At 36.9% G+C, this 233275-nt stretch overlaps 6 protein-coding genes across 54 annotated transcripts; 3 read left to right on the forward strand and 3 right to left on the reverse strand.

Moving 5' to 3' along the window:
• Positions 1 to 305: 305 nt before the first annotated feature.
• On the reverse strand, positions 306 to 60599 carry ZZZ3 (zinc finger ZZ-type containing 3). Of its 6 annotated transcripts, XM_068691393.1 has the most exons (14): positions 36367 to 43937; positions 35260 to 35348; positions 34902 to 35058; positions 29483 to 31041; positions 16327 to 16465; positions 14868 to 15015; positions 14667 to 14785; positions 14304 to 14375; positions 14025 to 14126; positions 12598 to 12693; positions 8221 to 8373; positions 4689 to 4823; positions 2011 to 2111; positions 306 to 1647 (listed from the first exon to the last, which is right to left on the reverse strand). In XM_068691393.1, exons 4-14 carry the CDS (start codon positions 30988 to 30990, stop codon positions 1503 to 1505), a joined length of 2718 nt encoding a protein of 905 aa, XP_068547494.1. In that variant the 5' UTR covers positions 30991 to 31041; positions 34902 to 35058; positions 35260 to 35348; positions 36367 to 43937; the 3' UTR covers positions 306 to 1502. The 6 variants fall into 6 exon arrangements, with proteins under 6 accessions (XP_068547494.1, XP_068547495.1, XP_068547492.1 ...); XM_068691394.1 differs by lacking the exons at positions 35260 to 35348; positions 36367 to 43937 and adding an exon at positions 60443 to 60599 and having other exon boundaries at positions 14667 to 14782; XM_068691391.1 differs by lacking the exons at positions 35260 to 35348; positions 36367 to 43937 and adding an exon at positions 60443 to 60598.
• A 9819-nt stretch (positions 60600 to 70418) lies between these two features.
• USP33 (ubiquitin specific peptidase 33) lies at positions 70419 to 106434 on the reverse strand. Of its 9 annotated transcripts, none has more exons than XM_068691037.1 (24): positions 106300 to 106434; positions 100981 to 101115; positions 99910 to 99963; positions 97778 to 97840; positions 94522 to 94674; positions 93133 to 93232; positions 91735 to 91804; positions 90538 to 90651; positions 89682 to 89760; positions 87390 to 87810; positions 86835 to 86975; positions 85158 to 85270; positions 84027 to 84199; positions 83822 to 83925; positions 83216 to 83249; positions 82324 to 82369; positions 81385 to 81565; positions 79986 to 80112; positions 77787 to 77956; positions 76382 to 76463; positions 75246 to 75354; positions 74324 to 74426; positions 73480 to 73548; positions 70419 to 71591 (listed from the first exon to the last, which is right to left on the reverse strand). In XM_068691037.1, the coding sequence occupies exons 2-24, from the start codon at positions 101059 to 101061 to the stop codon at positions 71434 to 71436; spliced, it is 2745 nt and encodes a 914-aa protein (XP_068547138.1). In that variant the 5' UTR covers positions 101062 to 101115; positions 106300 to 106434; the 3' UTR covers positions 70419 to 71433. The 9 variants fall into 9 exon arrangements, with proteins under 9 accessions (XP_068547138.1, XP_068547140.1, XP_068547141.1 ...); XM_068691039.1 differs by having other exon boundaries at positions 100981 to 101118; positions 106300 to 106421; XM_068691040.1 differs by having other exon boundaries at positions 106290 to 106395.
• Positions 106316 to 148082, forward strand: MIGA1 (mitoguardin 1). 2 transcript variants are annotated; one of them, XM_068691069.1, is made up of 16 exons: positions 106316 to 106457; positions 106990 to 107163; positions 109264 to 109441; positions 109984 to 110120; positions 111500 to 111626; positions 112111 to 112247; positions 112918 to 113041; positions 132739 to 132839; positions 141224 to 141342; positions 141525 to 141597; positions 141943 to 142029; positions 142153 to 142251; positions 142611 to 142745; positions 143637 to 143690; positions 144312 to 144428; positions 144774 to 148082. In XM_068691069.1, the coding sequence occupies exons 2-16, from the start codon at positions 107065 to 107067 to the stop codon at positions 144990 to 144992; spliced, it is 1806 nt and encodes a 601-aa protein (XP_068547170.1). In that variant the 5' UTR covers positions 106316 to 106457; positions 106990 to 107064; the 3' UTR covers positions 144993 to 148082. The 2 variants fall into 2 exon arrangements, with proteins under 2 accessions (XP_068547170.1, XP_068547172.1); XM_068691071.1 differs by lacking the exon at positions 106316 to 106457 and adding an exon at positions 106517 to 106911.
• A 1202-nt stretch (positions 148083 to 149284) lies between these two features.
• On the forward strand, positions 149285 to 175589 carry NEXN (nexilin F-actin binding protein). 10 transcript variants are annotated; one of them, XM_068691058.1, is made up of 14 exons: positions 149285 to 149407; positions 159367 to 159444; positions 160632 to 160823; positions 160963 to 161044; positions 161131 to 161279; positions 162611 to 162652; positions 163758 to 163952; positions 164031 to 164204; positions 165966 to 166151; positions 170232 to 170429; positions 171534 to 171755; positions 173992 to 174177; positions 174643 to 175003; positions 175108 to 175589. In XM_068691058.1, exons 2-14 carry the CDS (start codon positions 159418 to 159420, stop codon positions 175119 to 175121), a joined length of 2028 nt encoding a protein of 675 aa, XP_068547159.1. In that variant the 5' UTR covers positions 149285 to 149407; positions 159367 to 159417; the 3' UTR covers positions 175122 to 175589. The 10 variants fall into 10 exon arrangements, with proteins under 10 accessions (XP_068547159.1, XP_068547166.1, XP_068547163.1 ...); XM_068691057.1 differs by lacking the exon at positions 149285 to 149407 and adding an exon at positions 149667 to 149830; XM_068691061.1 differs by lacking the exon at positions 149285 to 149407 and adding an exon at positions 149910 to 150782.
• On the reverse strand, positions 164678 to 201653 carry FUBP1 (far upstream element binding protein 1). Of its 22 annotated transcripts, none has more exons than XR_011099091.1 (23): positions 201433 to 201652; positions 200448 to 200538; positions 199410 to 199472; positions 198532 to 198570; positions 198146 to 198185; positions 197166 to 197215; positions 197001 to 197072; positions 196661 to 196718; positions 194408 to 194570; positions 194227 to 194325; positions 194041 to 194142; positions 193257 to 193359; positions 193073 to 193173; positions 192287 to 192428; positions 191055 to 191215; positions 190044 to 190198; positions 189882 to 189961; positions 186671 to 186802; positions 185939 to 186013; positions 181539 to 181684; positions 177941 to 179023; positions 176569 to 176655; positions 164678 to 165439 (listed from the first exon to the last, which is right to left on the reverse strand). XR_011099091.1 is itself a non-coding variant. In XM_068691049.1 (22 exons), the coding sequence occupies exons 1-22, from the start codon at positions 201544 to 201546 to the stop codon at positions 165422 to 165424; spliced, it is 2004 nt and encodes a 667-aa protein (XP_068547150.1). In that variant the 5' UTR covers positions 201547 to 201653; the 3' UTR covers positions 164678 to 165421. The 22 variants fall into 22 exon arrangements, 13 of the variants coding, with proteins under 13 accessions (XP_068547150.1, XP_068547144.1, XP_068547145.1 ...); XR_011099097.1 differs by lacking the exon at positions 176569 to 176655 and adding an exon at positions 179881 to 179978 and having other exon boundaries at positions 178976 to 179023; XR_011099095.1 differs by lacking the exon at positions 164678 to 165439 and adding an exon at positions 179881 to 179978 and having other exon boundaries at positions 176439 to 178080; positions 178976 to 179023.
• A 193-nt stretch (positions 201654 to 201846) lies between these two features.
• On the forward strand, positions 201847 to 227706 carry DNAJB4 (DnaJ heat shock protein family (Hsp40) member B4). Of its 5 annotated transcripts, none has more exons than XM_068691072.1 (4): positions 201847 to 201967; positions 219797 to 220082; positions 222691 to 223265; positions 224826 to 227706. In XM_068691072.1, the coding sequence occupies exons 2-4, from the start codon at positions 219872 to 219874 to the stop codon at positions 225057 to 225059; spliced, it is 1020 nt and encodes a 339-aa protein (XP_068547173.1). In that variant the 5' UTR covers positions 201847 to 201967; positions 219797 to 219871; the 3' UTR covers positions 225060 to 227706. The 5 variants fall into 5 exon arrangements, with proteins under 5 accessions (XP_068547173.1, XP_068547176.1, XP_068547174.1 ...); XM_068691075.1 differs by lacking the exon at positions 201847 to 201967 and adding an exon at positions 202008 to 202413; XM_068691073.1 differs by lacking the exon at positions 201847 to 201967 and adding an exon at positions 212215 to 212368.
• Positions 227707 to 233275: the final 5569 nt, after the last annotated feature.

Below are 233275 nucleotides of genomic sequence, written 5' to 3' on the forward strand. Positions count from 1 at the left end.
AAAGCTTCTCAGACAATGACATACAGTGTACCAAAGCTACTAAAGTCTGATTTTCCTGAAATTTGGAAAAGAACAATTTATGAATAAGATACAAGAAAACCGAAATGCCAATCCTGCAAAGGCGAAGCATATTTACGTAGGTGCAGAGCGCCATCAGCTCCCACTGATATTAACAGCCGAGGAAGGCGCTGGGCATCTTGCAGGTCTGCATAGTGAATACCTGTATGACATATTAAAATGCCCTTTAATGTTTTCCATTTTGATTAAAAAGTCAAAACTACACAGAAAGGAAGTCACAGCAAGCATTCTATATATAAACAGACTGTATCCACATAGTTTATTTCTCACAGTTCTCCTGACAATTGAACATTATTTAAGAACATACTGTATACACAGATAAGAAGAAACATACAAAATGTTTTAAATGATGCACAACAAAATCCAGCAGTATAAAAGAATGCATGTGAACCCTTGCTCACTGCTCAGGCTAAATTTAATCACTGTTTAAATAGTAATAAAAATACAATCTTTCATGGATCTTGTGCAGACTACAAAAGAGGAAAAATTATTACCATATATATGATTTATATTAGGCAGTTTTCTTTGATGAGTTGCACTAACAACTCCAAATACAGAGGCAGAAGGCTGTGTATTTTATTTTAAAGGAGTTAATGTTGAGTATTAGAGACTTTACACAGTTACTACCACTGGCACTTTTCACCATATTTTGTACACATCACATGATCATCTTATATAACATTACATTTAAAAAATATATCTGAGTGACAATTTTATAACATTCACACACCATGAGCTGGTTAAGGAAGCAATGCCACAGTTGCCTCCTGTAGTGCTTCACTGTTGGTAAATAGAGTTCATCGTGGTTTTTAAAAAAAAATTAAAAAAAATTAAAAAATTGAAAGTCAATGTGATTAAGCAGCTCCGATTTAATAAAGGCCTGTAACCAACCATTGCTGAGACAGTGAGTATTTTTTAGAGTATATCCTAGAAGCAAACACTGTCATTGGTTAAAACCTTGCCTAAAGTCAGTTACTGTGCTGAAAACTATTTCACAACAAAACTGCAAGCTACTAAACTGTTTTTATATAAATACTTCATCTCCTCTGGATCTCATTATAACCAAGTTCTTCAAAGCCTTTGGAATTTACTCTGTCTTTAATGTGTGCTCTCATTTCTGGCTCACCCTTTTGTATGTTTTTCTTTTGTGTTTAGATTCACCACCTAAAAATGACTAATGTGGTGAAAAAGTCTCCCAGTGAAACCTTCTGCACACTAGGAATGTTCAGCTGCTGTTCAGTGATCTAGAACCATGACAGCTCAAAGCTGTAGTTTGACAAGTACACCCAGGAAGCTGTCATGCTGTGAGCGACATTTCAGGGAAAGCAGAGAGTCTTTCCAAAATGTGCACAGAATTAACAATGGTGCCATTGTTATTTTTCAAATAGGATAGTAAGCCCAAGATTGTAGATCTGCTTCCCATGTCATCTATTTGCTGGAAAGTAGTTTGGGTCAAGGTAATTGTAACTGGTGCCCTGGGACATGCAGTAGTCTCTGTCTAAAAATGTCTCTGCTCTGTAAATAGGTTCTAACTGATGATCCTCCTTATGAATCTCTGTTTCATGCAGACTGCAAGGGAAAGAAAAAGATAACAGTTTAAAAGTCAAATATTTTTCTTAACTTTCATAAACAGCTTTCAATGATCATATTAAGAGTCATACCAAATCTGATACTGAACAATTATTGTACAAAAAACAATTTCCCCCCAACTATTTAACAGTAGTAAACCTAATCTGTCCTCTGTATTATTATTGTATGTATTTTGCAAGCATGTTCTAGATGTACATCTTCCATGAATATATGTTTAAGTATCTTTCACTTCACCCAACACAGGAGATGTATCCTGTGCTGGAGCAGGTATACACAGCAATAATACCACATTGATATACTCACGGTAATTACAAATACCAAATAGAAGCACATGCTGCTCACCAGTCAGAACAAGAGTCACAGAAATCCAAGGACATTTCTTGAGGGCAGTCTTGGCAGTGCCACCGAACACCCTGAATAGGTTCAATCCCGCAGTTATCACACTGTGAAGCAGATTGAAGAACAGTGGAAAAAAAACAACTGTAATCACTTACATTAGTAACAGTGTGAGTATTTATGGCACCAACATGCCATATATAAAGACACAGAATTGTATGTTGATTACTGCTAGCACAGCTGAATTCTTCTCCTCACCACCCATAATGTATCTGAGATAAAGAAGTCCTCAGACTCCAGGACAGGCCCTCCAGAGTTCTGAGGACTGATTAATCTCTCTCGTTTTGCTTCCCACTACTCCAGTGCTCTACTGTGACATTAACCTCCTGTTCAACAAAAGCAGGCCTAGTCCTGCCTGCGGTCACTGATTATCCTCACACAGCTGAAAGATGTTTCTATAGCTTAAGCCCAACCATGTGTAATGTCTTAATACAGACTCACTCGCCAGGACAGAAGACAGCAGCAAAACTTTACCACTAGGAGTTTGTTGGGGGGCTGTTGACATGTTGTAGGTAGGGACACAAAGGTCAGACTGAGGCACTTTCAAATACTATAGTTACACATTATAGGTGGGCTGGAACTAAAAGCCAAGTTGGTTGGAAAGGAAGTGGGACAACGGGTTTGGATAAGGAAACAGAAGCCCAAATCTTAAGCCAAGTGAGAAGGAAAGAACTATTCTCCTCAGAAGAATCGTACATCTTAAAGAGCATCGAAGTGCAAGAAGAATGTGGCATGAAGAGAAAAAAAACTACAAATGAATCAGCAAGACTGAATGAAAAATTCATGATGATAAAGAGGAAGAATAGAGTTGCACAGAGATTCAGTAAAAAATGAAACTTGTAGAATGGGACTTGCAAAAATCTAAACCATCAACAGCGCTGCAGAGATAGGACAGAAAAGGAAAGAGAAACATGGAAAACGAGCCTGTGCTCACATAGCTCATCCTCCTTCAGGACACGAAGTGCTGTGGGAGAACTTTGGGTGTCATCTGTGAAAGTCACTTGCACAGCAACTCGCCTGAGCACAACTAAATCACCTGAGGTTACAAAAAACTCACAAACAACTCCATAGAAGTAAGGGATACAGCTGTGACAATGACAGCTTTCAGAGTTTGAGGGCTGGTAATAAGTAAGTAATAGGCATACTCAGGGCTTTTCTCTGAGAGTATCAAGTTCAATACAATAATAAGTTACAATTAAAAATCAGTTCCAGTTATCTCAAGTTGAGAGCCAAAAGATAGTGGAAACCCTTAACCTGGATTTCTGTGCACCAGCTTCCCTCTCCCCTGTAAGAGGAATAATAGCATGCCTTTCATTTTATTCAAGAAAATAGTATTTGCAAAGTATTTTGACATTATAGCAATAAAAGCCATAAAAAGCCAAAATGGGATTCAATAATTCAATATTCAAAGCAGAGTTTGAATAAAGTGTAAATGAGGTTGAAGGTCATGCAGAACCATAAGTGTTCTGAATAGTTGCTTGTTAGGTGAGCACCATCCAGCTTGTGCACTGAGTGAGGCTGCACTCCTGAGGAAAAGCAGTATATAATCACGTAATTTCATAGATAAAAATGAATAATAAAATCAAATTGGGGTTGCAAAGAAACTTTCAAACTTTGAATGCCTGACACTGCACAATGCCAAATGTACTTTTCAGTGTAATTTTATGTAGAAGAAAGTAACTAGTTTCTAACCTAGAAGGCCTGTCTGACTGACTGAATTTTTCATTTTTTTCTTGGAACAAAACCATTAACTTGAAGAAAAAAGGAAAAAAAAAAAAAAGGAGGGAAAAAAAAAGAAGCCTTGGAAGTCTAACAACACGATTAAGTCTCTCAGTGCCAACAAATGAGACTATCTCAATTTTCCCGTTGTTCTGAACTGAACTTTAAACTGAATACCTTTGCATTCTTATATAAATGGTTATCAGAAAACAAATCTACTTGCCTAATACTTCTAACAAGGTGAAGAAGTTGTTCCAACACAGCAAACAGTTATAAAGCAAATCTCCTTGCAAACCAGAAAATGTAATTTTGAGAATGCCCTATCTTTCATATCATTTATTAATGGCTGACATTAGAATAACACATTATTTTAACTCATTGTTTATTATATTATTTTTCACATAATCATTGTTTCATATTGTCGCTTCAACTTCTGTGATAGGATTATGAAGCTGCTACTGTTTTTCTCTGTAGAGGGAAAAAAAATCAAAAAATTGTTTTTCTGCTTCTCACTCCATATCTTTTTCTTTTCTTTGGTCTAAGGTGGAGGAAAAATGACTCCAAAATCGTAAGAGAATTATCATCAGTGAACCATTGCCAAATGGATTTCTGTAGTGATTTAACCCAGCTCTAGAGCCATATTTCCATACTATGAATGAGGAAAAGAAAGCATGCTTATTAATTTCCATACAATATTCCACATATTCTATGAAACCTGAGGCATTGGAAAGAGTGAATTAACTGAGTTGTTTTGATTAAAAAAGATGAGGGAAAGCAGACACAGCGAAAAAGAATTACGGAACCATCCTTGTTATACTAAACAAAGCCATTTTAGGAAATCTAAATCATGTTATCTTTAAAGACTTCTACACTCTGCTGAGTAAGAGAACATCACCTAAACTTACCTTAAATCCCACATGCTGTACAAATCCACTTTCTGCATGTATCTGCTGTAGTTTCTGTTTCTTTAACTTTTTAAACTCTAACAGTTCTTTATATTCAGGTAAATCACGATACATTATTGGAATACTCTCTTCATCCTGTTCATGGTTAAAAAAAGATAAATATTCTTTAGGAATGTACCTACATATTTCACAAATCAGTAAGTATAATTAACTTCTGGGAAAAGGCTGGCAATATATTTGAAGAAACATAATGGGAAATTTTTAAAACCATTGCAAAAAAAAAGTACATAAAACTAACTTACATTATTTTAATTAAATATTCTTTACTATTTGCATTATACCAAAATATTACCCTGAAAATAAGTTTCTTCTGGTGAACTGCTTAGCAGTAGGATAAAGGAGACAGCAGACCTTTCCCTTAAAACCTAGCTTTTCTCTCATCTTTGATGCTTTACTGCAATTTGTATGTAATCCACTTTCTCATATACTGTAGGCAAAATGGCAACTGCAGTAAAGACTAAATCTGAGCATTAAAATTTCAGGTAGGTTTTATCAACTTCATTGATCTTCCTCTTTGCTATTCTATGGAATAGCATGGAGCAGTATTATTCAAGGCCAGTTGTGATCACTGTTCAGAAGTAATTTCAAAATTGTAAGAATTTAAAAAGCTGATGACACCCAAAAATTCTTCACAGTTTTAAGAATTTTTGCATCAAGCCATGTGTTTGAAAGACCCGTAAATCAAGACAGTACCAAGCTTTCATTATACGTACTACATACTTTTTAACTGAAAACAATCTTTAACAGATTAGATTCTCACCTTTACCTGTAAGAATAAAAAGTTATGAGAAATATCATTCCATGACTGTAAAAGTAGAAAGTTACAGGGTTATTTCATCTCATGCTCACTCCTCCTTCCATTCATTTCATGTTGTCTTAATAGCTTAAGAAAATAGATTGCTTCGCTTCCTAAATTATGAAAAAGTCCATATCCCTATAGGCTGGTGCATATAACTGTACCCCCAAAAATCATAACACATGGTTCTCTTTTTAAATAAAAAACACACCATTCTGATTTTTCTCATCCAATTTTCTTCAGCAAAGGTTGAGGACCCGTATATTATGAGAACAGAGAAGCTCTCATTCTAATTCAAATGTCTACTTTAAGATGGCTATTTAATTGTAGCAGCTGTCTTTGTGGATTTACAATGGTTTTCGGATCCTATGCTAGTAGGAATGTTCAGTTATGAAAAAGAGCTACGAGACAGTAATAAGTCTTCAAACGTAGCCTGCACACATCCTTTCAATTATTCTTCTTTTTAAGAAACTGCGAAGTTTGAGCAATGTGCGCTATATTTAGTAAGTTTACTAAAAGAAGGGAGGGAAAATGGCATGCTCTTTAGCACTAAATTTCTAAAGGTTGTATCAATTATTTAATTGTAATTCTGAAACTATTTTGTGGACTAGACTGCAAATATTCAGGAAAAAAAAAAACAAACAAGATCAAATGACGCATATTCTGTGGTAATAAGCTATGTTCTTTTCATATAAAACAGGGATTCACATTCTATGCAAATCTAAGTTTTTCTGAGAAAAACCTACCTGGAACAATATAACTATATATTGAATAAAATATGGTATAATAATCCTATAATAATTTATTCTGTTCTTGTAAATTGTTCTAGAATAATTAGACTACTCACAAAATGAAGTAATTGTAACTGAAAAATAAATTCACTCTTTTGAGAATAGAAGGTCTTCACTTAGAAATAATTAATCTATACCACAACAATTTTTTGAAGAATGGTTATGCCAGTCAACTTGCAATACCCAGACATAATCTTTTATTCTACAAGGAAACAGCACCTGGTACTTCCATTGTAAAGAAATCAAATAAAACCTTGCCTATAATTTTCTTGCTACACCAAATATATAAAGTATTTTTCTCTGAGACACTGACTGTAACTAAGAGATCTGATTTTTAACATTAGAACAGACTCCAGTATATTTATTTTGATTATAGTTCACGATCTCTTTTTCTTTCCCAATTGTTTCTATTTTGCATTGATAATGGGGATCTTTTTTGTAACTGAGCTCACCTGTGTCTTTCTACATTACTGCAAGCCAGAAATATATCCATCTGGAAATGCTGCACTAGTGAAGAAAGAAAAGATTAAGCCAAATTAAAAAAAAAAAAAAAAAAAAAGGGCACAAGTCCACCATTATCACTGCAAAAAAACAGCAACTTCTACCAAAATAAAAATAAATCCCAGTTGGTTTATGGTCCTCGTATTTACTAAAGTTAGGACACCATGGGGAAAAAAAGTGTTTAGAACGTTTTAGGAAAATATTAAGAACAGAATATGTATTTAAGAATAATACAGAACAAAGGAATGTGTGATCAAAAACAGCTCCATTAAAATACGTAACAGTAATTGGCATCTCTTCTAATACACATTTTTCTTTCCACACCTTTTAGGATTCTTATTAGGAATAAATAAATTATCAGAAATGCCTGGACATGAAAAAAGATCATCACTGAGAGACAGAATGAGTGAAAATGTGATTTAAGACTGGGTTATAAATGAGCAAACGTCATAATTTCAGGAAGATTATGCAGCGCATGTGAAAAAAGTCGATAAAGCAAATGAATTGACTTCAACTGGGCGGCCTTAATGCCCCTGTTATGCAACAAGCTTTTCACACACACGATGTCACTAGGCTCTCCAAAACAATACATAAAATTAACAGGTCAGCTCCCTCAGTCTAAACACAGTAAAGCCACAGTGATTCACACCAGCTGTGAGCCTTGTCAAACATCTTCTCATTAAGATCCCTAATACATAGGCACTACAGTCCCCCATATGGTTGTAAAAAGTGTCTAAACCATTGTAGTATTACTGTATGTGATACATTAGGAAACTGGAACACTACACGTTGTAATGACACATTGGGACAAGACATCTACTGAAATTTGCCTCTAAAAGCACATATTTGCCACTTCAGGACTAAGTCTGTTAGCTCATGTTTTCAAGCAGATTGAAAAAAAAAAATTAATTCAGTCAGTGAAGGAAGACAAAAAAGCAATGATGCCAGTGGAACTCAAGCTTTACCAAGACACTACACAACCTGTCTAATACCACACATCTTTACCTAGAATCATGCCTGGGTAGTTTGTACAGTTTTAAAAATGAGATCACTTATAATATAAAAAATAAATAACATTAAAAATAAGTAACATCAGATCACTTTTTGAAAATACGTAAAACTAAACATTTTAGAAGTTGTTTCAGGACAGAAATTTTTACTACTTCATTTACTTCCTATCTTTTTGGTCTATTTTTTCTGGAACTGTGCACCTTTATATTAACGATGTGTTTGCAATTCAAAATGACTCATGAATCTGACCATAATTTAGTACTTAATTGATGATATTTGTTTTATGACAAAGATGCTTCATCCTCATATTATTCAATAAACAAGTTAAGATGACAATAAGGAATACATTTGCTTACTGATTTAAATGACATACCGATACTTCCTCTTCTGCTGCAGTATCCATATGACTGTGAAAACTGGATCTGTCATCATCTTCATCCATATAAACTGGGGGTTCATGAGATGTCATGAAAGTTGAAGGTTTGAAAAGATGTTTATTTAAAGGGTGCTGCCGTCTACTTGATGACTACAGTGGAAAGATAATATATTTATAAAAAAAATTGGTTGATTACCATTTAAGTAATCCTCATCAATACAACCTTGTCAGAAAAATCACTTTTGCACTGAACATGTATCATCTTCCCCATTATTTTTACTTAAACCTCTATATTGGAGCCTCATATAGTTTCATATTGTGGAGCTTTTTTCCCCAGTAAGTGAAATCAGACACTTCTCTGTTAAAAACCCAGCAAGAAAGTGCTCTCACTATAAAAAGCCCAGCATCTAAATTAATGAGACACAACAGTAAAAAAAAAATAAAAAATGAAATAAAACATACAATTTTAAAGACTGAGAACCAAAGTGCAAAGGTATTAAAGACTTCCAAGGCTGAAGGGATGGCTCTTGTTTGGGACTAACCAAAGAAGTACTTTTGCACACATCCTAGACCCAGGAGATCAGTCCATGTTTGACACGTCATCTTGTATTAGTTTGTGTCTTAGAAAATGCAAGTCTAGGCTAATTTTGTCCAGATTTCTTTCTTAGTCTATGGTAAGAAAAATCTATTGCTAAAGGCTTTTCATTCCACCACAAAAGAGGTTTCTATGAGATAGAATTTGTCCCTGAAGGTTCTTTTTCATTGCCACTGACTGGAAAAGGAATCTAAGAAATGTTCAAACAGATAAATTACTCCATTAGTGTGTATCTAACGCTGTCTGAAGGTGTAGAATGCACAGCAATTTTAAAGTGGATTACTTAAAGGCACTCAGCCCCCATTACTTAATCCCCATGGAAGAATATTAAATATCAAGTAGAAGAACTATTGGTGAATGAAACTGACTTAACTTTTTACTTAGCTCCTTTCCCGACCAGCATTTTGACATCTTAAATACATTCCACAATTTAAAGAAAACAATGCAAATCAAAAACTGTAAGCATGGAAAACATTTTCTTTTAATTATAAAACAGAGGACTTGTCTAGGTTCTGTCACGTAGACAAAGCATAAGGAATATTTACAATAGTTAATGCTTTCTTTTTTCATAGAAGATGCTTCATCCCAAAGGCTCCTAAAATCAGTCACAAACCTGTAGCACTGTAATAAAACCATTTATCTCTAAACTGGGATTCAATACATAACATTATTTTATAGTTCTGCACAGTTTAAAAAGCAAAGGCAAAGATCCCATAAATTATATTAGCTGGAATGGAGCTATGCAGACAAGTATAACAAGGAATTAAGACTAGCCCCATTGTAAGGAATGATCTGAAGTAATGACAATTGGAAGCTGGTACCTTGTATCTGTAAGCACACAATGCACAGAATAAAAATGACCATTTTGTTCTAAGACTAATACAGTGCCTGCTGCATTGAATTTTTCCACCTTCTGCCTTATACACGTAATCACCAACTTCCTGAGTTTTGCTTCCTTTCTGGTTTCCTTTAAAATTTCATACCACCAAAAATAATTCCATTTGTAAGGTTAGGCTGTGCATACAGTACTAGATCTGGAATTCAAGAAAGGAAAACCATATCTATGCTTTAACAGTTGCAGTATTATGCATATAGTTATAGTCTAGAAACTTAACTGAGGATTTGAATTCTGTTTTTAATATGATTCTGCTTGTGGTGAAGAATGAACTAAAATACTACATAAGAGCAGATAGTTTAAAATCATTTTTCCTTTGGGAAATTAATCTTGTGGATTAAGCTTAAAGGCAGGTGCACTGATAGAATACAAACATAAAACTGAAACCAATAAGCCGTAATTGAAGAATTGATTACTACAGTCCTAAATCACTGATCCTATTTTCACCAACAGTTGATAACATTGCACAGGAAAATAAACTGGTGCATCGTGCTTGATTTCCTGTGCCATTTATCACAAGACACATCATGTCATACGAGGAGATACACACAGCAACTTCAACAAGATGTTAAGGAACTGAGTAGCATTCTCACCTACCCAGGAACCATTTCAAAATAGCAGCCTAGGCAATCCCCACAGAAAAACAGAAGTACCTTCCCCTTGTGAAGCATCACTTTTGACACAATTATTTACATTACATATAACTGGGTTTTTATTTCCTCCAAAATTTATACTTGAAGTATCAGCATTTATACTTCTATTATTGGCAGTAAAGCAGATAGTGCACTTTACAGTTTATACACACACTCAGTATTGAAACAAACAGGAGTACGGCATAAGCAGGATCCAGGCTTTCAGTACCGCTTGCACTTCCTTTCTGCCACATTACGTTATCTCCTTTGGAGACCTGGGAGTAACTACAGGCTGGTATGGTGCTGTCAATCAGTGCTCTAAGTAGACAGTTATATTAGCAGACCAAGACCTCAATCCCCCCACATATACTATTTGTTTGATTTTTTTTAATCTGCTGTTTTATTATTTTTTGTTTTTTATGTGGGTTACAAAGAAAAATCGGAGAAGCTACCTTAATAAAAATCAGGGACAATGACCTTACTCTTACAACTTGGTAATAAGGGTACGAATTATACTGTGAAAACAGACATGAGCATTACATTTGTTCTATGTATAAGTTTATCTCAAAATCTATATATTGCAGTTTGAAAACGTTGAAAATTGTGTAAAATATGTTTTAGTATTGATTATACTGTGTATGTAAGCAGAACAGCAAGACTATAGAACTTTATGGATCACTGTTCAAATTAGTGGAAAACAACATGGTTAGTGTCACACACGTACTGATGAAGTGCTCCCATTATTCAGCAAATACAGTAGTCTGCTGCCCTGCACTCCATAATAAGTCTTTCCAAATAAAATCAAGAGGAAAGGAAAAACAACTAACATGTGACTAAGGTCATTTAAAATTATAAGGTGACATAAAGAACCCCAAGGGTTATAATTTTCAAAAAACAATTTTCACCCCCCCACATCTCTTTCAAAATTAGCCCCACAGAACGGTAAACTGTACAAGCAATGTAGAGTTTAGATAAATCTCACCACAATATTTAAGGTATCAATGTTTGCAGCTGCTTTTTGGGTTCTTCTGCCAGAAAGCACTTTTCCAATAGATAAAGCAGCAGACATAATCATGTCTGTGCCTTCCCTGCCTCTGTTTATAGAGCAGAATAGTAGGTTAAAATACTGGTGAAAGTAAAATGGCATTACCATGTTAAATGGAAAGGTCTGTGATACTCATTCTTTACAGTAACTTCAGAGAAAACTAGTAGACAAGTGGGGGTGTGTACCCTTTTACATCATTACAGACAAGCGTTAGTAGATCTCCTGTCAGACTTATCTGACAGTAACTTTAGGTCCCAAACTTTCAAGGGACTAAATTTGCAAATGTGCATTTTCAGGATCAGTGCAAGGCTTGCTCTATTCCTTATCAGAAAACATCACAGATACCTCAATGCAAAAAAAAAAAAAAAAAAAAAAAAAAAATCAATGTTACTCTACAAAATGTGTTTGTAACAGGTTTTAAACAACTTCTGCAAATATACTGTTAACAAAAAAAACACAATAAAAACATGCTAAGATTTCCCTCTTCAAATGTCTAGGGTTCTCATTAGTGTCCAGGAATACTACATGATTTACATCAAAATACATGATTGGCCTGCACAGCAGTCTAGGGTCTTCTCTGTGCTTTTTCAAATTAAGAAGATTTCTCAAGGTCATATTTTCTCACCCATTCCAAGATCAGGAAAAACATTACATTTTGATCGTCATTTATATGACCTTTTCATTTTACCAGTCATATATACTGCAAATCAAAATAAAAGATGACATTTCAGAATTAAATGTTCATTTAATGTGCTAGTTAAGTATGCTGTTATACACAGTCGTCTATGTTTTTGGTAATTAAAACATGACTGTACAATATGAACTACAGGGCTCCTTATCCTCTTCCAATAGGGTTCTCATTAGCCTCTTCTGTATCAATGACAACACACTTACAAATGAGGAAAAAGTACCCCTAAGTCCAATGCTCCAGCCTTGTTAGTTCAGCCTGCACTCTAACTGCAGCATTCTCTTTCCTGACACTTCATCTTGGTGTGATTATGCAATACAGCTGTAATTAACAGGTGTTGATGTGAAACTAGATTAACTCCTAACTCACTCTACATTAATAGCAAAAGAAATAGATTAATTAAGAAATATATGCAAGACTTAATCAAGACTTAAGTTCACTGAAATATTAATATTTTAGTTTCAATTTGCATACAAATACAAGAAGAAAAATGGAATTTCTGTTGTAATATTGTCTCACCTTTTTGGAATATAAATATAAATTTGGAGTTCTTCCTGGAACTGGAATACCAGCTTTAGTCAGTTTAATAAAATATTTTTGTACTCTACTGGCAACCTAAAAACAAAAAACAAGCAACAATTAAATGTCAAATGAAATATAACAGGCCTTCACTTCAAAACTTTGCCAGCATCATTACATTGGTTTAGAATATAAAGACAACAAATTGTCATTTTCTACTCTGTAACAACTAATTAAATATTAAATATTACAACTATTAAATATTACCTATCCTCCAATGCTTCATTATCATATTTCCAGACATTTTGAAGACTTTAAGAGAAAAAAAAAATCCCTCGTTTAAAAATTACACAGGAAATCCACCAGGAAGGAAAGAGCTTCAGTAGTTTGTTACCTGCTGAAGCTAAATGTATTCTTTCTTAACAGCAACAGATAAATATGTATAGTTACCATACAGAAAGTACTTCTGCATTTTATTTATGATATCAGAAGCATGCATTTTAATTTCCCATTATGGAAAAATATACCTGTAAGCCTAGATATGACCTGAGATGAGATACTGTTGTATTAAGTGAAACACTTAAGGATTCTTCTACGCGAAAGCATACTAGTGAAATAGGAGAAATAAGAGTTCTGTAAACACAGAACATCAGCATATTTATTTATTTATAACTTCTGGTCAAACTGGAGAAAGTATGCTGCTTCAGTGGAAAAATCCCTAAAAGTCAAAAGCATTCAGTATGTCCACTTCTTTTGTGGACATGGGCCCCAGTACAAAGCTAATTCTTCTGTCTGCAAGTATTAAAATGTCTGCCCATTTCACAGTATTGAGGTGCAGGAAATTCAGTACTCCAGCGTAACTCAATCTGAGAACAAATGGTGTCACACACTACACTTGCTATAAAGAATTAAAAGGATGCTGTCAAAATCTAGTGAACAACAACTATGTCTGGCAGTTTGTCAAGGGCTTTGGGGCACTGTTAAAATTCTTGATTTGAAATTAAAAGATTCACGTTGTTATTAGTGAAATGCAGGCTCTGCTGTTAAATTTTTAAGAAAAAGTGCTAACTGAAAAGATACTGAATTTTATGTATTGCAGTTTTAAAAATTGAGATCTACAATTAGAACTACTGGGAAATTATATACTAACTGCTGGGACACAGTGACTGATACTGGTACTACCATACTAGAATATTCAAAAAATGCATAAAGTCAAATCTTTTTCTATCAAGATAGGTTTTATTGATTTAATTATGAACATTATCAAAAATAAACCTCTTTTCCAATTTCTCATTTTATGACTTATGGTACCTAGATTTATTTCTAATTTTTTATTTTCTGTTAAAAAAATCTCTTATCAGTGCTTCCTAAAAAGCTAAAAAATAATCAACAGAAGGGATTACTTCTTAAAGCATTTTACTTGTTACCTGCTTTGCTGTTCTATTTCCCAGTTCATCAGCTATCTTCTGCCACCGTCGGGACTCTACTTCCTCTGGTGGATACTTCAGAAGCAACTGCTCGAGTTTTTTCTAAATTGAGCACAAACAACAGAAAAAACACCTTTGTCTTAGTAGAGATACAAGTTGTCACTGGACAGGTATCTACATACATGTGACTTGAACTTAAATTACTGTAAATAGTATTACATTGTTTGTTATTATCACATATGTTATTGCAGCTACTGAAGTGGAAGAGTTTCCCATTACCTGTTCCTCTACAGTCCACAGCTGGTTAAACGTTTCAGGTTTGGTCTCATCGCAAAGTCGTCCTCTTATCATCTGCTCAAATATAGTACATAAAATGGAACAGGTGTTTAGAAAATGTACAGCTAGGATAACTTGACTTTGATCCTTTTCCTAAGTAAAAATCAAAACTGAAACAAATACATGCATGAAAATTTGAAATAAAATTGTTCTAAAGCAAAAAATAGGATCTCCAATTTGATCCATGAATGAATTTTATGATCAATTTTAATGATTAAATTTATGGTTAAAATTATCCACATACCCCATAATTTAAAAAATTTTACTGTTTTGTAAAAAATTTATCTTTCCTTTTGTGACAACTACCTGTGGACGGCTGCTTGTGGAGCCTTCTGGACCATCACTTAAAGGCAAGACAGAGTATGAAACAGATTCTCCATCCTTCCTGGGATCCAAAGGACTTTTTGGTCTTGCAGGTATACCTACTGCAAACAACACAAGAAATGAATTATTGAAACTCCATGCTGGTCTTTTGCTTCTTGTAACATATACTCACTCTCCTTTTACCTTTGTCAAAAATCAGCTTTGCTCTCCTACTGTTACGTTTTCGGTTTTTGAATTCTCTCTCAAAGTTTCCAAGGCTAGTGGTATATTGGTCCCAGGCAATCTCAGGGAGCTGAACAACTCTCTGAGGATATGGAAGACCCATATCGACCTGAAAAAAAAAATGTGAAAAGTGATAAACAACACTTAATGTACTTGTTGTATATCCCAACAAAGAACTATGGATCCTGGAAAGTTATGAAAAAGTTATGAAAAACTGCCTTTCAACTAAAAGCAAAATTCAAAATCAGCATTTTTAAAGTGCCATGCAGCACAAAGGTTTTTTCAGGAGAAGATCTCTTTCAAGAGTAATACACAACAGTGCATATAAAATATGCAGCGGCACGGTCAATGATGGCTTATTGAGCACAAAGCTTTGAAATTTGTGTTTCACAGCTGAAATCAGGTGTTTCTGATTTCAATACTCTGTTGCTGTCTACCTGGCTTTTGTTTTGTTTAGACATACTGCTTGCCCACTACCTGTAACTTTCCTAAGGTTAAGAAAACACAATGTTTTATCATCTGATAAACTGAAACCCAAACCCATCCCTTCAAGGAAATCAAAGCATTATTTAAAATGTTTATCCTGTCTTCTTACTGTAACACAACTGATGCAAGCCTTACAACTTTTTTTTATGGTCAACCTTAAGAGTATCCTTCCTTAGATTCAGAGACATAAATGTACCACATGCCTTCAACTAGCATTAGTATTTCCTATATGATACAATGATTATCAAATGCAATCCTATTACGTGTTATTAACACATCTCAAAATGTAATGGCTAAACAACCACTGAAACCAATAGGCTTAGGTCACACCTCTCTTTAAACCAAGGTCTCTATAAAGCTAGGGAAAGGGCATCATAAAATACTTTTTTTTTTTTTTTTAAGCTTCTCTGTTACTACATATTTTAAGCTTGAAAAGAAAATCATTCTTTATCAAAATTCATTCTCCTTCATTAGACAGTATTTTAGTTACATTATCCAGCACTCTTCCAGGTATGTTTTCTAATGTCCATTTTGGTTTAATGACCGATATTTCCTACTCTTTCAAAAGTACACTACCAAATTCATTCATAGAATGTCATTTAATTGCTCTAATGAGAAAAACTACAAATTCCTGGCTTTACAACCAAGCACTTGCAGTCACCTGTAGATTTCAGGTTGTCTTAAAATACCCACGTTACAAGTTTAAAAATTACATTTCCATGTAACAATGGAAAGAAAACGTATCTAATAAAATACTTGAAGACGTCTCAAACATTTTATAAGCCCAAGGGTCATTTCTGCTCAGCAGAGAAAGGACTTCAAGCTCCTAATGTTTCTATGCAAGTATATATGGAATTCTGATACCTACAAATGATGAATTACTAGTTATTAAAAAAAAATCTGAGTAAGACTTAAGAAATGCCCATCGAAATACCTTCTTCTGGAGTCTTTCCACAAATCCAATAGGATCTTTCAGTGCTTCTCTCTGGTGTCTGCCTAAACTTTCAAGGTCTTGAACTGCTTGAGTACGTTGAGCCTCGAGTACAGCAATCGTCTGTAACAGTCTCTGATAACTACAGAGACAAAGGAAAACATCTCACTAAAGTTGTCTTTAGAAGTGATCCCCCCCAAACCTAAATACTAGCCACAATAATCAACTAGTATCTAACATGTCATAGCTTATCTGAAACAGTTTATAGACATTTTTACTGAATTATATAAATAATTATATCCAACTTATTTTACGTAGTAGATGAATTTATATAAACCAGTAAAAATATTTATGTACTAGACTTCTTTAAATGTAAAACCTACACTAGCTAAAACAATATGGTATCAGGGACAAGCTACTCATATTCTCAATAGCTACGATCAACATACTTTGCTTACAAGGAAAGAAAAACAAAATGATGTAATTTCTTTCACTTCAAAATAAGCTACAAATGACTCTACTACAAAATTTTAACATTGCACTCAACCACCCACATGCTGTACAGGAATGTACAAACTTTGTAGTTTAACATTTCATAGAAGCTTCACTTAAGAGAAAAATATAAGGACCATTTACAAAACGTACCAATAAACCAAGAAGTAAGTAACTTGCAAAATAAATACATACAAAAGAGATTCCTCTAAGTATACAGAAGTTGAATGAAATGTCAGTATTCCCTCAAATCTCCCATGCTGGATTCACATGCAATTCTGATTTCCTATTTAACAGATACACTAAAGCATCACTTACGTGACTCTCATATCTGTACCCAATAATTGAAGCTTCTCAGACTACCTTCTACAAAGCTAACTTGGAGACAGGAAATCATACCATACTGTAACTAAGCCTTTAAAAAATGTGTAGTAACTATGTTTAATCCTTTTTATAAGCTTTCTAGTTATGGTAGTCCACTTCAGTCCTTGAATCATGCAGTTACCTGTGGCCACTGAAGTTGCAAATTACTAAATATAGACTATACGCACACACACTAAAATCTAAGATGCATTCACTACTAAACTATTTCAGTAAATTTTCTTTCTGTTCCCTTATTGCTAAAACAAAGAGAACACTAATATTATGAATTCCACACATACTACAGAAAAGATCCAGAGTTTAGAGAGCTAATGCAAGTTTTTCAATTGACTACCCTGGTAATTGGATAAGGCCTTAAGTGCAGGGAAGTAAACAGCCTGAAGGCAAAGTGCAGGCTTCATACCATCAAGCATTTAAGATTCTGCCTAGACAAGCTGTTGCCTGACCCCTCAAAAGTTAATTTTCTTTCCACTTACATGTAATAGTTGAAAACACGGGATACAGTCTTAAATTTTTTAGTTGAATACTAAAATGCTGAGTGGATTTAAAACCAGCATGATATAAATATATTATGGATCTATTATTATTTGTCTGCACATCACATATTAAGGTTATATTCAATTGAGACCAGAAATGCTTGTTCAGTAACTAATACAATTATTCCTAAACAGGCAAAACAAAGAATATCAGAAATAAGTTTTGTGAAGGTAGTGACAACACATCATATTGGCCTGAGGGGAAAAAACAAACAAACACAAAAACCTGCAATTCAAATTGTTACAGGTTCACAAGAATCATCATATGTGGAATTAAAATCTTCATTTAGTTTTTACCAATAACATCTGATTAGTGCCTATCTTTCCATACTTAAGTTGAAATGGAATGAAATGACAACTGGGGAGGAGGAACAAAACAAGAATATCAAACTCTCTATTACTTCCACTCCTCATTAAAACATTCATATAACCTCACTGAAGTGATCATGGACTAGAAGTTAAATCACTCACAAATGATCCCTCTGGTCTTCAAGGAAATATACAAAATACAAGGATCATTCAGAAATATATGATGTTGATCGGCAGTTATATAGCACTATTATTAAATATTTCAGGAGTGAAAAACGGGGTATTAAGCAAACTGCTCCAATACATAGATTTCCCAGCATTTTTGTACTGCTGTCGAGGAAATGATTTCTTCAGAGCTATTTATTTCAACTTCCAAAGTTTTTAATATGCAAATATTTTTTGAAGCCCATGAACAAGAGTGCAACTTTGTTATGTTAATATCAGATCTCTTTAAATGGGGGCAATGTGCACTTTAGGTCTCGCTTTGCAAATAAAACACAGAAAATACTATCCTTCATATACATCGTTAACATATTCCATACTTGGTATTTGCTAAGTACTGCATTCTCTCTGAACCAATGTTCTTCCTTTTATATTCCAACACAACTTTTTAACTGACTGTATAATAATGCACCTGCAAATAACCCGTAAGTTTTCAACTACTACAGTTTTCACATGGTTGTACAGGCTTTCTGTTCAACAATCCTACACGACTGTAAGAGAGCCAAGAATTTCTCTGAAAAAGCAGTAAGTCAAGTAACACATGTTGAGCACTTTCTCAGTCTGTCTGTTCCTTTACTGCATTAAGCAAAAGACAAAGGCATCCACATCATTTCCAAGACACTTCAAAAATAAAGCAGCTAACAATTCTATGATACATCTTCCAGTTCCTTTGTGAATAGGCAAAGCAATTATGATTTAAACTACTTCTTGCAGCTGAGAACTAATATTCTCCAAAATTCAAAAAGCCTAGTGAACATAAGGCCTCAGACACAGGAAGGAGAAAGAGCTGTGCCTCAGGTCCCAACACTCTGCTGCAAAACTGGATCCATATTTCAACAAGGCAACCAAACAGCAACCATCTCTACATTATCAGTAAAAACTACAGAATTTCCCATGAAGCATCTGTGAGGAATTACCAAAGAAAATGAACTCACATCCTCTGCAAAAAAAAAAAAAAGTCATACGACTAAACATACATTATCTGAGTACACAGGCAGTCAGTAATATCAGCTACAATGATGGAAGGTACGCTTCTCTCAGTTCAAATCACCAAATTTTTGCAACATAAACTTGAAGCACAGTTGATTTTGTAGGAAGACTCATTTTACTGATGGTACTTCCGTGTTTCCACAACTTGCATAGTAAAACACTATTTTTATAGCAAATGACTTAACAGCAGCCTGTACAAGAAGCCATGCCATTCAGCATGTTTTAGTAAATTGATTTCAGTATTGCAGGAAGAGTCAGATGCTAGTTACTGGTTTCTGAAGGATTCTCCTTCCTTCAAGGGGAGAACGTACTGTACTTTAAATCTTAAGTGAATGAGTGATCTGAGAAACATACTACAAAGCAAAGATTTTAACTTTTAGGCATTTGATTCAAATCAGTGAATGGGATAAAAATTAATGAGTGAGGCTTTTCAGTTAATATATATTATTAGTTAATATATATTATATATTATGTAAATGTAAAGCATCATTTTTGTCTTGCTGGACAACGTAAGGGGCAGCCATAAAAACATGCTGGGCCCTTGTCTGAAAACAAGCCACCCAAGGGATCTTCATCCACAAATGTTTAAGAACATGTAAGAAAACTGAATGCCACTGGTCCCCTCTCATCCATAAATAATTTCCATTTCAAGTACCTATCTGAAGTACTCACACAACAAACTTGAAATGTCCAAGAGGTATCTCAACACAATACAGTGTGAATTTATCGATTTTTTCTTATCTAATGTTTCAATGTAATTATAATGCAGGTAGAGACAGTAGTATTCTACTTTCCCCTCAAGTGAAAATGAATGGAACTTGTAGACAAATCCCTTCAACCTGAAGGTTTAGTCCTTATTTCCTAATGTTAACTAATTTATCTTTATCAACCTTACATGACTACAGAATCTCCTCCAAAGTAAGTATACAAACTCTCACATTTACTTCTTTATATAATCACATGATGTTGACCACTTCGAAGTTTCACAGAGCAGTCAGGCTATCTTACATACACACTGCTGAAAGCTTACTACTTGTTTTTAGTGTGACCAATTATGGATTTAAAACATTTCCACTATTATCACAAAGATAATTTGTTCCCTTATTATTTAAATGTATTTATCATTGTCAGACCACTATTGCAAATCTATGCAGTATTTTTTAAAAAGATGGCAATACACAAAAGAGCTTTATAAAGCTAGCAGGTGACACTTATTAGTAAAGGAAAGCTGTAGCAACTTTTTTTTTCTTAAGATATTAAGTTAGCTTACAGACCTTCAGTAATTTATTGTCTGCCTGCTCTTGGAAATTACTTAAAGGTTAGAAAAAAGTGAATAAGTCAACCACATTTGCCACACAATCACCACTCAGTACCATGCAAAGACATGTATTTTGTTGACTAACTAAAAACAAGCGACTTGTCCTCTCCTGACCAAGAAAATGCTGTGAAGCTGTCAGTCACCACTTTCCAATCCCCAAACACTAGCTGCATTTCTACAGTTGCCTGAACATAGTTTACAATACAGTAAGTAGTATGGTAACAAAATTCTTGGGTTATTAGAAGAACTGGAAGGTAAAAATACATATGCCATAATTAAAATGTTATGACATTTGAAAATTTGATTATTTCTTGTGCAGCTAGGATTTATCTTAAATGAAAGACTACACATTTTTTCATTAAAAATGGCTAAAATATACATAGAAAAAAATACGACAGTAAAACAAACTAGTTTTGTAATTTGCAATTCCAAGAACTCTGTGCACAATCAATATATCATTCCTTGGAAGGTTTTAAGCAAGTCTTTGTTTTAGTGCCATCTACTGGCACTGTAGCAATATATGTATTAAAAACGCTTTCCACATCATTTACCACCAGATTTTGGCATACTATCAGCAAATCAGAAAAAAACTTTATTAGATGCTAAGCTAAAAAAGGACTGGTATTAAACAGATTGTAGTAAAAGACAGGAAATTAATGTAGTAGGTTAAGTAAATACACTTAAATTTACACAAGTAAATAGAAGAAAACGTACTTAGAATTTCTAGTTTAATCCAAGACAGCTATAGTACCAGACGAGCTTCCTGAAGAAATCTTCAGGTCAGATCGATCAATCATCTCTTTTAAAAGATTATTATTATTTTACTTTTTTTTAAAGTTAGTTCATAAACATCAGATAAAGTCTCCAGCTTTTAAGCTTGGCATGAAGTCTGCAAGATACAGAAATTTTGACCCTACTTCCCTTCAAATTATTCTACAGTATATTCAAGATCTAAAAAAAAAAAAAAAATATTAGTGCACTGGGGATAAGTGCAGGGATTCATGCTAATGTGAGACTTGTAGAACATACAACAGCAACATGGAAGCAGAAGAGACTGATGAAGAGAGGTCCTTTTTTGATATTCGTTCAGAAACAGAGGAGACTTTGAGAGTATAATAAATACAGGCATATATTAAGTCCCATCAGGACAAAAGCACCTTTCCCTGACGAAAGCAGCACACAGTAGGTTTTTACTTACCTAATGCTTAGGTACTGTGACTAAGGTAATCCACTTAGGGCCCATTTTGCAACTCATTATGAAACTGCTTTCCACTATAACTTAAACTCTTTATATGTACTGTAATTTATCGTGCTTTATCCGTACATACTATTTATACTTTAGAACACGTAAAAGACTTCTGAGGTAACTAAATACTTAAAATGTATCTTTGCTTTATACATATAATGACAACAAAAGTATGCACTAATTGACTTCTGGTAACAATAAAAATGGCAATTTCTAAATGCTTGGATGAGGCTGTAATAAACACCTACATAAAACAAAACATAACTAAAGCTGACACTACTGGTTACTGAACTCTCTCAATTCATTCTGTGTTAATCAGCAGGTTTTCACTAAAATACATGGAAAAAACTCACTTGTGTACGTTCATGCTGTAGGAACAAAAATAATTTTTACAGTAAAGAATTACTCAATCTTTTTCTTTGTGTGTGTACAAAATGAAAGAGAGGGAAGAAATAAGGAAGTAAAGGAGTAAAATGCATCTTTTTATTAACACCCACTATAATAATAAACCAAGAAACAAACACATTTGGGCCTTTGTTTAGGAAACAGAACTTTTAAAGTTTCTTACATGAATCAACAGTGTATCTTCTTTAACTATGCAGAGCAAAACAAAGATGGACAGATTCGCAATGAGAAGTTAAAAATCACGTACCCATCCCTATCAAAGCCTGAATATACAGGAAACAAAACCCTAGGATCTTTCCTCCTTTTAAAATAGCATCTAGAGTAGTTTCTAGTACCAAAGGAACTCCTCTATTAATTAGAACTTAACAACATTAAACCAAACTTGAGTACATGCTGCTCACACAATTCCTCTCTAAAAGACTGACTCTAAAATCAGTTTGTGGTTCATGATCCTGCCAAAAATTCATATAATATCAGAACAAATATACAAGACTGGTAATGAAGTTATCATTTCACGCTAGGTTAGTTAAAACTGAAAAGTAAAGACTCCAGTATTCTCATAGCACATATCAGTCATTAGGGTCTGCTTATTTTCTTGGTGGCACCATTATGCTTATTAATGTTTTAGTGAAATATCTGAACATCCTTATCAGGTAGACAATTACATTATCATTTATTCCTCACCCCACCAAATATACTTTTATACTGGTATAGCAGCATTGAGATATCACCACTTCTGCTTTTGTTTAAAGTGTGACTTGTGTAAAGCCAAAACCACACCTTTACATAGCTGTGCTGTGTGCATGAATTACTTTTTTTTTTTTTTTTTTTTTTTTTAAATCAGAACCATGATTTTCCTACAGCATCTGCTCTTGCAACTCTGGTATTTCCTACACCTCAAAAACATATGATTTACTATAAGGATCCTCCAAAAATGGCAAACATTTCTAAATTTCCCAAATCGGAAAATAAATTTTTACCATTGTTCTGCATTAAAATAGTAAATTGGTGGGTTACTCTTTTTTTTTTTTTTTTTCCTCCATTTGTGCATTTCTTCTCTGTGATTTCTGAGCCATATTGAACGACAAAGTTTGAAAGATAAATGAGTTCCTGCATGGTCTCTCTACAATCTGTCAGTATGGGAAGCAGGAGACATGGTAAGTGCTGGCTCCACTAAGAGCAAGGCAAGCAGAATTCCGCTGTTACTTTTTGCATCCTGGTCAGTCCATCCGCAGGCACAGAGGCGCACACACTACCACCATGTCAGTCAGCAGGTAAGCAGTCTCTCCCAGGACAGGAAGCTACAACAGAGGACTCTTGGACGTGAGAGTAATAAGAAGAAAGAAAAGCTGGTATCAGGCAAATAAGAAGAGAATTCAAGGAGCAAAGAACATTAATCCAAGAGAAATCAAGCTTTGTTTTCCACAGGATGCATTATTTAAATGAAGATCGCTCTGGGGTTGATAGTGCTGTTCACCAGGATTGAACTGTGGCTGACAGCAAGACAAATATATTCAGAGAAAGAAAAAATGAATTCGACATATGTACTTGACATTTAATAGCTGCTGGGATAAGCCTACTACTGGTGAGAAAAAAGCAGATGTTGCACACGCCCAAGACATTACCTCTTACAAATTACGAACTTCATTATTTAGTGTTTATTGGGCAGTTTATGTAATTATAAATCATGATTCTATGATTAATACTCTTACTAAACATTTCTTTGATCTCGCAATAATTTTATATCATTTACAACATTTTCCATTGATAAGTATATAGGAAGGATGTCATAAAACATAATAATGCAGGCAAAAAAAATAAACCTGAATATTTTAAGCTGATGTAAAATATAACCACAACTTGATTAATAAATCTGGTTGTATGCCCACTACAGTAGCATGATATGATTTAGTAGCACAATTATCTGCACTACCACTCTGCAGTTGATCAGAAACTCATACTAGGAGTATCTAATTGAATTCTTATTTTTCTACTTTGCAGATGAACTAGTTGCAGCATTCAAATTCTACATGAAATGAGATTTTTAACTTAAAACTGATTTAATGTTTTGTTACTTACTGAGAATATAGATCCATCTACCAGAGAACAGAACCTACTCCTTTGGGGGTGGTGGTGATCATGTATGCTTAAATTTTACATTAAGATATAATTAAAAAAAAATGTAATGCTATGTGCCATACCACTTTATGATGGAGCAGACTAAGCACGAATTAAAAAACATTCTGGTCTAATACATATGGCATATATGCTTTTTTAAAACTAGCAATTAATTTCTATTCCTCTTCAACACTAAAATTTATACTTCATCAATGCTGCTGAATATTCTCCTATAGAGAAATCAGAGGTAACGTATTTACAAAACAATTGCCTTCTCCTAGCGCTCTCCACCTCAGTATGGAATAAAAACTGCTACTGAAAAGTAACTTGATATGCACCAATTCCCTGTGCTCCTGAAGATGATGAAACAATCTAAAACCCAGTCTCCTCAGAATAAAACTGTGTGCTGCACAGGAAGACAAGACAAAGATGTTCTGAAAACAGAGAAGGGTAATTTATTCTGTAGTACTAGCTACTCATAGCTACATACCCTCACTACAAAGGAATGTTAGACTATCTTATCTGTACATTAAAATAAATTCATACTGTATGATAAATTTGTCCTTAACTCTGACATATATATCTCAATATATCTGAAAGCATGAGGATAAAATACAGTAGTTAGAGTATTTTTATTCTTAACCAATATACATTGGAAGATAGACATTGAGATTTTATCATGAAATATATTCACCAAGAAGTAACTTGGTTTTTAATATTCGTTACCAGCCGGTTAAAGAAAAAAGATGGTGTAGGGAATATTAGAAATTCAGCTTAATGAAAGAGACTGCTACAAAATTATGTTAGAGTTACACTTCAAGAAGACCTAGGCATAACAAATAAATAACTGGTATAACAAGATGCACCAGACTGTATTCTAGCAAGTCAAGTGCAATAAGACAAACTTCTAAAATCTGATTTATTAGGCAGAAACATTCCTGACTCACTGAATAAAATACAAATCTAGTACTGCAGAAAATGCCACAGATGTTTCTTTGGTTTCTCACATTCATGTAATATTGAAAGTTAAACACATCCAAATAAATTTAAGGTATTTCTATAAATAGTCAATTAAATCTTATTGGACTATCCAATGTAGTCCAAGTTTCCAAGGCCTTTGCAACAATAAAACCCGCAGTAAGAATTCACAAGACTGGGTTTTAAGAGATGTATTAAAATAATTCATTTTAATCTGTCTTCAGATTAAATGTCAGTACAACTATTATAATGTTAAATATTACAAAGTAATAAATGAAAACAAAGATATATGAGAATATTTATTTACTGAATAAACACAGGGTACTATTTCTTGCAATGTAATGCTTGTAGGCAAGTCTTCATGCACAATTCTTGTCTTTCAACGGGCTTACCTACACACCTAAGTGCTCCCTACAAAGCAAACCACAATTTACATTATCTTGGAAATACACATGAATTTTATACACATGGAAACTCAATCACATTTTCACCTAAAGCCTTCAGTAGCTCCAGAAGAGCGCTAAGCAAAATTTGTCCCTCATAACCTGGTACCTGCCAAACAGTGCAAACTTGCAAAGAGATTAAGAGAAGAAAAAACAAACAAACAAACAAAAGAACACTAAATGAAACACAGGACAAAGGGTAAAATACACTGAAAAGAAAATAATGCGAAGACAGAAAATTAAAATAAGCTAATGCACTGTAAGAAACAATTAGGCTATCAAAAGATACAGCAAAGAGATATTCAACACTACTGATAAAGGACACATGCAAAACACTAAACACAGAGTATAAAGTTTAGCAATGTAAAAATTAAATCAACAAGTTCTGTTTTAATGGAAGTATCTCAAAAGATGATGTAAAGGTTTCTGAGCTACAAAATAAAAGCTGAGTTCTCAAACATTCACCAAACCATATTTTTTCTGAGGCATTACAATACACAAGAAATCAAATTGTGTTCAATCGCAGGAAAATTAACAATACTTCACAATTATACAACCCCCAGATCAGCCTGTTACTGTCTACATGAATGTCTAACACTGCAGTAAGATTTCTTTTTAGAGATCTTGGATCCTTCTTTGTAGGATGGAAAAATCCTATTAAAGAGCTTGTGGAGCATCCATTATTGTTCTGAGAGAAGGTCAAAATAACATTCCATAATTTGCTTTCTGTGATAATTATTTTTCCTATCATATCATCCAGTTTTCCCAGAAATATTAACATATGAATGTTGCTTAAAGATGTTAACATTCAAAATACAACAGATACTCATACAAAATACCACAATATACATTCACTTGTTTTTCTTATAGCAAGTCGCATCACCAGCTGTTGAAGGTTATGGTATATTCATATTTTATCAATGTTGCAATAATTTCTTGGAGAGTGAAAATCAGCTGTATGAATGTGTGTTAATCAAACTATGTAATGAAACAAGAAATAATTTAAGTCTATAGACATAAATTGATTCTACATCTCAGAGGAATATAGATTTTTTCCCCTCTGTGGCTGATCCAAAGAACAGTATTAATGGCTTACTGGAGAAATCTGCCTCCTGAACCCAGCCAAGATGCTAATGCCTTTCTGAGTTTGCTTTTAAAAGTGAACAGAAACATAAACCAAAGGAAAGTATCATCCATAAAGACAAGTTTAATCACAAACTAATGGAGGACAGAAAAACAAAACCATATACCGTGTGCAGATCTAAGAAGCCTAAGACTAGCATACTTTGTTTAACCAAAACTATCAAAGGCAAAATGAAAAGCCTATACCTGATGGCAAGGGAACCCTGGAATTCTTTGTCTCCCTAGAAAGGGGACATCAAGGAAAATATTTCTGCTAACACCTCTTTTTTCAATCTACCATTTTTGAAAATAATCACCATATGAGATAAAACAGGGGTAAAATCAATACACAATTCAAAACCTAACACATGAATTAAGAGTACCCTGTAATGAATGTTGATGTATTTTTAATCTTTAAAATAATGTATTGCACTGTATTTGATTAACTTTTGAACTATGAAGTTCCAGATAAAGGATTACCAAATATAGATTTAAGTTATTTAGAAGGATCACATTATCATGAGGAACCATCAGAATACTAGATTTATTTTCTTTCAAATATAAGCCCTACAGTCCCCCCAAAGCTGCTTGTAATTTTCCAACAATAACAACATGCTTTTAAAGGGAAAAGAACATCCAGTTAAGTAATACTACCTTCAGAAGCATGCTTCCCTTCTGAATAGTAGGGATGACTTTCTTGATCTAGGAGAGAATTCTAGTTTTGACTTTGTTTTACCACCAAATATCATTAAAATATAAAATAGGATAAAAAACAGCACTTTTTTTCAGAGTTCTGCATTCAGACAGCAAGTTAATAGCAAGTTACCAAGTCCTAATTGCAGGTGACCTGTACAAACATCCAATTTCAAAAGCTCTAACAAACAATCTGCCAGTGTGAACAATTCATCACATTTTCAGAGTATATAACAGTATATACTATATAATATATATAGTATGATTATATATTATATAGTATATGATATATAATACTATGTATATAGTATATTATATATATACTATATATATGTGGTATATAGTATATGATATATACTGTAACAGTATATATTCAAAAGCTAACACTAGGGCATATTCCTGATTTTTTTCAGGAACACTTTAGATCTGTGTTTAATTGTTAGGGGAAAAACAAAACTTCCCCCGCCCCCCCATATTTACCTTCAAGTTCAGATTTTGATTTAAAGAACTGTGCATTTTGGACATGTTTAATTTGGAAGATGTTAAAATGGAAACTACATCTAAAAATCTGATCTAATCTTCATCACTCTTCCTAATAAATACCAAATCAGTGGATACAATACTATTATATTTTCGTACTAACATAACTAGTAAAGTCATCCCATATACAGATTAAAAAATTTCAAAAGACAATAGTCCATTTTTCCCATTTACAATTTTTCCATTTACAATTCTATCTAGCAGAACAAGTGTCCATATACTTTGGACTGATGGCTGAAGATACAGATAGTTCATCATTATTTTAAAATGATAGTTTGTGTCAACCATGCCCTAATCCATAATTTTCTCTGACTAAAATAATGCATTCATATCCAATATTGAGCAAAATCGCATCATAAAAATAATACAGCTCTAGCATCCACCCCCAAAACAGGCAAACTTCTGCTGGATTAAACAATCATCTCTGCTTTATGCCCCCTATTCATAATGATTGTGCTGTGATTATTACAGAAACTACTAGCAATATCTTTAGCTCTCTACATAAAGCAAACTGAAGATTATCTGAATTTGGCCCCTCAGTACTCACAACAAAATGCAGAGCATCTACTAAACAGCAAAACACACAGAAGTCAAATGTGTAACAAAGACTGTGAAATAAAAACTGCCACGATCTATTACTTGAAGACAAATTTTCTCCACATAAACTTTCTTCACTGAGAAAAGCACCCTTTTGTTTTAAAGATCACTGTCACAGTTACCATGTATTTACAATTACCGCAGTTATCTACTTACAGACATTTAGATGATAAATATAAAAACATCAGTACTCTTTTCTAATAATAATCAGAATGTATATATATTTACATTTAAATGAATATAAACAACAGTGTAACACAACATATTCTGGAGAAATTTCTCAAATTGCTGTGTTTAAAAAATTGACCTTCCTTAATATTGTAACAGAAAGTTTTTTTCCCATGAGCATGAAAACAAACCTTAAGTTCTATATACAACAGAATGTCAGCTTCATAAGCTGTCTGTGCTGTGTCTATTAGATACGCTGATAGGTAACTGAACTGTTTCTAATTAGGGGGTCATAGATTCTTTGTTTTGCTTCCAGCTAGCTTTCTAGAGAAAAGAGATAACAGATGTGCTTCCAAAAACAATTTCTGGCCAAAGCACCCATATCACTACAAATGTATAAACCACATTGCTGTACCATACTGCATATTAAATAGGGAGTTTAATTTCGTTTGGGGTAGAAACAAGGAAGAAAAATGAAGATTGAAGACTATGAAAATTATAAAGCATTTAAGTTTTTGTGACAGTACTTCAAATACTTATTAATTTACGTATTTTTGTAAGAAACAAAAGCAGAATTCATGGTTACCATAGTTACACATACTCTTTGTTGTGTTTCAATGCCACATGATCTGATTCAAAGTAATACACATCAGGCTCTTCCTCATCATCCTCTGCAGTGTGATTGTTGGCACTCTCTTTGGCAGATGGTATATATCCAGCAACAAGCCTAGCCTCAGAAAGTGGCTTTCGTAGTCCATCACTCCCATGGTCTGTATTACAATTCCTCTCTTTTTCATTCTGTTTAATTTCTTCAGAGTTTTTGGGAGATCCATTGATATTATTAATACCTACAGGTACATTCTTTTCAGTGGGACTAATATTATTTTCCTCAACCTGTCCGTTTTCTCTACAAGGAGAGTTATTTTTAGTAGGGCTACTTCTGGCAGGGGCAGCCCTTCGTGGTGAAGTTCTCAATGTATATCTGTGTTCTTGAAGTTCTGAAATAGATGTCATTTGAGCTGAAACACAGTCCAGCACTGAAGAATGTGGTTCAGGTTCGCCTGAGATTGATGCACTGTCATGATGGGTATTCGGGTTGCTATTGGTGTTTTCAGCACACTGTTCCTTAGAGGCACTGCTATCTCCTACTACATCTACTTCCTCCTCAGAATCCCTCAACAAAGATGACTGGATTTCAGAAAAGGACCCCGTAGCTGGCTCATCTGCCTGATTAGCATGCTCTTCAGGCAAGCAGTCATTTATTATTTTGTGGTCCTCTAACTTTACCTGTTCTTGAGAGTTTGTGCAAGGCACATAATGGTCTACAACACTGTCCTCTTTGCTGCTATTAAGCAACAAAGAAGAATGGGCAAATGAGTTTCCATTTTCTGCTACTGTTTTATCCTTGGGCATACAGGAGCCAGCATTGTTTTGCTTAGCGTTCCCATCAAACTGACAGTCATCACAGTTTAGAGAATTTGAGTCTCTCTCGCCAACTCCATTGACAGTCTGGTAGCCTGCGATTTCTTCAACTACTGCAGAATTATTAAATCCTTCTGCACACACATTCACCTTTTTAACTTCCCTTTTGTCACAATCATCCAATATAAGACATCGACAAGCTCGCTTAGTCCCAGGAGAGAGTGCATCATTGTCCGACACTAAACTTTTACGCTCCAATGATTCCTTCTCTGTTTTAGTAGACAAGTCTTCTTCTGAACTGTTAGGTGCCTCCGAACGTAGACAGCGTTTAATTCTTTTCAATACTGGTGATACAGGTTCTCCTTGTCGTTTCTCACAATTTTCCACAGTTTGTTTATCAACATTATCTTTTTCTGAAGTAGAAAGCCCTCTCTTTCTAGGGCTCACCCATGATTCCCGAGCACTCTGTTGTTTCAAATCAGTAGTTCTTCCACCGTTACCTCCCTTCTGAGTTTGCACAGACTCTGGCCTCTTCTTTGGTGACCTCGATCGTACTTGAGGATGGGGTGAAACTTCCTCTGGATGAGCAATACTACGGTTTCTTAACGTTCGACCACAAAAGTTTTCATCCAAACCATTTAAACCCACTGTTGATCTTGTAACACGAGTAGATCGAGAAGCAGCCATACTATGGCAAGTCCCTAAAGTATGTTCATCATGATCCACTCATTGGGAAACCTTAAAAAAAATAAACAAAAATTAAAAAAAATACAAAACCACCTACAGATATAGCAATTCTGAAGAACATATTACTACATTATCTAATGTAAAACCAAACATGTCTATTCATTGTAATAATATGATTCCTTTATGTGCCAATGAATTAGGACATTAAGAAGTTTAGGTTAGAAAAGACCTATAAGGTCACCTAGTTCAACTTCTTGCTTAAAACAAAAACACATTACTCAGGTCTAACCTCCTGCTCAAAAAATTCAGATGAGGTTACATAGGACTACATCTAGTTGGATCTTGAAAACCTCTGAGTACAGCCTCAGGGCAACCTGTTCCAGTGTTTGTCTTCACAGGGAAAATAGTTTTGTTATATCCAGGTGGGACCTCTCCTAATTCAATTTTTGATCACCATCGCTCATTTTTGCACTACTGACGTGAACGAAAAGCCTAGCTCTATTGTCTCAATCTCCTCTGAAGTACTAGAATGCTGTCCTTCCAAGCCTTCTCCATTTTCCAAATTTTCACATAGTTGATGAATCATCACTGACATGGGATTTAAGTAAATTCAGACTCAATGGTAAGTTTAAAACATCTAGTTTGAGAGTATATTTGAGATTTCTGGCTAAAATGTAGGAGCACAATCTGAAAATAACGTTTTTTCATAAAAGTCACTTCAGTCTTATACCTTTTTTATTCATCTCTAAAAATTCAACATGTCAAACTCCACATCACCACAAATCTGTCATAATATCCATGATAATGAATAGATTCACGTTTGTACATAATAGCATACCAACCCCTTTTCCATCTATCTGAATTCCAGATTTCAGAAACCTGTTTCACTAACATATGATGTGAAAGCTTAACATTTTAAATATGGAATCAAACCTTTTACATGCTTCTTCAAAAGGCAGAAAATGACAAATGGAAGAAAATTGTTTCATGAGTTTTTTTTTTTTTTAATCTTCAACAAGAGAACAGAAGTAAGAGCACAAATTCTCAGTGTTCTACTGTTTAGTGTCAGTTGGTCATAGAGTAGAAAAGAGAGAATGGGACAAGTCCAGTACACCTCTTAAGCAATTGAAGTTTGACAATTAATAGTAATTGTAATAGTAATTATAAATAATGTTGTCTGCTTATGTGTTCTTAGTACAAGACGTTTTTCATAGTAAAAGAAACATGCTAAAATATTGTTTGATATAGCTATACATACAAGCAATGCTCATGAATAAAATGTTTCTTTTTAACTATAGTAATATGAAAAAAAACCTAACATTTAGCTTTGTTAATATAAAGCTTGTAAACTCTGAAAATCACTGAATACAAAATTAGTCTAATCCTAATGTATTACTGGTAGCAATCCACAAACAGCCACCAAAAAAAAACAAGCAAACTGTTTTTATACTTAAAGCCATAAATTGACATAAGTAATTACGGAATATGGAAATGCTACTCTCAAGCTTCTGGCTTTAGCAGCATTTGACTGAGCAATAGCCATACAATTCTTCTCTCTAGCTTTTCAACTAGCAAGACAAGTTGAAGGCTGGTGGGGAGGATAAATTTTGCTAATCTGAAGAGAACAGACAGATTATCATTATTAGTTAATTCTAAGTATGACAGCATAAACAATACCTTATACAGTACCTTGGCTATAGTTGGAGCTATATACTGTCAGTGCTCAGTAGTTTAGCTCCAAATCAACAACCAATTAGGTACTATGGACAGTAGTTTCTTTGGTCCCAGTTAAAACAGAAAAAAAGTTCTGTCTTAAAATCTCAAGCGTAAAGCTGGAAACACAGACTTCCAAAGTACTGAACAGAAAATTCTAACCTGAAGTAATAAATGTGAATAAGATAGAAGACTTCCAAATTTCTAATATTTACTTAAAAACATGGTTGCAGTGGATTAACTGAAAATGTGTTTTTTCTAATTCACAAGGATCTTCATTTTTCTAAATACATTCCAAAGCAAAACCCCAAATAAAAATTTTATTAGTACCAGTTATGAACAGTTCTAATTTGGCTAGAACTGAACAGAACTTGCTAAATCTGAATCAATCACACACAACAATAATATAAACTTAAATTCAGCAACACATCTCTCTGTAGAGTCATTGCTGCAATTCCTTTTTCAGGTAAAAATATTTGAGCATAGCATTGTTTTATGGTCATTTTTCAACTATAGGGCAGGTTCTTTGTACCTTGTATAAAACATGGCAACTCTAAGCTTCATAACGCAGGCCAATCAAAAAGGAAAGCAAAGACAGAAAAAAAAAAAAAAAGCTCTTAGGATACCAAACAAAGACAGGACAGAATTGTTTGAGAGTTGTGTTTTTTTAACCTGTTTTACCTGTTCAAGTAAATAATGCATACTATGGAAATTCAACACAACATAGCATATTTTTGTTAAGATGGTATTGTGTAGTATGGGGAACTGTTGCTATGAATCTTTAGACAAAACAGTATTCTGCTTTGTACAGCAACATTAATCAATTCCCCAAAGGTATCTAACAAGTCACCAAAAAGCAATGCTGTCAAAATCACCACTGTCAAGTCCAGTGCAGCCCTCAGAGCTTACAGTCTAAATTATTTGGTAACTTAGAACCAGGAACTTCAGGACAGACCCCTAGCACACTGTATGTTACACTATGCTAGAAAGAGCTCTTTCTCCTGTCTGTTCCCCTCAGTGGGGGCAGAGCCAGGTTTTGGAAGGCCTTCATCCAAGACATGCCGTAGTAGTTGGAGTGGAAGGCCTGTAGAAAAGTGTGATGTTTATACCATAGAATTCTTGCACTGCTCCTCCCAGATGTTCTGGAATCTTCCCTACATTCCAAAACTCAGGACAAAGCAAGGAAAAACACTCCTACTTTCCTGCCGTAGAATAATGGCTAGCCCTAGCCACTCTCGCTGTTGAACTGCTAGGATAATACTAAAGGGCAGGCACTTGAACAGCAGCATTTTTCTCAGCCACACACTTCCTGAAAAGCAATGCGCCAGCAGTGCTGCTGGAAAAGAAGAGTGGACTGACTGAACCACACTGCATGTGACTTTCCCTTTTTTTTTTTTTCTCCCCTTTTTAAGTACTTCTCCTTTACAGAACACTGACAAGGATGTGCTGCATAACCAAGCATGCGACAACGAAAAAAAACAATTATGAAATGGAAATTTCAAATGCTCCCCAAACTGAGTTTTATTTGTACTTCTAAACCCCTCCTGCTTACTCCTGCTGTCCTACATGAGTATCTATGTCTGTAAAGGAGTGCTGTTTGTATTCCGGGAGATACATGTGTGAACAACTGCTATCCTATTAACTTCCATTTTGTTCCAATTAAAAGTTTTGTTCAATTCAGGACAAAGTGCAGGTTGTCCAATGAACTCTGTCTTAGGAGCAAATATAAATAGCAAGACAGCAAATGGAGAAAACATCAGTAGTTGAACTGAAGAGGTAAAAAAAAACTAACAATATGTTGTCTACAATAGTTGTTCGTAACTATTTTCTGCATGCATCAACTTGCCCGTATTTTCTCCCCTTTAATGTACAAGCTCAGTGCTTTCTAGAGAGCATTCTCATTTGAGGAAGAACCCAAACACGAAAAACAAGGTCATTTAGATACTCCATTTCACTTAGGTTTGGTAATTAAGCCTAGCATACATAAGGATCAGTAACTGACATTTGAAACGGATATTGAAAAAATAAAATAAAACAAGTTCTAACGTACACTTTGGCAAGAAACTACTGTTAAACTCAACAAATTAGAAATAATATACAAGACAAAAATCTTAACTGATTTGCTGCTGTTATTTGCTAAAGAAAGAAATCTTACAGAACAAACTGTTATTTACTTATAACAAAACATAAAATCTTACCATTGCAAAACTAGAAGAAATATAAACTTCTGATGTTTCATACAGCAGACTCCCACTGCACCACTCTAACAATATCAAACACCATTGCTGACATCCATGAGGTAATCCAAATGTCTTTTTACTAGTTTATGCCATCACATTAGCAAGATTTTGAAAACTGTTGAGAAAAGGACAAAGGACATCAATAAAACATGTAAGTTATTTCATTAAAAAATAAGAAAAATGCAGCAGTATATAGTAAAGAGTAATGGCTTTCCTGAAGCAATTACCAGTTTTACAAGTGTCCTACATAAAGAACAGTATGTTATAAAGTAATTAAGAATGTGAAACGCTAATTCAGGTTTCAAATGTAAAATACCTTGGATTAAGTGACTTGGAGTAGTACACTCACGATACACAAGAAAATCAATTCACAAAGGAGTCATGGTATTCAAACCTCAGAAGATACTTCAAGAGACACAAGAAGGTAAGTAGTGAAAAATATAGATTACAATGAATTATGAAATACTTTATTAAATATATTTTATAATTAGATACATAGTGAAAAATAATTATTCTGCTATTCAACTTTCACCAACTTAAAATCTACATTAGCTCTAAATCCCTGATCTACCCTTAATTAAGTGACATGCTTTTCAGAGTTCACATCAAAGCTATTCTTCTCACAAGGAAAACAAGCAAAAATACTTTGTTTACAGTGGAAGTAAACCAATTTTGACATCGAAAGGCAAAAGTAAATGTACAGAATAAAAAGCACCCTGCTTCCAGATGTCTCTGGAGTACAGGCACCAGTGCCCATATCTAACAGCCATTAATGAAGAATCACACCAGGAATCACATTTAACCTAAGAACAGCTGGTATTACGGAGGCACCACAGATCCCTATGGAATAGAGATTACTGAATCTTTCTTCATCTTCTATTGAATTAATTAGAGTGATCTTATTTTCATACTGAAAATTCAGTAACGTCACGGCGCAAACCACAATCTGACAGGTTTCTCCACATTTGTCTTTCTACACCATTATTCTATTTGGATTATAAATGTAAAAAGCCTTGGGAAATTGTCTTGTTTACTTTGAACCTACTAATAGTATCATACTGGTAAGAGTTGAAAATGAATTCCCTATCATGTTAGCAATTCAAAATACAAATTCATCTAGGTAAGAACAGAACAGATTAATTATATCTGGTTATAGTGAAATTCAATAATAAAAGATATTTCTACAATGATGTTAAATGAAGTATCACAAATTCTATTACATGGCTAACTAAATCAAATGAGATTTCAATTATTCAGTGGAATTTCTGAATTTAACAAAAAGCAGGAAACTGTCAAAATAAAAGACAAATAAAGAATGGAAAAACATGAAGGCAAGGAAAAATATTTGAAAACCCAAGAGGTAAATGACTGGAAAGAATAAGCAAAAAGGCACAGCAGCTACCTAGCTGTACCAGGAACATACCCAGAACATAAGACTCCATGAAGAGCTCCAATATGAACTGATTTCTGGCTGTTTTCTCCCCCCTCTATATCAAATTTCTTCTGTTTTTAGTACTCTGGTATATTCTCAGTTACTTAAACCTGTAGTTATCTTTCCTATTGATCCCTTTAAGAGTAACTTTACGTAACTACAAAAAGACAGATTTTGACAGATTTTTGAAAAAAAAATCATACCACAACAAAAATGCCATTGCTCAGTAGTGTTGGTAAAACTTAAAATACAGGAAAAGCGTAAGATACTATATACAACTGGACGTCAAACAGAAGAAATCCTGATCTCAAAATTTTTCATTACTTTACCAGTCCATAAGGAATGGGCATTTGTGTAAGTTGTTTCAGGAACAGCCAAACTAGCAATGGCAGGCTTTCAACTGCTTTGTATACTTTCTCTCCCCCTAATTTCCTCTCCTCCAAAACAACCCTATTTTACTCCCTGCAGGAAAGAAACCACCCCTGCTGTGCCTGGTGGCCTTTTGGGAGAGCAAGAAGATATCTGAAACTGAAGAAATAATGTAAGTATCACATTAGAAGAACCCAAGGTGGGGGAAAAAAAAAAAAAAAAAACTAGTCCCAACTTTTTGTTACCTGCTTTGCAAAAACTAAATTGACCAAAAAATACCACCAAACTCCGAAACAAACCTTTAATCAGGATACACTGAAATGACTGCACCTTGATTACTGCTTAAAAACTAGAAAAGAAAAGATAACTTACTGAGTTCTAAATTCATCAACTTAGAAGTTCATTTGGCAAAAACATCTTGAAAATAAACTATTTCTTTCTATTTCAAAACTAATTAGAATGATTTTTTTTCACCTAGCACAAATACATATTCCATGGTTGAGAAGTTCACTGGAAGCCTAATCTTATGTTTTGGACACCACTCTTAAAGAATTTATGAATTGGAGTAAGGTGTGCAAGGTAAACTAAACACGCTAGGAGGATTAAAGCTTTCTTCTGGGAACAAAATCAACCTTTAAAAATGCAAATATTGCAATAAAGACTCTAAAGAATTAGCTAAGAAACAACATGGTCTGGTGTGTGTGAAGCCCACTAAAAACAAAGGAGTGAGAAATTACAGACGAATGTAGAATGTAACGCAGATGGAGACAAAGCTTTAAAGAAAGACTCTGAATGCATCTCCCATAGGGAGAGAGGGGTAAGCAGCGAGACACAAGTGGTGATACTGAAACCTTATAGGGAATGGTCATACATTAATCAGTGCGGCACTTCTTCACAGTCAGACTGAAGCATTACACAGCTTTATGCGGACTTCCCTAATTAACACTGCAGTCAGATTATTAAGTTAACCAGAAGCCTACTTAGCAAATAGGCTAGTAAATACTGACTTGTGTGTACAAAAAACCTCCTGCAACAGGGCAAACAAATTTACAGAGATTGATACAAACACTTGAAGACAGTTCCTTCCTAAATATGCAGGATAATCCATTTCTTAACTGGGTTAAGCCAGCCCTGGGTATCTGGGAACCACGTACAAGTCAATTATTTAAAGGATTTAAAGGAATCCCAAGAACTAGGAAACACACACACAGCTAGAGAGAGAAAGTACATTCAACATAGCCCTAAGCTAGAAAAGCAGCATTAAAGGAGAGTTCAGTATAGGCACATATGGGATGTATCTGCATAGAGGACCTGAAAGGAGCAAAGCACCACAGCCTCTACTGTAATTGTGTGGTGGTGCTCTATATATCTGGTACTTCCAATGGATCCATTAACATTATATGCAACTTGAAAAAAAAAAAAAAAGACACAAAAATCCCATACCTGTGTGGTAGAAAGAAAGAGACCCTTGCAACAGAAAAGTCTCTAATACTTATTTGCTGTTGCCTATTTTACGGCAATTGACAATAATCACAGCCTTCCACATCAATTCAACCCTAGAAAATAAAATACTTCGTTCATCTCATCTAGATTATAATGAATCATTTTTATATAATGAGAAATTATCTGTTCTCTTCCTATTCTTCTGAGTCGGAACCAATAATCTCTTTCTATTTGTGCACAATGATAATATGCGTGGTCATAAAGATTAACATTTTCCTGTGTACAGATACTACAGCTGCGGATACATGCTGGCAGTAGCACTCTTAAGTCCCATACCACAGTAAATCCCCAAATCTGTTATTGGTTTCGTTGCCATTTACAAGAACAAGTGTGACACACACGCACTGTCACCCCCTCCTGGTTTATTTTTCATTCTGTTCTAGATCTGTGGGACCGTGCTTGAAAGGAAGATAGCACAATTTGCTAGTTCAGTCACAAGTCTTTAATCATACTTTTCTGTCAACACAACTGGGGAGTCCTTAATATATATTCAATTTTTTTAAAGCACTGCATGTTATTCTTTAAAGAAAAACTGTGTCAGATTTTACATTGTCTGTTTCAAATTGTAATACCTCAGAAGAAGCATCGCTTCTGCACATACCTCTTTAATACTGAAACATACAACATTTCCTGGGAAGGAAAACAAAACGAAACAAATCCATACCAATAACAGTAAGATGGTATGATCTGAGTTTAAGACTGTGCTTAATTTAGCTAGTTTGACACAATGGTCACTCAATTATTCTGCATCTCATCACAATCTAGCCCCCTAATTTTGAAATGCTGCTTCCAGCGACCTAGTGTTTTTCTACACCACTATTACAATGTACCCAACGTAACTATTAAAATAACTATGATTTTCACGCAAGTATATAGAAAAATCTGCCATATTTCTGAACCTATAAACATTCTCTCTTTCTTTCAGAGCCTCTCCAGAAGCACTCTGAACTGCTGGCCACCATTTACATTTCAGGGCAGAGCTGCGTACCAAGAACCTCCTCAAGGTGTATCAGAGCGCATATACAAAACTGAGAGCCCAAGTGGCTCTTATCAAACCTCTTTCTAAATCCTGCTTCTCTTAAGACTCCATCAGAGTTGACAAACTGTGTTTGATCTGAGTTGATTTGTAACTCATTCTTCTACGTTAGAGCGGTTTAACAAAGAAAACGCGTAACATTTATCATCAGTCTCCTGTTTGTCATTATGACCTATTATGCGCACGGCATACATTCTTATCAATTAGGGTATCCATACATTAAGCACACACGCACACAATCTTTAATCACTAGCAGGACACAAAATTTGCTGCACTCACTTTGTGGAGGGAACAGTGTTACATCTGCTGGTTTTCTATTTTCTACATCAAATTATACCAAAGGTATCTTGAATAGCCTTTTGTGTTCTGACTGCCTACATATCTCCTGCTCATTATGCCATTTACCTTCTTATCAGCTATACATTCCAGACCACATTACTTGAGTGACAGAAGAAGCAATTAGACTATACAAATTTTAAGCTTGCATAGTACTACTTAAATGTGTACCTCAAAAGTAAAGAATATTCAGGGATTGCTAATGCTACTAAATAAAACTGGGGCATCTCTGTGCTAGAAAATAGCAATTCATAAATCCTCTGTAGAGCAGCAGTATGTTATTTACAACATCTTTAAAAATGCAACGTTTGTTGTATCCAATGAAAACTGCAGAAGCTAGTCACATAAACAGAATCTAATCACTTACAGGAATATTTGTGCAAGAGAAAAAAACATCTTTGAACGGAAGAGCATCTGCACAGACAGACCTCAGATTATCAGGACTTTGGTTTATCTTCACATACAAAGCATATCACCTCCTAGCAAAGTAGCATTACTAAATTAGGGATGAATTCCATTTAACAAATTATATTCACCAGTCTATCACAATCAAGTATGCCAGCATCCCTTCCCACACATAGCTGCATTAGCAAGAATTTAGTTTTGTGAAGAAGGCACTATAGTTTTCTGATTTTGCATTACATCAAAGACAAGCAATGCTTTCAAAGTATAGAAACAATCTGCACCAAGGATAATACATAAGTTACTTAAAGCTATAACAAAAGCCTAAAGGCAGTAAGAGCAAAAAGAGGTGTTAAAAGGCCCCACAGCCTGGAACTATTCTCAGATTTCAGCTATCCCTGACACAGTAAAATTACACTACATATGGCCAAATACAGTTTGTCGGAATAGGAGTTATTCTACTTATATTTATCTCATATCAGGACAGCAAGATGAAACAAAGAAAATAAAGGAAAAAAAAAAGAAAAAATTAGAATGGTAAAAAAACAACGCATTTTTTGTTTTTATACAGTCATATCACTTTAAACTGGCAGGGATATGCTTTACCAAAAACACACTAAACTGGAGACAAACCACAATGGATAGCTTAATATGCTCATTTTCTTCCTTAAAATAGAAAGATTCACATGGCCAGACAAAACTATTCTTAGACAAGACAAAAAAAAGGTCTTTAGAAAGAATCTTACAAAAAAAGCTGATTCTGGTTCTTCTGGGAGAAAAAAATAACAAAAAATCCCACCCTATATTGAAGAAGAATAACCTGAATCTGGTATTTAAATAACCTAATGTGTGAAAATAAACATAAGCTTATCCTCCTGTTCTCCATCATATAAGCTTCTTTGCTCTGTTTCACATTGACCCTTCTTTCTTTAAATCCATAAAATAAAGAGAAATGTCAAAACAGCAAGTTATAGGAGAATGACTAGCAGTGCCCATCTGTCCCTCTGTAACCCTTCCAGTCAGCAGGAGGTTATCAAAAGGCTGCTACTCACATTAGGGAATTTAATAGGAGAATAGTTATGATAGAGGCATAACCCCTTTCCTAGGCAAATTCTAACAAAAGGCTGCCAATTTATATAAAAGCAAGCATAAATTATGCAAGTGTACCTATACAACAGAACTCTAGAAAAAGAAAGCACTCTTATCAGATTTCTTTTCCTTACAGACAAGACCTAAACTGCTTTCAGTTTCTTGTATCTGGGCCAAATTGGATTTTGTGCTGAAATCGTACACTGAGGCATCTGCCTTGTACTGCTACTCCCACCCCGCTGCCTTTCTCCTCACTTTTCAGTCAAAATAATTACTCATTTCTGTGCACAAATATGGAATTTAAAAAAAAAAAAAACAAGCACCACAATCCAATCCTCTTACTGGTTAGGACAGCTGATGTTTTTTTCAAGGAGTTTGTCTTACCTCCATGCTTGGTATAGCTGTGATGAAGGCAGGCTAAGGGGAATGCTAAGCACAAACAGATGGGTAAGGAGAGCACTTAGATTAACAAAGTGAGTGGGTATTGACTAGGAAAAGAGACAGACTGGAAATTACGAAGAATTAGTAGAAAACAGTGGGCTTACAACTGCAAGGGGGAAACTAGGACTGGGAATAACTGGAGGAAGCAGGCAGACCTTGCACAATCTGAGATTTTACCAAGTCACAACCAACCCCAGCCGCCACCCCAGCACACCACACCAAGGATTTGCCACAAGTGTTTGTGACAACAGTGCACAGAAATATTTGTGCAACTGTAATATGAAATGGATCTGCAAACATGTCTAAGATGAAAAATATCAACTGCTCTTTGTATCTTTTCAGATGGGTCTCGGTGGATGAAATTAAAAGGCCAGCATGCTGCAGCACAAGTGTGAATGAGTTCATGTGGCAGGAACAAAAGGTGAAGATGTGAACTGTGTAAGCAGTACCAAACAAAGCCCTAGGAAAAATCAAATAGATTCCACACTTCGATGCACCTCCTAGCACTGCTTCCTCTTAATATACTGGAAAAACGCACAAGAGGTTTAATTAAATTACTGTGAAGCCATTTAATACAAATTGCATTTAGCATAAAGCAAGTAGCCTTAACTCAACACTCCTCCTTTTATTGACTGACCAGTAAGGTCAGTAACTGTTGGCTGATACAAGACACTTCTCCAGAAAATTAAAGACAGAGTAGGCAAGTAACTTCCATGCGCCACTTCAGAAAGTCATGCTAAAGCTCATTTACTGACCATCACTCCGTCCTTCTTGCCTCCTCTGCCTATTTACCCCCCTGTACCATGGGGCTGGAACTGGATGAGCTTTAAGGTCCCCTCCAACCTGAGCCATTCTGTGATCAGTCCAGTGAAACTCTCACTGCTTCTCAGGTGAAACCATTCAGCTGCTAAATAGCTTTGCTGTTACCCAAAGAACATCTCCTGTGCAGGATTACCAAAGCATCTAATATCTGTCAGATACATTAAACACATATTTTGAAAATTTATTATAAAATTCATAACAGCAACTTGATTACAGTAACCATTTATCAAAATGCTATTATAACAGAATAGTCTCCAATTTTATTTAATTTCTTAACCACATAATTATACACCAATAAAGTAAATAGGTAAAATGGGTCTCGTTTACCAATTACAATATGCAAAAAATACCAAGCACAAAAAGACAGTCATTTTTTAAAAAGGAAGGCTGCTATTGCTAGAAGTCATCAAATAGTTAATAACCCTGCTAATAGCTTACCTATAACAAGGAAGTTGAAGAAAAACAGTACTTTCTAAAAAGCCCTAAGACAAGTTGTAGCACCTCTGCTCCTATTTGCAGGATACAACACTGGGAACAGCTACTCTGATTTACTTGCAGAACAACTGCAACTGTGCCACCTTTTGAAGTACACCGCAATGCTTGTATTGTATGAAATACAAATGTGTATTTTTATCCCAGATGACTTTCAGTCAAGGGCATGCATTTGAAATACACCAGTTAATGTACTTTTTATAGGAAAATTACAGCATCAGCTGCATAAGCCTCAGAAAGCTACCATAATGACAAACCATGACGTACAAGATGGAGCAGTATTATGTACACAATCAGGTGTTCTCCAAGCACTGCACTTGGCAGTACCACTGCAACAGGTATTAAGGCAAGTATCAAACCAGAAAATTTAGAAAAACGGGCGCATTAGGCACACAACACTTTCTCTAAGTTTTTTTTAGTATTGTATCAGAACTTAAATGTTTTTCATTTTTTTAATCAAAACTTAAAATGTTCCCCTCTGTACCAAGGAAGAAAAAGGATTTGTTTCCAATTACCTCCATTCAAGTAACACATTCTAACCACTTGATTTCCATTTGATAATACCTGTGACTCAGTCTACGAGATAAACCTGTTATTCTATAAACAGACCAACAAAACTGTTATCCTGTGGGCTGGCTCCTAGTCATCCTAAATGAGGCCCAGTTCTGCCATGTATCCCACCTTGCCTCCAACATTTTGAAAAACTTCATGTTCCCATCTCTGGCCATCTCCCAAACTCAAGGACCAATTCCACTCTACACATGCAGCACATATACTGCTACCAAACCATACAGAGCAGGTAATTGCTGGGGTCAGACTGCAATCTCTCATAAAAAGCAGACTCCAGCTTTCAGGCAAGCTGCAAACTCTTCACACTTCTAAGATCGCCACCCCCTGCTAAATTTGGCCTAACCGGCCAAGAGGTTCTAATGGTGCTTGGTGTTGGTAGAGTCAAAGAGAGCAATGCCTTCTTCTCTAAACTAAGGAGTTGATCAAATTATAGTTCTAAATGCTTCAAAACACATTCTAGGCAGACTTAGGAAGGGAAAAGTTGCAGAAGAACTACCCTGGCATCTCAGTAAAATAAACAGTCACAACCATGCTTTGTCTTCTGACCTGCTGCACTTCCATGCTGCCAGAATCACAGGCTCCCTTGCCACGTGAGCTGATAGTGCAGGTGTACTTGTATCACCACTCACCGGGTAACCAGCTGAAGTGTTCTCACATGCTGGGGCTCTGGAAAGTAAAGGACTAGCTTTTAAAACAAACTATGCTTTAACCTGGAACTTAAATACTGTAGTAGCATGCTATCAGGAGTGACTTGCCTCATGTTACATTTTAGCAGTTATTTTTAAGGATTCTTAGCTCTTTTAAACACTCATTCAGCTGTGTTACGACTGACTTCAATAAATTTGGTCGTGCCAGTGCCTAAAGGGGGCCCACAGGAAAGCTGGAGAGGGACTTCTTACAAATGGCCTAACACACCACAACCTCTAGCTGCATTTAGCCATGAATGACAGCTTCGCCTTTGCAGATGGTCTTTTCAAAGCAGCTCTGGGCCAGTTCTGTTCTCAGTGAGCTGCACGTCAGCATCAGCCCCACTGAGAATGAGCTGGTCTCACCTCAGCGGCCCCAATACTGGAAAGCAGACAGACAATTTCTCCCAGTGCCTGAGCATCCCGAGAGAACAACAGATATCAGCACTTATAAATGACATCTTACAAATTATTCTTAGATGCTTTCCAAATTCTGCTTTGCAACAGACTCTTAGCTTGTTAAGCTGACAGGTTTCATAACTCGCTCTCATCTGACATTCTCATTCTTTGCCTCGGTCTGCACTTAAGCATTCTGAATAAGCCGACCATTGTGCGTATTTCAAGCCGCACGGATTCCTGAAGTGTCAGCTGACAACTACCGAAGGTGTTCTAAGTGCAGTGGTAACTGCATTTTTTTCTAAAGCTCTTACAGTGACCAGTCCCTTTGTATTTGAACATTGTTCTCCATCTGGTCACAAAAAAAACAACTTTCAGTATGAACACTACTGCATATCTTCTCTTAGTTCAGAGCTGGCCTCGATTAAAAAAACAGCAACAAAAAAGTATTTTAAGAGTGGTCCTCATTCAACTAGTACAATACATTGTGTAGCTGCTCCTGTCTATATCCAGAAACTTCCAGACAGCATAGCAAGCCAGAATTTCCTTGATTTAATACTACAGTGGGAGCCTATTTTCCTTTTTTATTCTAGTATATATCATAGTATAGTCTCCAAAAAACCTATGATTGCATCATGTGTAATTTTGTTTTGAGTGACTGCAGTTTTGCTTTCTTCTCTTTCTCTGCTCAGAGTAGTATTTGTATTGGTAAGCCAGTACATTCACTGATGAGTAATTTTTGCATTGCATTTAATTTCCTGGGTTTTCTGTGTTCTGCCTTGCCTGTGCTCATACTATTCATTGGAAAGACTTTAAAAGTTTGCTTAACCTGCATTTACATTTAAAATCTCAGCCTTTTAGTTCTTGTGTTCTAAATATGAACATTTTCTGTTTAAAAACTTTGGCATGAAGTGTAATTATCATCTTGGGGAAAAAAATAAAAACAAAACACAACACTATTTTTATTTCTCTACCATAACTACAGGTCTTTGCTTTTCTTGCGACCACTGACAAATTGTCTTCAGGCTTGCTCCACTTATGTTTTTCATCTAGATGCAGGTTTACTAATCAGTTTTGCAGTTTCCACTGTTCTCAGCACAAGAAAGACTAAGACTATTCCGATTCATACTTTTTTAATCTTTTAAAGTCAGATATCAGTTATCTTGAAAGACTCAGCCAGATTAATAACTTTTCACACAATACAACCATATATCAAATGTTTTCTTTCCCAGGTAGCTTATTAACTTGCTCAATAAAAATATTTTATAGATTAAAAATGTGTTTCTAAGCCTTTCTAAAATTTTATACTGTTACTCTAAACCCACCATTAACCTGTCAACACATTGCTGAAATACAATTACAATTTACCCTCTGAATGCTCTTCTTTTTGTTTCCTTTACGCAAGTTTGTGATATAAGGAATACCCAGGTATTCTGCTTTGACTCTTATTGTTCTCCAGGGTTGTTTTGTTTTGCAATACCCAGTTTATTATTTCCTGCACCTGCATGAAGCAATTTACTTTCAAAGTTATGCTCACTGCTCAAGCATAAAATGAAAGACGGCCTACGAAGTGCAAAATTCATCCCAATTGTATTACCCCTTCCCTCTTTCTGAATACTTTATCAAGCACTTTCTAAATATATCCCATGCTCCAGATACTGAGAAGCTGCACTACACTTACAGAGCAAGAGACTTACCTATTACTGTCTAAGCATGTGAACGTACCTGTCATCTCTGCATACAGACATTCAATTCCCTTTTATGTTGATTACCCATTTTAAAAACTTATTCACTGACTTTAAAAGCAAGTCCATTATTTTAAACTTAATGCAATAAAGAGGTTTGAAACTAAGAAAGCCAGACCAAAGGTCTATCCAGTCAGCGCTCTGTCTCACCAACAGCCATAAGCAGATGCCTGGGGAAGAGAGGGAATACTCCTTTCCAGCTTCCAAATTTTCTCAACTCAGGGTCCTCCCTCTTAAGTAATGGCTGATTTCTACCTATGTAATAAACATCAATGGATTTCTCTTCTGTGAATTTTCACCGTTTTCCCTTGAGCTCCGATAAATTTCTAGCATTCAAGCTATTCCACAGATGTGTTTGTAAAAGAGAATTCTAATTTTTCATTTTTACAAGTTGGCATCAATATCCATAACCTGGCAAAACGGTAAGGACTAAAGGTTAGCTATCCAACAGCAACTCCAGTTTTAACTCATTCTCTTTGTTGCTTTCAGTTGTACATACCAGAATGACACTTCTGTGTTTTACTTAGAGCTTCCCCACCTGTTTCACTTTTTGACTTTGCCTATGTACAGTTTTTCATGGGAAAAAAAAAGAAAAGATCCATATCAACAACAGAAAGCTATCCATATCATATCCATAACTTTGCCTATGTACAGTTTTCCATAGAAAAAAAAAGAAAAGATCCATATCAACAACAGAAAGCTACGGCATAAATGAGTATGCCATTTCAACTACAATGTAATAGATGTTTCAAATGGATACAACTGCGTGTTGGTAACCTCAACATATGCTTGCAGTTTTATCCACCCTAATATAACACATGACCTCAAGGTTTTAAATGACATCTTGTCCTTTCTCATTGTATTCTCCTGAAACTCAATTCTTGACATGTTTCACTTTTGGCCTTTCTCTTAAGATAACACAACTCATAGTAATTGCAATAGCATTTTAGTGCTTTTACACTTCATCAGCTTATTAATTCAATAGTATATTGCAAACAGTGATCACGTTTTAATAAGTTAATAGAATTTAACCTTTTATGTAGGAAATATGTCTGAACAGAGTGCCTACAATTTTTAATATCTATTTCAAAGAAAGAAAGGAGATGCTCCTACCATTCCTTGCAATTACCTGTACCAGCAGGTAAAAGGCCTGAAGAAACATGAAAAGGATATTCAAGATCCAGATTCAGCCACTAGAGAATTTCTTGAAGCACAAGAAAAAAAGGAAAAGAGACCTACAGCCTATCTTCAGCATATTTTACCAGACTCAGGCAACAGGAAGGAGCTGTCAGCAGCTGGGTCAAAGAGTGTGAATTATATAGTTTCCATACCTATCCTAAGCAAACAAGAGCAGATTGCCAGAATTCAAACACTTTGCTGAACATGAACAGCTAACCCACCACAGGAATACAGAATACACACTTGCCGTTAAGTTCTCCAAGGTCTCGCTCTCCACATGCTTGGGCTTTGCCTCTGCAATACATACTGGACTGCCTGACAAACTAACCAAAAGAAATTAGGTCAAGCTTAGACTAAACAGGAATATTATTTATGTTGGACTTAATATATTAACATAAATATAAGGTAAAGTGGGATTTTCCCCACTTTTCTCCCACCAAAACATTCAGTTACACAGAATTAATTACTTAAAATGTTTATTTCTTACAAGACTGAACACCATTAGCAGCTTTCTGCCAGTTTGCCAGAGACAGCGTGGAATCTTTACAGAGTGAACTTGAAAATAATCAACAGCGGTTACAAAGTTCAAAATCTCTTTCATTCACTTTGACATGCATATTGCATTTATGGAGAAAATAACAAGCAGAGGACTCGACATTGCTCTTTTTTTTTTTTTAAACAATAAACTGCTTACACTTGGCCAGCAATGTCCCAGAAAAACCTTACTGACCCTCTGTAAAGTTTTTTTTTTTTTTTTTTTTTTTTTTAACTATTGTTAAGAAATGTGAGTGCTGTATCAAGGCAAGTGCTTTGCTTATCCCCTTCTTTGTACCTCTGAAGAGCTGACATCAAGTATTAAGCAAGGATTAACATGACAAATGTAATTTACACGCCATCCATAAAACTGCTGAGCTTTATGATTTAAAATATTTTCCAAAAAACCCTGACTGCCAGGTCTTACAGAACATCTAAGATTTTGTCTAAAAGTAGAAGCGACTTCACTATGAACAACTGCATTACCTACAGCATAACGCTGTAGCCATAAAAGAAGCACAGTAGGAATGCAGCCCCTAAGAGCAGGATTTGCTGTACCTTCAAGACACAAAGCCCTCATAACTCCATGACATATTCTCTCTCCTATGGCAATAAGCAATTAAACACATACCTTGCTCAATAGCTTGAGGAAAAGTATGTGACAATCCCTTATCTTTAAAAATTACTTTCATTGTAACTGGAAACACAAAAAGTACTTGAATACAATGATCATATAGGGCATGGCAGACCTGAGGATATACCTGTTGTATGGTCACAGAATTAACTCTTATTTTCTTTAGCTTATCGTCCCTGTGTTCTGCACCCAGAAGCTATCCCAAGCCTCTAATTATTCATGTTGCCCTTTGCTGTGCTGAATCCATCAGAGGGATCAGTTCTAAATACAATATTCAAAGCATGGTATCCACAACTCATTCAAATGATTTTTACTGCAGAATAGTAATGTTTTGCATTGCGACCCCCTTCCTAATAACACTCAACACTATTTACTTTTTTCTTTGACAGCTTGTGAAAATTGAGTTATGTTTTTACAAAAGCACCTATATAAGAACACTGAATGTTTTTTGCATATTTTATTCTTATGAATTATTTCCCATTTTTGAAAATGTGATTCTATTTTATCCCCCATTCACTCAGTTTTGTGAGATCTGAGTTTACAACTCTGACTCAAGCCAGTGGTGAAATCAAGTCAGCTCTAGATTATTATCAGTTCTTTTCTATAATCACTGAAATATTTTTAAAGTATCACCACTCTAGAAGTACTTGATTGAAATTAACAATTCTGACCATCACCTAAGATACCCGATTATTTATACTGCTCAAAAAAGAGAAGAAAAAAAACTTTAAGGCCATCCGTGAAAATACTGAATGTTCTGTCCAAAGGAATACGTGCATTCCCTCTACAAAATGTGGGTTGAATCCTCCTTTGTACATTTATTTATACTGGAACTGTAGAGAGAGTACAATAAATCACTTCTGCTAGGCTCAGAATAAACCTTGACATTAACATTTCAAAACACTATCTGCTATGAAATTAATGCTTTCCTAGCAAACACACTTCCACACTTTGCCCAGGATGTTTGTAAAACACATTGGCTGCTATGCATTTCAAGTCAGCTCACTGAAAAAGCCCCCAGGTAAGGTCGGGGCTGCTTCCTTCTCAGACTTGCGTGTACATACAGTTTGGATTACCCTTACTTGGTTGAGAAGGCATTAGAAACATCTTTAATTTGCTCTTAGTGGAGAGGAAGAGCAACTTAACAATGTCCATGTATTTAAAAAGACACTGAAGAAATAAAACTGAAAATCTATCTGGGGGTTCACAGACTAATTCTTGGTATGTTGGACCAGTGTAGGCACCTGTGCTGAAGGCTGCACATCCATCAACAGTGCAGGTTACGATGACCCAATGGCAAACATTTTTTAGTGATTGAACCCTCTTTTCAGCAGTTGATGTCATTTTAAAAAGGTTTCCACTGTTGTACCAAGCAGGCAACTTGATGAGGATCTTATTTTCTATAGTAATTACTGCAACACCTACCCGTGCTCCACTTGTATCCACTCAGGTATGTTTCCAAATGGCATTTCCCTTGTTTGCTGTTATCCCAGTAGCCACTTCCCCATATCTTTCTAACACAGCAAAGAAAACCACACTCATCTATCATCCCACTCCTTATCAAAAGGCCTGACATGTACTCTGGTGAGCCTTCAGTCATTCCCTCTTTTGAGTTTTCAGTGAGACTTCTCAGGTGAGGTTTCATTTTACTGTTAAATGATATAATCTACAAAAAAGAGGCAATCCCACTCCCCCGTAACCCTGACACACCATCCTCATTTTTCCTATGCATTCATGTTAGTAGTATTCAATCCGATCTCACAATGAGCTGATTTAGAAAACACAACCCCCTACAAAAGAGCCATTATTTTTTGGCTGGTTTAGCTCCCAAAACAGGCGTACTGTACTGGTCTAACGAGCACAGGTGCTACCAGAAAGCAGGGGCCAGAGCTATGTGCTTTGGTGGCAGATAGCCACTGGGTCGGGTTAGCTGTAATGTGAAGCCTTACTCTCAGGCTGTCCCTTATCCCTTAGTTCCTCATAAGCATAAAAAGCACAGTTACTTTGCTTAGCTTAGAACTCTAATTTTCCACAATTAAGATTAAAACATTTGATAACTGATGCACAGAAAGCAATTTAGCTGCCTTACTGTTTCTGTCCAGCTGTATACTGCCCAGCTATAGCTCAGGTCATACTGGAATTGTGAGCTGCTTGGGGGAAATGTTCTTCATGTCTGCTTGTGCAAAGCTGGGGTCACAGCATCTCTTATACTTCATTTTCACTCTGCTGTACTGCTGACTTGAATATAAAACTGTTAAAATTTTATTGGAAGTTTAACTGAAATCCAGTTGATGCATGTCTTCGCTGACAGAACCTGAGGCACAAAGAAGGCATCAGAGAAAAAGAAGCAAGACATTCTGTGGTCGTGCTTGTTACTGATTCAACCCCCTGGGCTATTTTTGACATCTTCTCGTTATGGGAAATACAGTCAGTAAGGGTCAAGAGGAAACAGTCATCAAACTACACACGGAAGGTAATTGCTGAAGTATAGAAAAGCAAACTTTTGTTTCAAAGCAGTAGCATGAGCTAACCAGCTAGGGAAGCTGTAAGGGCAGCCCACACGTAGCAAAGGACACATACACAGAGACCTTAAATGGCTCATGCCACTTCTGCAAATCAGGCTACTGATACAACAGATAGAACAAGAAGAAATGTCCACGTGACTGGTACACGTCATATAACAAAGTTATAGCAACCCATGAATCAAGCCTGAAAACAGTACAACGAGCATCACACAGTAGGCCTCCCCAGAGCTGTTTCTCAGGGACTCTTTAGGAGAATTTATTGGGCTATGTAAATAGAGACTTTCAACAATCTAACAATTTATTTTTTTTTTTTTAAGACCATTGATCTAACCACAACTACAGGTCATGATGAGTTATCATTCTTGCATCCTTAGAGCAGGACACGGCATTCTGATCACCAGAGTTACCTCTCACCTGGAAAATCAGAGAGATGACTCACACCAGATAAAGCAACAGTAACCGGCCTGCCTTTACCTCCAGATCCCTGCAGAAGATTCCCTCTGGTATTGGTAAGATAGAAAAAAATAACCTCTCAGGTAGTATAGGAAGTTTCAATAAAATCACCTCTGTGCTGTAACCAGGGATATTGAAGTTAGTATGTGACAGAACTGAAATTCACAAATAGTAACAAGAACTGAATTACCTAGACTGTTGGTGTGTTGGGTGGGTTTTTTAGGGAGGAGTGAGGTGGGATGGCAGGGGGGTAGCATTTAAAAAACAGATCTAGATCTCAACAGCAAGAATTCTGTTCCCTTACACACTTGAAGAATTTGGAAGGTCCTGACAGCAAACCTGGCTTCTTCATAAAACAACCCATTCATGCCAATAAAATGCAGTGGGTTCTTAAGGATTTGCAACATTTTCTGTATCAACTATAACTCAGATCTTCAAACTATGTGTCAAGAACCCCATCAAAATAAGACTCACCATCAAAAAAAGACTTGAATTGAACCGCAGAGTAGGAAAAGAAATCTGAAAAGGCTTTACTTTGGTGGGGGCAAGATGGTGTCTGAACTCAGACATCAGACAAGAAGTAAATGTTTCTCACTGTCCTTTTCAGCACTGCCTTTCAGACGGTAGCAAGCTGGTGAAGAACCTTTTCCATCTAAAGTATCTTTGGAATCCTCTTAACAGAGGATCAGCAGATTCCCAATTACATGATCCAGAGAAATTTGCGGCTGATCTCAGCAAAGAGAAATGAGATAACTACACTCTGTTCTGTCAGAAACCACTTCCTCACAAACGGACTTAAAACTATGCAAGCATATATGAAAAGTAATTGCACTGCTGCAGGCTCTACAATAATGCCTTGAATGATGATTATTCAGCCTTTTTGCAATGCACGGGATATAGCAGAATTTCAAAAAAAATCTCATAAAGACCATGATTCTGCTAAAAATAGAAAACCACTTTTTAAAAAATCATGTGCTGCAGCAGCTCTCTCTTTTGCCTATCTTTCTAGGGCAAAACAAAAACTACAAAGCAAGTTGCAGCCTAAGGACTGGAAAGAACTGAGAACTGATCAGCTTCCTTTTTCCTGAAACCTCGCTTTTGAGGAAATACCCAAAGAACAGCCCTGGCAACACAGCAAAGCACAGACACATTGTCAAATCTTTTCAAGAAGCAATTTAGATCGAGTAGTTACTATCAAAAGCAATATAATAACATACACCAAAGAACTAAGACTTGCTGCTAGTTATACTCTGACTTTCAGAGATATACACAGAGAAAGTGCAAGTACATGACAAGAAGGCAGTGGGCGGAAGAGAAAACATGTACCAATATATTCGAACTTCAGAGAGATTAGCAAAACACAATTTTAAAAGTTGCCAAAATTTTATACACTTGGAAACAGAAAAAAAATAAGCAAACAAACTCCATCATCTGTTGTAACATCCATGGGTTCCCATTACAAATCTTTTAGTCAGCCACTGCCCATATATTCCCCTGGACCACCCTGGGATATTCTACTCCCAGCTCCAGGTTAAAACTGCATTATTTTTGTCCCCCAGACAGCTCAGCTGTCAGACAGTTGTTCTGTCTGATGATTCCTTCTCAGTAACAGCTCTCCAGGTGGAGCTTAGGGAATAGGTGCATCTGTCCCAAGGCTTAAGCCTTTGTGCCCTTACTGTGAGATTCTGTGACCCCTTCACAATGCTCTACAAGAAAGCCTCTGTACTGCAGTGATACTTGTATGAAAAATCCCCGGAAGACTTAAAATATATGAGGAAAAGAACAAATGCCTTTTTTTTTTTTGACATCATTCTAACTTAGGGGACAGCTCTCTCTTTCTGCCTTTATCAATTTTTAGAAAAACAGTTCTGAAATCACATTTAACTGAAGTACGAGAGACCTTTAGCATTAGCTTTCCCCGTGTCCTGTTGCACCTGCAGCCATTTTTAAGCAGGCAGCACGTCAGCACCTCAAACCAGTGCCATATCAGTTACCAACACCTTGTTTCTCAATGCTTTAGTGAGCAATTTCCCATCAATTACAGCAAACAGGATGATGACACTTTGTTGACCTAAAGTGTACAGAAAGTTTAATCCATACCATTGGTCAGATAGAAAAATGCAATTAAGTCTAATTGCAATTAGGAAGAAACAGACTGAAAGCATTATTTTATCTCAATCCTCTACACTCTCTTGAAATGTTAAGAATGTGACAGTTTGTTTAACCCTTTTTCTAATTGCAGAGCACACATGTGTATGACACAGCCTTGCCTTCATTCTTCATTAACTCCAAGGCAGCTCTGCCAAATTTTAAAAATTTTCAAGAAAAGCTTGAACAAGGTCACATAAAATGCAGGCAGTTGGCTTTTAATAGAAAAAAAAAAAAAAAAAAGAGTAAATTATTAAACTGAATGCTATGCCTAGCTGCATGGCACTTTTAATCCTAAAGAGCTTTAGTAACTCTTCTGTTCCAAGGTTAGTTCTCCCAACTTAAACAACTGCTTTCATACCACCTAAAAAATCTCAAAGGAGAGATTTTGTTTAGAAACAGTATATGTAGTTGAAAGCAAGTATTTCTATTCATCCTATTCCATACTGGTACTATTACACAGCACTACTGTGATACTGAAGATACTTTCTAAGTGATGATTATCCCCCAAAACACATCTTCCAGATGATAGCTCTTATCTCTGTTATACAGAGACAAGTTGAAGCTGAATGATTCGCTCTTCTTCAGAGCCTTGGCATGCACCTGATTCCCTGGTTCCTTAGACTTTGTCATTTTAACTTTGCTTCTTTTCAGTAAAGTTTTCTGAAAGACCTTGACTCTAACTCAGTTTGTTTCTACTCGATCATAAACAAACAAAACCACAAAAGGTAAATCAAAGATTAAAAAAAAAAAAAGCCTATTTATTTTCCATATTAACTTATACAGAAGGTTTTAAAGGCTTTATAAAACAACTTTTTAATGAGATATTTGCTGTATTTTCTCAAGCTAAACCTTACAGACTGTCACATCACTTAGCTTTTTGCTCCACTACAAAGTCTGGGGTTTTAAGTCTGATTTTTGTTGTTGTTTGTTTCAGTGACTGAAACAAACATCATAAAAATTATAAAAACAGAGATCTTACATTGACAAGTGGCCAAGGCCAGATCAGCTATACCCAAATCACTTGTAAGATGAGGTTATTTAACTTTTTCTAGAGCACTTTCAGCAATAGATATCCCATTACCTCCTTCAGATATCTAACCCCATTTTTATCTATCCACAGAGCTGGAAAGTTTTCTTCCAGCACAGAAATCTCCCTTTGTGCTATTTAGGACCATTATTTCTTACCCTACCTGGAGGGAAGAGTTTATTACAGTCCCCTCTGTAGCAATCCTTACTGTATTTGAAGCCTATCATTATGCCTGCCCACCTCTGCCATAACCTAAGCAAGTTCAGTTCTCGCAGTCCTTCCCCAAAGGTCCTAACTGCAACCCTCCCCTAAGTGCTCTTCAAGTGGTCCAAATCTGCTCAAAGTACAAAACAAAAAACAGCCAGTACCCCATCTGAGGCCTTACACTGACCACTGCAGAAGCATTTCCTATTTTACACACAACCACAATCCTTTTCTTATGTCCCACTGTGACTCCTGTACGATTTTTTAACGGTCATGACTCATTTGTGCTCATTTTGTGATACAGCTGCTTATTTGCTGAGCTCCTGCCCAGCCAGTTGTTTCTCATATTTAAGTCTATTATTGCTACCCTAACATATTATTTTGCATTTCTCTTTACTGAACTGCCACCCATGTATTTCAGATTTTTTGTGCCATTTGCTTGGACCATTTCATACTCTAATGCTTGTATGGCCCCCTCGATATGCACTGCCCAGGCAATATGTAAATGTGCTCTGTTCTATCATCCAGGTCACAAGCTGAAAGACTAAACAGGATTAAATTCAGGAAATATACCTGCTAAATTCCACTCACTGCACTCCTTCAATCTGAAATGTCCCTAGAGCATGTAATTAACAAGTAACTAACCAGCACAGCAAACCATCTGACAGTATCTAGTTTTGGTGTTTCTGTATTCTTTAGCTGTGGAGAGAGAACCCCTAATTTCAGCACTACTGGACTTATTCTACCAGATGATCTTTCAAACAACATAGACAAGGGAATGAGGCTCTGGCACTCTCCTTCCTCTTTAACATGTTTGTCTGTGGCACAGTAACCCAGTTGCACAGCTCTTCCAATTTTGATTTTGGGCTATATTCTGATACTACAAAAACACTTCAGCTCACACACACACCCTAAACAACAACAAAAACACTCTGCCCCTAAAAAAACTCAGGTCATATATGTGCACATGTACACACCAATACAACAAAAAGAAAAGCAACAACTAAAACCAGGATAATACCACTTAGGCACCAACAAGCAAACTGTCAAGCACACACATTTCCTCTTCACATTTCTAAAGAAAATAAGTGTTTTAAACAAAGTTCAAATCACTACATTTTAAGGACAGAATTAGGTTTATCTCGTGACAGAGCTGTACAAGGCAGACAAAAAATCCCACTGCTCTGCTACTGGCAGGTATTCTCTAGAAACAAGCTTTTACTCTGACCCGTCTTAACAGGGGTTTGTCTGGCACGTGTGCATCCCATTAATCAAAGCAAACATCTGTGTCTAAATACGGTATTTAACGGAACTAGTATAAACACCTTTAAAATCTTGGGCAATTACATTTCTGTCTTGCCAACATTCATATTCTCTATATCCTACGATGAAGTTTGATAGACCAGTAAAAATGGAGAGCAGAGAATGGCAATTTAACAGATAAAACATTGCTGAAAGGGGAGTCAAGTGTTTTCAGAAGCAACAAGACAAAAAGCTATCAGCTTAATGCAAAGCAAAAAAAATGAAATTGAGTATCAGGTGAAACTTGCACCAAGGGGTGATGAGCTACAGCAAGAAGCATCACAAAGAACTTTGTCACAAGAGGGAATGATCTTGGTGCCCTTCCAAAGGATTCCAGAGGATTGGACTAGCTGATCTTTCTGCATTTCTACATTTAACTGGACTCACTGTAAGCATTAAACATTAAAGGAACTTTAAAGAACGGTCATTGTAACTTAATCTACAAAGCTTTTGGTCCAAAGTTGTATATAAACAACAAACCTCCCATATGACAAATTCTCTAAGTAGTTGAATGCAAGCTTGTAACTAATATCCAAGATTATAACACAAATTCTAAATTAAAGTGTCAACCCATTATGTTACAAAACCAAGTATTTTACTTTGGTTATGAAGCTGCACCTCAGCAAAGAACCTTTTTAAAAGTCTTTTTGTTTAATAACAGCATCCAGGAAGAAAGAGAACATGCTATTCAATGTTTAGGTCTGCATTTCCTAATGGTATTTTGAGTTACTCAAACTGAAAGAAGGTTTTCACAAAGTTAAAATAAACTCTTACAAAGGTTTTTCTACACCACAGGCGGTTTTTAAAGCAGAAGCCATATATACAACGTTCTTAAAGCCGGAACAATATAGCCATAAGCATAAAGTTTATCAGGAGCAAGTTCTTATAATAAGAAGCTTGATTCCCAGCAAAGAACACTTAATTTGGAAACTAAGAAAGAAAAAAAAAAAAAAAAAAACCTTTCTCACTACAGAAGTGAGAAAGTTTCTCGCTTTCTGCAACTTCACTCCCGCCTACAGAGGTGGAAGATTTTTTTCTTGATCAAGGTTTTTAAGGACAAGTTCTACAAATATCTGTCTGGAATAATCTTAGAATATTTATACCAACCTGGAAGAAGGGGAACAATAGGTCTTCCAGTACTGTGTTTCTGGGATTTATGTAAGTACAGTGTAAATCTGTGGCTATAAGCAAGTGCTGAATCTTGAAATTAAGCTCTCCCTCTCAAATCTCTTTTTTTTGACCGAGGAGACCTGTATCATGAATTCCCACAAAATGCAAAGACTTCCCGTTTTGGGAAAACCAAAACAAAGAGAACACCAATAGATCATGCATAAAGACTTCAAAGAGCTTTTTGAATGTTGAAGACTACTTAAAAAAAAAAAACAAAACAAACACTTAAACAATGGGGAATAGAACAGACTGACTGCCAAGACTTCTATTCCAACTCGATGAGTACTTTTAAAAACTCTTTTCTTATTCCTCTTAGCCAACATAGTGGTAAAAGAGAAAGCGAAGTCTTTCCACCTTGTATCAACCACACAAGGATCACTGACCAGATGCCAACTTACTCCTAGTACCTAGAAAGATCTGGAAGAACAAGTAACAAAATTTCCTTCCAGTCTCCTTGAAATACTGGGAGAGCAAAGTCTTCACTCTGTATAAGGCAGAGAGCAGACTTGAATCTCACATCACAAGTACGCCAGAAACACCAATAGATGTTACAGCAATCATGCTGGTCAGCACTACAATCGATGCCCATAGGATACATTCCAAAACTATGTGTAAGACATCTAGTTATTTTTGCATATTAAATGTGTAACAACACCAAGCTTTAAGATCTGATTTACTATTTCTCATTTTCCAGAAATATTAAATATTATGAGATGAAACATACGATTGAACTTCAGCTCTAGACAGCTCAGTAACTAAGCTACCTAATACAGCTTAGCTCAGTAACTACATGCTTATGACATGCAATGCAAAGACAAATCGTTCCAGTTAATGGTGGTACAGCTGATAACTGCAAGAAGAGCCTAGGTTCTACGCAAACATGATCTCAAGTTAAGGTTGCTAACTGCTGCTCCTTACGGACACACATGGCTGCACTGTGTAACAGCCCAAAACAAAAAGCATTTACTGTAATTTCAGGACATTAAATGTTTTTATTAAGTAAACATAGACACTGTAGAAATCCTGCAACCAAAGTTGTTCATGCCCTGAATGACTTGCTGGAAGTCACATGCTGAAGTAAAATCCTAACCAGACCTTTCTAAGGCAAGGGAGTTTCATGAGTGGCTTCAACTGGGTGAGAATTTCACTTCATAGCCGATCTTTTTTTAAAACTGAGGCCTACAAACACTAACACCTCACTACATATTCATCACTATAAAGGAATTGAATTTTTCTTCTCTACACCACGTTTTCTCATTTTTTTCCAGTTTTCATTAAGTAAATACTAACATAATTCACCTGACAAACAGTATTGTAAGATCAAAAAAAGAAAAAGAAATTAACAAACTGCAACAGTAACTCATCAGCCTATTTTCTGAGAAGTTCCACTTGCTTACAGAAAGAACCACGTTTTGCTAGCCCCAAGCTACAGAGCCTTCCGGATCACCAGTCCTTGTAGAAGCTAGAAGAGGGGGAAGTCTAGTAACTGACTGCAGGGTAGAAATATACCCAAGAGGCATGCCCTTGAGGGTTGTATGAGTTATTATACAGTATGAAACACAGCGCACACTTGGAGCTTTGATCTCTATCTGCACAGTATTAGTTCAGTAATAAAGGCAACACCAACGGGACACAAGCAAATACACCTACAACCACCAAAGAGCAATCACGATGCGTTTAATGACTGCAGACCTCTTCCCAACACACAGCTTGCAAGTTTGAAGCCAAATAACCCCTTATTTTATAAAAGTTGTAGGCTCAGTTACGTGGCACGCTAAGCCTGCATCGCTATATGAAGAGTTCCAGTCCCTGACCACAAGTGCTGCGGGTGTTGCTGTACTCGGGGAGAGACCGCCGGCCCCATAAGGAAGAGCCATATGCTCTCCCTTCGAGATGGGGACCCGGAGACAAAGGGGCCATCGCCGAGCCGGGACACTTGGAAGAATAACTGCGGCAGCATCCGAGAGCAGCCGAAGCCAGGAACGTTTCCCAACCCGGGACAACGAGGGGCCGCAGCGTGCCAGGCGCTCGGCTCTGCGGTGCCAGGCGGCCGCTGCCGGGCCCCACAGCCCCACAGCGGCTGGGCTCCTGAGGGCGCAGAGACCCGGGACGGCCGTGCCGAGGTGCGACCCCCCCCCCACCCGGCGGCTCGGGGGCCCGGCCGGGCAGCTCGCAGGGCGAGGCCGGCCCGAGGGGCCGGGGGCTGGCGGCACAGCGGCGGCCGGGCCGGGCCGGGCCGTGCCGGTGGCCACAGGCGGGGCTGCCCGAGGGGCGGCGGGGTAAGGCCGGGCCCGGCGGTGCCGCAGCGGCCGGCGCTGCGAGGGCGCGGCGGGGCGAGGTGAGGTGAGCTGAGGTGAGGCGGGGCCGCGCCGGGGCCGCTCCCTGAGGAGCCCGAGGCCGCGGCGCTGCCCCGGGGCCGGGCGGCGGGGGCGGGGCGGGGGCTGCGCGCGGGGTGCCCGCCCCCCGGCCCGGTACCATTACCCAGCACGCCCAGCGCTGCGCCGCCATCCCGCAGCCGGCCCGCTCCCGCAGGAACCGCGGCACCTCGCGAGACTTCGCTTCCTTCGCACCCCCCTCCCCCCCCCCCCGCAACCCCGACTCCTTCTCCGTACGGCCCCGCCCCGCGACCCGGCTCGGCCCCGCGCGCGCACGCGCACCGCCGCGCGCCCGCTCGGCCCCAACATGGCGGCCGCGGCGCCGCGCACGTGTCGCCGGCCCCGCCGTGTGTCAGGGCGGGCGGGAGCGCGCACGGCCGGCCGGGGAGGGGAGGGGAGGGCAGAGGAGGGGGGCGGAGCTGCCGCGCACGCGCGGGAGGCGCCGCTGCGGGCCAGCTGATTCGAACGGGGCGCGCGAGCCGCCGCCTCCTCCCGCACGCGCTGGTCACGTGGGGGCTTCCCCCCTCGCCTTCCCTCCTCCTCCTCCTCCTCCCCCTCCCCCGGCGGGTCCCGACCCCGTCCCCGCCCGGCTCCCCCCTCCCCCGGGGCCGGGCCCGGGCCCTCACCTGCCGCCCGCTCCCGGCCGCGGCCCCGGCCGCGCTCCGCTCCCTCCCCTCCGCGCTGCCCGCACCCGGCGGCGGCGGCGGCGGCTCCGCACAGCGCCTGCTCCCCTCAGCGCGGCGGCGGCTCCTTCCGCTTCCTTCCCCTCCCCCTCCCGCCGCTGCGCTGCGGCGGGGACCCGCTCCCTGCAGCTCCGCCTGCTGGCTGAGGGCGGAGGCGGCCGGCGCGGCTCGGCACGGCGCGGCGCCGCCTGCCCGCCGCCCCCCGGGGCATGCCCAGGGCGGGGGGCGGCCCCGAGGGGGGCAGCGGCCGGGCCGGCCCCGCCCGCGGTGCTGGGGGGCTGCGGGGGGCGCCGAGGGGCTGAGGAGGACGAAGCCGAGCGGCTCCCCCGCCCGCGGGACCGTGATGGGCAGTGAGGCAGCGGGGCTGTGCTGCTGCTGCCGCAGCCTCCTGTTTGCCTCCAGCCGGCGCGGGGTCGCCGAGTTACCGCCGAGCGCGGAGCCCGCTCAGAAAGGGCGTTATTTACCTCAGGGCTCCTACGGAGGGAGAGGCACTATCACGTATTTATCGCTATCCTCTCGATTTTTATTTTTTCCCTGATAATTCACAGTTATGGTTCACCTGGAAGAGCTTCAGCTAACCAAGAAACAGGGAAGATTCATTTTTTTCCATTTAAATCCTTACCTAATTCAAAACCCTTTTTACATTAAGAACCCATAGCAACTTTGTGAATTGCAAGAAAATCCTAAAACCAGTTTTTTGTAACAGGAGACGAGGCACTGAAAAATATTTTCAATTTCCTTTGAAGGCGGTTACTATGGTAGTTAGACTGGCTTGTACTTTGTGAAGACGGTATCTTTCAGATTTAATAAAATGGTAATTGTCCAAATTACTAGTCTAGTCAGACAGGCGTTCGTTCTGCAGCCCTGGAGTCTGCATAAAAACCTCAGTAGCTTTTCCACTTTCCCAAGCAGTTTTCACTTTTCCCTGCTTCTTGCTGACTTGGAACTCTTCTCCTGCCATCAGATTCAAAACAACTGAAATCCCACAAGAGAGGGAAGGAAATTTTTTTCTTGAACCCATGCCACTGTTCTCATGCAGTCTTTTGTCCACGTGCCCAGATCTTAAAGAGCAATGGAGCTTTGTGTGTTATTGCAGGAGCACCTGTAAGCACTAACTGCGATCAGTTTAGAAATATGTTCGCTTAGCTAAACAGCTGCAGTGGTTGGAGACGTTACTGCATTTCAGCCAAGTGCTAGTGCCTTCGCAGTAGAACTGCCTGTTCTTCTCAGCTGCTTCAGAGCAAAGTGTATTGTATTTTTTCAAATTCCCATGGCCGCTTAAGGGTGCAGTTGAGCAATAGGCAGACCTAATCTGATGGCCTGCTGACAAGCTGCCCCTGCTGCCAGCCACGCACTCCCATTGATTCCCCTCTGCCCACTGGTGCTCATCAGAGCACACTGTCAACCAGATTTCCTAAACTACCAAGAAACCGTTCCTGTTTCTGGGGTGTTAACTTTCAGGTAAAAAAAAAAATGAGCTGCATTGGCTTACAGTAGACAGACAATGGAGCCAGCATGTGAGAAGTGGGGGAGAAGGTGCTGCCAACAGAGGGGAGGAGCAGGACTATCCTCTTGGCAGCAGTAACTTTTTGGCAACAGGATTAAACCAGTTCATATTGTCTAACCACACCCTGGACCAGGATTTGCCTTGAATTCACTAAGTACTTAAATATTATGTTCTGCCATCTTGCTTAAGAAGCAGTAATGTCTAGGGATGGGAGTGATAACAAAGAGCAACTGTTGTTAGTAGTGTGATGTTTCAGGTAATAGCTCCTGCTAATGAAAGGGATACTCCTGGGGCTCCTACTCTGCCTTTACATGCCCCCTGCTTTCCCTGGATTGAATCCAGCCACTGTGTACCTACAGGGTAGTTTGGCTCGGCTGCCCTAGCAGAGGAAAATAATAATATGCAAAGAACAAAAAGCAGTCCATGCATAGTAAGGAGTGAGATCAAGCAGGTTTACTATGAGATCTCCACCCAAGAGAATTTACATTTAAACCTTGAGAAACCTGCTTTGTTTGGAGCTGGTTGGATACAACTCTGGTTTGATTCTCTTATCCCCACAGTTCAAATTCTCTTCCATGTGCTCTTGCTATCTGGCTGCCCCTTTCCTGCAAGATCCTGTAGTAGCTTCTGAGTAACTCCCAAGTACAAAGGAACCCACCCACTCCTGCCTAGCAGCATCACATTGCTCTGGTATGTTTCTCCTTCCACAGTCTTCCTTGCTCCTCATGTAACCTACCAAACTTAATCCAATCCAAAGTCTTAGGGCCACCCTTTTCTCTGTGCAACAACTTGTGCCTTGTACCAGTAACAGGTAACTATATTTATTACGGGCAGCCTTGGGTAATGTATAGGGCAATAAAATTTTTCCACCCTTGTCAATGGTGGCAGTAAAAACCTATTCTGATCAAGGGAAAACGATGCTAATGTCTTTTCATCATGTTATAGAAGGACAAGCTAAAAATACTAATCAGCCTCCCCCCGCCCCAAGTCACTACTTGCTACACAACGAGCTGCTTTATTACCACCACTTAACTGAAACCCAGCTCACATTTGTGCTCTAAGCACTGCCTAGGACAACAAGGCCAGGTACTGATGGAGCTGTTCCAGGCCTCATGCTTTCAAAGGTAGCATCATTGTTTTAACTTATTTCAATCCATCAAACAGCATCATCGTTTTTCCTATTTAATCTGAAGTAGTGTATTAATAAAGCAAATAATTTTTTTTGTTTGTTTTTTTTTTGTAACAAAAAGATTAACAAAGTTCACTCTTCACACTTCAGCACAAATGAGTTGATCCTAGGGACAGCTAGTTAGTTCTGTGACAGCCACTCTCATTATCTTCACAGCACACTCCAGGAAGTGCATTAGCAGACTGCTACTGCTTGCTGCCTGACGCCACAATTAAACATAGGGTTTGTGTTCTTGGGTGCCGTTCTAGATGTAAAAAAGGCATGCAGGAGGGAGATTAGAGCTGAATTCTTCTCCAGAGTTCAGCTCAGGCTTATTTGCTCTGACTCAAGGCCAGCTGATTGGACTGGCAGGTTTGTGTGGAATTACTTGGGTGGCTGCACAGTAAGTCCTGGACAAGAGCAGAGACTCTTCCTGAAGCCAGCTTAGGTTGAATAGTGTCAGCTTCCACAGTACTGCCCAAACCTAATAAACCACCCTGGACTGGATGAGCATTGGCTGAACACAACAGCCAGAAATCTCTGCACTAATTAGTTTGCCAACTCAGTAATTTTGTTTGTGAATAGTTTATAGGTGACTTCTTGGATTTTGTATTTGCAGTATTTCTGAGAGAAACCACAAGACATTTACATTCTCAAGAATTAAAAAAAAAAAAGATAGTTATAGAAAATAGCTTAAAGATATAATAGAGAAGCTTGAGTTTAAGACAATAACATTTTTAAGAGTGTTAAATTCTAACACATTTATTTAAGTATGTATCATAGAATCACTACCTGTTTTCAGCATTAGAAGTCCTGTATTTTGCTGCTCAGCTCTGCCTGCTGTAATCCCTGGAGAGCCCTAAACATTTCTCTCAGTCATGCAGCCATACATAGAAAACAAACATGAGAAAGGCTAGGGTTTCCCTTAATATCAAAAACAACAGAAAAGCATTTTCAATGTTATTATCTAAAGTATTTTGCCTCAGGTAAAGTTGCTTTGTGTCCCAAAAAAGTTTTGCCCGAGGAGGTACTCTACTGCCTCATTTAGGTGCATCTTCAGTGGTCAGTTTACATTGGAGACTGTGAAGGTTTTTGCTAGAACTTATTAAAATTAACAATTTTATCAGTTCACTAATACAGTATTAAAAAAAAAAAGTATTTCCATTACTTCAAATAAATGGTCACCTGGTCTAATATCTATTCAAAATAAATCCACATGAGCCATAAATGAGCAATGCTTGGTTTTATGGCACTTTGTTTTATGCAAACAACTTAAATTACAATTTTTAAGAAAATAGATTTTTAATTTTTATTAAACAGAATGATCTCCAGTCTTGATAATTTATATGCTCTTAAAACTATTTAGGAGTCTTAAGCCCCACACAGACTACTATGGAGTTCACTGTGATTGTTGAAGGATTTCATGTATGACACTGTAAAATCAAGCTGCCAATTATATAAGTTAAACACATTTAGGGAATTATTAGTTTATTTCCATCTTATGCCCATGTATTTAAAGTAGGGGCAATCTAATCCAAATTGGTCCAGAAAGTTACAGTTAAATAGAACCAGTAGGTATCTTTCCCAATAAAATTAATTTGGCTACATTCAGTGCACGCAACCACTCCTTGCTCATGAGGTACTCCCACTTAAATGGCTGCTTCTAAATTCAGAAGAGGCATCAAAGTTAGATACTTAGATACGAATGTTAGCTACATTTTGGTGCATTATTTAAAAAAAAATATTCCAGATTGAAACATTAGATACGAAAACAGCATAACAAGAAGGCAGCTCTTCTCTTCTACGACACCAAAGACAACATTTGTCCAGCTATGAACTTTTTTTTTTTTATAAAAAAATCAAATTAAATCAAAGTCAGTCTAAATATTAGAACTAGGGAGTAGACTAGAAATTTTACTGAAAATACTGCCCAAATGGATTAATGGCTGAGTGCATTTATTTTGCTACAGCTGAAAATCTCTAAGTAATCTTACTCATGGTACTAATCAGAAGAAGGTATGTGCTTTTGTTAAAATGAACATGCATTCACAACATGAGCACGTGTTGCATCTCAGTTCATTTGGGTTGGGCATTTTAACAGACACCCACAGACTTGGGGGGGGGAGGGAGCATGGTAGGAAGGATAAAAAGGCAATGTATCAACCTTGTATCAGGATATCTTGTCTCAGAGCATACATTCAAAAAACACACACAATAGAACAAAATTAGTCACCTAGAAAATTTTAATTTCTGGGCAAAACTTAACAAAATTAAAATGAAAAGGTCTTGGCATTTTCCTTTGAGATAAGAGACAGTTGCTATTTTTCATTCTTGACTGCTGCCTGTTATTTTAAGCTAGGTTTTTGCTTACTTGTGGGAACCAAATGTCTCCTCTTCTCCTCTGCCCTCTTTATTCTCAAAAAAGTACTTTAAGATTTACTTTTGTATGTGGTTAATTCCAAAAATGGAACTTAATGAAATTCTTAATATATAATCAATTCTTTGTGAGTTCCAAGTGAGAAAGGAGGAACAGGTCCGGAAAGGATATACATTTGTTACACGTTTGGAAGATGCCGTCTCAACTTCATTTATATTATGTAAACACTTTGGGGATGGGTGACCGCTTTAATTTTGCGCCTCCCCTGCTACTGAACAAATGACTAGCTTATAAGAAAAATAAGTGATTGAGATTCACTTGCATTGCATAAAGGCATAACAGAACTGCATAACCACCAGCGTATTCCCATTAGTCCAATTTCACTTTCTATTGGAGTGATCAACATCCTATTGTGTTTTCTTAAATCCACTCATCTACCCATACACAGCACTTTTAACTCTTCAAGCCTGTAATACTGCTAATGATCCATAAAACCTATCAGGCATTAGTGAGCTGCTTCTCACAAATTGACTTTTTTTTTTTTTATCTGCATGCTCAGCTGAAACATTTAAAAGAGAGGAACATTTTGTGACAAACGTACCAACTTTCTATGAAATACATGACTCAGCTATTGTCAGCAAACATCTGTAATGTTAGATGTATTATAAAAAGGTGACATTTTATCTTATGATATGGCAGTGTTCACAATTTTTTCATGGAGAAAAGCACCTTATCACCTTGTTGAATGGCTGAAAGCTAGACTGATGCTATCAGTTAAAACCAAGGCACAAGTTTTACACAGCAGTATCTATTACAGAACACATGCAAGAAAATAAGTTATGTTTTTCCTCTGATTGTGAAAACAGCCTGATTTTTTTTCCTTACCAAGAAAGAATATTTTCTAATACCCCAAAATAAACAAAGTTTGTTTGCAACCAGATAATTTCTGTGAAATAATGTTGAAAGCAATTTGTCCTTTGTGATACTTCAGAAGTCTAGAACTCTTACTTTGCTTCCTGCTACTAATTGTCAGCTCTGGATGGCTTAAGCATAGAGGGAAGCCAGAAAAGCCATCTGTTTGGAAGAATGAAAAAGCCTAGTTGTTTTACTCATTTCCTGGGCAAAATGAAGAGCTGAAAGGTTTTCAGTGAGAAAACTGCTTAGACTGCAATAAGCCAGATGTATATAGGGAATTCAAAAGGAATAAATGGAACAGGATTTTCTTAGTTCAGTGTAAAATGGTTCTGTGATGAATTTGAAGAATCTATTTGCCCCCTTAGATAATTTGAAAGTTTTCCTGTAAATTTTCAAAATCTCACATTTGCTTTTCCAAATGAACTTATATGATGAATATCATTATAGACAAATGCCTATAATACAAACAGGAAAGAAGGTTCTTGGATTTAGTCCTTTTAAGAAATCCTAAAATATCTTGTGTTGCCAAAAGCCAAACAGTGTATGAGTTTTGAATCTAAAAATCAGGTTTCTTACATAATGCATGATCATCACACATCAAATTACACCAGATTGCATAAGAAAAAAATCAGGACTCGATGGGCATATTTAACTTTTGTTCCACAAATTAAAAATGTTTCATCTACCTAACATACTTTTTAGCCAAGGGTATTTTCAACTCTTTATGCTGATATCCAACTGCCACTAGGACATACTGCTAACTCAACAGCTAGTTATATGAAATTACCCCGCTCTGGGGCTCTCTAATGAAATACAGGATTATACACATTTACAAAAGGCTCTAAATATAAATTCTTCCAGATGTCACTAAGCGTTGCACTCTGCTGAAAGGGCAGACTTCTGTGAGTGTTATCCAAATTAGCCTCCAGATTAGGGACTAACACACTACTACTTGTTGGCTGCAGTTGGCTGACATCTCTACTTTTATAGCTTGGTCAGAAGTTAATTCCTATCAGCCTGGCTCTATCAATAGAACAGTAAGTATTCCCATGTGACTATGCAACTCCCAGACAAAGCTAAACAGACTTGAACTTCCATATAAAATATATAGTATCACTGGGGAAAATTAATCAAATAAAAAACTACGTAGAGTAGGTTCCATTGATGCAGCCGCATATAATAGGTTTGCAAGTCACAGTACAGTATCTACACAGAGCAGTAAAATTCAAATGCAACATCTCCTTATCATGGTTGGGGACATGTAGCAACAGAGGGTGTGGCTATTTTCTCTTGAATTCAGATTTGGCAGATTTCTTACCAAAGGGACGCTGCCTTACAGCAATTTTTGTCAAATACATACCAGAAGATACCTTAAAAATTGTTTTTGCTACATTCAGGCATCTCAACAGCTGGCAATGATAATACTACTCAAAATATGCAATTACCAAAATGGATTCTGAGCTTGATTACCTTTCTTCTCTTGACACAGTTATTGAACAGTGTATTAAGTCTAACTTACCCAAACTTTCTGGCCATTACTGATAGGAAGACTGACACCCATTATGGCATTTAGTATCATTTATCTGATGCGTCTACTCAAGATCACTATTCCAGCATAGAACTAAAAATAATTACTGTAGTGCCTCCAGCCAAAGGTCAATTAAGGAACAGGAGAAACAGACTGCATGTCATTTTATGTATACATACATACATTGGTATACACACACATCACCATCCCTAGACACAGGACTAATTTGTACTCTATTTGCAAAAACAGTTTTCTGGACTAACAAAAAATGAATTTGCATCACAATCATCTCCAGAACTTCCTTTGTTTCCTAAAATTCCATTTACAGGAAAGGATAAGATTGGCTTTTAAGTCAGTAAGACATCCCAATGACAAGGGGTAATTTTACACCTAACTTGCTTCATTAAAAAGGCAGACTACTTGGTTCTGAAGTATACTGTGGAAGTGCCTTATTTTGCTACTAATTCAATAGCTTTTTGGTTAACCTTTCTCTGTCCAATCACACTGTTCACTTATATCACACAATATCTGAAGCATTCTTCTGGATCCTGAGGGTTCAAATGAACAATTACGCTGTACTGCTTGCAAAAAAAAAATAATTGAAAAAATTAGAGAAATTGAACTTAGAGCTGGTAAGCTGTACCCTACCTCCCATGCCGTTTTCTCCAGAAGAGAGGGTTAAAGTTCCCAGACTGAACAGCAGGCTTTCAACAGCTCAAATATAGATTCCCAGGCTTCAAACAAGGCCTCCACTGAATTTTCCCCTTCTTGAAATGACAGCTTCCCTGGCACCCAGACACATTGCCATGTTTTCTCAACTGAAAACAAATGGACAAAGAATCTAAAAAGTCTGGTGAAAGGCTTATGGAAAAAAATCATTTCCATAGCCCCTTCCCAAGATGCATTCTTTCTCTGCTGTGAACCGGACCTCTCTTCACAGTAAAGATTTCTCCTTTAAACACTGCAATGTTGCCTGCCTGCCAGTATACACAAGCGATCCATCTGGAGTTCTCCCACACTGTCTTATTTTAAAAGGCTACTTCCATTTCGGTGACATAAAATCCCTTGTAAAGTTCTGAAAGAGCTAAAAACAAGCAAGTCATCTCTTTGGAACTGTCTCAAACACAAACACATTTCATCTTGCAAACTGGGGGATTTCCTTTTTTTTTTTTGTTAGCATGACAGTTGTAGTGTGAAGATGCCTGTCACAGAGGTGACACAGGCATTTCACAGCTCTGCTAGTTTGAAGTACTCGTTATTGCTTTATGCATATCACATTTTAAGATCATGTTGGACTACAGATTCCCAGGCATCCAGTGGAAAAACTTCTACCGAACTGCTAGAAGAGTGATTTCTAGGTTCCGATGGCTACCTAAACCCAGCACAAGTCACCATTGCTAAAGCTGAGGCAAATAGTCCTATTCGTCTAGGAAAAAACATTCACTACCATCTAGCAATATTTTCACACTCAAAGTCTTTCATCTTCCATCAGCATTCTTTTAAGTGAAAGCACTTTTAGGTATTCTGAGTCTTGTTGCTTTTCTCTGATATAATCTCTCCTCAACTTGCATTTAGTACCCAACAACATCCAAAACTGGGATGTACAAACAATCTCACCATCAAACACAGGACCAAGCAGAGCAGAATAATTACCTCCTGTGCCTCACATCTGATGCTTTTGTTACTATTACCCAGAATATATTTTGGTTTGGTATCACTGGATTTTAAACTCTTTGCCTGACCTGCTGTAATAGCCAGAATACATTGCACCGAACTGCTTCGCTCCTCTGAGAAGCCAATGTCCCCAACATTCAATCCTTTATTCTCTTACAAGTTCTAAGGCAGTCTGTTCCACTATCCTGATTACTAAAGAAAAAATTAGCTGGCCAATTGATACCTGTGATACAGTTCAAGTTTGAAAAATGTTTTCCTCATGCATTTCCATGCTAGGCTTTGCATTGCTCTTCATTTTCCCTCCTCAAACAGGACACACCACTCAGCTGAGATCTGTTTTTAGTTCTAGCTCTTCTCAGGTAGGCTGAGGAAACTACTGGGATTTACACCTGTTCGGACAGAACTGGTAATTCCTACACAGCGTATTAGTAACATGGTCAAGTACTTTAGGTTATAGGACGTTGTCTAGGACTCTTATAGGTGGCTTTTTCACCACAATGGCTTTAAGTACAAGTTTGATTTTATACTAGATATGACATTATCCGGAAGAATGTTACATCAGTGTTTCTTACTTTGGAACTATAAGCGTCAACACCATTGCCTAAACAGAAAGTAGTCAGGAAATACATAGTTGTAGGAGCAGTATCACAGCATTACTTGAAAAGTTTCTGTATTGATAGAATAAATGAAAAACATGAAAAAAAGCTTTCCCCACACACTCCTTCCAGAGTTTCAGGTTTTGTTTTCTTCTTTTTCTTTTTTTTTATTTATTGATCCAGCCTTGAATAATGCTGCTTTTTGGTAACAACATCAGGCAAAAAAGAGCAAGTGCCATTCTGCATTCCAATCGGACTCATTTAGTAAAGTTTTGCAATATATACATTTTATCTAGCTTCTGACATTATAGGTCATCATGCCAATGAAAAATTACCAATACAATAAAATCCTTCAAAAGCAACTGTGAATGTAATTCAAGAGACCAGACAATTTAATTTCTGAAATTTTTATCACTCATGTCCATAATCATTTTACATTTCACACTTCATGCTCTCAAACATTACCCTAGAGAAGACTAAATCTTTTTGTCACAGACACTATTAATTCTAGCCAGGTTTATAGAGTTACAGAAGCCTAACGATGCAAAATTAAGCAGGTAATAAGTTATGACATTTGCTGACTAAAACAATATTTGATCTATGCTAATGTTTGATCCATTCAAATACGGTAAGTATTTGGATGTTATATACTACTCATTTTATATACTTACAGTGCAAAATAAGTGAGAATTTTTTTCCTGAGCATTTAGGAAATTAAAATCCTTTATCATTGATTGCAATCCATTTAAAATATACTCCCTTTATACTTAAGCTTGTCAAGACTGTACAATTAAGACAGGCAGAAGTTTGTAGGTATCAGAAGCCCAATCAGGAAACAGTAGGGTTATGTAACATCTCTAAAATTTTGTTCCCATTTTTCAAGTCTAAAGACATAACAAGATTTTGACTTAAACTTAAGAGTCCAGGAATAACAGTGTTTTCCATTTACCAAACACTCCAAAATGTACAAAACTACATGCCTTCCAAAACAGAGAAACAGTCTTCATTTAAACAAATTGTAATACATTTCAACTTACTATTCTGTAGTTAATGTAATGCCCAGTGAGCTGTGCCTCCGACAGACATAAGAGAATAAAATTTTTAGGAATGTATATGGGGCATTTTGTAAGGAAGCTGGATTCCTTACAAATTCATCTTTTCCTCAGTAGCTACAGACCATGAGTTTCTAATTCAATCTTCTCCTCTGTCTGCAAGATATCAGGTTCTACTGGAGGAACAGGTGGTCTGAGAATAATTTCTGGACCTCCACCATAGATTGACTGAAGAAAATTCCACGTTTCTTCAGATATCTGTCCAGAATCTGCACCTGGAAACATTTTTAAAAAAAATTAATTACTACTCAGAACAGTTTTTTCCACGATTCTTTGGAGCCCATAACAGATACAAGAAGAAATAAGAATACAATTCAAATTTAACACCCTAATCTAATTTGCATTTTTTCCTTGTGCCAGCTACCAAACCTAATGACATGGTTTGCGTTAACTTTATACCTCTTAATTTCTAAAACTACCTGCTCCCAAAACTATCCAATACTTAACAGATCAAGCACAAAATAGATAGTTTCTCTAATAAATATCTGATGTTTATCCACCAAGCTAACAACTGGTGGGTCTTGGGAACTGTGAGGCTGCTCGCTAGTATGCAAGGATTCATGTTAACAGGACATGCAGTCTCATCAATTACAGCGTAAAGTTCAAAGACTCAAGATTCTTGTGTGAAATAAATTAGTATTGACAGTAGAGAATGAAAGTTTGCAAGCCACAGTGGAATTCTCAGAACCACAGACAGAAACCACTGTTAAGGCACTCACAGCCCTGCTAATGCTCCATGTATGTGGCAGCACGATGAGTCAGCCTGATTTCTTTTTTGTTTATTGACTGAAGTCTTGGCCTTTTTTTCCCCCCCCATTCCTCTGGCTAGAGGTCTCTCTTCTGTCTCAGCTCAGCATCCAACAATCATTTCTGATTCTCCATAACATTACAGAGCAGCAAGGGACAAGGGAATATCAACATATCGTCCCTCCAGGTTTTAACAGAGGGAACCTGTCCAACACAGTCGAAGTGCATTCTTTGCACTAACCTAGCTGCAATTAACTCTTAATTTCTACCCAAGTTCTGATTTGAATCAATATAGCTGAAGTTACAAAGTATCAACTGCCTATTTTACTATCAGTTACTGACTCTAAACTGATTTTTTTTTGTAGATGTTGCTAAACAACAGTCAGAAACTTAAAGCCTTGCATTTTATTTCTGTGTTAAGAGCTTAAATCATTAAAATGTACTGCAAAACTCATGGAAGCAACATTTCATTGCTTTTTAAATATGCTCTTGACATTTTGCAATTGGTGAAATTCATGCTGGGTCTAGAGGCCGCCAGTAGGTCCACTGTATGCTGAGGCATTAAGTTAAATTGACTTTTTTATTTTTCAGCTAGATTTTTTTTCCTCAGTCTTGACACTGCAATTTTTAGTTTTTCTTTTTTAAGCTGAGCTAAAATGTGTATGAATATATGTATATGAAATGTATATTATGCTTTCACAGGAAGTCTAAAGTCCTCATATTAGATTTTTTTCTCTCTGTACCTACAAGTTTCAAATAGATGACATTAACCATCTGACTTAAGAGCAATAAAAAAAAACTATCTTGATATACCAGAGAAATTTTTTCAATACTCATTGGTAAATAACTCAGAAAAATGAGCAACAGCATTTATTTACTGTGATTTATTCCTTCTATAAGAAGCGGCTCTCAATTCAAATTAGATTTCAGGATTCAAGTAACTGCATAGAGATACGTGACAGTCTAATCTAAAAGCCAAAAACCAAGCACCTCCAATTCACACTGAGAAAAGAGAACTCAAACAAAACCAATGATACAAAACCAAAGCACACTTCAGCCATTTTAAAGTTACTCTGTATTGCCTTCTACACTCTCACCTGCACTTAGATTAGCCTATTATAGGTATTATTTAAGAACAAACTGGTCTCCCCAAAAATGGGCCTTGGAGTAACTGTCACTTCCTCAACTGCAACCCAAATTTACTTTTAAGATTTTTCTAAAATAGAGCAGAATACAGATTCATTAGGTATTGCCATTTTACAATAACAGTTAGAAATAAGAATACATAATGAATTTACTGAACTTCAACAAATACATAATAATGTTCCCAAAACTGCAGCAGTATCAGACACCCACCTTGTTTTAGCACAGCATTTCCACATTTTGTTATTGCAATCTTAGCATTATCAATAGGACCAGGGGGATCTAGTATGATAAAAAGAATGATTAAAATTGGAGAGGTGAAATAAAAGGCAGGTTGGAGTTTCCATTTTCAAATGGAAGGAGAAACAGCTAGTTTGTCTACTGCTTGTTCTTTCTTCTCTGCTTAACAGTATGTAATAAGTTGTTAAAAGCTAATTAGAATAGTAATTAAGATGAATTTTTCAAAGCATTCATGATTACAGTAAGTCTTCAAGTAACACAAAACATAAATTAATCCTAATTTTTACCCCTAGCAAAACTGTCCTAAAGCAGACTCTGATACGATTATAGAATATTCTATCAATGTTTCCACTTCTAATCTTTAGAGGCTCTAACAGAATGTTAAAGTTGTATTATTACAGTTTTTATTCTGTTATCTATGAGTTTATGCTGTGACAGCGAGAACAGCTTTCTGCAGAGACTGCAGCATTATCTTTCAGTTTGTACTGCAAAAATCTAGGTATCCTCCCTCATACCTACATATAATTTTCCCTCTGCTGCCAACAGCAAGCACCCCTGCCACCCCTTGCAGCAAACATATAGTGCTTTTTCCACACTTATCCCATTACCCGTTCCTGTGAATTACTAAGGTCTGATTATGTTTTGTAATTTGATTCCTAGATACATATGCAAGCTATCAAACATGTCTTCGATACTTTATAGGCTTTTGTTGCATTCTTTATCTGTTCTTCCTGCATGCTTCTACTGAAGTGGAAGTTTACTTAAATATTACCACTATGTGGAAAAAAAAAATATTTTGAAATAAAGCACAACTTACCACTGTCTTTCCCTTTTACAAATCCTTCCCACTCTCTGAACCATTGCATACTGATGCAGTAAAAAGTTGATGGAGATTCTTCTTCTTGGAATGCTCTATAAAGCTAGAAAGAAGAAGAATCCTTGTTTTTTTGGTCCTTTTTTTTTTTTTTTCCTTTTATTTAAACTACTACCTTCTTTTAGCCACTCTATTATGGCTAAATACTCTATGTCACATAGTACTACACTACTACAAAACATTTTGAACTACTGGCCATCATAACAGTAGATCCTTGGTGAATTCCTGAGGTGAGGTTTTGATGTAGTGGTAGCATTCATACTAAAAAGAGATTAATTATTCTTTACTCAAGAACGTTTTTTCTCCTGGAAACAGCAATGAGACTTAAAATAGACTGGTTCTTCTTAAGTACAAATGCTTATCCATCAAACCTTACTGGATAATTACTCTAATGGCTGAACTTTCAAGTGGTAGGAGAAATATGCAAACTTATTTGTATTGATCTAGACCTATTTATAAAAAAAATAAATGTATTTTTCCATCTCTCTCTTCAAATATCTAATTCAAATTTTAGGAAATTAATATTTTGTTCTTTTTCAGAGACTAAGTGCATTCTGCTTGCACAGAACAGATCACTGGAAGTATATTAAGAATAACTGCTTCTATGGCTGCAGTCAGTTTCCATGCAATTAAGAAACACATTAAATATCTTCTCAAAGTACATTTCTATACAAAGAATTATATGGGATATCACAAGAACATTGTTGTTGCCAGCAAAAAAGGGATTTTGTATAGATATACACTTGCTTAATAAAGTCACTTAATTACAGAAATCACCTATTCACTTTTGGTAATCCCTTATGCTGAGTCATGAACACCTGGGTATGTTGAAAAGCAGAATGAATAAGAATTGTTTACTTTTTACCCGTATAAACATCTCCAATTCATTCTTCCTTCTTTTTTCAAGTCTTTCAGACTCTATTTGGCAGGTATGACAAACATATAGATGGTTAACAGCTGGTCCTCCTCCATACCTGTGGTGACAGCAAAAATAAACAAACAAATCAAATAAACACAACATTAACCTTGTGGAAAACACTATGTAAAAAGGATCACACGCCTGTAGACATCAGAAGTGTCAGCTTCTTATAATACCTATTTCAAGTCTGATACATGCCAATCACACTGATCTATAAATGCCATCATTCATTTTCCTAGTACTATTTTGTACTTTATCCTACGATAATCAAGTTCTGACTAACTGAAGTGGAACTATGCTGGAAATTGTATTGTTCCTATTTCTCCTACTTGTGGCTATTGAAACTTAAACAAGCCTTTACCTTTAGCACCTCGATGGCCAGAAATTAACACCTAAAAATGCTTAATGCAGGTGTGACACAGAGTCCGTAAGCAAAGGTTTTCTGCAGCTTTTTGTTACACATCTTTTAAGAATTCCTTGTTTGTAAGCAAGCACTTACATGTGACCTACACAGAAAGTAGGGAGTAGTAATCTGGAACATTTATATCTAAGTTATTTTGAAGCAATACTGGCAGCTGAGGCTATAGATTCAAAGCCAACATAAAAGAAAAGCTGCCTCTAGCCAACAGAGAACAGGAAGCCGATACAGAGAGCTCTTTCAAAATAACTCTTGCAAAGAGTACTTTTTCTGACCTACTTTGTATTATTTTGCACATACCATACATGTTTATTAGTTTAATACTCAATCATTATCTCAGTACCATACTACTATACATAGGCTTCTAGAATTACTTTGCACAAGCAAATTAAACAATTTGGCATTTTGCCATCCCTTCACTTAGCTTTGAGCCCACAGTACATGTATTTTAATGAGCCACTAATCCTAGAAGCCTGATTTTGGTGCCTGGAACATATCTGCTCTCAAACTTAGATTGCAGCACTGAAGATGACACTTCGAATTTAAACTATGAGCACACAAGTTTTTATGAGCCACTAACTGAAGAGCCCTTATCTTGCTGCTTGGCATGTATTTACCCTCAAACTATATCACTGGCTATTTTCAGTTACAACATAAAACATACCTGCTATACAGATTATCCCATATATTTTGAGGTAGCATGACAACTAGGTCCTCTATGAAGTTAGCTTTGTGGGGAGGAACACCTGCAGAAGCAACAAAAGGAACAGACTTTTTCTTAAAATAGAGCTTCAAAAAAAAATTTGGGGATAGACTGTGTTAGAGGTTTCTAAATCAACCCTCCTGTTCAAAGAATTTAAAATCACATGAAGCAAGATTTATCATATTGAAATACGTTACTGTATTCAAAGAGAACACCCTAATTTTATTTTTTTTATGGGGCTGAAAAGTTTATTAAAGAAGCAGAAGCAAACTATAAGAGAGATTAAATAGCTGGAATCCTTTTTAAATAGTGATTGCAAAATGCTTCCTAAGATACACAATTAAAAATGGTAAAGACCGGTGATATGAATTATAAAACTGTCTACTCAAAATCTGTTTATTTGCAATAGCCCTTTTTTAAATTACTTTGAACAGCATGAATGGTAGCCAGGAGTGAAAATTCAAGGGAGGAAGAAATAGAGGTGCTTGCAGAATTAGAAGTGTTGAGCTGAAGTGTATTTTAAGCAGTTGTTTTATGCAGGGATTCTTTTCAATGGGGAAAGATTTAGTAGCTGCAACGCTTGTACAACAAGAGTCATCTGCTGTAGCCATGCAGAAGGAAAAACACAGCCAAAAGTGCTCCCACGTACGTATTATACAAATGGCTACAGGGGCACTATATCCCTACATTAAATGTTCAGTTCAGCAGCAGGTGCAACACCTAAGCGCTAATCTAATACCGATGCTTTTTATATCAGTAATCAGATATAAGAACACCACACAGTGATTCGCTGGAATGTTGCCATACAGATATGTGCATTTCTACAAAACAGATTTTACTTTAATATTCTTTTTAGTTTTATTAGCACTTAGCACAAAGGAAAAATTTGTATGCTCTTATGCAAAATATACAGAATGACTACTCTATTTATCACACTACGTTCTGGATGCTCTCCAACAGACCAATTTCTTGTTCCACATCTTCCAAACCTCCTTGCTGCTTCTAGCACATATCTGAGAAAAATATTGGCATACCTAAGTATTAAGGATGATGATGATAAAATAACAGGATTTTTAAAAATGGGAAGATAACTGTTTAACAAACAAGCAGATATAGCAAGCTGTTCTTCTTTAAGGAATCAATAAAGCTTACACATAAAAGTGCACAGAAAAAAATTAAGAGGACTAATAATTAGGTAGAGTTTCCAACTAGTTGGCTACTAAAATGATGGAAATTTACCTAGACATTAAGGATAAGTAGCTATAATATTAAATTACTAAGCTACTTAATTAAAACAAGTATAAAATCCTGAGTAACTACAGGTTGATAAGCAAATTCTTTTTAAATGATACTGTTACAGTCTCACCTCCATGCATACAAAGGAAGTCATTATTTGAAATTGGTCCTGGCTCCGCAAAAGTCTTGAATTTATTTAACCACTGTCTCGAAACATAGAATTGGAGAAGACTTGGTTCCATCATATTCAGTAGGCCTGATATTCTCCGTCTCTCCCTCTGAGCTTCTTCACTACTCTTCCTATTAGAGAAATAGCAATCATAAACACAGATATATGCTTTTGTACAATGCAGATAATTCACTTTGCAAAAGAGAACTAGATTTTCAAGTAAAATGGGCCCACACTAGTTAACATGTGAAAAGTCTCACACTTTTCACAAACAGCTAGAGCCATCAACTAAACATGTGGCAAAGAAGCGGCAGTTTCACCTCACAGAATTATGTGCTGCAACAGTCAGTATTTAGTACAGAGCATAAAGGGCTCTAGACTTCCTGCCAAGTCTATTCTTGTCCTTTTTCCTGACAAAGCCACAGCACAGGTGTAATCACACTTAGAAGAAAATACTTGTCTGCTTATTTCAACAACTAAAAGACCCTAACAGTTCCCATTCAACTTGCCAGCCTGAGAAAACAAATTGTTGGACTACAACAGAGAAAGTATACTACAATCCAGGGGAGTATCCTAATGCAGGAGAAGGAGGTAAGGCTCTGTCCATCTGCCCATTTTCTCTATGATTTTTTGAGCTAAAGCTTCCCAAGCTGTCCTCCTGGACAGATGTTCCTTATGCAGCTTCACAATTAAGGTTGAACAATAGATTCTGTAATCCCCCTTGAATTCAGTTTTCTTGCTGAAACTGTTGCTGTTGTCTAAATGGAAGTCCCTCTGTTCTCTTTATTTAGATTGGATAGAATCTCTCTTCTCCAAAGGCAGGTTTGAACTTGGGTAGACCTGTGCGGTGTCAAGAGTTGGACTTGATGATCCTTAAGGGTCCCTTCCAACTCAGGATATTCTATGATTCTATGATTTGTCCATTCATCCCATCCTCCAAAGCCCTGACATGAACCTTGACTCAGCATCTCACAGCAGCAGCTAGGCTACCTCTATTAATATATGGAGTCAACACTGACTCAAATACCTGGTAGAAAACCTTTAGATAAACCTAATGGCTATAGCAAAGACTGCTTATAATATAGCAAAACAATAAAAGAGAAGGAAAACCAAATGCTCTGAACCAGTTTAAAATAAGTTACATTTTAAAGTTCAGATCAAAATTATTTAACAAAAAGGTGAAATTCTGAAAATGAAATTCATGCAGGTAAATTAATTTTCCAGCTGTAATTCAAAAAATGCATAAGTATCTCCACCAAGCTTTTTAGGAAACTGCTAAAAGAACATCAGTGTTTGGTAGTGTTTTGTGGGTATATTCTTGTTTAAAATCAAACTTAAGGAACACTGTTCTTTCCTTAATACATTTGCCCACAATCAGGTACAGTGTTCTTACACTACAGCATGACTTCCACATTCCTTTTAAAAAATGTACCGAGTCAGACTCACAAGCTTAGCTCAGGTGCTGACAAGTATAAGTGATCCTAATGAAAGCTAAAAAATCATCAGAATACATCCTATTTCTCGTGCAACCCTGACATGAGCTATTTTGAAGTCAACAACTTTTAGTGGAAATTTGATGTTGATACCAGAAACTTAGAATTTGAAAATTGAGACAAGCTGCTTTTATTAACTCAAGTACAAAAATTCCTCAGACTGAAGATGATAATAACATGACTTCTTGACTTTCATTTTGACTTTCAGGAAAATACCAGCCTATAAATTCCCTGAAATTAAATTACAACACAGTGAAACTCCTCTTGTTCCACATCCCATCTGCTAAAGAGTTTCCACAATTCCCTCTAGAGCTTTAACAATTAGAGTCTGTATACAAAATCTCCCCTTGTGCAGAATTCTTTTCCTCTAATTGAAAACTAGGCAACTGTTAGAACTGGTAGTGCATTACCTCAAGTTCTCTTGTTAGTCATCTTACTGTTTTTTACTTATGCAGGTTTAGTTTTCATTTCAAGTTCCATATATGTTTTAACAGTGACAAAGCAAGTGGTAAGGACTTAACTGAAGAACTAAGTCTCTCTCCAAAATAGGCTTTTGTGGTTGGCCAAATTCTTCCCCCAGAGCAGCTAATTTCTGAAACCTGAATGAAACCGCCCAATTGCTTAAAAGGTGACTAACATTCGTATCATTATACTTGTAATTTCTTACCTGTAGAAGAGAACATAGGCTTCTGCATTTTGTACTGTGGATTCTGATACTTCTGTGACACTCTGGTCATCAAATTCATACCACAAATTATTTAAATTGTTTCGACAATAAGCTATATAATGTCCACCTGGAGTGTTAGAACAGAGTTACTTAAAAGTGTGCAAAAGCGCTCATTTTACTACTTTTTCACATACGGCGGAATAAGTCCAAAAAGCTCTTCCATTTTAAATGGGAGAAACGTTAATTTGTTAGCAAGACAGGACATGGATATTAACTTCTCTCAAATAAACGATCAGCCTTTTTTTTTTCCTGCATTTCTAACAGCCAGTGGAAAGTCAGACACCATTTTCAGCATATTCAAGCTGCTCTTAAACTCTTGAATTCTTCAAGCCACTTGTGTAACACATTCATGAACCACAAAATTCAAATCAGAAACAGGCTATCTGAACTGTTTGTAGAAATAAGTTTCTCTGATGAATTCAAGTTTCAAATTTTTTTTGGTAGAAATTAGAACAGATATTTAACAGCTACACGATATCAAGACCATACTCTGTTTTGAATACTATTCATAATACATTTTAACATACTACTACTTTTAAATACATATGTAAGTGACAACAATTCAATAATCAAATAACAACTAAATTCATTAACAGAAGTATCATTCACCAAGCATGAAATGGAAAATAAAACAGCATCCAGGAAAAAATAGTGGCAAAGCAACTTTATCTAAACAATGTCTACCTCTAGTCTGGAGAATAGAAGCAGTTATGTAACTGAAATAAACTATGAAGTTTCAGGCTTCTGGCTTCAAACTTTTCTTTCTCCTAGTTTCTAAATCTTACAAATGCTGAAAACATTGGGGCAGAAACAAACCCAACAGATAGCACTAAGAAGTTTATTCAGCTAGTCATTACTATCCATTCCCTATTGTAGGATTAACTGGTAGTGATCATTTGGGCAAATGTCTTTAGAGAAAGATTACTGACATCTTCATGGTGCTCTGTGATTTCTTTCCAAGAAAAATAAAGATATAAAAAGCATCAAAACTCTAGACAAACAATAGTTATGCATAAGCTAACTAGTTACATGCTGAGATGTAACATTATTTGTACAAGTCTCATTTTCAGTAGTGCACATAGTATGTACTTACTATTCCAGAATCTTTTTTTCCCCCTCCATGTACAATTTTATTTAGGAGCACCATACAATTTCAAAGATGTGTAATTGCTAAGAGCAAGCCACCTTATTGTTTATATAGTAAAAGTCACAGAATTTAACTTCCACGTTAAAATTAACCACTCATCTATTTACTCTTCAGTACATCAATGTTATTTTTAAACAGTAGTGCTGATGTGAATATTAACTGCAAATGCAAAGCAATTAACCGCATACTTACTGCTGGCAGTTCCATGATGGCAGATGACAGATAAGAGATCATAAGTCACTATTTGAGCTGGACTGTCCTTTGCAAGGAAGGGCTGAAGATCAAGGCCTTCCAATGGAAAGGACACATGGGTCCCAATTTTTGTGGAAAACATAAGTTCGTGTCTAAATCTTTTCAGATGAATGCACAATATCTGTAAGAAGGATCAACATATTTGCTCAAGAAAAAAAATATATATATATATGTTACTATTTGATATTTAATAATTATACTATACTATGCCATCTTCTGTCACCTCAAAAGAATCACTTTTCCCTACGGCCTGAGGAAAGCAATCACAAGCTCTGTGTTGTGCAGATTTTTTTTTTTTCCAAATCAATTGAGGCTCAAGGAGTTTCAAACGAATTGTGATTTATTTTTTTTTGTGTGATCAAAGACTTACTTTACTGACAGTATAAAAGGACAGTCCTGAACTGTTACTAACACTGATGCAGCAATGAGACATACCTTTTCTTTTTCTTAATGAGCATAGTGCACCACCTTGTCACAATGGACATTAATTCTTCCTGGTTATTGCAGCCATCAACTCATGTTTTGAAGTATAAAATTGGATTACTTTTAAAATGTGAAGTTACAAGCATGATTTATTGGAAAGATTTCCAGTCTGGCTGTGCTATTTAGTTTTGATTTACAGCATAAGTAAGTTCTACAGGATGACAACAACAAGAGGAAAAAAAATTCTTCTAACTTTACATTTTATGAACCAGGTTCACTTTCTACAAGGTCAAATTTCTACAACAGTCAAATATTGCTCACATTCTTAAAATGAATGCCAATATAGGCTTTCAAAATGTAACATTATAAATACAGCTTACTACATGCAACTCTTAAGCCTTACCACATTCCTAATCATGCAGAAAAAGTGCTTTTAAGTGCATGTAGTAACAGTACCTCAGGAAATTTTTGCACTTTGCAGAATTTCACTCCATTTCTTAACCTAAGCAAAGAAAGAAATAATCCACAATTAGTTCTGAAAAGGTTTCAATTTGTTGTGCTATCAAAGTCTACGCTGAATAACGGAAGTCTAAATTGAACTTAAAGTAAACACAAAATAAGTGAAGATACTAAGTGAACATTAGTTAACACAAAATTAACTAGACACGGAACAGCCAAAATGATACACACGATAATGCTTTGTAAGAAAACAATCTGTACTGCTGAAAAATTCAAAGCAGCAATTACAGACAACTGATTTCCAGCTAAGAGTTTCTCTTAGCATAAAGAACTTTAAACTGACTATTCAGCAAAAGGAAAAGAAAAAAAATGAAACCAGCTAAGTTTATTTTTAAGAAGTTATACACAGCAGATGCCAGTAATATAGCTAAGAATAATGCTCCTTCTCCATACAGGGCTTTGAGCAGTCTTCAGACTATTTTTGTTTCTTGGTTCTTTAGTATTTAACACACATGCATGCGTGTGTAAATCTATATAGATTTAGTTTTCCACACACTGAAGTGACCTACTGCATCTCAATGCTAGGCTGACAGTAATAGACAGATAAAAGCTTTTATTTTACCATTCAATCAAAAGAACAAAAACACTCCAGAATTTTAAGGAACATGAAAAAGTATGTATCAGATTTGTTTTGCAATATGGTACAACGAATCGGCGCTTCCTGGCTCCTGCATCTTCATAATACTAAATTTCTGGCAGCTGCAGCACAAGTTGGTATAAATAGATTAAAAATACTGTGAAGTATCCAATGGAAATAAATGTGTCTTGACTAACAGAAACATTAAAGGACTCAAAACAAGATAAAACAAACAGATAAAAGCTAGCTTACTTTTTACACCTTCCACAGCTGTACATGTTGTCACCTGCAAATATTGAGAGAAAAAAACAGCCATTATTCTCTAAATCCAAATGATTCTCCTTCAAGCTGAAATACTGGATACATACAAGTTTCAGGAGAATTTGTCTTTAGGTTGCATTTAATGCTTATCTGCAGTAAGAGTATTGGCATAGCAATTAAACTGAGAAGTTCTTTATAATTAAAAGCATGAAACTAAGAAGCACAGAATAGTCTGAAGAGATGATGCGACAGAATTTAAAAGCAAAATAATTTACCATGTCAAAATTTAGGTTTTGAGAATGGCTATTAAACAGTAATTTTTGAAAATTGTATAAACCTTTAGTTGATACCATTTTGTTACACCAAATTGAGATTCACTTGATATTTCTAAAATCAGCTTTCACAGGCAATTCTGGGCAAAACATTCCGTTGAACAAGAAGCTTACCTTTTTGAAATGAATGATCCCATAAGAGCAAGGAATTATAGGCTAAAAGGTGGCTTCCACTTAATTGCAAAGAATAAAAAGCAAAGAATATGCTAATATTTTTATCATAATTGGAGAAAAAAGCAGCATGTTCATGTAATTAACCTCTTACCCTTGAGCTCATCTCTGGCGAAAAAGGCAGCAAGACAATCTTGTAAGGTTACAACTGGACCCCAAAACCAGCTAGGAACACATGAGACAACAAACCTGAAACATCATTGACAGAAAAGAAAGAAAACCAACAAATGTTCTGCCAGAAGAGCAGAAACTGGAATTTCAAAATAAATAAGTAATAAAACAAGGTAAGTATCATTTACCTTTTGAAATATTCCATAAAAAAAGCTATCCATCCCTGGGGGGCATATGCTTCTCCACATGACCCTGCCTTGACTAGAGATGTCTGATGACTTGCAGAATGGAGTTTAGCAAGATCTTCCTTACCTGGGATTGGTAAGGACAGATCCTGAAAGGTCTCCAGGGTTACAGACAACTGAAGGAGAAAACAAATGGAAAAAGTTAAGCATAAAGAGAAACAGTGATTTAATTATGTAAATGTTACCAAGTCATTGTACAGTCACTAATCACACTAGATAGCAAGCAAATGACAAGTTCGTTAAAAAATAGAAAGAAAAATAACATTTCAGAGTGAAATTGCACACTGTTAAAACTTTTAGTTTTTTTTTCCCCAAGCAATTCTTATTCTTCCTAAAAATAAATTTTTAAAAAGCCCTAATATTTTGTCTCAGGCTTCTATTATTCAAGCAAGCGAGTTTCAGAAAGCTTCAGCTCATTGTTTAGACAGTATTTTATTTTGACATTAACTTGACCTGGTGTAACTAGACCTCCTGCAGAAAAGACACAGATGTGCATTTTCTTTCCCCGATTTTGGATTTAGCGATCACATAGTCACAGAGTTAAAATATCAAGAAAGATTTAAAAATATATGTAGTTCATGTCGAATTTGCTCACCAGATCACCCCAGAGTCTTGGTATTAATAGAACTAAAACAAGGGAAGCTGTAAGGACATGCACTTACACCAGAGTGAGGTTTAAACCAAATGTTCATAGAATCATCAGATATCTCAAGTTAGACGGGAACCACAATAGCAACTCTTACTTTTCTACGTAACATTTTGTGCTTGTGAACTTACCACAATAGCAGGTATGCATTAAGATATAGAGAACATTCCAGAAACTAATCAATCTAAATTAAGTTGCTCAAATTTCTTCCTCCATCCTTGTTGTAAACCAATTCTCAAAGTATTATTTTTAGCTCTGAGGACGTTTCCAGCTCAGTGAAAGAATGTTAGACTAAACACAAGGTGCTGGTAGTAGAAGCCAATAGGATTTAAGAAAATAAGTATGGAACAGCCCTCCCTTCTGAGAAAGTCTGCCTAAAGAGAGTACTGGAAAAAAATTAAAGAATAGAACTTCCCCTCCTTACTTACCCTATCACAAGTCAAACACTGTACTGAGCTTATTATAGTCCCATCGAATATATCAGAGATAACACTCCTGTACTTCTTGCGCTTCTTCCTTTTTGGTGATGACACAGTTGAAACTGTAAGAGGATAGACATACAATGCTGAATTTAATGTAAGATACAGTGGATTCTGCTTTCCTTTGACTTTGAATAATACAATTAGAGATAACATAGGAGTAGATTATGGGTCAGGGCCCCATTTCTGTTTACTAAATATTTATTATTAATCACACAAACAGATTACTGCTTCTACCAGGCAATCCTTGTAAATTACTCAAGCACAAAGAATCATAAAATGGATTGGACTGAAAGGAACCTCAAACACCATCTTGTTTCAACCCTCCTGCCATGGTTGCTCATAGCCCATTCCAACCTGGCCTTCAACACCTCCAGGGATGGGGCATCCACAACCTCTCTGGGCAACCTGCTCCAGTGCCTCACCACCTTCATAGTAAAATGGCTTCTCCATTACTCACATAGCCAGTTCTACTGCATACATGTCTGTTCCCTCAATACAGAATTTCCCTCAATACTCAATTCCTTTCTGCAACTTGCATCCATTTCCATTTGCTGCACAGCCTCAAGAGCAGTCTGTCTCTACCTTCTCTACAACCACCCTATTAAATGCCAATGACAACAGCAGCTCCACTTTAGCCTTTCCTTCTCCAGGACGAACAAACCCAGTGCTCTCGGCCTTCCGCATCAAAGCCTTCCTCCACTTAGTATCACCCAGAACCTAGGGAAACCAAAACTGGAGACAGTGCTATAGAAGCAGTCTCATAACTGCTGAACAAATGGACCATGGAGGTGAAGGGAATTGATTCAAGTCCACCAAATTATGATCATTCAACATCAATGCTAAAACATTAAAAGGATAAAAGAACACTTTCAGGATTTATCCTGGACAGTTGGTTGAATGAAAGAGGATCACACTATTGAAGTTGTTGTTTGCTTGCTTTTTAATGGTAACCTTAAAAAATGTTTGCAAACTTGAACTTTTATTAAAATGCTCTACTGTTAGATGAATAAAGCCAAAAATTCATATACTGTGCCTTGTGTTCTAGAGCTGCACTAGAGCTGCCAAAACAAATATGCTACACTACAGAAACAGTAGCAACTGGAAAGCAACACGTACAAGAATGTGTACATATGGATCCTTAAGTCTTAGAAAAAAGCTGAACTAATGAAACTTCTGAAGAACCACTGCATCTTCTCTGAAAAGTACTAGTTTTTATTTCCTTCTGAGGATATTGACATCTCCTATACTTTGCTCTCTCCAAACCACTGCAATTGATCAACTCGTCTAGAAGCATTATTATTCCATCATCCCAAAGCAGAGACAATTATCATTTGTGCTTCCAAATAAAGAAACAATCAAAATTTTACAGAAGTAAAAGGAGTCTTATTATATGTCAAGCTTATATAACACTTCCTCTCTCCACTACGGGAAGGAGAAAAAACACAACCCCACTACCCCTACAAACAACAATAATGCATTGCTATGCTAGTGTGAAATCAGACTAAATTGTCCAAGTCTGGAAGTCAGCTGTAAAGGTACAAGAGACAGCAAAATGGAAACTCTAAAATGGACAAATTCAGTGCCAGGAGGGAGGAAAAAAAAAAAAAAAAAGAGGACACAGACCTTTTTTGTGGACTGGTGTCAACGAAGCGCATGATGAGCATAATTTTGGAGGAATGTTCGATAAGCGGGCGTTCATCCCTTCATTTGATGATGGGGTTTGGACTCCAGATACGTCATTCATGTGGACATCATTGATGTACTCTGCAATTAAGATTTGCGTTATTTCACAAATTCTGGCAAAAAAAAGTTACTGCAGAATGAACTGACACAATGGGTATGTAATTTATCTAACTATACTGTCAGGTCACTGGACATTTCGGAATGAAAGATGATTTTAATTCAAGCATTTTTTAAGTTAAAAGCAAAACCAAAAAAAAATCCACTCTTTTGTGCTATCTAAAACCTTACCAAGTACATATTTTTAGCTTTCCAGGGGAATTCATACTGGATTCAGAGCACTTAAACTGAAAATAAATAAATTAAGAAAGTGCAATGTTTACAAATAGATCCAGTCACCCTGCTTGACCTATACCTCCCTATTGTGTTCTACAACTCATTTCCATCTGCACCAGTATTTAACCTAAGCATCTGAGTATATCAATTGCACATTAGTACCTGAGAATCTGCTATGTATCTGTACTTTGACAGTTCCTGGATTATTTAAGAATTCAGTTGTTTCTGAAGCAGTGTTTATGTCTTTTTCCAAGTCTTCCATAGAACTTGCTCGGTTAAGCTTGTTGCTTGGTATTTTTTCTTTCTGCCAGTCTTTGGATGTGATTGAGTTGTTCTCATCATCCTGTATTAACATGGTTGTCTCTGCAGGATCCTCTAGAACAGGTTTGAAAATAGCCTCATTTTCTGTTTTATCAGGATTACCACAGGATTCACAAGACTGAAAGGCTACATCCGACTGGCTGTTGTCTACTTCCATACTCTCTTCAACACTCATAGGCTGTGCATCTTCCAATTCTACAACAGGTTCTTTAAGTTCTTCATGAAGCAAATCCATCAGACAACGCAAAAATTCTTGTGCATCCTAGGATTTTAAACAAGGTTTACAATATTATTCCATTATGTTTAGAAAATATTAAAGTTGTATCAGGAAAGGATATGATAACTAGAACATAACCGAAAGCTGGCCAAAAAAAAAAAAAAAAAAGAATAAAGTAAATTCCTCTATCTAGGTCTAAAGTCCAAAAGAAATTTGATTTCCAGATCACATATTTGTTTCTTGCATCCATTTCTTGCACATCACAAGGAATCTTATCATACAAGTACATGCCTTCAAAACGCTTCAATTCCCAGAAAGCTTATTTCAACAACTTTAACAAAAATATTGGATTGTGGATTGCATGTATGATGAATGTAACAACTACCAGCAGTGTGGTCAGCCTCCAGCTTTACTGGCAATGAAACATTTTAGGACAGTTTTTTAAAGCCTTATGCAGCACCTTCAGTAAAGCAATTAGAGCTTTGCTTTCACTGGGCACAGAAGTACTTTATTAAAATGTATTATGGTCTATAGCACATCTTTTCAATTGCATCAAACCGTCAACAAGATACTAATTTTAATTCTCAACTCTGGAAAGTCAAAAACTATCAGTGTTTCCACAAGAAGCTGTCAAATATTACCACAAGTCTAGACCACATTTAGAAATATTTTAAAAGCCACCCAGTATCAAAATCCATGCACCGTCTTAGTGCATGGACCAGAAAAAATTCTTTTCACAGATTTTTGGTATAAAGCATATTTTGTTAGTTTTTAAAAATTACAGCTATTAGATTTGATTTTGGGTAATGAAGACAAATCTAGTACACCTACTTCTGGTAATCCTTCCTATTAGAAAAGGAGACTAAAAGCAGTAGATACAGATTAAATGATATACATTTTTCCTTTAGCAAAATAATTTCTTTTTCCCTCCGGAAGATTGGATGTGGCTGTCCAACTTGTGAGGCTGTGCAACAGGATAGTGCTGGTAAGACCTACCTTGTTTTAATTGTTGCCATAAAAGCTACTAAAAATAAAACTACAGCATGAGCTACACAGAACCTAAAAATGTCTCATTAAGTGTTACTATGCATGGAAAAAGATATTCTCCTCAGTGTTCAAAGCTGCAAGAACCAAGCTTCCATATAGATCCCTTTAAGTTATCAGGACTGATGATTTTCTACCTTTCCAGAAATTCACGCAACTCTTAATAAATTTAAAAACATTTTAACTAAGAGATTACTCTTTAAACATTTACTTTAAAGCCACGTGCAGCACTTGAACATCATAATGCGTTTTAAACCTCTGTTCCACAAATATCAAACACAGTAAAGCAAAATTCCTTTGAGTAAGAGCAGGCTCCTGAAATCTGATGAATATTCTTAGCAGGCTTTTCTAATTACAGGGGTTAAATTTCTCCTCTATTAAAAGCTTTTGGATTAAAGTACTGCAAACTGTATCAATGCAGCATGAAACTGTCTGAACAATCATCTGAAAAATGCTTTTACTACATAATAATACGTGACTATTTAAGAGGTTACCAACATACAGTTCCCACGATGATGCTTATGAAATAATCGTGTTTTTTAAGGCTACCAAATGAAAATTGGTAATTTAAGTTCACAAAAGACTGTGAACTTAAAAAAAAAAAAGTAACGTGTACATTAATCATTTTTGAACAATGAAAAAAAGAATTTATTCTCAAAATTCAAGAGCCTTTAAATAATTCAATACAAACTTAAAAGCTGACTTAAATGTTGATGTTTCTGTTTCAGATTATTGATATTTGAAGCATATAAATGGAAGTTTGTTTTTAATTTGCTTTAAATATATATAGGAAGTATGATATTTTAAACTTTCAATTCAAAAAATATAACCTTATGGCTTTGGCAGATTTAAAACACACGAGGAAGTTTTACCTGTTGAGAGTAGCCTCGAAAAGTTGGATTAACACTTTTAATTCCTTGAAATAAACCAGTTGGAACAACAGAACCTGGCCTAAAAAAAAAAGTTTCAAATACATAAAACATGTTAAAAAAAACAGTATGCATTTAAGTGAAATTTTCCCTATTTACTGGAATCATAACTTTACTGCAACTGACCTATGACACGTCTAACCAATAATATTAATCTTAAGCAAAGATATACTGGTATTCATTTACCTATCCAAAACAAAACGTGATCCGACAGAAATAAAGCCTATTTCAGACCTTGTACACTATATTTCTAGTGTACTATATATAATCAGATGATGAATCAGACATATTCCTGGCACTATGCATGGTTACTATTTCTTTAACAGTTTATGTATATCTTGAAATATTTTCTTAGAGATAGAAATTCTATGGCAGGAAATAAAAGCAACTGAAAAATCATTGATGTAGATTCAAGATAGGGGATAAAGGACATTCTACATGTTTTGAAACAACTATGTGAAACATTCTAGATGTATTTCTGACAGATACAAACTTACTTTTAAAAGCTCAATGCTACTTTCTACAGTGTTTATCAACTTTCTTGCCAGATCTTTGTTACTGTGAATAACATCTTTTTTTTTTTGTCTATCATTAGTAGATATTGAAAAGAGATAGTTGTAAGGAAAGTAAACATCCTGCAAGTTAGACTTTCTTGTTTTAGGAAAGCAATTCTGTGATAACCACCCCCACACACACACACACACACCAAAAAAAATAATTAGACACTATGGATAGACTAATCCATCATTTATGACTCCAGAACATATTTGTAGTTATAGTCACCAAAATGATACAATACCTGCTTTTGTGCCAGAGTTCCGTCATAAGCTTGAGGTAACTTTTACAAATTGCTGGTTTCTTATCTGTTCGGACTAAGCCCCCACAGTCAAGAAAAAAGTGTGTCAAAGGTGGGCTGATTAAAAAGAAGGAAATAATATTTTTGTCATGTTGTTAAAATACAAAAAGTAAACCCACATTTTGTACAAGGTTATTAAAAAAGAATAACACTATTATGTAATTGAACAATTCCATTTCCTACATTCTTAAAACGTTTAGCCAAGCACTTCCTAACAGGACAACTTCAGCAGCACAGCAACATTGCTCTTCCAATGTATTCTGACATTTATTAAGAGCGCCAGAATTGTCCAATGGGATTCAAATACAAAGCAACTGTTACTAGTCATAGAAGACATACATGTATACCACTACTGCAACCATCACCATAGGCCTAGTCCACAAATAACATCTTAAGTCTTTTCTCTAACACCCAGTATTGCCACGTGGTTTGTAGTTAAATATTGTACAATCACAGAATGCTTTGGGTTGAAAGGGACTTTTCATTTGTTTTCAAGCCCTGCCAAGGGCAGGAGCCCCTCCTGCTAGACCTGCCTGCCCCAAACCCCATCTAACCTGATGTAAAACACCTTCAGGGATGAGGCACTGTACCAGTATTTTACCAGCCTAACCATTCTAGTGCAAGAAACTTCAGAGTTGGTTAGTGTTTCTCTCTTCAGCGTTTGTACATTTCTTTTATCAACTGGTATCCCAATAGGATGAGAAGACTGTGTTCTAGCCATTCCTAGGATGATTTCTCATTGGATGTCCCAGACATGCTGTTTGTAACCAACAAATTGGACCTTTTGATATTAACATAAGAATAAACCCTAATTGTAAAATGAGATGTGTTTCCTTGGATTTCTTCTATAGAAGGAAACAAATTTATAGCTTTTGTTAGATTTTCTTCTAATTTCTAGAACTGCATATATTCTCATTTAGGACAGTAAGGAATTGAAAACAGGGTAAAAACTGCCTAGCCTGTATACCATAACACTTTTTTTTCTATCAGTGACACAATTGCTTGTAGCGTGCAAGATTGAGAATTAACAAATACATGTTGTCTTCCACTGTAGTCCAGCCCAAGGCCTTTAAGTCAATCTTGAGGAAAAAATACATGTGCAAGCAAATATAAAATATTATTTACATCCATTTTCCTTACCAGTTGGAAAGAGCTTGTAAAGCTGCATTCATGTAACAAGTGTTACCAATATTTTTCAATCCTGTTAGACCTGAAAAATATAATGGATATTCAGCAAGTCTGTTTTCCAGCCTGGAGTGTTGCAAATAAATTTTTTGAAGGGACTTCTTTCCTCATTAAGATATATTTCAGTTATTGATTCAATAAAAACATTTAAAAAGACTTTTAAGTTTGAGAACGAAATTTAAACGGGGCTGAAGAGTTTCACATTTGAGAAACGTATGAACATGGTCACATCAATACTAATGGGAACTGTAACACTGCGTTGGGTCTGTCTGGGCTGGAGTTAACTTTCCCTGCAGCAGCCCACACAACAGCAGCCCAACATAGAAGTTCTACTTTTATATTACTTCCATAAAATTTTCTTATTGTCCTATAAATATTTTTGGAAAAGTAACATAAATAATACATTTTGGTAGGAAAAACTAACTGGGAATAAAACACATGATTTAATGATTTAAGGGCAGATGGCAAATCAGTGTGGTGGTGATGTATTTATAAAGACTGTGCCAGACAACAGAAGGGGCGAAACAGGTTTTTTGGCCAATGCCAGGAGACTTAGGGGTGAGAACACTGGTAGCAGATGAGTAAAGGAGAAATAAGATCCATAAATTAGAATAACTCTTCACTGACAGAAAACAAACTGCCTTCACATATGCATTGGCATGTCAAAAATAAAACTTTAACAGTCTGCTGGTCTAAAATTCCTTAGAAAATGGCAGTTAGAAATAATTTTCCTTTCTAACAAATACATATATCCTTTCGGAAATGATTAATACCAGTTTGAGGTTTCTAAGAGATATCAAGATGTTCTCTTAGGAAAATGAAACACTAAAGCTTCTCTTTTTGGAGTTTCACCCACGCTGATTTTTATCTTTCCACTAGCTGTATGTTAGTGGTGGTGTAACCTTTTATATCTGCAGGTTTAGCAGTGCATGAAATTACTAAGAAGGAGAAAAAAGAACTAACAACAAAAAAACAAACCTGTAAGCTACAGGCTCAGAAAAAGGTTAGCCAAATTGCAGAAAAGCATTCAAACCAAGAACCTTTTAGGTTAGACAGGAGAAAATACTAGAACAGATTTTATAAAAAACTACTCTTACCAGAGTGTCTAAAACACCAGCTACATTAAACATTAATCCAACATTCTTTCTTATTTTTGGTGCCACTTTCACAGTTACATTACATATATCACCACAGACTCTGCTCTGAAGATAGGTAAAGATTGCTGCAATTAAGGTGAAACTGAAAATAAAGATCTTAGTTGGAGCAGAACAGGAAACAGTTCTAATTAGAACTAATATATAGCTGGACACATGTGATAAATGGCATGAAAGTGCTAGATTTTGATTTTATTACCTCTAGTCTTTAACTCATCTTCTTCCACTTCTATATCTAGATCATCAAATACAGCTGCTAATGGAGTCTTCAGTGTGGGAATACTGGGTATTTTAAAATCCTTTTAAGGAGAAAAAAAACCATGTATTTACTTCTATTTATCATTTTTCTTCTTAAGCATAATTTCACCAACTGGGAACTACAGATGATGCAAATGCATTTTGAAATCTCACTGCATTTTGAAATCTCATTTAAAGTGAGAATATCCAGATTCCACAGCCACCCTGATAAAAGTTTACCCAGAAAAAACACGCCCTTGTTTTCAGATTACCAGTGACAACACTGATATGATTTTATGACAAGAAATGAAGAATCAAAACAAAGCAAGCTATAGCATTTCATTCATTTGGATAATAATCAGTTAGCCAGCACTGAAATGCTAACACAACAGTCATCACATAGAAGTTACTATGTGTGTTTTTGATATGCCACCAGATGGCTCACTACATTTAATGAAGACAAATGAAGTTGCTGAAACAAAATGTACAAATAAAGAAAAAGAATACATGTATTAGGCAAACACTCTTTGACAAGCTCTTTTTGCGAGCACACAAGCAAGAATTCCACACAAAACATGAAACAGACTTTAAGTTCTTCTGATTTTTCTGTATGTTATACCCACTTCTCTGGAAGATTAAAACAGGTTAATTGTAATAGAATACAAGCTCAGAAGTCTGAACCGAGCTTTTACATCAAGTCAACAGAACTTCTGGTTAACAGACACTAGAAAAAAATAATCCAATTGTACTATTCTAATCGAGGTGCTGGTGTGTATTGAAAAAAAGCTGTCCATCTTTCTGTACAACTTCGATTTTCAAAAATAAATTAAAAACGTACACAACCTGTGCATCATCTTTCCTATAGCTCTGTTCCCCAAGGACAACATTATTAGAAATGCTGCACTGGTACTTGTGCCAATTTTAACTGAGTTACCTGTCAGTTTTATGTAAGTACATTAAACATGTAAGAATTAATGCCTTTTTTTCCAGTTACATGCATTGTACTGAACATTTATGCTTTTAAAAGATTTTCAAGAGCTCACAGAACAGGTAGCACAGGTGAACTATCCCCCATTTTCTAGCCTTAAATTTAACCCTGTACAATTTCTGTATCTTACAGATTACTGCTGATTAACAAACAATTAGACACTAGGATGAAAACAACATTCTTAGCATGGAGTAAAGAGATTGAACATACAAGATGGGCACTGTCTCTTCAGAGAAATTGTATAAAAACAGAAAAGTGAGTAGAAACAACATTCACAAGAAAAAGGAAAAGTCAATGCCTCAATTATTAGAAGACAAAGTTTATTGCAAAGCTACAGCTGTGCTTCATTGGGTTAAAAAATACCTGTATGCTATTTTCTTGTGTTTGGTGAGACAGTCTTGCATTTGGTAGTGGAGAATGAGATCCTAATTTTCTATCCAGAAATACTTCCTTACTACAGGCGTAACACCAAACACGGAGTGTAGTAAGGTTGACAGTTAGACAGTGTTTTGTCTCCTAAAGGACGATAAAAAACAAGATTATGATTCAGAAGCACAGAATAATTAAATATTGGCACATGCAAGGTAGAACAGGAGTATTAAAATGTTGGATCTTTCAACAATGAAATAAATATGTACATTAAAATATTTAAAAACAATTTGGTTAGTGAAATTTTAATATAAACCGCACAACACATTTTTAGTATAAGTCACACTAGCAACAACATACAGTCAAAATTTAAGCCACTGTCATATCTGACATACTTGTGTTATAAAAATAAAAAGACACCGTCATGGTTTTAGCTAGGATAAAGTTAATTTTCCTCCTACTGGTATGGTGCTGTTTTGGATTTAGGATGAGAATAACATCAAAAACACGCTGATGTTTTAATTGTTGCAGAGCAGTGCTTACACTGAGCCATGGACTTTTCGGCTTCTCACACCACCCTGCCAGTGAGGAGGCTAAGGGTGCACCAGGAGGTAGGAGGGGACAGAACCAGGAGAGCTGACCCAAACTGGCCACAGGGATGTCCCACACCATGTGATGTCATACCAAGTAATTAATATGGGGTGGCTGGCCAAGGTAGGGGGCAGACTGCTGCTCAGGGATGGGTTGGGCATCAGTCAGCAGGTATCAAGCAGCTGCGTTGTACAGCAATTTGTTTTGTACACATATTAATAATTTATTTCCCATTTCTGTCCCATTAAACCGTCTTTATCTCAACCCACAAGCTTTTACTCCCCCTGACCCAATTCTTCTCCCCCATCCTACTGGGAGAGTGGGGGGTGAGCAAGTGGTTGTGTTGTGCTGAGCTGCCTTAGGGTTAAACCACAACTGACACTGTGGTGGAAAGTTAAAATTCACAATAAAGCTACCTTCAATGTCTGCTGTTAGTCACAATGGCAACCTCCTCCTATACAGTAAGGACAGTGTTTCATTCTACCAGTTCGCTGTACGAAATACAGGTTGCTGGCCATTGAACAATCAAACTGAAGATAATACAAGATTCTTAGGTCAGTTATAAGAGCTGCTCATACCAAAACAAACATTCATTCTAGACTCAGTTAGTTGTCTTGTTGACAGCTTCACATTATGCAGCAACATAAAAATTTGACAGATGGAGCATATTTTATGTTTCTAACCTTCACCTTTCTTTTGTTGATCTCTTTTCTTACTGTAAGATCATGCAAACAGCTGCTATTAAACTCGAGATATTTTCACCACACTTTCCTGTATCTCTTCCTTACACGGTAGCACTGGACATCTTTATAGATGAGAGATTTGCTAGAAATCGGGAAAATAATACTGCTGCAGGATGTCTGAGTTCCAAGTTCCCTCATTTAATAAGGTCTTGTAAAAGAATAATGCTTTTAATACAAAGTGTGGGCTGTAGTTTCATTAAGAAGCCCTCCCACCATTGAAACTTATCAGGAACATCACAGTAAGTAAGTATCCTAGAATATTTTAATCATAAGAATATGCTTGATTTTGCAGCTTCTGTTGCACAAGCATTTAGAAGTCTCCAGGGTTTAATAATTTTCACAAAGTGGAGACAATGAACACAATTATTGGCAGTATAGGAAGCCTTGCTGATGGAAACTTGTGAGAACTGAAATGATTCCCATCAACCTTGTCTCTGTCGTTCTTATCAGTTAAGGATTATCACATAAGAAAAAAGCAAATGCACAAAGATCAAATAAACGTAACCACTAAATACTTGAGGTAGCAAATTAGGAAAGCTTGTATCCTGAAGAGGGCTTAAAGAGGGCCAAGAATTAAAGTTAAATCAATGAGAAAAATCAAGACAAGGATGTCACTGCCATCAAGTAAAGCCATCCATTCCCTTTCTGTTTGTTACCTTGTAATTACTTAACATTGCTAAAACAGCATGTGAAACAGGGATAAGCTACAATAGAAATCCAGAAGGTGTAAAATTATAGGCAAGAAATTCAGGGACCATCTGTTACCCAATTGCACTACAAGTGGCCCCTTTACATAACTACTGTAAAGGCTTTAGAACCATGAATAAGCTTAAATAGCTAGTTAAAGATGCATATTTATATAGATTTATATTAATTCAATATTGATTTATATAAATATGCACTAGGCCCTGCTTTAGGAGTGGTGGTAAAATGCAAAGTGAATTCCTTGTAGAACTATATTATGTCCTATTTGTTCATTAATGTTCACCAGCTGGGGGTAAGGATTGTTTGCTTTGGTTTTCTTTTTTTTTTTTTAATTATTATTATTTTTAAGGACCAAAATTAGCTCAGTGTGGAGTCTTCAATATATTTTCTATGAAATTTCTATTGGCTTTTTTCTTATTCCAATTAATTATAAATTAGTGGCAATAATTTAATCAGAAAGCAATTGATTCTGAAAATATTTGTTAAGAAAGAATGATGCAGCTTATTTCTGTCATTTTGGCAACTGTTCCAGTTGTACATGCGTGTGCATTGAAGAGACAGTAAATTTAAGATCCAAATAGATGCATTCAAGCTGACCACCCTTGACAGAACTTGGTGTGCTGGTGAATACAGTGCATGCATGCCATTGCTCCTCCTAAGCTGAATCCAAAATCAAGACTTGGCACGAAAGGATACGTTTACCTTGGCTTACAGGGCTTTTATCTGCAGCCACCAGAACAGTAACCATAATGCAGAAACAAAGCACCTGTTTCTGGTAATTTACAATTTTTAATTCCTATCTTCTACTCTCCATCTTCACTAATACAACTTTCCTCCTCTTATCCATTAGGCAGCCATAATCCCAAATTAAACTTATATGCTGTACTTCAACCTAAGTACAGAACAGGTCTTGTCTATGGATCTTGAAAATCATTTTTTTATTATTATTATTTTTCTTGAATTTTCACCATGGTCCTTTAAGAAGCACTGGTGTCAGAATTACATAAATAATTATGCAACTGCACAAAGATTCTAAACTCACATGTTCCTAAGCCAGTAAGACCTGCTTCTGTAAGAGAAAAACTAAAACAAAGAACCAAACTGCCAAATAGATATGCTAACAGATTATTGGCTTTGCTACACAGAATCAAAGAGTTCTGTAGTTCTACTTCACTATTTCTAACTATTGTATTACTAGCAAATATACATACCTGGGAATGGATTGTACTGTGATCGACGTGGGATTCACCGCAGCCAACATACGTACATCTGTTCTGTTGAGCAAGACATGAAGAAGCATACAGAATTAAAACGTGGTGTCAAACAGGTTTACAGAACAGGAACATACTGCCAGCCCCTTTTAAATTCACTTATATTTCAAACTTGCAGGTTCCTACACAAACCAAGAGACATGCACAGTAAGTGTTAAATATCACCTAAAGCAAAGTAAGAATGCTGCAAGATTTAACTCAACTCCTTTCACTGGTAGACAGCGTTAGACAGTACCCCTGGAATATACAGGTGTTTCAGGTCTTTTTTTTGACATTTTTGTTCAGATTCAAGTCTCTCTCTCTCTATGTATATATATACGTATATATATATTTACAACTCATGATTTGGTAGAGATTGTGGCAGAAACCATGAAGTTAGCTCAGTGTCTAAAATACCAAATTACGAAAGACTTAAAGGCATTTTTGAATATATGTGTCATGCTTCATGTCCCTATCTATTATGACTCTTTCTTATAGTATTACTTCAGTATTTTTTTTAACCTTTAAATAAGGCTTTCCAGCACTATATGGTTAATAACTTACTAAATTTTAATTAAAAGATGCAAAGTAATTGCTGATTTTAATCGTGCTAATTACAAAACATATTTGGCTGAGTTGAGTATGCAATCTTGCAGCTGCCAATCTTCAAGCAATTTTCAGTAATTCCTCATTTGCATGAGCCAAGACAATCCTGTAAGAAGGTACAGCATGTTATCTGTATAACACTAAGCATGTTAATTTACAGTTGCAGCTGGACACAGAGTCAATTTTCTATATTAAATCATCACAGATATTGGTTAAGTTACAGATAGTTAACATGCTGAGATCTCACCATGTGCTGGCTGTTTTTCTATGCACAAAAGGTGAAGGCAAGATGCCAATTCATCCAAGAGGAGATGTAGCACAGCATGACACTTTAAGTGTCCTACTGTAATTAGAAAACTCTCCTATGGAAAATGTTGTATGAAATTAAGTTTTTCAAAAACAGTGCAAGAGTTCTAAGTGAGAAATAAAAATAAAAATAATAATAAAAAAGCTTTAAGCTCCACAGCGCTTCTCCACCTGCCAGGTTCATGCATGCCTCAACACCTCTTCCTATTTCTCGTTATTCCCCAAAGAGTTTTTATATTTAATTAAACTTCAAGCAACCTCAGAAAAAGACATTAAACAACAGCTGTTTCCCCCTTATCTTTTATTGATAATGGGATCAAAATAATCTCTTCACTGTTACAATAACGCACTTAAAAGGAAATCAGCAATGCAGATTTTTGAAAGTACTCATACACACACCTACAAATTTGCATCTCAGCCTAGAGATCCTCCTGATAGGACTTAAGTTTATTCTGCCAAGAAACGAAGCCAAGCCTATAGAGCAGAATCTCAACCTCTGAAAAGAGCTCTATGTTTGAAAAATTCAAGACATTTTAAAAAATAAATCTGCTGCATAACTTCCCTGTTGGTATCATAGATCAATCTGAAGTAGTATTTTCGTTTTTTTTTAATACATTTTTTCTTTGTAGGCAGCAAGAAGACTAAGGCAATTACACTTTTAAGAATGAACTGTACACTGGGTAAAGACTACAAAACTCCGAAGTCTGAATAATGTTTCATTTTTTTTTTAGTTATTTTGCCTACAAATAAAAAAAAAAGTACATATTATACTCTTAAAGAAGTCATCATTTACTGCTAGATGTTTATACTACAAATTTTAAGGCAGGCTTAAAGAAGTAACTTAATTCAGGAATAATACATTATCTTAAAATCTACAGACCCAGGAAAAAGATTAAAAAATTCTTAGAAGCTGTAAAACAAGAACCCTTAACATGTCAGCTTATTATCCAAAAAACTCATTTTAAACATAATATTCTTAAATTACAAGAAATATGTACCTGATAGAAGATAAAACATTTTAGAAATAAAAATTGCATGAGAGGTTTTACTTACAATTAATTTTAAGTTATTATTTAAGAAGAACTTAATTATAGTTGTTTCTTTCAACAACAACAACAAATAAATTACTACCAACTTCTATTCGCAGTTTACTAAAACAGGACTTCAGCTGAACAACTTACCTCTAAGCATGCCCAAAGGTTGGGTCCTCTAACTTTACAGTCCTGACAAGTGCCCTGTTAAATTAAATGCACAGGCAAAGGATTATTTCACTTACTTTCGTCAGTAAACCACAACCTCAAGAAAAAAATGAGAAAAAATACTGTAAAAAACAACTATCAACTGAAAAATTTAAGACAAAAATGAATGTGTTGATACTAACTCAATTTTTGTTTTATTTCACATGATTTTAAGCTTTGTGTATTTTTTTCTAGTAAAATCTAAGATCTCTGAGATTCTTAAAAGAAACAAAATCTGAAGCTATTTTATGTCACATTACCATCAAAAAATCTCAAAACTAGTCTTGTCTACCAATCTAACAAAGAGAAATGAAAACACATGATCTGTAACAACTGAATGCTCCATAAAATCATCGCTACCTACAAAGATTTACAAAAGAAGATACAACAATAGGAGAACGGCATTCTCCTCAGCAGCAAATCAACTGCTGCACTTTCAAATAAAAAAAATTAGTACCATGGACAGAAAAAGATTGACTTTTCACCACATCCCAGCTACTAAAATGGGTTACAAAAATCTTTTGTATCATGTATTAATACTAGATGGAAAGCAAGAGTTCAGATAAGGACAGGTTCTCAACCTGTGACTCCTCCATCAGAAAGCGAACTGTGATCCAACAAAAAACTTAAGCATAAATTTCTTTTTTACAGCTTCCACTTGAAGTCCAGACATAGTATATTACTTTCACATTCTAATCAACTAACAGTCAAAATTACAATGTCTGAAAATAAGTTCTGCTTAGTGTTATGCTATCTCTTTTAAGTGATATTAAAGTAACATTTGCTTTGGAACACACTGCTGGGAAAGGTACTCTTAAGGATTAAGTATGGCCAATGAGGTTTTCAGCTTTAAAGCCCATAGTTCTTCCAATACTTTGTTTGAACATTACTACTGCAGTGCAGTAAGTTTTATCCTATGTTCAACACATCTTCTGCTTAGCGATACATGACAAGGTATGCAGCTAAAGTAAGTGATCACAATTAATTAGTTAGAAGGAAGAAGCTACAACTTACATGAGATTTCTGTATCAATTCCTCTTTTGTTATCTCACCCACTGATTCCAAGTGGGGGCAGTTGCTGCTGAGTGATGACATTTCAGAAGCTGTATTTTCCGAGATCCTGCAGCTGGAATTTCCAAGACCAGGAATCTGCTTTTCAACAGAAGTAAGAGTAAGTAAAATCCTATTCCTTGCAGTAGGCAGCAGAAGTAGATATCCACTACACAAAATATACATAGCCTTTACAAGACTGTGTCATTTTTAAGTAAGTTAAAATAAATACCTTAAGGGTAAGGGAATCCAATAGTTTAAATTAAATACAGCGGAGATCTAAAATGCATTCCTCTATTTTCTGACTTTTAGGGCACAAAACAACAGAATCCTGAATGGAGCAAAGCCAGTTGGACTGATTTATCTTCGTGGCCTCTACCATGGCACCCAAAAGTAAAAAATAAAACAATTCTAAAAATACGTTTTCTCAACTCTACCCAGAACTGGTGGTGGCTTGGCTTGTACATTCTGGAAACAGTCATTACGCAACACTGGTGAAACGTGCTGAAGCCACGTGATTCACTTGCCATGGGAGAATTAAACCTTATCTTGGTTTTATTTATTTACAAAAAAATCATTCTAGATACCAGCACATTATATATCAAAAGCAAATGAGCTTGTAACTCCCATGTAGTACTGATGACTCAGCAAGTTTCTCTCATTTGAGTTCTCTCTGTTCATCCAGGGTTTCAGATGTGGATGCAGACTTATTAGAAACATGGAATGCTAAATCCAACCCTTTTGTGATTATTATTTTGACAGCTGCACAGATAGAATTGATACTTTACGAAAGCAAAATAAAAAAAAAAAAAAAGAACTTGGTAACATTACTTTCACGTAGGTACTCCAATTGAGTCTCACTCCAGTTTTGTCGCTGAAGAATTACTACTGAGGCATCGATCTCTCAAGCCCAAGGAGTCTTAAAGTTTCTTTGCCCACTTACTTACCTAGCCAATCTAGCTTTCCTTTGTCAACACATGCAACTGAGCTTCCAGCCTAACTTAATGATGCACTTTCCTCAACCTGCTTGCAGCCTTTGGCACTGACATCTCTTTCCACTTCTCTTGTTTGCTCTAGCAGTTTTATGTCCATTTCTTCATGGGCCTATGGATCACACAGCATCAGCAATCCCCGTGTTGAATATTAACTTGGGGCTTTGGCATACAGTGGGGGCACAAAACCTTGCCTAGTAGGCATCTCCTACACGCTGCCTGGCAAACACCATTTTTTATCTTTAACCTGGTCTTTATTTCTATTGTCTTGCAATAAGAACCCTCTGTCAGGGTCGTTTCAGTTTCATTTGACTATCAGAGATTTTTTTAAATGTGTGCACATGTACCTGTATAAACATGGTATTACATATATTATTCTTATAAAAATAGGATATAACATTATTGTATATTTATTGTATGCATATATATATATGCATATATGCACATATATAAATATATTTTATAGATATACAATTAATATATAACATACTCAAGTATGCATGTATATCTTTCAGTCTTTTTGTATCTCACTTTAAGAGCTTTACAATAAAATACTTGAGATCTAAGCTCACAGGGCTAGAAATACAACAGCAAATTAATAACCTGGGATTTTTTTCAGAATGAGGTCTAAATCCTCTTTCCTGGAACAACAAAAAGACTTTTAAAAAGCATTAATCTTAAATATAAGCTGCAGCTGGAGAAATATTTCCTCAGTTCAGTATCTATTTGCAGTATTGCTGAAAGACTTCATGTATGAAAGTAATAGTTTTTCAGGCAAAAAGTCCTAAACTTTCTGTCATATTGGAAATTCTGGTTTGAACTGTAAAATTCTTTTCCAGAACAGAAACATAAACGCACACTTCATCTTGCACATTTTGCGACATCTATAAAACATTAAAAATGGACGAGTGAGTTTTGATTAAAGACCTATCTTAAAATATCTCAGTGTGAATTAATGCTGACTTAACACCAATGCTTTAGGAAGACTGGTATAATGGCTTAGGAAAGCTTTAAGCTTAATTACTTTATGGAAATAAATTTCCGAATTAATTATCCCAAGTAATATAAAGCAATGAACGAAAGATAAACTTCACTGCATACTACCAGATTTTTAACAGCTATTTCTCACAACTGGAACTGCAAAACCAACACAAACACAAACTCAAGAGCTCTGCTCATTGCAGATTGCTTCTTGGTGCAGTCTCCATCTGCATCCCTCTTCTAATAATAATCAGCCGAAAGACCAAAGCACATTGACACACGTGTCCCTACAGACATGTCCCCTACTGCTTTCCATGTGGAAAGTGTCTCTAGCAGAACTCTAGTGCATGTTACAACTTCTGTAGGTGACATCATATGGGCACAGCAAAATGAATGGGCTTTCAGCTTCTGTTGTCAAACTTTTTCCACCTGCACCTGCCTTCCATGCTGTAGCAACTGCGTAAGTCACTGTAGAGGAAGAGCCTTGGTAGCTTAACATACCAAGGCTGCTATAACCTACTTTGTAAAATTTTCCACTGAAATCTTAAACTGTACAATTGAATTCCAACCCACGATTCATCCTTCATCTCTCCAAGCACTATCGATCCCTGGGCAGCCCCTCCCTTGCTCGCTGCCCTCCTTCCATTTCACCACTTCTTAATTCACCCGAAGATTACCTATTTCCGTCTACTAATGCATCTCATCACACCTGCTTTTCCACCAATTCTGTGTTGTGTTGACCTCATCTGAAAGTTGCTTCTTCACATAAGAAGCAATAAACTTTATTACAATATTCCCCATACGTTTGGGAGGGGACTTTAAAGTCCATTCCTAGGTCTCCACCATTCTATTGAAAGGTTTGTTTCAGTCCACCTCTTCTCAGTCCCACCATACAGTATCATACTGCATCATTCCATGAACTGAATCATTTAATGATCAAAAGAAGTTTTGTTTACCACATGCAGCATGAGACATACAAAAAATATATCTTCCCCCCTTTCATACTTCGCATTCACTGTGAAAAAACTGGCTCATGTGAGCCATCAGAGAAGTATGAACAATATTTTAAAGCACCATGACCAGCTCACTGTTCATCATGCATCAGACTTCCACACCATCATAAGACGTGTGTGGTGCCTACCACAAAAGGCCCATCATACACACAAAAATATCCCCATCACTAGAGGCTCAAGTAACCTTGAAAGCTTTTCAAGGCTCATGCTGGGAGCTTAATATCTCCAAAACAAACACGACATATTTTAAATTCTCTCAAAATTTTTGGCATTGAAGCTGAAATTAATGTTTCCATCAACCTAATCATAGCAGTTAGCATTTCAACAGATGTTGAAATAAACAAACCTCTATCTGTATTCCACTGATGTCCTTAAATAGGAAGACATTTTATCAGATCGTTTTACAGGGTTGCTCCCACACACCTGAATACTTGCCCTATGAACAAGTCTAAATGAACTACTTAGAGATCAAAAAGTAATTATAAAAAACTAACCTTACATAAAACTCCAGTTAAATACAATGTAAATTCTAACCTTTGTAAATACAAAACTAGAATTCAATTCCAGACCATTGGTAGAAGATTTTAAGAATAAAGCAGCTATTCTGAAGACAACAGTTGCCTGAAGCAGTAATTGTATCTTCATTATAGGCTTTTATTATTTTGACTGTACAGCTCTGAATAACAGCATATGTAACCAGTGAGCACGAAGCTCAGCATTCTCATTTGCATTCACAATTATTTTGCTAGTGGTGCACTGAAACAATTGCATTTGTTTTCTTTCTCAACAACAATAAAAAAGAATGACATAGAATTTTGTACTTGATTGTTTAATTACTTAAAATCGTGAAGAGCTTTGGAGCTTCCAGTAATTCATTATCATAGTTAGTTATCATATAGACATTCTTCACACTTCAATAAAAAACAGCAGAGCTCACTGCTAACTACACACGTCCAATGAAGCTATCACCTTTAGCGTATGTATTCAAATTACTAAGGTACCTGCTACTTTCTAAAGAATTCTTTGCCAATATCACTTCACAATAACTATGTCTGTGAATCAATTTCTAATTTACCATTACCAAACTTGAGAACAGTCCTCCTGTGCCAAGAAGTCCAATCAGAGGGAATACTAACCTGAACTTCACACACTAAGCTCTTTTTTGCTCTATTACCCAGCAGACGTTTTCTGCTTGGTCTTTGCGTTTGGGCAACAAGAACTATCCACCCAAGCGAGAAGCAATGTTATTAAGTCCCTTCCATTAGATTTTCCCCCTCTTATTAAGTATTGCTTCTGAAGCAGACCTTAGGAAAATGGTTGAGCTGACAGCCTGTCCGCTTACTGGGTCAGACAGCGTTTATTTTACATTGCCTCTAGGGCACAGCGCCTGCCTGTTCACTTCTTCCTTCCACAGCACTACGCCTGACCTTGTAACCCATCAGCTGTCCTTTACGCATCTAAGGAGACTTCCTTAGCTCAGGCCTGCAGCCAGGAAGGAGAAGCCCACAGCGATCTTCCCCTGGGCGTCACGCCAGGCTTCTTCCCCCTCTTCCATCCCTCGGCCGCAACGATCGATCCTCGCAGACAGCCTCACGGCAGCACCAGCATTTCGCGGAGAAACCACGGCCCCTGGGAACCTCCTCCTACCTGCCGTGCCACCGCCGCCGCTTCAGCAGACGTCCCCGGAGAGGGACTCGACCCTCCCCTTAGGGCCGGGCAGGCCCCGGCCACAGCCCCCAACCCACACAGCCCGAGCCCCCGCAGCCCCCGGCCCCGCCCCGGCCGCCCCGAGCCCCCCCGGACTTTGCGACCGGCCGCAGGCCCCGGCCGCCCCATTCCTGCCACCCCCCGCCTCACGGCCGCCTTCCTCCCCCTCCTCCTCCTCACCGGCAGGACGCGGCCGTGCTCGGAGCCCGCAGCTCAGCCGGGCCGCGGCGAGCCCTGCGGCTCACGCGGAGGGCAGAACGGAGCCCAGCCCAGCCCAGCCCAGCCCAGCAGGACAGCGCGGGGACCGCTCCCTGCCACCCAGGAGCCCCGGCGGAGGACGGGCGCAGCCGGCCCGCGGCGGCACCTCCCTCTCTCCCCTCACCGGCCGCGGCTGCGGCACCCCCGGCCGCGCCCCGCACAAAGATGGCCGCGCGGGGCCTCCGCGCCGCTCACGTGAGCGCCGCCCCACACCAAGATGGCGGCCGCAGAGTCTCGCCCCGCCTTGCCCGGCCGCCAGCGGCGGGGGCTGCCCCGCGGGAGGATGGCGGCAGCGGGCGGGTGAGGGAGCGGCTCGCCTCACCTCGTCTCACCTCATCAGGCGGCCGCTGCCTCCTGGCAGCCCACAGCGGTTCCTCGCTGGCCCGGAAGCGGATCCCCGCCCGCCTCCTAGCGGCAGCCGGGGCGGGGACGGAGCCGCCCGTGAGGGGCCGTGCCTGCTGCCCGCGGTGCCCGCCCCGGTGCCCGGCAGGTAACGGCGGGTGGCGGGGGCAGCTAACGGGGGGCGGCGGGCGGGCGGCGAGGCGTGGGATCCGGCCCCTGGGCGAGCCGAGCCGAGGCTGCCTCAGCCGCAGGGGTGCGGGAGCTCGGGCAGCCCTGGCCCTCGGTCCCCGACCCGGGGGAGAGCTCGGCACGGGGCTCCGGGAGGGGGCTGCGGCGGGGCGGGGTCCGCAGCCCGTGCGAGGCCGGGCGCCGGCTGAAGGTTTAACATCAGAGTTGTTTTATGTGTGATTTATCGGATGTGAGAAGCGAGCTGTCAGACAGGCAAAGCAGAGCGATGGCTCTTGTCAGACACGCGGGTCTCCACACAGGGCAGTTGGGATGAGCGAGGCCTAAGCTGAGCCAGCACATTTGCTGTCTTCTCATTAAACGCAAATCTCATCTCTGGTCACACACATCAATCAAACAAGTCAGCTACCTGTTACGTAAGGGTTTCAAGTCTGTAGAAGAAAGCCATCTTCGCCTTGTATTACATAATTGAGTATGTATCCTTCATTTGACAGCCCGTTCCAGAGGCCATCTGGGACTCATGTTTTCAAGATACATCCACTGAATGAGGTTATGGGAGAGAAGGAGCCATGTCAGAAGAAGCTGTTACTGAGGCACGGTTTTCTCTGAAGACGGTAGCTTTTCGGGCATTTCATCTTCCCCTTTCTTGGTATTATTCTTTTATACAGGTAATATATATGTTCTGTGAGTATTGCAACTTATGATACACTTTTAAAGTTTAATTGTAATGTTCTTTTTTTTCAGAGCTTAATGCGAACTAAATTTGTAAGGATTTTTGTTTATTTACAGCTGCAAGCTAAAAGTGTTTCTGTTGATAGTTCATCATTGCATATCAACATCATCTGGTGATTTATTTTGTTGGTATTATAGGCTAGTTTTCACTATATAAGTAGCAATGTGGATAGCAGTCAAATCTGGCTGAAGAGTATGTTATTATATGTCAGGCTGGAAAGCTGTAAGTATTGTGATGCTGACACTCCCTGTCTGCAGGGAATTACAAGATTATTCCCTAGAGCACTGTCATGACAAAGGCAAGGAAGAGTTGCTGAAATTGTGTTGCCTGTAACTACATGAGTGATAAGTGGTAGAGCTAAATATGTCTGAATTACTTCAGAAAACACTAAAGCCACAGTCATGTGTCTCAGATAATAAATTTCTTGAACAGTGAACCGTATTCTGTTTCAGTAATACACAGGGCGGGGGAGTTTTTACTTGGCTATACAAAACACGGCTCAAAGGTACTTTTTTTTTTTTTTTTTCCTCTCCCCCTCCCTATTCGGCCTATGGCAAATTATTGACAAGGATAAGGACAAGGAAAAAAATGTTTGTAGTTAGCAATGTTGATAAAGTTTTTTTCAGAGTTACATATTAACAGTTTATTAATAAAGCTTTGCTTTGAAAACTCATGTCCTTAATACAACTGTATTTTATTTTTATTTAATTAGTTGTTTATAAATGGAAGCAATGTCATTCTTCAAATTTGCATATAAATATTTTTCAACGTGCTAACGTGTATCGTCATACTTGCAGGCATAGGCAAACTTCTAAAAAATCTTACAGTTTTTTTTTGAACCTTGAAACTCACAGAATTTAATGCTAGAGCTGAATTTTCAATTTTAGTTATTTGATTGTTACTCTTTTCTGTTAAATCCAGTAGTTTCCTGCAAATGTGCATTCATGCTTTTTCAGGGATTTACTTTAGCTTGCAGAATATACTGCTAGGTTCTTGGCCTCAGTCAAGATAGAAAAGAACCTTTAAGTTCTTTATCTTAGAGTTCTCAAGTCAAAGGTATTTGACACTGATAGCAAACTCAGTGAAGCTATCAAAGAAGCTTTCAATGCTTCTTGAAATTGCATAACTCTATTGATAGTACTAGCCAACTGCACAGCAACCATGGCCTGCCAGAGTGCAGTGATACTCTGGCCAGTTCCTTTCTCATATGAGGAGGTGTTACAGAAACACCATATTGGACTCAGGGGCTGCAGATCTTTTATTTTTTTTTCCCCCAGAAGTCCTGCCTTCTCAAGTATCATAGATTCCCTAAAGATTCTTTGGATGTGGGCAGTATTTTCTAGTTAAGTGGATTTTTTCTTGAATTCTTTTTAAAGTCTGGTCACTTTGAACTTTCTAAGCTTTGCTAGTGGGTTTAATTCCAGTTGCTTGAATATGTGGTTCTTATTTGGTAAATTTAAACATACAAATCTACAGATTATCTGTGTTCAAAATAAATAGTAAAAATAAACAAAACTCATTTTAGGCAAATTTGTTTAAGTACATGTTCTTCCCAGATTGAAACAATGCAAATGTTAGCTTTTGTGTCCTCCATTCTTTCACAGTGCAAGAAAACAGTCTAGCTGTGAAGGCAGAGATTCTTTTTTTAGGTCTGTTTAAGAACTAACTGAAGTCCTGCATTGTCCTGGCATTAAAAAGAAAGAAAAAAGAAGTGTGAAAGTTATTTGTTTAGAACCCCGTAGTTCATGGATTTGCAATATGTCTTAGAGTTCTTGGTGTTGGAGTATGACTCTCAGTGCCACCAATGTTGTCCCACCAACCCCTTTGTAAGCTTTCTCACCTGGCCATCACAAACTTTGAGAAGCTATTAGTCTATGTCCTTGATTAGAGTTGATTTATTTCTCAAGCTATGTGACAGCTGAATCTCTTAGGTCCTTCCTTCAGCCTGTGCTGAAGATGCCAAAAGGAGGATAAGTGGAAAGGTGAAAGTTAAGGAGCATGCATCTCCAATGAAGTCATACTCTTGTATTTTCAGATTAAACTTTCCCCTGGGTTAAAGAAATTGTTCACAGTCACAGCAGTGAGTGCAATATCTGTTATTTTTCTGGCCCACCATTTTAAAAGAAGACGTGGAAGAAAAAACAAGCAAGTGTCACAATGGGAACCAGGCCATCTACTATTAGAATGTACCAAAGCAGCTGCATCAGAAAAAGGTACGCGAAGGAACCCCAAAGTTTTTTTGGTTAGTCTGTCTTGAAGGGGAAGCAAGGGGATGTGAGGGTGTGTATGTAACAGTATACAATAGTAAAATAAATCATTTTCCTTTAATGCTGATCAGGTTTTAATTGTTAAAGTAAAAATTGTGCAAAGTAGGAAAGTTACAGTATTTTATAATTTAGCTGGTCTTAAAGCTATTGTTTTAATTGTGCATTTGGACTAAAACTATTTTTATCAGTAGTATATTAACAATTGGGGTTGCAGTTCTTGTGGATGTATTGCCACAAAACTGAGAAAAGCAAATTTAAACTTTATAAGATGGGAAAATAATAGTGCTTAATATGCATACTTATTTTATGGATATCAACTGTTCTAATTCATAATTTCTAATGTAGAAATGTAAATGAAAGAAAAATTGTTGTTTGCTTCAAAACTGGATTTTATTGAAAAGATTAGACACAGTTCTTGCTAGTTCTTGTTAACACAAGATACAATGTTTTCAGTTTTGTAGAATCTTTAAAATGAGTGTATTTATTAGGTTCAAGTTGTTCCAGTAGCCGACAAAACTTGACTCTTTCTCTGAGCTCTGCCAAGGAAAAAGGATCACAATCTTGTATCTATGCAAATGGCGGACTTTTCAGTAAATACTCTGGCTCAGTTCAGAGTCTGGTCTCGGTAAGTGATTTAAGGCTTTTCAGTGTATGTTAACTTGCCTTGGATGTGCACCTAATGGTTTCATTGACCTGAAACAACTTTCCTGAATAAGTTATGCAGCCTCAGAAGGCTTGAGATACTGACTGCATGGAAAATGACCTGTTTGTAGGGAATTTATTGTACTTTCTACATACTAAAAATATTTTTTATTGTTCTTACTGATTCTGTGTCTACTGCCTCTGACTCTTCCTGTCTTATGTCTAACAACTTCATGAGGATGCAGATGTGTGCAATGGAATGAGCCAAATCTATACAATTTAGTGCTTCTGAAAGCAGGATTCCTTGTATCTTGCACTCAGTTATGCATTCCTGGCCTCTATATATAAAATGCTCTGGTGCATTTTAGACCATTTAGTGAGTCACCTTACTGACTTGGCAGGAAAATCACTTAAAAATTGATGATTTCTTATTTATTATCTTAGGTTAGTGAATTGAATTGAATTTCTGAATGCTAGAATTGACACGAGGGTAAAAGCAAAACCTTAGTGGAGAAGAGGTAGCGAGATCTTTCCTATCTGATCATCTGCTCCTAGACTTGCAATCTGGAACAACATGGCTTAATTCAGGGAGGACAGAAAGAGAAGAAAAGAGTTAAGCTCCACTGTTCCTCTGGTTAGAGTACAGAAATAAATGAATATTCTTTCTGCTCCACTGATACATGCAGATGCTATAGTGTGGGTCCATTAGGCTGCATGCGACCTCTGTTTTGGTGAACAGCACCTCTAGTTAGGAACTATTTACAGGATGAGAAGTTTAATGCAACATAATATCTGTAATGTTTTGCCTAGGAAATGGGTTGTTTTTAGGAATTAACAATCATGTTTACACATGCTTCTCACCTAAAAGCTGAAGCCTCTTCTTTCAGCTGTTCTCAACTAGGAGAAGGAAGTGGCTGTATATTGTTTTATGTGTCTTGTCAGGCTTAAACCAGTCTTTGTATGTTTCTGTGCATCTATGCTTGCTTCCCTTACTTTCAGAGAGGCACGTGCAGGTCATGTAATAGACCCTGTTTACATCAGTCTACACAACAAGTTTTATTTTTTAAACTCTTATTATAATCTGCAGTGGAAAATAATATTGAAAATCACTAATTACTTTCTTACTTCAAGAAAGGAGCAATAATGACTTTCAAAATATTGGCAAACAACACCCTAGCATTAATAACAAAGGAAACAATACATTATGCTTAATCTGAAAATAATTGTGCTTTTTCTAAAGTCTTTTAAATGGTAATTTGTAGGTAAGACTAGATAGATAACTTGGACCATAATGTACTCTGGAGGAATGTACTTTTAAGGATACCTAGTATAACAACACTTCAAAATGTATTTATTTTTCAGGTTCAGAGTGCCACCTCTTGTCACAGTTGTGCTTGTGCCAATTCTAACTCTTGGGATAAAGCAGACGAAGATGATATTAAACTTGTCAATATTCCAGTGACAACACCTGAGAATTTGTATTTGATGGGTAGGTTATGATAAGAATATTCAATATCTAATAGCAATGAAAGTAAATTTCTTGGTTTTATGGCAAAGTGATGCTTGTGCAATACTGTGGTAATTTATTCTACAATGTCTTGTGAGCATGTGTCCAAGAACACTTCCATTAAGCTTGCTTAATCTAGTGTTAGGTTTTTAAAAATATATTGTTGTGATTCCTGTATTTGTAGTAGTAAGCTATAGAATCGTTTTTAGAAATAAATTGGAAAAAATACTATTGTCCTTGTTGCTTTGTGAATTTCCTTATCTTAAAAAGGCAGCTGTCATGTGTTTTTGGTTTTCTTTTTAGACTGGGAATTGCTATTTTTAAAAATTACAGTTTTGCTGTAATTAGGCTAGTTATCTACATAGTTTTCTAGTAGTTCTTCATAGTTTTCATAGTTTCTGTGAGCCTAAAATACATATGGAAGCTGTGTGTTTGATTGAGTGAAGGTTTTTCTGATCTACCCTAGGTATGGAGCTTTTTGAAGAGGCACTACGTAGATGGGAACAGGCACTAACTTTCCGTAACAGACAAGTTGAAGACGAAGCAAGTTGTAGTTCCATCAAGCTGGGAGCAGGAGATGCAATCGCAGAAGAAAGTGTAGAAGTGAGTATATTTAATCTACTGATGCTGCCCTGAAAATTCACTACATTTTGTTACATTAATATTTTAAACTTCTACATTGCATTTAAAGGACTTTTTTGCTGTTGTTAGTTAGTTTGGGTGTGACTTCTTGTCAATTGCAGCTACATCAGTGTTTACATCTGGATGGTATTACTAATACCAAGCTACAAAGCATTTCTTTAATCAGTTCTCTGCACAAAATCTCTTGGGTCATGCCTTCCTTTTACAGCTGTGAGAGGATATTTGCTTAGATGCAGGTCCTGGGAAGGATGATAAGTTTATGAGTATTCACAAATAATGTGCTTGAACTTTATTTGTATCCCTTTGTTCTCATGAACTAAATGATGAAATATTTTGAGATAAACATACAGCTGCACAGTTTTCATTGTTTCTAGTGCAGTAAACATCACATATAATTTTAAAGTATTTTTAAGTTTAGTATTTTTAATTATGTTAAATAAAACATATATGTTTAGAAAGGTGCTTGTATTCTGGATGTTGAAGTGTACATCTGACAGAGTCTTTGTGCTGTTTGTTGAAAATTAACGCGGCACAATGAACCCTTTGAAGATTTAATAAGATTTGTTTGTAAAAATCTAAGAATATAGACCATAAACAAATAGCAAATATTCTTATGTCATTCTTCTTGCAGGATATCATCAGTGCTGAATTCATTCATAAGCTTGAATCCTTGCTTCAGCGAGCTTATCGTCTTCAGGAGGAGTTTGAGGCCACCCTTGGTACCTCAGATCCTGCTTCTCTAGCTAATGATATTGGTGAGTACTACTATTTTACGTTTTTATTACTTGTAATAGTGCCCCTTGTGGAGGGATCTCACGGAAATATCCACTGAGCAGTTTCATTTTTTATACACTTATGTGAAGTTTGATGTAGTATTTGTATTTTAACTAAGAAGGGACTGAGAGGATTTTTTTTTTCCTCATGTGGACTGTCAGTATATATCAGAATTTCCAGAATTCTACTCAACTTTCTAAAGTTTATCTTGACTCAAGTATTTAAATATTTATGTACTAAGAACATATTATGCCCTTCTATAACATGGACATATTAGAGAAATTAAAAAGAAAGTTTCATATGTCTTTTTGAATTTTCAAATCTAATACTACTGCACCCTTTCATAATTCAGTATCAAGCATCTGATCTCAAATAACTGTCAGACTTCAAAGGCAGAGCACGTTTTGCAATTAGTTTTAGTTTCTTTTTTAGTCTTGTTTGTTAGGCTTCAGCTTGGCTGGCACAAGGTGGCAGTACTCTCATCTGTTAGCCCTCATGTTGTCCTGCAACTTCTAAATACAGCTCTGAGTAAGGTGGGAATTAAATTTAGGTCAAAACTAGCTTTCTGACATGTCTGGGTACATCTGCCAACTTATTCTTAAAGTAGAAAAATGTTTGGTTGTTTTAATTTTAGTGTCTGAAACCATAAGCCCTAGATAAAGTTGCAGTGTTTATCCATTATTTGTAGCTTATTTGTAGTTTCTGTCTTCAGGCAAAATTAATAAAATGGTATTCAAAGGTCTCTGTGTTTAATTATTGATTTATTTTTATTTTTGTTTCCCTGTAAGTATTTTAAATTGATATTTTATTTTTTTTAGATGTGATAATTTGATTCTTGTTTAGCAAGAGAATTGAGTTCTCTTTAAATATTACTTGTAGAAATCATTTGTGATCTACTGAATAGATGTTGTCAGTTACTTTATTATGAATTTTATTTGTGCTGTGCCAGGCATGCAGGGAAAACAAATAAAGAACTAGTTTAGTGAGCAGTGCTTCACTGGTCAGGATTTGGGGCTTTTCATCATGTTCAATTAATGTCTTGAACAGCAAGTAGTATATTAGAGAATGTATCACTTTTTTCAGAATATTTTAGAACATAAACAGACAACCATCATCTCGAACACGGTGGCACTTGATTTAATACAGAGGATGTTTTTGTGCAGTATTTGTTTGATGCAGAAACATTTATTCACTCACAGTTTCTTAAGTAATTTATGTTCATGTAGGATGTAACTACTAGGTATAGTGTGTGAATGTTTGTAGTAGGATATTTTTGAGATCACCACTTTTTTAGTAACTTTTCGGAGAAGAAACAGAAAAGTATGTTTGGGAGAATCCTAGAAGCTCTGTTATGGCTTTATTTTCCTGTATCACCATGAAATGTATATGTTAATATATATTACCACTTATTTTATTTCACTTCTCTTTAAAGCTTTGTATTACTCTTTTAGGAAGTGTACTAATTGTTGATCACTTTTTTCTGACTTCCTTTTTGAGTGTGTGTGTGTATGCATGTGCATGCATGTGTAAACAACAACAGGAATGGAAGGTTCAAGAGCTACCAGAACTAGCAGGTCCAAGGAAACTATGAAATGCCAGTGGCCAAAAGAAAGAAAGATGGTCCAGCATTCTTAGCAAAGAATAATATAGTGTAGAATGCAAATGGCAGTTCTCAACAGGAACAGAATTGAAGGTCTCTGCTCTGTATTTAAAACGAGGCAAGAAAGTGTATACATCTTTAACACTGATAAAAATGTGTATCATTTGTGGTGTAAGAGGCAGCACATGCTATGTAAGAATTGGTAGTCCTGGACAATTCATATCTGAAAATTTTGAAAGAAGCTGGGTAAAGAAATCACCCTAATCTATCACTTACCCTTCACTAGTCTTGGAAAGTGAAAAATGTTTCAAATGATTGGGAAATTGCCAATTGAGTTACAAATTTTTTTAAGAAGTGCAAATCATGAATTAAGAGTCATGCCTGTAAAATAATGCTGTTGCTAATTCATAGTTCTGTTACCCCAGCTGATAAGCTAAAAGCTGTAATTAGTGTCAGTTGGTATGTTTTTTTTTTGGAACCGTTTTTCTTGGACTGTCGGTTTTCTGAGAGATCTGCAATTTTGAGAATTGATACAGCATACATTAGATGATAAAAGCTAGCTCACTGACTTGAACGTTTATTGATGTTCTGCCCACTGTTAAGGGAAATGTTCCTAGAAAAGTGTTCTAGGGGTGATTTGCAGTCAAACACTAATTTTATCAGCTACATAGCTGATAAAAATTGTTCATAGGGCTTGAAGCTGATTAGAAATCATCATTTGGGGCATTAAAAGCATTGGATGGTGAAAAGTAAGGGTTGGTAATATTGATTTGAATTATTTCTTTTAAATGATTGCAATTTCATTTGAATACAGGCAGATATGGGTTGTACGTAGAGATGGGAGATTTAAAAATAATAAAGAAGCATTCTTGGAATCCCTTAGGATAGTTATTCATCACAGTCAATATACGTTCCCAGTACAGTGCAGTAGAAAAAGGACCACGTTGCTAATCTTTGGTTATGTGAAAAGGACAGTATCGGGATATTTGCAGAAATATCCTGGTTTTTATGGTTTTAGAATAGTGTCCAGTAATGTTGTCTCAATTTCAGAAGATATGGAAATACTAGCTCAAAGCAAGCCGTAAAAATGATCCATGTTTTGGAAGAACAAACTAAAACACAGCTTAAGTTGCGTATGTCCAGCTCTTTATTGAAGAAGGTACTGAGAGGTGACTTGCTTGTTCTGAATAGCGACTTACACATGGAAAAGTTATATCCTCCTGGGGAATTTTTAGACCTGGTTGTCTAAGTCATAACCAGATCCAGTTTCTGCTTGTTCAAGTGAAACAAATATAAGTTCTGAAGTAAGTTTCTCCACAATATGTTTGAGATTTTTTTCATCCTCCCCTTTCCTCCCTCCTATCTTCCCCTGCCTAGATGTATTTTGTGGATTTTTCTTCCATTTTCTCCATCTGAAGCACTTGTGATTAACCACAGCGGGAGGCAGGGCTCTGACAGTTGGACAGATGCTATCAAGCATTACCAAAAGATTTGCTACAAAATGTCTAGCTAGCATTTCTCATTCTGAAACCCTCAATTGTAAGGAGCTCTGAACTTGATCAGGTAGGAAACTTCCAAAGGTAAAAATTTCCATTGATTTCTCATTTTCACTTTTCTCTGTAAAATATTTTGCCACATCTCTGGGGCTCTTGAAACCGCTCCTGTCCCTTACTTGGCCACTCAACATAGGTGTTGCTCCTTCCCAACATTTTTATATATGATTCTTCCCAAGTCATGATTTCCCCTGTCTAATCAAAGTATGTTCTTAGTGGTGCTGTTGACTTGATATTCTTGTAAAAAAAGAAAAAAAAAAGTGATTAAATTTTGTGGTCCTTGCTTTCCTAGCCTGATACTTTGGCAGTACCTGAGCTGTACCAATCTCCCAAGGCCCCCGTTTCCTGTGTAGTTCTTCATAGCATCAACACATGACACTGGGAGACTGAGGCGGGGTGCTGCAGGCAGGGTCATGCTGCTAACACTTGGCCTATCACAAACATGGATTTCTCTTTGTGATCCCATTTACTAGTTGAAGTTGGTTGGCATGATGTATTTGCCAACGTGCTTTGAGAAATAGTCTTCTGGAGGAAGTTATTGGTAATGTGCTACGTGGGAGAGTCAGGAATAAGTTACCAGGGATACTGTTAGAATGCAAGAGCTCATCACTGCAACTAGTCTCTCTCATGATGTGGCTGAAATGCTTCTTCTCTGGCTGCTGTGACAGGTAAAAGATGACTTGTCAGAGTAGGCAGTCATCACTTGAAGTGGTTGTATGCTGTAGTCTAATTGCCTTTTGATTCTTTTCGTGTGAATTACCACCTCCAAATGATTTTCTTTCTAAGTGTGTGTAAATTACGTGTTTTTCTTTTCCCAATACTTCTAAATATTCAACTTTACACCTGTGGGTTCTGTACTGCTGCATAAATCTCTTCTTCCTGTGGGTAGAATTGTGCCTGGTGGTGGTTGTTTTTGTTGTTACCTGCAAATCATCTCTTTCAACTCTGTAACATCCTCTTGAGTTATAAATGAATACATCCCTGGAAAAGGTTTACATTTAAAAAAGATAAAATAATGGAACACAATTATGTTCACTGTGGTTGACTTCTCCGCTGGGCTTAAAATTTCTATGAATTATCATAGGAACCAGCAAGCTAAAACAGGATTTCTAAAGCAGAAGTATTTCTGGACATGAAATTAAAATGAATATATAGGGCTAAACTACTGTTGGTTTTCTGCTGATCTTAGGACTGTGAAACCTGGGCCTGGGAAGCCTACAAACAGGCTTTCCTGAGGCAGGCAGGCATAAGCTATACTGAGTGAGGAAGAAGGCAATTGGACGAAAACTGTAAAACAAAATATTCAGCTTGTTTTTTCTGAGAGGTAAACATGAGGGGGTAGAGGGATAAAGGCTTCCAATATTCTCTGTAGTCTGTTCTTGAAGAAAGTCCTCACTTTTTAGATCTTTTCTAGGAGGCTGAAAGGTTAGTCGAACTAACTTCGGAGGAATGCAAAGAGTTAGGAGAGAAACAATAGCTTTACTTACAAGCAGAATTGCAGGTCAGAGGTTAAAAATCTCATATTGTCGTGCTCCTTGTCAGTACTGAATTCTTAATTCTTGAAATTCTTATTTAGATTTCTACTGTAAAAAGGAATGCTGACACTCAAGCTAATGGTGACTTGTATAATGTGCCCCCTAAACATTTTGATAATATCAAAACCTATGTGTTAATTACATTTTTTAAAGGAAACAAAAATTTATACCATTTACAACAAATAAATTTCTTGAGTTACTGTGGTAAAGATCTCTCATAAAGGTCTGTGTTGTTGGATGGTAGGTATGTCTGTTTCTTTTTATAATTTTCTCCTCACGCTCAAAGATATGCCTGGCATTTTGGAGAGAATGAGCACAGCCTTTAACCTAGTGACAAAACGCTTTGGAAAACTTATTTACATATTAGAAACTTTTTTTCCAGCTGCCCTTAAAACAAACTAATAAAAATCTTTCAATACCTTCATTGCTTATGTAAAGATCATTTTTATAGAATCTGTGTTGATTAAATATATCGTATTTTACTGCCTAGGGATGGATATCTAGGGGCTGTATTTTCTTTCCTTCCTATAAACCCTTAATGGAAAAAAATATATAAAGACTATTACATTTTAGTTGGTTATGTGTAAGAAATACTTCTAATTCTCAGACAGGCACCAATTAGGAGGTGAGCAATTTGTAATAATTCACTTAGTTGTGCTGTCTAGTGGTACATACCATAAATAAAGTTCAAAGCAGTTAAACTTTTTAATCATAGATTGAACACTTCTTCTTGCTTTGTGTTCTCTGAAAATAAATTTTCATTAAATGATTTCTTCATTTCTTGGAGAAAAAAGAAAGTGCTTGGTAGTGGTTGAAACAGAAATGGGACATGGGCATTTGAAACCGAAACAAAAGAAAACATTAGGTTTTTCTTTGTATGGAGAAGTCTTCATCCCAAGAAATGTTCTTATAAGGGAAAGAAAATGATATTGCTAAGTCTAAGCAACAGCCCAGAAAAGTTATTCTTTTTTTTTTTTGAATATAATTTAGTAATTATAATTTGTTATAAAAGTTTTATAAAAGTTCAGTAACTGCTGAAGCTTGCTGCACTTTCCTGTGAGATCTCCTGTATTGCTGCAAGTCCTCGTTTCTGTTGCACAATAGGTATTGAAATGGCAAATATTTGAATTGGATACGATGTCTTCATCTATCAATAATATTTCAGATTTACTCTAAAGACACATTTGTCTGATAGTAATAACACTTCCATTTTGAATTGCATTCAGCAAAATTCTTAGCCAGAAAGCACCTAAACACAGGATGCTGAGATTGTAAAATGTAAGATTGGTAGTTGGAAGTTCGATTTAAAACTGTAAACAAATATTTCTGCAAACATTACATGTACTGAAGGATTGTAATGCTTGGCTCTCTCAGCAACACCCTGTTAATGTTAGCAATATTATGCTAAAAACACAAAATAGTTTTTCATGGACCTGCAGTGAAATTACCAGTACTAAAAAAAGGTTAGAATTTGATAATCTGTAATTTTATGTTGGTATTTGATAACCTGGGGCGTATGCTTGTACTTATCTTAAAAGCTGACGCTCAGCTGCCGTTTCATTGCATAGTAAAACAGATTAGCTGAAATCTTTTCAGCAGTGGCTCAAGATAATCTTTTTCACCATACACTGAGCCAGCACTGGAGGTCATTTCTTGTGTGTTAGCCAGGGGTAACGTGGCTGGAAGTTTTTGAAAATGCTTCAGTAAAATCAGATAGTGTCTGTTTCAGACCTGTGTTACCACTTGCCCCCCAGCTACGCTCTCCAGATCAGACCAGGCAGGCTAATTATACACCTTGTTGCTTTTCTGCAAATGGCATCTCTGAAGCCTGCTTTCTTTCTGTTCACACCAAAACTCCCGTTGAAGCCCTCATCTCTCTCACTTCGTGACTCCTGCTGTGTTCTCATGCCTTACCTTGTCCATTTAAAACTTGCTTCTCTCAAACAGACTTAAAAGAGCAAAGATGATTCTTAAAAACAAAAAAAGTAAAAACAAACAAACAAAAAATCTGTGACCAGAGCATTCCGTTCCCTTCAGGAGTTTGTCTTGAAGCAAAATGCAAGCATTTCCTCCTTTTAGTTCTAAAAGCTATTTATAACTGAGCCACAATTCACCTACCTGATTTAAACCCCCCAGCTCTGCTCTGTTAGCCAGTCCAGTGTTTCTCTTTTCAGTCCTCCGAATACAAAATCTGCCTACAATTTCTCAACTGTTTCTGCTCATTCCTTATGTGAGCAGCTGCACTCATTTCTTTCCCAAGGTCTCGTCTTAATGCGAGTTTTCTGCCTCCTTACAGTTACTCAGGCAAACTGTAATTGCTTTTGCCCACTTTTTTTCCTTTTTGTTTCCTCTGCCCATCAACTTGAGATCCCTGATAAAAGGGGTGAAATCTAATGAAGCTGTGCCAGTTCCGTACAGAAGTAAGGAACACTTGTACAATAGTTCATGCAGTTAGGACCTTACAATGCTATGCAGATAGGACTGGTTAACTCATGCTGTATTGTCTGTGTATTTATCATTTACCCCATAACAGCAAACACACGTGACTAACTCTACTTTAAAAGCCTATTTAGGGTTACAAACACTTTTTAAGTAAGTTAAATTTTGCAGAGTGTCTGAAATAATAAAATACCGTTTTGCATTAATATTATACATTGAGGGATTTTTTTTGCACTTTTTGAATATTAATTTTTAGAACTGTATCAAAAAAGGAGTGTGAACACCAAATTATTTTTTAAGAGTACGTCACACAAGACAGTTTTATTTCAGTGCTTCATCATTTTTAATCTTAAATCTTCATTCAGAACTTAGTGTGAATCTGCTTGTAATAAATTACATTATGCTGCTTATTAAAGTAATCCTCAAAAGAAATATTAGATTAGCTGTCCAAAATGTTTATAAATATATTGAAACAAAGTATTACTTTTAATTTTTTCTTAGGTGTTATTTGGTGTTTCCTTTCATTTTGAAGGAAGAGCAGACCATACAAATCAATCATAACTGACTGGCTTTTATTCAGGTCAGTTGATCTAGTTTTCTTGACATTAGACTAAAGATATATCAGAAATCATATACAGAAGAATATCAGACATTAAAAGCTGATTCAGGGCAGGGCAAGGATCTTCATCCACTCGTCAGTGAAATTTGAATTAAAACCCCCAATCTGCTGAAACAAATGAAAGAAATGTATAAATATTCCTTGATGTGAATAAATAGCACGGAACATTGTTTGTTTGTTTGTTTTACGACTCTTTGCTGTTTGGCACTTACAAGTGCTGTTTGGCACTTGTAAGGACAATGTTATGAAATTGTAAGGAAAAATTCAAACTAGAGCATCAAAACAGGTGAACAGGTCGCATTATAGGTCCTTGTAGCCCAGTGTTCTGTTTCCAATAGTAGTTGGCAATAGATCTGAAAGGAGTATAAGAAGTCTCAATATATAAAAGAATCTTGCTTAGCACAACTCTTGGTGTCCAGACTACTGCTAGAGACTTCTGCAGCCAAATTTACATCTGACCATCTGTTTTGGAATTGGACCTCTGTATGTCCTTTTCAATCCTTTTTATGCATTCGGCTTACATAATGTCTTGTATCTATGACTTACCACATCTTAATCATTTAAAAATAATGAGGAAAAAAAATCCACACAGTAAGAACCAGGGGAACTACTATGAGATGAGATGTAATAAATCTTTCTTCTTTTTGTTTAAATTTTACTAAGTCTCTCAATATGCTTCTTTCCCTCTTCCCTTTTCAACTTTTTTGTGCATACACAAAATCTGCCTGATTGTTTGATTTTATTGCTTCTCGTTTTAGTTAAGCCGAAGTCCCTTACATCTCCTTGTGTAAAACCATTGTGTACTTGTGTTTATACTGGCTAGCTCTCTGTATAGATTTCCAAGCTCACTGTATACTTTTTCTGAATACCCTGGCCAGAATTTATTATATAGAGTTCATGTGATGCAGACAAATAGGGGTTTGTAGTGACACAATACTTTTTATTTCCTGATAGTTTTCAGCGTTCTGGTTGTATTTTCTACCAGATAACCAAAGGACAATCACTTATGTGCTTCATTTCTATGATCCGTTCCTAATACAAATCCTATTTTTGCCTTCATATAGCTGAGGTTGTTCTTGTACATTTGATTGCTGTTAATTAAATTACTTTTTCCCCATGAGCTAACTGATTACTTCAGAAAAGTCTTAAAAGACGTGGGGCATGATTTTCCTCCTCTCAAGTTACATTGACCATGCTCAGTATGTCTTAATTCTTTATATCCATCCATTGTTTGGTATAGGAGTAGTATCTGCCATCTGTAGTTTGATCAACAGTAGAGCCCTTATTAAAGGTTTATATTAAGCTGCTTTTTTGTCATTAGCTTTTGTGAAAAGTTGCAAACAACAATTAGTAGTTCATCAATTCCATATTTGCTCTTGTTCAAGAACTCATTGACTGCAACGTGCTTATTTGTTGTGTATTTCTTTCACATTTTATTTGTTGACCATTCTAGTGTTAGTTCTAATCAATATCTTCTCTGTGCCTTTTTTTTTTTTTTTTAACCATTTAACGGGTATTTACCTACTTTTTGTGTAAGGGTAAGTGATTATTTTCCCCCATGTCAGGGTTTGATTTAATAACTTAATTTTTAACACTTTTGAAAAGTGGTATATGTGCCTTTCAAAGGCAGGAAGTTGCTTTTTCTTTAAAATAAAAAACCCTCTGGCACATTCTTGTAGCATATCTTAACAAGTTAAAGTTTACAAATTCCTTTTCTTACTAAAAAGGATATATGCACACTTAATTTCTATGTGTTTATATACATTCTGAGTATAAATGTTCCAGAGGCAGGAAAACTCATACCAGACAGATGGCAAGTTGCGAGGGTGGGATAAGTGTTTGTTTTTCTGGCTGGGGTATGGGCAGTGTGAGGTTATATAAACTGATGATCAAGAACATGTTTTGGCCCATAGGCCTAATTCCTGTTTTAGAACTTCTACTAAAAACAATTTATTGTTACATTAAACTCTGTTTCAGACAAGCCTTTCTTAGAATATTCTTGGGTAAAATGAAAGGAGAAAGTGGAGGGAGAGATACAGACAGAATGATAGTTCAGAGATAAAAAGATTTCATACGTTAGCTTAATCTTGAAAAAGCAGCAACTACATTTCAACTTCTTGTGATTGCTTTTGAGCACAATATCAAGATGAAATATTGACAGAGTCATATAAAATCAGTAAATTTAGTTTTCTGTACTATAGTTCCTTTATTAATTCAATAGTTCAACTGACAGCAAAGTAAAACAGCTTTTGTCTGCTATTTATTTTCAAAGGGTTAAAATGAAAGCAGTGTCATGTTTGCACACATGAGAAAGCCAACTATATTTCTTAAGTGTTATGCCTACTGCATTTAAATTGTGCTGCCATTTAAGTCAGAGGCCCTTACGAATCAGCCTGGCATAATGGTTGTAGGGTATCCATGTAGTCTTCCATAATTGCTGTTTGCTCTCTCTGTTATTTAGTGCTTTCCATACACCATTGCTACAGCTATTTACTGGTGATATAGTTTTCATATAGGCTTTATCCAATTGTTTACTCTGGAAGGCAAAAGTTGTTTGTGTAAGTCTTTCCTTTCCTAAAGGCCTCTTTATATCTTTCCATTTTTTTCAAGTTTTATCTCAGTTTTCCAGCTTTTCAAATTTGAACCTATATGTGGGACTAAATCTATTTTTCTGGAGAGTTATAGCGATAGGTGTTGTGAGGAATAACAGAGAGAGTAAAATTTGTTGTTTGTGTATCGGTTTTCTCTCGTGCGTGTATTTATGCAGTCAGTTACAAAAAGTTATTAAAAATAAGTTTTATTTCCTTTTTTGATGGTTCAATATAAATTAAAAAAGAAAATACTGCCAGTTTTCTCATTCTTTGTGCAATATCTGGTCTGTATGCTCTCTCCCACCTTACCTAATAATCCTGTTTGTAGCAAAGTGCTGTAGAGTATCTGGTTCAAGAGCACATGCCGATCACACGAGGCTTTATTCTCTACTGCTATTTAAAGCTGCCCTTGCTCTACGTGTAGAAATGCCTGCAAATATTTAAAGGCAACCATTTAAATATTTCCAGATGTCCCAAATTACATATATTACATATATTCCTTGCTTTATCTTACTTTAACTGGGGTTAACTAATAGCTTGACTAGACGGCAGCATTAACTGCATTTGCTGAAGTAGCTGCTAATCAGTGTCAAACTAAATTGCAAGGTCTGATTGCACTTATTGTTAATTATAATTCAGGTATTAATATGTTATTAAAAATGCATTTAGTAGTGGTGTTATTGATCTGTTTTTCAAGTGAAGTTTGGTAAACAGTGTTATTAAGTAACCCAAAGGTTCAGAGAAAGAACCCCATTCAGAACTAACTTTTAAGGATCTTTGTCTCATTCTTTCGTACTGTCAGGGACAAGTGGAAGGCAAGCAGGCCCCCATCAGTAGGGCACTTAAGATATTCTTTATGTCTTATTGTTTAAAGTTACGCATGTTTCTTATGAATATGGATTCCTAAAATGTATGCTGTGTGCAGCTGGGTTTGCAGAAGCCGGTCACATTCCAGAGTGGCCTCTCTGGAGTCTGCAGAATATTGTAAGACTGTTCTGCCCTTTCTGCCCTGAAATTCAAGTGACAACTAGGATTACTCTGCTGTTCCTCCAGAGTTTGCCTGTGTCAAATCTAAATTGAGGAGTTGTGGACTTGAATGAGGGTGGAGAGGCCTTGCAGAGGGATCTGGATAGGGTGGAGAGCTGGGCGATCACCATCTGCATGAAGTTCAATAAGAGCAAGTGCCGGGTCCTGCACCTGGGATGGGGAAACCCTGGCTGCACGTACAGACTGGGCGATGAGACGCTGGAGAGCAGCCTAGAAGAGAGGGATCTGGGGGTCGTGGTAGACAGCAAGTTGAATATGAGCCAGCAGTGTGCCCTGGCAGCCAGGAGGGCCAACCGTGTCCTGGGGTGCATCAAGCACGGCATCGCTAGTAGGTCAAGGGAGGTGATTGTCCCGCTCTACTCTGCGCTGGTGAGGCCTCACCTCGAGTACTGTGTGCAGTTCTGGGCACCACAGTATAAAAAGGACATGAAACTGTTGGAGAGTGTCCAGAGGAGGGCTACGAAGATGGTGAAAGGCCTGGAGGGGAAGACGTACGAGGAACGGCTGAGGGCACTGGGCCTGTTCAGCCTGGAGAAGAGGAGGCTGAGGGGAGACCTCATCACAGTCTACAACTTCCTCGTAAGGGGGTGTCGAGAGGCAGGAGACCTTTTCTCCATTAACACCAGTGACAGGACCCGCGGGAACGGGGTTAAGCTGAGGCAGGGGAAATTTAGGCTTGACATCAGGAGGGGGTTCTTCACAGAGAGAGTGGTTGCACACTGGAACAGGCTCCCCAGGGAAGTGGTCACTGCACCGAGCCTGTCTGAATTTAAGAAGAGATTGGACTGTGCACTTAGTCACATGCTCTGAACTTTTGGGTAGACCTGTGCGGTGTCAAGAGTTGGACTTGATGATCCTTAAGGGTCCCTTCCAACTCAGGATATTCTATGATTCTATGATTCTATTACAGTCTCCATTTTGAATACAGAATGTGAGTATTTAGTCCAAATAAAATATATATATATATTTACATCTTCTGATTAACAGTTAGTTCTCTGAGTGTCAATGGTTGAATAGTTGGTTCTGTCTTTCTATCTTCCTATTAATTCCTGGGATAAAAAAGGTACCTACCTATCTTTCTTATCACTGTCTTCATGCCTGCAGGCTGAATGACGTGCATATTAGCATAACTGTTTCTCAGGAGTAGAGTGTTTCATTCTTTTAAAATAGGTTATTACCAACTGCTACACAGTATACTTTTTTTTGTAATGGAAGAGCAAATGAATATGTAGGTTCCTTTTGTCAGTCTGTCTCTCTCACTTTGAAATGTGAACATCCCTGAAGCGTAAAACACTGGCTAAAGAAAAAGCCTTTGCAGCAATCTTGTGTTTAAAATGTTGCTTCAGAGAGAACTGATATTCATGGATGTGCTTGATGATCCTGTACTCTTGTACTGTATTGAGCAAAATAGTCCATATGCTAGCTTACTAAACTGTTTACTCTTTCCTTTTTTATACATGTATATAACTACTTAAGGAACTTGGTAAAGAAAAAAGTTTCAGGTGCTGAGCAACGGTTGCTGGCAATTTTTGTACTTTTTCACTGACTGTTCTTACTGCCTCCTCTTCTTATCAAGAGCAACATGTCAGTGAAGCCAAAACAGTGTTGGAAAGAAGTACCAATAGTAAAGAACTTGTCCAAGTATCATGCTATTAATGCTCACGGGTGTTTATTAGATTCACATAGGTGTGCTAGAACAGAGGACAAAGGGATAAGTTCGTTTACCTTTGAGATTCCTCTCTCAAATGTTGTGAGAAGACTTTTCTACTTAACCTGCTTATGGAAACCTCTGATGTAGGAAATGTATTCAAGGAGCTAATTCCAGATGTGTAGGCCTCAAAATTAATCTTGTACTTCCTTTTCTTTTAAATGTGATACTGCATTTTGAATTTGCTCTGCATCGCAGAGAGTTAATGTGCTATCACGCTGTATGTGACTGAACAGACCATTCTATTGTCAGTAGAAAGTGCATGTGCAAAAATAGTGGCAGGTTGTGCTTGTTTTTAGGATGTGAAGAACTAAGAAAAGGCAGTGACGTTCAAATCTGATGACTAAGGCATCTGGCAGTCTTCACAGTGCTGTGCTATAAATCTCCAGTGGACAGCCTACGTTTTAAAATAAGCATCATGTGAATTCAAACTAGACTTTGCAATGGCCGAGATAGATGTTACGCTTTCTGAACTACAGGAGAGTAGAGTACTCTGATAAAAAGGATGAAGTGACAGCTTTGTGTTGCACATCCATCTAAACAGACTCTAAGACAGCTTAGACAGCTGAGCAAACTTGATTGCCAAATCTTTTCTTTTTAATCAAATATAAGTACAGAGGCTGATTGTTATCCGAATTATTACTTCAAAACAGGAGGGTGATCAGAAATCAAATTGTTGTGTAAAGGATAGGCATTTAATCTGGATGCACTGATTTTTAGCTTCACCACAAAGAAAAGAATTTACACAAAAGTGTAACTCATTAAAAATGTAGAACCTTGTAATATGCAGTTACAAATAATCAAAGTTTACATTTTCAAAGAAATAAGAACCTGTATGACAGGGAGGAACCTAGCAGTGACATGTAGTTTATGCAAAATATACATCTCAAATCTGTGTCAAGTTCATATGTCTACATGAAGCAGAGAGTCGGAGCAGGAAATCAAGAAAATGGGTATAGGCATATGTTTACTTTGTATTTGCTAAGCTGATTTCTAAGCTATCAGCACATATGATGTATTAGTTTGCATTATCAATTACACATTAGATGGTGCTGTATTTTGTTAAAATTCAGATTTGAATAATCTAGCACCAAGAGTGTTTATCTTGCCTCTACTTTCAGATTTGAATCGGAGAATTCCTAATGCTGAGGCCTTTCTATTTTGAGATATGGGTCTTAAAGTAAAGCATGTCATAATGATTCAGGAGCAGTTTTCACAGGTCACATTCTTTGCAACAAAATCGTATTTCTGGCAACCATCAAAACTATTCCAATCCAGTTATCAAATTTGTGCTGTGTTTCCCTCTGGATGAGAGCATTCAAGGTGCTTGATTTTACAGTTTGAGAATATAAGAGCAGCAGCCATGTTGTTCTGTTTCATACATCGTTAAGCTTGTGGTGGTCAGCAGATAATATAACGTTATGGACAAAGTCAGTGGCGTGAAGGTCTGAAAATAACCGTATTATTTCAAACATCCCAGAAATTGCCATTAAAGTATGTGGAAAATCTCCTAAAGATGATAAGGTTATTTTAAGCAAGTTGCATCTTTTTTCCAGACGGTTGTTCTCTGCATGAAAACAACTGGGGCGTTTGTTAAGAAAGATATAATGGGAAGGCTCAGCAGTTAGCTTAGCCAAAGCTTACCTTAAAAGTCTGTGAAGATCCACGAGTGCTAGGAGGAAGGTAAAAGTGTGACTGCTCAGTGCTGTCCCATGCTTTGTGTTCCCCAGTTGTTCCTTTCTGTTAAACCACTGCTCTGATAGCTGAGTTCCTAGCGAAATGCTGGGGAGCAGAAGTGGTGTGTTTGCAGCAGGGCCTGCTGGAGGTGGGGGCACGCGCTGGCAGGACAGCCAGAAAGCACTGGAGTGGGATTTGTTTCCCTTTAAACAAATGCCTGAGTAGTTCTTGCTTTTAGTGCATTTTGGTTCGCATCAAAGCAGTCCTGACAAAGAATGATGAGATGTTTTACTGGTGATGCACGCTGGCGGACTGGGAAAGTATGAGATTTGGTTAGATATTTTTAAAAGACTCTGAGCTAAAATGTTTTTGTGCTTGAGGCGATAACAGCTTTGTTTGTATACAATAAATTGAGATGTCCCCAGCTATAAGCACTTTCTTAAATCTGGGTATTTGTGTTATTGAGAAATTGTAAATGAGTAACTTAACAGTAAGTGTTAAATCAGGAGTGGTTGGTGTGGTCACCCTGCTTCATCGTTGGCTAGCGTGCTGAGTGACCCAGCCATTGGAAGGTGCTATCTGAAGGTTGAGATTGGTTTCCTTTTATAAGCGTGGCTTGAAGTAAAATTCAGTGCTTTCTAGGTGCACGGTGGAAGACTTCATGTAATACATTAGTAGCTACTTAGTAGGACTGACAAATTTTTAAAGAATATTCAGTCAACACTGTCAGAGTTATGACTATTTATAAATGTAAATGAAGCTGCTTTTGGATGCTTCAGCAACAGTGTTGACAAAACACAGTGCTGCTTGTGACCTAGCTATAAGACACTGACACATTCTCTTGTAATTGAATTAGATAGTAATTCATGCTTCTGTGCTCTCTGAACTTGATTATTGTAATTCCGCTGTCTAGGCATGAAGCCACACAGCTGAGGGATGTGACTAGCACAAAGCACGGCGGCTGCCTGTGCGGTAACCTGGCAGAATATGGGGAACGTGTTACTGTCAGTGTACCTTGACTTCTCATAAGTGGATTTCTCTGCAAGGCTAACTCCTCTCCAGAGTCTATCAAGGGGTTGGCTTACATTGTAGAAGTGCTTTTCCTTTCCCATCCTGCTTTCCTGCTTGTGATGTATTACTGCACTAATGTGCCACTGAAGTGGGTGGCTGGGGATAATAGGAAGCCATGGCTTTACCGGTGACACTCAGAACTAGATTCCTTAACTCTCCGTGAATTCTTTGCCAGGGGATAAGTGCTTTCCTTTTTTAACTGCTGCACATAAGTGCAGAGCTCACTTGCAAACTCATGCCATGTTTCATTCAGGGTCGTAGGGAAGATGACCCACACACACATTCAGAATTTTAAAATGTTATTTGTAGATGCATACTTCCCAAATGAATACTAAAATGTTGACTTCTATGCAATTCCATCTCTAAGGTCAAATGCTGTTTTGCGAGTTGAGAAGTTTATTTTTTGGTCTGTCATACCACAGGAATCTACCAGAGACAAAGACAAATAAATATCCTAGATTAGTACTCTGTAATAGATGTGATATTTTTTTTAGCCTGCTTAGTTTTGAATACATAGTTGTTTGCATAATCTTATAAAGCTGGGATTACTTTCACAAGCTTTAGCCATACTCTGTATTCTTAGCATTTTTGAATACCCTTAATCTAACTTTAGAACCAGTTATGCATTTTAAAGCACCAGAGCTTAGAGTCTTTATGGCAATTACTGTTGTCAGTATCACATCTGAAACCCCACTTCATCCTCTTTACAAATATAAACGAACTGTAAATAACTCCTGGGCTTCTCAAATAAGTACAGTATATTTGAAGCTCACATCCTCGCTAGTATTTCTTTCTTTAAGGTATTGGACTCCATAGGAACTTGGGCTGGCTGTATGAGCAGATGCAGCCACGGGTGGGTGGGTTCCTCTTGCAGCTGTTCATTCCGGGATTCTCATTGTGCTGCTGTCTCTTTTTTCATGTTCTCATGTCTAAGAATGTTCTCCTGGTACTTGCATGGTATGTACTCTAACTGTAACTTAATTTTCACCCTACTGTTTTCATAATAATGTGTTCTCCGCACAGTGTAGGTATCAATAAGCATCTGCTAGGCAAAGGGTATTTTAAAGTATTAGGGCGGTGGTAGTCAGAAATAGCTGACAAGGCTGTGTTCTTTTATTTGGGTATACTCCCATTTGTATGGACATACCACTTGCCAAAGGTATTAATATTATTTCACTTAATATTAGCGACCTTTTATGAATCAGTATTTTGTCATAACGTGCAGAAGTTATGCATTTTGTAATGGTGAGAAGTGTTTTCTGAGTTTTTTGAAAACACAGGTATTCTATATTCAGCAAACACTTACAAACATTTTATCTAAGTGAAAATTTTAGGCCCATATTAGGAGTATTGGAACTATGACCTTAGCAAAAGTAAATTACAAATATTCTGTTGACTTTTTTTTTTTTTAAAGCAACTAATGCTACCACAGTCAGCTATTGCAGCCTTAGTTTAAATAAAAGTAAATATAAAAAAACACAGCTCTTCACTTGGGGAAAAACAAACAAACAGTAACAAATTTTTACTCTTTTCATTTCCTATCCTGCTGTGGAATAACAAACTAAGTTTATGGCATGATTTGTTGTCAGTTGGTTGGTTGTTTCTCCTTCTCCCCTATAATTGTATCCCTATAGCTAGGTATGTGTAATGAATCATCTTGGACTTAGCTATATACTTGGTAATCTTTTTAGAATGACAAAAATCGTATTTTATCAGAAATTTAATCCGTCATTGACATATTAGTAGACTGTTAGTGAGGTTCCTAATGACTCTTGCTACATTTACTAAAAAAAGTAAGTTCTTTCATTTTTCTACCATGAGGTTTCTGGCCGTTGTACAATGTAAAGTCCCTATGAAATTACTGCCTTAACTGTGTTTGGGACATCCCTATGAGGGTGACAGAGACTTTCTGAGATTGTAAATAGGTTGATATATGAGACTACTTGACAGCTGCACTTGGTGTACATAAGAGCCGTGTCCTTATCTTAGCATCTTGAGTAAAGCCATCAGTAGGATCATTAACAGTATGGCCCACTTGTTACTCTTATGAGAGTTTCTAATTTATATTGCTACTCATGTATATAGCTGTTTACTTCTCAGGAAGGAAATGTTGCCTATAGACTGGGAGTGTCAGGAAAACAGTATTTCTTTGGATTGCACTTGAACCAGGTGCTAGAGAGCTTTTCTAACCTTGAGATGTAGATACTCTTGTTTTAATTGCAAATTTATTACAGAAAAGAACTTAGCCAAAACAAGAAGTTCAGTGGAAAAATCCATGACCAGGCTGTACAACCCCCCATGCAGCCCAGAGTTTAACAGTGTTATTGCAGTTCCAGCAACTGCTGATGTGAAAAAGTGATATTAGAAAATAATTTAATGTGATATTAACGCAAATTATGAGCTAAAAATAAGGAGGAAACATCATGTTACCCATCCACTTTTACCAGATGTCAAGCAAATGCTTTACAGACCACAGTTTGTTTTTGTGTTCCAGCTCTTCAGATTCCAGTCTATGATTGTTTCACAACCAGCTTGAATGCTGCTGTACTTTCTTCTTGGTTTTTAGAGGTTAGAAGCAAGGATAAACTATCAAGAAGGATCTGAAAAATCAGAGATTTTTCTTGTGAATGTTGGTGGAGCTGTGATTACAGGTTGGAAGCTGCCTCTAACTCAGTGCCATGTTGCAGCATCTAGTAAAATCTTCCTCCAAACTTTTAATAATTTTTTCCCTCAGCGAATAGTCTCAAAGACAGATATTTATTATGTACAATTTTTGAGCTGTCATTCCAAGTCCGTAACAAATAAAACCATAACAACCATTGAAATAATAGTTAAGATATGTGGATTGTAGCGTTTCAATTGATGAGTAAACCAGTCCAGTATATTGGCATTTGGCCACTTGCTATGTAATAGTGTTTTTTATAAAAGTATTGCTATAGCAACAGATCTGGATGACATTGGGTAACTGGTTGCTGCTGACTGTTGGAAATAAAACAGACTTTTAGCAACACATGTGTAATGTCTGAAGGTAAAGTAACCCAAAATAAATGCCTGTGCTCTACTGAGAATGTAGTATGTGGCACATCAAGCCAAAGTCTGACTTACTGACTTACGAATTTAATCCTTCTGTGGAAGTGTTTCTAAATAGAAAAAATAAAATGGATGCAAGCAATATGTGCAACAGTTGAAATCTGAGAATAAAATAAATGAAAACAGAGAAACCGTATTGTAGATGATTTTATGCATAAAATATAAGTTATTTTGAAGGCCGTAATAGTTGTAGTGCTATAGGAAGTGCTTCTGGATGTGTTGCTTCAATGGAAAAAGGGATGTAGTGAAGATCAAAACCTTCTCCTGCTCTGCTGGAAAATCAGCAGATGAAATAACGCATGAGAGCTAAACTAGGAAACAAAGTTCAAGTGAAGCTGAAACCTATTTTTTTTATCAATAGCTTTTATTTGAATAATATTTCCTTGCTACTAAAGCATTGCACCTTTGTTATATTATGATACAGCCAAGTTAAAAATTTAGAAGGATTTAGATCAACATAGCAAAGTAAGATATTTAGTGAGAGAGATCTTAGTGAGAGATCTTTTTTTCTCTGTCCATTGTGGATGATGTTTGTAAGTCTACTTTAAAGACAGAAAAATACACTCACCTTTACATATGTCAGCAGATCACAGGAGTACATACTCAGAGTAGTACAATGTAGTGCCTTCCAGAAGAAGTACATGAAAAGTGTACTTTGCACATTAAAGTGTACATGAAAAACACTTTAAAGGCTTCAAGTTATTAAACTATCAGAAAATTTAATTCATCTTTTTTGTTTATTTTAAAGATAAAAATACAGATATTACTGTAAAGGATAATATGGATGATTTTGCCCTTCGAGACACACTAAGCATCGCATCAACAGACTCCTTCGTTTCCACAGCTGAGGTAAGACTTTTGAAGGTTGCTTCTTGAAAGATTCATTGATCTGTTTGAGCAGTGAAATTAAGAATTTTATTTTCTTGCTAATCATTTTAAGCAAAGCATATTTCTCCTATGGTGAGAAAAAACAAAAACAAACAAACAACAAAACCACCCAACCTTTTTTCCTAGTTGTTAGAATTACAAAATTGGAATCAGTTTGCTTATTAGCTGTTTTGTTGTTGTTGCTGTTTTGTGATTTTTTGCGGTATTTTGGGGGGATGAAGTGGGGACGTGAGGAGGAATGATGACTGGCAGCATGTTTTCTAAAGTCCTTCTAGAAAGAATATGCTTTTCCATGTATCTCAGATTTTCATTAATGAAGAGGCACTTTACATTGGGTGTTCCATTGGATCCTCTTACCTTCAGTTGGCCTTCTCTATTTTTCTTTTCTTTCTTCCTATTGTCTTAGGTAATATAAAGATGTATGAAACAGACTTTGTCTTTTTTGGAGTAGAGTTTTTTGAGAGTAAAATATTAGAAATTATTCTAATTCTAATTAGAAATTAGAAAATATACATATTTTAGTGTATTATATACATCATCTAACTTTCCCTCACCTTTTTGGATAAGACCAGAAATAATACAAAAAGAAATAATCTTCAGGTAACAGGACATTGCCTGTTGGCTCTAAGTTGCTACAGCTCCACTGGTGTATTTGAAAGGATCTTGTATGCAGTGACATACTTACTCGAATGTGGAATATCTCACTTCATAGTCTCTCAGGAGCTGAAGTGATCTTGAGTAGCACTCTTCTGCAAATTACTAGGAAAGCAGTTAGTCTCAATACATATATTCTGTATTAGATATTACTATCATATATTCACTACAACTAAGCTACTAAACTCAGTTGTAAAAAGAGACAATTGCATAGGCATTGCTTGCAATTATCTTTTGACTGTCGACTGTATGGCTTGTTTTTCCATGACACAATTACCTTGACTTAGTAATTCCCATTAAGTTGTGGTGGTATGCTTAGCATCCATTTCTAACAAAGATTGTGTCTATAGAGACTTCTTCCTGTAATTTGGATGAGACCACAGTTCTGGCTTTTTTCAACTCTATCAACTCTTGAGCGGAACTGTAAACCATTACAGTTTGTATGCTTTCTTTGTATCTTTTTTTTTTTTTTTTCTCTCCCATGAACTTTCCAGTATGTTTGCAAGTGTGTGAAGATCAGGACAATCCATTATGCTCATTTATGTTGCTTGGCTTAAAGAAACAGGACGTATCACCTTCGGGGAGTAATCATCCCATCCAGAAGCTGAATTGTCTCAGTATATGCTAAAGAATTGTTCAACTCAAAATTTGCAACAATCTTAGACCTTTCTTTTGTGTTCATGTATCCTGAAAATAGTATCCACATTTTGGTACATCGAAGCCTTTTCTGTCGATGCTTTATTTCCAGAAGGAAGTTACGAAGATGTTCTCTTCCTTTCTAGCTGTTCTAGCATGTACCAATAGAATGTGCTCTCTGATCTACTCTGTCAGACTTCACTGAAGAATTTTAATAGATTAATCTTCTAGAAGGAATCCTGAAGATTAGCAAAACCATAGCAGCCTGAAGTTTGATGGTGTTACCACTTGAATTTACCAATTGGTAATTTCACTTTCTGGGAAATCATACAGTAGTAGAATTTTTTCTGGTCACATCATGCAATGAACTATATTGACAGTTATTCATCTTCTTTCTGCATTGCATCCTGTCCCAGGGAGCAGCACTAAGTATTTTTTGTGGCTTTGGTTTTAGAAACTGGAAGCTATTTCCATGTTCCTGTGCTGACACACAATCGTCTCAAATTTAGTTCTCTGCCCTTTGGAGCAATACAAGCAAAAATGCAGGGAATCCTAAAACAAGAGACAGGTAGATTACATTGATGGAAATCAATAGGGACACTGCTTAGGAGGCAACAAGAATGTTGTGCTGTATCATATTAGGATAAATCATAGGAAAACAGTTTTCAAAAAAAGAAGTATACAAAACTGGAATGATTGGCAAAGGTTAAATCACATGCCTTTTTGATGAGCTCTACAGGAGCAGTAGGGTATGCCAAGACTTCATCTTGGCTACAGCTGGTAGTCAAGAGGGTACTGAGGATCATGCACTAGATGACTCATGGAATTGTGCCAACCTGGACACCTACAATATACAGGTGTCCAAATCCTCATGAAGATGATTTAGACAGACAGTTGCCATCCCCAAGCCCAGCCAGACTTCCATTCCTAAATACATAGGCTTCTCAGAAACACTGGAGAGGGGATGGTTAGCATAACTATTTGCCTTGTTGATACTGTGTACTGTGACAAATAATGGTGTTTTCTTCCCCATTTGAGCCCATCTGCCATCAACTTGCATTTATGAAAGTCAATATTCTTTTCATATTCTTATCTCATCTACTGTGTGGTTGAAATGGCTACCACCTTTGGCAAATATACAAGAGCGAGTGTGCCAGATAAAGGTCTCCACCCTCTCTTTCCTGACTTCTTTGCCATCTTTCCTTTTTTCTTTTCCTGCTCTCCCTGACAGTGAGTTACATTGCTGTCTCTCCATTGTCAGTGCACAGACATTTATCATGTCTTACTTTCATCTGTTAGTAACAACTGAATCTGTTATCAAACAAACATTGATTTCCTTGTGAAAGTATTGCCTCAGTCCAAAGCTTAGAGGGAATCTTTAAGACTTCAGTAAAGCTTTAGCTGTGTTTTCTCTGCTCAACCCTATTCATCCCATTTCCCCCCCTCTCTACACTCCCAGTAATTTTTAGGAAGGTTGTCTTTCACAATTCAAATCTGTTGAAACAAAATAGTGCAGGAAGGAAAAGGCTTAAATAACTGGGAAAGAACAGTGGTTTCCATATGTCTAAACTTATTTATAAATGGCACAAAACCCTTAAATTCTGAAATTGAATTTTATATTCAGAACATGCTCCAAAAGTGCTCTGTCACCGAAAGGTAGAGTTGCCTTTTTTCTGGCTTCCAAATAGATGTTTTATTCCTTCCCTGAAATATGGAATACCAAAGGGAATTATGTTAGCAAATAATAATGTGTATTCCTGTAGCATTTATAAGTGAGGTTTTTTCCTGTTTCATTACAAAAAATAAAGACATACCTTTCTGTGTTTAACTGCTTTCAGAAATGTGACTATAATTGCTAATTTGATTTTTCTCAGGAGTCATTGTGCTCATCCTGGTCACTTTCCCCCATGTTCATGTAATCCATCCAATTTGATGTGGACTAGTTTTACCTCAAAAAAATATAACATGGCAGTGCTGCAGTCTGCCATGCCCTGGATATCAAGTTTTGAGGAGCTACCCATTCTAACAAAACAACTTCAGTGAGGTGTGGAAGTACCTTAAATTATAGTCTTAAAATACGTGGAGAAAGGGAGGAAAGAACTCATCCTCAAAGTCATTCCCACCACTAATGCCAATATTATTTCTTTGAACAACCTGTACCTGAAGTGCCACAAACCATTGCCTGCTGGTTTGAGCAAGCTGAAACGATTTCATGGTATTTGGTGAAACACAATATCCAGGATTAAAACTTGCCTCTTACTGTCATCACCAGAAACTTTGCAGCTCCCAGTAAATGTTGGTGATGTCACAGGCAGCAAGAAAGCTCTGTCCCACTTCTTCCTGTTCTGTGTACTTTCTAACAAATTCCTCAAGCATCATACTTCACCTGTGCTTTTTATTTTGTTGTTGTTATTCTGTTTTTATCCATTATTTGTCTTCTGCATCCTGATAGATGTAGTCCTAGTTAAAAAGATTTGGGGAGAGGAGGGGCAGTTTAACATAAAATCTGTGCTACGGCACTTTTCCATGTGGCAATGAAGAATGTTCAACACAAACCAGGTTCCCTTGATTCCCTCAAAGGACAACTATGATTGTCTGCTGTATAGGTATGAATAGGAAATTTAGACCAACAACTTATTAATTGGTGCTCTAAAAGCTTTAAAAAGTAACAAAAAAGCTGGGGTTGATCCTTGTCCTCAAACTGAAGCCTTAGGTATGTCACTACTTACATAGTATATTTAATGGTTTTAGCTCTGGAACAAGGAGGAGTTTCATTCAATAGCCAATGTGTTCTTGTACACTGACCGCCTATACCAAACTGTTTTTAATTCTTAGAAAATATATGTAACATTTGTAACAAATCCTATATATTAACACTGAACTCATTATTGTGCCATAATACCTCCACGTATGTGAAAGCATATGTACCCAACACAGCATACAGCCTGGAATTATTCTGCCTAGCAAGGAATAACACTACCATTGATTCATGCAACACAGTGAATTAATTATTAAAGTTGCAGTTCACAGCAAACTAGTATTGTAAGACAAAAAACATTCAGTGTAGCACCGTGTCCTAGCCTACTAGATCAGCCCTAGCACATGGTATAAACAAAGACAATAATTCAGATAAAATCATATTCTGAATACATTCGTCATAATTTCCAACTGAAATTATGAACTGATGCATTCTTCCTGGTGCCTGAAAGAAAGCAGGAGAGAAACTCATATATCATCAGGATTGCCTTGTATACTTAGCTGTATATGTTACAAGGACACTTAATGCATTTTCTTTGAGGGGAAAAAAAAAAACATATTCAGTACCATCTCAAATGTTTTAGTTAGTAACCACCATCACATCCTCCAACTCTGAAAACATGTTTCACACTTATCCTGCAGCTACTTATCTCAAAAAAATAATAATATATATATATATAATATTTAAAGATGCAAATATCAAGAGAAAGAATTCATTGATCTTTCCAGTACAGGATAAGCATACTTTCTCAGAATGTAACAAAAGCTGACTGTACCAGTAAATTTACCATTTTATTACAGGGAGTAAACAAGAATTCCTAAAAGGTCTAGCATTGCATGTTTTTGTTAGATTCATGTGGGTGGTTATTTTGGTAGTCAACAAGATCTTCAAGCACAGCTGAGAATTTTTCTATTTATTAAGAAACAACTCATGGCTGGCAAATAAAAGTACTGAGTCTGTTCATTAGACCAGAGCAGTTAAGAAATACCAAGTTTAAAAACTATTGCAAGCTCCAGAGGTTTGATGTTTTTCAATTGTTTAAGCATCTTGTTACTAGCAGATGCATCTGTAAAGCTCAACTGTCCATAGAAAATTAATTAGCATCTGAACACAAACAACCTACGTTGTAATCTTTGGCAGCTGTTGTGCAGCACAGTGTGCAGACACAAGCTATCACTGCAGGCTTAGGAGTTCTGAAGATGTACATGTTGTTTCAACGTAATGAAGGTATCCACAGCAGGTCATCAAAAATGTCTTGGGCAGTGGTTGCTGCTGCCTGCTAATTCTTGGCTGCAAGCAACTACTATTTCTTTCTTGAGCCTTGAACTGAGAGAAATAAAGTGCTACAAAACCAGGCTGCTGCTTGAGAGTGATTAATCTTCTCATTCCTTCTTTGACTTCATTCTCATATTCTTTTTCACGTAACGCAATGTGGCACTGAGGAAGTAGCAGACATTTGGACATCAGCTCCATCATCGCAAGACTCTGTGTTACTCTCAGCTACTGGCGCTTTTGGAGCATTGGGCACTTCCTCCATCCTTAGTGGTCTGTTACGAGTTTCAAAATGGCACTGGCTGCTCAAAGGAGCCTTCTCTGCAGAAGGGCAAGAAAGGAATCAAGGAACTTGCATGGGTCCAATTTACTTGTAATGGCAAGATGTGAGGAGCCGTGGCTGTCTGCTAACTTCACAAATAGTGAACTGATAGCAACGGTTACTCAGTACACAGGGGTGCATAGTGGGTTAAAAAGCAGGCATCTGATTTCAGCCTGTGTGCCAATTCATATAAAATAGTTAGAGTGAACTATCTCATTTTAAACTAATCCATCTCACCACCTTTTTTTCTCAAAGGTGACAAGTTCTTCTCTACAAGAAAAGGATTAATAATCCGTTTGATGCCAGGTTGAGAAGTTATTAATCTAGAAAATGGTGTATGCTCTGCATGTTGTTAAATATTCAGTATGACTTTCCCATTCTTCTAATATCTGGTCTCTGCTATGTTAGAAATGTGGATATATGCTGAGAGCATCTTCAAATAATTTTAGTTTGAATATGGATGTTTATATAAGCAAGCCTTTTTCTTATTATATACTTCATATATATTTTATTTATACCTATATATATATTTATATATATATTGAAATGCTCAAAAACATCAAAAGAAAATCTGTGATGATTGCAAAAGCGTTATGAAGTATCTTCAGAAATCAGCTGGAAATCACCTTTTCTAGTTAAAGTTAGAGGGTTTTTTTAGTTTTTTGTTGTTGTTGTTTTGGTTTGGTTTTTGTTGTTGTTGTTTTTGTTTTTTTTTTTTGGCTGGTTTTGTTCATTTTTCACTCCTCTTTTTATATCACTGACTCAAAGACGTCAGTGAGAGAGGGATTTGTACCCCTTGTCCAAATGTTCCTGGTTGGGACTAATTTCAATCTGTAGTCAAAAGTGTCTCAGCAGAAGAATCTTTATACCCTTCTTCCTTGCTTGGTACCCAGTTGATGTAACTGCTCTCATAATTTGAGCTCAGTAATACACCTTACAGCAGTAACACAGCTATTTTATTTCATCAGCTAGCATGAGAGGAAGTTAAAGCTATGGATAACCAAGGGCCTCATTGAACTCCTTCCTAGGTATGAGGTTCTGTGTTAATCTGTAACCACAAAGGCTGTGATCAGGCATCTTCCTAGCCTGAAGACATTCTCATCTCAGGCTTGCTGGCAACAGGTGGAGGTTATGTACATCTAACTGTGGTGATCTCAGGAGTCCTAATTCAGTCCAAGTTAGTCAGTTTGCCTAAGCATCTGAAGAAGCTTATTTACTTGAAGTTCTCTGGGGAAAACTAATGTAATCCCTTTTACCACAGAAACAATAACCTCCAAGAGAGGGGCAGCTGTTTACAAAGTGCATATGTGTTCACAAACTATTTATTCTCATGCTTTGCATATGAAATAAAATTGCATGTTTTATGGCTTCAGTTATAGCTGGATCAGGTAAGAAGTAAGTGTGCTTATTTGTCTTCTGTTTTGGTCTTTATTTTGGAAAATGTCTGTATTGCTCCATAGTTAACGTTTCTTAAACATAACGTAGAAAAACAAATTCTGGAGTAAAGATTTTTCACTTTTTCATGTTTATATACCCATTCTAATTATTGCGCTATATATACATGCATATAATATTTGTATTTGTGTGTGCTTGTGTGTGTGTGTGTGTGTGTATATGAAAGAAATTAATATATATCAGAAATCAATATATTCTTGTTCCTTACAGTTGGTTAATTTACTCCTTCCTACATAGGAACATACATTTTAAAATGAAAGTTACATGGCTTTCTTTGTTTAATAAGAACATAAATTTTCAGACTGGCTTTTTGAATTAGTAAATCTAAAACAAGTTGCTGCTAGCATTCATATTGTTAAATCTGAATAAAATCTCAGTAGCTGTAAATCATGAACTGTAATTCAGCTTATCCTCCTGTGTTCTTCCAAGCAAGACAACTAACAAATAAATGAATCCTTTTTATAGAAATACTTTCAATCTAGCTAAGTTTGAGAAGCATATGCCTTTTTTGTTGTTTTTTGGTTTTTGGATTGTTGATAATATGATGGAATGTTTGTAGTGGAAATTGTAGCTAGCCAATGTTTTGTTTGCAACAGGATTTCTCTGTATTATTTGCATCCTTTAACTTCTTAATCTGTGTTTTTTTGTTGTTGTTTTTGTTGTTTGTTTGTTTTTTCTGCTCTAAAAATGTCTATGAGTTCATGTTAATTTATATGATAACCACAGAATTAAAACTGCCAATAATGACTCTTTTGGGGATCCTGTAGTACAATGCTGGCAGCTTGTGCTTCATGCACTATGCTTTGTAACTAGCAGACAGATTTACCAGCAAAACAAAACAAGGGTGGGAGGATGTTACTATTTCCAGTTTCCTGAAGATTTGCATGCTGCAGTCATTCTGCACTTTTGGTGTCTTGACAGTTTTTTGTTAGTTTTTTTTTTTTGAACTGCATCAAGACTCATTAGATTTAAGTAGTCAAATTAAAACGAAAACTGATAAAATTTCATTAAATAACTTTCAAAAGTTGAAACCTGAAACTGTAGATTTCAGCTTTTGAAAGGTACAAATTAACAGCCATTTTAAATAGCATGGTGTCTCGCTTCTGTTTAGTAGTTAAGCGTTACTGCCTTTTTTTAAGCAGATGCAGAAAAGGATAAGTGTTCTTATAAGATCAGGAAAACTTTGACTTATTTTTTTTATATCTTTATTTCAGCAAGCTCTTTAATAAATGTTAATTTCTTTTTCAGCTCACAGAGCATAGAGAAATTCGTAATACCTATGGTCTAGATTCCCTTTGCCATTGTCCATTGTATGAAGAAGCTATGCACTTAGCAGAAGAAGGCAAAATTTATTCAAGAGTGTTAAGGTATTAATTTGTCTATTTAATTTCCAAGAAAAGCAAAAGTTTAAGTCAAATATTCTCTATAGAACTCATTTTTAAAAGGTTTCTCATACTAGGTATTTTTTCAAAGTAGGAACTAGGTTTGGCTAAATTTTCTTGTATTTATTTTTTTTGATGATCTTTGAAAACTTTTCTGTTTTATACAGGACTGAAATGTTTGAATGTCTAGGAGACAGTGACTTTCTTGCTAAGCTTCATTGCATTCGACAAGCTTTTCAGGTAAATAGAAAGCAGAATGATCTGTGTGCGTTCTTAGCCTAAAAACATGTGGCATTGAAATGCCACTATTAACACAGTACTTGTGCGAGTGTTTTCATAATACATCATGTAATTAAATATATTCTTGTTATGTTTACATTACTATAATTCTAAAATATGATATGTTTGCAAAGGAGTTCCAGTCTTGTGACTAGCAAAATTTGGAATCTTTGGACCATAGATTATTGGCCTACTATGCTCATAGTTGTAATGAAGAAGTACTTACTAAATTTGATTGAAGTAATTAAAAGACACTTACTATTATTTGTGAATTAATATGACTATTTTTTCTGAAACCTTTTCTAGATAATTCTTTCAGAAACAGCAAACAGAATATTTCTTGCTGAAAGTGGAAGAAAAATTTTGTCTGCTTTAATTGTGAGAGCACGAAAGGTAAAAGCCCTTTTTAAATAATGTTTCACTGCTAATGTAACTTCTACCATAATTCACTTTTCAGTGTAAATAAACCATCTCTCTTGTTAGGTTTGCTTGACACTCCTTGCTTTTACTTCGCAGAATCCAAAGAAATTTGAAGATGTCTTTGATGAAATGATTTATTTTTTGGAACAAACAGATCACTGGGATAATACTGAAATGGAACTTGCTGCTAGAGGAGTGAGTGTGAATTTTTTGAAGTGTTTTTACCCCCTTAATTATGCCAACTGTAGCAGCCAAAAATAGTTTTTTGCTTGTCAGAATTGTGGGAAAGTCATCTCTTTTATGCTTAACATTCCTGAAATAAAGAAATGGCATCTACCAATATAGTTTAATGCCAGAAAACTTTTGATTTATGTATTTTTTAACTTCTGTGCTGACAGGAGAATGATACTTTAATGAATGTCTTCAGTGTCCATTCAAAAATCAACAACAATGATAAATTTGCATGTTAATATAGAGCCAGCATATGGTGCATGTTGAATTCCACTGCCAAAAGAAAAACTAAGTTACTTAGATCATGTTCTGATTTAATACAGGTGAAGAACTTGAATTTTTATGATGTTGTTCTGGACTTCATATTGATGGATTCATTTGAAGATTTAGAAAATCCACCAATATCTATACAGAATGTAGTAAACAACCGTTGGCTAAATTCCTCTTTTAAAGAAACAGTAAGTATTTGTTTAATTTTCATAATCATGATTCTGTAGTACGTTACAATAAGTAGATGGTATGACAAATACAGCAATGATGTGAGCATTCTGATATGAAATTTCTTTATATCTGAATGCTGAAACTGAATTTCTTTATGCTGAAACTGTTCTTCTGGTGATGAGTGTTTTATATTGTAGAGCGCAATGTAAAAATGAGAATAAATACAATACCTGCAGAATAAAGACTATGTATTTCATCTTGATAATAGCATTAATTTTAAAGGAAATAAACTACTCCCTCCTTTAGTGTAAGGTCTAATTCAGTTTCCAGTACAACTGAATGCACACCTGAAATATTCCTCAACAAAAATAAACGTATTATCAGAGGGTTTTGTAATCATAATTTAAAAGCTGACACTACGAAAAATACATAGGATGATCTTTTTTTGTTGTTGTTGTTAGTAGTATATTATCTTGCAGTACTGGTGGAGAAACAGATGAGGATAGAATTTCCTTACAAGCTATGAGGGGGGAAAAGCCTAATTCTGATATGGGTATATTGTTTTGCACAGGTCCATATTTGGACAAAACTACTTAGCTGAATCTGAAGCTATTGCAAGAATGTTTTTGCTAAAATGAAAAAGGACATTTCAATGTGTTCACATGCTATTTAATATCTAAAATAGTTCCTGGTGTCTGAGCACACTCTCTGGTATATAATAAGTTAGTCCTCAGTTAAACTAAGTAGATATTGCTAACTGTTGAGTTGTAAAAAGGAGTCAAGGGTGCCAAATCACTTTTGAATTAAACTAAGGAAAGCATCACAAAAACGACTTAAAAATAACAAGTACTAATTTCTTACACAATTAGTTATTTTTATTCATGGTTTCATGCTGTTTTTACATTTAGGCTGTGGCTTCAAGCTGTTGGTCAGTACTAAAGCAAAAAAGACAGCAAATGAAGGTAAGTTGCTTTGCAGAGTTACTGATCAACTCCAAAGAGTATGAAGTTCTGCCTCGCAGCTTTGGAAAAATTGATTACAGATCAACCCTTAATCTTTAATGAACGTAGATATGTTAGTTTAGAGAAGAGTCTGCCTCTTAGAGAAGTTTAACTCATAGGGCCCTAATACTATTTTTTCAGAAAAAAAAAAAATCTTAGCTGAAAGACTCCCAAAGTAGGATAGGTCCAGAGCTCAATGGTGACATTGTCTGACTTCTGAGTCCACGCATGTACTTCGAATTTTCGCAGGCCAAGGTCATTAATCTTGTATCTTGCCTGCTTATGCTAGGATTCTCTATCCCATGTCCCTGACCATGTCCACAGCTAAATAAAATTCTTCCTGTCCCTTCGCTTACCTGAAGTAGCATCTTCCTCAACAACTGCAGGAGCTCTATTGCAGCTTCCCTCTTACCTGATCCCTCATACAGGAAGGCAGAGTAGATTGGTCATGTTACAGTTCAGGTTTCTACAGCCCTAAAGTGGTAGGTGTTTTTAAGCTTTTCTGAAGACCTAATTTTATGTAATAGAGTTTTATACCAAGTTTACTGTGTAACTTTTGTCTCTAATTTTTACATCACCTAGGTACCTGATGGATTTTTTGCACATTTCTATGCTATATGTGAACATATCAGCCCCGTTTTGGCATGGGGTTTTTTAGGCCCCAGGAACTCCCTTTATGACCTATGCTGCTTCTTCAAGGTTTGCAATGTTTTCTTAACTACTACTTGGCTTAATTTAAAAAAGAATTAAAACCTTCCAGATTAAAAGAAAGGAGGATCTTATAGGCACACATTTGCATTTTCATTAAGACTAACAGTAAAAATATTTGTATATAGATAATAAGGAAAATATTTATTTTCATATTGAGTAGGCTTTTAGGCTTAAAACTGTTCTGCAAAATCTGTTTTAGTGCACTTATTTCTAAGCACCACAAGAATACATAAATGGATGGTTTTATGAAATGTCTAAAAGAAATAGGTAGCATTGCATACTTTTTTCTTCTTGTAAGTACAAGTGTTTTTTTTTCCTTTTTTTCCTTACTAGGATCAAGTGCTTTTCTTCCTCAAAGACATTTTTGATTTTGAAAAGGTGCGATACTCAACTATGGAGAGTTTGGCAGAAGACCTTATGCAATTATTAATCCGACGCACTGAACTTTTAATGGCCTATCTTGGAGCAGATTCACTAAGACATGTCAGTGCTTGTGTAAGTGGTCATGGGCATGTCGTGACCAGTGGGCTCGTAGAAGCAAAAGTACAGTAAGCTTAAAATACGTGATAAATGAGATGGAGTGCACTTTGACATAATCCTTCCCACCTTTCTTTCTAACCCCAAAGTTGTCATTGCTGTTACCGAGCAAACATCTGAAAAAGTACCATGTCGCTAAGTAAGGAAAAGGACTCAGGGAGGTTAAGCATACATCTGTGAAAAGAACTGGTGAGCATATTATTGTATATACCTAAATTAAATTTGCAGCTCAGCCGTCACTGTATTTATATTTAATGTATCCCAAAGCTTTTTTCTGTAATATTTGGGTAAAATTTATTTATGAAATGCTGTACTGTTGCCACAGATAATTTGTAAGTGAAGCTGATGGAGTAGTTTCCTTTAAAGGCTTATAGTGCAAAATGTTCACTACAGAGTCTCAAAGTCATTATGTGTCTAGATCTAGAAGGTGTTTCAACAGGGGTATATGCAGTCTCTGATTCATGTGACACGTGCAATAAAGTAATCACACTCACAAAATTGAACTTGTTGCCACTGCCCTGAAATTACATTTGTGTGGATGTAAGCAGTCATTTTGTACTACAGTATAATAAAGAGTGGTGCAGGAAATGCAGGCACCATTTGGGCAGTAATGACTTCCAGAATGCATTTTTTACTTTATTTTGTTTTAAAATGTGTAATAATCACGAAAGTGTTTGTTTGAGAGCACTTATTTATATCCAAAAAGCTATGCTAGTTTCACCAATTAATTTAAAACTTTTCCTTTTTCTAAAACTGTGAAGACTGTATGGTGGTGATGAGGATAATTCTTGGTTCATATGTAGCATTTCAAAATATATTTTTAAATCAGGATGTATGATGAGATTTGTTAATCATTAAACAGAATCAAAGGCAGTGTTTTTATAAGTAAAAGCATTTCAGTCTTTTTCCCATGTGTGTAGGAGGTCAGTTGTCTACTTAAAGAAAGTTTTGGCAATTGTGGCCATCTATGTGCACGTGTGAAACTGGTGGCTTGGGATATGGAACCCTTAACTTTTGGTAGAAGCACAGCAATGTGGCATGAGGGAACTTGCAGCAACATCTTTACTGTGCTAAAGATAATAAACAGTAATGATCTCTAATCTTGAATTCCTGTGAACCGAAACAACGTTTCATAGTCAGCTTAGCCTTTTAAACTATGTTTCTGTATGCTTTGCCATACACAAAGCCAGCCCAGGAGAATCTAGCCTATGTTAAATAATACAGACTAATTCTAAATATTCAGATACTTCAGGAACTTGTTATAATCTGGCATATTGAAACGAACTTTGATTAGAAACATTTCAACTTTGTTGAAAGCACAACCCAAACTGATGATACTTGAAGAGGAGGGCTTGTGTTAATTTCATAGGTTTTACTGAGGCCAACATTTTGCTCCTTGGTTGTACTCATTACATAAATATAAAAACTATGGAAATGTCATATGACTTGTATGAAATGCCAACTGGTTATAGTTTATTAAAAAAAAAAAAAGTATACTTCTCTGTGTAATAAAACAAATTCCAAATGCTGCTGCTTCTGCTCTATTTCAACCATTCAAGTTGCTAAACTTGGCTTTATGCTATACTTTTTTCTCAATGGAGTATGTCTTCAATACTAGAATATGAAGGTTTTTTCACCCCTCTCATTTAGCTTAAACACACTTATCTCCCCTCATCTAAAAAATATCTGCATTTTGGCAGCTTTCTGCAAGTCTCTGAATTAAATTATATTATGAATAAAATATATACATTATATTAAGGTGTCAAATTGGGTTCAGAATCAATAGGAATAGCTGGAAGTAGAAGTATCAGGGTAAATAGCATATTCCATGGCAAATATACTACCTGGGGATGTAATGTGTCACAGGAAACTGTTTGCTGTGGTTTGGTCTAATAAAATTACATTAAGAAAATGATACCTTAATATTCATCACAGAAAAACAGAAACACACATTCTTGAAGAGGTAAATGTCTATTTAAGTGAGTGATTTTCATATTTATAAAAAGTTCTTGAACAAAGTACAACCCAAACATTATTCAACAGTGTTGATGTGAGATTGTTTCCAAATAACTTAATAGCTTGGTCTTCTGTCAAAAATGAAAGCTGCCATTTTTTTTTTTCTTTTAACAAAAGAATGAAAAGGGCCTAATGAAGCACCAAAATGCTTAGAAAATGGATAAGTACCTGATATTATCTGTTTAAACAAATGGAAGTGTTTCTGACTTGAAGGGATACAAGACATCACAGAGCTCTCAGAAGACCATAGAAACAGGTCAGAAATCTGACTGATTTTTTTCCATCCAAAATAAGAATTACAGTATCTGGGTGCAGAGAGATATCAACAACAAATATTTCATTCAGACTTTGGCTTTTATTTATGTGAACTTCCAAAAAAAAAAAAAAAAAAAAAAAAAAAAAGGAAGAAAAAACAGGAAGAGAAGGGGGAAAAGAGAGAAGAAGAGAAATATGTGCAGGTATCTGAGTCCTTTCAGGCCTTTTCCCCCAAAGTACTTGCATATTGTGTCCTTCCTAACTCCAAAGACGGTTATAAATTTCAGTGGGAGATAGCTGTCTCCTCGCTGAGGTTTATACGCCTTAGCCTGAAGACATATAAAGAATATCTGTTGATAACCTGCCACCTAGCTCAAGAGTTTCAAGTCTACCATCTTTGAAGAACAAATACCAGAGCTGCACCAAGGCAATGATAATATTTGTGCAGTTCTACTTTAGTGAGTTCATAATCACAATGAGAATTTGGTTTATAATCTCTAACTTTTTTGATAGTTCTGAATGCCACTTTCCACTAATAAGATCAAGCTAAATTTAAAAGCCATCTTCCTCTTCTATAACTTTACTCCTAAGATCAGAAATGTTGAATGTGTAAAGGTTATACATGAATCAAATATTTATATTATTTGTAATTTAGTTGTAATATTCTCACTCTTTATGTGTTCTTAATGGTTATTATACTCCACTTTTGTACTCTTTGGTTTCTGTCAAACTAAACGTGTCAAATCATGTGCTGGGGTAAGGATATCTGTGAACTTTCTATTGCCTAAATGAACTGCAGTTGTGTATATTAAATAAAATGATGCAGTGAAATTACTTGTTTGTATAACTAAAACTTGAGTTTGCATAACTCTTGACATCTAATGTGAAAAATTTGATATGGAAGCAGTTTTTATACCAGTTAGTCATCTCAAAATTGGAATTTGCTTCTTAAAATCCAACAGCAAGAACAAAAAAACTATTACATAAATTATATATGAAAAAAAGAAATGAAATGGGAACAGCCGTCCACTTTTAACCAATTTTGTGGACCTGTTTCATCCTGCTTCTGTTAAATAGTCCACAGCACTGATAAATTTTCAACACCAAAAGCCAGATAGTGATGTTTCTAATCTTGGAAGTCAAAAAAAAACACTCAGCCAGAGACCTTAATAAATGAAGAAAACCCTGACCTAAGAATGATTGTTCTGGCTTGCAGGCATGATGTAGCTTTAAGTGGCGGGACACAAGGAGCAACTGGTCAGCTTGCAAGATCCTTCCCTATCACACTAATCAAATGGTTTAATTGCATTCTATTTATGGCAAGGGGTTGTCTCTTTTCTTGGTTTTAGGAGCTGAATTTTTTCAGGTTTATTTCCACACAATACCACTACAATGAGCTCCAGTTGTGAGATAAAACTTCCCGTGGGGGGTAATGAAACGCAGAACATAACGAAGGTTATCCTTACTGCTGCAGAATAGCAATCCATGTAGGCTTTGATAGGACCAAATTTGCTCTTCAGTTAAACGTGTTCACCTGCTGAGAGCTGTTACCGGCTGAGAGCTGAATGCCCTGCGAGAACAGAAAGCCTGTGGCTTACTTTCAGAACTGCGAGTGCAGTTGCTCTGAGCCTGGCACTGGGGGAAAGTTCTTGTGCTGTCCTTTGAAAATCAGATGTGTTTTGTGTTTTAACGTTGGTATCTGTTGTTCAGATTTGCGAAGGGTAAAGTCATGTGGTTATTGTCCTGATATTTATAAGTCCAGCTGGCAGTTAGGCTCCGGTTTGGCAGACAAAATACAAGTGAGATAGGAAAAAGAAAGTTCTGTGCTGAAGACCTTGCAATTGAAAATGTAGGAAACAAGTCATCGTTGAGGAGGAGAGGGAACGTACTCAGCTGTAATAAAACCGTGTTTCTGCCTCTGCTCTGTAAAGTTTCCAGAGCAAGGCGCTGCCTTAAACCGACCATGCTCAGCGTCTCAGAGGCCTGGCGCTAGCGCGATTCCTCCCCGCTCCAGGAGCGAGCTGTCACCTTACTATTATTAGTGAGCTGATTGCTCCCCCTGTGCCATAAGCGACCCGGGACTTGACCACGGCCGCTATAAAACCTCCGCGCTGCGGGGCCTCAGCCAGCTGCTGGCGGCGGGGACCGCGGCGCTGGCCGTAAGTGCGTGGCGCCGGGCAGGGGGGAGACCCTGGGGAGGGAGCCCCTCCTGGAGCCCCTGCCCGGGCCGTGCCGCTGCCCTGCGGCCGGGAGCGGGCTGGCAGGGGGCGGCCGCCCCACGGGTGTCGGTGGCTCCACAAACCAGTCAGGGCGCGGGGAGCCGGCGGCGGGGTCGGGCTGCGCCCCCCGCTACTGTGAGGGGCTGGGGCGGGCCGGGAGGGGCCGGGACGAGCCGGGACAGCTGCCTTGGCGCGGGGCTCGCCTGGAATGCGGGCGCCGGCTGCGCGCCGCGACTTTTATGGCAAGTTGCAGCGGCGGAGCCGCAGCCGCGGCCGCAGCCAAGGGGCGCTCGGCAGCCGCCAGCGCTCCCCGCCCGCCCGCCGGGACCAGAGCGAGCCGCAGCCAAGGGGCAGCGCGCCCAGGTAAGAGCCGCTCCGCCGGCGCCGGGAGGGAGGAGAAGGGAGCGGGACAGGCTCCTTCGGCCTCGGCGGGAGACCCCCGGGCGGGCGCCGCTTTCCCCCAGCCCCGCCGAGCCGGGAGTAGCGGCTGCCCCCTCACACCGCCCTCAGTGCGGCGCCTGCCGAACGACCCAGGGTGGGGGGGGGGGACGCGGCACAGCGGCGAGGGTCGGGGCCGAGCTGCGGGCTCAGGACCACGGAAGCGGCTGCGAGCCCCGTGGCAGCCCCGGGGGCTCCAGGCGCGGCTGGGGACGGCGGCGGGGCGCTGAGGGCCCTCGGCTCGTCCCGAGCCCTGAGGGGGCGCCGTGAGGCGGCCTGGCGGGCGGGCGGCGGCCCCCTGCTGCCCGCGGCGCTTGGCGAGGGATCCGTGCCCCGCTGCGCCTCAGGTGCTGAGGGGTTCTGGTAGCGGAGCCGGTTGTTGCAGCGCTCCCCGGAGCGCTGGGCTGGGCTGGGAATTGGTCAGCAAACGGCATCGAGCTTAGCGCTGTCTGCCGTAGCTCCCGGACCCTAGCAGGTCGCTTGGAAAAATGCCCCGTGTAATGAAGTTGGGAAATAATAATTAGTCTTCGAGGAGGGCCAAGTGCTTAAAGGACTGCACAGAAATACACGAGGCTGTCTGGCGTACACAGAACGCGGGAGAAGTACAAGCACCAGGTGGGCAGCCCAAGACACATGCCTAAGGAACACTTTCTCTCACCGCATCTGGAATATTTCAATGACCGCTTTCCTCGGCAAGGCAGCGAGACGAGCCGCAACTGCAGCGCTCGCATGTTCTGCTCGGAAACTTAACGAGGAGCGCTGCCACGGCCAAGCTGCGGACGGGACCTGGAAGCTGGACGGGGCCAAACCGCGGTGAGGGCTCGTGTCTGGAGGAGCAGCTCGGCACCGGGAGGAGCAGCCTCGTCCCGCTGCGGAGGTACGGGGTACGCAGCGCGTCCAGCACGGCCGGGCTGCTCGGCTGGGGACCTGCACCGTGCAGGGGGAGCCGTGAGGATGGCGGAGAAGTGGCGGATAGGCTGTGAGCTGTCCTCTGAGAAGGGAAGAAGCAAACTGCAATCAAACTTCACACCCGGGATTTTATCCCATGGATCAGCGCCCTGGCCTCTGCGGGGCTGTCTGTGGCATCGGCATTGTTTCTCTTCAGCGGCTGGGATGCAATGGGAGTTTCAGGAGCTGTGGCATGGGGCGATGTACACTGGTTTTTCTCTTGGGCATCTGTCTTCACAGTTACTGCCCCCCACAACTAGGATCCCAAGCTATCTTATCTTGGGATGTGAAATCGGGGGCCAGAAGGTCTTGACAGGGCTTCCCCCAGTCTCCCAGTCCCCACCACATTTGTTCGGGAGCATATGTGCCCCATAATAGTACCCAAGAAGATTAAAGAATTGAAGCAGACCTCTTCCATAGAGAGGGGCTACTCGTGTGTTGTTTTTTTTTTTAGCACAGCAGTTGGACTGCCTGGCAGTGTCATGTTAAGAGTATTTATAGTTCTATAAATAGACAAAATAGTTTCTAATAAATAGATTTTTATAAGTGGCATAAAGACTGTTCTGCTTTAATGGGGGACTTTTAGTGAATGTTGAAGTGCAATAAATTCAACAATGGAGGAAAAAAAAGTAGATGAAGTTGAATTACTTGGGCCAATTTTTGGTAAGCATTTTAGTCTTTGATAATAAAGACTTCATTAGTTAAATACAGCTGAGCAGAAATAGTTTTATATTTTATATTCTTAAAAATGTAATGTTTAAGCAGCTGTTGTTAATTGTCATAACTTGTTGGCTTCAGCGGAGCTGACAGTTCATGCCAGTTCAGGATCTTCCTCTGTGCCTGATAATTTTAGTATCTGTAATTTAGTACAACAACTGGTAATGTCATACCAGACAAGTTGCAGTAAGGCCAGAAATGATGAGCATGGCTCTCTTTCCTCTCCTCTTTCCAGTTCTATTTCATATTTCTTTAAATACTTTAGCATTGTGGACTGTGTTTTCCTCTCCTGAAGTGCTTTGGCTGCAGGTAGTAAGTTTCCAAGTTTCACAGTATGGTTTTCTTGTGTAATGGAGTCTTCCCTGCAAGCAGATCACAAAGAGGAGACAGATGGTAACCGCAACTCAGACCGTGCTGCAGTGGGCTTATTTATAACTCGCAGTAGCCAGGAGGACAGCAGGGGGGCCTCCTGAAAGGAGGAATTGCAGAGCAACAAGACTTTTATTTTAAGTCCTGGCTTCGTACTCCCATCTGTACAGAGTAGCATTTGGTTCAGGAAAACATTTGTATTTCTCTGTGTCTCATGTAACAATGTTAACTTCTCCACTGAAAATCATGAGCTTCTAGTTTTTTATTATTTACTTATTTGGTTAAAACTGCATGACATTTTTTGATCAATTCTGGACGCTGTCCTCTTTTAAGAAATATAAATTAATTACACTTACGGAAGTAGATTTTGGGGACTTCTGAGCTGTCAAAACTTTTGTGTCCTCTTAATGTTTTTTCTTCATTCATGTAGCTTATCTTGCCTAAAGTAGGGCTTTAGAGGGTCACTGTGAATATTTAGTGTGATGATCATAGCAAATCAAGACATATCACACTGGAGCTGTTATCTTATATGTAGGCTGTTAATGGGTAAGCTGCTTTTTTTTTTTTTTTTTCTCTTTAAAGTCCCTAAACCCAGAGTATTTCTAATCTGTTGCATAGTTTTCTAAGCATTATTGGCTTTGTATTAAATTTTCACTTGAAACTTCTGAGAGATCACTCTCTGCATTACAGTCAGTCAAGCCACTCTAACAATGGCGTTTTCTCTTCTATGCAGTTTCAGAAGTGGAACCATTGATCATATTTGGAGGTTTAATTTCCCTTCTGGGAGAATCTTGAGGCAGATCTCTTCTAAAGATGGAAATACAGCCTAGTATTTTCAGTAAAAACATTAAAACATCAGACTTAACATTTCCTGAGATATTTCTTAATCATAGGGAAGGTAAAATGTGGAGGAAAAAAAATAGTGATGTCAGGTGAAAGTTAGGGTGATGAGAGTGGATATGCAAAAAAATCCACCTAGTAACAATCGCAATTCACTTCTTGATCAGAGTTAACATTCAGCATTACAATCTGGGAATTTTCTGAGTGTGAAGCTTCAGTGAGGAGCTCATGCAACATTTCCTGAGCCTTTCTGATCTCGGGAAGTAAAAGACTAGACTGTATCTTAAAATTTTTAACAGCTTCATAGTAGGAGGACAAATCTCTTCTGAAGCAAGTACATACAAAAGTAGGCCCTTGTTGCCTCAAAAAATAAGCATGACTTCTATTAGATGAATTCTGTGGGGAATTGCTTATTACAAAACAAGCAGATACATCTATCTGCATACACAACATAAAAATACAACTAGTTTCTCTCAACAGGGAATTAGTAAGAAGATAGTATCTTATTTAAAAGTTGCTGTTGTTAGAAAATAGCATGTCAAAGTTTCTTGGGTTGGAGAACTTACTACCGCATACTTTGTGCAAAGCGATCAGCAGATGATGAGGGAGACACTCTTCCATGGTCTGTGGGTGTTAGGACTTCCCAAGCTGGCTGCTCGAGGGGTCCCTGAGGGAAGGGCTTGCTGCTGTTCCTCTTGGAGGTGTAGGTGACGTGGAGAGGGATGAGGATGCAGGCATCGGCAGTCTCATGTTTAGTAAGGCCCTACTGCCTTACATCCATATCTTTTAGCATCAAAGGTGGAGGTAGGATGACTTGCAGTTGCAAAATGTACTGGAGCCAGCTGGCTAACCTTCAAGCACATTAACAGCTAGGTGAAGCCAACAAATTGGAGAGCACCCTGAAGTAATAGCCGACATGGCAGCATTCCAAATGGCATAGACTTATCTGCCATCTTGAAGGCCCACAACATGATAGGTTGGCAGATTTTTTTGGAAGTTCAGACAATAGGAGTTTGCAAGGAAAATTTCTTCCACTATTTGTGCTTTTTAAAAATATTTGAGACTAGTGTTTTGAGGATAGGTCTCACTGCTTCCAGCAACCTTGGTAACACTGTCAAGGGCTTCAGGTAATTAGAGCTATCAAAAAGGTTCAAGATAAAGTTGATCCAAAAGATCAAAATCTAATTGTGGTCTCAGACTCGTAATTTGCTTTGTATGATGAATTCCACACAATAAATGCATCAGGCTTTGGAATAGTTGCAGTTTTCAAGAGACTTTAAGGTGAAGCTCTATAGATGGGGAATGCTGTTATGGGGGAGGTTAGCAATGCCTTCCCAGGAGCACTTTGGGTGAAATGCAATCGTTCCTTATAAGAGATGAACTTTGGGACTTACTGCTCTGCTCCAGCTGTGTGTTAAGGCTAAGAGGTCTCCTGTTGCCCTGGGTACTCCAGTGCATGAATTGTACCAATGCATAGTTTGTTTTCTGATGGATTCATGCAGTAAACTTTGTATTTAGCTTCTGTATTTTTAGAAGTCAAAGAGTTTTAACGAGTTTTAAGGTCATACTGATGACAGGGAGGATTTTACGCACATGTGAAGTAAGCTAAAAGCTTGCAATGACATCCAAATGCAGTAGCACTGTACACAAATGCACAATAAAGTGTATAGGGACCTTGAGACCACAAGGGTGCTTGTAAAGTTAGCTGCCTTTAGAGACACAACGGAACTTTAACATACTGTTGCTGATCTGAAACAGTCTAAGTAGGACCTAATGTTCAGTACCTCTGTGTTTGTGGCTCCCCAAGTGACAGGCTGAAATGCCTTGGATTCCTGTCAGTCCTCAGATGAGATATTTGTCAGCTCCGACTGGGGGAGGAGTGACTTTACATACTCAGTTGAAAAGAGACAGCTCTGCTGAAGCTGAATTTGAAGAGTTTGGGATTTGTAAATCAAGGCAGGGCTTGGTAGCTAAATGCTCTTGTTTCATATATTGTGACTGCTCTGGCTTGGAAAAACATCCCAAGATATCTATGAATCTCATTCATTCTGTATAGCTACAGCAGCACCATTTATGGCTTTGGTGTATTTTTGAAAAGCTAATACAAAGGCAGCTCCTAAGGTTCATTATTTTTAACAGCACATAATTCCCATATTTATAATTTGTTCATAATTAAGAATGAGAGAACTCTGAGCCTGTTTAATTAAAAGAGGAATGCCCTGCTATTCCCACCTTGACAAACGCCCCCATGTAGTCGTTTCATGGAATCATACTGGCTTTGAGCTATGGCTCTGCCTGGCACTGGCTGGTGGGGGATGTCAGTTCAGCAACGTATGACCCACAGGAAGGTTTCTGAACTCATCCCAAACTCATTGCAAATTTGGGGCTTTCCTTAACATGTCAGGAATAAGTTATTACACATTAAAGCAAAGGAGATTCTGTTCCACATGGTCTAAAAATAAGGTATAGTTGAGCCATTAGCGTATTTCTGATAATAGTCATATAGTCCTATTCGAATAAGTGTTTTTTTTTTTTTATTTTTATTTTTTTATTTTTACAGTTATCAGCCCTAATGTTCAATCTGATTCAGGAAACAAGTATTTTCTGGGGATTAGTTGTTTATGGTTTTGCCAGTAATATTTAAGTCTTAGCTACAAAGTTTCAGTCAGTTTAGTGTCTGCTGAAAGACTTATTTAAAAATTTTTGCTGGAATAACAATAAGTGAAATATGTTTACATCACACCGTAGAGAACATGGATTGTTATTTGTTTGTTTTTCCACTGAGCAGGAAAGTAGTGAGAACTAGTTGATATAATCAGAGCAGTTCTATGAAGCATAATTTTATAGGATCATACCATGCAATTCAAATTAGGATTACAAAATGCTCAATGATAGTGGGTTAGGATACTTGCTATAGGATTGAATAAAACCAAAATAGAACCTTCCAGCTCTTATTACATCCCACTCACATTCAGTTAATTTGTAAAACGGTGGTTTGGCCTCTAGAACAGGGAGTGCTACCCTTTTTGGTCACATGCCTTTGTGACATCGCACTTACATTATCTTTAGTACTAGATAATTTTTAGTAGCTCCTGAGATTTTTCTTTCTACTTCATACATGGTTTTTGTGTGGGATTCATCTAGCTGAATGATCTGATCCCAGGTTTTATCCCTTCAAAACTTCATACATATGGTATTGCAAATAAATAGCAAAGGAAAAACACTTTTTGGCTGACACAGCAAGAACTTCTTAAAATTATTACATTTTTTGGCTGTGATTTTTCTCATCTTAAAGTCTTGTTCAAGCTGATGTAAACAAAATTACCTATTATAATTAAGCTTATATTTTAAATTTATATTAAGGAGTGGGAGATAAGCAATGAAATACAAAACCCTTATCATTGATTTATTCAGACCATATTGATAAATACATGTATGTTTCTGCATTACTGAACAGATCTATGACGGCATAAATGCAATAAGGATATTTGCTGTCCATTTTCTGGTGGAATACTTGTTAACATCACTGAAACCTCTATTACAGTTTACCACCTTTGTTGGCAATACTGAAAAAGAGATCAGAAATGGAGATTACAAAGAGAAAAGGTGCCAAATTTTATATGTATGCAGTGTACATCCTGTATAAGTTAGGGCCACATGTAGAATTGTTCTGTTCCTTCTGAATCAGTCTTTTTTCCTGATCTGATGAAACCTTGTGGCCTCCCAGGAAGAGCAAACTGGACTGTCTTCAGCTTTGTCATTTCAGAATAGATACTATGAAAAAATAGCTGGCATGAACCGGGGGTTATCTAGATAAGGGATTGTGCTGACCCCAGTGGCAGAAAATTGCAGCCTGCAAGGTTACGCACTTACAGGTTCTGTCCCTGTCTTCCTCATACTTCATTTTTGGGAATTCACTATATCCAGGTTTAAAAATAATGAGTAATTTTCATTAAAACTGCATATAAAAGCAATGAGTAATTGACTTTTCAGGGGACATATGATTAGGATGCCTGCTAATGTAATTGTCTTTCATCATTCATTCCTTTGAGCTAATCTGAATTTAAAAACTAGTGAATAAATGAGACTTCACCATAAAGGAAAGTGTCAAATTAACAGCGATTAGTCATCAAGGCATGTTTATTTTCCATGATTTTATTTTAAGCTTACAAATCAAAACCAGGTACCTGGGTTGCACAACTTTTAAGGAACAAATGACCATTTTTACACACAGGGTTTAAAAGCTGCTTTTAGCAGAATGAAAGCTCAAACACTGTCATAAATTCCTGTTCCATGAAACTGAAGTATAGGGAAACCATCAGTGAGGGCAGAGGATTGGGACAATCACCACAGTTCAAGCCTTTGCTTTCATTGTATTCAGGCCACAAAGCATGGCAAAGAAAACAACTTTATGTTGTTCAGACAGCACTAAATTTACCAATGAATGTAACTTCCTCCTGCACGTGTGAACTTGGAACTGACTGAACATCACATTAGTATCATGGCACGTGGCACTATCAGACCCAAACACAATTTCTTATTATCTTTGTTCCCTTATCCAATTTCTACCTCAAAAAATTAAGAATTTAGAAGGAAAGAAAATAGCTCTTGGTTTTCTTTAAGTCAAAAGTTCAATATTAGCTGGAAGCTCACGTCCTTTCTTGCAGCAGGGAAGGCTCACGTATTCCTCTTTATAAGTCTGAGTAACAGCTTTGTGAAGCCCCAACACCCAGAATGGAATATTGCTATTTCTTCATATCATTTCTCTGTTGACCCGTAATGGAGCAGTGAGTGCTTGCACGGCATTCTGCCGAGGAGGTTCACATGGTGTGACTTAGGCAGGTAAGAACAGTTGTTAACATTGGTAAGAGCATGGCATGGAAATGCTAAAATGGGATTTAGGAACAGACTATTTATAAATAAGATCTTTACATATGAAATGCCCTGTTCTCAGGTCCTCTAACCCACAGGCGAGAAGCCCCTTCCAGCAGAGAGCTCCTTTTCAAGCCTTTTTACCTCTAGCCTTTGAGTCCATCTGCTTGCACCCCATGCAGCACATCGAGTGTTCAGGCTTGCCTGGGACTTGCCTGTGCCTTGGTACAGCACAGACAGCAGTGGCACTGGAGTCATGTATGAACTTAGAATCATTAAAACTGTAACTTTTTGCCTTATATATATATATATATATTTTTTTTTTTTTCCCTTAAACCTTACAAAAATGTCTTAAAATCTGTGGGGGAAATCTGTTTGTCTTATGCAGCGGTTCTTCAGCATTCACAGGGTACACAGGTCTCCTGCAGTCTCCTTCCATTCCTGCTTTCTCCCCTTCAGAGCTCCCACTGTACCATCATTCCCTTCCTTCCATGGGAAGAAATAGCGGCCTTCACGCTGTCATTCTTCACTAATTCACTTTTCTGGTCCTTCTCAACTTTATCCCAATCTCCACCCTCTATGTTTTCCCTGCATAGTTTCAGCTTCTGTTGGAGCCACGTCTTGCCCAGAAGCTGTCTGTGCTCTGACAAAGGAAGAAGTTTTCTCCCCTCACTGTGGACTGTACAGCTTTTCATGTTAGCAGGTAGTTGCTGAAGGCTTCTCATGGCTTGCTGTTTGTCTCAGGTAGCCTCACAAGGTAAGTTAGGTGCAAAACCTAGCTAAAGGCTAGGTACTGCTTTGCTACCCAAGTGCAAACCTGTGGGCAGGTTGCCTTCCTCCCCCCCAGCTCTGATAGTCTTGATTAAAAACCAAACCACAAAAAAACCCAACTGTTTCAAACTTGAAGAGCCTTCCCATTAGGTTTGTAATAACTATAGTGTAATTTAAATTTTAAAACATTTTTCTCTTGAAAAATGCAGTGTTCCAGCCACAATTAAGTACTAGAAATAGATTTTCTAAGGTGTGTATGTGGTCCACCTAATGCATTTCACAGCTTTTAGCACTTGTTATTCCTAGAATAGGGGAAGGGAAAGTGGTCTGCGTTTCTGTAATTGCTGAAGAGCTGAGAGGGGTGCCTGGCTGAGAGTCACAGAGACCTCATGCAGGCAGCAGATCTAGCTGCAGCTCTGAAATCCAGGTATGTTCCCTGCAGCCACTGACCATCCGTCCCTTGTAAGGCAAGGCAGCATCTCCAGGAGGCTGAGTTTTGGCCAGTGTGTTCGGCAGGCTTCTTGCAACCTGAGCTTGCTGGCTCGTACATCAGACCGAAGCAGAGCGGCAGAGGTGCAAAGCACATTCCTTTCTGCTAGCATGAGTATTGAGAAAAACAGTTTCATAACACACCAGCCAAGGCAGCCAGAATTTGGCTTAGAGTCCTTTTTTCTTTTTCTTTTTTTTTTTTTTTTTTTTTCCAAATGGAAATTAAAAACCAGTACCTAGGATTATATAGAAGGGTTATGAGCATGAATAGTGAATCATAAGCTTGTTATTTTAATTATTGGTGCATACTTAGAACCTATTCTTGTCTTCAGGAGCCTCAAAGGACCAAACGAAATTGTAATACATCAGTTTCAGCCCTTGCAAACTTATTTACAGGAAAATGGTAAAAGTATCATTTAAAAGGACAAGAATCTAACTATAACTTTTTCTTTCAGGTTTAAGGTAGAAACTTAAACATACCAGGTGCAGAGCAGAACACAGTAGCCATGAATGACATTGCACAGAAAACTGAGGTATGTACCAATTTTAAAGTAATCAAAGGAACATAGTAATTTGCAATTGATGCTTTTAAAAAGAGTAATTATGAACAACTGCAAAAGGCAATTATATTGTAAGTCTGGCTAGAATTGTTTTTATTTTAAGACACTAGAAGGGTATTTGAGAGTAGTTTAAGGAAGACCACCTGATTTGATGGAATGTGTGAAATACCTTCTTGGTATTAAAATGAATGAAGAATGCAAAACAAACAAAATATGAGGAAACTCTAAATTTGTGGGGTAATTCAGAGCATCATTTACATCTTATTATAAAATTAGAATTTTTCTATTTAAGTAATTAATTAATATGAGGCAATGTAAAATATTTATTCTTATGCTTTGATTCACTGAGTAACAGGAACAAAAGCAAATATATCATTACACCACCCACTATTGGTTTGGTTGAAAATTTGAACCACAAAATATTTTCAGCCATTTTTCTCAGTGCTACTGTATTGACATACTTTTCTGTAGTGATTGCAGTAAAAAGAGAAAAATCTTCCTACTATTTCTAAGTAGGTACTTCTCTTACTGTTTGGACACAGGCAGATTAAGCATTGGCAAAAAAAGTCTGTTGGCTTTATCAGTAACAGATTCCTGCAAGTCCAGTGATCTTGACACTTTATAATATCACTGGACTTCTGAGTTTCTCTGAATATTAAAAAAGTTAAGTATATAACATATTGGAAGTTTTAACTGAACTAATAGTACCATATATAACTACATATGGATGCTGAAGCATTGCAGAAAAATGCACGCATATTTTATCACATCTGTGTGTTTACAATTTTTAAATGTGGTGTTAGGGGTAGAAAGACTTTTTTGAACACTTATGATTTCAAAGCAACAATAAAAATCTGTATATAATTTTTAAATCCAGAGATTGAAAGTGTACATTTATGTAGCTCTTATACTTAGTTGTGAAATTAGTATTCATTACAGTTACTCATAGTCTAAGTTTAATACGAAGCTGAATGTTTGTGGTATTTTCATGTTTATTACTGTTTAGTTACAAATACTTAATATAGATGATGGCTAGTGTCACAGAGTTCATAATCCCAAATGTACTTTTATGTTCTTACATTCTTTCTAATTCAATCTATTTCTGTTCATCTGTTTCAACTTTCTTTTTCTTATCTTCATTTCTTCTGTATCTTCGCAAGATTCTGCTTTCTTCATCTAAACCCGTCCAAAAATCCTATGTACCCAAGCTTCACAAGGGTGATGTAAAGGATAAATTTGAAGCTATGCAGAAAGCAAGGGAAGAAAGAAATCAAAGGAGATCTAGAGATGAAAAGCAAAGAAGAAAAGAACAATATGTTAGAGAGAGAGAATGGAACAGGAGAAAGCAGGAGGTTATTTTCTTTGCAAATATTTTGTGTTATTTTGATACTGAATATTGTATGTGAAAATATTTTCACATTATTTTAATATAACCATGTTGGAATTTTATTTAAGATATAAAGACAGTTAACTTTCTTTTTCTTCAACTAGATGAAAGAACTGCTTGCATCTGATGATGATGATGACACAAAATCATCTAAGATGGACAAGGGTTACGTTCCAAAGCTAATAGGTAAGAGAGGCCCAAATTTAAAGGCCACATAATTAATTACTTAAGTATTAGATCTACCTCCTGAATTGTGTATTTCATATTCACAGGAACTGTTAAAGGCAAGTTTGCAGAAATGGAGAAGCAAAGGCAAGAAGAAGAAAGAAAAAGAACGGAAGAAGAAAGAAAGCGCAGAATTGAACAAGATATGATTGAGAAAAGAAAAATTCAAAGAGAACTAGCAAAAAAAGCACAGGAGGTATGTTCATCTGATCAAAATAGGATATAATTGTAAACAAGCACAATGAAGTTTTGTATTCATCAGCAGAAACAGTTGGTCTTAAGATTTTTGATAGTAGTGCTTTATATGGGAGATGCTGTATGGGATGGAAGTGGGGAAGAAAGTGAAGATAAAGGTTCTCCTAACAATCCTTAGGCTAACAATTTTTTAAGCCTAAGTCACAAATAAGACCAGGCAGGCATAAATGTGGTAGGAATATGAAAAAGGCACAAATTTTGGTGTCATAGGCATGTAAGAGTTTATAGAATTTACTACCTAACTTGAAAATATTTCTTTTACCAGCTGTTATTTTAGACAATTTTGCTTCTAAATTAGTGAATACAGTTCAGTGATAGATAAACTGAGGCAAGATGTATGAAAATGACATTGTCAGGCCAAAATATGAAGATACTAACACTGGAAAAATCAAGACTATTCAGATCATGTTTTATTCCATTGTCACTTTGTGAATTGTTATTGCAATTTAATGCATGTTGTTATTTAATATTCTATATGTGAACAGACTCCAACATTTTTGATGCTCATAAAGCAGATTTTGTCTTCTGTAAAATTTTGCACTGGGGCATCATATTCAATTCCTTTTTCAAGTTTTATTCAGTGCTGCAAATACTGCAGTGAGAATAATCATCTAAATGATAACTATTTCTATAAGCAAATCTTTATTTAACAAAAAAATCTAGGAATACTTAATTTAGGCTTTTTGGTTTTTAAATGTAAGAAAAGAAACAGTGCTCTAGAAGTCAATTTTCAACAAGGACTTGGAGAGAATTTTCTGCTGGGACTTTTAGCATTGTTAAATCTCCTGTTAAAAAGTACAGCTTAATCTGTCGTATATTTAATTGACTGTGAAAGGTCGTATGTTACTGTATAAAACTAACATTATATTAAGGCATCAATACAATAGACTTTTTGCATGGAGTTGAGAGGAAGACAGTATCACTTATATCAGAAATAATCAATAAGCTTGCTTCTTGCTTTTTTTGTTTTAACACAATTGTGGAATGCTCCCATGAAGAATGGACATCTAAAGCACTCTTCTTGGTTCATCACTGAAGCATTAAGAATGCTTTAACATGCTTTCTGTATTTTCATGTTTTGCTGTCATGTTTCCTCTTTCTCACTTCGCTATCTAGCTGAAGTATTCCAACGAAGGTTCAATCATTACCATCTCTGTGAATTTAAGTGCTACATACATATCACTGATACAAAAAAGAATTTCCAGTTCTTTGTTTGCAAATCTAAGGCAAAGAGCCAAAGTAATGTAATCATATGACATTCTCATTTAATAGATTGATGACTTAAACAATACGGGAACTGAATCAGCAGCAGAGGTAATCAGATTTTTTTTAAAAGAAATGTTCACCTACATTTTTATTCACGTTGTTTTATTACTGTAATATGGGCTGGGAAAAGTTAGAAAAGGGCACACGTACTTAATTATAATTCAACCAGGGAGCTAAGAAAATTTAAAGCATACAATAGCGTATATATGCACTTGAAGTCAATTTATTTAAGTTTGAAATAGTCTGAACTGTGAATAATTTGTGGTTAAGAAAGTGAAGAGCACCTCAAATGCAAATATTGAAAGCCACCAGAATGATTTGAGGCACACTGGCAATGATATTCTAAGTCCTTGGGCTTTGGAAAGTATCATCATAAAGCTCTTTGCCTTAAGCTTGACATTAAAAGGGGATTCTGTCAGCATACAGATGTTTGAACAGTGCAGTCAACTGCTTAGTCTTTTTTTTTTTTAATGGACTAATTTAACATAAAGCTTTAGATTTTTAAGTCTTGCAAATAAGCATTTAATTTTAAAAAGGTCTTATCTGTCACTAACAAAGGAAAATCACGTTCCTACTATGGTTTAAAAAACAAACTAACATTACTTTTAAGTTATTTGACAGTATCCTTGTTAGTCATGGTATTTTGTTAAAGAAAAAAAACTTGGGTAAAGCACATTTTGGCAAATAAGTTGTGAAAATAATGTTGAAGCAGCAGCATCCTTCAAAAGCAAAATAACCTGCTTGGCAAATTACCTATTTCTAAAACTACTAGCTTATTTCAACCACAGTACATCCTTTACATAGGAAATACAAGACTGGAAGTAGACTGCAACTACAATTTCTATGTATTCAAAATTTAACTTGTTTTTATCCAAACCATGAATATTTATAACTGAGTTAATGAAATTAAGTAAATTCAATTACAAATAATTAAAGAGTTTGCCAGCAGTTATGGTGAAAATATAATTCAGTCTTGATGTTCTTTAGATATTACAAAGAAATTAGTAACTGTCACAAGTAGTTTATTCTTGTTAATGTAAGTAATTCTTTAGGAAGTTTTGGTTCACACAGGTAAAAACAACAGTTTCATTAAGAAAGAAGTCTGCCTAGAAGTCAAGCTGTACAAAAATATAACAAATATATTTTTGGACAGGAAGGGGATGATTCACTGCTGGTTACAGTAGTACCTGTAAAACCCACCAAAACACCTGGGAAGAAGAAAATAAACTTTGAAAACACAGGAAAAGAAAGAGTAGAACAAAAAGACAGACAGGATGAAGAAATGAAGCCAAAATATGAAGAACAAAAACAATTCCTTAAGGAAACCAAGTGCCTTTCATTTGTCACGGTAAACTACTTCTCTAAGAATAGCTAAGAAATAAGTATGTATTATTTAAAATGTAACTATTTAATTTTTCTTGCACAGGGTGAAAATCAAGACAATGAATCACCAGAGCCTCTGTCTCCTGGTAAGCTGAAAGTAACATTTGAAGAACTTGAAAGACAGAGACAGGAAAATCAAAGGCGGCAAGCAGAGGTAGAAGCAAAACAGCGTTTAGAAGAGGAAAAACGCGCCTTTGAAGAAGCTAGACAGCGAATGGTAAACTTATGTTTCATATATATTGTTACAGAATTTTCACAGACAATATGTCTTCGCATTTTCTCCTGCATCCGATTATTTTCCTCGCTGCTTAACTCTATTTCAAGCTGGAAACTGTATCACCATAAATTTTTGAAATGTTTCTGATCTTAGTTCTAGTCCAGCAACCATCCTGGTGTAATTCTCTAGACATTATTTTAGTAAAAACAGGAAATTTGTGTTTTGAATTTGTCAGCAATCTTACCCGTTTTCATATCAGCTTTTGTACCTGAGGCTGTAAATCCTCAAAAAGAAAATTAGTTGTCTGTTTTCATCTTTAATATTACTTCATACATCTCAGTAACCAATTTTTATGAAAATGTTCGGTAGTAACAGAATACTATTTCTTGTTCCCATATTTATATGATATCATGTGAAATATGATAGATAAGAAGGAAGTATAAATAGAAATGACCATTCTTGGACAAACAAAATCACTATATTGACTATATTTCAGGAACGTTCCAGAAATTAATATGCAAGGGAAAACAAACCACCCTCACAGAACATCCAGAAAGCTGAAACACTGAAATTCCCAGCTGGCCCAAACTGAGAGGGCTTTAGGTTTAGACAGATCCCAAAATCATAGTTCCTCCCACCCACACTGAAAAATCACTTAACTTTCCATTAGTTCCTACTGGATACTAGTGAAGATGAAGAAGAAAGAAAGAAGAGAGAACTTTGTTGAATTAGAAATGCTACAGTAACATTTCCCACCCCTCAATATCTGCATTTATTAACCATGTAATATAACTGTGACAACTGAATTTACACATTCAATAGAAAAACAAGACACCCCCACGGTCTTTTTCTACCATGCAGTTTTATCAGTTATCCAGTGGCTATCAAAAGTTGAAGTAAAAAGTTTTCTTAAAGGAACTCAACTGCTGAACTGTTCCTTTAATTTTTTTTTTTTTTTTTAACCCTACAAATTCCAAATAAAAGTTTGCTGTAATTCCCCCAACATACCAGTCCCTGGCCTGCTTGTAATAAGCAGATAGCTGGATACTCTGAGAGTTCCCAGTCAATTTCCACCATTAGAAATTAAGTACTCCGAGGTATATTCTTTAGATAGTTGATTCTTTTGTTCTTGATTGCAGTTTACAAACCATAGGCTTCTCTTTGTGGATAGTATTTACTGGAGATAAGCAATAGTAAAGAATTTCACTTCCCTTTCTTCAGTGATGATTAAATGTCTAAAAAGGAAAGAAACAAAAATGTCAGTCGGGATTAAAACAAAATGTTATTTAGTTTAGTTTTGCTATAAGACTTCAACATTTTGTAAACTGATACTTGTATTGGTGGAAATAATTTATATGTAAATAACATAATACTATAAAGCTCCATGAAAATGATGTAAAGAAAGCTAATAAGGAGTTCACAGGAAATAATCCAACCTTGAAACCACAAAATAGATACTTAATTGTTTAGCCTTTTCCTGATAACATATTGTACTTCAAATTACAACTTCAAGTGATTTAAAGAAATTATAGAATAATATGTGATTCTGAAATACATTTCTCTTCTCCCTCCCCTGGTTAAAACCAAGCTTAAAAGGTTTCTTATAGGAACCAAACCAATTATATATTTTTCTTCCCCTAGGAGAAGAAAGCATTTATGAGAGTTCAGAATAGAATTAATTAATGGAGCATTTACTGTACAAAGAATTTTTTGTTTGTTTGGATAAGGTATTTATTTTTTTCCTTTTCCTGTTCTCTAAAGATAAATGAAGGTGATGATGATGAATCTGAAAGTTCTGGTAAAGAATTCCGTCCTGGTAAACTTAGGCTCAGTTTTGAGGAGATGGAAAGACAGAGGAGAGAAGAGGAAAAGAGGAAAGCAGAACAAGATGCAAGACGACGCATAGAAGAAGAGAAACGGGCATTTGCTGAAGCAAGGAAGAATATGGTATGGCACGTTGTTTAGTATTTAGTTATTTTAATATTTTACCTAAGTCTCCAAACTGAACTAGAAAGCAGCTCCAGGAAAAGCTTTACATACAGAGTTAGGCATATGTTTTTACTCCTTCATTAATTAGCTCACCCCACTACCTTCTAATAGGTAGCTTAACAAACATTACCACAGCAGTATCTCCCCACAGAAACCCTAGAAAGCATTTCAAATAATTTAATCAAAAACAGATAGTGTTTCCTACTGCTAGTATAATGCTACATGGAAAGCAGAAAGACTTCGGAAGGAGGCTCTTGTTTTCGGTTGGGTGGGTGGGGAGGAATTCCTGTTTCTTTAGCTCCACTTGTCCAAGTTAATCTCCCTGCATTTAAAGAGTGCCTACCAATCAGCTCTTCCTTAAGTATAATTAATGCCAGGCTAGAAAAATGCTCAGTGCAAGTGCAAATTCTGTAGTCATCTGTGGCCTTTTAGGAAGAAAAAAATGAAAAAGCTGAAGTCAGGTAATTGATGTTTTTATTGTATTTCATTACTTGTTCAGAGAAACCAAAAAGGCTACTTGTGGAATTTACTGTTAGAACAGTTCTTAATATGGAACTTTGATCTGGATCAGATCCCTGTGACATGCAATGACCAAGACTGTATCAAAGATAAATTTTCAGAGAGCAAGGATTGACATACTGACCCAACCTGAAAACAGAGACAAATACCTAATTTCAGAGGGTGTTGACCAAATTACTCAAAACAAACAAACAAAAAAAACAGCATGGGGCTTTTCACAGTATTCTTCATATTTCTTGCACTAACTTGAAGTTTCAGCATGCTTTTTGATAAAAGCCAGTTACTTACTGATGGATGTTAGGAAATACAGTGTTAAATTAGACCATTACCAACTAAAATTGCAAGTGCTGTTTGTTTCAAAATGAAGGACAAGACATACCATGCAAAACTGTGGAACAACTCACCCATCTGGCAGTCTCTATCTACGTTCCCCTGTGTGGTTTTATTGAGAAAGAGAAACTGCATGCCTAATAAAATATTTTCTTCATAATTCAAAGCAATGCTTGTGAGGCAAATTACTTGTGAGGCAAATTAAGGCTTTGTATGACTATTAATACTGCTAGCAGTGCTCCACCTCTGCCTGAAAAGTGGGCTGAAGACAAGACCTCTACTCCAAAATTTTCAAGAGAAATCACAACATAAAGTTGTACTTGATATTGTACTGGTAAACAATTACATAAAATAATGTCTGTGGTCTGTCCACAGCTCCAAAGAGGGAACACAGTACCTTACATCTGAAAAAAAGGAGTGCTATTGGACTTCTGCCATTACAATCTTTATGAAAAGTCAGCAGACAATTCAAAAGCCAAAAACAAAAAACAAACAAAAAAAACACAACAAAAAAACTCACACCCTGCCCTTTTGTTTTTTGTTTTCTTGCGAACAGCCTTTTTCTGCCTCAATGTAATAAGAACTTTAGTGTCTAGGCCAGAGAAATCTCACTGACTTAACAGTTTAATCCATTAGATGCAGCACAGGCTGGAACTGCACTGTAACAGCAGAGTAAAGAAGTTCAGTAGTCTAAACAATTAACAGAATATGTTTTCAGCATATACGTGTTTGGATTTTTTTCTGTTAATTAACATCCTGAATATGAGTACTACATTTTCTTTTAATAGAAAATATAAGCCCATGCTTTCCCTGTTTTCCACACCTACACAATATAATAGCAATGCACAGATGTGCTTTTTAGCATGTCAAGAAGTCATCTCTTTCAGATGTTCTAAAACCTCACATTCATTTTTAAACATTTAAATTTAGTTATTTAAGAACCTTTTCCACATTTATTCATTTTAATTCCTTTTTTGAAAAAAAAAAAAAAAAAACAGGAGTAGGAACACTGCTACTAGAAAGCACAAAAGCTACCACCTTTTGCAAGGATCTCCCTATTTTACATTTTTTTCTACTCTATATTTTCATGCTTTCCACCATAAACTCAGTCCCTTTTGGACTGAAGCATTTGTTTTCTTCACCGTCATTCTCCTTCTACTAGTGACTGCGTAAAGAACCTGTCTTAGTATGAACAAAAAGCCATTCTACTTTGTATCAATCAGCATTGCCCATTGAAAATTGGCTGGCTGAGCCGTAAGCTATTGCTAGTACAGGACCGTTTCCCACCACTATCTGTTCCCAATTTGTAGAAAAAACAACCAAACCATGGTCTCACCTCACAAAACGTGGCTAAAATATTTACTAAACAAGGGTTTTATGTAACATACAGTTCAGCTGATTTTTTTCCCCGTGTTTTTTAACCATGAGTAAGTTCACTTACTGTCTTTTCATAACTTACCGACTCAGATGCACATATGCTACTCATTGCTTATATGCACAGCTTTTTTAATTCATACATACACGTATTAATAAATTTTGAATTAGTGCTTCTTCTATTCACTTAGGTTCTGTGTCATCTTGAAGTGGTAAGCATATGAACTAATACAACATCAGAAAGAGACACTGACATTCCTTTACTGACTTAGATGTAATTACCTTCTAAAAAATACACAGCTAGCTATGCATTGCCTCACTACAAGAAATAGTTTACAGCTTCACTTTTTGACTCTGCTTCTCCATGACAATTTCTACAAATAAGTTTGTGTTATGCAAAACGAGTGAAGAATGGAATGAATGGTGAGGCGGAAGTCCAACTGCAAGCTTACTCCGAGGAAAAAATCTGAAAGAAATCTATAGTGACTGAGAGTTTTTGAATGCGATTAGGCCAGAAAAACTATTGAAAGTGCTGTGGCAAATAAAAACAGGTATGGGCAAAGTATGTCAAGAACTAAGGTATGAACTAAGTACAAACAGCAGTAAAAGGTGCAAGTTACAATAGCAGCAACTAGTAAGTAATAAAGGAAAAAGGGAGTGCTAAGACATCTTTTCAGACACGCTTGCTTGTTTCTTTATAAAGCTAGTTAAAACACTTTCTCAAATGAAAGTTTGGCTTCCATAATCCTTTCTAGAATTTAGTTGATGGCTGGTAGGGATGCCTAGAACTTAAGGCACATCAGACTCTGCAGCGTTTGCTACAAGACTTCAAACAAGCACTGACTAAATAGTGCCAAAAGCCCCACCTTCATCTGGGTCTACATCAGCATTTGACCTCCTCTCACACGTCTTCAGACTGCTCTTGTTGAGACACTCTTTGTTAATGTGACAAAAGTTTACATAGCTACACAAACTTTTTTTTTTTAATAATCAAGAAGATATTTTAAAAATCTTCCTGTGTAACTCTGACTGTCATGCTACCTGGCTGTTTTTGTAGCATACCATTCACTGTCTTCGTACTGTTATGCTTTGACAAATTCAGTCTGATCAAGTATTTGGTCTTCTTGCTTTTGGAAGTAATAAAAAAAAAAAAAGCCTTTCTGGGGCCCTGATATCCTCTTAGGAATGGGTCCAAAAATAAGCAATCAGCTTATACAGAACAACAGTCAAAGCCAGCCCTACTGTGTGGCCTGGGAAAAGGACAGAGAAAGGAGAAAACCCTTGCTGCAATGAACTGGCAACATGATTTAGTGTCTTCAGTTTGTGCATGAGTTCCTTGCAGAAAATTCTGTTCATTTATGCTTACTAGGAATACTAGTATTATTGGAGCTTAAGAACAGAAAATTAATGCAGTTTGCCTAGATGATTAGAAGTACTTCAGTGTTAAGGGCAATGGCATTTAAACACAAACAGTTTGTGGGACAGTCTGAAATAAACAGGAATGAATTATTTCAGGTCACCAAGCTGCATATAGAGCACGCCCTCTCCCATTTAAAACACCTTCACCTTCATTATCTCAGCACTGTAATAAGAAAGGGCTAAAGTCAAAAAAAAAAAACCAAACATGTTTTTCCCAAATCCCATTCTTTCCCAAAACTTTAGAGCAATACCTATGCTGTCATATTACATCTTACTGCTCTGTGGCAGGCGTGGCAAAATATGCAGTTATCTTCAAGCATTAGAAATGTCTGAGCAACACTGATTTCATCACATGTACCTTCAGGATGTATCATTAATGGTCTGAATTTCTAACAGGTGCTGGATGATGAATCACCAGAGATGTTTAAAACATTTTCTCAAGAATCTCTCATACCTGGTAAACTGGAAATTAATTTTGAGGAAATGCTGAGACAAAAAATGGAAGAAGAAAAGAGACGCACAGAGGAAGAGCGTAGGCAAAAGTTGGAAATGGAAAAGCAAGAATTTCAACAGTTAAGACAAGAAATGGGAGAGGTTTGTATATTAAAAGATACGTTAAGCATGTTCTGAAAAAAATATAATGGATCATTTCAGTTAACAGAATTTTGACATTTAAGATTGTAACTGGAAACTGAAAAAGGGATTTTCAATCCAGAATTTTTGTATTATGTGAAAAGATTGAAAAACATCCTTTTACAACATTTTACAAATAAGATACATATTTTTAATCACTAACATACCAGGAAAACTTTAAAAGGGTTTGAAGACTGTCACAGTTGATTTTAAGAATCTCACACAAAATTTGCCTTGCATACCAGATGACTAGAACATCGCATTCATGAACTCTATGCTTCAATTTGATTTGGTTGTGGGTGGTAATTTTAATTCCCTTTTGAATATTATTTTTTTGTTTGTTTGCTTGTTTTTGTTTTTTTGTTTTTTTTTTTTTTTTTGTAAGCAAAGAGCAAGTAGTAAAGGCTCCAACTTGTGAACTTTGTAAGTAAATTTTGGATTACATTCTGGGGAAGAAGGGAGACAGGGATATCCAACTGAAATGCATACACATTCTTATTGCCATTAGAAGTCATAAAGGGAGGATGTAAAATATAAACCATTACAACATCAGACATGGTTCAACTACAGGATCCAGAACTGTTACTTTTTCAGCCATGACACCCTGGCATTTCATTTGCTTTTTCTGCATTAAAGAAATCTAGCAATAACTTTAACAGAGTAGCTGTATTTTAGAAAACTATTTCAGAAGACATTGCAAGTAAGTCAGGGAGGTAAATTACAGATCCAGGATAACTTTGAGATTATTATATTGTTAGGTATCTGACTTTGAGTCTCTAAATGGTGGTTTATTGAGAGCAATTTTTGAACAAAAAGTGTATTCAAGCAAAGCCAGAGAAAACAAGATACTTTAAAATCTGTATCTAGTTTAAAGGTGCTACAAACTCAGTGATCTTGATCATAGCGATAAAAAGATATAGAAGGAAAAGGTGACTGTGTTGATTTCAAGTAACTCCAACCTAAAAGAATTGTTCAAGTATATTAAGTTACACAACCTGTGGAGAGAACAGGTAGTAAACAACAATCAGTATTTTCCATTTTACATGTTATGTTATTTCTGAACAGCTGGAAGAAGAGTCTGAAACTTTTGAGCTAAGCAAAGAATACGAAGAATTAATAAAGCTAAAAAGAAGTGGTTCTATTCAGGCAAAGAACTTGAAAAGCAAGTTTGAAAAAATAGGACAATTGTCTCAAGAAGAAATACAGAAGAAGATTGAAGAAGAACGAGCTAAGAGAAGAGCAATGGATGAAGAAATAAGAGAAAGGGAAGCTGAAAAATTTCAAGAGGTAAGCTGAACTCTGTGCACATTAATGATTTACTTAACTAGCACAATTATGATACTGGACAATACTGCTGCTTTCATCAAAGCTGCATTTCCAAAATGTTTCTGTCCCTACTTTCCTATTGCTTCACTTGGATGCACGAGGAACTCTCACCCCAGCATCTCTAAAAGAAACAGCACCAATTCACTATCAGTCATGTGCTCCAGCACAGATCTAATTTGCTGCTCAAAGTCTTCAAATTAGCATCTTAACAACCTCAAACCTGACAGTCTGATGGGTTAGAACATTCATGTTTTAGAGTGTGTTCTATTAAGTCAGATGAGTTGCTTCTCCTTCTGAACTCTTAATTCATTCTCCATCATAAACATTTAAACCAAATAAAAACCGTAGTACCATTTGGAGATCAAGTACTTGCCTTTTTTTGATCAGAGAGAGGATTTTCACTTGTTAAAGCAGGGAAGGACGCCTAATTATATATGCTTCCATCTGGAATCACTGCATTTTATTTTCCAGAGGAGGTAAACAAGAACTGAAGCTTTCAGTCTGACCTGTGTATCAGCACTAGCCTGTGACACCAACAGGAGCAGCTTTCACCACAATCACGGGGTAGTACAGTAGACTCCTTACAGTAGTAAACCTGATCTGAGTCTCATTCTGAGGTTCATACCTAGTGTAGTTAGCCACTTGAGTATCGGCTCAAAACCTTTTAAGCTTTCATTTCATGAGTGACACTGTAACATTCCTATGAGGTCAGCCTGCAATGTTGAAGGCACAACACCACCGTATAAAAGTGACTAAGGACTTACCATCACAAGACAGTATTCAACATTTAAAGATTTTAATGTATAAAATATTTTTTTCTAACACTTTTGAAATTACTTTTGCAAGTATTTTGCCTTTCTAATCTCCCTTCCACCATCTACCCTCCAAAAGTTTACTAAGTTGGTTGTTTCCATAAAGGGAGCACAAATCCAGCTAACCACACTATGAGACAAAAACAATCCACAGAAAAGACGTTTAGATGTAGAGCTTAGGGATATGGTTTAGTGGAGGATTGTTAGTGTTAGGTCAGAGGTTGGACTCGATGATCTTGAGGTCTCTCCCAACCTAGAAATTCTGTGATTCTGTGAACAGACATGAGACTTTATCGGAAAGCCTGCTTTTCAAGACCACAAAGCAAAAGTTGAAGTAGCTCAAACAGGAAAAGACCTTGTACAACCAAATCAACAGTGACTTCCAAGAAAACAGATCTCATACAGCGGTGTGTGAGATGTGACAAGAAAGCGAACAGTCCCATGATCTTGTTTTTGTACTTCATGGATTCTTGCAGAAGGTAGAATTTTTCCTTAGATAGTACTATGGAGAATCACAGCATAGGTCCAAAAGAACTTATTTCCCTTGTCCAGAGGGAAGGAAACTAAATGTTTTATAAGACTAGCAGTAGAAAAAAGCCAAAATGACCAAAAAAAAAAAACCAACGCGCGCACAAAAAAGCATGAAAGTAGTGAAAAAGCCTGACCATTCTTCTTGAAGAAGAAATGTAATGAAGATCGGCGTCCTTTCTCAAAAGGAGAAAGGATGTGTACTTAGTAGGGCTCTTTGTAATACTTTTACATTGCTCCCCAGTACAGAAATGTAAACCCTAAGTATGCAGTGAGTATAAAGAACAATTCACCAAGGGACAGTTCTTACAACTGTGAAGACATTTTTTAAAAACCCTGCATTTTTTCCCTATGTTACTTAGTTTAATGTTTTTATTTAATAATCTCTTCTGTATATAACAAAGAGAGTTGCATCCAAAATAATTATTTCCAGTGTTATTAATACGTACTTCTGACATAGAGACATCAAGAGTGGGACATTATAGAAAATGTATCTGAATTCACTGTACAGAATTGTACATGTGCATTCCAACTTTCCCTGAATCCTTACCTTACAGAATTAGTGTCATGAAACTGTTTTAAAAAAACTTCTCACTAAAATATTAGACCAAAGTTCATTTTTTCTTTCTAAATTATTTTTATTTTTTTTTTTTTAATAGAAATTACTACCTCAGAACCTGGGATATTATCACTAAGACTTCATTTTAAATCCAACATTAAACAAAACAGGGAGGGTAAAAAAATAACAGGACTCTCTGGCTTTGTTCAGTTAAAAAGAATTACTCTACAGAATTAGTACTATTGTTTTAACTGTTGAAAAGGTAATATATGAGTAAGTCCTATTTTTATTTTTCAAGGATGATGAAGTAGATGTGAGACCAGCCAAGAAATCTGAGGCTCCATTTACTCATAAAGTAAACATGAAGGCACGTTTTGAGCAAATGGCAAGAGCCAGGCAAGAAGAAGAACAGAGGAGAATTGAAGAACAAAAATTACTACGCATGCAGTTTGAACAAAAAGAAATTGATGCTGCATTACAGAAGGTAGAGATTACAAAGTACCTTTTCTTTAGTCCTACATGTCATTTAACTTAGCATCTGATTACCATTGATGGCAACACTGCCAGAAGTATAAAAAGAACATTATACTTAACAGCTGGTGTGAATTGCTGCAATAATGTATAATTGCTTTTGGTGTTTTCTTTTTCTTGAAGAGTATGAGAAGTGTAGTGCAAAGAAAGTGCAGTTTCCTTTGAATATTCTGAAAATTGAATCCATATTCATGCCTGAATTTCCCTCCCTAGATTCCAGCCTCATTAAAAGCAAATTTCCACAGCATTTACTATCTGTTCCATATCCAGACTCAGTGTCCTTGCTATCTAGCAAGGATAGGTGTGGCATTTCCCCTTCTCAAAAACATGATAGCTTTTCTGTAAACAAATACATATGACTAGCAGTCATGCTGCCATTGCTACTTTAAATGTTCTAAATTGGATTATTTTCAAACAGAAAAGGGAAGAGGAAGAAGAAGATGATGGAAGCATTATTAACGGTTCTGCTTGTGAAGATGAGGAAGATCAAGCTCGATCTGGAGCTCCCTGGTTCAAGAAGTCACTGAAAAACACATCAGTTGTTGATGGCGAGCCAGTGAGATTTACAGTTAAAATTACTGGAGAACCAAAACCTCAAGTCACATGGTGGTTTGAGGGGGAAATGTTGCAGGACTCTGAGGACTACCAATATATTGAAAGAGGAGAAACTTACTGCCTTTATTTGCCAGAAACCTTCCCAGAAGATGAAGGTGAATATATGTGTAAAGCAGTCAACAATAGAGGCACATCTGCTAGCACCTGTATTCTCACCATTGAAAGTAAGAGTTAGTTTTCAAATTCACTTAATTCTTAAATACTCTTCTTGCATCTTTCCTATTAAGAAAATCTATTAATCTTTCTCTTAACCCTTTTTATTTTCTAGCTGATGACTACTAATGCTCTACTTTAGCTGGAATCTCTCTTCCCCTCAAAACTTTCTTACTGCATCATCTCTTTCTCTGATGGGGCCAACTAAAGAAAGCAAGGATACGCATTGATTTGTCATTCCTGCATCAGATAAGAATAACCTTCAAACTGTGTGAGCGTCCAGGTTCCTTGCTCAGTATGAAATTTAGTACTGAAGGTTAAAAAGGAATGAACGTTAAGAACTAAAAGGAAAAACTGAATAATAGTGCTCCCACATTTGAAGACCAACTGTTGTGTAACAGTATAAAACTAAATACACAATCTGGAAACCTGTGTAGTAGTGTAAATCTACTGGTATATTTTGCATGAACACTAAGTATTTAAGCTGTTTTACTTTATCCCAGAAGCATAGAACTGGCAAAAGGAAATACTTATCAGTGATTTTTCAAAAACCCCAGTGTAATGTTTTTAAACAATAAAAGATTACATAACTGCTAACTTTTGTGGGTTTGTTTCAAAGATCATTAGTTCTTTTATTATTATTCTTTTTTAAAACAGACTTGCATTTAAACTGTTAGGCTCGTATCAACCTATGCAGTTGGTTATCCAAAAACTAAAAACTATCTCAGTAAGGCTTTTAATAGTCTTCTGTCTACAAGCAAATGTTGGTATTCTATCTAATTTTTCATTGCTTAAAATATATAGGAACAGTTGGTAACAAAACATGATCCGATCACAGTTAAATTGATAGGAAGCAACTTTAAGAAAAATATTTTCAGGAAGCGCATGAAGCTCAATTTCTCCACTTTCACTCGCTCTTAATGCAAACAATTTATTGCTGCATCTGTAAACATTGTCTGCTTAAGGCTAACATACTGTTTTTCTCTCAGATCTCTGATAGCAATGCTAATGCCATTGTGCTAACACCATGTGCATTTTTTCACCTGAAGCTTGTTTAAGAGTTATTTTACAAACAAGTCACATTTTAAATTGAAAAGCATGTGGAGAGCCTTAACATAAGACACAATCTGCAGCAAATTAAATTTATGCCATCATTTCAAAATGACTGAACAAAATTCTATTATGCTCAATCATGATGACTGCTCTCTGTACAGTTACCTATTAAAAGTCATTCTTCTGCCTCAATAAAAGTTGTAAATTCAGACATTTTGAAAAAATGATAAACTACAGGGTTTTCAATGAGCATTTATCCTAATAGCCATATACATGTATTTTCATGTGGGTGATGTTCATTCACATAAGTACTAGTTGCTGCAATATCTTTCCTCTGAAGCTGTAATTTAAAACTAATTAAGGCACGGTAGGAGCACAAAGAAGACAAGAACATTTCTATTATTATCCATCAGTTTACATTTATTGAGAAAAACCATACAAAAAACATTATACAGTTAACGTGTACCCATATTACATACAATGCCAAGCTCAAAACCACATTTTTGTAAAGCATTCAATTTACCTCAAGTCCAAGCTGCATCTCCCTAAGACACTGTTCCCATCACAGTTGCCTTTTAAAGCCAATCTTCTTTTTACACACGGGTAGTTTCTGCAGAGAACACTTTTCTCAGGACGAAAATGCATTTCACATGCACACAAGAGAAATATTTGTGCATACATAAGAGTTTCACAAGCTATTACTAGGGAAGAGGGAATCCTGTCAACTGTATGCTTTCTTAAAGGCCTGGGGTCCTCCCTTCCTCCCACCATTTTCAGAAAAAGGCAAAATAAGAAGCTCTTAGCATGCAATGGAAAACTTAAAAATCACTTTGGAATAGAACAGGGGAGAAACAGTTTCTATCATCCAATAAAATACCACCAGAAAAACAATGAAATATGTCAAGATAGGCTGTACAAGTTGAATAATGATCCTGTCTGCCTGGTCAATTTAAATAGGTGACCTACGGTCATGTTAGGTTGAAGATTACCCACCCGATATTTTACTTAATGTCCTATTAACATATATGCTGCAGAAGGCTATATGAAAACATTTGTCCTACTTTGAACTTTATGCTTCCCTTCAAAACTTTTTATGTTCTTCACATTCTACCTAATTTTTGAGATTCTAAGGGGGAAAATGCAAGAAACATTTCAAGATAGCTTTTATTACATTCCTAAGAAAATCCCATCATCTTTTTGGATCAGGATAACTCCAATAATGTATTTTCTGTTTTCCCAAGAACTATGAATTTTGAGAGAGTTGAAAAATAAACTCTAAGCTTAGTACGAAACAGCATGCCTCTAAGCCCATCAGTGAGAAAGCTGAAAGTCAATACACCAAAACCGCTACACACTAAGGTAAGAAACTCATCTTCCACACCCTAGCAACGTTCCAAAAAACAGGCTTTCTTCTCTATTTCCTTCTACTGGCTAAACTTAGCAATTGAAAGACTGTTAAATACATTTTAGGAACAACAGTTGTAGAAAAAAAGTACCATGTAAAAAGAAGCGAACAAATGACTCACCCCAACACTAAATTCATGGAATCAAAATCCAAATGGGACACACCTAACTTTTTCTTGTGTCAAAAATGAAGTCAAGTTACACATTAAACTACAGACCATCATACATTAAGTAGCTTGAGAAACTGAAGCACAACTATTAATTTAGTTCAAAAAGTCAATATATCTAAGCTTGGCTGTTTAGAAGAATATAAATTAAAATAGATTGCTTATTATTATTAAATCACAGTTTAAAAACTTAACAGATTATGGAACATTTATGGTCAAACAAATAATACTTTAAAGAATGAAAAGTGATCAAAACAAAAATTATACCCTACACCATTATGTATGGGATACATTTCAAATCTGTTATGTTTTTGCCAATTTTACCTTCTACATGGAGCCCTTCTATGGTCCATGCTCATCGGCTCACCAATGGCATACACTCAAAGGATTCCTCTTTACTGGTAGTAACTATCTCAGGACCTGATTCTATGAGCTATGATTTGGTGCTTGCAGCATCTTCAGCACTGTGTGTGAAAATGAAGGCAGTATTTTTGAATATTTTTCTTTAATGTACAGATAAGCAGGACTTTTGAAAGAGGAGCAGCACATTTTAGAAACAGAATAATCAACAAACAAATAGATGCTGCTTTACTTTAAGCTAAAAAAGGAAACAAAAACCTGTACCAGACCATCTGTAAGACATACAAACATTTTAAACTATCAAAATATACAGCAATTCAGTTAAAGTATCATGAAACAGGATACACTGACTGCTATGTAGATAAAATATTATTTGCTGTACTGTTAACATTTAACTGGTGCACATGCTTTTCCAAATAAAACATACTAATCTGTGAAACTCTAGAATCTATTTTCCTACCATGTCAAGTATGAGTGAACAAACTAATTTATCTAAAAATTCCACTAACACACTGTAACTGTAAGACAACTTATCAAGTTCAGTGATAACAACAAGAAGTTATATTCTTTATATTTAAGTCTTACGTGTTTGAGCGAGAACAGTGCCCTACTATAAAAAACATTTGTGAAGGCTGTTGAAGTTTCTAACCAAAGTAATTCCTGCATATTTTAAAGGTTTTGATTCTTTAATTGCAACAAGTAACTATTTGAGGAAAAGTAACAAAAAATACTTATTTTGCTTAACTTCAATTAATGCAATCTACTAATCTTTTCTAAAAAAAAAAAAAAAAAAAAAAAAAGGATACATATTTACCTAGAAATAGAAACAGTTGTTTAAAAACTTAAAAGACTTTCTTTCCACTGAAATGGAACCATGAGTAACAATGCATTTGGGAAAGCAGCAGATTGCTTTTCAATACACAACCACAAAGATCTCACAGGGACAACATTAATGTACTGAAATATTTAAATTTATATACTTCCTTAGGTTGTGCTTACCTGTTGCTTTTTTGCAGCAGAACCTAAGGTGGAAGGTCTGGGAAGGCACTGTGAAGTATAAATAATTGCACTGTTTGCAATTAATAAAGATTTTATACCTTAAATGAATCAAAATCAACAGCCTCCATTTTGTGAATGATAAAGAATCCAGTGAATTCAATTTTGCTCAGTTTAGTACATCATAAATGCACCATTCTATAAGGTTATCTACAAAATACCATGCACAATATCTGAACTATTAAACTTCATACCCTACACTAAAGATAGCAAATACTGTCCTATCCTTTTATAAGGTACCAGAATAATTCCTAATTGTAAAAGGGATAAAAATAATTCCTTCGATTTCTATAGCACAAAACATACATTGCTAATTACCTGAATAAACTACTTCAATTTTTTCAAGCCTTAACTTTTACTTCTCTGTGCAGCCACTCTAAAAAAATGTATTCTCAAAGCAACAATATGGTGTTCCAAAGGATAAAGCAAGTAACAGATATAGAATTAAAACATACCTATATCACTACATATCTTCAAACTAACTGAAGACAAAGACAACTTCTGGCTATCAAGTGGTTCCAAAAACTTCAATGTTATTATATGCATACTTTAATACACTGAATGATACAGCCGTCTCAAAGAGTACTATTACTCAGAAACAAAAACATGATTTTCTTTAGCTATTGCTGAACGTTTCACGAATACTTACCCACAAAGCTCACATTATGTGTATGTAATATGTATATACACAAACCTATGTTTTTGAATTAAGAAGCAATTACGTTTTCCTAAGATATCAGCACTGTATTCCAACATAATATTCACACAAGTATGGCATTTTCATTATGTGGAACATCGACAAAAAGATACTGTTGCAGTTCATCAATTTGTCATTCTGATGTACTTACAGTGCAATGCTCCTTGAAGGAACAATCAAGGATGATACACAGCACAGTCCTCCTCACCCCTATAGAGCTAGTTCTATACTGGCTGGATCAAACCTGCACTTCAACAGACAATGGCAAGACAGACTGTATTGCATGTAGTCTAATATATGCAAAGAGCCAATAAATATGCAAAGAGCAAACATAGGATTTCAAGAGAATCAGACTTTTAGTATGAGCATTAGAGCAGTAAGTTTCAAGTATATTAAAAAAAAAAATCAATTGATTCAAATACTTGTCTTCAGTATTTACAAAAACAGAAGTTATCTGCTTTGCAGGAAGTTCTCAACCACTCCCCACCACTCAAACAAAACAGCGTTTCAAGGACAGATGCAATTTTTTTTTTTTTTTTTTTTAAAACTACTATGCATACCATATTGACTTTTCTACACTGAATTTTGAAGTGGACTACTTCAAATTGAAGGCTTAAGCACATTACACTTAAAATAAATGTTATAACTAGTCTGAAAAATCCTTAAAATAGTTATACAGGAACAGTTTTGAAGTATTCAATTAAGAACAGAAGCTCTGTTGTAAACAGCTGTACAGGTCTGAAACAGTGGTCACATATAAAAGGAAATTTCACTGTTAATGCAATGGAAGTATGCCAAAAGATCACTTTCTTAAACACATGCAGTTTTAAACAAATAGAAAGAAAATTAAGGTATCAAGATTATTGGTGCTAGGCAGCAACACACAATGAATGAAAGAGATTCTCCACCTATAACTATTCTGCAAGAGGGGAAAAACATGCTAACGACAACTTCTTAAAACTCTGCAAAGTTTCGGGGGAAAAAATCTCATTTCTGTACAGGTACCTTGATTCAGCGTTGCAAATCAATCCTATAACTCTTTAAATACCCACATATCCAACTTACCGACACAGGAGGTTTCATATTATTTATTGTAAAGCACAAAACAGGCATTTTAAAAGTGATAAAGAATACATTGAAAAAGTACATTTATATCACAAAGCATCGACCACATAATTGCAAATACATTTGCTGGAATGTGTACATCTACACTAATACTAAAAACAAACCATTTTTCATTTCTACACAGAAATATTACCTCCTATCAGTAGTGATAGATATTTTGTACATTTTCAAAAACACTACTTTTTTTTTAACCAAACAAAATTAAGATCTTCATCAAGGCGTCTGCATCCATACATTTAACAAAGGTTTTTTCCCCCACACAATGAAGCAAATACTGTATTGTCCACTTCTTATTATTGGCCCTGTGCAGAAGAGATACATAAGAGATACACAAAAAGTTAAAGAAAATCCTTTAAATTGAGCTAACTCAGGAGTGAAGCCTTTAAGAAAGAAAAATTGGTTAATGTAAATGGTGGTGGCTTCTTGCATGGTTTTCAAAACCCTGGGAGGAGAAAGTTTCTTTTTCTTTTTTTAAAAATCAAAATCACCAAACATATGGATAGATAAAGAACTCAAGTTATCCGGTAAACAAAGTCATCTATTAATTATTCTGATAGTTATTTTGCTAGAAAAAAAAAAGAAAAGATGCATACTCCAAAGGTAACAAAGCAGGAGACATGCAAAAAAATATCTGTAACCACTGAAACAGAAGCCAGCCAGAAAAGCACATTTAATGAACTGTACCTGTGGTGCTGGAGGATGTTGTGGCATTCCCTGTGGACTTGTCTGGGCGTAATATGCTGCCTGTTGTCTGTAGTACTCAGCCCATGCCGCACTGTAATCTGGCTGACCACCTGGCGGAGCTCCAGCAGGCGCAGGAACTGCTTGACCTACAAGTATTTACATTTATATAGCTTTGCTGATGCAATACAAGTGAGAAAATTTCAAAATCTCACTGCCTAACAAATGTCATTTTGTTTATCGCAATATTTCTTGAAGGCTTTTGAATAGCCTTGTGGTTGCTCCTTTTGAACTAACTGCTCTTCCCATTATTTTAATGCAGTGATGCCCAAACAAAACCAAGAAACCATTAGGACAGAAAATTCTCACTCTTGAATCATGTTCCAGAGCACTAAGTGTTTAAAGCATCTGATCAAAACTATCCTAGTCAATCAGTAGCATTTATATTGAAATACAGGTCAACAAGGGAGATCAGGTCATCTGCCTAGACTGACAGGATTTATCATATTATACAGGCTGCATTACTTAATTCAGTAATTCATTCATTCATTCTCCCAATTTTGGCACCCTTAATGTGATTTTGGGGTTAGTACATGTTACTTTTTTCAAAAGAGCACTGATGTTTGTGAACATTTATTCAAAAACAGAGTATAGATCTGAAACATCTCTCAACCCAAGTTGCAAGTTCCAAGCCTCTAAAAGTAAGTGTAAACACATGCACGCAGCTGAGAACTACCAATCCTTCCAACAAAATCAAGCTACACCTTAAAAACTTTGCAAAGGTGATAGACTAATACACCAGGACTCTGTAATGCATCAAAAATATTACGGCTCCAACAACAGGGGAGCTTCCCAAGAACAAGGGCTGAAAGGTTTCAATCCTATCCACAACCCCTCACTTTTTATTCAGGTATAAGATCACTGATCACCCTTCTGCAGAAAATGAATACAAAGGATTCTAAAACTGCTTTATAGGGTATCAGGTTGTTTTTTTGTTTGTATATTTTTAATACTTTTACACAGAAAATTCACATGAAGAGGACTAGTCACCCACACTTCTCTTACATGCATGTCTTTTCTCCCAGTCCTCCTCAAGTGTGAGCTGGGAAGCCAAACATTTGGGAAAGCACTATCCTGAATGTCTTCAAAATACTATCTTCCTTTTCCAACCATCTCTACAATTTATGTATTTTTTTCACTTACTCTGTAGATATATTAAAAGAAACAACATCATCTTCTCCATCAGTTTTTGAGTAAAGCAGTAAAGCAAATATTTCCCAGAAAAACATTAGAAGTTCAGAGCTGAAACCACGTTACAATCTACACTTTTGATCAACAATTTTCACCTAAACTATCTTCAGTATGGTTTCTAATTGTCTCAGGATGCACTTTTTCCAAGTTCATTATTAATCTATGACATCAGAATTTAGGTCTGAATTCAGTTACTAAAAATCTAAGGCATTTTTTACGCATTATGACCCAAGAATCTTTCAACATTTAACCAGCTATGCTAAGAAAGTGCTTAAATTCAAATAATATATCAAACATAGTCAGTTTGACATCTACACTTATTGCCCTAGAATGGGTTAATAAAATCTTGCAATATTTTAGCTGCACTGTTCCTCCACGAAGTATTGCAAGCCATTCTGAAACTACACATGGAATTCAGCAGCTTAGTCAAAACCTTCTGAGTGCACAGAACTGCACCGGAACACGCTCATTAACATCCAGATTCACCTGGAGCACTAATAAGTGAAAGTGATTAACTGTATTTAAAGGCAACATAATAAACACAGAATATCTCTTCCATTAAGGCAGGCTAAGAAAGAAAACTCCAGAGGATTCTACATTTCTTCCACTTCTCAAACATGGAGGGTGATTCTAATAAGGGAAAGCTTTTCTTTTCCCTCATTCATGCTACAATGCTGAGGAATCATTAAAGAATAGTTCTACCGTTTTATTATGATATCTCTTTATTACAAATCAAGTATATTATAACAACTTTAAACAATAAATTTACAAACTCCTATAGTGACATACAGATCATTTACTAAAGTGTCACTTCGTGCTTAGTGGGAACTGCCATCCTTATGAGATTTTTAGGGCCCACCTATACTAATCTTCATTTCAACTCTTGTAGGCAGAAGAATAGTATGCCTTTAACTGAAGACAACAGCACCGATATGTCTTCAAGAGTTAAACTGCTGTCTTGTTAACTTGTAATACCCTAAGGAAGTTTAAAACAAGTTGTCTGCATTCATGACTTCGGGTACCACGAAAATAAAAGGATCTGAGTCACCTACAAGATCCACATAGAGTAACTTACCAGTGTGGATAAGTAATGTCATCAGTTCTTCAGTCTTACTTTTAACTGTATTTGTTACTCAAAGCAATAGCTCCTGAGCAAAATAAAGGTTTGAAACATAGGATGGATTTTGCCACTCTATTTCCAAGTTGGAAACAGGTTATTTTTAAGTCACTCTTATACACTTTAAGTCATGGGCAAAACACATGCTCTCTGTGAGTAGCTGTGTCCTATCACACAGGTAGGAAGTCACTTTGGGTAGTCCCAAGTTCCAGTTTAGTTTTCTGAAACGACACTTTGAAGTTTTTTTTAACAGTTGTTTCTGTAATTATCTCTGCTGTGGAAAAAAAATGAAACTGAGTCCAAGAATGAACTGTAATTCCTACTTTTCCCCTTTTGCAATAGTTACCAGAAACAGGACCATTAGACAACTACCAGAAGAACAGCAGTAGCTGTATTTGGGAGAGTGGAGCCCACAAGAACTTGCTGATGGAATGCCTTCCAATTTGTCAGAATTTTTACTATTACTAAACACTGTTAAACTTCAGGCAGTGTTTTTCCCTGCCTCCATATTTAGTGCTAGATGGGCAATCTCTGCTCTTCAGCCCCACTTGTTCAGTTCATCCTCTTTTCTAAGTGAATCTTAATTGAAATTACATCTTCCATCTCAACATTTTTAACATGCTGATGAAGCAGGAAGTTCTCATGATTTATAAACACACTTTTCAAGAGTGCACATATCAAGAGCTCCCCTTCAGGCAAAGATCAGAAAAATAAGTGAAGATCAGAACTACTTGTTTTTCCTCTTAGATATCTGACTTTTGTGTTGGAATTTATCAACTTTGAAATTTAAGAGCAATTACTTACATTTCCTGATGTTCCTCTTGAATTAATATTCCTCTTTGGACATGCTCCCAAAATCCTTATCAAAACTCTTTTTACTAGCTGGTATTTAGTTAGAGCACGTGCAAGACTAGTGTAACCCAAACTTTGCTTTCCAGAGATAAGTAAGAACCAACAAGTTAGATTACTCGTAAAGATAATGAAATACCCTAATACTTTGCATTGAAGAACATGAGCTGAACCAAGAGACAGTAAATTTAGGAAAAAACACCAAATGCAAAAACAACAACAACAGAAAAAATGAAACAGGAAGAAAAAGAATTTCCATTACATCTTAAAATCACGTGTTTAAAACTTCTATTGCAATTGTTGTTTCATTTTTCTTGATATACAATTCTTGAAATATCCCTTTAACTTTTGTGTTTCATTTTAACACTGTGCCAAAATCAGATACTACTGTATGTTTGGTCGAAGTGAGATCCCAGAGCACTGGTATGTATTCCTAAGGCCATTAGTCCTCTGTATACAAATCTACATTATGCATAATATCCAGGAGTGGTCACTATGGCCAAAACATTGACATGCAAGACCTTACCATTATTTAAAAGACCGTGCCTTCTGCCAATGCATCAACAGCACATATTCTTTCTTTATTCAGTAAATGAGGAGCCTTGAACTTAATGTAAATTTTTTTCAATTCTTCAAAGTGAAGCCAAGCAAAATATTTTTAAGAAGCTAGCAATTATACATAAACCGCAGTTTAAAATATGTGTCTTAAATGCTGCAGAGCAAACACAACTCAAGGAAGTGTATGATGTAAATGAAGGTTAGTTATGACATTTAATACCTTCATCACAGAAAGCAAATGTTAAAGAAAAAAGATACATAATTTTAACAGAACAGGCAACACAGCTATTGAACAATAAAATCAACAGCTTCATAAAAAGCAGACCTCCAAAACATACTTTCATACACTTAAAAATACTCAAATTGAAGCATCTAAAACGTATTGTTTCCCAGTCATCAAGTAGAGACATTTAAGTAGTAAATGTTTTGCTAAAGCTGATTACTAGCATCAATACAAGTAAACGCCTTGAATACTATTTTCTGATTTTCTTCATGGTTCAGGGATTTTAGATGCTACAGTTCGAAGACAAATGGACAATGCATTTTCTTTAAGAAAAAAAAACACATCTAATGAGTTATGCAGATCTATAGCATCTTACTATACAACATGGAAAACATACACACATACCCATTTTTTTGTAGTACTCCTCCCATGCCTTTGTATAGTCAACCTGTCCTGCTGGTGCCGGATTTGGTTGATCTCCTGAATTAAACAATAACAACAAAAAAGGTCTAGATAAAACTACAATTTCTGTTTATATACAGACATAAAAATCATCACCTGACTTTTTCAGTAACAATCTCAATTATGTTATTCAAATTTGACCCTAGAAACCTATGCGGTCCAAGCTACTACAAATACAAATGATTACTAGAAGAAACCACAAAGAATTACTTGAAGCGCTCAGCATATGTTCAGAATTCAATTGTAAATTGTACATCACTCACAGTACAAAATACTAATTAAAATGTGTTAAGCCTCATGCAGACTGTAACACACAAGTACATACTACAAGCAATTTTCCTAAAACCACTGAAAGCGATGCAACAGTTTAAGCAATTGACAATTAACTGTTTTGCTCATTCTTTCACTCGTGACTGACCACACTATAAAGATGCAATTAAATCAGCCCAAGCTACTGGAAAAGTATGCCTTTGGAATTATATTACAAGTCATATTCAAGATTACCCTCAGTACTGCTGAAATGAAGAATATCATCAAATGAAGGCTGTAAGCAACAGTTTCCCAAGAAAACAAACCACCACAGAATAAGTTTACCCAATATATGAAGACAGCAATAAAAATAATAGTTCATCTACACCCCCAGAAAAGAGCAATTAATTCATTTTATTAAACTGCTACCTTGCCCATTAGTTTGGGTTGTAGCTGGTCCACCAGGAGGGGCTGCAGGTGGTGGCTGTGCTTGCTGCTGATAGTAGTGAGCATAATAAGCTGCCCATGCTGCTGAATTGGGATCTGTTCCTGGCTTGCCTATGAAACAAAAAGTAACCATTTACACGAGTAATATGAACTGAATGCTGCTCTCAACTTACCCTGTTCTTATGCACTTGCATTTTCCTCCAAGAGAAAAATTCATCTAAACCATGTAATCACGTCAACCTGTTCTTTTTGTTCTGGCACAAACTTTCTGTCAGGTTTCAGACAAGCATATGGTACAAGCTAGACTTTCATAGGACTGCTGAGATAATATCATTCTAGAACCCACACTACTATAACACCATTTATTAATTTTAAAGGTGATATAAGCAGAAACAGTCTCACATTTAAAGTAATCATGTTACTCAATGGCAGCAAAAATGAATCATTCCAGCACCAAACAATTTCAGTGGTTTCACTTTCATTATAGCCTCACACTAGCAATTCCAGCACATGCATGCTAAATACATATTTCTGAAAATAGAAGCATACAAGTCTTACTATGCATTTGCAGTGTTTGATAGGTAAATCTTAAGGTAAAAGCGAAATACAGAAACACAGCATTTTAAGAACCTGAATTCTCATACATGGCTATAAAGCATCACTGTTTACTTACAGCTTTTTAGTAAAAAAATGATTGTAACACTTTCATCTTCTGCAGCTATCTCCATGCTTCCCTTATTTTTAACTACATCTAGGTAGGCCAATGATGGAGCTTCCTAGAGTCTTATTTCTCTAACGTTTTTCACATATAGCCTTTAGGAACGGTTATTCTTCTTGCTGAATCACACAGAGATTGATTACATTAACAGACTGGCAAACCACAGAAATTGTAATTCTACTATTAGAGACCATGACGTTTCATAACACAACCAGTATCTTTTAACACCATTTGCATCCTTAGATAACAAAAGTATCTGCAAATAAATGGGGCCAAATGATGGAAAAACTTCACATAGAACACAGACAACAAAACGTTTTAGGAACGAAAGAATATTCCCCCAAACCAAAAACAGTTAAGTCAGTGACTAACTGAAGAGAAATAAAAATATTCCTTGAACAAAGTAGAGACATGAAACAGCAAATTTCATGCAGTATTTCATTTGGCAGTACAGTCAAACGTAACCAGATAAAATGCATATAATAGATCAGCATACAGAAAGCAAAGTTAACAGGCTGTTTCCCTTTTAGAAATACACTGCTTGCATTGACAACAGTGGATGTAAGCAATATGCCCTGGCACTGTGCTCAACTTTTCTGGGGAAAGAGGAAGACTGTCAAGGGATAACCTATTATGCATTACAGGAATGTTTCCACACAACCCAAACAGTTACATACCCAGCTTAACACATTTAGTTACTGAACAAAGTGTACAGCAGGAGGAACCACATCTCTTGAACAGCTTGGATAAAGAAACAACACTGCTCATGACAGATGCAACTGATATTGGCACAGTGTCATTTAACATAAAACTAACATTTACTACTCTAAAGTTACCTGTAAATATATAAAAAAAGCCATTGCTTGATCCCACCCCACACCCCTTGGTAGCAATTGCTCTAGAATAGAAGAACACTGTGTGGGATTCACTAAATCTCCAAAGAAATCTGGTAACTAGCTCCACTGTCACGTGATACAAGCATGATTTTGGAGAGCGTATCTGAAAAAATGACTGCAATAATCCATTTATTTCACTGAAATAAGTGTAAAAACACCCGTACAAAAATTCATTCAAGTAAATGCTAGTCAAAAGAAACACTGACTTCAGCTGCACCTAAGAAAAACTTAATTAGATTTGCAAGACAAGTGTTTATCTGAAAAACAATGATAAAATCATCAAGATGACATCAAGATGAGTGTTCGTCATTTTTCTTACGTATTGTTATGCAGAGAAGTAATTTCATAAAACAAGGAAAAGGTGAGAGTGAAGAAGACTGCAACATTTTGGCAGTGGTATTGCATTAAATGACAGTTGGTAGGCTGAGAATTCAAGTCAAGTCACTTTGAATTATTTTACCATTAAATACTGATAACAGGCATTTTTTAATACTAAATGGAATACATGCAGAGCTACCATAGAAGTCTGAGAACTGAAAATAGAGACGGTTCTTTGCCAAGAACAGATATATAAAAGAATTGAACATGAACAGAACTCTGTAGATTTCAACATTCTCCAAAGCCCTATCCTATTTCACTTTTGTCAGGACCAGTGGCTATCACAAAATATTTACTCCATTTAAAACAAAAATCAAATTGAGGTCTTTCAGTTGAAGTTCTGAAGAGGGTCTACCTCAAACAAATGAGGTACAAGTGACTCAAGTATCTAGCCTTACCATGCCTTCTGGGACTGCAGTTCAGTTTCCCCACTTGCTCTAGTCCAACCAAAGGAAGTAACTCTTTTAAAGAAAGTCAGGAGACTAAAACTTCGAGAAGTTGTAATCAAGAAAAAAATCCTGATTTTGACAAAGATAAACAGAAGTAGAAGAAACAGATTCTCCAAAGATGGCTTTCAGAAGGAAATACAAAACCATTATAAGCAAAGCCTCAAAACACATAATCCTATCCACTTTACTTGCAACAGTTCAACAGAAGTTTTAATAGTCAGGAAGGATTGAGCAGATCTGTGTACCATATTCTGAGGAGCAATTTCATATACGTGAACAAAAACTAGAAATACATAATACAGCATACTGGGCAAAGTCAGGATCAGGGACACTGTTCAAAATAAAATAAAAAGACTCATTGAGTATTAGGAAAGAAAATACATCCTAATTAAAGAACTTTATGTAAAAACAAAAGCTAATCATATTCCATTACAAGAATAATGAACTGATTTGCACAAAAATCAGTTAAGCAAGCACCTTGTAAGAAGAAGTAGCATAAATTGGGAGGCAAGATCAAAAACGTTCATTAAAGAAGCATATTCCAGCTGTGACAACTCAATTTCAACAAATTAAGCAACACAGAAGCATAAAACATATAAATTGAGCATCTATAAAGAAAAACCTGAAGAACAGCAACTTTTTCTGATTTACCAGCGTAACACAAATGCATTAAGAACACACATTTGTAAGGACAAAGTGGATTTTACTGAAAGCGTATCACACTACAGTAAACTGTTGACATTTCTTACCTGGATCTGGCGGATTTGGTGGCTGCCAGTGTGGATAAGCATTTCCCCATCCTTGCGGAGCATATGGAGCTGGAGGACCACTATAAAACATCAAGTGAAACACAGTGAAAGCCAGTCCCAGGATCACTGGAAAAAAAGGAAACTAGCTGAAGCAATACTTACTGAGGTGCAGGGCCAGGAGGCCCTGGATTATAAGGAGCTGGGTTATATGGTCCCATGGGAGCACCAGGACCTGGTGGCCCAGGAGGTCCATGTGGGCCAGGAACAACACCATGGGGTCCATGAGGAACAGGTGGACCCAATGGATTTACAGGACCCTGTATAATGGAAGTAGAGTACAGATGAAAATAAACCCCCAAGTCCTTGTTCTTCTGCAGTTTAGAAGTATAAATCTGAACCATTTAGGAATAAAATCCAAAAGGTTTGATGGCTCTTCAATAAAGACTGGAGAGTCAAGTCTTTTTTGATAAATTAGGTTTATAACTAGTTATCGAATACACTTAAAAGCAGCTGTGTCAGCAATAACTAAGTTGCATTTATTTCAGTTTTCTTGATAAAATGATTTTACAAATAAACATGGATTTTTCCATAAGTTGTTTCAACAATGAAAGGACGTCACTGTTTAAAAATAAACTGACATGTCTAAATCTGGCTAATCTTAATAACTACATGTTTATAAGATCAGGTACAAAAAATAGGCTGTCAACTTGTTTACATGCATACACATGCAAACAAAGTACAGTATGTTTTAAGAACTGTACCTAAAGAATTAAAACTGCACCTAAACATACCGAGACTGAAATACAATACCTGTAGTTTACTAGTTTTAAGAACACCGAGGATACCTTTGAAGTTGTCAAATGTTTTGTTATGTACAAAGTGGGCATCTTCAAGAACACATTATTAGAAAACAAAAAACTATACTACACTGAATGAAGTACCTATTTCAAGCCCTTGTTTATTTGCATTTTTATTTTAATTAACTCTGTCCTAACTGAAACCAGGACATAATGTTATCTTAAATTAGCAGTTTTATCACTTTAAACAACACAATTACCACTGTTTATTATAAACTATCTAAACTATATAATTCAGAAGTGAAATAAAAATCTCCAAAATGGATACTACTCTATTTAGTCATAATAGTAAAAGAAAAAATACTTATACACTTACTCCAATCTTTTCTTCTATAAGTTGCCGTGCATAATCTATTTGCTGGGGTGTTCCACGGATAGTAAACATCTTCATGTTTGGATCCGCATTAGGTGGAGGATTTCTTTGAAGTTCTATTCTAGCACCAGACTGCTGGCTTATGCTTTTGATAGTTTCACCCCCTATAAAGCAATATAGAGCATTTATGATATGCATTAAAACAAAACCACTAAGATTCAGTCAAATTAGAGAAAATCAACTATATGGAAGTTTAAGAACTGATAAGTAACCTATGCCATATAAGAACATTATTCCAATAACACAAAGAGCCTCTTTGTTGTGGGTAGAGCCCTAATTGCAATAAATGAGTAAAAATATTTAAGACTGCAGTGTTGTTACTCAGAAAAAAAAAATATTCCTACAATACTGTTTTTTTCCTGTTCATGTAAAAATATAAGATTAGTCATGAATAGCAACTGCTACCCACAGTTACCAGTAAATACAAAATTAAACCTTCCTGTATAGCAGTAGTTAAGATTTTCTGCAGTGCACTAAAACCAGAAAGATAAATTCCCCTGAAATAGTTCCTCCTCTTACAGAAATCCAAGAAGTTACTTGTATCATTAGCAGGTACATTTTCAGAACAGAGGTCACTTGGCATTTTAAAAAATTAAAAATAACAATAAAAAAAATCAACCCGTCAGGTCAAGAACTGAACTATGTCAGCCTACTTGTGTCTGGAAAACACATTACAAAAGATTAACATTTTCATTTAGAAGCATACAATAAATTATTTTGAAAATGAAATTCTATGAAAAGCGATCATTATAATAGACACCTGTAACATTTCTTATGTGTGATTCCACTGTAAACACCATCACCTTAATATACGAAAATTAGTTTTAAAAGTGATTTACAGATGCAGTAACTCTAGGCTGATGAAGCAGTTTCAAATACAAGTTAATTAAAATATCTATTTAAGAATCTACCAAACACTACCAATGTAGCTTACTTTTTATTACTATTAAAAACACAGGTTAGAAAAATTGATTGCTTCTTGATACTGAGGTATGTGTTTTGATGAGGAAAGGAATAATGAACAGAATAATAGGAGTGCTGTACACATAATTACGTGCAAAGGTTTCTCTTTAAATACCTCTCTAGCATGGTGTTTGTATAAACAGGAAAGATTTATTTATTTATTTATTTTTAACTACATACAGACACACACACATATATGTAAGATACATTGCCTTTGCCAATGATTAATCCAGTTTTGCCAGTGGGAACAATAAAATTGAATTCCTGTAATCCACCAGGAGGCCCCATGTTCCAGTTGCCTTGACCTCTACCCCTTCCTCGACCACCAGGTCCTGGTCCACCAGGGTTGCCAGCCTAAAAAGAAAAAGCACAAATTAACACATTCTATGAAAGCTACCCTAAACCAATCACTAAAGCCAACATGATACTTTTGCTTGGAATAATCACACAATTTGTTAAGAAAAATCTGATGTTATTACTCAGTTTTAATAAAATACATCTAAAACATAATTCAGGTGTTGTGTAAGATCTGAACAATTCTGCATACAAAAGACAAGTAAGGAAATGACATTCAAAAAAAACAGGAAGCTTCACACATACAAAGGTATCATTTTTGCCTGCTTTCTGTAAATGCAGTGGTGGGGTCTATCTTGTAACACGCATTTAAAACCATCTTTTAAACACTGATTTCAACCTAAAAGCAACAGCATATTGGTTATTAATAAGAGACAACAGAAGCAGCTCTAAAAAGGCCAGACTGAGCACCATGTCTATGGATCCATATTACCATTGCCATCCTGCCACTCCCAAAACTGTAGTTGTAAAAACTTTCATATTCCAGACTTAACTTTGAAGGAGATTTAGATACCACTACATTACTTTATTGTTATACTCATTTTAAAAACATTATGTCCTTCCGAAAGCCAAACAGGAAATTTTAAATGTTAACATGTTAAATATTAAAATGTTAATACAAACAATGTTAAGCATTACCCAACCTGAACACTTCGAAGGAGATCTGTAATAATTTCTGCAGCATGTTGACATCTGTCAGGAGGCCCTGTGATTTGGGCTATTCTATCTGGAGTTGTTCCATCATCTGGAATAAAAATGAACTATTCCAGTATATGCAATCCATTCAACTTGTATTAAATCACAGTAAATTATACATGTATTACCAACCTGGCTTAAATTGGATTCTAACACCGGCATCATTCTGTATTTTTTTTATCATCTCCCCATTTCTTCCAATTACAATACCTACAGCAAATCGTGGTATTGGAACCTTAAAAGAGAACATATTTTTACAAGATGTTGATGATGCAAACATTCCTACAAAATACACAAAATTTAAGTGGTCACATCTTAGACTATTAAAACTAGGGCCAGCTCTGTGCCACTTCGGGCTTTTTGAGGAGTGCGTTTTTTAATACCAATAATTAAGACACAAACTCAGCGAATTCTGAAGGAAAACATCAAAAAGAAACATCCTGTGTACCGCAAGTTCTTATAGTGGCATCAATTGAAATTATGCTTCCCACAAGCAAAGAACAGAAGTTCTAATGGGCCTTAACCACAGATTCTAGCAGATGGAACTTTCAGCTTCATCTCTCATGAACAGTTATTAGCTCATGACTTGCATAATAGGTAGAATTAAATATTCTTCTGTAATGGGCCAAATTTCAATTTCCATGACATCCATCATTATGTACTTAGTCATAAAACTTAAGACTTAAATTGTTAAGACTTAAACTCTCCAGCTAACTGAAGCTCTTCAGAACTGCTGGTAATATAAAGTGAGTACTGCACACCATTTACAGGCAAATCTTCATCAACAATCAAGTAATACTTACATGCCACAAACACTTTTGGAATTGGGTTAATAACTTTCAACGGTGTAAACCACGTTAACATTTTAACATTAACATCTCAAAATACAGTGAACAAGTTTTTCAACCATGCTTACGTCTATCCCTTCATTTCCTCCTATTCTTGACCCATATTCGTTGCGCACCTCTCTAAAGCCACCTTGATCACGAATTAACTCCAGCACCATTTCCTTGGCTTGCTATAAAGAAGAGTAAAATTTTGTTTAGGTATTCCAACATCAGAATGGATTTTAAAATACTATGAATTCTGAAGGACTCCTTACTTGAACTTTATAAGGGTCTCCAGTTATCCTAAGGGGCTTGTCTGCACCAGTGTTCTGTGGACCATCTTGAATCATGACCATTTTGACACCTGCTCGCTCCTATTCAACAAAAGCGAGATCAACACTTGCTCAAATCTGTATCTGTTATTACCACGTGTGTAAAAACAAGATTCATATATACCTGTAATTGTTTAATCGTCTCTCCACCTTTACCAATAACTAATCCTGCTTTACTTGCTGGAATCATAATTTCTTGGACTGCATTTCCAGGTCCATCACCATGATGAAAGCCAGGTGCAGGTCTTCCCTTTTCAACTATCTGATCAAGTAATCTTTTTGCTGATCTGGAAAGGAATATAAGAGTTTATAAATACACTTACTCGTACAATTATCACTTGCCCAAACCTGTTCTGCTTGAAGAAATCCAGTTAAAAAAAAAAAGGATCATCATTCACTTGGTTCTTAGTTTCAGAAGTGCATGAAGGGCACTTGCTGCTACATACACACATATTTAACAAATCCTCAGAGTACAACCCAGTGTAGTTTCCTTCAGAATCTTGAAAGAAAAAAAAAAAGTAATCTGGTATGAAACACGATGCAACTCTTTGGAAAATTGTTTTTATCTTTTTGCCAGGTCTCTTTCCAATGTGTACTCCTCTAGCATCAAAATGCAAAACACATCCAGCAGCTACTTCAACAGTTAAAGGTATTACCTCATCTGACCAACAAGTTTTGCCAAGTTTGTGGGAATTAACCATCTTTAAGATCACAATCTTCTAACCACCAGGGTTTGTGCAATCCCAAACACAAAATACAGGCTAGGCAGGAAACGGATCAAGAACAGCTCTGAGAAAAAGGACTTGGGGGTGTTGGCTGATGGAAAAACACGGGCCAGCAATGTGCGCTCGCAGCCCAGGAAGCCAACCATATCCTGAGCCGCATTAAAATGCTTAAGGGTCTGTAAGTTACCCCAGTCCAAGTTATCAAATTCACAGGTCATCTTCTAAGGTACTTAAAAAAAAGAGCTCGAAAGGCTTATTAGTTTAATTACAACATACATGGCTCTGCTAAAAATTAATAAATAAAAAAAAATCTGCAATTCACAATTTGCAGCTACACTGAGAAACACCAAGAACACCAAAGGCACTCTGCAAAATTACTATCTGCTGAAAAATTTCTGCAGAAGAAATGCAGTCACTTTCATTCTAAGATATCACGAAAAACTCAGTAAATCTGCATCAGTAACTTAGGAAACTAATAGCAAAATAACCTACACCTAAAAAATAACCTAGTAGACCTAAAATCACCCCAAAGTCAGAACATAAAAGGTAATTCTTTACTGAACACAAATAAAAGTTAGGTCCCCAAACATGTCTATCATCCCTGAATATAATTACATAGAACAAAACACTTAATATCCAGCAGTCACAGCTGCTGCTTGATTCAGCTTGCAAAGGGTATTTGTACTTAAAACTATTACAAGAACAGTGGACAAAAGCAAGTGTACATTTACTTCACATGGAAGTCAGTTGCCATCAAAATAAAATCATGATTTCACTACTAATATTGGTTAAAAACTCTTCCCTCTAACACATAAACAGAATAAACTATAATTAGAAAGGAAACTCCCATTAAGGGAATGAGTTCATGAAGAGCAGCATACATGGCTGCAAGGTAAGAGGTGAATGCCATGCCACTTTCACAAAGGAAAAATACTTAGCTGCAGGCCTTACCTGAAAATAAAAATGGGAACAGCTAATGAAGCACTACCAAATATACTACCATGTTTAAGATCATTCCCAGCCAAGCCAGGAAATGAAGATCTCTAAGTAATTATAAATTTCTGTTCCAGTAAACAAAAACCATTTTTGTTGCTATTGCCCTCTTCCTTCAACACATAAAGGATAAAGTTCATTTTGCTGGTTGGTAGTACATAGGCATTACTTTCATAACTTTGCATATACATTGGTTTATACCAAATACATATTTAACAACTCTGACAGAACAGACTTGAGTAACATCTTAGGTTTCAGTGATTTTCCTTATTTTCCCTGTCATTTTTCAAATTCTGGTTAATAATTTCATTTCTGCATATGTTAGCATGTTTCCCCTCCCCCCAAAGTGCATGTTTGTGTATTTCATTCTCCAACCTGAAATAAGTACGTTGCTAGATAAATGTAATCTACAAAAAAATTTGGACTTTGAAGTGTCAGTTCAACAATTACACCCATACTTTTGTCCTAAAATCACAAGTACGCTGAGGAATCTGACTAAAGCATCAGGATCTTTTTTCTTTATAGACATTTGTCACTAGATTGCCTCTGTAATGGATGCAAAACACACTATTATAAACAGAATAGCTAAACATGGTATTTACATCTGAAGAAGTGTATTGTGCATTTAAATATGAATACAAGGAATTTGTGTTACTTACTGAACAGATTCTGGTGTTCCAGTTAGCATACAAGATCTTTCAGGCAGGCCCCCACTATCTAAGGTCACAAAATAAAGCCAATTTAGCAATAGTCTTAAGCAGAAAGAGTCGATGAAACTAAACAATACACAAACTACTGGAACTTCACTGAAGTAGAAAAATCAGTCTACTGCAATGTTTTGTACTTCTTTAGCCTGTGATAACCATGACTAGCACAAAAAAACAAAACAAAACACCTTAAATGAAGGTATAGATGAAAGCACTCAGAAGCCGTGATCAGTCTTCTGAACTTTCTACCACAATAACCAACAGAACAAAAACAAAAAACAGGAATAGTTACCAGGTGCAATCTGTATTTTACATCCAGATTCTTGCTGTATGCGTGAGATCTGCTCTCCACCTCTGCCAATTACTTGGAGAAAAAAAAACAGAGAAAGGTATTTGTAAAAAAAAGCATCTGGTAAAATCCCTCACAATACTGCAACACTATGTCCAGACTACTTACTGAATCCAACCATCCCATCTGGAACTTTGTATTCCTCTGTCATCACAGATCTGTAGAAAAGGTTATATCAAACAAAGGACAGTTATCATCCAGAGACCAGACAGACATAACATTTAGACATACAATCTTATTAAATTGAGGAAGAAAGTTAGCGCACCAACCATTAATCTGGCATTCTTGCCTCCCACTAACTTAAAAAGTCAGACACAAGAACTAGGACTATACAAAAGCGACCACAAAGTTTAACATGAATCAATCTGTTTTCTTTCACCCTCTTTCCTATTAACAAGGTGTGTATAAGGCCAGTGTAGCGTCAAAAAAGTTTTATCCCTATTTTCAAAGGATGCTCAAAATACACACATTTCAGAATTTTACCAATCCTTTCTGTACAGTAAAGGAATAAAAGGCATAATTAACCTGTATCTGAGAGAACACCAAAATAAAGGGGGTACAAAGCACCATAATCTATGTGCAGCAAAATATCAGGTAAAGGATCAAAAGAATAGTTTGAAGTGGTTGTTTAAGGAAGAAAAGAGTAGTGGAAACTAGTAAATTGGTAGGTAATTTCATAGGTAACTGAACAATAAGATGTGTTAAGCCCACATCTTTTCTACTTATTTTTTAAATCCATTACTTTTCCATTTTGTTTATAAGATAGTGTCAATCCCTTTCCCCTCAGATCTGCTTCCAACTTTTGGTTATTCTACCTATGCTCAAATACTAAGCAACAGCAATTCATTTACCTTATACTATTTTTGATACATAGCATTGGCTGCCAAGAGAAAAACACAGCCAGCAGGATTTTACCAGATGCATTTTAAGGGTTTGGCTTGGGACTGTTGAAGCTAAATTTCAACATATCACAGATCTTGATTTGTGCAATTATTTTATACATTGGTATCACTTTCGTAAAAGAATTTGTTGAAATTTTTTTCTTTTAGTACAATGGAAAACTTTATATAAGATGTAACATAACTTACCGTTGTTGTTGATGCATTGGTGGTAGCTGATTTCCAAAAGCTATAAATAAATATTTTTAAAATTAAATCTGAACAGCCTGATTTGCAGTTAAGTCTCTAATCTAATAAAACTTATTTGTACACTTTTATCCAAACTACGTTATAAGAATTGTTATTAAGAAGTCTAAAAACATAGCCAAAAGATTCTCAATTGTTTCTAATATGATCGTCAGCTTTAGCAAGCAGATTTGCACTGCTTAGAAGAACTGAGACAAGCTCCCAGTCATTCCTTCTACCTCACTGATTAAAATATCACCTACCAAACACTGTTTCAAATTCTTGTTTTGAAAATGTTACACTGGTTTATTTTATTTTTTTTTTTCGACAACAAAATAAAAATTACTTACAGTCATTCTGAGGAGCAACTTTCTTAGCATCTGGTTGATCTGCAAAATTAAGATTTTTTAAATTTTTTTGCCAAGAAATTCAAGAACTGCTTACACCTTTTAGTGTAAATTGCAACTTTCCAGTGTATTTTAGTCCCCCTTTCCTTTTTTTTTTTTTGTCCAATTTCAGGGAGTTGATCTTCTGAATAAAAGAAAGAATCTCACGAACACTCAGCACTTGGTTAGTACAGCTGAAAAGATGTTAGGTTTTTCCATGTATCTATTCAGTAGGTTAACAAAAGGCAGTTTTCAGAACATATTGTAGATTGCTCATAGATACCCAGTCACTGAAACTTAACTAAGACAAGGAACAAAGTTCAGCTCTGTTGGTTGCTCAAGCTAATGATGCTTCTATAGTTTAAAAAGAAAAAAAAAAAAAGAAAAAAAAGAAAAAATCAAATTCATACAAAAATTAACAACAATTTAAAGAAAAAAATCTGACAATGACCACAAATCTAGATCAAACATTTGGAAATACAACAGCATCACACAGCAATGCAATCTCAATCTGAATGTTGGTATGAAATTCCTACCCAAATATCAAGCATTTCATAGCATAAAACTTCAAAAAAAAAGCAGATTCAAAGTAACTACATCACTACCATTCAAATCCTTTTTGTACAGTAAAGGAATAAAAGGCATAATTAACCTGTATCTGAGAAGATAGACTTCAGATGCTTCCTTCCCACCCCAAAATAAAGGTTATATGAACCACCACAATTTATGTGCAGCAAAAATTCAGACACGTATTCCAAGAAATATTTGTGTCAATCCAGAAAGATCCACTAGTTTATGTCATGTTTACATACTAAACACAGGTAATAAATAAAAATTCCTGCCTTTAAAAGGAGAGGGCATTCCCTCCCAGTGTGTTGTACTGCTCGGACTTGTCCAAGAGCCATCTACACATAAAATAAAAAGAATACATTACATATATCATCTGAAGCATCATTAGCTCATTTTTGTATATTAAAAACCTCACCATTAATAGAAAAAAAACTTTATCACAGGACACAAGAACTCCTGATATAAAGCCTTAGTTACATTCTGTAGACTGAGTTTCAATCCACTCTCAAAGGAAAAAAAAGGCATTGCTCTTTTATAAGACCTATGTGAACATTTCAACAAGCTCAGAGATTTCTTTCCACAATTTAGCCAGGATTTCGTGTATATACTAAACATACCAAACCCTGTTAAGTTAAAACTGGCTGCTTAGTAAGAGACAGAAGAGGAAACACACATATTTCAGAAGAAAACTTTACTGCAGTGTAAGGCAAATCCAAAAAGCTGCAACAAGCTAGGGGATTTAAGTACAATCTTAACAGGATTCACATATGCTATATACTTTAATATCCAACTAAGTGAAAATGCCTACAAGGTAGAATATGTACTTTCCTGTCTTTTTTTAAAGTCCTATGCTTTTACAATGAAATGCATAAATATGTTTATTTGAACCTGTGCAATAATAAAGTATATGAAACGATCTAAGAAATGACCACTTCCCATTCTAATTATAATTTAGAAACTGCAATCTGTCTCATGTAACAAACAAAAGACTTCAGTGACATACCTGTTTAAGTGTTTCTCAGCCATGAATTTATATGCCCTCCCTCCCTGGCATATGTTATCCTCTTTATAGTTTTTAAGCCACACTTAAGATTTTTTAAAACAGGCTTACATTCACTTCAAGTTAGAGCACAATGGTTTCAAAGAAGTTTCCCCATTAAACAGAAAATGAAAAAGCATGTCATGGCCTATAAAGGGAACAAAATGTTTTTTTTACTGTGTTACAGAAAAAAAAAAAAAAGCCACCTGCAATTTTCCTGGCATCGTGGCTATACTGAACAACAATAAATGCAGCAGTAACGAGTGCATACCTCCATCCTCAAGAGGTCTTTTTTGTCCTCCATAACCGTAGTCATTTGAATTCATTGATGTACCAGCATCTCCTCCAATTTTTGCTGCAATCTAAACAAAAGCTAGATGTGAATTAAAAACAAAAAACACATTTTCTGAACAGCATTAAGTGCTGTAATGAAGCATATTAAGGTGATCCAAAATAAATAGAAAACTACTATTAGAATCTATGCAAATGGACATTAATTTTTAAACACTTTTAACAGACTTGCGCTATTGTTTTTACTCCAGAGGTTCCTGTATTTTCCTTTCCATCAGTTGAAATAAACTCTACCCTTCAAATAGTAAAAGCTTTTTTTTTCCCCTCTAGAAGGGATTTTACGTTTTTTTTTTTTTACCCCTTTCTCAAAAAACACTGTAGTATAGTACCAAGAAGAAACTGACTACTAAAACTGTTTTAAACATCAGTAACGCCAGCTACACGAGATGTTTAAACGCTGCCAAAACCGCGATCGGTCATTACCAGCCGAGGCGAAAAACTCGCCTGCGAAATCATCGCCCGTGGTGAAAAATCCCTAAATGAAACTTCGGCATAAAAAACTTCCGAAGGCCGGGCCGCCCTCGCTGCGCAGGCCGCAGCCCTTCCAACCGGTCTGAGCAGGTTAGCGGGCACCGAGGAGGGCGCCCGGGGGCACACAATACGGGGCGCACACCGCGGGCCGCGCTGCTGCGCCGCCTCCATTCCCTGCCTGGCTCCGCGGCCCTGCAGCGCCGAGCGGCGATAAGGCGCCGCTCCGGCAGTCTCCGGCCGAGATTTGCCTCCCCGAGGCTGGAAACCCGCCCGCCGCCCCGCCAAGGCTGCGTGAGGAGGGAGCTGCGGGGACGGGACGGGGCTGCCCCCCTCACACACACCCCGGCGGCCGGGCCCCTCCTCACGTCCCCTCAGCGCCGCGGCCCGGTGAGGGGCCGCCGGAGGCCCGAGGCGCCTTCTCCGCCCGCACACACCTGCCTAGCCCTCTGCAGCGCGTCTTTAAAGGCATCGTTCACTCCTCCACCTCCGCCGCCGCCTCCCCCGGGCGCGCCCGCAGCAGGAGGGGGCACGGTGGAGTAGTCCGCCATGCTCGCTCGGCCGCCGCCTCCTGCCCCGCTCGCTGCCTGCCAAGAAAGAAAGAAAATGGCGGCGGGCGGGAGCCTTTCACATTCCTGCGCGGCATCGTGCTCGGGGGGGGGGAGCGCGCGGGGAAACCTCGCGAGATCTGCGACAGGAGGGGCGAGATTTCATCGCGGCGCCGGTGGCAACCCCAGGGCGTTGGGGGGGGGGGGAGGGGGGGAGAGCTCGCGATGCTTCCAGAACGTCACGAGCGTGAGGAGGCAGCGAGGGATTGGGCTGGGAGCGTCACGTGGTGAGAGAGGCGGCTTGGGGGGGGGGAGAGGGGATGGTGAGAGGTACCTCTCGCGAGATTTGGGGGCGAGCGAGGGCAGCGCCTGAGGAGCGGGCCGGGCAGGGCAGGGCAGGGAGCGGCAGAGGCGGCGGCGGGCGGTGAGTGCTCGGGGAGGGGCGGGAGCGTTTAACGCCCGGGGAGACGTTTAACGCCCGGGGAGACGTTTAACGCCCGGGTACCTGCTTCTCTCCCTTATCCGGCCGTTAAGAGGAGCTGTGCTGCCCTCAGCCCCCAGCCGGGCGCTGCCCGTTTGCCCTCCGCGTGACGCACGAAAGCTGCGAAAAAATAATAAGTTTTTCTCTTCGTGTCTGGCCCTGGGGCCCTTCCCTGCGCCTCGGTTGTTTGTGTCTTGGTTTGAAGCCCTCGCCGCTATCGCATGGCTCTGACAGCTGTTTGTTTGTTTTTTCGTGGCTGAGCAAGCATAAGCTTTAATCATAAACTGGAGCTGGTAGTGCTCTGTTCTGGGCCCTGCCTGGGAGCGAGGAGGAATAACTGTCTCGGAGCGAAGGCTCCGGGGGGAATAACCGTCCCGGGCGCTGCGAAGGTACGGTCTCAGCCTGGGCGGAGAGCGAGGGCGGCCAAGCTGTATGGCTGCTTGCTGCCCTGTGCTGTGCCGAGGGAAAGGCTTGCACTCTTTTAAAGCTATATGCGTAATCTTCATCAGTGGTTACGTTAACTTAATATGTTTTTTTTTAAAATATATGTATTTTTAAATTGAGGTGTGAAGAGTCTCTTGATTTGGACTTCACCTGGTTTTTCTCTATATGCAAGGAGGGAACAACTTTGTTTAAAGTTGTATAAGAGTGTGCTGTGTTGACTTTTCTTGTGACTAGCCTTGTAGTCCCATGCTGTCTTAAGAAGTTCCTAGTTTCTTGCTGACCCCTTCAGTTCTGTCTGTTTATAACCAGGATTGTTCTAGCAGGTGACTCGGTAATAGAAAAGGCAGCAGAAACACCTTAAGATATGGTGCTGCTGCTGAGGTCAGATTATCCTGCATCTCCAGTCTAGGTAACTCTACCGAAGGAGACTGAGAACATGCTAGATTTTTTTCCTTCAATACAGTTTATGAAGTGGTATAGCTCAATAGAGTTTTAAGACTAATATATTTATTTTCCACAAAACTAAAATCTGTATGTGCACATGGACAAATTATATTGTATAACTAGAACTAAGTGAAACTTGCTGCTCAGATACCTTTGCTAAAAAAGGCCTGTTCAGAAGAATTGGCATATGCTTTATGTTAATTTAGTTGTGCTAATGTGGGGGAAGAAGACAAGGAGTAAAAATAGCTTTGGGAAAGTGGAAACTTTATTTTCGTGCATGACTCTTTGTTCTTTCAAAACAATACTTCGAGCATGAACTTTTTTTTTTAGTTTCCTTTGTTATTGTGAAGTTGGCTATGTATACCAGCCAGGCTATGCAGATAAATAATTTGAGTGACGGTAGTTGACCAATGAGTTGAATATAATACTGGCTGCTGGCTATGTCTTTTATGGTTTGTCACTTCTTTGAAGATGTGGAGCTTCTGCGTCCTTTGTTTTTGTTCTTATGAAATGTGGTAATGACTCTTAAGTTCTGTGAGATGAGCCAGCAGCTGTGTAATGCTAATGACATTTCAAAGTGGATGTGTCTTGGCCTAATGAAAGGACTTGTGCTATTAAAAGTGTTCTAGTTAGATTCACTAGCAGCTAAAGATAAGGGTTAACTTGAGAATTTTTACCAGCTTTTTGCTAGTGTTTAAAGTGCCTCTCTACTTAAAAGTGGCAAGACATGTTTAGTATATGTATGATTCCTTAACCTTCCAGATTCTTGAAGGCAGTATATTTGTTGTCTTAGACCTTCCAGGTAGTTAGAAGATGAAGCTTAGCAAATTACAGAGGAACAGCATCTTACATGTTATCCTGTACAAATATTAGGTCCTTATTTACAGCATTCTTAAGTTGATCTAATGGCCTTTGTCAACAGGTAGAGTTGCTTTTGTATCTCCCATGATGGCACTTAGCACTTATCAGCTAGAAACCCATGCCTCTTTAAAACTGTCTGTTTCCTGTTATTAAATGTTACTTCCCTCGAGAAAAATTACCACTATGTGATTAGTTCCTTCTCTTTTTTTTCTCAGTGGGGTGCGGATCTAATCCCTGAACACTGCTGACCGCAACATTCTTTCAAGTGCTTTTCTGGCTTGATATAGCAATACACACCAGGCTGTGATGCTTTCTCACTTGCAGAATTACTCATCACATTTTTTCAAAATCTGCCTTCGAAGAAATTAAATTAAGTGGATTGGTAAACAAGTATTTGCACTGTGCTTCTAGAGCCAGAGGACTTTGATTTTGCTGTGTAAAATAAGCTTTGGTTCTACAGTAACATCTTGCTAAGAAAATATGTACAGTTGAGAAATCTACCACTCTTGAAATTTTAATAATTAGATAGTGGACAACTTAAGAGGTAACGGAAGCATAGCTTTAAAATGTCTTTCAGTATTTCTTTTAGAGATTGGAGAGGGGTGTATTCCCTTAATCTTCTTAATGACATCTCTCATGGTATTCAGGCCACACTTTTTTTCAGTAATCATCGGAGTAGACCATTCTGATAAATGTAGTTACTAAGAAACAGATGATTTTGGGGAAAAAAAAAAAAAGAAACAAAACTGTGACAAGTCAGAAAACTTTATATGTACAATGTGGATAATCACAAACCTAATAATGGAGAGTTCTGAAAAAGGAGAGCATTTCTATTTTATTAATCAAATATTATGTGTGTTAAGGAGTCCTTACTTCTACAAAAAGATACTTGGGGCAGTTCTAAATCAAACAGTTCAGTTGTTGTAGAAGTATAAATGTGTAAGTGTGGAACTAACCCAAATTCTCTGTGTAAGCTGAGGTACTTCAGCGTATGCTTCTTTGAGGACTGTTCCTTATTATTAAACAATATATTTTAATTTTGGTGGTCCATGGTGACCAGATAGGTCACCTCTCAATGGGTCATAAGATAAAGAATTAAATTTTCTTACAGAGTTGTTTCTGTACATCTCTGGATGTGGTGGTTTGACTTTGCCTCAGTATGTTGAACAGCACTAAAAGTGATGACAGTCTCTAAACCATTGTGGTAGTTTTACCCACTCTGCTTTCTGCAAATCACTGTTGAGCTGGGGAAATTTGCAGTTGGCTTCTGCTGATTTCATCAGTTTAGGAGATTCAGTTCTTAACTGTCAGCTGGTGTTCCTGCACTGGCAAAGGGTGTCCAGGGTGTCCAGGATCGACAGTACTACCAGTAGAAAACTCCTCTTATGTAACTCCTGAGAGGAGATCGAGCACATGCTCAATATCCAAACAAGAGCTGATCTGTTGTCATAAGCTTCTGTGTTTACCATATGTACATTGAAGTAGTAATTCCGAATTTCACTCACAAAGTGGGCCTGAAAGAGAATGTATTTGTGAAAAGGTAATACTAAAGTGTAACTTAAATTGCCTGCAGAATCTTTGCAATGCTTTATAATTAGATCATCTTTTGAGAGAGATGAAGTTCATTGGGAATGGTTTTTAAGCTTGAAGTAGGAAGGTTGCCACACAGAATTCACCTACCCAGGATTCCAGAGGTGGTGGGCCAGCTGCATGTTCCTATTCAGGAAATATACCTATTGTGCTATATTCCAGACAGAGGCATGGGTTGCTGCTGAGGATTTGGAGGTGATAGGAAAAATCATTTGTGGAAGAGGAAGAGCAAATTTGCTCCCTAAGCCCATTTCTGGTCCCCTGTGTACCAACTTATGTATAGTAAGCTTAAAAAAACAAAACACAGCAACAGTTGTTCAGGGTTTTTTTTTTCCTTACGTTTAGCTGTGGTGCTTTTCTTAGCAAAAATGTTGTTAAGTGCTGTTAAGCTGCGTTAAGCATTTGAAACAAAGCTGTGTAGGTATTGTAGATCCCTTAGAATGTGTTTTGCACATTTTACTCTGTGGTTCTTATTCCATATGTCTTTAGTTAAAGGTATAAGCGGGATGAACCTGATGAAAGGGAATTTAATAGTAAAGCTTAAAAGGGGAGAAGGGGTCTTTGCACCAACGTTTCTGTTGAGGTCTACTCACCAGTTTTATTCTGTGGTTGAAGACAGTTGAGCAATAAAAGGTTAATATAATCTAACCTCTGAAACTTTTATTAGCTGACAGAAGGCAACCAAATGTGTTGTGCCACCATCACAATTACAGAAAGATTAATGAGAGAACATGCAGTTCTGCCTTGAATACAATTGCAACATGCAATGAGACAGTGGATCACCATCTAGTGATCTCTGCACAATGTAGTGCAGGGGCAGCTGAAGAATACCAGTTGGCATGGTAGTGTGCTCATCAGTCTCCAGTGTCCTACCCGCTCACGGGAGCTGGATGTTTTTCTGTGGAAGTCACGGGAAGGAAAGCTTTGACAGCCCAGAGCATTTGTTTGCTGTTAACATCTGTAAAACTCCTCCCAGATGGCAGAAGTGTGAAAGGTCTTGCTTGTAATAGATTGGTTGGTAGAGCTAGGCATGGTATTTGAGTATGAGTAGGGATTAAGAAGGGCAGAAATGGGGACTGAATGTGGGCTTCTTTTTTAAAAGGAAGACCAAGTTAATGTAGCAGCAGCTGTAGAGGATAGAAGTGGATCGTATTCTTCAGCAGAACACTGAAGAAGGTGAATTCAAATCCTGTTACTAAAGCTGTAAGTGTCTGTTGAATTAAGGTAATAATATTCAACTTCCTCATCTCAAAGTGGGGAAAATGACTTGGATGAAGGGATAAAGTGCCTTCTCAGCAAGTTTGCTAATGATACAAAGCTGGGAGGAGTGGCAGATAGCCCAGAGTGCTGGGCTGCCATTCAGAAGGATCTTGAGAGGCTGGAGAGATGGGCAGAGATGAACCTCTTGAAATACAATGGATGCATGTGCAGGGTCCTGCACCTGGGGAGGAATAACCACGTGCACCAGGACAAGCTGGGGGCTGACCTGCTGAAAAGCAGCTCTGTGGTGAAGGACCTGTGGGTCTTGGTGGGCACTAAGTTGACCATGAGCCAGTACCAGGCCCTTGTGGTCAAGAAAGAAGGTGTCCTGGGCTGCATTAGGAAGAGCTCTGGCAGCAGGTCAAGGGAGGTGATGCTTCCCCTCTGCTCAGCCTCACCTTGAGCGCTGTGTCCAGCGCTGGGCTCCCCGGTACGACAGGGACATGGAAGTCCTGGAGCAAGTCCAGCGGAGGACTACTGGAATGATTATGGGACTGGAACGTTTTTTGTGTGAAAAAAGGCAGATGGAGCTGGGCCTGTTTAGCCTGGAGGTGCAAAGGCTTGGCAGATCTGAGCCATGTACATAAGTTTCTGAAGGGAGGGTAAAGAGGATGGGGCCAGACTCTTCTTGGTGGTGCCCAGTGATAGGCTGAGAGGCAATGGGCACAAACCAAAGCACAGGAAGCTCAGTCTGAACAGGAGGAAAAGCTTCTTTATTGCAAGGGTGACTGAGCTCTGGAACAGGCTGCCCACAGGGGTCTCCTCTGGAGAGACTCAAAAGCTGTCTGGATACAATCCTGGGTAATGTGCTCCAGGGGATCCTGCTTGAGCACAGGGGTTGGACTAGATGATCTCCAGAGGTCCCTTCCAACCTCAACTATTTTGTAATTCTTTGAAAATCTTAATTACTTCGGAGTGATTGGTGTGTTTGCCTATTTTATAGGCCTGATCCTTAGTAGTATGCTTTCTGATACTGTTTAATTAGAGCTAACAGCTTTGTTAATTTGTGAGCCAGACCAACTTATGCTTATCCAAATTGTGCTTAATCAGTCAATAAAAAAAAGTCTTCCCTGAGAGGGAGGAAGGGAAAATGGAGTAAATGCTTTGGAAGCTCTTAAATGACTAATCTCTTCAGTCCCTAAAATAACAACTAAAACAGGTTTGTCTAAACTGAAAATCCTCTTTATTGCAAGAATTATATGTGTGTTTTAGGGGGGAAATATTTTCAGGGAAGCTTATGGATGAGAATAGTTATCATTTCTTTAATAAATCGATATCATAAGGCTTCTTAGGGGAAGCTAGTCTAACTGCCACTTGAGTGTGGTATTTGAAAGTATCTTGTTGTAATCATCGAAAGCCCAGACCTCCATAACAATGTTGCATAGGATTGGAAAGGGATAAATATTGCTGTGTTAATCTCAGATCTCACTCAAAAAAATAAAATCAGTTATGTATCATCACGGCAAGAAAGCAGAAGGTTCTGTAAGTTTAGATTTTGTGTGTGTAGATATATATGTACATCTTTTGACTGAATTTTGTGGAGAATCTAAACAGATCTCTCTTTTTTTTGTACTGGTTGTTGTCTGTTAGGATTATGTCCTATGAGTAAGCTGATTCTGAGTAATGTTTTCATTAAACATTCACAGAAATGATAGTTTAATTTGCAAATGTCACTGTTCTTTCTGCTGTCTTTTTTCTAAGAGGAGCAGGGAAAAGGTGAAAAAGAAAATGTCTTTCCATAGTAGTGAGTCCTAGGAAGACGGTTCAAACTTTCATTATTAGTTTGGGGGAGAATTTTCAAGAGACTACAGAACTTCTATGGTCTGTTAGTAGACAGAAAATGAGGTTTGCTATTTCTTCAGAACATGCTCCATCTAGACTTTTTTTTTTGCTTAATTGTTCATCTTCCTATGTTGTACCTTCTTTTCCTCTTAGCCCAACATGCATTAGTTCATCTGGAGGAATAAAGCCATTTAAGAGATTACTGAAAGTAGGTCTGTCAGACTTCCCCCTTCCATCTTTTCCCAAAACTCTTCTAGATTTCAGGTAGTTGTGTTTTCCTACCTCCCCCAAGAAACCTGGTTTGAGCTATGGTATGTCAGAAACAGTTGAAAGAGTCATAAACAACTGTTCTGGCTTCTCTTGAAGTAAATTCTAATAAATGTAACTAGGGCTACCTGTATTTGTCTACTGTAGGTGAGCAGAAGGACATTCTTACTGTTTCAATTCGAATCAAATGTCTAGAGATGTTGATACTTTCAAGAGAAACAAAGTTGTTCGGACATCTCCTTACCAAATTCTTGTCTGTATACTTTCAGCTTTGCATGTAGAACAAGATGCATGAATCAGAGCAGCTGGGTGGGATTGTGATGAGCACACTGGAAAAAGTGCCTAGTGTGACCATCTCCTTTTGCTTATGTAAGAACAGCTGAGTCACATGTCCATAGCAAAAATGTGTGCCCTTCCGTATTCAGTGATGTGTTAATAACCGTCATTGTGTTTGACAATAACAGCAACTGAAAACGATACAGTGTAGCTGAGTTGCTTTTTCAAGTGGAATTATTTGTCTTGCAGTTTCTCTATTAGTCATTCTCCAGGTGCCCTGAACTCTCTGCTGCCTTCTTGTTGAGACAACAGGTCGTTAATTATATTGTTTGGTGGAAGAAACCCTTTAGGAATCCTTTTGTGTGAATGAAGGAATTGTTACCATAGTTAATAAAAACACCAAAACATTGTTATAGGTGGCACATGCTCTCTCTTTTCTGCAGGTGAAAGACTAAAAGAGGAGCTGTTGTATGCTACTTCCACTGAAATAGAGAGTCTTTGTAACAGCCTACTCATTCTAATGTCTCCTGGGTGATAAGGTAGTTGTGATAACTATATGTAGGTTATCAAAATGCATTTTAAGTGCTTTCTCTTCAAGTCTTTTCTCCCTTCTAATTTCTTGAAGGCAAATTAGCAAGGGTTATTGTGGGAATTAGCACTATTTTTCCATTGTCCTTTTCCTGTTAATCTGTACATACCACTACCATTAGGTCAGTTCTCCTACACTGGGACTCATTCGGTGGAAGAACTGGTAGGGAGCCAGTCATGGTTCCCAGGGTCTCTGAGCTTGTTGGCCTCTTGTCCAGTCCCAGCCTGGCCCAGAGCAAGTGCTGCTCTGATTTGTGCCAGCTGGCCCTGGTCCATGGGGTGGAGAATGCTGGCCTGTAGAAGCAGTGTATGAGCTGGTTGTTTGGTCTGTGCTTGTAGGGAAACTTTTTTATTTCTTCTGTGCTGCAAGAGTGGGGCTGAATACATCCGCTGTGCAATCTTAAGCCATGCTTTTCCGTACTTTTTTTTAAAGTGGTAATTAGTTCCACTAGTAAAGATATTTCCAAATAACTTTTTTTTCAAACACTTTTTTTTTTTTTGAAAATACCCCTCATCATTTCACTTAGGTGGAAAGCAATTTAAATGAACTTAATATTTTTTTATTCAAGGTTTGTATAATAAACGTCGTCATGTAGGAAAATGAGAGTAGGAGTCTGTTTACATATCTCTTAAAGGTTTTGTGCATGAGCTGTTGGAAAACCTGTAGGCGGTTGTTGCTTTGTTTCGTAAGGACAGATGGAGAGGTGGCAGGAGAGAAAGAGGAGGTAGCACGGTCACCAGTGGTATTCGGGTTTGTAATTTCCAGGTGGTTTTAAACAATGTGTTTCTAGTACATGTACACACATATTATTTTATTTATATATATATAAAGGATATATAGGATATATATATATATATAGGATATATATATATATATCCTTGACAATACTAATAAATGACCTTAATGCTCATACAAAAACATACTCTACTAATTCTATCATGTTTTCTTGTAGTATAGAGAGTATCGAAACACATTTTTTTCTTTCTAATATGTTAGGTGAAGCAGACCTTTACTGCCTGGCTGAGCCCATATGTTTCAACAGCATTTGTGTGCCCCTGAGGTTGATTGTGTAGTGCCAGTGCTTGCAGCTTAAGCTTCTGTGCTGTAAAATCTTAATTCTTTAAAACATGGAAGTGACTGAATTGCATTACATAGAGATTTTTCATGAATCTAATGAGGGTGTTCATCAGCAAGAGAATGATGGGCAGGTTGTCCATTAAGTGGCCTGTTTAGCCCAGTAGCTTGCATTCAAAAGTGCCTGTAAGTAGGTGCTTTGGGGGAAGTGGGAATAAAACAAACTCATGGTTTTCATTTCCACCTTCTAGGTTCTGTATATTTGTTGCTCTGAGAATTCCCACTCTGGTTTCTCTGTCGGGTAAATTCTAGTGGATCTCTTCAATGTTTTCAATGTTTTCCTTGTTTGTTTTTTTTTTTTTTTTTTTTTTTTAATGTCCCCTCAAACTATTTTTGAGTATGCATTGTCCTTTGGCAGGGAATTTTACCACTTAAAAAATTTCTTAATTTTATATTTTGAAACTGGCTTCTACTACTGGTTTCACTTAGTAGCTCTGGTGTAGATTGGAGTAGATCATGAAGCAGTTTAGTTCATACATCCCCTTTTGCTCTCCATCATTTTGTAGATCCTGTGGACATGGGAGAAACCTGATGGGTGCATGATGGTGCGTGATCAAGGCCACCTGTCCATGTGCATATGTGCTGTTTCAGGACAGTGTTCCTGGAGTCTCAGTGATAGTAGTCATTGAAAATACAGGCTTATATGTAAAATTGAAGATATTTTACTACTACATTTTCTGCTTTCTTTGCCTTTAACTGGTAAACTTAGTAGTAAATTGTGTGGATCTTGTCAAAATGTTTTCATGGGTGAAATACATCTTCAGATTCCATATTTTTTTCCTTTGGTGACAACAGTAAGAAGTCTAAGAAGATGTTTTTCCATACCAACACATAGCATTTGTGTGTATAGATGTTTTCAAAAGTATGTATGGAGATGATGTCATAACCCCTTGAAGCTGGTGGTAGTGAGTGTGGTAAACAGGCCTAGCCAACAGTGTGAGGGAACCTCTTACATGTTTTTGTGTTTTGTCTTTTTTACCTGGTGATGGATCAAGTTGCTTTTGAAGAAGAGGCCATGTGTAGAGACTTCTATGTGAGAATTGAAATGAATGCTGAAAAGAATGTAAGGAATCTGTGTTGTTTAAAAATGGAGAAGCCTTAATCTGTAGGTGAAAATACTTTTGTGTTTGCTGCTTTGTGTGACCATCCTCTATTTCCTTTTGGTATCAAGTCCAACATGATACTTAACTGAAGCAGGTAATGGTGCCCTTGTGAAGTAGGGGTAAGTTAGTTGTGTTTCATCAACATGCTGCATCATAACAGAGTTCTAAGAACTTTGCCTGCATGTAAGGTGATGAACATTCCCACTTCATGGGAAGTGAAACTTGGAAAGTTCTTTCAAGTGTATTCTTGCTCTTCAGCTCTGATAGAGATTGTGACTTAGAAGGCAAGAATCAGGCATGAGAAGGCAATTCCTTGATGCTGACCTATAAGTTTGGTATGTTGTGATGAAGGATCAGTATGTGTATGACTAGTGTCCTACTCATGTTTTTGGTGATAGTTGTAACCATGTTTAGAATAAAATCTATCTGACTTAGAGCAGTTTTTCTTTTTTTCCTAGTGTTGCATGTATTTTCATGTAGGTCATGATATAAATAGCAGCAAGAATTACTTTATGAAGAGGAGAACCTAATTCTAGAACTTGATGTTGAGTAAATTATCTTGTCTTAAGATGAAAGTGATGGACACTTTGAGTTGTGAGTAGTATTTATAGCTTTAGGTCTATTTTAACTCTATTTTTCTTGTTATTTTGTAACTTTAAATTACTTGCTAAGAGTACCTGTTTTCTTACGTAGGGTTTTCAAATAAAACTGAAGCCTTTCTGAATCATGAGCTGAAGAATTCATTTTGAAAGTTCAGAAGTGGTAGCAGCGTATCTCTGGGTGATAGCAATATGCTTTTTGAGTTCTAACATTTGAACTTGACCTTCAAATTCACACTGACTCTGAAACCTAAGTTTAAAGTAGGACTTTCCATAGAAGACCTTAGAAAAGCATTCTTTGTCCTGTTGGTGGGAGCATAACTTCACATATATTTCAGTAATGTTATAAAGTATTTTTGAAGCAGATACTATGAATGTATAAATTATGTTTTTGTTGGAGCTGCTGGGGATGGCATAACTTCAATATAATAAATTTAATTATCTTAGAACTTCAGTATCCTACAATTTCATTTAACATGTTGTCTTAAGACAAAAATAATCAAGCCAGATCTTCAGACAATAGCATCAACTTTGAAATATAGAACGTACTGTAGGGATGTTTCCTATCAAGTGGTATTCAACAGTGACTTAGATACATCCCTAATGTGAATTCCAGGGCTAATGTGTAGTCATGTTTTATAGGAATAGGTCTATTCTTTTTTAATCTGTGAAGAAATAAAAAATCAGGAAATAAAAAGTCTTGTTACTGTAAGCTTCAATGGTGAAATGCATTAAATTGTATTGTTGCATGTGCCTCAGGAAAAATATATATAAACATATCAGCGATATATATAAAATATGTTTAGTACATAAAAGAAATTATCATAAATATTTATGGTGCACTCTGATGTATTTTTTGATCAGAGTATTTCAAAGATATATATAAAATATATATAGTTATATATAAATATATATATATCTATAAAAAGGTATAATATATAAAAATACAAAAAGTGTGCCCTTAAATATGCTGTTTAACAAAGTTAATACTACAATCTGTTGTAACTTGATCATTCTATTGTTTAAAAATTTTATGTGGTCTTTCACTTGTATAATTACCAGTATCCTTTTGTACAAGGAACTTTCTACTTACATCGCAGTAGCAGCGTATGCCTACAGAGAACAGAAGTGAAATTTAAATTTGTATGTAGTTACTTGGATATGAAGTGAATGACTAATATGAAGTGAAGCTTTTCTTTTAGAGCTGTTGACTGATTAGAAAGGGCTATTTACTCTCTGCAGGCTTGCTTTGGCAAGTTCTGTTAGATACATAAATATCAACTGTTTCTTCTGTTGTAGGCTCTGAAATGTATTTCTGTAAATGAGACAAAGTTCTGAGCGCTTCTGTGGTAAAACACTAAATGCGTTCGTGAATGTGGTTTGTATGTACGAGGTCTTATGCATAGTCCCCAAGTATTAACATAGCTTACAACAACTACATACGGTTCAAGAGGGGGGAAAAAGTCATCGTTAGTGTTTTTCTCCTCTGGGAAGATCATGGATGCTCTTTCAGAAAATTTACTGTTGCATATGGATGTGCTTTGTTCAAATCCATTTAGACAAATATTAACTTATTCCATTATTATTCACATGGGTTTGCAAATACTATACTACTAAATTGTTAAAGAGCTTTTTTGGGTAGGGATTTGGCTCCTCTGCCGTGACATTTATGTGCGCATGTATATTTATAGTTGTGATCTGTCTGGAATTTGCCTTTGTGGTTTTGTTTGCTCTTTAACTTGTTCTGTGATCTAGTTGTGTCTTTCAGTTTTGTCTAAGTTTCAGTAGGTGAGGAATGCAAAAGCAGTGGCTTAACTTAATAGGAATAGGAGTGTTTTTATTGAGCTTCAGAAAAGGACACAGGTCTGCTTGGGAACTTTTCCTTAAAATAACCATGTACTGGTACTAATGTATGGTTAACCTAGAATTTCAGTTCACAGTGTCTGTTAGTGTGAATGTTTCCTTGTCTGTATCCTAATCGATTTCAGTTGTTTAGGCTTTGAATTAATTGCATTTTTTGAAGTTAACCTTATCAATGTAACTGTTCTAAGATCTGGAAGTGGTAGGACCTTGCTCCTGCTGTTCTGCTGAAGTTACGGTGTATAGTCTAACTTATACGGACAAATGCTATGGTAGTTCAGAGAGAATAATAATGGGAAAGATAGTCTTTCGGTAAAATAATTGTTGCTTTAAAATAACTGAGGTAGAATACTGAATGAGTAGTTGGATTCATTTTCAGAGTGAAGGTGGGCTGTTGAAAGAACAGTTTTCAGCTTGTGTGTTTCAGAAACATTTTTAGTTTAAAAAAATATTATTACAAAAATGAATGCCACTTCTTAACTGAAGAGCAAACAAAATTCTCTGTCAATAGAAAAGGGTTTATTAGGCAAGTTCTGTATGGATTTAAAATTAATCTTCCGGAGTTAAGGAATGAGGCATGAGACTCTCGTGCCTTTTGGTGATCAGGGCATTTAGATCAATATTCTAGTAGAATTTAGAAAAAGCAGGAAAGTGTATGTGGACTTTAATTAAAATTAAATATAACATTTTCAGTGATATGTTGTAGAGAAGATATGATCTTTGTTAGGCATGTCTTGTAGATAAACAGCTGGGTAACATCTTCGCATAGTGTTTTAATGCTTCAGCATGGCACGCAGCATCAGAAGCAGACATATAGATTGCAGCTCTGGTTATGTGTCTTAAAACATCTCCACTACATTGATTTTTTTTTCCACTTTATCCTACAAGAATCAGATGGTTAAACATTACTGATACTTGGTCTGTACGTATGCTTTAGATTAAAGAATGAGACTATTGGTATAGAGGATGTCTGCAGAAGTATGCTTTTCATTTGTGTCTACCAAGTAACATACCCCCTGAAAGGATATGGATGTGAGGTGGACTGAGTAATATTTTCAGAAAGCTGGGATTCTTTCATCATGTAAGCCATGTTTCACGTGCTTCTGTAATGTGAGATATCATACAGCACAGGCATCTGGAATATTCTGTTATTTCCGTTCCTTCCCCCACCATGGGATCAGGTGCTTGGGAGGAAGAAGTTGTTCTATCAGTGTTTAAACTCTTCAATTTCAGTTTGTCTCATACTATTGTGAACAGTGAACACAATGAATTCTGTAAACCCATTTTCTGCCAAAGTAAAAGCAACAGCTTTATAGACTCTACTTGATAGTACAGTACTGGAATGCAGTTGTTGTGTATGACTGTAAACAGGTGGAGAATTGATTCTTACTGGGGTATATCAATCAGAAGAGTGGATGTGGTAGGATGAAGAAGAATGGTAACTAACTGGTGGATTTAATTTATTACATATTTGCACTTTGCTGTGACTCCACCTCATTACTGGAGTTTTATGTTTGAGCATTTGCTTAGCACTCATTTAGGAGCACTCCAAATTTGAGTTTTCGATTATGGCTTTACTAATTTATAGATACTCAAATTAGCAGCTTGCTTCTAGAAGGCTTTGGTAAGTTGCAGGATGCAATGCTGCTGGCTTGTCACATAAAGGAAGCCGCGACCAGGCTTGGCTACGTGGGATCTATCAGGTTGTGTACTGTTAATGCTCGTTAAACAAATTAGATTACAGCAACCATCCCTCCTTTAAGTAAAAATTCAAATAAAAGTCCAAGTAGAGGCTGAGCATGCATACCAGCATGCCACAACTAAAATTGTGTGCATGAGCAGGTATGCTTGTAGTGCACTTAGCTTCTGGTACTTGGCCACAAAGCGTCGACATCTGAAGAGGTGACTGAAATGCACTTACTGACAAAATACCCTATGATGGTTCTAAATACTACTGCAAAGGAAGTGGAAATGCAGGAATTTGTAAAGAATAAAATGATTCCATAAATGAATTCAGTTGTCCCACCCTAGGTGATGACCTTATCTCTTGTTTTATAGAGAATATTCATTCAGGCATTAAAAACAAAAACAAAGCAACAACAACACAAAACTTACTCAAACATATGGGAAGCACGATCTTTCCACAGTCAGCTTTTTTTTTAAATGCTTCTGATTCTATGTATATGGTAGCAGGCAGGGTTAGACTATAGCAATAACATGAAATATATAGTTCTTCTTGATAGGTGTCTTGTTCTCTGGTCATGTGTGTTTATTTGAAAGGACTGCAGGGTCAGGAGTTCTTGTGGACAGTGCATGAAGGATTTTGTTTTCATGTTAATAACTTTTGAAGGGGAATGTGGGTTAAATAACAAAATGAACAATGAAGATTCAGAGTTTTAAAAACCTAACAGTTGTGATTTTATCTGTCCTTGAAACTGCTGTAATACTCGAAGACTGGAAGATGTAAAAACTTAGCGTGTTTACCGAATGGATATCTGAAGAAGTGCCAGTCTGATTAGTGTGATTGCTAGATACTCAACTTGTGCATTCTGGGGTTGAAACAATTTTAGTTGTTCCACTGATTATGAAAGACACGTATGCCACAATTTATATTACAATTTGTTTAAAGAACTTGATAAACATGTGAGAGGTACTGCAGCCTATCTATAATCTCTGATTGTATGATAAAAGGAAGGTCTTGCTATGGAGAGAAAGCAGGAACATACTTTCTGAAAGCAGGTGTTCCAGTTAACCCATCAACTTTTAGAAAATATGAGGTTGTAAGCTGTGAATTAATTCTGCTGCGAAGATCTCCTGCAGGGCAGAAAGTAGAAATAGTGTAGTTGTTACTGTGGACCTTACTCAGAATCTTAAGGCTTTTCATTTTTAGGGAATAACTTACCTAATTAGGGTATAACTTGGCACCAGCACCAGAATAGCATGTTCCCCTCTGCAAGGAGAGAAAGGATGCCTGAGCTTTTACTCACTGACTGTCAGCAAAAAGTCCCAGTGTAACTTTTTAAAGTTTTGACACTTGAGTGGAAGAAAGTTTTGATTTAAGGAGCAATCCTGACTATTATGTTCTTCAGTGAAACCTAGGAAGTTAATTATTATGTCTTAAAAAGTCCCCTCCATACCCTTTTTAATTGCAACTCCTTGGATATTCTTTTGATAGCTACTTAATATTTTCAATGGGGAAAATATTATTTTCAAACTAGCATATATACCTTCTTCCACTTCCGTTGACTGGAAGTTTTGAAAAACCTAATGAAAAATAGTCCTGAGACTAATATGAGGCGTTCCTGTTCTGACAGCTCTATGATGCATCAACACTGTGACACAAATAGTACAGGGTCCTTCTCAGACTCTTGGTGGGAGTACTTCAAGTGATATAAGACCTGACCTTGCTGGAGGTTGCTGTGTGATGGAAGCACAGCTAAGCATTGTAACTCCTTGCACTACTAGTTTTGCAAGAGAATTTAAAGCTGCTCTAAATCTTGTATTAATAGTGATGAAGTTTGTTTGCTGTTGTAGTTCAGAGTTAGTGACTGTTGGGTTTGGATAGTGGTTTGTCATACTTGCAAGTAAAGTAGCTTCTTAGAGAATAATAATGTATTTTAAATTAAATCAGTTCAAGTCCTGTTTTAATTCAAGCTATTGCACCTACTGCTTTAAGGTTTTGTTAGTGGAAAAACACTGAATTTAGGATGTGAGTCTATGAGAAGTTATTGGAATAGTAAATTACCCAAACCAGTACATTTTAAAGAAAGATAGAAAGAAATGGGTAACTGGAAAAAGCCTAGCTCCTTGTGGAGCTTAATGACAACCTCTTCCTTCAGCTGTTAAAAGAATGGATTCTATAACCTTGTGGCTCCCAGAGTTCCAAAAATGTAAATCAGTCCTTAAAGATTTGGTGACAAAGGGTTCCAGTGTTCAACCTTATTCCTATATTCCTATGTTGGATTTGAAATAATTATAGGTATGCCAAATTCAAGCTCTTTCAAATAGTGAAGAAACCTCATCTTTGTACTGTTCTGTCTTCATCCTCACTTGTATTCCAAGGGGATTAAGAAAAAAGGCAAATCCCAGGTACTAGGAGTCTGGTCAATTCTAGTACAGGAAGTGGAAAAGAGTAAATATGATGTGGGGAATAGGGTGATTGTACATAGTGGGGAGAGGAGGGAATCTTTCTTTGTAACAGTCTGGTTTAGACAAAATTTTCAATCTTTTCTGGTTAGTCCCCTAGCAGAGCAGTTTCTGGAAACAAACTTCAAATATAATGCTTCCTAAATCAAAAGTTGTGTTCTCTTCTAGAGTTTGATGGTCCTTTAGCTGCTATATGCTCCCTTTCTTAAGCTTTGTAGCATTATAAGGAAGATGATTGAGTCTAAGAGATGTCATCTTACAGGTAATTTCTAAGTATGACTAAAATTGGCTTCTTGTAATATTTTGTTCCAGGAAGGAGCATTTACCAAGTTATGCTAATCAATCTTGAAGTTTTATTGCAGTACTGAAAAGCGAAGATAATTTCTTAAATAAGAACCAAAAGAAGTCTTACAGGTTGAAGCTTGTTGCCATTCTCTCTGCAGAGCATCAGAAACACTTAAATACTTAAATTTGAACTTAAATACTTAAATTTCACTTGCATTTGATTTACAATATGGAGTTCGAATTTGTAGACATCAAGTTGTCCTCTGTTAGCATTCACCTGATGAGATGTTAGTATTTCCTTGATATGCTGTTATACTTGTATAACAGTCTCAATGCTGCCTCTGTGTAGAGTGAGGGGTAAAATCAACAAAACAACCATATTTGGTCTGCTTTGAGTGGCTTGAGTTGTGGTAAATCATCATTTGGTTATCTTCTTCCCCTCAGGTTTGATTTCTTACTGTTTAATAGTACTTGGCTGCAGTCAACTGCAGCTGAGAGCAGCTTAATTTTATTTTTTAAAGAAATGCAGTTAGCCTTTCTAAAGCTTTGTAGTTAACTTGGGTGTAAAATATTTTGCAGTCCTTGCTAGAAAGGATACAAATCCATGTTGATGATACATTCGGAAAGCAGTTGTATGTACAGCTGTCTCTACAGAAACTGAAGTAAAATGCTATAATTATTTTGTATGGGCTACTGAATTACTTTTGGGGTAGTTATGTCTTTAAACCAGGGTAGATTCAGCTCTGTTGGTGAAAGGCACTGTATCACCCTGTTGAACATTTAAACTTTCTAGTTGCTTGAGCAGGAGGGAAGAAATAGTTGAACAACTTGCACGCGTGTGTGTGTGCACTTGAGAGCAAGCAAGTTGTGCTGACTGTTCAGCGGGGGCAGTCTGGGGAAGTGACGTCCTGCACTATTTGTCGTTCTAGAAAGAGCCAAGACACGTAGTGGAGAGGGGAGGACTCTGAAGAGGGCTGTGCCTTATCCTGTGTGTATAATTATTTATAAATGAGCAACAGGGGAAGGAATGAAATACGGCTAAGCTGTCTAGCGTTTCTTTAACGTATCAGTTTGTTGATTTTTGTTCTGTTTGTTTCATTTCCAAATTTTGTCTTTATTTTTCCTTCTCTAGCATCTCTACATTGCTGAGACACTGGATACTGGTTTCTTTATAGCAAGGAAAATCTAAATTCCTTCAACTCTCAGGATGGGGAAGGATTATTATTCTATTCTGGGAATTGAAAAAGGGGCTTCTGATGAGGATATCAAAAAGGCTTACAGAAAACAAGCCCTAAAATGGCATCCAGATAAGAACAAATCTCCCCACGCAGAGGAAAAATTCAAAGAGATTGCAGAAGCTTATGAAGTGCTGAGTGATCCCAAAAAGAGAGACATTTATGATCAGTTTGGAGAAGAAGGTATGTATGTCTGTTATTGTCTGTGAATGGTCACTTTTGCTGTACTGAAAGAAGCAAAATAAATGTAGACGATGCATGGAAATGCAGTGTATTGAGTTTTTGGCAATGTAGCTGTACTACTTTGATATTTGACTCATTTCTATTAGATTTTTAATGTAAAATGTATTTCACAGCTTAATTAGTTTTAATTTCTTATGTTAATGTGTTCTTGTGTTTTTAAAAGCCCCAAATACTTGACAGGCAAAAAGTCACTGGACTGAAAGAGTTTGACCCACGAAGAGTTTTCTGGGATCTTGCTGTACCGTTGTCTTCCCTTGCTCTAACACTTCTTGAGGTGCAATTGGAGAGCTTGACAGATTCTTTTTTAAGATTTTTGGTAAAGGGCAGTCTGCTTGATCTCGGCAGGGCAGCCCTGAGCAGAAGCCCAGGTGTCCAGTCTGTAGTTGTTCTTGGCTTCTTGCCTGGAGAGGAAAGAATTTGGCTGATGTCATGAAATACCAGAACAATTTTTTAGCTTTAATTGTAAACAGTGATAACATGCCAAGAGAATGAGGCCTCAGAAATGTCATTTTTATCCTAAAATGGTTATCTGGAGAAGATGACTTTTTTTTTTTTTGACCGACATGACTTTGCCTCAGTCATAAGAGGATTGAGCAACAGGGGAAGATGTTAACAACCCTCCTCTTAAATGTATTGGTATCAGAAGTTCCAGATGAAATAGTTCCTTCTGTGTTAACAAGGAGGCCCACTCATTCATTGCCATTTGCTCAGGGCTTTTTTTTTTTTTTTTTTTTTTTTTAAATTAACCGAGGACACTTAGGAGTATTTTGTGCTGGAAATTGTGGGTTCTTATAGTGAGGTTTGGCACTTCATCATCTGTAGGACTTAATACAATTATTAATGCCCATCAATTCATGTAGAAGGTCTTCAGCTCTTACAGGTGATGCAGTTTTTCAGCTTTTTGTTCTGCTGCAGGCGTCTAAAGGCTCTAGTGCTGGTTTTGAAACATTCTAGGGAAATGGTGCTTGTTTAGATACTAGAGACTTTTGTTGTCACCTGGGTCTTTTACCATCTTGTACTTCTTTCTTCTGTGGTTTCCTTTCTGTGTATTATTATAAAACTGCTTACCTTGTGGATTCAATTACACTTTAGATTCTTGTGCAGTAGCTCATCCTAACTACTTTCCCAAAATGCCATTTTTGACATTTTCTCTAGACAGCTTGATGTAAAACATAAAGCAATGCAGCCTTTGGCATTATAGTGTTGCATACTTGAATCTAGATGTTCAAAATATAGATTTCTATTTATTTTGGGCATAATATTAATTGTATCCACTTCCAGAAATGTCTTGATGACTCAGTTGTTCTGTAAGCTTTTCCGTTGCTTCTGAGAGTATAATTAGCAGTTCTGAGGGAAAGGTAGAGGGGTAGGAAAGAGGAAGGAGGAAACCTCAGCATTTCTTATAACTAGAAACTTGATGTACCTTCGATAAAAACTTATGGCTAGCTATTCTTGGAGGTGTTATTCCATTATCACAGATTGGATCCACTGATCTGGTTGTTTGATGTGAACAGTATTGTGATGCAAGGATGTACTACTACACATTGCTAAGTACTTTTAAAAGGATCTGGTACTGAGGTGGGGAAGACACCTGGATTTTTAACATCTGTCTTGGTTACTGTTGATAACTAGTATTAAGGTTGTACATAGAGATTCTAAAATGCAGGTAAGAAGACTTATTTCAAATTCAGGGAATGAATGCTTCTGTAAAATTAAAACCCTCAAATTTTATTGTAGGTGCAGTGCTGAGCTCCTGTGAAAGGAAAAATAAGTTAAAATTAAAAAAAAAAAGCCAAACATGAGTTTAGAAATTCATCTCTTACGTAAACTTCAGTTTTTTTTAATCTTAGAGGTTTGAGAGAGTGTTCTGGTGTTCTGAAATGCTGCAATGTACTATCTAGGTGGAGGAAATAGGTAGATAACCTATTGGGAGGGGTATTTGAAACTGATTTTAGCTGGGTTTAGGATGGGGGAGGAGGAAGTATGAAAGACCAGACATTGAGAATCATAAGGGAAGTCTTATCAAGAAAAAGTTAAATGTAAATATCTTCTTGGTGAAGATAGAGAGTTATTTGAGAACACCATAACACAGATACAGTGTCAGTGTATATACAGTGTTTTTGTAGGTCTTAAGAACGTTTAAGCTATTTTTATTTGTGGCTGGATGGAAAAGTGTTCCTAAGTTTCTTCTGCGCTTCATATCGTAGCACCACAAGCTGCGATAAGTTTGGGATTCTGAGTTGAAAATTAAACAAGCATTACAGCTGCTGGCCCATTATATTACTTTATTCTCAAACTGAATTGCAGGAAAACAGAGGTAAAGCTGTTCAACGCTGGATTTGAGTAGAACTGTGGAGCATATGAGAAACATTGTGTATGAATTACTGCTTGACACTGAATGGTCTCAGTTCTCATTGAAGAGGAGTCTTTTCACTCTACTGTGAAGACATTGTCTTGTCAGTTCTGATATCTACTGTTGCACTTAAAAAAGAAAACTTATATTAATATTCCATTTATTGTTAAAATTTTACTTCCTTGTTTAATTTAGGTCTGAAGGGAGGAGCTGGAGGACCTGATGGACAGGGTGGTACCTTCCGATACTCCTTCCACGGTGACCCACATGCTACGTTTGCGGCTTTCTTTGGTGGCACAAATCCTTTTGAGATCTTCTTTGGAAGGAGGATGCCTGGTGGCAGAGATACTGAAGACATGGAGGTGGATGGTGATCCATTTGGATCCTTCACCAGCTTTAGTATGAATGGTTTTCCAAGGGAAAGGAATACAGTTGGTAGCCAATTACGTCGTAAACAAGATCCACCTGTAATTCATGAACTTAAGGTGTCATTGGAAGAGATATATCATGGCTGCACAAAAAGGATGAGGATTTCACGTAAAAGGCTGAACCCAGATGGTAGAAGTGTCCGAACAGAGGACAAAATTCTCACTATTGAGATAAAAAGAGGATGGAAAGAGGGCACTAAAATCACTTTTCCAAAAGAAGGTGATGAAACACCCAACACAATTCCAGCTGATATTGTTTTCATCATTAAAGATAAACCTCACTCACATTTCAAGAGAGATGGATCAAATATTATCTATCCTGTTAAGATCAGCTTAAGGGAGGTAAGTGTCTCTTCTGGTGTAACTCAGTGTTCAAACCCATTATGTGGTATAGTAGCTACACAGCAAAAGCTAAATGACAGCAATGAAGTGTTTTGTTTGTTCATTTTTTTTAGAGAGCATCTCTTTTCTGAAGTCAAAATGTGGCTACAGAGTATAGTTATTTATAGTGGAAACACTAGCTGTTTCTATATAAATGGAGCACTATTTCAAGCTGTTTATAGAGGTAGAGAAGAATGAGGGTGAAAGGGTAAAAGTGAAAGTTGGTAATGGTTTGAATCTTTGTAATTTACCTTTCTAGAACAATATATGTTAGGTTGGATTAATAAATACATCCAATATAGCATGCTCCTTGCTTATGTGATCTGATTGCAATAGAACAAAGTAGAAATGTCTTAAAATTCGTTGGCAATGAAAATATTTAAGCCTGTCTTTTTATGTCATAAGTTATCTCAGTGTGATTTCAAAGTAGGTAGAGATTGATTTCATGAGGATAAATTATTGTGAACAGGTGTCACAGGAGCTATATATAACAACAGAATGCTATAGCCTTTTTAAATTCTGTTCCAAGAACAAAACACACTGGCTTTGAGAAGGAAAAATCGGACAACTGGGGAGAGTTCTTCAGAGTCTGAAGGCTTGAAATAGTCGTAACTGAAAAATGAATGTAGCTGAGTGTGTCTTGTGTTTTTTTCTTAATTAGCATTAAGTGAAGAAGCAAGCTTGCCTTAGGAACTATTTGTGCATATTATGAGCTCCCTTCTTAAAGGATTCCTAGCTAAAAATATATCTGAAATGAGATGAAGCACTTAAAATAGGGTCAGTGAGAGAGAAAAGACAATGTTTAATGATGACATGAATAGTACAGTTCCTTCATAGATAAAAGCCTATTTAGCCATACTGCACTGTTATATAACTTGGAGGAATCAATGTCTATCAGGGATCCTAATAATTAATGTAAACAAACCATTGAGTAGAGCAGGAGACAGCCTGGTTTTCCTGGTGATGTTTTTATTTTGGTGTACCAGAATAGTCTTTGCTTTGCTTTTAGCATTGCAAATGCTTATTTAAGACAACTCTCAAATTTGATGTCTCTTATAGACATTTAAATGTCATTCTGCCATTTGTAATACAGGTTGATAAAGTGTTACAGTAAACCCCAATGCAATGTAAACAAATAAAAATGGAACAGGATTCTAAATTTGCAGTGGAGATTGAGAAGTCTCTGTGGAGACTTGCTACTAAAGACTTGAAAACAGTGGCAAGCAGTGTTTTCACCCTGTACTCTGTTACCATTCTCTTTGATAAAGTTGTGGAAGAATATATAAGCTCAATTACTCTCTAGTGACCATAAGCCTGTAAATTCTGTAACATTCAATGATAAATTGAAACCTTGTCTCCTTAGGATAGGAGCACTATTAGAGTTCTGATATCTCTGCATGTCTTACTGCAAATACTCCTTGCAATGCTAGTGTTTTGTAATTAATCCAGATTCAGTTGTAGGTACAATCGAAGTTATAACCAATTCTTTTTTCTTATGATAGATTTTTTTTTTTTTTTTAGGCCTTGTGTGGCAGCTCTATCAACGTGCCAACAATAGAAGGAAGAACCATACCTATGACAGTAAATGAAGTTGTAAAGCCAGGGATGAGACGAAGAATTATAGGATATGGTTTGCCATTTCCCAAAAATCCTGACCAACGTGGAGACTTAATTATAGAGTTTGAAGTAGTTTTCCCAGATAACATTTCTCCAGCATCAAAAGAAGTACTTAGGCGAAATCTTCCAGTTTCGTAAAATGAAGACTATGTCAACTGTTTAAACAGGACACTGGAAATGCAGAAGACTGGCAAGTCTGTGCTTTAAAAGTGCAATCTGTAACAACTAGTGGAATATTTGTTTTTTTGTTTATGGGATGGGTGGGGGGAAATACTCTAATGCTGCATGAGAAGAAAAGGGTTAAGTACAAGTCACGGATGACTTCTGCAGTATAATTTACAGGGAAAACCACTCATTTTATTTTAGATCTTCCTAATCAGAAAAGTTTATTCAGTATTTTGCTTAATGTAAAGTGTAGTCAGTTTTTACAAAGTCAATGCATACTTCTGATGAAGTACTTGAGCATCCGAGTACTTTATTTCATAATATCCCTACTGTATCTATGACATTACCTGTTTATATGGAAATTGGACATAGTAGTAGAAATACACACATGCACAAATATTTGGAATTGCAAAATATAAAAGATAATATTTTGTTATGTTGCCTTCCACTGCACAAAGCATAGACTGGGAAAATCAGCTTGGACTCCTGAACTGCCCCCCAGTGAAGTGAAAAAAATTCTTTACTGTCCAAGAACGTGAGAGGACTACATTGCAAGTTGAGCTAAGAACATGCAGCTTGAGGAGAAAGGAGCCATTTGCCATGGGATAGTTCCTCAGGCTACAGGCAGAACAACAAGAAAGGATTCTACAAGTACATAAACAGCAAATGTTGGCCTGCTGTCAAATGCAGCAGGGAAGCTGGGTAATAAATGACATGGCTAAGGCTTGGGTACTCAATGCCTTCTTTGCCTCAGCCTTTATCAGTAAAATCAGGCTTCAGGAATCCCAAGCCCCTGAGACTTCGATGGGAAGCCTGAAACAAGGAAGAGCAGTGGTGGTGGTGAACTGAGCTACGGTGCTCTTAAACTGGATGTACAGAAGTTCATGAGGGCTGACAGGTTGCACCCAGAAGTGCTGAGGGAGCTGGCTAATACCATTCCAAGGCCTCTATTAATTACCTTTGGTTGTAGGATTTGGGAAAGGTTCCTGTAGACTGTGAGACTGTAGACTATTTTCAAGAAGAACAAGAAAGAAAATGGGTGATCTACAAAGCCAGTCAGCTTCACCTCGATTCCTGGAAAGGTGATAGAGAAAATCCAGTTGGAAAGCATTTCAAAATGCATGAAGGACAAGGAGGTCCATAGTCAAGATAGATTTACAAAGGGGAAATCACGCTTGACCAACTCTATAGCTTTCTACAGGGAGGTGACCAGCTTGGTGGTTTATGGGAAAACAGTCCATATTGTTTACTTTGACTTAGGGCAAACTGGCAAGGTACAGGTTAGATAAGTGGACACTAGAGTTGGATTAAAAACTGACTGAAGGAATGGGTGCAGCGGGGTTGCAATCAGTAGCACAAAGTCTGCTTGGAGGTTAGTCACTAATGGTATATTCCAGGGCTCAGTACTGGGGCCAATACTATTCAACACTTTCATTAAAGGTCTGGATGAGGGGATGGAATGCACCCTCAGCAAATTTGCAGATCACACAGAACCAGGAGGAGTGGTTGATAACACCATATGATTGTGCTGCTATTCAGAGGGGCCTTGACAGACCAGAGAGCTGGACACAGAAGAAAGTTCAGTGAGGAAGAAAAAGTCCTGCTTCTTGAGGGTTAAGTCCAGGAACCAGTACACCCTGGGAGCTGAAGGGCTGGAAAACAGAGTCGCTGAAAAAAGGCTGAGGTCCTGACAGACAACAAACTGAACATGAGCCAGCAGTGTGTCTTTGCATCAAACAAGGCCAATGGTATCTTAAGCTGCACTAGAAAGCTTTGTCTGCAGGTCAAGGGAGGTGATCCTTCTCTGCTCCTCAGTGATGAGGCTGCATCTGGAGTAGCGTGTCCAGTTGTGGGCTCCCCAGCAGAAGAAAGATACTGACTTGCTGGAGTGAGGCTGAGAGAGATGGAACTCAGCCTGGAGAAAAGAAGGCTCTGGGGGGTCTTATAAGTACCTTAAAGGAGGGAATGAAGAGAGGGAGCCAGACTTTGCAGTAGCACCCAGTAACAGGGCAAGAGACAGTGTACATAAACTAAAGCACAGGAAATCCTATCTGAGCACAAGGAAGCACTTGTTTTTTTTTTTTTTTTACCGTGGGGGTGGTCAAACACCAGAACATGTTGCCAAGAGAGGTTGTGGAGTCTCCATCTCTGGAGATACTCAGAACCTACCTGGACATGGTGCTGATCAACCTGCTTTAGCTGATCATGCTTGCATAGGGGTATTGGACTAGATGATCCCCAAGAGGTTGCTTCTAACTTAAAGGATTCTGTGAGCTTTGACGTAGCAGTTTTCACAAGACAGCATTAAGGACCATGTTTTGCAAATGAGGCATAGCCCAAAGATGGGTGATGCTGATGAGATGGCTTGAATCCATAGGAAGCAGGTCTTTAATGGTTAATGGAGTGGAAAGATGCACAAAGAACACTGTAGAAGTACACTGTAGTACAGGTATTTAAAAGATCACACTGATCTCAAGTATGCATTATTTTCAAAAACTGAACTTTATTCCATCAATGCAGAAAATGCCCAGGTACTACCTAAAGAAAAGTCTGCCTAAGAAAAAATGGGATAGGGATTGCCCGTAAACTTTTTATGTGCTTGCATTGATTCTTTTTTTTTTTTTTAATAAAAATATTATTTACCCGTCTTTAGAGTTGAAAGGTGCATAGAGAAAGAGAGCCCGCTGTAATAGTCTAGTTTTATAATATAGTACTAGGGCTGGTTCCCTTGATTGTGGCTTGATTTTGGTGGAAAAAATGCCTTGCAGATGTTCTCATTACTTGAGTTTAAAACCTTAACACAGTGTTTAGCAACAATTTCAAAGATTTTTCTTCATAAGGAGAAAGAAAGGCTGTCAGCCTTTGCCTGTGGAAATTCAGTAGTTACCTGCTCTGTTAGGTAGCTTAAGAAATAGTGTTATCTTCATGTAAGTGATTTTCTGCAGAAAAGTAAATCATAAGGAAGTTGGGAATTAATTTACAATAGCTTTTTAACAAGCACAAAGAATCCCATTTTTTGTTACTCAAAGGACTAGAACTTCTGAGAGATGCTGTTTGAGTCAATTTTTCAACTGCTGATCTCTTTGTATATTGTCTGTTGTAGTCCTAGATCTACAAGGAGCTGAACAAATGCTGGAGCAGTATCACAAAGGGAAAAATTTGCTGCTTTGTGCTTATATGTAATGTTAATGCTATATATTGTTTGTTTAAAAAAACAAAACAAAACAAAAAACAGTATGTTCTGTATTGCATTTCTTATGTGGTTTTTAAGTAAAAAGTGTAAAGTTGTTTTTTAATTTCCTTTTCATCTTTTGTTATGATGGCAGATGCTAAAAGCAACTTAAAAAAAATAATAATCCTAACGTGTATGTCTGTTTAAATGCTAATATAATTGAGATTTTGTAATCCAGGATCTTGTAACCGTAGTCCAACTTTTAAAAACACTTGCAGAAACTAGAACCATCTTTTGTAACTATCTTCAGGTAAGAGGATTTGCAGTATCTTGTGCATTTCGAGGCATATGTACAGCAAACTAAACTTTTCCAACTGTTTTCATGCTCAAAATACAGAAGAACTATAGGAATGGTATGAAATCCTTGTATTTCTTTTTTTTGGAGAGATGTAACAAAGTACACACTTCAAAAATAGCACATGGAATTACTTAAAAATGAGAGGGAACAATGATAGCTATCTAATCCAAGATTTCCAAGAAACAAGCATGCTTTCAATAGAGAAATATTAAAAGCTATATTTTAAAAACCATGTGAGTATTTATTTAGTCAAGGCTATGTGGGAGACAGGTGAATTCTAGGCAGCCTACTGTATCTTTAACTACAAAATACATGGAAATAAAACTGATGAAGTTGGGAGGAGAGTATTTTTAATACACTTTTATTATATAATACTCCCTAATTTTTAAGGGTTGATTAAGTGCCACAGAAAGCAAAATTATTTGGTTACTTCAGAGTTTATTCAACAAGTCTATGAAAACCCATACTTCGAAAGTATCTCTTTAATTCACCCAGTATCAAACTATAGAATAATCTCAAGCTGTTAAAAGAGTTGGGCAAGGTATGTTCAACTTCTCTTTTGTCATGCAGAGGTATTCTGTGACTGTTGCCGTACAGGCTTTCTGATGTTGTGAGGATATTAGCATTCCATTCTTCCATTCCAGCATTCCTTGTATTACCTATGTTGACAACTTTTTAAAGCCTATTGGGTGTGTTTAACAGGTGGTGTGGTATTGGGTTGGTTTTGGTTCATGCCATGTTTACTTTGGGAAGTAACATAACATAAGTAGGTGGGGTTGGGTAAGCTCTTGTTCTTACCACCTTTATCTTTTAACTTTGTGCTTGCTCACTTCCATTTATTTTATTAATTTGTATGTCCTCTTCTAGTATTCATACCCCCCCCTATTTTCAATATGACCTCCAGTCCAAACCTTACAAGCAATGCTCAGATGAACAACATGTTATGATGATTGAAGAAATGAGATTAGCAGAGTTCTGATTCTCAGGTGTGACAGTTCTAGTATTTTAGTAAATGCTCAAAACAGTTCCACGTCTGGTTTTCAAAAATCCAGGCATAGGAAGGCATCCCTAAGATTGATGTATAATGCAGTGAATAAGTCAAGATCTTAAACTGATTACACCTTCAATGGCAAAGAGCCAAAACACAGGTGAGAAAGTAGTCTATAGCTGGCTTGGTTGTAAAGATGCTGGTTGCATTGTGTACAGGTATGCAGGTGCAAGTGTGCCATGAAGTTCTCAACCTCGCGTAGTTTTGCTTCAGTATTGGAGGAGGCAATATCACAAACTTGTTTATACTGGATAATCTGTAATTAGTTGTGGATTAATTTTTTGGAGGACCAGTATGAAAATGAACTCAGCACCCCAGAAGGCGTTGGTGTGTTTGGCAAAGAATGCATTCTACTTAGTATGTGCCACTAGTGCAATGTTTGCGTAAATGACATTTCCCCTACTAGTGAGTCATGCTTTGTGTTAATAATCTTTTAAAGACATACTAGGTGCAACTGGCTGATGTACAGTTTTAGCTGAGAGAGGAAAACAATAGTGGTTTCCAAAAGTTGTTTTCCTTGGCCTTTACTGAGACTGACCCAATACTTATCTACATCCTTTTTTTATTCTTAGCCTGTAACCATTGGGTGTTTCAAAATGTTGTAGTTCTAGAAGTGCCCCCAAACGTTGAAGTCTTAAGATGTTTCGTGTATTTCCCAGCGGCTTGGTCTCACCATTGTGATGATGCCATTTTAAAATGTGATTCTAAGAACTGTGTATCTGTTCTGTCTGGGATGTTGCTGAGCTAATTGAGTCAAGTCCATAGCTTTTGTAAGGGTTTTACTCTGTTCATGACAACTGACTGATGTTAAAAACGTGCTAGTTAGGTTAATCATAGTCTCTTTTCTTATTGTGAAAGACTGTTTCGCTAGTTTGGGACACTTCTCTACTTAATGACTGTGTCTGTCTGACATCAAGTAGCAAGTACCTTGTAAATAAGGATTGGAGAGAATGATGTGTTACTGAATGGTATCTGTAGTATCAGACAGCAGAGTGGAATGGACAATAGAAGGGGAAGACACTGAACTCTAATGATTGTGGAGAAGAACCGAAGTATATTTGTGAAGGTCTAGTTCAACTTGCATTTGACAAGCTCTCCCTGTTGGGTCCAGAATCACTTCCCCTGACTTCAGCAGTATCAGTACCACAGTGATCCGCTTACAGAGCTCCTTCCAGTGATCCACTTACAGAGCTCCCAAGCTCTTGTGCTGACTGATTCTCCTGGCCCCCTTTTTACCAGTTTATATAGATGACAGAGCTTCTAAGAAGACTCAGAGGTAACCAGACATTTTGACTCTTGAATAGAATACCAGAACATGTCCTTTTCGGTATGCATATCCAGTGTACCAGTCTGACTTGCTGGTAACATGCTTTAGGGATACAGTAGGTTCTACCCCACCAGTGAAACTGTTATGATGAGTCAGGATGAAAATCTGTGCACTTGATTTCTTAAGCTAGATCTAAAAAAAATTAGGTATGTGACTGAACATTATAAAAGGCAATTTTCCTTTTCCAGTCAGTAAATGCTAGTCTTCCTCTGCAGGTGACATTAATAGTTCTTACTGTATTGCTTTCTGATCAGGCCACGTAGAACCTGGGTATTCATGTATTCACTATTTTTTTCTACTAATTTTTTGAAATCTCAGCTTTTTGTCAAATTGTTCAGCAGTGGACTCTTTCCAGGTGGCATGATTCGTTTTCTTCATGGTCCTCCAATTAATTGTTTTCTTATGTAAAGAATGAAAGTAGAGAGCTACTGTTGCTCCTCTGGAGCTTTGAAGGTGCAACTCTGTGCTTGGTTTGTTCTACGGGAAGTGCAGGTCTACCCAGGGGAGGAGCTACAACAGCTGTTTGTCATGCCTGATTACTTTATCAAGAACAAATTTGTCTTAGCTCTTTCTGCCCTACATCATTAAAAAACAAAAATCAACCCAGTCAGCTCCTGAAATACCATATAGCATTTCCCTGGACAAGTACGGTATGGTATGTTCCAAAAAAGTGTCTAAACTGCTCATTTATATCCAAAGGAGGGATGATAAAACTGCATTAATTGAGAAGCAGCCCTTGCCAGAACAGCTATGGTTAAGTGTAATAAAGACCAAGAACAACTTTGAGCTCAATTCAGAAAAAACACATCCATTTTTATTTTTCCTCATACACCAACAACCTGATTTTAAGTGATAGGTAACAGGGATCAAATCCCTGGGAACCCCTTATGCTCCCTGTTAAGTCACAGTCCCAAACTTGAAGTCAGTGCACAAAATGAGTTTATTTTTGCTTCCAGAGGATGGTTTGACTAGCTGCTGCTTTTCATGTGTCAAAGCTGAAGTGTGAATATTCAATGTGGTATGGCCATACTGTCAGAAGATCAATTTGGTAATGGAGTTTAGGCCCCTTCTGTCACAGGCAATCCTTTTTTGAACTCCTGTCTGAAGATTATATTTCATCCTCTGTTTTATCAAAGACCTTTTTTTTTTTTTTTTTTAACATTATGACTTGGAAACTTCAGTTCTATTTTTTTTTTATAGTTTATTTCAATTTGATACTCCCACAGATACTTAAAAGGACCAGCCATGTTTCTTCTTGGCCTTGTTTTCGTTAGAGTAAGCATGATGAGGTCCTGCAATATTTTATAAAATAGATTCTTCATTCTCTAGTCAAAATCCTTTTTAGCAGCTGCTTCATTTGGAGTGTGGATAACCAGAAAGATATGAAGTGTTTCAGGTAAGAACTCCTGAAGTCACAGATACATGTTCCATGTGTAGTGAAAGTTTTGTATACGCTACTGGTACTTTGCAGTAGAGCTCTGTGGCATTTTGTATTTACTAGTAGGATTCTGTTCTGTTCCACAGACATGCTTGTTGCATACCATGGTACTTCCACCTGAAGTACTGTGGCTTAAACTGAGGAATGTGATAACCTGCATTGTGCAATGTAATTGTAGGACAAAAGGACTGAAACATATTTTTTCTTTTTTTTTAGTGTGTAATTTATTTTTCCTCTTCCAAAACTATGGCAAATATTGAATGATTAACACTTTGCAATGTCACTTACTAAAAGTGCAACTTAAGTACTTTCCAGATCCCAACTACCCCTTGCTATTGGAGGTGTATTTGGATACATGATCTTATTATATGTATTACTTAAAGTTGGCAGATGTTTCCCTAGTGGGTACACACTTAAGGAAGCCTGAGAGCAGGACTGGTTGTAGTTGGAGAAAATGTCTTGTGCCTTATATAGGCTCTTTTTTTCTCTGAGGTTCTCAGAAGTCTGACTCATTTCTAGTTCTACAGATCACTCAGTTCACGCTGCTGTGCTGGTGGTGGGAACACCTAATTCATGATCAGAGTAATACTAGTATGTAGCATTTGCAGCTTATCAAAAAATAAGTATATGTAGTAGTAGTGGACGTGTTGAACACTTAATGATTTCTTGCCAAAGCTGGAGGCTGCTAATGACAACTTAATGTAGTTTCTGTTAGAGGCATGGCTTTCAAGAATATCTTAGCATATGAGAGGTAGAGAAAACTACGTTTTTCAAAAAAGTTTATTTTTATCTGTTATGTTGATAACGATAGCATGTATACATGCTCCATACTGTTTGTTTTAAACA

This window comes from Anas acuta, chromosome 8, assembly GCF_963932015.1.
Source record: "Anas acuta chromosome 8, bAnaAcu1.1, whole genome shotgun sequence".
Lineage (NCBI taxonomy): Eukaryota > Metazoa > Chordata > Aves > Anseriformes > Anatidae > Anas > Anas acuta.

Excerpts from the sequence above, each read along its gene's own strand:
- ZZZ3 (XM_068691391.1), bottom strand. The coding sequence starts at position 30,990 with ATGGCTGCTTCTCGATCTACTCGTGTTACAAGATCAACAGTGGGTTTA. Across the intron at positions 16,466-29,482 it reads GCATTGAAACACAACAAAGA|TTATCAGAGACTGTTACAGA; the intron begins GTATGTGTAACT and ends TTGTCTCTGTAG. Across the intron at positions 14,786-14,867 it reads AAAGCTGATTTTTGACAAAG|TAGGTATACCTGCAAGACCA; the intron begins GTAAAAGGAGAG and ends TGTTGTTTGCAG.
- USP33 (XM_068691033.1), bottom strand. The coding sequence starts at position 105,459 with ATGCGTAAAGGACAGCTGATGGGTTACAAG. Across the intron at positions 89,761-90,537 it reads GAACTCTGGCACAAAAGCAG|GCCAGGTTCTGTTGTTCCAA; the intron begins GTATTGTATCAT and ends TTTTTTTTTTAG. Across the intron at positions 75,355-76,381 it reads TGGGATAATCTGTATAGCAG|GTATGGAGGAGGACCAGCTG; the intron begins GTATGTTTTATG and ends CTGTCACCACAG.
- MIGA1 (XM_068691069.1), top strand. The coding sequence starts at position 107,065 with ATGTCAGAAGAAGCTGTTACTGAGGCACGGTTTTCTCTGAAGACGGTA. Across the intron at positions 111,627-112,110 it reads TGAGAATTTGTATTTGATGG|GTATGGAGCTTTTTGAAGAG; the intron begins GTAGGTTATGAT and ends GATCTACCCTAG. Across the intron at positions 142,030-142,152 it reads TAATTGTGAGAGCACGAAAG|AATCCAAAGAAATTTGAAGA; the intron begins GTAAAAGCCCTT and ends TTTACTTCGCAG.
- NEXN (XM_068691058.1), top strand. The coding sequence starts at position 159,418 with ATGAATGACATTGCACAGAAAACTGAG. Across the intron at positions 159,445-160,631 it reads ACATTGCACAGAAAACTGAG|ATTCTGCTTTCTTCATCTAA; the intron begins GTATGTACCAAT and ends TATCTTCGCAAG. Across the intron at positions 166,152-170,231 it reads CTGAAGCAAGGAAGAATATG|GTGCTGGATGATGAATCACC; the intron begins GTATGGCACGTT and ends AATTTCTAACAG.
- FUBP1 (XM_068691043.1), bottom strand. The coding sequence starts at position 201,546 with ATGGCGGACTACTCCACCGTGCCCCCTCCTGCTGCGGGCGCGCCCGGG. Across the intron at positions 198,571-199,409 it reads AATGCCCTCTCCTTTTAAAG|ATCAACCAGATGCTAAGAAA; the intron begins GCAGGAATTTTT and ends TTAATTTTGCAG. Across the intron at positions 197,216-198,145 it reads CCAATGCATCAACAACAACG|ATCTGTGATGACAGAGGAAT; the intron begins GTAAGTTATGTT and ends CCTTTTCTACAG.
- DNAJB4 (XM_068691072.1), top strand. The coding sequence starts at position 219,872 with ATGGGGAAGGATTATTATTCTATTCTGGGAATTGAAAAAGGGGCTTCT. Across the intron at positions 220,083-222,690 it reads TGATCAGTTTGGAGAAGAAG|GTCTGAAGGGAGGAGCTGGA; the intron begins GTATGTATGTCT and ends TGTTTAATTTAG. Across the intron at positions 223,266-224,825 it reads TTAAGATCAGCTTAAGGGAG|GCCTTGTGTGGCAGCTCTAT; the intron begins GTAAGTGTCTCT and ends TTTTTTTTTTAG.